The 288,358-nt window shown below is 48.4% G+C and overlaps 3 protein-coding genes and 1 long non-coding RNA gene across 5 annotated transcripts in view; 2 read left to right on the plus strand and 2 right to left on the minus strand.

Annotated features, from left to right (window-relative positions):
• The first annotated feature begins 1,011 nt into the window (after window positions 1-1,011).
• CCDC85C (coiled-coil domain containing 85C) lies at window positions 1,012-126,362 on the plus strand. The gene is made up of 6 exons (XM_075329659.1): window positions 1,012-1,995; window positions 85,148-85,224; window positions 103,657-103,761; window positions 120,515-120,610; window positions 121,814-121,912; window positions 125,607-126,362. Exons 1-6 carry the CDS (start codon window positions 1,281-1,283, stop codon window positions 125,694-125,696), a joined length of 1,182 nt encoding a protein of 393 aa, XP_075185774.1. The 5' UTR covers window positions 1,012-1,280; the 3' UTR covers window positions 125,697-126,362.
• Window positions 126,363-178,622: 52,260 nt separating this feature from the next.
• CCNK (cyclin K) lies at window positions 178,623-203,724 on the minus strand. 2 transcript variants are annotated; one of them, XM_075330866.1, is made up of 11 exons: window positions 203,629-203,724; window positions 200,088-200,309; window positions 197,241-197,322; window positions 197,032-197,163; window positions 188,609-188,714; window positions 185,513-185,570; window positions 185,259-185,428; window positions 183,041-183,282; window positions 180,193-180,226; window positions 180,031-180,099; window positions 178,623-179,790 (listed from the first exon to the last, which is right to left on the minus strand). In XM_075330866.1, the coding sequence occupies exons 2-11, from the start codon at window positions 200,282-200,284 to the stop codon at window positions 179,171-179,173; spliced, it is 1,710 nt and encodes a 569-aa protein (XP_075186981.1). In that variant the 5' UTR covers window positions 200,285-200,309; window positions 203,629-203,724; the 3' UTR covers window positions 178,623-179,170. The 2 variants fall into 2 exon arrangements, with proteins under 2 accessions (XP_075186981.1, XP_075186982.1); XM_075330867.1 differs by lacking the exon at window positions 203,629-203,724 and adding an exon at window positions 203,460-203,570.
• A 249-nt stretch (window positions 203,725-203,973) lies between these two features.
• On the plus strand, window positions 203,974-238,379 carry SETD3 (SET domain containing 3, actin N3(tau)-histidine methyltransferase). The gene is made up of 14 exons (XM_075329640.1): window positions 203,974-204,085; window positions 208,622-208,664; window positions 208,915-209,029; window positions 210,537-210,629; window positions 210,794-210,945; window positions 219,383-219,455; window positions 220,230-220,486; window positions 227,967-228,025; window positions 230,010-230,124; window positions 231,015-231,089; window positions 232,393-232,559; window positions 234,143-234,228; window positions 234,529-234,689; window positions 236,364-238,379. The coding sequence occupies exons 3-14, from the start codon at window positions 208,927-208,929 to the stop codon at window positions 236,769-236,771; spliced, it is 1,749 nt and encodes a 582-aa protein (XP_075185755.1). The 5' UTR covers window positions 203,974-204,085; window positions 208,622-208,664; window positions 208,915-208,926; the 3' UTR covers window positions 236,772-238,379.
• The window catches only part of LOC142257500 (uncharacterized), a 183,093-nt gene continuing 104,107 nt past the window's right edge, over window positions 209,373-288,358 (minus strand). Inside the window, exon 3 of the long non-coding RNA XR_012727636.1 lies at window positions 209,373-209,420. This is a non-coding gene — a long non-coding RNA (uncharacterized LOC142257500). The remainder of the gene's footprint in view (window positions 209,421-288,358) is intronic.

The following is a 288,358-nucleotide window of genomic DNA, read 5'->3' on the forward strand; positions in this document are numbered from 1 at the left end:
AAAACGCATGCGGCGGCCGGATGGCTGCATTGCAAATTGCGCCGCATCGGCCGGATGCGCCGCGATGCGGTTTTTTTTTGCCAGACTAAAAAACGTGCCAGGCAACGTTCCATCCGGCCGCCGCATCGGCTAAATCTGTCTCATGTGGCAAGAACCGGACGGAACGCAAGCCCATGTGGCACAATACGGCACTAATGTAAGGCTACTTTCACACATCCGGTTTGAGCAGTGCGGCTCAATCCGGCTGTGAAACCTATGCATCGGATGCGGCGAAAACACCGCATCCTTTGCATAAATTTTTACATGTTGCCCGTCCGTGTTTTTCCGGTTGCGGCATACTACTGAGCATGTGCAGTGGAAGAAACCGCATGCGGCGGTCGGATGCGTTTTTTTCCGCATCGCGCCGCATCCGGCGTCCATAGGCATGCATTGAAAAATGCGCCGCAGCGGCCGGATGCGACGCGATGCGTTTTTTTTTGCCGGAGCAAAAAACGTTGCAGGCAACGTTCCATCCGGCCGCGGCATCGGCTAAATCTGCCGCATGCGGCAAAAACCGGACCGAACGCAAGCCCCTGCGGCACAATACGGCACTAATGTAAGTCTATGCAAAAAAACCCGCAACCGGCGGCAAAAAAAACGGTTGCGGTTTTTCTGCAGAGCGCCGTATTGTGCCGCAGCGCAAAAACCGGATGTGTGAAACTAGCCTAAATCTATGCAAAAAAAATCAACCGACGGCAAAAAAACAGGTTGCGTTTTTTCTGCAAAGCGCCGGATTGTGCTGCACAGGAAAAACCGGATGTGTGAAAGCAGCCTTAGTGAATAGCCCGCAGCTGTATAGACGTGTATATACGTCAGTACCTATTACTTTATTTCTAAGAAGCTGTAGAACGTTGACCCAGTTTGAATTGTGTTGTCAGGCAATGCTCTTGTCAATAAAGCTGGCTTGATTCGGAGGAAGAAAAAAATTCAGTAAGTAGAGGACAGGCAGTAGGGGAGGGAGGAGGAGGCTTCACAGGAGCTGAGAGCGGAGAGCTGCGAGAGCAGCCCGGACCGTGCACAGATAAGGGGCTGCTGCAGGACCTGGAGGGCTCTGAGGCTGGAAACTCCGGGATTACAGCGTCTTCTTTTGCACAAGTTCTCACCTGCAATGCATGAGACCTCTGCACCATGGGGGATGCAGGAATCTGCGGTATAGCACCCCAGGAATGGTAGTTTTACCAAAGAAAGGGGAGTTTGATTGAATTCTGATTCCCTCTTTTTTGCATCCCTGAAGATTTTTCATGGCAAAGCTTTCCCAAGGAACAGGGTCTGCAGAAGACCTGAACAAGATCTCAGATGAAGAGCTTCTCAGGTGGAGCAAGGAGGACCTCATCAAGAGGATGAGGAAAGTGGAGATTGAGAAGATGAATGTGATGGTGGAACATGGCAATCTAATGAAGGATGTAAACAGGAGGCTGCAAGTCCATCTCCATGAGATCAGGGGGCTGAAGGACGTCAACCAGAAACTTCAAGATGACAACCAGGAGCTCAGGGAGCTGTGTTGCTTTTTGGATGATGATAGGCAAAAGGGGAAGAAGCTGTCCAGGGAATGGCAGAGGTTCGGGAGACACACTGCCAGTGTGATGTGGAAGGAGGTAGGGTCATATCAGCAAAAACTGAAGGAGCTGGAAACCAAGCAGGAGGCTCTCATTAGAGATAACTTGGAGCTGAAGGAGATAGTCCTCATGCTGGATGAGGAGAGGAATGGGGCAGGGTCTAGGAGCTCCATCGATAGCCAAAACAGTCTGAACAATATGAATGGAAGCTCTGGGGCCAGGGATGTAGGGGATGGCAGCAGTACCTCAAGTACTGGCAGTGCGGGCAGCCCTGACCACCACCATCACCATCATCCTCATCACCCCAAACCAGTGGAGAATAAAACTGGGACCATCAGGAGATCTGCAGATGACATCTCCACCATTCCCCACCACAGAAGTATCCCTAATGGGTTGAATGGTAAGTCCATGGCTTCCTCTTCCGAGCTGACTGTGATTTGTTTGGTGTTTGATAATATGCATTTCAATCAGAAGCGGTGGCATTTCCAGAGCTAAAGGGGAGACGCAAAATATCTAGGAAGCAGATACATTGTATCTATATGTATCTGGCCTTGACCTCTAATGTGTTCTGGACGAGGACACTTTCGAGGCGCTTTCCGAAAAAAGTGTGTAGTCCGAGACATGTAAGCTCATGTGTGTACATCATTCAGTCTTGAGGAATATGTAAGATTCTCCTTAGCCTTGTTGGCCCCTGGTCTCTATATCAATGATGTGTCTTATTTTGGGGTCTTTGGGCTTTTCAATTATATATTTTGGATCATTCTTCTCCTCCTAGTTGTCTTCTGCCATGAACTGGGTTTTAATACTTTAGAAAACTTCAAAAACACGCAAGTTCTTAGTCATCAGTACTTCCTAGATGTAGGTGATGATGTAGACCATATGGACCAGGACTGCCCAAAACTTCTCTATGACAGGTATTGCGGATCCACACATTAATTCGGCTCCTCAGGAGCATTGTAGGACCACCAAGAATTTTCCTTTTAAAGTCTCCTAGGGTTGATCCCACCTTATTCCGAAGAGCTTGACATTGGTGGACCTTGAACTAAAACAGGTTGTGCAAACCCTTCACATGCAGGAAATGTTTTATTGGACCCTTAACTTTGGGAATAACTTGTTAATGGGATGAAGCAGTAAAGCAGATAGCGCACGAACGATGAGACCGCTGTGGTCATTATAGTAGTCCGTTGTCTTGTCGTAAAGCCTGGATGACATGGCTAAAGAGTGGTGGCTTTTAATGCGGATTTATGAGAATGAACCATAGATCGGTCATATAAGAAGGATATTACACCCATGAAACAACTCATGTCTAATTAAAATTACACTTATGTGATGACAATGGGATTTCTGTAGAAGATGACTTTACAGCTTAGTCCACCCACAGCAGGAAGTTTTACATCCGTTGATGTCAACAGAGATGATTTCCAAAATTGGGAAGGATTTTTCTTGAATGGGTTGCATCCAGGGTTGTTGCTCAAATAATGTGTTGACCATAAAGGTCGCTCTATGGGGAAGGAAGAAATGTCTTCTCGCGAGAAGGACAATATCAGTGGGCCCCTCTTTGTCTCTCCGGAGTCCCGAGAGAGTCCAGCGAGAACCAAAGGGGCATGAAGGATCTTTTGTTCTTTCAGTTGTTGGGGGTCATAATCGGATTCATAACTAAAGACATTAGCGGTGAAGGCTCGTGAGCCAAGACTGCCCAACCGTTGTTAGAATGAAGGAGCCTCATTTATCTTCTCTTTCTGGTCATTGATTCCTCTAGCTTCAGTAAGGTGGACTACAGATGATGTGGCTCTCTCATTTTAGGGAACCAGTGGTGCTCATCCCTTTATGGGTCACCCTAAACTGTAGAGGAGCCCTAGATGTTGCTGGCAGGTACAAGAACAGCAAAATGGTCACCGTTGACTCAGTAGGTTCCAAATACTTTATGACTTGTTCATAGGAACAAAAAGAACAAGACTAGATTGTTAACTTTATTAAAAGAGACAACTCTTGGGTTGTCCATGGTCAAGTAAATGAAACCTGCATCGGCGACTACCATGGCCTCCCGATATCAGATCCCCCAGGCTGCACCTCCTCATGTCCTGGACTCCAGTGAAATAAATCAACTACAATCACACCTGTTATTTTAGATTTTTAATGGTTTGGATTCCAACCTGGATGTTTGAGGAGAACAGTCGAAAACACCCAAAGCCATATCTTCGGAAGTTGTTACCGGTGACGTGATGAGTGTGTGACTGTAGATCTTGTGGGACGAGCTCCTCTGTGAATTTCCTTTCCAAGAGTCTGTTATTTGCTTGGTGTCAATACAGATAAGTAGTGTGCAATGTACATACTACAGGAGGAAGCGGAGGAGCTTTTGCTAGTGCCATATAGTCGAGGTGGACTTGGACAACTCAGCATTTCGAGAAAAAAATTGAGTTTTTTTTTTTTTTTTTAGGAATCTACAAATTCTAGTAGCTAGAAACCCAGGTTGCACCTCTATGTGCCGCTTATTTGCTCCATTGTATACTTTATCATGGAGGCATTCTCATAGGCAGAATACCTAGCTTCAAAGCGGCCACCATATGGCGGCAAATTAGGTTCCATAGTTTGGAACTGTGCCCTTTTCTCTGTGAGAATTTAAAAAGCAACTAAACTTATTTACTTCTTGTTTAGCTTTTACAATGTTATGAATCTTTGTAATATATTTTATTACCTTTTTATTTTTTATCATTTTCCCCCAAACTCCATGATGAAAGTGCTGTTTTAACCGCCTAGTCCATGCACTTTTTAGTAACTGCTTTGAACTGTAGCAAGAATCTGTACTTTCACTCCTTGTGTGAGGTTCTCTGCTCCTCTCCCCCCATGCTCAGACAGGGAGCTGGAGATGTGGGTGAATATTTGCTACAGCAGCAGTTCAAAGCAGCAACTAAAAGATCACAAACAAGGCAGTTAAAATGGTACTTTCAGCACATAGGTTGGGCGAAAAGGAAACAAAATAAGGCACTTTGGAAAGCCATTGTATCTCGCTTCTCCGCTCTATATAAAACCTTTAACAAAAGAGACTGAATTTACCTGCCCGGTCATGTCCCATCTCCGCAGGCTTTCTTCTTTTCTTAACTTCCAGCTGTGAAATACATCCTGAATGTCAGTGACTATCTGCAGAGGTGCCGTTATCATCAGGATGTTTATGGCTGGTAACAATCCAGTCTGCAAACACTTGTTCCAAAATACAGATCAGTGGCGGAAGATACAAAAGAAAGGAGGGACAATTTTGGAAAAATAATGAGTAAAATCCTCTTCTCTGCCATCGAGCATGCATTCATCTGATGGTGGGACTGACCGGAGGTTTGATTACTTCCATAGATAATTCCGTGATGTATGACAAGGAGGAAAGCTCAGTTTTAGGCTATGTGCGCACGTTGCGTAAATACATGCAGTTACGCTGCGCTTTGTAGCGCAGCGTAACTGCATGCGTCCTGTGTCCCCTGCACAGTCTATGGAGATTGTGCAGGGGCCGTGCGCACGTGGCGTTTAAGAGCGCAGCGCTTCGGCTACTGCCGAAGCGCTGCGCAAAAAGAAGTGACATGTCACTTCTTTCCTGCGCTTTGCCGGCAGCTCCTGCTCTGTCTATGGGAGGAGCTGCAGGCAGAGCGCATGGAATCGGCGCTCACTACGGACATTTCTGCAGCGATCTAAAGCGCACATGTGCTCTTCAGATCGCTGCAGAAATTTCTGCAGGGCTAGTACGCAACGTGCGCACATAGCCTTAGAGTCAGATCTTCTTTTGACCCAAACCAACTTCAATTTTCAGTCCAGAGAGTGATAACCCCAGTTTGGAGCTGACTGTGCAGCCAATACCCAACTCAACCTGTGGACAGGTGTTTTTGGAAGTTTTTCTAATTTTTATGCTACCTTATTAAAAGAGTATTTCAGCTCTGTGCTCTGCTACGTCAGTGTAATCACATCTGCTTATATCTACCGATGGTTCATGCAACCTCTCAGATATTAGCCAGGGGTGCAACTACCATGGGTGCAGAGCTTGCAATCACTCCCAGACCCTGGTGCCTAAGGGGCCCCAAAAGTCTCCAAAAGACCAGAGCAATTAAAGACTTGCCCCATTGGGAGCCATAAGCTTCAAGTTTTTCAAGGAAAAAAAACACTTCGGCACTGACCAGAAAAAGATGATTTAAAAAAAAAAAAAATCACTCCAGAGTTTCCTGAAGTGTCTTTTATGTTTGAAAAATTATTCAAAATTTCAATGGGTTCTCCTGAATTTTATAGAATTAGGCCATGTGCGCAAGCTGCGGATTTTACCGCAGAAAATGTGTGTAACATGTCTGCAGTCATTTCCCAGCAAAACCTATGGGTATAAAAAAATGCTGCGTTTTTTTATACCTGTGGTCTGTGGATTTACCCGCGGAATTTCCTCTGCGGAATTAATGTGCATGTCACTTCTTTTCTGCAGGTACCTGCGGTTTTTGCCATAGATAATGGTAAAAAAACGCAGGGACCAACCCACGGCAAAACCGTGGGTGCGGTTTTACCATGTTTTTTGCCGCTGGTTTGGTATTCTGCCAGAGGGTGCGGATTTTTCTTAAGAAAAGTCAATTTTCTAGTGCGCACATAGCCTTAAGGGTACTTTACATGCTGTGATATCGATATCGCTAGCGAGCGTACCCGCCCCCGTCGGTTGTGCGTCACGGGCAATTCGCTGCCTGGGGCGCACAACATGGCTTACACCCGTCGCACGCACATACTTTCCCTGCGACGTCGCTTTGGTCGGCGATCCGCCTCCTTTCTAAGGGGGCGGGTCGTGCGGCGTCACAGCGACGTCACACGGCAGGCGTCCAATTTTAGAGGAGGGGCGGAGATGAGCGGCTGGAACATCCCGCCCCCCTCCTTCCTTCCTCATTGCCGGTGGACGCAGGTAAGGAGATGTTTGTCGTTCCTGCGGCGTCACACACAGCGATGTGTGCTGCTGCAGGAACGACGAACAACATTGTACCTACAGCAGCAACGATATTATAAAAAGGAGCGACGTGTCACTGAGCAACGATTTTTCACGTTTTTGCGCTCGTTGATCATCGCTCCTAGCTGTCACACGCTGCAATATCGCTAATGACGCCGGATGTGCGTCACTAACAACGTGACCCCGACGATATATCGTTGGCGATGTCGCAGCGTGTAAAGCACCCTTTATAGAGGTATTGGAAGAGTTGTTTTTTGTTTTTTTGTTTTTTTTTTCCTGGTGTTTGTAGGGTTGTTTTTTTTTTTTTTGCAGGCTATTGATTGATACTAGTATATATGTATTTTACGGTATATCTCTGCCATCATTATGGTATTATACCCTTGTACACTGTGGTGATTGGTGGGATTATATGATAAAAACGGTATACTGATCGATATATTAAATAAAGGGATATAAAGAATTCCCATTTATATTTCCAGCCACACCCGCTGGTAATTTTTAATATCAATCAATTACCGTCAATATACATATACATAATACATCAGTGCCACCACCTGGCGACCATCCACAGTATCTCAAATGCTAATACGACCACCTGTACTGACTATGATGCACGATCACTAAATAATATACTAAAATTGCAAGGTGCAAAATGCATACCAATCATGGATAAAGAGTACTTACATTAGTAAATGAGATGCCTGGCCATGCGTCCCGCCACCCCTGACGTACGTTTCGCCACTCGCTTTATGAAAAGTGGCTCTCTTGTTTACACATTTATTGTATGAATTCACTGTGAATAAAATATTTAAGATTTTGATAGCAACTTTGTATTGAATCACTTCTTACTTGGCTGGTTAATTCCGATGCCAAGTTGTGGTAGTTTATTGATTGGATAGTGCCTAGTTTGGGGAAGCGTTCTCCACAATAGTGATGTGCACTTTTTTGTGTCAAAACTCTTCAGAAAAGAAAAAAAGTTTTTAAAAAAATTCCTGCAAAGTGGATTTCTCATAGAAATGAATAGAATTGGACAATTGTTTTGAAGGGGCATTTTGATGAGGATTTTGGAGTTTTGCTTTTGTTTTTATCATTTTTGTTTTTTTAAACTCCACGGGAACCTAACATATAAGGAAACGACAAATCCTAAAGACTTTCCTAAAACTTAGTGTTTCTGCTCCGAAGATATGTATAATCCATAATGCATTAGATGGCATTTTTTTTTGTTTTTTTAAATATCCCTGGAAAAAGTCTGGATGTACGATATACCGGTGCGATGTTTGTGACATTTTTTGTTTACAAAACACAGCATCTTCTGGTAATGTTGCTTATTTATTTATTTATTTTTTAGGATTTTTTTGCTAATAGGTTTCTCTATAGGAACGGTAGAAAAAATACACGCCTGTATATAATGCAAACACCACTCAGATGTACAAAAAACACCTTATATAAAGTTTTCCTGTGCTTCGGGGGAAGTCGGGGATCGTTTATTGGTTGCTGGTCCACATCCAGGTGAAGCTGACGGTTTCGGTGCATTGTCTGACCTCAGGACAGGAGTCAGTGTCGCCGCTCTGTGATTTCAGCTCTGCAGGTGTCATTCCTGGAATCCAGAAAGTCAAGTTTCCTGCGTTGTTTCAGAGCTCACATTGTGTCCCTCACGGAAGTTTTTTTTTTTTGTTTTTTTTTTTTAAATAAACATAACAATAGCACTTTTATATCTGTCAGACTCGTAACCTGCTCACATCCTACTACAGAGCCGCATCTACTGCTGGTAATTACAGGTTTACACTAATGCGGGATGGTGGCTGCCTTTGTTCCAGATCTTGTTGCTATTGCTGGTACTTGTGGTTTATTGTATTAGTGTAACGTATATCGCAAGTTGGGCTCCTTGTTGATACGGTTGATAGGATAATGTCGCTATGTACAAGAATATAACTACTATAATACTGCCCCCTATATACAAGAATATAACTACTATAATACTACTCCATATGTACAAGAATATAACTACTATAATACTGCTCCTATGTACAAGAATATAACTACTATAATACTGCTCCTATATACAAGAATATAACTACTATAATACTGCTCCTATGTACAAGAATATTACTACTATAATACTGCTCCTATATACAAGAATATAACTGCTATAATACTGCCCCTATATACAAGAATATAACTACTATAATACTGCCCCTATATACAAGAATATAACTACTATAATACTGCTCCTATATACAAGAATATAACTACTATAATACTGCTCCTATATACAAGAATATAACTACTATAATACTGCTCCTATATACAAGAATATAACTACCATAATGCTGCCCCCTATGTAAAAGAATATAACTACTATAATAACGTTCCTATGTACAAGACTATAACTACTATAATACTGCCCCCTATATACAGAATATAACTACTATAATACTGCCACTGTGTACAAGAATATAACTACTATAGTATTGCCCCCTATGTACAAGAATATAACTACTATAATACAACTCCCTATGTACAAGAATATAACTACTATCATACTGCCCTCTATGTACAAGAATATAACTACTATAATACTGCTCCTATGTACAAGAATATAACTACTATAGTATTGCCCCCATGTACAAGAATATAACTACTATAATGCTGCCCCCTATGTACAAGAATATAACTACTATAATACCGTTCCTATGTACAAGAATATAACTACTATAATACTGCCCCTATATACAGAATATAACTACTATAATACTGCCCCCTATGTACAAGAATATAACTACTATAATACTGCTCCTATGTACAAGAATATAACTACTATAATACTGCCCTCTATGTACAAGAATATAACCACTATAATACTGCTCCTATGTACAAGACTATAACTACTATAATACTGCCCACTATGTACAAGAATATAACTACTATAATAATGCCCCCTATATACAAGAATATAACTATTAGAATACTGCTCCTACGTACAAGAATATAACTACTATAATACTGCTTATATACAAGAATATAACTATTATAATACTGCCCCCATGTACAAGAATATAACTATTATAATACTGCTCATATACAAGAATATAACTATAATACTACCACTATGTACAAGAATATAACTATTATAATGCTGCCCCTATGTACAAGAATATAACTACTATAATACTGCTTATATACAAGAATATAACTGTAATACTGCCACTATGTACAAGAATATAACTATTATAATGCTGCCCCCTATGTACAAGAATATAACTACTATAATACCGCTCCTATGTCCAAGACTATAACTACTATAACACTGCCCCTATGTACAAGAATATAACTACTATAACACTGCCCCTATGTACAAGAATATAACTACTATAATACTGCCCATATGTACAAGAATATAACTACTATAATACTGCCCCTATGTACAAGAATATAACTACTATAATACTGCCCCTATGTACAAGAATATAACTACTATAATACTGCTCCCTATGTACAAGAATATAACTACTATAATACTGCCCCCTATATACAAGAATATAACTGCTATAATACTGTCCCCTATGTACAAGAATATAACTACTATAATACTGCTCCTATGTACAAGAATATAACTACTATAATACTGCTCCCTATGTACAAGAATATAACTACTATAATACTGCCCCCTATATACAAGAATATAACTACTATAATACTGCCCTCTATGTACAAGAATATAACTACTATAATACTGCCCTCTATGTACAAGAATATAACTACTATAATACTGCTCCTATGTACAAGAATATAACTACCATAATGCTGCCCCCTATGTAAAAGAATATAACTACTATAATAACGTTCCTATGTACAAGATTATAACTACTATAATACTGCCCCCTATATACAGAATATAACTACTATAATACTGCCACTATGTACAAGAATATAACTACTATAGTATTGCCCCCTATGTACAAGAATATAACTACTATAATACCACTCCCTATGTACAAGAATATAACTACTATCATACTGCCCTCTATGTACAAGAATATAACTACTATAATACTGCTCCTATGTACAAGAATATAACTACTATAGTATTGCCCCCATGTACAAGAATATAACTACTATAATGCTGCCCCCTATGTACAAGAATATAACTACTATAATACCGTTCCTATGTACAAGAATATAACTACTATAATACTGCCCCTATATACAGAATATAACTACTATAATACTGCCCCCTATGTACAAGAATATAACTACTATAATACTGCTCCTATGTACAAGAATATAACTACTATTATACTGCCCCCTAATGTACAAGAATATAACCACTATAATACTGCTCCTATGTACAAGACTATAACTACTATAATACTGCCCACTATGTACAAGAATATAACTACTATAATAATGCCCCCTATATACAAGAATATAACTATTAGAATACTGCTCCTACGTACAAGAATATAACTACTATAATACTGCTTATATACAAGAATATAACTATTATAATACTGCCCCCATGTACAAGAATATAACTATTATAATACTGCTCATATACAAGAATATAACTATAATACTACCACTATGTACAAGAATATAACTATTATAATGCTGCCCCTATGTACAAGAATATAACTACTATAATACTGCCCCCTATATACAAGAATATAACTGCTATAATACTGTCCCCTATGTACAAGAATATAACTACTATAATACTGCTCCTATGTACAAGAATATAACTACTATAATACTGCTCCCTATGTACAAGAATATAACTACTATAATACTGCCCCCTATATACAAGAATATAACTACTATAATACTGCCCTCTATGTACAAGAATATAACTACTATAATACTGCCCTCTATGTACAAGAATATAACTACTATAATACTGCTCCTATGTACAAGAATATAACTACCATAATGCTGCCCCCTATGTAAAAGAATATAACTACTATAATAACGTTCCTATGTACAAGATTATAACTACTATAATACTGCCCCCTATATACAGAATATAACTACTATAATACTGCCACTATGTACAAGAATATAACTACTATAGTATTGCCCCCTATGTACAAGAATATAACTACTATAATACCACTCCCTATGTACAAGAATATAACTACTATAATACTGCCCTCTATGTACAAGAATATAACTACTATAATACTGCTCCTATGTACAAGAATATAACTACTATAGTATTGCCCCTATATACAGAATATAACTACTATAATACTGCTCCTATGTACAAGAATATAACTACTATAATACTGCTCCAATGTACAAAAGTATAACTACTATAATACTGCCCCTATGTACAAGAATATAACTACTATAATACTGCCCCTATGTACAAGAATATAACTACTATAATACCACTCCCTATGTACAAGAATATAACTACTATAATACTGCTCCTATGTACAAGAATATAACTACTATAATACTGTCCCCTATGTACAAGAATATAACTACTATAATACTGCCCCTATGTACAAGAATATAACTACTATAATACTGCTCCTATGTACAAGAATATAACTACTATAATACTGCCCCTATGTACAAGAATATAACTACTATAATAGTGACCTAAATGAATTTCAGACAACCCTAGTTGTGTGTGTTGTACTTTGCCTTGTTGGTCGGGCGGTCCGGTTTCTGCACTCCCCTGTGCTGGGGTCATCCTGCACCTACACCCTCCCTGCCGATCCCGCTCATTGGTCACGTTACTATATTGACCTTTGGAACGCAGAGAAGAAAAACAGCTGAATGGTAGATAAGTTACAGGACGCGGGTGACATTATTGAGAAGTAACCTTGAATATATCATGGAACGTGACAGCCACTTCTGCTATGCTCAAATAAGGAAAAAGAAAGTGTATTGTGTGCGCTGCCAATCCTCCCAGAAACACTGAAAATCCGAATACTTCAGAGCTGCAATCATACTGCAGAACGTGCCCATAACAAGCTGAGGCATCTGTCCGCTCCTTTGACACGTCTGTTAAAGGAGATACTTACATCCCTTTAAAATATGGACAAACCCCTTCTTTTTTAAAACTGCATTGCAATGTCCCTCTGTTACTCCTCCTGGAAATGTGTTTCAATTGAGAACTGTTACTATCTCAGATCTATTTCCTTACATAACCAGAAGCCATCTGTAGCAGGTCACCCCCTGTCGTTAAAGGGTTAATGAGTACAGAGCAGTAATTTTTTTCCCCCTTCTTGTGCTATAATTCGCTGTATCCCCGTTGTACGCCCCCTAGAGGTCGCTACGTGTCGGAGGCGGACGGACCGTCCCCTGTGGATTCTATCAATCTCATTTAAGTCGATCTTTATCCTTTAACCCCCGAAGCGCTTTACTCCATTCTCTGCGCGATTAGTGTCGGGTGGGCGGCAGATCCGTCTCTTATAACAAATTGCACAATAGAAATTCCCAAAGATTGTGATCACTGTGCCCGATACAGTAACAGCTCAAAGCCGAGACTCGAATGGAAAATGCTGCTCTCCGTTTCTGGAGATTAACGGGACTTTTTTTTTGCATAAATGGTCTCATACTGTCACAATGTGACTGTAAGAAATAGAGGGACAGGGGCTCCTATACTGTCCCTCACGCCAGGGGACCCTAGGCTATCCCTACGGTCAGGATTACCGCTAATAGTGGAGATGCTGGAGTCACATCGCTGGCCCTGCTCCTGACCAGACTTGATCTTATTTCCCCTTTACACAAGGGAAGGACAGGGCAGGAGAGATGGAAACACAGCAACAGACATGGGGGGGTGGGACCTAAACTCTGACACACTACACACACAGCAACTAACAATGAGAGACTCGAGAGAAAAGTAAGAGCAGGAAGGTAGAGACAAAATGACAACAAGGGTTAACTCCGCAACTGCTCACAGCAACAAGTACTATAACCACCAGTTAGTCTGGATCACAACATCTCACCAGACCAGTATAGAGAAGCTATAGCTGGCACTAATGGACGTGTCCAGCCAACATTTATAGCAGGGGAGCAGATGTGATTGGCTCCCCCACAACATGTGATTAAACATGACTGACAAGCAGATCAGCAGAGATTCATTCTTGCTAGCCTGCCTATGAACTACCAGTCTGTTTGCCCACGCTCAAGTCAGCCCAGACCTCTGAAGTTATCAGGTGCAGTGTCAGAGTCTGCAGTCTGAACAGATCCCGACGACGCCATAAGTCACCATGACGTCTGTGTGACAAATACTGGGATGGATGCCCTACAGTTGTATGCTGGCCAGACAACCATTCGTGAGCTAGATACATCTCCTGACCGGAGAGTTTGGCACGGTGTATTAGTCTGTTAGGTTTATAGGGGTATTCACATCTCTCTGGTTGGGGTCTGACCTCTGGAGAATACAGGAGATGGAATGCTGGTAAATGCGGGCAGCAGCATATCTGCACTCCCAGGGGACCACCACCTCCATTGTGCACGGTAAAATTAAGACTAAAGTAGTACCGAGCCCCCTTTATTCTCAGGATGGGTGGGTATCTCAGATGGCAGACACTTACTGATCAGAAAGCGATGGCATAGCTTAGTGGGGAGCACCCCCTTTAAGTTGCAATGGAATTTGAAATATTATTCGAAACTGCCCCAATTGCCATGAAAGGACATTTATTGTGCTCTGAGGTCTCTCCAGACACCCCCCGGGCTGCCCTCATCACCACTGCTGCAGCGTCCTGGACAAAAAAAGATAAATCATCTTTTACATTTTAAAATTTGCAAATAGGAAAATGAGCTGATGCAAAAGTTTGCACACCCTTGGAGATTTGTGTGCTAAGATAACTTTGACCAAGGTTTCAGACCGTAATTAGCCTGTTGGGGATATGACTTGTTCATTATCATCGTTAGGAAAGGCCGGTTGATGTAGATTTCACAGATTTATAAAAAAAACAGCCTCCTCTAACCTTGTGAAAAAAAACAGCAAACATGGATTCCTCTAAGCAGCTGCCTAGCACTCTGAAAGTGGTTCAGACCCACAAAACAGGAGAAGACTATAAGATAGCAAAGCATTTTCAAGTTGCCCTTTCCTCAGTTTGAAATGTAATTAAGAAATGGATGTTACCAGGAACAGTGGAGGTCAAGGTAAGGTCTGTAGGACTGCTATAGACGTAAATCAGAATCCCCTGCATGACTGCAAAAGACCTTCAGGAATATTTAGCAAAGTCAGCGTTACGCTCTGAGATCACAGTGCTGTTCTTTCTTTCTAGATCTAGGCTGAAGCCTTGAGAATGTTCAGACTTTGGGTCTCAGTCTACGATCAGCTCTAGAGCTCCCTCTAGTGGTGGCTTCAGGCGGCTCTATGACTGTACAGGGGGTTTGGCGCTGTGTGTCTGAATTTTGCCCAATGTTGCAGACTTTCTTTCCTGCACCAGCTTTGTGGATCATGTTCTCTGATGTCTTGGGGAATTTACATTAAGGAGAACATTTGCTCATGCGTCTTCTTTTTCTTCCAGCTTCTTCCATAGCAACAGAAATGGTCTTGTGAGACAGTCTCGGCTCCGTCCCTGTGCACCCAGACACGTCTCATTTCATTACTGTTTTCATGTTATGCCCGCTGTAAAAAGCCCATAATGTACTATGTATAGCGTAATCACATCTCCACCCCCCTCGCTCCGTGCGCTGCAGCGAAAAGACTTTGACCTAAATTTGATGCCCTCTGGTCAAATGGGGCGTTCTGGGTAAATGTGGACTGTTAAGTAAATATAGATATATACTGAGTGACTGCTGTACATTAAGGCCATTACCTCCAGACTATAGCCCTCAGGGGTGTCACCCTACCTTTCCAGGACCCTGAATGGCAAATCTGTCTATAGATACATTGCTGCTCCCATTATACTGCATAGCTAGAAGGACTGCCATTTAGGAGCCTGGGAAAGCTGGGTGGGAGTAGACAAGACCACCTAGCTTTCCCAGGAGCTGAACTTAAAGGGGTATTCCATCCAGAGGTATGATGTGGTGTTTACTTTTTGGGGTGTTCACCTGATGTATATGAATGATCCACACCTATGATTGACGTTCTGAGCCTGGGGACCGGCCGCGGGTCTCCGACAACCTCCTATCCCCTTATAAAGCTGATAATTTTGGGTTGGGGGACCCCCGCACGTCTGCGCTTCACAGTTCATACTTGGATCACATAACACAAATGTGTGAATTCATCCTGAGCCCCTAAAAGAGAGAAAAAAAATGCACCATAAATAATTGAAAAAAAAATGTGGGTACTCTCAATAAGGCCTGCGACACTCCTCCGTGGCGCCGGTACGTGTTTGCCATTCTTTGCACGTACCGGCGGCACGGAGACACATTCAGCAATGCTACCCTATTGTAGCAGGCACACGCACGTAAAACCACACGGAACGTGTGTCCGTGTGCGTTTGTACGTGTGTGCGTTTTTCTACACGCTGACATGTCCACGTTTTCTCCGGCAGCACGGGTGTCACACGGCCCGCACCCGTACCACACGGATGTAGTGTGGATGCGGGCCCATGTGACACGCACCGGAGAAAACACACGTGTCAGTGAAAAAAAACCAAAACATTTACTCACCTTCTCCAGCCCTCCTGTCTCTGCCGCTGCTGCCACTTGCTGCCGACCGCCGCTCATTATGCTCATTTAATATTCACTTCCCTGCGGCCGGCAGCAGCAGCAGCAGCGGGGAGACGGCAGGGCTGGAGACCGAGGATCAGCACCACGGACAGCAGCGTGGACCACGTGAGTATGTAAATTACCGGTTCTACGTGTGCTATCGCGGATAGCACACGTGGCCCGCACGTACCAGAGACACGTACTTACCACACGCAACACGCAGGGGAAATACATGTCTCTCGGCACGTGCGTGATTTTCACGTGAGTGTGGCAGAGGCCTAAAATGTAGCAAAAAAAAAAAAGTCAGCAGATGCTGTGGTGGACTTTTCAGTCCCGCCACGGTGATTTCAGCGGCAGATCTCGCTGTGGTTTTTACAATTTCAGTGAGATGGGGGACACCGCGTGGATTGTACACTCCGGGTACGGTAAAAAATAAAATCTGTTTTGTTTTTTTGTTTTATGTGTTTCAGCTCAGTTCCTGAAACTTAATGCACCTTTTCTTGTGTTTTTTTTATTTGTTTGTTTGTTTCCCCATAGACTCTTGGGCTATGTTCACACTTTGTTTTTTTTTTTTGTTTTTGCTGCTTTTTTTTGTCTACATTCTTGGCAGTAAATAAGCTGCAATCAAAACGCAGATTTTGCTGTGTTTTTGTTGTTTTGGTTTTTTTGCTCCCTGCGTTTTTTGGTGCAGATTATATGCCATTTGTCTGCCGTGCATGTTTAAGGCTAAGTTCACAGTTGTTTTTCATCAGTCAGGTCCGTCATTGCGACTGAGCGACAGATCCGTTGTTTTTTAGATGTCAACTGACGCAACGGATGTGTTATTTCACAGGATTCCGTTCACAAGAATCCTGTGAAAAAAATGATCCGTCGCGTCCGTTACATCCGCTGTGCGTCTGTTTTTTGACAGATCCGTCGTGATCTGTTTGTGTTTGGGACAGCCCAGTGGGTGTGCCAAACATGCTGGGCATACGCAGTAGAGCATGACGGAATCCCGCACCATAGACAAACATTACAAGCTTGACGGATTGCGACGGATTCCTGCGCGGTGCGTTAATTTTGACCACTCAAAAAACGTTACATTCTGCGTTGCTCCCGCCCGGCAGTCAGTCCAAAAACGACTGACCGCCACGCAGCGGATGCAACGCAAGGTCATCAGTCGCAATCCGCCGCTCATACAAGTCTATGGGGAAACAACGGAATCCGCCAAACGAATTCCGTTGTTTACCAAAGCCGCGGATTGTGACTAATACAAATTGACGGAAATGTGAACCTAGCCTAATAAAGATAGTTCTATTCAACAAAAACGCAGTGTGTGAACATAACCTTATAGGAAACCCCCCCCAAATATATAAAGGTAAAAAAATATAAAAAATGCTGCCTGTGAACATAGCCTTCTAGAGAAATCGCACAAAATAAAAAAAATATAAAAAATGCTGCCTGTGAACATAGCCTTCTAGAGAAATCGCACAAAATAAAAAAAATATAAAAAATGCTGCCTGTGAACATAGCCTTCTAGAGAAATCGCACAAAATAAAAAAAATATAAAAAAAAAAAAAATATATAAAAAATGCAGCTTGTGAACATAGCCTTATAGGGAATCACACAAAATAAAAAGGTAAAAAAATATAAAAAATGCTGCCTGTGAACATAGCCTTCTAGACAAATCGCACAAAATAAAAAAAATATAAAAAATGCTGCCTGTGAACATAGCCTTCTAGAGAAATCGCACAAAATAAAAAAAATATAAAAAAATTAAAAAAAAATATAAAAAATGCAGCTTGTGAACATAGACTTATAGGGAATCACACAAAATAAAAAGGTAAAAAAATATAAAAAATGCTGCCTGTGAACATAGCCTTCTAGAGAATCACACAAGATAAAAAAATATAAGAAAAGGTAAAAATAAGTATAAAAAAATGCAGCTTGTGAACATAGCCTTATAGGCTGGCACACACAAAAAATATAAAAAAGGTAAAAAAATATAAACAATACAGCTTGTGAACATAGCCTTATAGGGAATTGCACAAAATAAAAAAATATGAAAAGGTAAAAAAATATAAAAAATGCTGCGTGTAAACATAGCCTTATAGGGAAGCATACACCCCCCCCCCAAAAATAAATATAAAAACAAGTAAAAAAAAATGTAGCATGTGAACATAACCTTATAGGGAACCACACCTCAAAAAATTTAAAAAGGTAAAAAAATATAAAAAATGCAGTGTATGAACATATAGGGCCGTGCACAAAAAGAATCCAAAAAAGGTAAGAAAAAAAATAAAAAAATGCAGCATGTGAACATAGTCTTATAGGGAAGCACACCCCAAAAAGTTTAAAAAGGTAAAAAATAAAATAAAAAATGCAGCGTGTGAACATAGCCTTATAGGAAAGGACACAAAAAATATAAAAAGGTAAAAAAGAAAATATATAAAAATTGCAGCAGCATATGAACATAGCCTTTTAGAGAAGTACACCCCCTAAAAAATATAAAAAAAAGTTAAAAAAAAAAATAAAAAAAATTGCTGCAATTATTTTGTTCTCATATTTGGTGCAGACACCAGCAGAAAAAGAATGCTTGTGTGACCATGGATGTACAGTGCCGCTTTCTGCTTCTCACGGTTGGAGGTTTGTAATGGCTGTAGCCAGACTGGACTAAATCTCCCACTTTTGTAGGACTTTTACTTTGTAATTTTCCATTGTGAATAGTTTTGCTCTTTTTTGTCTCTTACCCCTGCGATGTGAATCCTCTAATTACTCCCGGGATGGATGGACAGGGGGAACTTCTAGGAAATCGGGGGGTATGTCAGCCGTCTGCGGCAGCGATAGATCCCCTTCTGGATGGCTATCATTGCTCGCTTGTTCCACAGATATCATTTCAGAAGGCAGAGAATGGCGGCCATTGTCTTTTTCTTTCTTCACTCAGATATCTTGGACTGGAGATGAAACAGGAATCCGGCGCTTTCTTCCAACCTTGTCGCTCCATAGAGGGGGCAGCCGTGTGCTGCAGGTCCTACACCGTGCAACACCGGCCATTGTTTATTGTATCCGAGCCTTTGTCCCTCGGCGCCCCGAGTCACAGCTTTCCAGTATTTGCAGCAAAATGAGGCCAAATGTTGGGTCATCTTTCAGCACCCTAATTGCCGTGACGATGGCTTCTTGGCCAGACGATGACTTAGGCCTCCACTTTCATCTACCTGTATAAAGTGTTGATTGTGTAGTAGGGCTGTGTAGACTGGTAGGATACAGCGGGAACCATCACCGGCTTGTGGTATCGCCCCCATACAGCATGCACAGGGGGGCGCCTCTCCTCAGGCAGCCTCCATCAGTCCATCTGATTTGAAGGACCACAGCTTAGTTGTTAGGCCCTGGCTTGTTTGTTAGGCCACCAGCTCAGTTGTTAGGCCCTGGCTCGGTTGTTAGGCCCTCAGCTCAGTTCTTAGGTCCGGGCTCGGTTGTTAGGCCCCCCGTTCGGTTGTTAGGTCCCCGCCTCTGTTGTTAGGCCCCCGCCTCTGTTGTTAGGCCCCCGCCTCTGTTGCTAGGCCCCCGGCTCTGTTGCTAGGCCCCCGGCTCTGTTACTAGGCCCCCGGCTCTGTTGCTAGGCCCCCGGCTCTGTTGTTAGGCCCCCGGCTCTGTTGCTAGGCCCCCGGCTCTGTTACTAGGCCCCCGGCTCTGTTGTTAGGCCCCCGGCTCTGTTGTTAGGCCCCCGGCTCTGTTGTTAGGCCCCCGGCTCTGTTGTTAGGCCCCCGGCTCTGTTGTTAGGCCCCCGGCTCTGTTGTTAGGCCCCCGGCTCTGTTGTTAGGCCCCCGGCTCTGTTGTTAGGCCCCCGGCTCTGTTGTTAGGCCCCCGGCTCTGTTGTTAGGCCCCCGGCTCTGTTGTTAGGCCCCCGGCTCTGTTGTTAGGCCCCCGGCTCTGTTGTTAGGCCCCCGGCTCTGTTGTTAGGCCCCCGGCTCTGTTGTTAGGCCCCCGGCTCTGTTGTTAGGCCCCCGGCTCTGTTGTTAGGCCCCCGGCTCTGTTGTTAGGCCCCCGGCTCTGTTGTTAGGCCCCCGGCTCTGTTGTTAGGCCCCCGGCTCTGTTGTTAGGCCCCCGGCTCTGTTGTTAGGCCCCCGGCTCTGTTGTTAGGCCCCCGGCTCTGTTGTTAGGCCCCCGCCTCTGTTGTTAGGCCCCCGCCTCTGTTGTTAGGCCCCCGCCTCTGTTGTTAGGCCCCCGCCTCTGTTGTTAGGCCCCCGCCTCTGTTGTTAGGCCCCCGGCTCTGTTGTTAGGCCCCTGCAACATTCAGACTGGATAGGTGATAACTCACTAATTGATTTGTCCTCAGCACTGCACAGCAGTGCATCCTCCTCATGTGCTTCTCATCCCTTCTGGTGGGTCACTGGAACGGTCTGTGGCATCAAATCTGTTCCCTGTGGTGCTGGCAATGGCCAACTCTGATAATCTGCAAATAATCGTTCAGAAGAAAGCGCCTTCAAAGCTAGAATCCTGGGAGAGCACCAGCAAAACACTGCTACAGAATCTGACCGGACTGTGTACTCTGCACATTCAGGATTATTGACGACTTGTGAGTCTTTTTTTTTCTTTTTTCTTTTTCTCTCATTCTCTTTTTCTCACTGTTTTTCACTTTCTTCTTTCTTTCTCTCTCTCTTTCTCTCACTTCCTTTCTCTCTTTTTCTTTTTTTCTTTTTCTATCTGTAACCTTGTCTATTGCCCTTTCTTTCTCTTCTCTGTTATTCTCTTACGTTCTCTCTTTCCTTCTTTTCTTTTTCTCTTCTCTCTCTTTTTCACTCTGACTCGCTTTCCTTTCTGGCTTTCCTTTCTGGCGTTCTTTTCTGTCTTTCCTTTCTGGCGTTCCTTTCTCTCTCATTCGGTCTCTGTTTTTCTCCCTCTTTTTTTTCTCTTTCTCTTTCTTTCTCATGCTTTCTCTCTCATGGTACTGACACTATGCTCCCTGTATGAGGATAAAACACTAGTTCTGTGTTCATACAGACTTGTGGGCCCAGGTGAGCGGGACCAAGCACTGATCATCTTATATAGGGTGGATTATTGCTTCTTCTTTGGTAGAAATCCTTCGGGCTTTGTGTTTACTGTATAGCATGTTTATGTAGGCAGTGTATGGCGGTGTAATGTGTTCTCTGTATGGCACTTCTGCGCATTGTGGCAATGTTGTATGTTCACTTTAGGGCACTGTGAACAATTACCATTTCCTGGGAGTTTCCCTCCTCCCCTGCTGAGCATATCAAATAATGGATTACAGAGCTGTCAATCAGCACAACCGGAGATTGGCGTCCCGGTGGCGGAGAATGTACACGTCTCACTATGGGACTGGATGTCTATTATTGGGAAATTATTTAAATCAGACTTCTGAAGCGTTAAAGGAAAGACGGATAAACGGGTCAGAAGTTAACACAAGACAGTTGTGTAATGCAGCGAGGTGTGAGGTGGTGACGCCTCGTCCTGTTCCCGCTACTTGCTGCACTGTATACACCTTATGTTGTGTAATGAGTTACAGAATAGCGGAGTGACGTCAGGAGCTGTGTGCAGAGATTTATACATGACCAACCAAGTACTGTACTGAAAAACAATCCTGTGCCTCCCCACACACCTTCCTGCTCCTGTGCCTCCCCACACACCTTCCTGCTCCTGTGCCTCCCCACGCCCCTTCCTGCTCCTGTGCCTCCCCACGCCCCTTCCTGCTCCTGTGCCTCCCCACGCCCCTTCCTGCTCCTGTGCCTCCCCACGCCCCTTCCTGCTCCTGTGCCTCCCCACGCCCCTTCCTGCTCCTGTGCCTCCCCACGCCCCTTCCTGCTCCTGTGCCTCCCCACGCCCCTTCCTGCTCCTGTGCCTCCCCACGCCCCTTCCTGCTCCTGTGCCTCCCCACGCCCCTTCCTGCTCTTGTGCCTCCCCACGCCCCTTCCTGCTCCTGTGCCTCCCCACGCCCCTCCCTGCTCCTGTGCCTCCCCACGCCCCTCCCTGCTCCTGTGCCTCCCCACGCCCCTCCCTGCTCCTGTGCCTCCCCACGCCCCTCCCTGCTCCTGTGCCTCCCCACGCCCCTCCCTGCTCCTGTGCCTCCCCACGCCCCTCCCTGCTCCTGTGCCTCCCCACGCCCCTCCCTGCTCCTGTGCCTCCCCACGCCCCTCCCTGCTCCTGTGCCTCCCCACGCCCCTCCCTGCTCCTGTGCCTCCCCACGCCCCTCCCTGCTCCTGTGCCTCCCCACGCACCTTTCTGCTCCTGTGCCTCCCCACGCACCTTCCTGCTTCTTTGCCTCCCCACTCCCCTCCCTGCTCCTGTGCCTCCCCACGCCCCTCCTTGCTCCTGTGCCTCCCCACGCCCCTCCCTGCTCCTGTGCCTCCCCACGCCCTTCCCTGCTTTTGTGCCTCCCCACGCCCCTCCCTGCTCCTGTGCCTCCCCACGCCCCTCCCTGCTCCTGTGCCTCCCCACGCACCTGAGCTCCGAGCTCCCCGCGCTGTCCAGGTCCCAAGCTCTTTGTGCATTTGCGGTCCTGTGCTTCCTGCATGTTCTTAATTCTGCTCTCTTGTCTCCCTTTTCTTCCCTGGTCTTGGGCATCTCCCCAATGTTCTCATCCATCCCTACAAATCCATTGCTCCTTGTGACTCTATGCCCTTCCCTACCGGCTTATTCCTTGCTCCCCATCTTCCCTATTATCCCTTGTCCTGTGCAGCTGGTTACATTTCTGCTTTCCTTCCTCCCGGTCATTCTCTCGATTTTCCATCCTCTTGTTCACCCCCCTCCCTCGTATCGGCAGTAAGTGTCACCTCTGTGGGTTCTTCTCCACCCGCACTTCCCACTCACATCATTCGCGTCCCCTCCAGGACTGATTCCGATATCCACGTGAAACGCTTCTATTTTCGTTCACTGTTGAACTTCTCACATCGTTTTTTTTTTTTAATTTCAGCTGAAAACTAATGAGTCATTTCTTTTCATGACGACTTCTAAAAGGGAATGGATCAGGAAGACGGTAAAAAATGAATGCCGCGTCCTCATTAGATACTTCTGCCCATTGATCTGCTGGGGGATTTACCTTTTTTCAGCCCCCCCCTTCCCCCCATAATATCTGGTTTGTAAACGGTTCTCTGAATTATTCACTTTGGGGCAGTTTGGATGTTACCCTGCACCTTGTAGGCAACTTTAATCTTATAGAGGTGCATCTTGAGCACCAATAAATTGGGGAAGGGAAAGTGAGGTTTTCTGGTGACTATTTGGATTATTTAGTGTTTATAGACCTCCAGTATGTAAGAAAACGGATAAAACCTTCTAATTTGTGTGTTGGAGCTGGTTCTAATTTTCCGTCTCAGTCTCTTGTGTTCTTTGTGCCGTATTTGGCAGGAAATTGTCATTGTTATTGGGTAAACAGTCTGCTCCGTCCTCCGCTGCTTTCACTGGAAGAAAAGGTATTGATTCAACACAAACCATATATTCAGCTGAAGGGGGCTCCACTGATAACCTGGCACACAAGCCTTCCCTAATCATTGATGGGCATTTATTAGGACGCTGTGTATTGCTGGACGCCATACTTGCTGACCATTCTGCTCTGTCCGAGTGTCTCATGGATGAGCGGCACCGAAGTCTCCCGGAAAGCCCCAGTGAGTGCTTCTTGAGGGCTTTCCTATGCATGGTGGTGCCGGGATGCTTCCACTTTTGGCTTAGCTCGGTGACTCGCCTGGTCTTACGAATGTATCATGGACAGATGTGATCTCGGGGCGATCTGGATCGCAGATTGTCTTTCGTGTCCCCTCATCATTTTCCATGAGTTGGAGCGTATTTAATTCCATCCATTACTGAATAGGTTAAGGTTTATTTTTATCCTGCAGTGATCTAACAGGCAGCCACTCCCTTCTACTATGACTATCCACTCCTTACTACTTCCTATGCCGGCTATAGCTCATACCTATGCTGTCCATGTGGATGGAGCCTGTGGTGTCGTTTCTATTGCAGCTATGAAGTTTCCTATGGAAGAATCCAAGGAGTGCTTATTCTTGATTTTTTTTTTCCCCACACGTTTGTCTTACCATCCTCATGTTGTCTTATTGTAGTGGCAAGACACGCTGGCCTTCACTAGTCACAGTGAGTTTAGGGCATAGGCACGTGACGGTGCAGGGGGGGAAGGACCTGTCTAGCGACTTTAGGGAGTTTAGCCTCAAGTGAGTGTTAGGAAGTGAACCTGCTCCACTTACCCTATGGCAAGGGCCTACTGTTGGATTGTTGCCCTGGTGTACCCCTTTGTGTTGCATAGCTCACTGGGAGAGGACCCCCGGTGTGACGCTACCCTGGTGTTCCCGCTGTGTTGTGCAACTCGCCAAGAGTAATCTTGTACCTGGCGGGCCACGTGAAGTGACATTGTGACATCTAGTTTATGCCACTTTCTACTAACAGTATATGCATGCTCTGCCGAGATTAGCGTGCATGTGTATGTGGGGGACTGGGAGTAATGGCTGTTGGGAGAACAAGCTGTGATGTACGGCCATATTTAGGAGAGAGGTTTCCTCTTCTGACTGACAGGGGCAGCACATTCATGTACAATACGACCTGGACTTTGGCTGTTTTTACATTTGGCCTCGCTTTAATAGCTTCCTATTCGGAAAGTGAGAACAAAAGCAGGAATCAGGAGGTCTCCGCTCCTCACCCCTAGACGCCATGACAGTAATGAGGATGAACACGTTCTTACTGAAGAAGAATCTGTCTGGTAAGAGGTGAAAATAGAAGGCACTGCAGTTAGGGCTGAAGCATAAAATGGGGAGCACAAACATTTTTGGCCAAAACCACTCTGCTTGGTGTCCATTCTATGCAACCCCACAAGTCAGTCCCTAGATCCCTGGAGAAGCATAAAAAGGCCTTTGGGCGAATTAGGGCAATTTTTGAAAGTCCCTTGAACATTTGTGGACTTTTCTCGGAATATTAGATGTCTTCAGTTTTCCAGAAGAGTTGGCAAATATGAACAATAGTCAAAACTGGTGATTTAATTTTGTCCAGTCCCCAAATAACATCACCCCAATTCCCTTTATTGTGATTTAAGAGATGGTGCGGGCATGCAATGATTGACCACCCCGCTTCTATGTCCTTATCATGGCCGTTACTTCTTGGGCCACATATATCCATTTTAGTGCTTATGAAATTTTTTTTTAGTTCCTTCGTATGGATGTTTTGAATCAGAGTTTGTAAAGTTTGGTGCACGCCGCACTCTTCTGATGGGTATCACGTAATTATAGATGGGGCTTTCGGGACATGAAAGTTTTTTTTAAAATGTATATACAGTATATTTTTAGAATACATATACAGTATTAAATAAAAATAGAAATGCACTTTCACACACAACCTGCAGACTGTCTGGCTCTGTTTTTGGAAGAAAGCAATGTTTTTCTTATTCTGGGTAATCCTTTAAAGGATCTGTAACTTTCCAGTAATATGTTTTTTTTTTTTACCTGGTATAAAAGCCGCCTTTCTCCTGAATCCGGCGATGTTTCTCTTTTGTTCCTGCGCCTCTCAGTTCCTGATATATTACCTCTTCTTCTCTGTAGATAAATCTAGCCTTGCTACAAGTGGGCGTGGTCATTGCTTCTTCGTGAAGACTGCGCCCACTTGGCTAACAAGACTAGATTTTTCTACAGGTCATATCTCGGGAACGGAGAGGCGTAGGAGCACGCGGAAAACAACGCCGGATTCAGGAGAACAGCAGCATTTACACCAGGTAGAGAAAATAACACATTAATGGCAATAGACCGTTCCTTTTTAGGATGCACTAGTAGGATTGCAGACATCCCAAATTTCGAAGGGCTGTGCCATGATCCATGGGGTGTACTGTACTCCATATAAACAATGGCTCTTAAGCGGGCTTTACACGCTACTACATCGCTAATGCGGAGTCGTTGGGGTCACGGAATTTGTGACGCACATCCGGCCGCATTAGCGATGCCGTTGCGTGTGACATCGATAAGCGATTTTGCATCGTTGCAAAAACGTGCAAAATCGCTAATCGGCGACACGGGGGTCCATTCTCAAATCTCGTTACTGCAGCAGTAACGAGGTTGTTCCTCGTTCCTGCGGCAGCACACATCGCTGCGTCTGACACCGCAGGAGCGAGGAAGCTCCCCTTACCTGCCTCCCTGCCGCTATGCAGAAGGAAGGAGGTGGGCGGGATGTTACGTCCCGCTCATCTCCGCCCCTCCGCTGCTATTGGGCGGCGGTTCAGTGACGTCGCTGTGACGCCGCACGGACCGCCCCCTTAGAAAGGAGGCGGTTCGCCGGTCACAGCGACGTCGCTGGACAGGTGAGTATGTGTGACGGCTGTGGGCGATGTTGTGCGGCACGGGCAGCGATATGCCCGTGTCGCGCAACAGATGGGGGCGGGTACCCACACTAGCGATATCGGGACCGATATCGGAGTGTGTAAAGTAGCCTTTAGTCACTAAATCTATTATTGTCTCCATCTTTGATCATCATGGCTATTAAAGACCTGTCCATTGTAGCGACTCTCTCAGGCGGAGCAGTGTGTTGTGGTCAGCACTCTGTGGCGGCTGCAGAGCTGGAATCAGAGGTACTGGGGGTGAGAGAGAGGTCACTCGTTAATTAATTGCACCAGAGAGAATAGGTTTCCGATTGACTGAGCAGAGTAGCCGGACACTAAATTATACAGGAGCAAAGAGAGTGCATGTTACCTGTCTGCAACTCCCGGTGCCCGGCTATTGTGCCATGTGCACCTACCGGCTACAGAGGCTCATATAATATATTGCCCAGAGCCCGGGTGCTGAGCGGTTTTTTGGGGTGCACCACTATTTGAGTCGGGGGTAGTTGTGCCATTCAGTGTCACAGTTGAGGCTTTCCCAATAACTGATGTAACACAGAAGGGGCATTTGTTCATATCTAAACCCCGGTAGTCGTGTAAATTTGGAGCAAGATGAATAATGTTTGGCTCGCAGATAGGTGTTGGGACAATCGTCACTTGTTTATGGACGGGACACGGTGACAGTGCCCTCATTGTAGTCAGGAAACGGGATGTTTTTAGTATAAATGGCCGGTATAATTCCACTCTGCGTGGAAATTTTACATTTAGGCTGCGGTTACAGGAGGTCTCCACGGGACGTGGGGAACCTGCCGATAAGCGATTCTGCAGTGTTACCGTGACTTGTGGATGGCCGCTCCCGCGGTGCCCTAGTCTAAGACATTTCTGGATCAATATGTGCCCAAATAATAGGCAACATCACAAAAAACCTAATACTGCCTCCCGTGCATGGGGATATGATTGGTACAGATTTAGGCAATCTTGTGTCATGTCCATTGCTGGATGAAAGACTTCTACTGCATGGGATCATGTGTATGCAGAATTACCTTCCATGTCTCACCTGGGTGGGAGGTGAATCCTTGAAACCTCTGGACTGGATGAGCAGATATTCTTCAGCACGGACAAGTGGGGTTGGTGCAGCAGGACGGTACGCAGCTGTGTCAAAGATGGCATGAGCTGCAGTAGAAAAGCTGAACTGTTGTGGCAGAGCTGAAACAGCAGAGTTGATGTTGTAGAGCACTGATGTTGGAGTTGGAGCCGGAACAGGAGAGTTGTAGTGGAGACCACATATAGCAGAGCTGTAACAGCAGAGTGGTAGCACTTGACCTGCTGAAACGGTCAAGTTATTGTACTACATGCCAGATATAGCAGAGCTGGAACAGCAGAGTGATAGCACTTGACCGGCTGGAACAGCCAAATTATTGTACTAAATGCCAGATGAAGCAGAGCTGTAACAGCGGAGTTGATGCTGTAGAGCACTGATGTTGGAGCCGGAACAGGAGAGTTGTAGTGAAGACTACATATAGCAGAGCCTGAACAGCAGAGTAGTAGCACTTGACCAGTTGGAACAGCCAAATTATTGTACTAAATGCTTGATATTGCAGAGCTGGAACAGCAGAGTGTTAGCACATAACCACCTGTAACAGCCAAGTTATTGTACTAAATGCCAGATATAGTAGAGCTGGAACAGCAAAGTGATAGCACTTGACCTGCTGAAACAGCCAAATTATTGTACTAAATGCCAGATGAACCTGAGCTGGAACAGCACAGTGTTAGCACTTGACTGGCTGTAACAGCTAAATTATTGTAGTAAATGCCAGATACAGCAGTACTCGTGTACCGCCCTGGGGCTCGGCCGGCTGCCGAGCTGCTCGGATCTGTGCTCGTCGGTGGGTGGCTCGAGCTCCTCCTGGACCCGGGGGTCACGTCGCTCTGAAGGGATGCTGGCGCTGCGTGAGGGGTGGTGTTCGGTGGGGAGGTTCATGGCTGGGGCCGCGGTTGTTTGGGGGTTAAGTTCGTGACGCCACCCACGGGTTGTGGTGAGTGAGTGGGCACCACCGCTGCCGTTGACTAGGATCCCACGGGCCGGTGTTGTGCAGCTTGGTGTTGATTCCCTCCGTGGGCAGGGGTGGGTGGCCCCGGGGCCCGATTGGGCGAGAGGTGCGGGCGGGATGGTGCGGTGCGATGCGCTACCTGAGGGCAATGTTGTACTCACTATTATAAATACACCGGAGTCTATGGTAAACCAAAAGGATGGTGGTCGGTGCCGGCTGCGCTTTGCCCCTTACTCAGGTTGGTGGTCCAAGCCTTTCTCCTGCACCTCTGTAGTAGAATGCTGACTTCCTTCGCTTCAGCGACGGGAGTCCGCTCCCCGGCTAGTGGATATCGGGGGAGCCCGTTTGCCCGCAGACGCTGGCCCGTGGGATCTCTATGCCTGGGCGGTGGCTTTCTATCCCCCTCGTTGGGATGTTGCCTTCAGTCGGGACTTGGGTGGGAAAGAACATTAGGTCCAGACCCCAATCAGTGAATTCGACTCGGTCCAGTGGCTTCTGGGGCTCGTACTGGGTCTGAGTACCCCTCCTGGTGCTCCGGTTTCCGTTCAGTTCCCCGGTTTGGTACCGGCGGGCCACTACCCTGTCCCGGTCCCTGACGGTTCCACCGGCTGTCTTCCCGGCTCCTGCAGGCGGCCACCACCGTCTGCCTCCTGGCCACAGGGTATCTGGGCTCCTACCCAGATCCCTGACAGACGTTACTCCTCTCTACTCCACTTCACCTCCTCTCCTTTTCACTTCCCTAACAGATCTGTGTTTTTTTCCCGCCTCAGGCTAGCTGAACTCCTCAGTGGGCGTGACCAACTGCCTGCCTCCGCCCCCGGGTGTGAATGTCAAGACCTGAGAGGGGTAACTCAGGGTTTTTAGGTTGGCTGCTGATACCTTTTTATTGGCTGGTGTTTGTGCAGGGGGCCTACCTGTGACTACCTGGCTAGTCCAGGGCGTCACACTCGCATGCAAAAAGCAAGCAGATGTAATATGTTAATATGTGGACAGTCCTGCCAGCAGAGTACTATTTCCCTACAGCGCCCCCTCAGTGGAGATGGAGCATTACATAGCGCCTATTGAATGGACACGATGGCTCCTCCAGTCGCAGAGATGTTGTTTGTAGCCCCTTCCACTTCAGTTAACTATATAGTGATGGTATGGACCTTTCATAGAGCAATATATTATACTGTATATTCTGATACTGGACACACCTGGATGTTGTTCTGCATGACACACACCCAGATCACTCAGCCATTTACTAGCAATGGTCGCCCACAGGAAGCGTTTTCCCCTCATTGTTACTGTGTACAATGGTTTTATTGCTGTCTTTCCCTCTTCTCATTAAGTTATTTAGCTCTTTGAAGCCATCTACTAAGCGTGACTTGCAGGAGGTGACCCATCATCTACTAAGCGTGAATTGCAGGAGGTGACCCATCATCTACTAAGCGTGAATTGCAGGAGGTGACCCATCATCTACTAAGCGTGACTTGCAGCAGGTGACCTATGGCAATCACATGACCCCGCGTAACATACATGCAGACTTATGATTACTCCATTTGAAAGGAAGCTAAAGGGGGATGTATCTGGATTGTTGGAGGAGACGCAGCGCTCAGCATGTTCAGGTAGCCGCAGCTCATAGCACCAGCATTTACATTATGGGAAAAATGTCAGAACAGACTTTAAGCAAACATTGTAACCAGATCCTCGCATTCCTCCTGTGCTCAATGGAAATATGAAACACAAATTATGTGGGGAGCGATCGACACTAAATGAGAGAAGGTGAGATACAGATTACATTCAGGGAAGAATTTAATGTCTACCCATTTTATTTTAATCTGGTGCTGAATAGTTTCTTAACATTCTCCTGCTCTTTCAGACGACTGTACAGAATAATCAGTCAAGTATGTGACACGATTTCTGGCCATTATATTACTTGTATAATGTATTTTTCATCAGTTCTCCCCTTTGCAGGCTCTATATCTAATTTTCAGTTGTTTCTGAGCTGGAGGGTGGAGACTGTGTGAGCTGGAGGGTGGAGACTGTGTGAGCTGGAGGGTGGAGACTGTGTGAGCTGGAGGGTGGAGACTGTGTGAGCTAGAGGGTGGAGACTGTGTGAGCTGGAGGGTGGAGACTGTGTGAGCTGGAGGGTGGAGACTGTGTGAGCTGGAGGGTGGAGACTGTGTGAGCTGGAGGGTGGAGACTGTGTGAGCTGGAGGGTGGAGACTGTGTGAGCTGGAGGGTGGAGACTGTGTGAGCTGGAGGGTGGAGACTGTGTGAGCTGGAGGGTGGAGACTGTGTGAGCTGGAGGGTGGAGACTGTGTGAGCTGGAGGGTGGAGACTGTGTGAGCTGGAGGGTGGAGACTGTGTGAGCTGGAGGGTGGAGACTGTGTGAGCTGGAGGGTGGAGACTGTGTGAGCTGGAGGGTGGAGACTGTGTGAGCTGGAGGGTGGAGACTGTGTGAGCTAGAGGGTGGAGACTGTGTGAGCTGGAGGGTGGAGACTGTGTGAGCTGGAGGGTGGAGACTGTGTGAGCTAGAGGGTGGAGACTGTGTGAGCTAGAGGGTGGAGACTGTGTGAGCTAGAGGGTGGAGACTGTGTGAGCTAGAGGGTGGAGACTGTGTGAGCTAGAGGGTGGAGACTGTGTGAGCTAGAGGGTGGAGACTGTGTGAGCTAGAGGGTGGAGACTGTGTGAGCTAGAGGGTGGAGACTGTGTGAGCTAGAGGGTGGAGACTGTGTGAGCTAAGGGGTCTAGACTGTGTGAGCTAAGGGGTCTAGACTGTGTGAGCTAAGGGGTCTAGACTGTGTGAGCTACCGGGTGGAGACTGTGTGAGCTACCGGGTGGAGACTGTGTGAGCTACCGGGTGGAGACTGTGTGAGCTACCGGGTGGAGACTGTGTGAGCTACCGGGTGGAGACTGTGTGAGCTACCGGGTGGAGACTGTGTGAGCTACCGGGTGGAGACTGTGTGAGCTACCGGGTGGAGACTGTGTGAGCTACCGGGTGGAGACTGTGTGAGCTACCGGGTGGAGACTGTGTGAGCTACCGGGTGGAGACTGTGTGAGCTACCGGGTGGAGACTGTGTGAGCTACCGGGTGGAGACTGTGTGAGCTACCGGGTGAAGACTGTGTGAGCTACCGGGTGGAGACTGTGTGAGCTACCGGGTGGAGACTGTGTGAGCTAGTGGGTAAAGATTATGAGCTAGTGGGTGGTGAATCTAAGCTAGTGGGCAGTGATTCTGCGCTAGTGGGTGGAGAGTCTGAACTAGTTAGTTAGTGAGTGGCGATGTCTCCCATTCACAGCACACACACAGACAGGAGGCCAGGAATCCCTCATGTCTGTATATTACGTGTTCAGAAGCAGCATCATCAGGAAACACATTATACAGCAGTACTGAGCAGGGCAGATGTGAGTCCAGCTCTTGACATGGACACAAGAAATCTGTAGCATTGGTCTCTGCGGGTCTTACCTCTCTCCTATAGATTTTAATAGTCAGCTGTAATCTGATCCCTGTGAGCTTGCTGTCTATCTTATTCTGTCCAAAACAGGATTTTAGCAATTGTTTAGTGACTGATGACTTCAGGTGCCAGAGGGAGGAGATGCTAATAGGTGTTAAATGAATATTGCTCCTCTAAGATAACATTCATATTTGCTGTTCTTTTGAAACAACACTGATCATTTTGTGCATCTCTGTAAAGAATGGGGCTTGGTTTTATCTCCAGACCCCCTGAAATGGTTGGAACCACATGATAACATTTCTGTCTGCCTGCAGTCTCCACCAGGGGGAGCTGTTAATGAATTTGATGATGATAAGCTCCTCAGCTCCCTCTAGTGGTGGCCGTGAGAAAGATAAACTGGTATCATTTACATTTTTTTCTATTGTTAAAATAGTATATTATAACAATATTCAGCCCAGAACACTGTAATTCTCTATGATTACGACTTTTAGGTTGTTTAGTTGTATCTGTATCAAGGAAGCCATTATTACAGCTCCCGCTGAAGCTGAGCCTCTTTCCACGAGTACTGAATAGCATGATACATGCCGAAATTTCATATTGCAGCATAATTATATACATTATAATTCCTCTTGTTGCTGCGGATTAGGACGAACGCTGAATATCAGCCTCAGCAGCAATCAGGCTCCATTCATAAATTCCTCTCTGTGAGCTCTTTATGCCGAGATGTGGGAGAATGCACAACAATGGCCGCGTAAGACAAAGGACGCATTTGTATGGGATTTGCGGATGGTGCAGGTTGCCAGCTCCTGTGTGCCTGTTCGGGGGCCCCCCAAAGCCTTTTATGACATTAATTGGATTTTGGGTTTTGATTGATCCAAGCGATTTGGACCGCGAGTTTTGAGGTCAGGCCGGATGGGAAGATTTTACAATGTGAAAAGCAACCCAAATTGATGATAAAGCAGAGAGTAATGACCGGCATAATCCCATCATCCAGGATCCCGGGGGAGGAGGTCACCCTCTATACAATGGGGACATCTCGCTTGTGTATTTAGTGTGAACGTGAATTGATCGGTTCAAAATTCCTACTGCAAACCACAGATTTTTAGATAACCACTAAGCAGACTCCTGAATGATGTTTTTATTAAAGGCGTAAAACATGACTGCCAAAAATAACCGAAATAGGAATACCCCTTTAAATGATTATAAAGGGTATCAGTTTTTCGAAAAGCTGTTCTAGTTCCCATCTTGTTTCTAAAATAGGAGAATAAGATACCTGGCTTATTTTCTATAAGTCCCTGCCATTTTAGTATAACTAGTCATATTAACCATTCAGGAACCTGAGAAAGCTGGGTGATAGATTTCCTGTAGAGCTGCATAGCTGGCTAACTACATTAGTTGACACCCAACTTTTCTCAGGAAAAGATAGAGATAAAAATTGAAGAATGGAAATAAAAAAAAAAACAAAAACGTTCCAGGACTAGGATTTTTGGATTTTAGAAGGCATAAAAAATAGAATTCCAAAAAAGTTCCAGGACTAGAATTTTTGGATTTTAGAGGGTATTAAAAATAGAATTCCAAAAAAGATCCAGGACTAGGATTTTTGGATTTTAGAAGGCATAAAAAATAGAATTCCAAAAGCGTTCCAGGACTGGAATTTTTGGATTTTAGAGGGTATTAAAAATAGAATTCCAAAAAAGATCCAGGATGGGATTTTTGGATTTTAGAAGGCATTAAAAATAGAATTCCAAAAGCGTTCCAGGACTGTTATTTTTGGATTTTAGAGAGCATTAAAAATAGAATTCCAAAAAAATTACGGGATTGGAATTTTGGGATTTTAGAAGGCATTAAAAATAGAATTCCAAAAAAGATCCAGGACTGGAATTTTTGGATTTTAGAGGGTATGAAAAATAGAATTCCAAAAAAGATCCAGGACTGGAATTTTTGGATTTTAGAGGGTATGAAAAATAGAATTCCAAAAAAGATCCAGGACTGGAATTTTTGGATTTTAGAGGAAATGAAAAATAGAATTCCAAAAAAGATCCAGGACTGGAATTTTTGGATTTTAGAGGAAATGAAAAATAGAATTCCAAAAAAGTTCCGGGATTGGATTTTTTTCATTTTAGAGGGCATTAAAAATAGAATTCCCAAAAAGTTCCAGGATGGGATTTTTTGGATTGAAATAGTCGACTTTTTCTGTTCATTGTATGATCTAGAAGTCCTTCCTGCCACTCGGAGATAAAAGTTACATAGCAGATCATCAAAAAGTTTTACTGCCCCCGACATAAAACATGAGCCAGGCTCCAGATGGTGTCATCCAACATTTGTACTTGGGCCTTTAACCAGGGGCGTAACGACCGCGGTCGCAGCGGTCGCCACTGCGACCGGGCCCGCAGGGTTTTAGGGGCCCGGCAGCCGCTCTGCACAGCCGGCTCCTCTCTGTAACAGAGGAGATGCGCTGTGTAGTGGCCGACTACGCGACCGCCAGGGGGCCGGCCTGTGAGTCAGGGGGCCCGGTGTCAGCAGGGGGCAGAGGGGCCCCCTGACCTGGAGAGACCCACCAGGCGTTTCTGAGCTGCGGCAGAGCAGAAGCGCTCCTGCACAGCAGACGAAATCCATCCTTCCAGGACCTGCGATGATGTCATGCCCATGTGAGTGTGTGGGAGGAGACACAGGATTGCCGGGCAGAAAGCATCAGAAGATACGGATTCCTGAAGGAGACATGGACACATGATGACTGGTAATGAGAAAAGAGGGGGCACGAGGGGGAGGGGAGTGCAGGGTGAGTGGCATATGAGGGCTGCAGACTGTGACAGAAGGATGTGAAGGGGTGCAGAGTGTTTGAGAGGGGTAAGTTGGGGTACAGGCAGGGTGAGATATGTGGGGCAGGGTGTGTGACATATGGGGGTGTAGTGTGTGTGCTATGGGGGGTGCAGGCTGTATGGGGAGCAGTGTGTGTGACATATGGGGGCAGGGTCATAACTACCGTGGTTGCAGGGGTCAAAAGGAGAAGAGAGGTACTTGTTTTTTTATTTTGCTGGCTCCATGACACATGGAGGCCTGGAGGGGCCTTGCTGCATGACACATGGAGGCCTGGAGGGGCCTTGCTGCATGACACATGGAGGCCTGGAGGGGCCTGGCTGCATGACACATGGAGGCCTGGAGGGGCCTGGCTGCATGACACATGGAGGCCTGGAGGGGCCTGGCTGCATGACACATGGAGGCCTGGAGGGGCCTTGCTGCATGACACATGGAGGCCTGGAGGGGCCTTGCTTCATGACACATGGAGGCCTGGAGGGGCCTGGCTGCATGACATGGAGGCCTGGAGGGGCCTGGCTGCATGACACATGGAAGCCTGGAGGGGCCTTGCTGCATGACACATGGAGGCCTGGAGGGGCCTGGCTGCATGACATGGAGGCCTGGAGGGTCCTGGCTGCATGACATGGAGGCCTGGGGGCCTGGCTGCATGACACATGGAGGGCCTGGGGTGGCTGGCTGCATGACACATGGAGGCCCTGGGGTGGCTGGCTGCATGACACATGGAGGCCTGGAGGGGCCTGGCTGCATGACATGGAGGCCTGGAGGGTCCTGGCTGCATGACATGGAGGCCTGGGGGCCTGGCTGCATGACACATGGAGGGCCTGGGGTGGCTGGCTGCATGACACATGGAGGCCCTGGGGTGGCTGGCTGCATGACACATGGAGGCCTGGAGGGGCCTGGCTGCATGACACATGGAGGCCTGGAGGGGCCTGGCTGCATGACACATGGAGGCCTGGAGGGGCCTGGCTGCATGACACATGGAGGCCTGGAGGGGCCTGGCTGCATGACACATGGAGGCCTGGAGGGGCCTGGCTGCATGACACATGGAGGCCTGGAGGGGCCTGGCTGCATTACACATGGATGCCTGGAGGGTCCTGGCTGCATGACATGGAGGCCTGAGGGCCTGGCTGCATGACACATGGAGGCCCTGGAGGGGCCTGGCTGCATTACACATGGATGCCTGGAGGGTCCTGGCTGCATGACATGGAGGCCTGAGGGCCTGGCTGCATGACACATGGAGGCCCTGGAGGGGCCTGGCTGCATGACACATGGAGGCCCTGGGGTGGCTGGCTGCATGACACATGGAGGTCTATGGGACTGCATAAAAAACATGAAGGACACCTTATACATGGACTAGGGGTACATTATACATGGAGGAGTATGGGGCTGCATAATACAATATGAAAATTGATGGGGCTGGATTATAATACATATAGGACTATGGGGGCTGCATTATAATATATGGAGGACTATGGAGGCTACCTTATACATGGTCTGTGGGGGTGCATTATAAAACATGGAGGACTATGTGGTGCAGTATAATATATGGAGAACTATGGGGTGAATTTTAATACATGGAGAACTATGGGAAATGCATTATAATTGAAGGGCTACTTTATACATGGAGGATTATGGGGGTGCATTATAATATATGGAGGGCTATGTATCTGCATTCTAATATATGAAGGGTTATGTGAGACCCTTTATACAATTATTTGGAAGGCTATGTGGGGGCTGTTATAGTATTTTGAGAACTTTATACAGGGGGGACAAAGATACAAGTATGGGATGGAAATGTTTTGTGCTGAGGGAAAAAGGCTCTTTCCCTCAGCAGCCAACTTTCCCATGCTCTGCTATACATCTCTCAGCACCCAGCTTTCCCATGTTCTGATATACATCTCTCAGCACCCAGCTTTCCCATGTTCTGATATACATCTCTCAGCACCCAGCTTTCCCATGTTCTGATATACATCTCTCAGCACCCAGCTTTCTCATGCTCTGATATGGGAAAGCTGGGTGCTGAGGACAAGATAAATATCAGAACATAGGAAAGCTGGGTGCTGATAGAGGGATTTCAGGGTGCTGTGGGTGAGAGCCAAGTGTCAGCGTCATTATCCTGTACCCCGAGTGTCAGTGTCATTATCCCTTACCCCATACCTCCCAACCGTCCCGGATACAGCGGGACTTTCACGCTTTACGTTGTTTGTCCCGTTGCCACGATCGGGACGGCCGGCTCCCGGGCTCCGCCCACCCACTCTCTCTCCGCCTCCCTGCTTTTCCCTCCTACCATCCCAGTAGACGTGGCATAACAGAGAGGAGCGCTGCCTGTGCTGCTGCTGGTACAGTAAAATCTCCCCAGCGCTGATTTCCCTCCCTCCCCCCCCCTCACCCCCGGCCGGAGCCTCTCTGTGCGGTCGGCCGGCCGCCTGTCTGTGCGGTCGGCCGGCCGCCTTTCTGTGCGGGCGCCCCCCGGCTGCCTGTCTGTGTGGGCGCCCCCCGGCCGCCTGTCTGTGCGGGCGCCCCCCTGCCGCCTGTCTGTGCGGGCGCCCCCCTGCCGCCTGTCTGTGCGGGCGCCCCCCTGCCGCCTGTCTGTGAAGGCGACCGGCCACCTCACTGTGTGGGCGACCGGCCGCCTCACTGTGGCTCCCTGCGTGTCCATTCTGGAGGCCCGCCGGCTGCCTGCGTGTCCATGCTGGAGGCCCGCCGGCTGCCTGCGTGTCCATGCTGGAGGCCCGCCGGCTGCCTGCGTGTCCATGCTGGAGGCCCGCCGGCTGCCTGCGTGTCCATGCTGGAGGCCCGCCGGCTGCCTGCGTGTCCATGCTGGAGGCCCGCCGGCTGCCTGCGTGTCCATGCTGGAGGCCCGCCGGCTGCCTGCGTGTCCATGCTGGAGGCCCGCCGGCTGCCTGCGTGTCCATGCTGAATGGGTGTGGATGGGGAGTGGATATGGGCGTGACTGTGAAATGGGTGTGGTTAGGGGGCGTGGCCTAAAAACTACGCGCGCCGCAAACTTTATCCTTCTTTTCCTTCTTTGAAAGTTGGGAGGTATGCCTTACCCCAAGTGTCTGTGTATGTGGAGGGGGGGCCCAGGTCTAAACTTTGCACCGGGGCCCATCCAACTCTAGTTACGCCACTGCCTTTAACCTTTCATGGATTGTAAAACCCGGCAGGCGTAAAATCGTCTTCAGTCTGATCTTAGGAGGAGACTTGGGACAGTGCACAGGAGAGGTTATATAAACACAAAATGAGAAGACCCAGAGCACCCTGCGGAATCACACATCCATCAAGGTTGGGATGACAGAGAGGTCAGGCAGCCTTCTGTAAAGCCAATGGATTTTAGTGGTGTATGCCGACAAAAGCCATGCCTTAAATATACAATGAAACTTATATCTCTGGGAAGATGTCGCCGTATTTATCTATATTACTAACGCCTCAGATCTGAAGTGTTTGTTTAAAATACCAAAAATGCCAGAAATTGCAATGTTTTGTCTCTAGAGGCAGGTATGCTGTGATGTGCTGCGTTGTCAGTTTTGACTCATTTATTACCATATTCACTACAGTGGCAATAAATCACAGTAATTGTCTATATTACTAAAGCCTCTGATCTGTAGTGTTGTTTGAAAATTGCTAAATTACCAGAAATTATGTAATTGTGCCAGGAGGAGCAATGGTTCCTGATGGGCACTTAAATTTTTTTTTTTTATTATTCATCTTAAAAGGTGTCAATATATATATTATTCACTATATTGCAATTTTTAGGACAATGTCATAGTAATTATCTATATTATTAAAACCTACCATTAATTGTATGGGTCTACCTCTAGAGGATTTGCTGCTGTCATGTATTGGTTCATTATCACAGTATAGCTCTTTAGTAACCTTATTAAGAATATTAGAGTATGTCACCTTAATTATCTATATTACTAAAGCCCCAGATATATTATGTTAGTTAAAAAATTCCAAAAATACCAGAAATTATTTAGCACCTCTGTTGTCATGTGAATGGATATTGTCACAGTTTGAATCTTTTTATTATTATTATTATTATTATTATTATTATTATTATTATTATTATTCTTACGCCACTTATTCCATGGCGCTTTATAAGTGAAAAGGGTATACATAAACTAGTGCAACAACCAATAACAGTACAAAATCGACGGGTACAGGAGGAGAGAGGACCCTGCCCGCGAGGGCTCACAGTCTACAAGGAATGGGTGAGAGTACAATAGGTGAGGGCAGGGCTGGTTGCGCAGTGGTGTACTGGACTGAGGGTTATTGTAGGTTGTAGGCTTGTCAGAAGTGCTGGGTCTTCAGGTTCCTCTTGAAGCTTTTCATGGTAGGTGAGTGTCTTATATTATGGGGTAGAGTGTTCCAGAGTATGGGGGAGGTACGGGAGAAATCTTGTATACGATTGTGGGAAGAGGAGATAAGAGAGGAGTAGAGAAGGAGATCTTGTGAGGATCTGAGGTTGCATGCAGGTAGGTGCCGGGAGAATAGGTCACAGATGTATGGAGGAGACAGGTTGTCTATGGCTTTGTAGGTCATGGTTAATGTTTTGAACTGGAGTCCCTGGGGGCGATGGGAAGCCAGTGAAGGGATTGGCAGAGAGGTGAGGCTGGGGAATGGCGAAGGGAGAGGTGGATTAAGTGGGCCGCAGAGTTTAGGAAAGATTGGAGGGGTGCAAGAGTGTTGGAAGGGAGGCCAGAGAGCAGGAGGTTGCAGTAGTCGAGGCAGGAGATGATGAGGGCATGCACTAGTGTTTTTGCTTATTCTTGGTTAAGGAAGGCATGGATCCGGGAGATATTTTTGAGTTGTAGTCGGCATGAGGTTAAGAGGGCTTGGATGTGCGGCTTGAAGGATAAAGCAGAGTCGAGGGTTACTCTGAGGTAATGAGCTTGTGAGACTGGGGAGAGTGAGCAGCCATCAACTTTGTTGGATAGGCTTGGTGGAGGAGTTGAATGAGGAGGAGGAAAGACAATGAATTCAGTTTTGTCCATGTCAAGCTTTAGGAATCGCGCAGAGAAGAAGGATGAAATAGCAGACAGACATTGTGAGATTTTGGTTAATAAGGAGGTAATGTCAGGTCCAGAGAGGTAGATCTGTGTGTCATCGGTATAGAGATGATACTGAAAGCCGTGGGACTCTGAGCTGTCCCAGGCCGAAGGTGTAGATGGAGAACAGCAAGGGTCTGAACCTTGGGGGACACCAACAGATAGAGGGTGGTGTGAGAGTGGGAGACGCTGAAAGTTCGGTCGGTTAGGTATGAAGAGATCCAAGATAGGGCCAAGTCTGTGATGCCCAGAGAGGAGAGAATCTGTAATAGGAGGGAATGGTCTACTGTGTCGAAGGGAGAGGACAGGTCCAGGAGGAGGACAGAGTAGTGTTGCTTGGTTTTGGCAGTTAGTAGGTCATTGGTGACTTATTACTATATTATTCACTGTATTTCAATTTTGTTTGGGAATATGACAGAGTAATTATCTGTATTACTAAAAACTGCTAGAAATGATATTCTCTATAATCTCTGTCAATATGTCACTCTAGCTATCATATTACTAAAGCCTTAGATTGGTGGTATTTGATGTAAATTCCAAAAATACCAGAAATTACATTTTTATGCCACGAGAGGCAATGGTCACTATGCCGCTCTGTAATTGCTATAAGTATATCTCTGAAAAGCTTGCTCAGTAATTGTCTGTATTACTAAAGGCCCCGTCACACGCTACGATATATCTAACGATATATCGCCGGGGTCACAGAATTCGTGACGCACATCCGGCATCGTTAGAGATATCGTAGCGTGTGACACCACCGAACGACTGTGAACAAGCAAAAATACTCACCTTATCGTTGCTCGTTGACACGTCGTTCATTTTCATAATGTCGTTCCTCCTTCTGTGCGCCGGTTGTTCGTCATTCCTGAGACAGTACACATCGCTATGTGTGACACCCCGGGAACGACTAACACAGCTTACCTGCATCCCACCGGCAATGAGGAAGAAAGTAGGTGGGCGGGTTGTTCCGGCCGCTCATCTCCGCCCCTTCGCTTCATTTGGGTGGCCGTTGTGTGATGTCGCTGTGACGCCGAACGTCCCTCCTCCTTCAGGAAGAGGATGTTCGCCGCCCAAAGCGAGGTCGTTAGGGAGGTAAGTACGTGTGACGGGGGTTAACGACATTGTGCGCCACGGGCAACAAATTGCCTGTGACGCACAAACGACGAGGGCAGGTGCGATCGCACGATATATCATAGCGTGTAACGCCGCCTTAAAGCCTTCCAGAAATTACATAGTTGTCTCACAAGGTACAATGCTGCTGTACGGGGATAGTCACAGTATGGCTCATGATAACTATGTTAATTACTATACTAAATTCTCTGTAAAGATGTCATTATAATTATCTATATTACTACAGCCTTAGATATGTAATATTACCTGAAAATACCAGAAATAACATAGTAGTGCCACTAAGGGCAATACTGTTATATTGTGCTGGTGGTATAGTCAAAATTTGACTCATTACTATATTGTTGTTACATTTTTTGGGAAGATGTCATAGTAATTTCCGGTATCTATATTACTAAAGCCTACCAGAAATGATATGGCTTTACCACTAGAAGCATTGCTACTGCAATGGTCACACTGCGTTTGTCTCAAAACTTGCCGAGTGTCATGGTGGTATCTGGCACTGTTCACACCACAGGCTCTGACAGTCCATATTATGGTTTTTCTGGTGCTTCTGAGTTGCACAGGCAGGCTCAGACATCGACTAGCTGTGTGCTCATTATTGACCGGGCTGGTAGAGGCTATTGTCTCCTAGCCTGCTGATTACCTTTAGGATCACATGTTATAAGAAACCTTTCACATCTTCTCCCTCCCTTTTTAAGATTGGGAATTTTCTTCTCTGCTGTTTATTTCCTCCCAGCTCTTTATTTCCTCCTGATCATGTATTATCCAATACCTCTGTGTGTGATTGCTGTGTGTTAGTGTTTTGGTTTCCCCATTTGTTTTTTTGTGTGGGTTGAACCCTGGGATGGCGGAAGAGGGGGTATTAGAGTAGGGCTGGCAAGGAGCAGGGCTAGGTAGGGGGTCCAGACCTCTTCACCATCAGAAGTACCTCTGGGATGAGAGACAGCCAGGACCCTCCTACTCTGGGGGCCAGTCTAGGCCCCCGGTTACCCCCTTACACTTCATGACAATAGCTCCTTGATATTTGTTACTTACCTTATTGAGTTCCCTGGGAAGATGTTGCCATAATTATCTATATTACTAAAGCCCTAGCTATGTAGTCTTGAGAATTCTTAAAATACCGTCATTGCTGTCATTTGCTGGTCCATAGCCTATAGTCAAAGTTTGGCTCTTTTATTACTACATATTGACTGTCGGCTGCTCCATAGTACATAGCAGCAGTACTATGTCATTTCTGGTGTTTTCAAGTAATGCCATAGATCTAAGGCTTTAGTAATCTAGATAATTGCCGCGAAATTCCAAGAGATTTTAATATAGTTAATAATACAGGTATCAATAAGCTGTTCTATGATGATCCCCCCCCCCCCCCCAATACATGACTTTCCCCAAGTGGCAGAACGATGTTGTTTCTGGTAGGCTTTACTAATATAGATAAGTGGGCCACATAATCCCTAAACAAAATCTGAAATATATATATATATATATATATATATATATATATATATATATATATATATATATATATATATATATATATATATATATATATATATATATATATATATATATATATATATATATATATATATATATATATATATATATATATATATATATATATATATATATATATATATATATATATATATATATAATTTTTTTTTTTTTTTTCTTTTTTCTTTTTTTATACACCTTACATATTTTATAACTAATGTTTTCACCCATTTCTTCAAGGCTATAGATTCATTAGACATAGGGAAATTTTATTTTTTTACAGATATTCGTAGATGCCTTTAGTTAAAACAATTGCAAATATTTTCAGTCTATTTTATCAAGAGCCTTTGCCCTCCCTGAGACTGTACATGCTTTCTCCCCCCTGTCCACATTGTGATAATCAGTGTACAACCTTCCCTGAGACTGTAAATGCTTTCTCCCCCCCTGTCCACATTATGGTAATCAGTGTTATGATTCAGTGACCGAGGAGGATCAGAAAAAGGACAAAAACTTGGAACCCAAAAAATAACCAGAGTGGCTGGAACCTTAACAAACTGCAGACCTAATACTGACACACAACTAGAAGTAGCCGTGGGACGAGCCTACAATGACCTGGTTGCCTCGACAGCCTGAGAACTAAATATTCTTACAGAGAGAAATATTAGAAAAGCTAATCTGCCTCTGAGTAGTTTCCAAAGATATAGATAGCTCCCCACATGTAAAGACTACGGTGATATAAGAAAACACAATACGTAGCTAGAGAATAGATTCAGCAAAGATGAGCCCCAAACTATCTGCATAGGAAAGGATAGGAAAGAGCACTGACTGCAGCCGTAAAAAGCCTAGTAAATACCAGCACGCCTGATATGGAACAATACTGAGCCTACACGGCCTCTCCCCCACTATATCAGTACTCTGGTGTTACTGGGATCCAAGAAAAACACTGATATAGAGGGACTGAATTTTGTACCAAGCATGACAAAACACAATACATAGCACACAGATACTCCCAGCAGGAAATGATCCAACTCCATCAAGAACTCCACACAGGCAAAATAACAAGAACGTGGAAACCATAAGCAGAGGTACAAAGACCAACTTATCTGAGAGGAGTTCTAGTAGACATAGAGAAAAGAGCTGGTTTCAGAATGTCCTTAGCACATAGGAGATACATTGAGCACCGGCAAGGAACAAGAGAACACTACTCAGTTATATAGGCCCAGTCAGAACACCCTGATTGCCAATCCTCCCCAGCTATCTGGTTTCTATTCTGCAAGCCAACTTCACTACCAACACTGACCATAAGAGGGAGCCCCAAACTGGAATCTAATTCAAATGTATTCACAACAAATCATTGTACAACCTTCACTGAGACTGTGCATGCTTTCTCCCCTGTTCACATTGTTGGGATCAGTGTACAACTTCCCTGAGACTGTATATGCTTTACTTCCTGTCCGCATGCGATCAGTGTACAATCTTGCCTGAGACTGTACATGCTTTCTCTCCTGTCCACATGTGATCAGTGTACATGCTTCCCTGAGACTGTACATACTTTCTCCGCTGTCCACAGGTGATCAGTGTACAACCTTCCCTGAGATTGTGCAACCTTTCTCCCCTGTCCACGCTTTCTCTGCATCCAAATTATGGTGATCAGTATACAACCTTCCCTGAGACTGAACTTGCTTTTTCCCCTGTCCATATTATAGTGATCAGTGCAGCATCTTCAATGATACTGTCCACGCTTTCTCCCCTGTCCACGCTTTCTCCCCTGTCCACGCTTTCTCCCCTGTCCACGCTTTCTTCCCTGTCCACGCTTTCTCCCCTGTCCACGCTTTCTCCCCTGTCCACGCTTTCTTCCCTGTCCACGCTTTCTCCCCTGTCCACGCTTTCTCCCCTGTCCACGCTTTCTCCCCTGTCCACGCTTTCTCCCCTGTCCACGCTTTCTCCCCTGTCCACGCTTTCTCCCCTGTCCACGCTTTCTCCCCTGTCCACGCTTTCTGCCTTCTCCACGCTTTCTCCCCTCTCTACATTGTGATGATCAGTGTACAACCTGTCTCCTGCTACTTCTAACACTGAGAAAAGGGAGTGGATAAAAAGCCATCAGAACCAGGAGCAAGTGATATGATGCAAATTACTGACCTAGATAAAGGACTTAGAGACACTCTGCAGCAGCAAATTGGTACATTTATTTATTTTTTAATGAAGACTATTTAGACAACTGCATAGTTTTTCATATAGGATTGTATCCTGTTCTAAGTGGCATCTTTTTATTGTAGGAGTGTCTCTCCCAGTAATATAGGCTGGATATGAGGTCTGTGTGTCTCAGTAATATAGACTGGATGTGAGCTCTGTGTGTCTCTCCCAGTAATATAGGCTGGATGTGAGCTCTGTGTGTCTCTCTCGGTAATATAGGCTGGATGTGAGGTCTATGTCTCTCTCAGTAATACAGGCTGGATGTGAGCACTGTGTATCTCTCCTAGTAATATAGGCTGTATGTGAGGTCTATGTCTCTCTCAGTAATACAGGCTGGATGTGTGTCTCCTAGTAATTATAGGCTGGATGTGAACTCTTTGTGAATCTCCCAGTAATATAGGCTGGATGTGAGCTCTGTGTGTCTCTCTCAGTAATATAGGCTGGATGTGCCGTATGTTTCTCTCTCAGTAATACAGGCTGGATGTGCCGTATGTTTCTCTCTCAGTAATACAGGCTGGATGTGACATATGCTTCTCTCTCAGTAATACAGGCTGGATGGGAAGTCTGAGTGTATCCAGGGTGCATATATTTAGGTGGTTTGCAATAGAACCAACTGTGAGAACTAGGAAATGTAGCACATTGTCATCCATTCATGTTCTGGGTCCCATTTGCATCCGTCTTCGTATTGTTCTTTGTAGACGCATATGGTGCAGTGTTGTAGACGGCTGCGCTTGCTCTCTGCTGATTAGATCTTTTACTCACCGGAGTCGGCTGATGCTTGGCGCTGTCTTCAGCATTTTACTTACCGTTAATAACCTTTAAGGATATATATGATTGGTCCCATCCATCTTGTTCCGCTCCCGTGGGGCTGGGGCGCAGTAATCACTCACTCCAGAGTTTCATTGAAGCTGAATATTTATCCGCCCTCACGAGAGGTTTGTATTGTACAGAGGCTTCGCCGACGCCCGGTATTCCTGGCATATTATGCCCTTTTTTTATTATTGCTTTTCCTATGTCTGAAATAGTCCAGGATAAAATACCAGTGACGGAGGGGGGAGGCTGGGGGACGGGGCGGCTTAAAGGGGTCTTTCCAAAATTTCTATTTAAGGAGCATATTGGGTGAGAAAACAAAAATATTCACATCACTCATAGTTCTGTCAATGGAGACGGGTTGTACATGTGTAAAAACGTACAAAAATGTGTCGTCAGAGCCTCATGGAGGTAACCAAGCACAGCAAGACCATCCTTTTTGTAGACTGGAATACCCCTTTAAGACCGCCCTCTCCTATTACCTGATCTCATTGGGTTCCTCGCCACGGGAAGCCAAGGCCAGCGAGACATTTCTCCTACAGCGCCTCTGCAGGGGGAATGAGGTATTACATATTCGCCTTGGTGAATGGCTGCCCGTGTATGATATTCAAGACTGGAGGGATCCACTAAATATGCAAGAAGTATGTTCACCCCCTGGAAAAAGCAGTACATATTGGTACCTAAGAAATAAGTCAAATATGAAGGAAAAGCTAAAGATAGAGGAGTCCAATATATTAATATTGTGCAGCACAAAGGTGTAAAGGAGAGTGATGGGATAAATGGGGTACTGTGCCTTTAAATCAGGAAAGTGACAACTAATCAGCACAGGAGGAAGTGCAGAGAGCAAAGGTGAATACTGTCCCCCGGGGATATGACAGGCCGCACATTCCTGTACGGAAAGGTTTACATAAATATTTGTGAATGTTACGACACGACTGTTCACCCATCAAAGACTCCGCTGACGAGCACTTACTCACCATGAAGATTGCCTGAAAATATGGAGAAAGTAGCTCCAGAGCCGTGCGGGATAAGGAATGTAATCACTCCACCAGCAGAATAGTGAGCGCAGCTCTGGAGTATAATACAGGATCTAACTCAGGATCAGTAATGTATGTACACAGTGACTGCACCAGCAGAATAGTGAGTGCAGCTCTGGAGTATAATACAGGATGTAACTCAGGATCACTAATGTATGTACACAGTGACTGCACCAGCAGAATAGTGAGTGCAGCTCTGGAGTATAATACAGGATGTAACTCAGGATCACTAATGTATGTACACAGTGACTGCACCAGCAGAATAGTGAGTGCAGCTCTGGAGTATAATACAGGATGTAACTCAGGATCAGTAATGTAATGTATGTACACAGTGACTGCACCAGCAGAATAGTGAGTGCAGCTCTGGAGTATAATACAGGATGTAACTCAGGATCACTAATGTATGTACACAGTGACTGCACCAGCAGAATAGTGAGTGCAGCTCTGGAGTATAATACAGGATGTAACTCAGGATCACTAATGTATGTACACAGTGACTGCACCAGCAGAATAGTGAGTGCAGCTCTGGAGTATAATACAGGATGTAACTCAGGATCAGTAATGTAATGTATGTACACAGTGACTGCACCAGCAGAATAGTGAGTGCAGCTCTGGAGTATAATCCAGGATGTAACTCAGGATCAGTAATGTATATACACAGTGACTGCACCAGCAGAATAGTGAGTGCAGCTCTGGAGGATAATACATGATGTAACTCAGGATCAGTAATGTATGTACACAGTGACTGCATCAGCAGAATAGTGAGTGCAGCTCTGGAGTATAATACAGGATGTAACTCAGGATCAGTAATGTATGTACACAGTGACTGCACCAGCAGAATAGTGAGTGCAGCTCTGGAGTATAATACAGGATGTAACTCAGGATCACTAATGTATGTACACAGTGACTGCACCAGCAGAATAGTGAGTGCAGCTCTGGAGTATAATACAGGATGTAACTCAGGATCACTAATGTATGTACACAGTGACTGCACCAGCAGAATAGTGAGTGCAGCTCTGGAGTATAATACAGGATGTAACTCAGGATCAGTAATGTAATGTATGTACACAGTGACTGCACCAGCAGAATAGTGAGTGCAGCTCTGGAGTATAATCCAGGATGTAACTCAGGATCAGTAATGTATATACACAGTGACTGCACCAGCAGAATAGTGAGTGCAGCTCTGGAGGATAATACATGATGTAACTCAGGATCAGTAATGTATGTACACAGTGACTGCATCAGCAGAATAGTGAGTGCAGCTCTGGAGTATAATACAGGATGTAACTCAGGATCAGTAATGTATGTACACAGTGACTGCACCAGCAGAATAGTGAGTGCAGCTCTGGAGTATAATACAGGATGTAACTCAGGATCAGTAATGTAATGTATGTACACAGTGACTGCACCAGCAGAATAGTGAGTGCAGCTCTGGAGTATAATACAGGAGGTAGCTCAGGATCCGTAATGTATGTACACAGTGACTGCACCAGCAGAATAGTGAGTGCAGCTCTGGAGTATAATCCAGGATGTAACTCAGGATCAGTAATGTATATACACAGTGACTGCACCAGCAGAATAGTGAGTGCAGCTCTAGTGTATAATACAGGAGGTAACTCAGGATCAGTAATGTATATACACAGTGACTGCACCAGCAGAATAGTGAGTGCAGCTCTGGAGTATAATACAGGATGTAATTCAGGATCAGTAATGTAATGTATGTACACAGTGACTACACCAGCAGAATAGTGAGTGCAGCTCTGGAGTATAATACAGGAGGTAGCTCAGGATCCGTAATGTAATGTATGTACACAGTGACTGCACCAGCAGAATAGTGAGTGCAGCTCTGGAGTATAATCCAGGATGTAACTCAGGATCAGTAATGTATATACACAGTGACTGCACCAGCAGAATAGTGAGTGCAGCTCTAGTGTATAATACAGGAAGTAACTCAGGATCAGTAATGTAATGTATGTACACAGTGACTGCACCAGCAGAATAGTGAGTGCAGCTCTGGAGTATAATACAGGAGGTAACTCAGGATCAGTAATGTAATGTATGTACACAGTGACTGCACCAGCAGAATAGTGAGTGCAGCTCTGGAGTATAATACAGGATGTAACTCAGGATCAGTAATGTAATGTATGTACACAGTGACTGCACCAGCAGAATAGTGAATGCAGCTCTGGAGTATAATACAGGATGTAACTCAGGATCAGTAATGTAATGTATGTACACAGTGACTACACCAGCAGAATAGTGAGTGCAGCTCTGGAGTATAATACAGGAGGTAGCTCAGGATCCGTAATGTAATGTATGTACACAGTGACTGCACCAGCAGAATAGTGAATGCAGCTCTGGAGTATAATACAGGATGTAACTCAGGATCAGTAATGTAATGTATGTACACAGTGACTGCACCAGCAGAATAGTGAGTGCAGCTCTAGTGTATAATACAGGAGGTAACTCAGGATCAGTAATGTATATACACAGTGACTGCACCAGCAGAATAGTGAGTGCAGCTCTGGAGTATAATACAGGAAGTAACTCTGGATCAGTAATGTAATGTATGTACACAGTGACTGCACCAGCAGAATAGTGAGTGCAGCTCTGGAGTATAATACAGGAAGTAACTCTGGATCAGTAATGTAATGTATGTACACAGTGACTACACCAGCAGAATAGTGAGTGCAGCTCTGGAGTATAATACAGGAGGTAACTCAGGATCAGTAATGTAATGTATGTACACAGTGACTGCACCAGCAGAATAGAGAGTGCAGCTCTGGAGTATAATACAGGATGTAACTCAGGATCAGTAATGTAATGTATGTACACAGTGACTGCACCAGCAGAATAGAGAGTGCAGCTCTGGAGTATAATACAGGAGGTAACTCAGGATCAGTAATGTAATGTATATACACAGCGACTGCACCAGCAGAATAGTGAGTGCAGCTCTGGAGTATAATATGGGATAAGCAATGTAATGTAAATAATGTACCAGCACAGACCTGCAATTACTTTGTCCTATTAAAGGATCACCGTCTTATAAATGAGGTGTGATCCTATTATAGTATCACGCCCTGCACCTGTGTCTATCATTTGACTGGGACAGATTTTAATCCCCTGCAGATAAACAATAACGATTGCTATTGAATGACAGGAAGTCGAAATCTGGAAAAATATATATATGAGTATTACTGTTAGGGTGACTCTATGGTGAGGCAGCAGAAGGGGTTAAGTCCGCGCTCCTGTCGGTGAGTGTAGCTGGAGTCACACAGCTGGGCGCTGACTCTCTGCAGCTTTTGCTTTTACTCTTTGCAAAGTGGAAAGAATTGGAAATCCAATTTCAAATTGAAATTCCAGGAGCTGCAGATCTGAGAGCGGAGATTTAATGGGAGCCTTATATAAAGCAAAAAATCCACATTCAGCCCGAGCAAGTAAAGAAGCTGTCATGTCAATGTTTCCGAGAACCGTCGCTCCCGCGCGTCCCCTGCCGCTTATCTCCTTTTTGTGCTGCCGCTTTTTGATCTTGTCAGTCGCCCGTTCTGATTAAGAACTCGACCACAAAGGAATAAGTCTGGAGCCCTTAACTGGCCGGGTGCGGGATTATAGGTGCTGGATTATCAAATATTCTGGATTATCAGATGTCAGCAAAATTATGTAAAATGCAGTAAAAAGGCTAAAAAAATAAATGTAATTGTGTGCATCGTGGAACTCATTATCTATAGCCTACATACCAACGTTTCCAGTGCCCAAATCGCTTTTTTTTTTTTTTTGTCCCACCCTGTTTTAATGTCCCCCATCCTGGGCTCCTTCCACATAAATATATCCCTAGCCCTGGTATATATGCCCCCCATCCTGGCATATATGTCCCCCATCCTAGTATATATGTTCCCCATTATAGCCCACATCCTGGTGTATATGTAACCCCATCCTGGTAAAAATGTACCCACCCTGGTATATACAGTATGTCCCCCTCCTGGGCCCCTCCTGGTATATACTGTCCCCCTTCTGGTATATACTGCCTCCCTCCGTGTATCTACTGTCTCCCTCCTGGGGCCCTACTGGTGTATACTGTCCCCCTGCTGTGCCCCTCCTGGTATATACTGTCCCTTTCCTGGTATCTACTGTCCACCTCTTGGTATATATGTCCACATCCTGGTAAATATGTCTTCATTCTGTCTAATGCAAAAAACAACAACATTGTACTCGCCGTCCCTGGCTCCCACATCGTGCATTCTCCGGTGTAGTCAGCGCACAATGGCCGGCAACTTTCATTGGTGTCGCAACGCATGAATTTATTGCCATGCGCCGCCCTCAGTCACTGGGACACAGATGAAGGCTGCCGGCTTCTGTTTATCCGGCAGTGTCTATTGCAGTACAGGGGCCACCTCCCCCCCCGGCCCAGTTGCAGTTGCGATCCCTGCCACCACAATCAATCCACCCCTGCCCCTGACAAAACTTACTACTGGTCCCTGGTGTCCTTCACCACTTTAGATAAGTTCCGTACCTATGCACCGAGCCGGATATCTGACCCTCGGTATCCCTAGTGCTGGACCCTAAATAGGGAACGAATGGGTTGAGCTCTTCATCAACCCCAATAAACACTAAAGACGACACAAGGAGAACACACAGAGGGAAAATGTATGAACTACTTATCTACAGATGACTCAGGTAGAAGTTCAGCAAGGTTTCAGCAACGATACCACAGAGGAGTACAAGCCTCCTGCTTGCACCCAGGGCTTTAATAAACTGTATAATATCACCAGCACCAGTCCAGGGAAGATGGGAGGATTTAAGCCCCAAGGGAATACTGATCAGCAGGTGCTTGGAAGGAGAGCTCCACTGGGTCCTAAAGGGGAAGAGCTGAAAACCCAGCAGGAAAGCTACCTAGTACAATAGAAAGTCAGGGATCATTTTGCGCAGCCAAATGCTGTGACCATCTATTGCCAGAAACCATATGACTGTCTGTCACCCGTGACACATGTTGACACCTCCATATCTGGCATCCAATGGAACCCTATGGGCTGTTGGAGATACAAAACTTTCTCATAGCTTTTGCCGAGGTCGTCCAAAGCCAAAATTCTGCCTAAATACATTCTATGTACACGTGTAGAATTTTCTCTCGGCTTTTCAGAGCGGAGTAATGACCTCCATATGGGAACACAAAGGTCTGAGTGACTCGCACCAGGACTGGAAACCATTAACTCTCACATGTAACATTCCCCCGGACTCCCAAGAATAACTCGGAAGCGGCAGTTTTTTTCCCCTCAATCCTTTATGTGATATTAATGAAAGTCTTCGACAGCGGAGCTTCGGCTGAGTCAGCGTTTCCTTTATCCGAGCTGTCAGAGACTGGCCATGCACAACGGCTCGGCACACGGAGAGCGGAGGAGTGCTCCGGCTTCTGATGACCTCTTCGCGCCATTAGCAGAACCAATTCCGTATACCCGTAACGTCTCGCTTTCCATTTATTCCTCAGCGTTCATTATTCCTTACACGGTTTCCTTACCGCCGAAGTGTTCGGCCTCACGCGTGACTTAGCCGGGGTCTTCCTTTTTTTAATGAGAATTTTGTAGCTTTTTCTGTAAATGAAAAGAAAAGTTGACTTGTTGGGGTCTGGCGGGGGGGGAGTCTCGGCTGCGGAGGGTCACCCTTGATACAAAAATGAATTTGGGCTTTGAATAGCAGGCGCGGGCTGACAGCCGCACTCACACTGTTTCTTCATTCCAGTCACTCGAGAAGCCTAATCCTTCTAAGGCTCCGCGCAGACTGTGAAGTTGGATCCCACTGTTAATTTGGCTTGATACCTTCCCCGCGCTCAAAGACGTGGCAACCTCTAAAAGTTTTCTGCAACTTTTACTCAAATTGCCAAAATTACGTCTTAATGAAGTTTTCATTTACTGGTGGCAACCTCACGGTGGACTCAAGGGCAAGGGGGCCGAGGCAGGGGGCTTTAATGAGACTTATCCAGATTGCTCTCGGATTCGATGGATAAGTCTATAGTTCGCTGGTGATGGGTCGATTTGGGCAATAAACCGGCTGAAAGATTAAGGGTTTTATTATTTTGTTTAACCATCTGTGCCACATGGCAGACAAGACCACAGCAGGAGAAGAATACGCCCCCGAGCTCTGGAACAGCAAGGCTTATTCACCAAAACAGTAACTATTGGGGTCTTTAAGGCACTTAAAGGGAAGGTTGCATTTTTTTTTTTCTTTGTATCACATTCTATTTTTAAACAAAAGACAAATCTTACAATTTTCACACTGGCCACAAGACCTAATACTTTTCTTCACACTTCTTGTTCTATTTAGATGACTTTTCAGCAGTGTCATTATCATCACAGACAGGATTCCAGTTGCACCTCTAAATACAGTAGATAACACAGGGTCCACCGTTCACAATAGGCGATATCATAGCTCACCTCTTCCTCCTGTACAATAACTGATAACACCTATATACAGTAGATAATGCAGTATCCACCATTCACAATAGGTGATATCACAGCACACCTCCTCCTGTACAATGACCGATAACACTTCTCTATACAGTAGATAACCAGGATCTACCATTCAAAATAGGTGACATCACAGCTCACCTTCTCCCGCTCCTGTACAATGACTAATAACACCTCTATATACAGTGGATTACAGAGGATCCACTATTCACAATAGGTGACATCACAGCACGCTTCCTCCTCCTGTACAATGTCTGATAACATCTCTATATACAGCAGATAACCAGCATTCACAAGAGATGTCACAGCTCACCTCCTCCTCCTTCTGTATAATGACTGCTAACACCTCTACCTACAGTTGATAACACAGGATCCACCATTCAGAATAGCTGACCTCACAGCTCACCTCCTCCTCCTTCTGTACAATGACTAATAACACCTCTATACACAATAGATAACACATGATCCACCATTCATAATAGGTGATGTCACAGCTCGCCTCCTCCCCCTCCTGTACAATGACTGGTAACAATTCTATGTATAGTGGATAACACAGGATTCACAATAGATGTTACAGGTCACCTCCTCCTCCTCCCTTCACAATGACCTGTGCTTTGATTAGAGCATGCCCAGTTTATCCTGCTATGAAAACAGATAGGGTCTGGATCAGTCTATATCTGATAACGCCCATATGGCCTTGAGAACATAGGGTGTAAAATTCGGCTTAGAGACAAGTGTAAAAAAAATCCCATTTTTTTTTTAAATAATATAGATAGTGATAAAAAAAAAAGTAATTAAACACATTTATACTGTGGCTTTTCCCGGTATCATCTGTGATTCCCCAGATTTCCCGCATTGGACGCTGTGGCCCCTTTTGGCCTCGGCAGTTTTAATGGACCCAATGTATTCGGTGGAGCTGGAAAGTTCATTAACAAACTGCTGCCCTGGTTAATGGCCCCTCACAAAACATCCATCCAGCCATGGCGGGTGCAGGGCCGGGAGTGTGCACCTCGCCGGCCTCACCCCGGAGGGATGCTTTGTGTTGTGAGTGTCTCTTGTGAACCCGCCGCTGATGGTTTCCCACCAGAGCCTTTGATAAGGTGCTGAATAGGCAGCGGAGGCGATGTGACACGCCGGGCGTAATTTAGTGCCCACTCTGAGCCAAGCTGGGTCACGGGCCTGGACGGGAGCAGATGCCGCCATCTCTGCATCATTTGTGGGCGCGCAGCCTTGTCTGCTGGCTCCAAGATTCCCGCTGTCTCTGGCGGAAATGAACAATTAGTGCAAGGCATGCGAGTCACACATCCGTGCCATCTGTGCCATCTGTGCCGTGCCATTGTGTGCTGGACAAAGGCCTGAGAATGGCTGCCTCTAGGAGACGGTGACACATCCATCCCCAGTGCGGACATCAGCAGCACCACGGCCAACTGCAGCGACATCTCACTGATACATGTGTATGGGGTGGGCAGTGCCATCTCACCGTGCCGGTCTATGGGGTGGGCAATGCCATCTCACCGTGCCTGTCTATGGGGTGGGCAATGCCATCTCACCGTGCCTGATAGAGGTCTATGGGGTGGGCAATGCCATCTCACCGTGCCTGATAGATGTGTATGGGGTGGGCAGTGCCATCTCACCGTGCCTGTCTATGGGGTGGGCAATGCCATCTCACCGTGCCTGATAGATGTGTATGGGGTGGGCAGTGCCATCTCACCGTGCCTGTCTATGGGGTGGGCAATGCCATCTCACCGTGCCTGATAGATGTGTATGGGGTGGGCAGTGCCATCTCACCGTGCCTGTCTATGGGGTGGGCAATGCCATCTCACCGTGCCTGATAGATGTGTATGGGGTGGGCAATGCCATCTCACCGTGCCTGATAGATGTCTATGGGGTGGGCAATGCCATCTCACCGTGCCTGATAGATGTGTATGGGGTGGGCAATGCCATCTCACCGTGCCTGATAGATGTGTATGGGGTGGGCAATGCCATCTCACCGTGCCTGATAGATGTCTATGGGGTGGGCAATGCCATCTCACCGTGCCTGATAGATGTCTATGGGGTGGGCAATGCCATCTCACCGTGCCGGTCTATGGGGTGGGCAATGCCATCTCACCGTGCCTGATAGAGGTCTATGGGGTGGGCAATGCCATCTCACCGTGCCTGATAGATGTCTATGGGGTGGGCAGTGCCATCTCACCGTGCCTGATAGATGTCTATGGGGTGGGCAATGCCATCTCACCGTGCCTGATAGATGTCTATGGGGTGGGCAATGCCATCTCACCGTGCCTGATAGAGGTCTATGGGGTGGGCAATGCCATCTCACCGTGCCTGATAGATGTCTATGGGGTGGGCAATATGGGCGCATCCGACCAAAGACGCTGAGAGGGTTACTCACTGCCGGAGCCAGCACAGCTGAGGGGGCATCTTACACCACACTCTACCAGGGTTACAGAAGATGGCACTAGAATAAGTGGGCACCGCTGATCCTCAGAAAAAAGGACAAAAGAACAAATAATATTAATCTAGAGATAGAAGTAATTGAAGGAAACAAAGGACATGGATGGATGGATAGAACATGGAAAGATGGATAAATCGAGGGATAGAACATGGATTGATAGATAGATAATGGATGGATAGATAGAGGAATAGATGGATGGATGGATGGATAGATAGAGGAATAGATGGATGGATGGATAGATAGAGGAATAGATGGATGGATGGATGGATAGATAGAGGAATGGATGGATGGATAGATAGCTAGAGGAATAGATGGATGGATGGATAGATAGATAGAGGAATGGATGGATGGATAGATAGCTAGAGGAATAGATGGATGGATGGATGGATAGATAGATAGAGGAATGGATGGATGGATAGATAGATAGAGGAATAGATGGATGGATGGATAGATAGAGGAATAGATGGATGGATGGATGGATGGATAGATAGAGGAATAGATGGATGGATAGATAGAGGGATGGATGGATGGATAGATAGCTAGAGGAATAGATGGATGGATACATGGAAAGAACATGGAAGGCTGGATGGATATATAGAATAATATATAAATAGACCATGGATAGATAAATATATAGGACATGGAAAGATTGATAGAGAAATAACACCTGGGTGGATGGAAAGAAAGCAAATAGATGGATAGGTAGGACATGGATTGATGGTATGATAGATAACATATGGAAGGATAGCTAAATATATAGGACATGGAGAGATTGAGGGAGAGATAGATGTGTAACACATGGAAGGATGGGTGGATAGATAGATAACTAACTAGGAGCTAGATTGTTAGATATTGTACTTGGAAATGAAAGAAAAAGAGCTGGACCTTTTGTTAGTGTGATCTAAAATAACTGGATAGTGAGATATATGGATAGATAGATAAATAGGCAGAAAAATCTATAATAGTTAAATGATGGAAACAGATGGAAATAAGCGGGATCTGTGATATGAGAGAACATTAGATTGATAGCGACCTGTGATATAAGAGAACAATAGATTGATAGCGACCTGTGATATAAGAGAACAATAGATTGATAGCGACCTGTGATATGAGAGAACAATAGATTGATAGCGACCTGTGATATGAGAGAACAATAGATTGATAGCGACCTGTGATATGAGAGAACAATAGATTGATAGCGACCTGTGATATGAGAGAACAAAAGATTGATAGAGACCTGTGATATGAGAGAACAATAGATTGATAGAGACCTGTGATATGAGAGAACAATAGATTGATAGCAACCTGTGATATGAGAGAACAATAGATTGATAGCGACCTGTGATATGAGAGAACAATAGATTGATAGCGACCTGTGATATAAGAGAACAATAGATTGATAGCGACCTGTGATATGAGAGAACAATAGATTGATAGAGACCTGTGATATGAGAGAACAATAGATTGATAGCAACCTGTGATATGAGAGAACAATAGATTGATAGCGACCTGTGATATGAGAGAACAATAGATTGATAGCGACCTGTGATATGAGAGAACAATAGATTCATAGCGACCTGTGATATGAGAGAACAATAGATTGATAGCGACCTGTGATATGAGAGAACAATAGATTGATAGCGACCTGTGATATGGGAGAACAATAGATTGATAGCGACCTGTGATATGAGAGAACAATAGATTGATAGAGAAATGGAACTTGATGCAGTAGGTGGATATGAGATAGATATTGCGCAGATGGAAGGATAGTATGAAGCCGGACCCCGTCCGTCTCTATAGATGGGGACATGGGCTCCTGTGGAATAATAGCCGGTGTAATGACAAGATTCAGGGTTGGTGACACATGGGGGGGGGGTGCGCACTCGTCCACTGTGGGGTCTGACATCTTTCTGTGATCAGTGTAATGAGTTCCCCAGATTATCAAGAAGTTTCTACTCCACATCCGTGCTGTTAGTGTGAATAGGTCCCGGTGCTGTGGATGCCCCCCCCCCCACTGGGAGGTTAACCCCTTCCAACATCTCCCAGGAGATTTGACGAATCTGCAGAAATGAGTTCATTCTCTGCTCACTCAGATAGTTTACCCTGGGGGATGGAGAAATGTTTGGGAATGGCGGAATTTGTGAATGAGGGCCTATAAGTATTCACGCCTGTAGATTTGTGACGCTTGGTGGACAATGGACTGTTTGCTGCCCACAATGGATCGCTGCTAATTGTGCTCCCTGATGTTGTCATCCCAGTAACTCCATCAATAGAAGACCTGTGTGTCCGTGTGATCCACACAGAGACGTGTCCATTTTTTATTGACACATGGGCCAATAGAAGTCTATAGGTCCGTGAAAAACACATGGATGACATCCGGGGGTCATCCATGTGCCGACCATGTGACACGGACCAGAATTGAATGCATTCAAGAAATTAGTGATTTTTATGTGCTAAAAATGCGCAAAGGTGTTAGATATTTTGTACAGCTATTTAGCTAAGTAAATAATTTAATAAAAAAAAAAAACAAAAAAACAAACACTTGGTCTCCCCTCTTTCATAATCAACAAAGGTAAAGCAGACAGTTGGGGGGGCTGGTATTATCAGGCTGGGAAGGTCTCATGTTTATTGGGCCCTTCCTAGCCTAAAAATAGCAGCACGCAGCTTTCCCAGAAGTAGCACATCACATTAGAGGTGCCAGTTCTGGCACTTTGTCTCAGCTCTTCCGATATGGGTAGATATATACATACACACACATATATGTGTGTGTATATATATATATATATATATATAATATATATATATATATGCAATATATTATATAATATATATGTATATATATATATATATATATATGTATATATATGTAATATATTATATAATTAATATATATATATATATATATATATATATATATATAATCTCTGTGTATCCCAGGAGTTTAGGCATATCCACGCTCCTCACTGACCTGTGTGGCAAGTAACTTCTGCAGGAGCCTCTCCCCTTGTCCGTAAAAGGGGGCGTGGCTGCAGTTGACCATTGGCTGAACGTGTAATTGATTAGTGCTCTGTACACCGTGTAGTGATCGGCCACGGTACTGCAGCTCAGCTCCTATTAACGTGAACTGCAGTACCGAGAACAACCACGACTCGGTTCATGACACTGTGCTGTCCAGATTCTCTATACTGTGTACATTCAGTGGCCTAATGACCTTGTACCTTGTTCTTCCGAAAATAAGACAAGGTCTTATATTATTTTTTGCTACAAAAGATGGGTTAGGACTTATTTTAATGGGATGTCTTATTTTTTTCAGGAACAACAATCCACATTTATTCTGGAACAAACATATAGTTATATCACATTCTGGAACATCCACATAACTCTCCTAATCCTGTGTGTATCCATCCATCCATCCATCCATCCATCCATCCATCCATCCATCCACACACATACCAGCCTGTCTCATCTTTAGCTTTAGACTCCTTTAATTAAAAAACCTTTTGGTGGCAACGCAGTCACATAACCATGGTGTCACAAAGGTCCTTAACCAGTCTCCTCATCAGGATGAGACCCCTAGGAGAATGGCTCCAGTGTGAAATTGCCCCCTAATGCTAGTCCTGCTTGCCAGCCCTTCTCCTGTTCAGTTGTTTTAGACTCCTGGAATTAAGAGACCTTTGATCACATGACTGGTCACCAAAGGTCCTTAAGCAATCTTATCCTCGGAATGCAAATGCTGGGGTTCCTAAGAGAGCAGGGGCTCTGAGAAATCGAGCCGTTTGACTACACCTAATGCCGACCCCTACTGTAACTAGGGCTTATTTTTGGAGTAGGGCTTATTTCAAGCATACTCCAAAAATCCCTAAAAATAATTCTAGGGCTTCTTTTTCGGGTATGTCTTATTTTCTGGAAAACATAGTAATAGCACATTTTGGGGGGTCTTTTGTGTCTACTGGGTGTTTATGCTACCTATGAGATACCGTAGTTCTGGACAACCCCTTTAATACTTGCCATTGAGTTGCCATCACTGGTCATGTTTCTATTTCAGTTCTTTATTTAGAGCCCATTCCAGCAATGTTATTTTGGAGTATTAAATCTGACATCTCGGAGGCCTTTTTTTTTTTTTGCCTTGTGTTTCTATTGGCAGGTTTCAGTGGCCGTCGGGTTGAGACGGGTTTGATCCAATCCAAAATGTTCTAGAAATGTCTCTTGGAAGCGGCACAAAGACTAAAATGCAGATGTTCTGCTCATTAGCCCATAAAATTCTTTATTTATGGTCGTCTTTTTTTTCTTTTTTCCTGACTGGTCCGCCCGAGCCTCCGCAGATTTATCAGGAGGGGAACAAAGCAAAATTATGCCAGGGAACACATTGAGAGATAAATCTGGGGCCATTACTTTGATGAGGCGGCAGGCGCAGAGGAGCGATACCTTGAATAATTGGGAGCAGTAAAATCGCCATTCATTACAAATCCAGGCTGTCTGCTCAGTATTGGGAGGGTCCGGCCTTATTAAAGGGCTGATCTGCCCTAAGATAACTTTTTAATTCATATATATATATTATATATATGTATGTATATGTGTGTATATACATATATATATATATATATATATATATATATATATATATATATATATATATATATATATATATATATATATATATATATATATATATATATATATATATATATATATATATTATAAATAAAATATATATATATATATATTATAAATATATATTATAAATAAAATATATATATTTGTGTGTGTGTGTGTGTGTATATATATATATAATATATTTAATTTCATTATTTGCTTATTTTTCCTGTTGTTCTCTAAACAGTGGGAGCTGTTTATTTGTGTTGACCCCTTCCCATCCCCCTTTTATAGTAAAAGCATAAAGCACAGCAGGCCTGTGTCATATCCAAGGACAGGAGAAAAATAAACTGAGCCAGATGACATGCTAAACAAGGGGGGAGAAAACCCACCCCCCCAAAAAAAACAGTGTAATAAAAGCTGACGATTGAGAAATCCCTTTTACAGAGGTGATAGGCGCAAACATGGGTTGGGAGGCCAAAAACAATATCCCTGGATTCTTTGTTTATTTTAATGTGGTTTTTTTTGTTTTTTTTTTAAAACAAACCTGAATAATTCTGAATATTATTTCTTATAGACCTATCAGAGTCTCTCTTGCTCTGGAGGACCCCACATGTACATAGAGTGGGCATTGATTTTAATGTGAATGGTGTAATACTTCTTTTGTCCTGCGGGGTTGCTGCAGGGAAAGTGACTTCTTGAAGTTTATCGCTAAAGGTCCGAACATGGAGGATGCTTGTTACCAGCTTGTTTTTACAGTTGCACAATGCAGAGATATATCAGTGCTGCTCCTCATTATACCCACCTGCGGCCGTAACAAGGAGATAACCCGCCATACTTGTCGTCCTTTGTTCTGGGACTTCTTATTTGACGGTGATGAAGGGTCCTGGCGGTGTAATATGTCACATGAGTCTCTGAGGAGTGAGCGCCTGTCTAAGAGGCTGAATGTAATAACATCTGTTCTCGCTATCGCTATACAGCAGCTTCATGGAGCTGAACCCTGAACATTGTCTTAGTGAACGATTTACATTATAGTGTTTAAAGGGCAGTTCCAACATTTGACCATAGTGAGAGATCTTACACCTTCCAGATATCTCATACATGAACTGTGCAGGGGACTGCGGCCAGCCCTATCCATCACTGCATCCACTCCCGTTTGCAAGATCATTGAGGGGCCCAGAGATCAGATGGAAAATGCCAGCAGCTCCTCGGATAGGAATACCACTTCAACACTAGAAGTCCCATAAAGGGGTCATTTGACATTTTTACCATTGGAACCCTATGGTGCTCGAAATTTCTGGGACTTCTAGTGTTAAATGTACCAGCTGCTGTTTGGAGAGTAAAGAGGATTTACCCAAAAATGTCTGACCTCCACTCGGAAATATCTGAACACTGTACTCGGCAGTGCCGTAGACCATGAATGTCAGCGCATGTGCCCCTCCACTCCATTCATTGTCTATAGGACTGCCGGAAATGGTTGAACGCTGCACTCGGCAGTACCATAGACCATGAATGTCCGCGCATGTGCAACTCTTCTCCAGTCAGGATGTGGTTGCAAAATTTCATTGTCAGAGCGCCATTCTAGGGATTAATTGGAGTCCCAGGGATCAGAACGTCAGCAACCGTTGGGACCAGAAGTATTTGGACAGTGACCGAATCTTTGTGATTTCAGCTCTGCAGGCCACTATTTTTTATTTTAAATGAAACAACTGAGATGCAGTTGTAGTGGAGACTATTAAAGGAGTTGAAAAACAGTATTATTATTATTATTATTTTATTAAGAGGCAGCCCGAACAGAGAGGCGGCCGGTCGCCTTCACAGACAGGCGGCCGGCCGCCCGCACAGACAGGCGGCAGGGGGGCGCCCGCACAGACAGGCGGCAGGGGGGCGCCCGCACAGACAGGCGGCAGGGGGGCGCCCGCACAGACAGGCAGCAGGGGGGCGCCCGCACAGACAGGCGGCAGGGGGGCGCTCGCACAGACAGGTGGCGGGCCGCCGCACAGAGAGGCGGCCCGAACAGAGAGGCGGCCGGTCACCTTCACAGACAGGCGGCCGGCCTCCCGCACAGACAGGCGGCGGGGGGCGCCCGCACATACAGGCGGCGGGGGGCGCCCGCACATACAGGCGGCGGGGGGCGCCCGCACATACAGGCGGCGGGGGGGCGCCCGCACATACAGGCGGCGGGGGGCACCCGCACAGACAGGCGGCGGGGGGCGCCCGCACAGACAGGCGGCGGGGGGCGCCCGCACAGACAGGCGCGGGCCGCACGCACAGAGAGGCGGCCGGCCGCACGCACAGAGAGGCGGCCGGCCGCACGCACAGAGAGGCGGCCGGCCGCACGCACAGAGAGGCGGCCGGCCGCACGCACAGAGAGGCGGCCGGCCGCACGCACAGTGAGAAGGCGGGCCGCCTGCACAGAGAGGCGGCCGTCCGCCCGCAGAGACAGGCGGCCGGCCGACCGCACAGTGAGACGGCGGGCCGCCCGCACAGAGAGGCGGCCGTCCGCCCGCACAGAGAGGCGGCCGTCCGCCCGCACAGAGAGGCGGCCGTCCGCCCGCACAGAGAGGCGGCCGTCCGCCCGCACAGAGAGGCGGCCGTCCGCCCGCAGAGACAGGCGGCCGTCCGCCCGCAGAGACAGGCGGCCGTCCGCCCGCAGAGACAGGCGGCCGGCCGACCGCAGAGAGAGGCTCCGGCCGGGAGGGGAGGGGAGGGGAGGGGAATCAGCGCTGGGGAGATTCTACATACCTTAGCAGCAGCACAGAGACAGAGACTAGTTTCGGGCAGCGCGCTCCTCTCTGTTCACGTGTTAGGATGGTAGGAGGGAAAAGCAGGGAGGCGGGGAGAGAGTGGGTGGGCGGAGCCCGGGAGACGGCCGTCCCGCTCGTGGCAACGGGACAAACAATGCAAAGCGTGATAGTCCCGCTGTATCCGGGACGGTTGGGAGGTATGCAGACTTGTCCCTATCTTGGATCTCCTCATACCTGACAGACCGGACATTCAGGGTCTCCCACTCTCACACCACTTCCTTATCTCGCCCCCTATCTGTCGCGGGGTTCCCCAAGGTTCAGTTCTTGGACCCCTGCTGTTCTCCATCTACACCTTTGGCCTGGGACAGCTCATAGAGTCCCACGGCTTTCATTATTACCTCTACACTGATGATACGCAGATCTACCTCTCTGGATCCGACATCTCCTTACCAGCCAAAATCCCATAATGTCTGTCCGCTATTTCATCCTTTTTCTCTGCTCGATTTCTAAAACTTAGCATGGACAAAGCGGAATACATTCTTTCCTCCTCACTCAACCCGATCCCCCCCCCCCCACCCCCCCCCCCCCGACTGACCTATCCATCCATCCATCATCAAAGACAATGGCTGTTCTCTCTCCCCAGTCTCACAAGCTTGTTGCCTCGGGGTGACCCATGACTCTGCTCTCTCCTTCAAACCACACATCTAAGCCCTCTTCGCCTTATGCCGCCTCCAACTCAAAAAACATTTCCCTTATCTGTACGTTCGTTAAACAAGAATCTGCAAAACCACTAGTGCATGCCCTGATCATCTCCCACCTTGACTACTGCAACCTCCTGCTTTGTGGCATCCCTTGTAGCATTCTTGCACCCTTACAACCGATTCTAAACTCTGCGGCCCGATTAAACCACCTGTCCCCTCACTATTCCCCGGTCTCTCCTCTCTGCCAATCCCTTCACTGGCTTCCCATTGCCCAAAGACTCCAGTTCAAAAACCTATCCATGACATATAAAGCCATAGACAACCTGTCTCCTCCATACATCTGTGACCTAGTCTCCCGGTACTTACCTGGATGCAACCTCCAATTCTCACAAGATCTCCTTCTGCCCTCTTATCTTTTTTTTCCCACAATCACATACAAGATTTCTCCCGCAACTCCCCCATACTCTGGAACGGTCTACCCTGACATATCGGACTCTTGCTTACCGTGGAAAACTTCAGAAGGAACCTGAAGACCCACCTCTTCCGACAAGCCTACAACCTGCAGTAACCCTCAATCCGTTCATAGCGCTGCACATCCAGCTATACCCTCACCTGCTGTGCCCTCACCCATATTCCTCAGTCCACTGTACCACCATACGACTGTGCCCTCACCTACTGAATCCTCACCCCTCACTCCAGCCTCTTCTCAAAGGGTAAGTGGTACTGCCAGCGACATCTGGATTACTCCAGATGCGCATACCTACAGAAGAGGCAGTTATTGGGGCCCATGGAGAAAGGGAAGGGGGCCCAAATCCGTTAGCCCCTCTACCTTCTCGGTGGGTGATGTAACTCTCTCCATAGGTGGACAGGGCGTGTAACGACCATTGGAGCCCTGTTTTGTGCTCACTCTGGAGCCCCCTCCTACTGATATACCTGATAGATCAGCAAGTTTGTAAAGCTGCAAAATAAAATGTAGAAAATAAAGGCTCCACCTGCGCTGCCATAACACTGTGATTGCCGCTGGTCACGGCCCTGCAGGCTGGGCTTTGTCTCCGCAGGGATACATTGCAGGTATCACTTACCGGGGCGATGCGGGCTCCGGGTGACTGTCTCCAGCGCAGACAAAACCTTGTATTATTCAGGATGTGACTGAACCACAAGGAGAAATTCTCCGAATAACCCAAATCCTCACAGTCTATCTGCGTTATTATCTTCTGCGCTCGGATCTGTATCCGCATGAACTCTGTGACCTTGGGAATTCTGCTTTCTCTGTTGTTGATGTGTTCTTATTGTATGGGTACAATGGCTGCTACAATGTGAGTGAGCACAATATGGCAGTGCTATATTATGCTCGCTCATACACCGGCAAGTTCTCAGCAAATACTGTTTAGAATGATCAAATAATACTGACATATAGTGCTGAAATAACGCTGATTTCTAATGATCAGATAGCAGTAATATTTCAGCTCTATGTGTTGTTGAACGCTAGGTGGTGGTATTTTTTTTTAACTTACTTTGTCAGTATTCTTTTAGCACAATGTTAGTGTTATTGAGTACTATATATCTGTGTTATTTATGCACTATATGCCAGTGTTCTTTGAGCACCATATGGCAGTGGTCTTTGGTCACAGTATTGCAGTGTTCTTTGAGCACCGTATTGCAGTGTTCTTTGGTTACTGTATGGCAGTGTTCTTTGGGCACCGTATTGCAGTGTTCTTTGGGCACCGTATTGCAGTGTCCTTTGAGCATCGCATGGCAGTGTTCTTTAAGCACCATATGGCAGTGGTCTTTGAGCACAATATGGAAGTGTTCTTTGAGTACTGTATGGAAGTGATCTTTGAGCACTGTATGGCAGTGAGCTTTGAGCACCGTATTGCAGTGTTCTTTGGGCACAGTATGGCAGTGAGCTTTGAGCATCGTATTCCATTGTTCTTTCAGCACCATATGGCAGTGATCTCTGAGCACCGTATGGCAGTGTTCTTTGGGCACAGTATGGCAGTGTTCTTTGGGCACAGTATGGCAGTATTCTTTGGGCACCTTATTCCATTGTTCTTTGAGCACTGTATGGCAGTGAGCTTTGAGCACTGTATTACATTGTTCTTAGAGAAACGTATAGCAGTGTCCTTTGAGCACTGTCTGGCAGTGTTCTTTGAGCTCTATATGGCAGTATCCTTTGGGCGCCGTATTCCATTGTTCTATGAGCTCTATATGGCAGTGTTCTTTGGGCACAGTATGACAGTGTTCTTTGAGCACTGTATGGCAGTGTTCTTTGAGCACTGTATGGCAGTGTTCTTTGAGCACTGTATGGCAGTGTTCTTTGAGCACTGTATGGCAGTGTTCTTTGGGCACAGTATGGCAGTGTTCTTTGGGCACAGTATCTCAGTGTTCTTTGGGCACGGTATGGCAGTGTTCTTTGGGCACGGTATGGCAGTGTTCTTTGAGCACTGTATGGCAGTGTTCTTTGGGCACAGTATGGCAGTGTTCTTTGGGCACAGTATGGCAGTGTTCTTTGGGCACAGTATGGCAGTGTTCTTTGGGCACAGTATGGCAGTGTTCTTTGGGCACAGTATGGCAGTGTTCTTTGGGCACGGTATGGCAGTGTTCTTTGGGCACGGTATGGCAGTGTTTTTTGGGCACGGTATGGCCGTGTTTTTTGGGCACTGTATGGCCGTGTTTTTTGGGCACTGTATGGCCGTGTTTTTTGAGCACTGTATGGCCGTGTTTTTTGAGCACTGTATGGCCGTGTTTTTTGAGCACTGTATGGCCGTGTTTTTTGAGCACTGTATGGCCGTGTTTTTTGAGCACTGTATGGCCGTGCTTTTTGAGCACGGTATGGCCGTGTTTTTTGAGCACGGTATGGCCGTGTTTTTTGAGCACTGTATGGCCGTGTTTTTTGAGCACTGTATGGCCGTGTTTTTTGGGCACTGTATGGCCGTGTTTTTTGGGCACTGTATGGCCGTGTTTTTTGAGCACTGTATGGCCGTGTTTTTTGAGCACTGTATGGCCGTGTTTTTTGAGCACTGTATGGCCGTGTTTTTTGAGCACTGTATGGCCGTGTTTTTTGAGCACTGTATGGCCGTGTTTTTTGAGCACTGTATGGCCGTGTTTTTTGAGCACTGTATGGCCGTGTTTTTTGAGCACTGTATGGCAGTGTTTTTTGAGCACTGTATGGCCGTGTTTTTTGAGCACTGTATGGCCGTGTTTTTTGAGCACTGTATGGCAGTGTTCTTTGGGCTCCGTATAGAAATAATATTTAGGGACACATTTAAAAATAACCCAAAACAAAAAATAGTGATAACTGAGATGACTGTGAGCAGCTGTGACCGATCCCAGAGAATCCGCACAGATCCCAATGATCTGGCTTTACATTGAGGCTTTGTGTTATGGTCTGAGGTTATACTTTTATTAGGTATGTTATATCTCATTATGGTTCATGGCATGTAACAAAAAGCGCAGGATCCTCTATGGACGGCTGGGTGCAGGGTACAGCGGGCACAGCTATAGGGCACCTTGTAGGATGCAGCGCTGCTTTCTGTGAAGCCGTGTCAGCAGTCAGAATGGTGTCTACTCCTGTCTGTGCCGCTTCTGTCAGACAGATCTCCCCAGAGTGACATACAAGCGAAAACTCCTCCTTGCCCACGGCACAGATGGGAAGATGCCAGGCCAGCCACCCTGCCCTTGACTGGAGTCTTAATCCATGCAGCAGAGATAAGTCAGGCGTGATCGTCAGCCCGAGGAAAGTGACTTCTCCACAGGCTGATACCAGTGATGCCACAGGGAGAGGGAGGGCGGCCGGGGGGCACAATGTACTGTGCATAGGCAGGAGGACAGACAGGCAGATACATGCACATGAAGAGTTATCTCGTTATCTATCTATAGATGGATGCTTATGCTTTATCTTTGTGTCTTTCCATATGTACACCTACTTATCTATATGTATACCTACTTATTTATATGTATACTTATTTATATGTATACTTATCTACATGTATACCTACTTATCTACCTATATACCTACTTATCTATATGTATACCTACTTATCAATGTTATGCCTACTTATCTACGTGTCTACCTATTTATCTATATGTACTGTATACCTACTTATCTATGGAATACCTACTTATCTACATGTATACCTGCTTATCTATGTGTATACCTACTTATCTACATGTATACATGCTTTTCTACGTGTATACTTGCTTTTTTACATGTATACCTGCTTTTTTAAGTGTATACCTGCTTATCAACGTGTATACCTGCTTATCTATGTATAGATGGATGGCTGGGTGAATGCTTAGATAGATGGATGGCTGGATCCTTTTCTATCTTCCATGACGACATCACGGAGCTGGTTGATGTTGGAGACCTTGTGCTCCTCCACCTTCCGTTTGAGGAGGCCCCACAGATGCCCCATAGGGTTTAGGTCTGGAGACGCTTGGTCAGTCCAGCACCTTTACGCTCAGATTCTTTGGCAAGGCAGTGGTTGTCTTGGAAGTGTTTGGGGTTGTTATGTTGGAATATGAATAATGCTCGGCTGCAGGATGTCACAGGACATGTCGGCATTTATGGTTCCCTCAATGATCTGTAGCCCCCACAACCGGCAGCACTCATGAAGCCCCAAACCATGACCTTTCACCACCATGCCTGACTGTAGGCAGGACACTCTTGTCCACTATCCATAGATATTATGTAGATAGACACAGATAATTAGCAAGATATATATTGGTACATAGATGGATATAGATGATTCTAGACCGCTCTGTACCAATAGATAGATGGATAGTTATCTGTATAATATTTATCAGCATATATAATTATATATACAGATGGTATCAATCCATCTACATCTATGTCTAGAATGATGTGTGTATTTATGGATAAATCGAGAGAAGGGATTGATAGCTATCGTTAGGCCATGAGCAAAGTGGATCTAAACATGCAGAAAGCCATTAGAAAGAAAGAAGGTTTATCTGCAGCTGATCGGCCATAATTGTGATGTCTCCCACATCCCCTGAACCTCTGTACGTCACGTCTGCTGCCCTGGTGCGTTTTGTTCCTTCCTTCTGGCCATCTTCCTGTTTTCCTCTCTCTCCTGCGGGTGCCATGTTGTCTCTCCGCTCTGCGAGCAGTAGGAGCCCTATATTTGCACAGAGGTCTCGCGCCGTCAACACACACAGTAATTAGCCGCATTGTACAATGATGTCTCATTAATCGACGCTACGTGTAATTAGACCGTCGCCTCTCCGTGTGCGGTTAGTGCCGGAACACAATATTTACCTCATAAATTACATGTTTCCGCCATTTCCTGTTAAACAAAATGAAGAATTGACTCTGATATTAATTGTTCAGACAGCTTGTCTGATACCTCATGACGTATACGACGTTCTCTGTATTTAGTCACAAGCCGTCATGATGGTCGCCATTGGAGACCATTCAGGAGAGTTGGACAGTGGTGGCCATATTGGCTGTTTCTCTACTGCCACACAGAAATGAGGGGATGTGAAAAGCCTAGAAGTATGAAGAATTAAAGATGTCACCTCTAGTATTATCAGAAATATTACAGCCACGCTCAAAATGGCGTAAGGGCCGTGGTTACGTCAATTTCAAGTAATGATCTGTCTGATTTACTCCATACAGGCCAACCCAACCAAAATGTCTGGGAGAATCGCCGAAAAAGTGCAGACCTCTACAGATCGATGGATGGATGGATGGTGAGATGGATGGATGTGCGGATGGATGGATGTGCACAAAGCTCGGTGGATAGATAGATGGATGGATGTGCGGATGGATGTGTGGATAGATGGATGGATGTGCAGATGGATAGATGTGCGGATAGAGGAATGGATGGATGGATGTGCGGATAGATAGATGAATGGATGGATGTGCAGATAGCTGGATGGCTGGATGGATGGATGAATGGATGGATGTGCGGATAGCTGGATGGATGGATGGATGGATGTGCGGATAGATAGATGAATGGATGGATGTGCAGATGGATGGATGGATGGATGGATGGATGGATGGATGTGCGGATAGCTGGATGGATGGATGGATGTGCGGATAGATAGATGAATGGATGGATGTGCAGATGGATGGATGGATGAATGGATGGATGTGCGGATAGCTGGATGGATGGATGTGCGGATAGATAGATGAATGGATGGATGTGCAGATAGATGGATGGATGGATGAATGGATGGATGTGCGGATAGATGGATGGATGGATGAATGGATGGATGTGCGGATAGCTGGATGGATGGATGTGCAGATAGATAGATGAATGGATGGATGTGCAGATGGATGGATGGATGGATGAATGGATGGATGTGCGGATAGCTGGATGGATGGATGGATGGATGTGTGGAAGCTGGATTGATGGATGTGTGGATGGATGGATGTGTGGATGGATGGATGTGTGGATAGCTGGATGGATGGATATGTGGATGGATGGATGTGTGGAAGCTGGATTGATGGATGTGTGGATGGATGGATGTGTGGATGGATGGATGTGTGGATGGATGGATGGATGGATGGATGTGCGGAAGCTGGATTGATGGATGTGTGGATGGATGGATGTGTGGATGGATGGATGGATGTGTGGAAGCTGGATTGATGGATGTGTGGATGGATGGATGTGTGGATGGATGGATGGATGGATGGATGTGCGGAAGCTGGATTGATGGATGTGTGGATAGCTGGATGGATGGATGGATGGATGTGTGGAAGCTGGATTGATGGATGTGTGGATGGATGGATGTGTGGATGGATGGATGGATGGATGGATGTGCGGAAGCTGGATTGATGGATGTGTGGATAGCTGGATGGATAGCTGGATGGATGGCTTGACAGATAGATGGATGACGAAAAGATGAATCGATGGACAGGAAGATGGATGGATAGGTGGCTAAATGGATGGCAGGGCAGAAATTTGGATGCATGGCCAGAAGGATGGATGGATAGATGGACAGGTGGATTAAGAGCGGATGCATGGATGGGCAAATGGTTGAGCAGATCAATAAATAGATGAGTGGAGAGATGGCCGGAAAGATGGAGGGATGAACAGATGGGAGGATAGATGGATGGGTGGTTGGACAAGTGGAATAAGAGTGGATGCATGGATGGGCAAATGGATGAGAAGATGTATACATGGATGAGTGGCGGAATAGCCGGAAAGATAGATGGATGGGTGTGCAGATGGATCTCCGGAGAGATAGAAGGATAGATGGATGGGTGGATAGGTGAGTGGATGAGCAGATGTATAAATAGATGATTTCAGGAATGGTTGGAAAGATGGATGGATCACCGGAAAAATGGATGGATGAACAGATGGGAGGATAGATGGATGGGTGAACGGATGATCATATGCATGGATGGATGGCAGGAAAGATGGATGGACAAATAGATGAGTAGATGCATGTGTGGGTGAGTGAATGGGTTTATGGTGAGCTGATGGATAAATGGATGAGAAAAGTTAGATGAATAGATCAAAACCAGAGTTGATGAATGGAGATTTCTGGCTCCTCTCAAAAAAAGTGGGTACAGATGCGTAAGGGGTGAAAATTGGGTGTGTAGTGTGCGGATCCCAGGCGCTGGTCATGGCCTATAGAGGGATGTCACCGAAGTGTAATAAATAATAATAATAACCTCCACACGGCGTGCACCGCTCTCCTCCACCAGATGACACTATAGAATGTTGCACGTATGGTTTAATAAATAAAAAATAATTCAGGAGCTTTATGCAAATCTGCACACGCCATTCCTGTTTTTCTTTGCAGACTATGTAGACACTCCCCATTGACAATGGAATGGTAACGCCCTGTTGTCAGTTTATAGATTTCATATTTCCAGTTGGAGTTACTGACCGTACCGTCGGTGTGCAGTTTATGAAAAGTTGTGTCGGTAGCGTTGTTCGGTGGAAATGTGGCTGATAGGTAACTGGTATGGGCAGCAGAAGTGGGTATATATGAGCAGGCGGGCACACGGGCTCATATCCTCCCCCTTTCTGAATTGAATGCTTATAATTTTGCAAACATTATATTATTTTCTGCCCCGGGAGCCCCTATAGCAAGATGATAACATGACGCCTTTGCTGAGTTTGTGTTTCACCAAGCGAGTGCTTACCCCCAGCAGGGTATTAGCAGGTACAGGTGGTGAGGGAACGCGGGCAGACTGTGAGGCCGCGCCATGGTATAGACCACAGTACCCTAGACTTGACTACCGGGAGCCAGTAATCGGCTTGGCTGAGCCGCTGGGTCATGTGACTCTGTGCCGCCACATGTTGACTGGATTAAGGCAGCACGAGGGTCATAAAGAGGCTTAATGGGGCGAGTATGAGCTGGCGGGGGTTCTGTTAACCCTTTGTTCTATACCAGAATTGAACTCATCATTGGGGTCACTGATTTGATGTGGTAGAGCTGAGTTTGATATATGGCACTATTGGAAGTGATATTCAAACAATAGGGGCGAGGTGAGGGGCTAGGTCTGATGTAGTAGAGCGGAGTCTGTCAATGTTTATCCATCTAGACAACTGTTTTAGCTCTACTATATAACCAGCTACAAACAGTTAATGCTTATTATAATAGTCTGATTAAGATTACCAATGGTACTACAATAGAGGACATTATTTGGGGAGGGTGGGGGTGAGGGGGATTCAGAATTTTGGATTACCCAGAATCCTCGTCTGTAATCTTTAAGTATGTCACATTCTCATTTTCCCACATTCCTAATAGGAAACTTCTTGCCTGGGCGTCACCTTTGATCGGTCTTGAACATAAGGGAAGAAAAGTGCCAGTGTTATAATATTTTCCAGATGAGTCATATGATTAATATAGTAAGCGCCTTAGAGGAGGTACCTGGTGCCTGACGCCTCAGATCTGCGGAAACCTTCCAGTGTCCCAGTTGAGATAAGACATTCATTCATTCATTCATTCATCCAACTATCCATCTATCCATCCATCCATCCATCCATCCATCCATCCATTCATTCATTAATTCATCCATTGATTGATTCATTAATTCATCCATTAATTCATTCATTCATTTATCCATCCATTCATTCATTCATCTATCCATTAATTAATGCATTCATCCATTTATTCATTCATCCATCCATTGATTCAATTATCCATCTATCCATCCATCCATTCATTCATTCATTCATTCATACATTGATTGATTCATCCAATAATTAATTAATTCATTCATTTATCCATCCATTCATTCGTCTATCCATTAATTAATGCATTCATCCATTTATTCATTCATCCATCCATTGACTTAATTATCCATCCATCCATCCATTCATTAGTTCAGTCATTTATTTATTTAGTCATTCATTCATTCATTCATCCATCCATTTGTTCATTCGCCCCGGAAATGGCCAAATATTCCCCCCCCCGTACCCTGCTGCACAAAGAAGATTACTACAACCCATTAAAATATATCACTTCTATATCAACAAACAAAACAAAAAAAGGGAGGGGGCAACACTCAATAGCAAATTTGAGCAAAGAACTGGTATATTTACCTGTCCATATGAACAGGTGCCCTCATTTGCTCTTGATCCAAATCTTTGCCACCTGTTCACATGGGCAGATGAATTCACCAGTTTGGGTTTTTTTGCATGGAATGGATAACCCACTTTGTTTTCACAGATTGATCTTGTATACAGTACTGTTCCCAATTTTTTTAGACAGTTGTGGAAAAAAATGCTATAATTTAATAATATTTAAAAAAATACAAGTGTTAATTGTTTGTTTTCAACATTTAACAATGTGAGCCAACAAAAGAGAAATCTAAATCCAATCAATATCTGGTGACCGCCCTTCGTCTTCATCAATTCTTCTAGGTACACTTGACATTTCTATACAGTTTTTGAAGGAATTTGATAGGAGGTTGTTCCAAAGATCTTGGAGACTTTGTGTCACCAGCTGATGTGGTCTCGGAGGATCTGGGATCAGAAGATCACAGCGTATTGTTAGTGCTCGCTCGTCATTTACCCTGAGTTGAAGCGTAATTAATTCCTTCCGGTACTGAAGAGGTGAAGGTCCATTTCTATTCTGCTATGATTAAACAGGTGACTGTAACCTCAGTTGCAGATACTTCCTTCTGCTATAAATATCTGCTCTTCAATCCTTCCTATGCCGGCTATAGCTCATACCTATGCTGTCCACGTGGAAGGAGCCAGTCTCTGGCGAAAGGTCAGGTGTAGCTTCAGTTGCAGCTGAGAAGTTCCTGCTGGAGTATTATTTGTTCTGTCTTTTCCCATCTTTTTGTTTGTCCTACCTCGTGTTGTCTTATTGCAGTGGTAGTCAGGAAGTGTTCAAGGCTGAGGAGGGCGTAGGCATGTGACGGTGCACGGGGGAAGGACCCGTCTAGGGACATTAGGGAGTGGAGGTATCAGCCTCAGGTGAGTGTTAGGAGGTGATTCCTCTCTCCCTAGCGCCAAGGTCCTCCATTGCATTGTTACCCTGGTGTTCCATCTGTGTTACCTTCTCGGACCTGGTGCAAGATCTGACCCCGGATCTTCTGTGTATGAGGTTCATGTGGATCCCAGACAGCTGGGTTGATGTGAGATAAGGGCTCCGCGGGGGCTGGATCATCACCTCCAGGACTCCTTGTTCTTCTTTATGCTGAAGGTAATGACATTGGATATTTGGGGTTGTTATTCTGTTGCAGAATACATTTGGGCCCAATGTGTTATGGAGGAATCGCTGCGATGCCACATTAACCAGTCAGATCTTTTTCACTTTATTTACCGGATTTTTTTGTTTTTTTTTTTAACCTTTCTATCATATTTTAGGCTTTGGTTTATATGAGGAAACCAGGTCTCATGTTATTCTGGGAGTTGTGTAGGAGGAGAGGCCTCGGCTCTGTCTCGCTGCTCGTTTGGCAGCCAAGTGTGTTGTTTGCGCAGATGGCGCCATCGTCTGTGTTGTCGTTTTTCTCTTTTACAGTTTGTCTTCTTGTGACGCGCTTCTTGCCTAGACACACAATCTGTTTGTTGCCCAGGCTTTTGGTTCTGTGCTTTTCCTGTTTTACCTGTTTTGCGAAATTCCCAGAATCTTTCATCTTTATCCAAGTGTCTTTTAGATTTCCACACGTCGCGTCATGCCTTCCGGCAAAAGAGGGTTATGTCGCCCGCTGGTTCCTCTTTCTGTCTTACAGACATGTCAATATCTCACTCTATAGACATTTAAAGGGACTGTCCTGTGTTGTAGACAACATTGGTCCTCCATATTGTTTTTATTTTTTCTCAGTGAAAATATACATTTTAAAGCCAGCGGTTGGTGTGACTAGTCCAGGAGGCAGGCAGCCAGTGGCTTCCTCCCTGCTCCACTGAGTGACAGGTCTCTCCCTATACATACACACAAGGAGAGACCTGTCACTCCAGGCGAGGAAGGCAGAGAGAAGTCACCGGGGAACATCCCACTGGACTAGTCATCCACACTGCTTTAAAATGTATGTTTTCTGTGGGATGCCAGCACGTTTCAAAGTAACATGTACCTGTCAGAAATGACGGAGTCGGGATCTGATGCTTGTAGTTCGGGACCCATAAATCAGCTGTCAGGATCACTATAAAGAATCAGTGTGTATTCTATTAATCTGTCAAATATCTACAGGAACTTTATTATAATGAGAAATTTCCGGAATGTTCTGTGGATTCGCTGTTCTACTAATGGAAGACACCAGAAGGGGCAAGATCACTAGTTCTGTAGAATGTCATGTATCTAGAAATGCATCGTCATGACAACCAGCATTAAACTATAATATCGTACTGCAGGGTAACCGTCACCGACTGCAGTGCACTGATGTACAGAAGTAGAAACTATCCATCCTATGCACCTGGGAGAGGAAATGCGGATGCAGCTTTCTTTCGTTTGTTCGTTCGTTCTTTTGCTTGTTCTTTCTTTCCTTCTTTCTGTCTTTTGCTCTCTTTCACACTTTCTTTTGCTCTTTCTTTCTCTATTTTTTGCTCTCTCCCTCTTTTCCTTCTTTCTCTCCCTTTCTCGCTCTCTCTCTCTCCCTTTTTCTTTCTCCCTTTCTCGCTTTCTCGCTTTCTTGCTTTCTCTTTCTCGGTTTCTCTCTGTCTTGCTTTCTCTCCCTTTCTCTCTCTTTCTCTCTTTCTCGCTCTCCTTTTCTCTCTTCCTTTCTCTTTCTCTCTCCCTTTCTCTTTTTTTTCTCCCTTTCTCTTTCCTATTTGTTCTCCCTTTCCCTCCGTCTCCCTTTCCCTCCGTCTCCCTTTCCCTCCGTCTCCCTTTCCCTCCGTCTCCCTTTCCCTCCGTCTCCCTTTCCCTCCGTCTCCCTTTCCCTCCGTCTCCCTTTCCCTCCGTCTCCCTTTCCCTCCGTCTCCCTTTCCCTCCGTCTCCCTTTCCCTCCGTCTCCCTTTCCCCCCCGTCTCCCTTTCCCCCCCGTCTCCCTTTCCCCCATCTCCCTTTCCCTCCGTCTCCCTTTCCCTCCGTCTCCCTTTCCCTCCGTCTCCCTTTCCCTCCGTCTCCCTTTCCCTCCGTCTCCCTTTCCCTCCGTCTCCCTTTCCCTCCGTCTCCCTTTCCCTCCGTCTCCCTTTCCCTCCGTCTCCCTTTCCCTCCGTCTCTCTTTCCCTCCGTCTCCCTTTCCCTCCGTCTCCCTTTCCCTCCGTCTCCCTTTCCCTCCGTCTCCCTTTCCCTCCGTCTCCCTTTCTCTCTCCCTTGCTCTCTCCCTTGCTCTCTCCCTTTTTCTCTCTCCCTTTTTCTCTCTCCCTTTCTCTCTTTTTGTTCATCGCATATCTATGTACTGTATGTACCTAGTGAAGTTGTGGGACGGGGGCCCATGATAGAGGTGACCTACAACCCTTCTCCCATGAGCCCCACCTGACCCACATGGTCTGTTGCTGCCAGATATTTCCATCCGAGATAATAACACGTCACCGCCATCCCTGGGGGTACAGTATTGTTGGGCATATAAGTCTGTCTATATGGGCATGCAGCAATGAGGTAACGATAGTGGGTGCAGGAGTTATCGTACCAGGGCTCTGGAGCCTAGGGGGGCCCAAAAGGAACCATTAGCCTGTATGAAAGGACCTGTGATAGTTGGCGGTCCTGTTGGAGATTTTGATGGATCCTACTGACATTCCCCTTTCCCTTTTACAGTCCTAATCTAGTCACTTGATAATGTCCATCTCAATGGCTCGGGGGGTGTATCATCCATGAGATGGACCAGGAGCCCCTTTTACCCGTGCACCTCCATAGCATATTCTCCAGTGCGGGGACTCGGAGTGCCACCTTTTATAACTTGGTTATTTCACCTTTTCCTTTCTGGATGGTTTTCTTCTCGGGGAATATTGTAGCTTTCTGTGGTCCACGTGTTCCAGCTTTCTATGAATGGGAAGAATGGGAGCGATTACAGATGTCGGGCTGCAATTTATGTAACATTGATGCCTGGAAGTGAGAAGTGTAGAGAGAAAAATGTTATGAGGGCGAACGAAGCCTAATTATAGACACGCAATGGTTTCCTATTGAAAAGCATCCGATACGGCACAATATGCAGAGTCAGCGGATTATACAGCATCCGCAATGTATACTCTGCTTATTAACCCTTTACAGACAGGGCGGTGTACCAATTACAGCTGCTCCCCGCTCTACAGCCCCAGGAACAGGCCTGGTTACACCCCTTGTCCAGTTGTCACATTAGTTAAGCGGAAGTACTCATCGAACAGCGAAAGTGAAGGGAGACCCTGTGTCTAGGGAAGGGGGAGATGATGACCCCTGACAGCTTGCACTCAGGATCTGTAGGGAGTTAGAGCTATCACCAGCACAGACTAGAAGGAATTGAGCTTATTTAAGGACGCAAAGATAAATACTGATGAAAACAGCTGAAAGGGTGATGAACTCTTCAGGGTCCTAAAGTGATAAACCCCAAGCAGAGGAGATACATAAGATATAATATACACCAAGCAGGAATAATAGGTCAGGGAGCAGTTGGTGCAGCTAACCTCTGCGACCTTCTATAGCCGGATACCACAGGACTGTCTGTCATCCGTGACACCAGTGCAATAGTGGCCGCCATGTACGCTGACACCCCGTCTTTTCAAGATAGATCAGTGTATATTAGGAAACTAGTAAGGCCGTCTAAACTACTGCCTAATGCTCCTCGCATCTATTTTAGGTTACAGATTCAACTTTCCAATTTTGTTGCGACTGGTCCACCATCCAATGATATGGGATTTGTGGCGCCTGCTTAGTTACCCACAGGGAATGAGAATAATTGGGCTCGCTGATTACAAGCACTGATCATTTTTTTCACCCCAACAGCTCTCTCCATTGTAAAATAGATGCACACTCAGACAAATTGAGCATGCATGTGTATGATGAGGGAATCTGGACCGATACTTATGTCACATATGCCCCACCCATTTACACAGGCCACATCCCTAAAATAATGCATATGTCCCCCTTCAGCAAACCTAGTGAAACGAGATTAGGCTCCAAAATCAATACAGACCCCTGAAACAAAGAGTCTTCAGATTAGACCACTGTAAAACCAAAACTAACAGAGACCCAAAGACAAGATCTCCAATAAAATAATAGAGACCTCCAGACCAGACCCCCTAAACTAATGGAGACCTTCAGACCAGTCCCTCCTAAATTTAGAGACCTGAAGACCGAAACCCCTGATTTTTTTTTTTAGATCCCCAAGCCAGTCCTTTCTAAGCTAGAAGAAACCTCCAGACCAGACCCCCTGAACTATTGGATTCTCTAGACCAGACCTCTCTAAACTATTAGACTCTAGACCAGACCCACAAAACTAATAGAGAACCTCAGACCAAGTCCATTCTAAATTGAGACCTTCAGACAAAAGTCCACCCTATAATAAGAGACCTTCAGACCAGACCCTTGAATTATTAAATCCTAGACCCCAGACCAGTTCCCCTAAATTAAGAGACCGGAATACCAAAATCACTGATTTATTAGATCCCCAAACCAGTCCTTTCTAAGCTATAAGGAAACCCCAGACCAGACCCTCTAAAATAATGGACTCCAGACCAGATCCCCTGTACTATTGGACTCTCCAGAGCAGACCCCTTTAAACTATTAGACTCCAGACCAAACCCACGAAACTAATAGAAAATGAGACCTTCAGACCAGACCCCCTAAACTATCTACCGCAGATCACACTCTCTAAATTAATACTCCATTCCAGAGCCCCAAAACTAAGAGACCTTCAGACCAGACCCCCTAAACTATTAGACCTTCAGATCAGCCCCCTGCTAAACTAAGAAACCGCAAAGGCTAAATATTTCTAAACTAAGAGACCCTCATACTAGCCTTCTCCTAAATTAATAGAGACCCTCCAGACTAAACCCCTAGAACCACTAAACTATTAAAGAACCCCCAAATCAGCCACCTTAAACTAATAGACCCCCATATTAGACTCTGAAATTCTCTGGAGTAGAGGGGACTTCATTAAGATGAGTATGTGCCGCAACCATATCTTATTTTTTCTACCATGAATTCAGGAGGTCCCCCATTTAGTTTTTTTCCCCCCTCTCCCAGCATGTGTATATATACCGTATATATCTGTAGTAATATAAATGACCACATATGTCACCTTTTTGTGTTTCGCTGGTCAGCAAGACCGAGTGAAAGATAAATCTATGGCCAGAGGCGGATGAAGGCGCTTGTCTCTCTATTAATCTCTCGGCTGAGATGGTCAACATAACTCAAGAGCCAAATAGGCCACATCTAGAGCTGACTTCCCATTATCTCCACTATGGATACAGAACCCCCAAGACCATAAATTAGCATGATGGGTTTTGCTTTCCGATGGGTGGCCTTCATGATCAGAAGAAATGGGAGTGGGAGGGCGGCTAATCCTCTGCAGTCTCCACCTCGTTGGCCGGGAATCCTCCTCTCTACTTTATGGTCTACATTTCCTTGACATCTCCCAACCTTTGTCATGGAAGGCCACCTCTGCATGGCTACTAGCTCCTGATATTAAAGTGTCAGTCCATGATGGATGACGGCATGTCATTAGAGGTTATGGGATGGCTATTGATTTTTATTTTTTTACATTTTAGAAATGTCCTCAAGGCAACCTTTACCTGGCAACTAATGCTAATGCCATAACATGGGCTAATAGATCCTACTAATCACAGAAATGGGGGTGTTGGGTGCATATGGGCCAGGTTGGGTGCATATGGGCCAGGTTGGGTGCGGGAGTTTGGAGCAGGATTAGGAGCTGAGCCCACTTCATACACAATCGGTGCCGACTGTGTTATACAGCCAGCACATGCCTCCAACAGCAGCAACCAGAGCTAGCTTTGTTAATGCTGTTTAACCATCTAGCTGCCGCTATGAATCTGCTTTGAAATGGTGAGAAGATCTGTTTTGCAAAAACAATCTTGGGGTACCATTTGGTTTATCATGTCATCCAGAGGCCTAATAAAGATCCTTGTTGCCACCATATTGGTGCTCCATTGAGTCCTAGGAAATCATTATTTTTATTACATAATGCAATATACAATCATGTCCAAAAGTGTTGACACCCTTAACATTGTTCCAGAAAGTATTCCTCCCAGAAAGTTATTGCAATTACACGTTTTCTTATCCATCTGTTTATTTCCTTTGTGTGTATTGGAACAACACACAAAAAAAGGGAAAAAAGGCATATTCGCCATTAGTTTCACACAAAACCCCAAAAATGGGCTGGACAAAATTGTCGAGACCTTTCCAAAATTGTGGATAAACAACTTTGTTTCAAGCCTGTGATGCTCAATCATACTCAACTGTGGCAAGTAACAGGTGTGGGCAATATGAAAATCACACCTGAAACCAGATAAAAAGGGGAGAAGTTGACTAAATCTTTGCATTGTGTGTCTGTGTGTGCCACACTAAGCATGGAGAACAGAAAGAGGAGAAGAGAACTATGTGAGAACTTGAGAACTGAAATTGTTGAAAAATATCAACAATCTCAAAGTAACAGGTCCATGTCCAGAGATATTGATGCTCCTTACTACCATGCTCGGGTGCTCGGTGCTTGTTAAGAGCAGTTGGATGCTCGGACGGGTGCAACTCAAGTATTGCGTATCATGGAAGATCTTCCAGAAAAATTCTCAAGTTTCCCTTTGACATTCATTATACTCAATACATAAGTCGTGCTCATCTGAGCACCTGACTTCTGATTATGAGTACCAAGCACCCGAGCATGGTAGTGCTCGCTCATCACTAGTTACGAGTACTGAGCACCTGAGCATGGTAGTGCTCGCTCATCACTAGTTACGAGTACTGAGCACCTGAGCATGGTAGTGCCCACTCTTGACTAGTTACGAGTACTGAGCACCTGAGCATGGTAGTGCCCGCTCTTGACTAGTTACGAGTACTGAGCACCTGAGCATGGTAGTGCCCGCTCATCACTAGTTACGAGTACCTGAGCATGGTAGTGCCCGCTCATCACTAGTTACGAGTACTGAGCACTTGAGCATGGTAGTGCCCGCTCATCACTAGTTGCGAGTACTGAGCACCCGAGCATGGTAGTGCCCGCTCATCACTAGTTACGAGTACTGAGCACTCGAGCATGGTAGTGCCCGCTCATCACTAGTTACGAGTACCTGAGCATGGTAGTGCCCGCTCATCACTAGTTACGAGTACTGAGCACCTGAGCATGGTAGTGCCCGCTCATCACTAGTTACGAGTACTGAGCATGGCAGTGCCCACTCATCACTAGTTACGAGTACTGAGCACTTGAGCATGGTAGTGCCCGCTCATCACTAGTTGCGAGTACTGAGCACCCGAGCATGGTAGTGCCCGCTCATCACTAGTTACGAGTACTGAGCACTCGAGCATGGTAGTGCCCGCTCATCACTAGTTACGAGTACCTGAGCATGGTAGTGCCCGCTCATCACTAGTTACGAGTACTGAGCACCTGAGCATGGTAGTGCCCGCTCATCACTAGTTACGAGTACTGAGCACCCGAGCATGGTAGTGCCCGCTCATCACTAGTTACGAGTACTGAGCACTCGAGCATGGTAGTGCCCGCTCATCACTAGTTACGAGTACTGAGCACCCGAGTATGGTAGTGCCCGCTCATCACTAGTTACGAGTACTGAGCACCTGAGCATGGTAGTGCCCACTCATCACTAGTTGCGAGTACTGAGCACCCGAGCATGGTAGTGCCCGCTCATCACTAGTTACGAGTACTGAGCACCCAAGTATGGTAGTGCCCGCTTATCACTAGTTACGAGTACTGAGCACCTGAGCATGGTAGTGCCCACTCATCACTAGTTGCGAGTACTGAGCACCCGAGCATGGTAGTGCCCACTCATCACTAGTTACGAGTACCGAGCACCCGAGCATGGTAGTGCCCGCTCATCACTAGTTACGAGTACTGAGCACCCGAGCATGGTAGTGCCCGCTCATCACTAGTTACGAGTACTGAGCACCCGAGCATGGTAGTGCCCGCTCATCACTAGTTACGAGTACAGAGCACCTGAGCATGATAGTGCCCACTTATCACTAATAGTGATACATTACAACCCCTTCAGACTCCAAGATGGTGGCATAATTATTTCCTCATTCCATGTAAGGGTCGATATAAAACATGAAGCACGGCACACAGCATTTCCCGTGGGATTCCAGCCTCGCTATTGTCCTGTCAGCGCAGACCTGGCTGCTCTCTTGTTGAAGAGATTTACTGTCCTTTCTGGAACCGAACATAGACTGTGATGTACGGCACTGACGACGCATCCATCATCAGTGCAGCTCCCACAGCTCCAGCAGGAATACCCGCCACAAGACATACATCGCCTTTTATTACCAGCACCTTCCAAAGTGCTAGAGTCTTGACAAGCCAAGATCATGACGCATTGATAAAGATATTGGAGAAGGTTTATTAAACAGTACAGCGGGCACAATGCAGTCAGGCGGGTAACGTTCTGACATTCAGCAAACCCAGACTCGTCCATCAGTCACAGAGCACTGTAATCCGTCACTGCACAGAGTACGTTTCCTCCAGAGTCCAGTGGTAGTGGCTTACACTGCTCCATCCGACGCTCGGCATTGTACTTGGTGATGCATGGCTCGGCATTGTACTTGGTGATGTACGGCTCGGCATTGTCCTTGGTGATGTACGGCTCGGCATTGTGCTTGGTGATGTACGGCTCGGCATTGTGCTTGGTGATGTATGGCTCAGCATTGTGCTTGATGATGTACGGCTCGGCATTGTGCTTGATGATGTACGGCTCGGCATTGTGCTTGGTGATGTACGGCTCGGCATTGTGCTTGCTGATGTACGGCTCGGCATTGTGCTTGGTGATGTACGGCTCGGCATTGTGCTTGGTGATGTACGGCTCGGCATTGTGCTTGGTGATGTACGGCTCGGCATTGTGCTTGCTGATGTACGGCTCGGCATTGTGCTTGATGATGTACGGCTCGGCAGTGTGCTTGGTGATGTACGGCTCGGCATTGTGCTTGCTGATGTACGGCTCTGTATTGTGCTTGGTGATGTACGGCTCGGCATTGTGCTTGGTGATGTACGGCTCGGCATTGTGCTTGCTGATATACGGCTCGGCATTGTGCTTGATGTATGGCTCAGCATTGTGCTTGGTGATGTATGGCTCGGCATTGTGCTTGGTGATGTACGGCTCGGCATTGTGCTTGGTGATGTACGGCTCGGCATTGTGCTTGGTGATGTACGGCTCGGCATTGTGCTTGATGATGTACGGCTCGGCATTGTGCTTGATGATGTACGGCTCGGCAGTGTGCTTGGTGATGTACGGCTCGGCATTGTGCTTGCTGATGTACGGCTCTGTATTGTGCTTGGTGATGTACGGCTCGGCATTGTGCTTGGTGATGTACGGCTCGGCATTGTGCTTGCTGATGTACGGCTCGGCATTGTGCTTGCTGATATACGGCTCGGCATTGTGCTTGATGTATGGCTCAGCATTGTGCTTGGTGATGTATGGCTCGGCATTGTGCTTGGTGATGTACGGCTCGGCATTGTGCTTGGTGATGTACGGCTCGGCATTGTGCTTGGTGATGTACGGCTCGGCATTGTGCTTGGTGATGTACGGCTCGGCATTGTGCTTGGTGATGTATGGCTCGGCATTGTGCTTGGTGATGTATGGCTCGGCATTGTGCTTGGTGATGTACGGCTCGGCATTGTGCTTGGTGATGTACGGCTCGGCATTGTGCTTGGTGATGTATGGCTCGGCATTGTGCTTGGTGATGTACGGCTCGGCATTGTGCTTGGTGATGTACGGCTCGGCATTGTGCTTGGTGATGTACGGCTCGGCAGTGTGCTTGGTGATGTACGGCTCGGCATTGTGCTTGGTGATGTACGGCTCGGCATTGTGCTTGGTGATGTACGGCTCGGCATTGTGCTTGGTGATGTATGGCTCGGCTTTGTGTTTGGTGATGTACGGCTGCTGCAGCTGCTCGGCGATGAAGCTCCCGGCAGGGGCAGTGTTTGTGCTGATGATGACCAGAGGAGGTTTGGAGTCAGCAGAGCCCTGGGGACTTTTATGCCCTATGATCCTTTTATTCCCTTGGCTGCATACATCTCCAGCACGCCATGGCAGCCATAGTATGTGGGCGCAGTGTTGTAGCTTGCAGGTCTTGAGTATAGTTTGAACTATTTCATCTCCATAGATTTCAGATTCCATTCCTCCCTGGGATTTCACAATAAAATAAATATTGACTCGTTTTGCCTCTGTACTGATACTGGTACTGATTTGGAGGCCATAAAAGCATTTAAAGGATTAATTTTAATGGAGTAAGAGTTGCTACCATAGTGCCAGCACTGGCGCCATTGTGGGCAGGGGATGAGAGTGGGGCCCAGTTTTTTTTATTATTAATTTACCCAGGCCCCTGACAACATCATTTCTTGTAGTTCTTTAATGAATGACCCTAAAGGTGAAATCCTCCAGATCTGATGGGGTTCTGCCTCCCATTTGTCCGCATTATGGAAGGATATTCATAGGTCCAATAGTAGCCACAGGTGCGACTTCTCTTCTACCTTTTAATTTCATGACTATATTTCCTCATCAGAAGTTTAAAGATACAATTTTTCAGATTGGTGAGGTGGCCCAAAGAAGGAGGACCAGCCCTAGTCTGTTCAGGAGAAGCGCTGCCAGTGGCTGTTCACCTGGCAGTAATCATAAGTCCAGGTGGGAATCAATTTTGAAGGTTCTGAGCAGTCTTCATTAAAAAGGACCTGTAACTTCCAATTTTTTTAATGAGGCCTAGATGCCGCTGTTCTCCTGAATCCGGTGATGTTTTTCTTTTGTTCCTGCGCCTCTTGGTTCCTGAGATCTGGCCCCTTCTTTTCTGTATAGAGATCTGGTCTTGTTGACCAAGTGGGCATGGTCCTCACCTCTACTCTGTGGGCGTGTTAGACAAGAAGGCGTGGTTCTCGTTAAGTCTAGATTTACATACAAGGAGGAAGGGGCCATATCTCCGGAACGGAGAGGCGCAGGAACGAAAGAAAAATATCGCCAGATTCAGGAGAACAGCGGCATTTACACCAGGTACAAAAATTACATGTTTGTGACAAGTGACAGATCCTCTTCATGTGGTCTGTGGGACATCATTGTCAGTAGTCATCAGTGCTTAATCTGTTTGGATGCAGCTAAAACTTACCATCCCTAACTTAGATGCCCCTTACTGATGGAATATTAGTCATGAAGCCTCCCAGGCCATATGTACAAAACCTAATTTCCTTTCTTTTATTCTAGATACATCTTCCAACTACATCCGACAACTAGAGACCAAAGTGAAGCTCCTCGAAGACGACAATAAACTCCTGTCACAGGTAAGAAATAAAACGATACAAAATTCACATTAGGACGTGGACTTCTTACTTGTTATCAATTTGTAACAATGAGACCGAAGCATTAATCCATGCGTCATCGCTTATAGGGATTACTTTAATTAAAGCTGTATAAATTGATTTTCCTCGCTGTGTCTCATCTAATTTCTTTAGATAATTTTGAGATAAGAGCCCTTGTAATTGTTTGAGTAATTGCTTTTAAATGGCGATTCGTGCTGAAGATTTTCTTACAAATGTCGAAAGGTCTTAAGATATAGCACTGCTTCTTCTGTGTCAGTAGCCATTCTCAGGGACTGCTACTCAACTCCAATTGAAGTGAATGTGATCTGAGCTGCAGTACTGCGAACATCCACTACACTGTGTATTGAGCTGTGCTGTTCCAGCACTGTACACAGGTTACTCCCGAATGCTGATGGCTGGAACAGCACTGTACAGAGTTTACCCCCGAATGCTGCAGGACTTGCTATCAGCTGATTGATGGCTGTGCTGTTCCAGCACTGTACAGAGGTTACCCCCGAATGCTGCAGGACCTGCTATCAGCTGATTGATGGCTGTGCTGTTCCAGCACTGTACAGAGGTTACCCCCGAATGCTGTACGATCTGCTATCAGCTGATCAATAGCTGTGCTGTGTCCAGCACTGTACACAGGTTACCCCCGAATGCGGCAAGATCTGCTATCAGCTGATCGATGGCTGTGCTGTTCCAGCACTGTTCACCGGTTACTCCCGAATGCTGTACGATCTGCTATCAGCTGATCGATAGCTGTGCTGTTCCAGCACTGTACACAGGTTACTCCCGAATGCTGTACGATCTGCTATCAGCTGATCGATAGCTGTGCTGTTCCAGCACTGTACACAGGCTACTCGTGAATCAGCTGATCGATGAGGGTATTGTGTGTCAGATACTCATGACCTATAATGTACCATACATACACTATGGGCAGCTGTAATGCTGTTTCTTAATGAAAGCAGACAGGTTTATCAAATCAAACGCAATTTTTTTTAAAGGGGTTGCCCACTTTTGTGGACATTTTTTTTTTTTAATTTGATGCATATATCTGCAATGTAAAATCATCTTTACAGTTGGGTGTAATTAAAAAAAAATTTAAAAAACCTGCAAAATCCAAATTTGATGGGTTTTTTTGTGGTCATTAATCCACATAAGAGCTCAGAAGAAGACAGATAGGAGTCACAAGCTCTCCGTCAGTCACGCGAAACGACCTGCAGTTAGCAATAGACAGTGCAATACAGGGGCCATATATGGCAAAAAGTAATATTTTTTTAAAGAAATCCAATTTTACAATTCTAATTTAATAATTTTTAGCCCCAAAAACATGCATTTAAGTAATAAGGAAAAAAAGTCCTAAAAGGCGGACAACTACACAGGAGATCATAAGCATGTCATGTACACCCTATGAAGGGGTTAATCGTGATTCTTTTGTCTGGCCTGTTTTGCCGCAGCCGGCGGCATTATTGACTTAATAATTAGATAAATGGTGGCGCACCGTAATGATCCGGATGATGTTGTGGTTCATTAGGGCCGCGGCGTGGAGCACAGCGGGAGCGCCTGCCATATTTCATACAGTTATCAGGAGCGGATCTCTGATTATTGATGCCTCTCTTTATAGACTGTAGTAGGGTCACCGAGGTGGACAGATAATTAACCAGTGCTCCCAGCTGCCTCCAGTAAGGATTATATTTGACTGGGAAAGGTTTGTGCTCCTCCTTTTGAGAAACGGGGTAATTAAATCATAAATGGCCCAAACAGTGGATCTTAATGTTTTACATTAACCGGCTTGTGTCATGTCTTGTGGCGCCAGCCTCATAAAGCGATCCATCATGTCCGCGCTCATCCCTGTGTCTAGGGGATGATAGACCCACCAGTGATAATCCGGGATGCAGTAACATTGATGAAGTGGGGGCTGAACATAGCCAAAGGCATCTACAGAGCAACGATGTTGGGTAATGGGGCATAAGGATGCCAGTGATACAACTGCAGGTTCCTGTAGTGCCCGGGGGAGCACCCGCTGCAAATAGCACCCCACAGCCCGCACGAGATACACATATCTATGCACAATCTATCATACAATGGTCGATAGGTCAGCCCTGGAGCATACTGCCTCATATAGGTCCAATGAAACAATGGGTCAATAGGTCAATGTGCTATGCATCCTCACAGTGGACCTATGAGACACACTGTACCATAGGGTTCATCTACGGTTGCTTGGGCCCTATATGATACTATATACAAAAGGTTTTAGCCATATTTTCATTGGACCTACAGGACGCTTGTGAGGCAAATCCCGGGATATGAAGATGAATTATGACTCCAGTCATAATCCCTCATCACTCCCTGGCAGTGCCCCCTCCCTTCTTGTTCTCAGTGTTCCACTTACACCTCCATGGCCATGTCCTGTGATATGGAGATGAGGTGGTGTGGGAACAATGGACACAGGATGACTCCCTGCCGTCACCCTGTAGTAGGAGCTGCTAGCTAGTTAGCAAGGCTATGGAAATAGCCAGACAGAACGACTCCAGTAAAAAATGGTTCATATCTCGCAAGCCATATTTCCGATAAATATGGCAACCATAAAAATGGTGTCTCCGCATGCAGACGATGCCGGCACACCCTTTTTATGGGAGCAGGACATTGGGAAATGCCCCAGGCGTGATATCAGCCAATGGGGAACTGGCAGACAGGTCGTGAGTCCCCTCGTTCTGTAGCTAAATTCATAACTGTCACAATGAGAGCATTGGCGTCCGCCTACGACGCTCCCAGGCAAAGTTATGGCCCATATTCCAGGTTGGGATATTGTCCATAACTCAAGCCAGGGGTGGAGCAGTGCTCCCTGTGAGGTCACTAAGGTAGGAGGGGACCTGGATCTGCCCAGGTTGATAACCCTACTTCGGCCATTTTCCAGGGTTCTTCTCGCTGGGGGCACGTGTAGGAAACATCTGTGGGAAGGATCCTAGAAACCTGGGTACAGCGCCCCCCTGTGGCCAGACGCAACAAGGTAACTGCTGGAACTGTGTATGCCTGTTTGTAACCCATGCTTTGATTGTAACTGTACTCTGACATATGTATATTCTGTAGATTCCCTATTGTATATATTGTAGTTCTAGTGTGCTTTAGGCTGATTAAATTATATAATTAATCTTGGGCTGTTCTGTTATCTCGATCTTGAATCCCACGTCTGTGTGTTCGGCTAATAGTTACCGTAAATCGGTTGGTGGCAGCGAATTGTGCCAAGGATTATTGTGGGGAGGCCAGTGAGATTCGGGGAGATTTTATATATTCCGCCCGCGGAGGTCGGGGGAATATATACCTTACTCTCACCGGGGACCCTTCAATAATCGGCATAAGTAGTATAGCGGCCTCCTTGCTTATGGTCGGGCAATTCCATAATTGGCCTGACTATAAGAGGGGCGCTAGAGAGCGCGTCACGTGCTCTGTCTGTCGGTCGGGAGGTATAAAGGAGGGGTGACCCCCACTTGTTACCCCCCGATTGTGACGTACTGGTAGCCAGCGCGGGGGATTTCTGAGTGACCCCCCCGGTGGTTTGTGACATATTGGTGGCATAGCGGTGGGATCGAGATAATAGTGTGTGTGAGTGTGAGACCCATACTCCCAGACACTAAAGACTGCCTGCAGCAGCTGTGGCTGCTGGGGTCTTCAGACTAGCTCAACACTAGAGTGTCAGAGTGCAGATACTGTAAGGTGTGTGGAGGCATCAGGTGTCAGTTCTGTGTCAGTGACCAAAAGTCTGCAAGAATGGCTGATGGCACCAGGAGCAGAGCTATGCAACTGGCCAATGCTAAGGCAGGAGCCGAAGAGAGGGAGGACGGTGCTGTGGACAGCAATGAGGAGGTTGCCCACGAGTCCTCCAGGAGCTCGACGCCAGAAAACCGTTCTGCCGAGGACATTGCGCAACCTGGCACTGCTGGACAAGATGAGGAGGAGCTCACCCAAGGTTCCTCAACGAGCCAGATGCCAGCCCTCCGCTCTGAAAGGGACAGTGAATCGCCTAGCTCTGCAGCGTGCCGCAGATCACCACGTGCCATTCCACCGAGCCTGGGAGGCTCGGATAGCCTTCTTCAAATGGCTATGGCCCTTCTCCAGGCTGGAGACCAGAAGGGCTACAAGGAACTCCTGGCAGAGCGCAGGGCAGAGCGGCACGCAGAGCGTGAGGCTGCGGAGCGAGAGCGGCAGGCAGCGCGTGAAGAGCGAGAGCGACAGGCAGACCGTGACTACCAGCTGCAGCTAGCTCAGCTCCGGCCCTCATCAGCCACATGTGACCTTCGAGACACCAAACTTCCAAAGGTCCGTGTTGAGGACTTCCCAGTGCTGGAGAAGGATGGAGACTTGGACTCTTTCTTGACTGCTTTTGAACGGACTTGCCTGCAGCACCATCTGGACAAGGACCAGTGGGCCAAATACCTGACCCCCCGTTTAAGGGGTAAGGCCCTGGATATCCTTGGGGACTTGCCTGCGGAGGCAGATCAGGGCTACGACACCATCAAGCGGGGCCTGATCCAACAGTACAACCTCACTCCAGAGTCCTACCGCAAGAAGTTCCGGAGCCTACAGAAGGGACCAAAGGACTCCTGGGCTGACCACAGGCGGGCACTTGCCCGAGCTGCCGACCACTGGACCCAAGGCCTGCAGCTTTCCACCGGACCGGAGATCCTGGACTTGTTCATCACGGAGCAACTCTTGTGGAACTGCCCTGAGGATCTCCGCCAGTTCATCCGAGACCAGAAGCCAAAGGGGTCCACGGCTACAGCTGCCCTTGCCGATGACTACACCAACAACCGGGCCCCTGAGGCCAGGAGAGCAGCCACCAGCAGCACCTGGAGAGGGGGTAAGATGAACTCTGCGACTGCCCCACCTGCCCCTAGACTGCAGGGGGTGTCCCCCTCAACTCCCCTCTCCAGGCCCGTGGCGGAACCAAGACGGTGCCACCAGTGCAACCTACCTGGACACTTCAAGGCCATGTGCCCTCAGCGTCCCAAGGCCCCGGCTCCGTCCCCATCCCAAGGGCCGCCCAAGGTGTATTGTGTGGGTGGGGGTGGTGGTAGGTCCCTGGACAGCTTCCAACCTGTCACCGTCGGCCGGTCTGTGACCATGGGACTGCGAGACAGCGCCTCGGAGGTGACTCTGGTGCGGCCTGAGATGGTGTCCCCCCAAGACTTGATCCCTGGAAAAACCCTCGCTGTCTCCGGGATTGGAGGCACTGACCCGGCGCTGCCTGTTGCTGACATTTATGTGGACTGGGGCGCAGGGCGAGGGGTGAGGGAGGTGGGGGTAACTGATCGGATCCCTGCAAACGTGCTACTTGGGACAGATTTGGGGCAGATAACCTCCCAGTTCGGGCCCCAACCAAGGGCTGAACCTTCAGCCAGTACTGACATGACTCCTGACAATGTTAATGTGTTATCTATGAATGATGTAAGGGAGGAGGGAGTGAACTCTGATATTTCTGCTTGCACAGACACCATAGACACACACGCAGCTGCAGCTGTGACAGGAGGGGAGGGGGTCAGAGAAAGGTGTGACAATGCCTCTACAAGTAACCAGCCTGTGAGCTGGGATCTGTTGCCCTCTGCAGGGATAAGCAGAGAGCAGGGTGCTGCAGGGGGAGGACCAGTGTGTGGGGTGGGGGCTACCACAGCAAATGTGGGGTCCCCAGAGATTTCACAGCGGGGTTCTGTTGCTGCAGGAGGGGAACAGGCAGGTGAGATTGGGGCCGGTCCAGGAGCGGAAGTGCTCCCAGGTAAGATCTCGGTGCATGGTTCCCCCACAACCGGGGTGTCAGGAAGCCAGGTAGGTCTGCCTGAACCGGCGACTTGGTCAGGAACGGAGGAGGAGCAGGCACGACCCACGGTCGCAGCGGCTGTGGCCGCTGTCACCCGCAGTGGGAGTGCTGGAAGCCAAGGGGCCTCCCGGAGGTCCGATAGCTCTTCCCCTTCTGACCAAGTGGCAGCCGAGTCAGGTGGAGGCCAGGACACAGGTCCCGGGGTACTGACTGAAGATGTGACAGTCTCGTCGATTCTGGCCACATCTAGTCAGGGGTTTCAGGCAGCGTTAGAAGCTGACGACAGCCTGAAAGCTCTTAAGGAGCAGGCGGCACAGCCTCCCTCGGACTCGGACCCGGAGCGAGTGGTCTGGGACCAAGGACGGCTGTACCGGGCCACGGTCCAGCAGGGTTCACCGGAGGCGTGGCCCAGGGACCGACAGTTGGTGGTACCCTATCCGTTCCGGACGGAGTTGTTGCGGATCGCACATGAGATTCCGATGGCCGGACACCTAGGGATCGCTAAGACCAAGGCCAGGTTGAACCAGCATTTCTACTGGCCAAAAATGGGGGCCGATGTGGCTGCCTACTGCCGTTCGTGTGAAACCTGTCAGAGAGTGGGGAAGGCGGAGCCACGCCCCAAAGCCCCACTAGTATCTCTGCCAATCATCGATGAGCCTTTCAGGAGGGTGGCTGTGGATCTGGTCGGCCCGCTGGCCATCCCCAGCAGCTCCGGGAAACGCTTCATACTGACGGTAGTGGACTATGCCACCCGGTACCCAGAAGCAGTGGCCTTGTCGTCCATTCGGGCTGACAAGGTGGCCACCGCATTGCTGGAGATTTTCTCCCGAGTGGGTTTTCCCCAGGAAATGCTCACTGACCGGGGGACCCAATTCATGTCCCAGCTGATGGAGGCCCTCTGTAAGCAGGTCCAGGTGCGACATCTGGTGGCCAGCCCGTACCATCCACAGACTAATGGCCTGTGCGAGCGGTTCAATGGCACCTTAAAGCAGATGCTTAAGATGTTGGTCGACTCCCATGGGCGTGACTGGGAGCGGTATCTCCCACACCTGTTATTTGCTTACCGGGAGGTTCCACAGGCCTCAACAGGATTCTCACCGTTTGAGCTCCTGTACGGGCGACGTGTGCGGGGCCCCCTGGCTCTGGTGAAAGAGGCTTGGGAAGGGGATTTGGCCACCCCTGGAGTGTCGGTTATCGAGTATGTCATGCGCTTCCGGGACAAAATGCAGGCCTTGACGCAACTGGTACACGACAATATGGCTCAAGCCCAGGCCGATCAGAAGCGTTGGTACGACCAGAACGCTTGTGAGAGGACCTACCAAGTGGGTCAAGAGGTGTGGGTACTGGTCCCCGTACCACAGGACAAGCTTCAGGCAGCCTGGGAAGGCCCATACCTCGTGTACCAGCAGCTCAACCCTGTGACGTACCTGGTCACCCTGGACCCTGCCCGTGGAAGGCGGAAGCCCTTCCATGTGAACATGATGAAGGCACATCACGAGCGGGAGGCATGTGCGCTCCCCGTGTGCAACCTGCCCGAGGAGGGAGAAGCGGAAACCCTCTTGGATATGCTAGCCCAGGTTAGGGCAGGCGGATCCATTGAGGATGTGGAGGTTGGCCACCAGCTCTTGGAGGACCAACGGTCCCAGCTGTGGGCCACCCTCCTCCCCTTCCGGGGGTTGTTTACCAACCAGCCCGGAAGGACTGACTTGGCTGTCCATCACGTGGACACTGGGGATCATCCCCCGATCCGGCGTTCAGCATATCGGGTCTCCCTGGAGGTGCAGCAACACATGCGCCAGGAGATTGACGAGATGCTGAAGCTGGGGGTGATCCAGGCATCCAACAGCGCTTGGGCCTCGCCTGTAGTCCTCGTCCCTAAGAAGGACCGAACCACTCGGTTCTGCGTGGACTACAGGGGGCTCAATGCGGTCACGGTCGCCGATGCGTACCCAATGCCACGCATCGATGACCTGCTCGATCAGTTGGCCGGGGCTCAGTACCTGACCATCATGGATCTGAGCCGGGGATATTGGCAGATCCCCCTGACTCGCAAGGCCAGGGAACGCTCTGCCTTTATTACCCCATTTGGACTATACGAGTCCACGGTGATGCCATTCGGGATGAGGAATGCCCCTGCCACTTTCCAGCGGATGGTCAACACCCTGCTCAAGGGACTTGAAGGGTACGCGGCCGCGTACCTAGATGACATTGCCGTCTTCAGTCCCACCTGGGAGGACCACCTAGAGCATCTAGCACAGGTGCTCAGGCGGATCCACCGGGCAGGTTTGACCATCAAGCCGGGAAAGTGTCAGCTGGCCATGAGCGAGGTCCAGTACCTCGGTCACCGGGTAGGCGGGAGAACACTGAAGCCCGAGCCTGAGAAAGTGGAGGCCATCGCATCCTGGCCCACCCCCAGGACCAAGAAGCAGGTGATGTCCTTCTTGGGGACCGCTGGGTACTATAGGAGGTTTGTTCCATGCTATAGTAGCCTGGCAAAGCCCTTGACGGACCTCACCAAGAAGAAGCTGCCCTCTGCAGTCGATTGGACAATGGACTGCGAGACAGCCTTCCGGGCCCTAAAGGACGCCCTGTCCAGCCCGCCCGTGCTACAGGCCGCCGACTTCACGCGGCCGTTTGTAGTACAGACCGACGCCAGTGACTTCGGCCTCGGTGCGGTGCTCAGCCAGGTGGACTCTGCGAGCCAAGAGCACCCAGTCCTGTACCTGAGCAGGAAGCTGTTACCAAGGGAAGTTGCCTATTCCACGATGGAGAAGGAGTGCCTGGCCATAGTGTGGGCCCTGCAGCGTCTGCAACCCTATCTATACGGGCGCCACTTCATCGTGGAGACGGACCACAATCCCCTCAGCTGGCTGCACACCGTCTCTGGGACGAATGGGCGATTGTTGCGATGGAGCCTTGCGCTCCAGCAATACAACTTCACCATTCGCCACAAAAGGGGCCGTGACCACGGTAACGCAGACGGGCTGTCCCGACAAGGAGAGGTCGCGGACGGGCGCACGGGGGAACACCGGAGTGTGCTGCCCCCTAGCGCCCTCAAAAGGGGGGAGGTGTGAGGCAAATCCCGGGATATGAAGATGAATTATGACTCCAGTCATAATCCCTCATCACTCCCTGGCAGTGCCCCCTCCCTTCTTGTTCTCAGTGTTCCACTTACACCTCCATGGCCATGTCCTGTGATATGGAGATGAGGTGGTGTGGGAACAATGGACACAGGATGACTCCCTGCCGTCACCCTGTAGTAGGAGCTGCTAGCTAGTTAGCAAGGCTATGGAAATAGCCAGACAGAACGACTCCAGTAAAAAATGGTTCATATCTCGCAAGCCATATTTCCGATAAATATGGCAACCATAAAAATGGTGTCTCCGCATGCAGACGATGCCGGCACACCCTTTTTATGGGAGCAGGACATTGGGAAATGCCCCAGGCGTGATATCAGCCAATGGGGAACTGGCAGACAGGTCATGAGTCCCCTCGTTCTGTAGCTAAATTCATAACTGTCACAATGAGAGCATTGGCGTCCGCCTACGACGCTCCCAGGCAAAGTTATGGCCCATATTCCAGGTTGGGATATTGTCCATAACTCAAGCCAGGGGTGGAGCAGTGCTCCCTGTGAGGTCACTAAGGTAGGAGGGGACCTGGATCTGCCCAGGTTGATAACCCTACTTCGGCCATTTTCCAGGGTTCTTCTCGCTGGGGGCACGTGTAGGAAACATCTGTGGGAAGGATCCTAGAAACCTGGGTACAGCGCCCCCCTGTGGCCAGACGCAACAAGGTAACTGCTGGAACTGTGTATGCCTGTTTGTAACCCATGCTTTGATTGTAACTGTACTCTGACATATGTATATTCTGTAGATTCCCTATTGTATATATTGTAGTTCTAGTGTGCTTTAGGCTGATTAAATTATATAATTAATCTTGGGCTGTTCTGTTATCTCGATCTTGAATCCCACGTCTGTGTGTTCGGCTAATAGTTACCGTAAATCGGTTGGTGGCAGCGAATTGTGCCAAGGATTATTGTGGGGAGGCCAGTGAGATTCGGGGAGATTTTATATATTCCGCCCGCGGAGGTCGGGGGAATATATACCTTACTCTCACCGGGGACCCTTCAATAATCGGCATAAGTAGTATAGCGGCCTCCTTGCTTATGGTCGGGCAATTCCATAATTGGCCTGACTATAAGAGGGGCGCTAGAGAGCGCGTCACGTGCTCTGTCTGTCGGTCGGGAGGTATAAAGGAGGGGTGACCCCCACTTGTTACCCCCCGATTGTGACGTACTGGTAGCCAGCGCGGGGGATTTCTGAGTGACCCCCCCGGTGGTTTGTGACAACGCTCTATTGCATAGGGTTCATTCATGTACTCTGTGGCCATATACACTGTATATAAAATGTTTAGCCATATTTTACGCACTGCTATACCATAGTGCTCACCCAAATACAAGCTATCATAGGGCTTACCATAGGACCTATGGACACTGTACAGTGTACACCCTATGGTTCAGCCATAGTTTGTGCACCTATAATTTATAGCTTACAACTAACCTAGTGAGTGACCAACCAAGTCATAAGACATACCCATAGTTTCTGCAGGTCTATGGGACAGCCATAGTTTCAGTGAGTCTGCAGTAGATGAACCGTATAGTATAACATACTGTTTCTTGGAGGTCCACTGGAGCTTTGGGTCAACCCTATAACATATTTTTTCTTGGCGGTCTACTGAACCTATGGGTCAAAGCTATAAATACTGTTTCTTGGATGTCCCCTGAAGCTATGGGTTAACTCTATGACATACTGTTTCTTGGAGGTCCACCAAAGCTGTGGGTCAACCCTATAACATACTGTTTCTTGGAGGTCCCCTAAAGCTATCGGTCAACCCTATAACATACTGTTTCTTGGAGGTCCACTTAAGGTATGGGTCAACCCTATAAGATACTGTTTCTTGGAGGTCCACTTAAGGTATGGGTCAACCCTATAACATACTGTTTCTTGGAGGTCCACCTAAGCTATGGGTCAACCCTATACCATACTGTTTCTTGTAGATCCACTAAAGCTGTGGGTCAGCCCTGTAGTATATAATATCCTATAGAGATACAGAAACAATGGATCAGTTGTATGGTATACAGTGTCCTATCCACTGAACATAGGGGGTTAATTCTTTGGCCTTAAGTATCTTATAAGTTCAGTAGAACTAAGGGTGATTTCTATAGTAGGTCCACTGAAAATAGAGGTCAATACAATAGAGTTGACCCCCATCTATCGCATTATACCATAGAGTTGACTGTATTATAAAAAGTGTAAGACTGGGGGTCACTTCTATGTTATCGAAGGTCCAATAAAACTATGGGTTAAGTCTACAGGATAAATGGCCCTATAGGTCCTTGGGTGCTAGGGTTCAGTCCTATACAATATGTACTTTAGGTCTTTTGAGGTGTCAGTTGGTCTTATGGTGTACAGTATAGGGTCACTGGACCGGTGGGTCTACAGAATCCTATTGAATGTGCGGCACAGAATCCCATTTCCCGAGCTTCTGCCTGTTTTTAGTTGGGACGAGCAGAGTTAAGAATCTTCCGCTTTGCCTGACAAGGAGAGAGAAAAGTGATGTGATTGCACGTGAAGTTTGGCAGGAGGCAGAGAGGACCATTACCATAGCAGCACATTACTTCTGCTTCAAACACTTATTATTGGGTCAACCTCCGACGACTGAAAATAGAGCACATTCATCCCGCAAAGTCCGGAATTGTCTCTTCCTATCCGCGTTATGGGTTTACAGAGGAGAAAGCATCTAATGGCCGTGGCTTTCCCTTGCACGCACCCTCAACATATAATCCTAATTTCCAAAGGCTGAGTAATTAATTTACATAGGAGGATAATGGAAGTGAGCTCAGATTAGAATGATGGCCTTTTGAGGTCCATGGTGGTGGGTGCTTAGAATTGGACCTGTTCCAGGAACAGGTATCAGAATTCGTCATGTCTGGCTGGAGATCTGTGCCGACACCGGTCACGCAGCCGATGTCTCCTGTAGGTCAGGAGGAGGTGTCGATGGCCTGCAGCGTCCATCTGCCCAGTGTACAGGTGACAGACAATGGCTCGTTGTGTTGTTCCAGTGGCCGGGATTGTGACCTGAGATGCTGAAGATGACAGCTGCTCCTGACATAAGAGGGGGCCTCATGTCTTCTGTGTAACCGCCCGGATAGAGGGGATTAACAAACGCACAAGACCAAACAATCTGTTTTCTCTGTCTCAAAGGCAGGTGGATTCGACATAGACGCAAAGATAAACTCAACAGTCATAGGTGGTTATTTGGCTTTTTTTTTACGCTCATGAGGACTTTTTTTTTTTTTCCTTGTTAGGGTGTTGTCCTCTTATTTAGGGGGGGTGTTTTATAGTATTATATTGCTTAAAACTTCTGGTTTTAGGGAGTAGAAATTGGAACAGGATGGTGGCCACCAGTAGAAGGATGGAAGTGGGCGAATAATGACGTGAACTAATATTCGGAGGGAAGTGGACTCCACTTCTTGGGATGGACTGAGTTTGCAGCCACACTGTAACTTGGCTGTATGGCCAAAGATCGTATGTGCCACTGCGACAATGCAGGGGAATGGGATTGCATTGCGATTCTTAGGGTACCGCAATCATGCTACAAAGAGTTGGTCCTAGATTTTTGGTGACTTGCTTTATATAGTTGCAATGTGGCATGTAGCGATCATGGACCTCTCCAAAGGAGCCATGTTGTCCCTGCCTTAAGGTGACATGATCCATTTTAGGGGCCCCATGTCCTGAAATGGTGTACGGTATCATGAACTAGTATCAGGAAGGAAGGGGAACCATGTGCGGCAAAGTAACCTGCATGTGTGCATGGATTTTTAACTTAAATATCACATTTTGCACCCCCTGAGATGTTCCCGAGTTTTCCCTCTAGGCAAAAATCTTATATATCCCCCTAATTAATAGATGTCCACAAAGAATCAATGTCCTCATCATCTCCAGAACATTTTCTAGCTTCTTCCAATTAGCGCTAATAATTTAATTTCCCAGTAAGTAGGAAGAAAATGTGCGTGTTGGCAGAATATTGGAGTGAATCTACTAAAAATCAGCAGTGTCCAAACTATGAGTTATAAAGGAATCCTGGATTTCTTTTTCATCATTTATCTTGTGAAGCTGATATATGTATATGCAGTATATATATATATATATATATATATATATATATATAATATATATATATATATATATATATATATATATATATATATATATATATATATATATATATATATATATATATATATATATATATAGTGCTGGCCAAAAGTATTGGCACCCCTGCAATTCTGTCAGATAATACTCAGTTTCTTCCTGAAATTGATTGCAATCACAAGTTCTTTGGCATTATTGACTTCATTTATTTTGCCTTCAATGAAAAATTTTTAAAAAAATTGTCATAAAGCCAAGTTGGATATAATTCCACACCAAACATAAAACAGGGGGTGGACAAAAGTATTGGCACTGTTTGTTTGAAAAATCATGTGATGCTTCTGTAATTTGTGTAATTACCAGCCCCTGTAACTTACCTGTGGCACCTAACAGGTGCTGGCAATAACTAAATCACACTTGCAGCCAGTTGACATGGATTAAAGTTGACTCCACCTCTGTCCTGTGTCCTTGTGTGTACCACATTGAGCATGGAGAAAAGAAAGAAGACCAAAGAACTGTCTGAGGACTTGAGAATCCAAATTGTGAGGAAGCATGAGCAATCTCAAGGCTACAAGTCCATCTCCAAAGACCTGAAAGTTCCTGTGTCTACGGTGCGCAGTGTCATCAAGAAGTGTAAAGCCCATGGCACTGTGGCTAACCTCCCTAGATGTGGAAGGAAAAGAAAAATTGACGAGAGATTTCTACGCAAGATTGTGCGGATGGTGGAACCTCGACTAAAGGCCCCGTCACACTAAGCAACATCGCTAGCAACATCGCTGCTAACGAACAACTTTTGTGACGTTGCTAGCGATGTTGCTGTGTGTGACATCCAGCAACAACCTGGCCCCTGATGTGAGGTCGTTGGTTGTTGCTGAATGTCCTGGGCCATTTTTTAGTTGTTGCTGTCCCGCTGTGAAGCACAGATCGCTGTGTGTGACAGCGAGACAGCAACAACTAAATGTGCAGGCAGCAGGAGCCGGATTCTGCGGAGGCTGGTAACCAATGTAAACATCGGGTAACCAAGAAGCCCTGTCCTTGGTTACCCGATATTTACCTTTGTTACCAGCCTCCGCCGCTCTCACTGTCAGTGCCGGCTCCTGCTCTGTGCACATGTAGCTGCAGGACACATCGGGTTAATTAACCCGATGTGTGCTGTAGCTAAGAGAGCAGGGAGCCAGCGGTAAGCGGTGTGCGCTGCTCCCTGCTCTGTGCACATGTAGCTGCAGCACACATCGGGTAATTAACCCGATGTGTGCTGTAACTAGGAGAGCAGGGAGCCAGTGCTCAGTGTGCGCTGCTCTCTGCACGTGTAGCTCCGTGCGCTGGTAACCAAGGTAAATATCGGGTTGGTTACCCGATATTTACCTTAGTTACAAAGCGCAGGATCTTCCACAAGGCGCTGGGGGCTGGTCACTGGTTGCTGGTGAGCTCACCAGCAACTCGTGTAGCGACGCTCCAGCGATCCCTGCCAGGTCAGGTTGCAACCTCCTAGCAACTTACCAGCGATCCCTATCGTTGTTGGGATCGCTGGTAAGTTGCTTAGTGTGACTGGACCTTAACATCCAAACAAGTTGAAGCTGCCCTGCAGTTCGAGGGTACAACAGTGTCAACCCATACTATCCGTCGGCGTCTGAATGAAAAGGGACTGTATGGTAGGATACCCAGGAAGACCCCACTTCTTACCCCAAGACATAAAAAAGACAGGCTGGAGTTTGCCAAAACTTACCTGAGGAGAAAGTCTAAAACGTTTTAGAAGAATGTTCTCTGTTGATGGCTTTTCCCAAAAAGCTCTACTTTTGTCTCATCTGACCATAGAGTTTACAGGAAAAAAAAAGAGGCATTGAAAGAAAAGAACACGGTCCCTACAGTCAAACATGGTGGAGGTTCCCTGATGTTTTGGGGTTGCTTTGCTGCCTCTGGCACTGGACTGCTTGACCATGTGCATGGCATTATGAAGTCTGAAGACTACCAACAAATTTTGCAGCATAATGTAGGGCCCAGTGTGAGAAAACTGGGTCTCCCTCAGAGGTCATGGGTCTTCCAGCAGGACAGTGACCCAAAACACACTTCAAAAAGCACTAGAAAATGGTTTGATAGAAAGCACTGGAGGCTACTAAAGTGGCCAGCAATGAGTCCAGACCTGATTCCCATAGAACATCTGTGGAGAGATCTCAAAATGGCAGTTTGGAGAAAACACCCTTCACATCTCAGGGACCCGGAGCAGTTTGCCAAAGAAGAATGGTCTAAAATTCCTGCAGAGCATTGTAAGAAACTCATTGATGGTTACCGGAAGCGGTTGTTCGCAGTTATTTTGGCTAAAGGTTGTGCAACCAAGTATTAGGCTAAGGGTGCCAATACTTTTGTCTGGCCCATTTTTGGAGTTTTGTGTGAAATGATCAATGATTTGATTTTTGTTTCATTCTCTTTTGTATATTTTCATTGCAAGAAAAATAAATGAAGATAATAATACCAAAGAATTTGTGATTGCAATCATTTTCAAGAAGAAACTGAGTATTATCCGACAGAATTGCAGGGGTGCCAATACTTTTGGCCAGCACCGTATATATATAATTAGTTGTAAACCTTATAGAGTATGGGGCTGATATGGGGCTCACATATTGGGGGCCATAGCTGCAGTTGGTGATTTACGTGCGCAGACCTCCTGATCTTCATAAGCACCACAGCGCCAAGAGAAGGCCAGGTGTTGGGTTTTTGGCATGAGTGTAACTATAATTGGTACAAAGAGTGAAGTTGCCCCCCCAGGTCCTGGAGCTTAAGAGGGTCAAAAGGTCTCTTTGGCCCATATGAGAAGACCAATGCTATTAAAGACCTGTGGTAGTTCGGGGGTCCTGTTGGAAATTGGGGCCCACAAGCATCGTTACCCCACTGGTGTGTTGTCAAATGTAGGCTCCTATATGCAGAGAGATGCGCAGAGGACAGGGGTTTTAGCTTATTTTGCTGCTTAATCCCCAAAACATTTGGGCCAAACATTAGGCTGTGCCTTCTGTCTCTCCTGCAAGGGGATAGATGAGAAAAAAAGTGTCAAGATGATAAACCCAGGATGGAAGTGGGCCCCATGTCCTATCAGCAAATAACATCATCATGAGGGGTATATGGGGGAATGTTGGATCCCATTTTCTTTTTGTATAGTGGCATCCACTGGTATCCTCATGGGAGTGGACCCATGTCTTCTGGTATAAGATGCTTTGATCTAATATTATTAAAGAATAGATCCATGCCCAGGGTGGTAGGAACTGGTTCAGGTGAACTTCATGGCCGAAAGTGAGTGTAAAATGGCATAAATAGATATCAGGAAAGAAGAGGCCTCTTCATATATGGTGGGCATTATCTGTTGTCTTTGGAGTGGTTGTCCCATGTCCTGGGATGAGTATATGGAGGCATGACCTTGTATTTGAAGGGAATCGGTCCAATGTCCTGGGATTCATCTATAAAGGCATGACCTTGTATCTGGCGTGAAATGCTCCCATGTTCTGGGATGTGTTTATGGAGGCAAGACCATGTATCTAGAGGGAAGTGATCCCATGTCCTAAGATGTGTCTTTGGAGGCATAACCTTGTATCTGGATGGGAGTGGTACCATGTCCTGGGATGTGTCTTTGGAGGTATGACCTTGTATTGTGGAGGGAAGTGGTACCATGTCCGAAGATGTGTCTATGGAGGCATAACCTTGTATCTGGATGGAAGTGGTCCCATGTCCTGAGATGTGTCTATGGAGGCATGACCTTGTATCTGGATGGTAGTGGTCCTATGTGCTGGGAGGTGTCTTTGGAGGTATGACCTTGTATCTGGTGTGAAATGATCCCATGTGCTGGAATATGTCTGTAGAGGCACAACCTTGAATCTGCATGGGAGTGGTCCCATGTCCTGGGATGAGTGTTCAGTGACCTAAAGTGAGGATCCAGAAGACAAGTGGGGCTATCCTTCATACTTGTTCCTACGGTACATACAAGAGGGTTTATATATTTCCTCTGTGCGTGATCAGTTTGTGACACCTCCTAACACACAGACCATATCTATTATATGAGGATTAGTCCTTGAAGGTGTTCTGGACAATATGTAGTATGTGATATAATAATACAGAACATCTGAGAAGTTTATGAGAGGTGAGAAGGAACTCTTTTGGGTTAGGTCATGCGTGGTTAGGTGGAGTTTACATAACCCCTTCCTGGACAGGTGCTTCTTCCAGTTTTTGGACTGGTTTTCAAAAGAGTGGAAGGGTTTAATAAAATTGTAGAAAATCCACCCCATCCTGTGATCTTCCTTAATCCTTCCCGATGTGACAGATGTCATAATTAGATTGGGCTTCTTCTAAACACATTGGCGATGACATGGACACAACCTGCCAAATAAGCAGGATTAAAGTCGCCCAAATAACGTGTCTTTTACAATAAGTGAGACTATGTATAGCTGTGTGAGGAAGCAAAACTACACCCATATAACACGGTATGGTTACCTTCTGAAATGCGTCTCTATGTGTATAAATATTTCCTTAATCCATGGGACATGACAGATAAAGGATCATCACAATAACTATAGATTACCGGGTGGATGTAGAGAAGTAGGTAGTAGAGATCATTCAGGAAGATATTGAATCCAAAGAAGATCCAAAACCCAAAAACATTCCAGCGCTAGAGAAGGACCTTCCAGTTGGTCAATCATCTGCTATGGTTGGCGTGTTACATGGTTGTCCTTTCTGGGACCACAAATCTGAAGAGTATCGGCTTTAAGGAGGCCACAAAATTGCTTCATCAACCTTTGTGGTTCCCACTGTCTATGAGTAGGTTGCGGATTTTGCCAAAGTCTGTAGCTATATCGTTATTAGATGCACATATTTCCCGTCATGAAATTTCCAAAAAACTATTAACTAAACATGACTACCAATGGGTTGGAATTTTAGTGTCACTTGTATGGTCACCTACATGGAAGGTGATGGTTGGCATGAAGCTTGGTTGCATTTTGTGTCACTTGTGCGGTCACCTAAATGGATGGTCATGGTTGGCATGAAGCTTGTTTGGATTTTTAGTGTCACTTGTGTGGCCACCTACATGGAAGGTGATGGGTACCTTTATGATGAGCTTCATGCCAACCAAGTCCACCAAAACTAGGCAACTGGAGGAACCCATGTATGTACACTTCATGCTAACACATCACACTAGGCCATCCAGTCCAAAAATGAAATTTATTCTAGTTTTCTTTCTAAACTTTTTATGAGTAATTTGTTTGAAAATTCTTGGGTACCAAAGATATTTTTGATGACATTTTTGCCTTGTGTTCCTGTTATGGCCATCAGAGCTTAGAACGTTTATCACGTCTAGAATGGTCTTTACATATGGTGCGCTTCTTCTCAGACTTTTCTTTTGGTTTTCAGCATTCCAGCCATAGCGAGTTAAGGACATTACGGAAAGGCTTATCTCCGTACCACTCAGAATCCCAGCTGTCATCGCTGTCTCAGTACCAGGAGCCCCTGCAGAACGTGAGTAACCCCCTCCACTCACTCTCATTTAATGGTGACAGGGCCTAAATGTGTGTGTGTCTGTAGCCGGAAAAGACGGATCTCCATTCTCTCCTGTATCAGGATGAATATTTATAAGTAGACACAATAGAGACGGATTTATGCCCCTAAATAGAGGAAGGGCATGAATATTTATAACACTTCATCCCCAAAGGCCTACCTAATTTGCAGCTCGAGAATGTATATGATATCATCTGGTTTATTGTTTGGCTAGTCCGGGTTCATTGAAGGTTCCCATGTTCTGGTCTGGAAGATATGCTACTAATGGTGATCTCATTCTGGGGGAAGTGTGTAGTAGTCATTTTCTTGTACATAGGAGCAGTATTATAGTAGTTATATTCTTGTACATAGGGGCAGTATTGTAGTAGTTATATTCTTGTATATAGAGGCAGTATTAGGCTGGGGCCACACGGGGACTACTGCGATCCACTTGCATGACACTCGGCTCGTGCTGGCAGTACAGCAGAGCCGAGTGTCATGCGTGTGTCCTTGCAACTGAGGTCCGTTCATGCGAGCAGACCTCAGCTGCGCGGGGCGGGCCGGCACTCAGGAGGGGAGGGAAGGATTTCTTTCCCTCTCTCCTGCGTAGCCGGCTATTGCCATTCTCGCACTGCACTAGCAGTACACCGGTGTACCGCGAGTGCAGTGCGATTTTTCTCTCGCCCCATTCACTTGAATGGGTGCGAGAGAAAGAGTCTCAGCTTACAATCGCAGCATGCTGCGATTGTTTTCTCGGTCCGATTAGGGCTGAGAAAATAATCGCTCATGTGTGCTGACACACAGGCTAGAATTGGTCCGAGGGGAATGCGATGTTTTATCGCACTCCACTCACACTGTTTTTCTCGCCGTGTGGCTTAGGCCTTATAGTAGTTATATTCTTGTACATAGGGGGCAGTATTATAGTAATTATATTCCTGTACATAAAGGCAGTATTATAGTAGTTATATTCCTGTACATAGGGGACAGTATTATAGCAGTTATATGCTTGTACATAGGGGCAGTATTATAGTAGTTATATTCTTGTACATAGGGGCAGTATTATAGTAGTTATATTCTTGTACATAGGGGGCAGTATTATAGTAATTATATTCCTGTACATAAAGGCAGTATTATAGTAGTTATATTCCTGTAAATAGGGGACAGTATTATAGCAGTTATATGCTTGTACATAGGGGCAGTATTATAGTAGTTATATTCCTGTACATAAATGCAGCATTATAGTAGTTATATTCCTGCACATAGAGGCAGTATTATAGTAGTTATATTCTTGTACATAGGGGACAGTATTATAGCAGTTATATGCTTGTACATAGGGGCAGTATTATAGTAGTTATATTCTTGTACATAGGGGACAGTATTATAGCAGTTATATGCTTGTACATAGGGGACAGTATTATAGTAGTTATATTCTTGTACATAGGGGCAGTATTATAGTAGTTAGATTCTTGTACGTAGGAGCAGTATTCTAGTAGTTATATTCTTGTACATAGGGGACAGTATTATAGCAGTTATATTCTTGTACATAGGGGGCAGTATTATACTAGTTATTGTTGTACATAGAGGCAGTATTATAATAGTTATATTCTTGTATATAGGGGCAGTATTATAGTAGTTATATTCTTGTATATAGGGGCAGTATTATAGTAGTTATATTCTTATACATAGGAGCAGTATTATAGTAGTTATATTCTTGTACATAGGAGCAGTATTATAGTAGTTATATTCTTGTATATAGGGGCAGTATTATAGTAGTTATATTCTTGTATATAGGGGCAGTATTATATTAGTTATATTCTTATACATAGGAGCAGTATTATAGTAGTTATATTCTTGTACATAGGAGCAGTATTATAGTAGTTATATTCTTGTAAATAGGGGCAGTATTATAGTAGTTATATTCTTGTACATAGGGGGCAGTATTATAGTAGTTATATTGTTGTACATAGGGGCAGTATTATAGTAGTTATATTCTTGTATATAGTGGGCAGTATTTATAGTAGTTATATTCTTGTATATAGGGGCAGTATTATCGTAGTTATATTCTTGTATATAGGGGCAGTATTATAGTAGTTATATTCTTGTACATAGGAGCAGTATTATAGTAGCTATATTCTTGTACATAGGAGCAGCATTATAGTAGCTATATTCTTGTATATAGTGGGCAGTATTATAGTAGTTATATTCTTGTATATAGGGGCAGTATTCTAGTAGTTATATTCTTGTACATAGGGGGCAGTATTATAGTAGTTATATTCTTGTACATAGGAGCAGTATTATAGTAGTTATATTCCTGTACATAGGAGCAGTATTATAGTTGTTATATTCTTGTACATAGGGGCAGTATTATAGTAGTTATATTCTTGTATATAGGGGCAGTATTATAGTAGTTATATTCTTGTACATAGGGGCAGTATTATAGTAGTTATATTCTTGTACATAGGAGCAGTATTACAGTAGTTATATTCTTGTACATAGGGGCAGTATTATAGTCATTATATTCTTGTAAATAGGGGCAGTATTATAGTAGTTATATTCTTGTACATAGGGGGCAGTATTATAGTAGTTATATTCTTGTACATAGTGGGCAGTATTCTAGTATTTATATTCTTGTATATAGGGGCAGTATTATAGTAGTTATATTCTTGTACATAAAGTTGTCATTGTTCCCCATTCCACCCTCACAAATTTCAGCTCTCTACTTGTAATATGGTTGAATCAGTAAAAGATGGGCACTTTATGTTGGAGGTTTTAATATGATTGTCTCATCTATTCTGGAATACATAAAGCACAAATCCAAGATTATAAGGCTCTTTACGCGGCTCTATGAGGCCGTCAGCTGGAAGCTTCACCGTATCCGCTCATGGAAAGTGCTTCTATGGGAGGTAGAAATAGCACTTTAGATGGCGTGTAATGGTTGGGTGTAATAAGAGCGCGGTGAGCAGAGTGCTCCGGAGAGCCGTGTGCTCATCTACATCTCCCAGGAGCCGCCGGATAAATATTGTGTCTTCAAGGGACGAGATAAATAACACAGCGCTGCCCCTAGTGGCCAATTCTTATAAAAGAACATCTCAATACGATTTTAATGTTCTTGTATTTTTATTAAAGAGGATCATTTGTCAGACAGACTTTTACATGTTAGAGAAAAAAGAAATTGGTTAATGGCTTTGGCTTATTCAGCAGCGCCCGTCTTCTGGGTTTGCATATTATATGTTCTAGCTGCTGCGTAGCAAAATAATCAAAGTAAATGGACGAGGATGCATCCGGTTACCTCCGCTCCGTGGAGATGTAGCTCATCCGATCTAATAATAACATGCGCTGCGGGAACCAATATTCAGGAAAATGCTGCAAACCCGCATCTATTTATATCCCATGTCGATGGAAATTCTGGGAGATGCGGCTGAAATTTCATGACGGTTACTTTACTGACTTTGCCGACGTCCGGTGTCACATCTCGGCTCAGTCATCGAGAACAGGGCAGCCAGCTTGATATCGGTGATCAGGGAGCATTGCTTTACGATAAGTCTTCTTTGGACACAAACTGCTCCTTTATATTCCATCCTTTCCTCTGTGGTGTGAATAGAATTTTGTGTGACTTCTCTGTTAAGTTTTACTCTTTCCCCTTTAGGACCCTGTAGAGATCTTTTCCTTTCAGCTGATAATCATCATTCCTCACCCTCTGTGTCTTTATATACCTGTATTTCCCCTTGGTATATTGCTGGTGATAGTTAATTTTCTAAACCGTCTTTTGTACATGCATTTGGCTTGTATTCATCTGGAAAAATGATGTTGTTTGTTGCTGTTCCTCTCCTTAAGTCATCTTGGAGATAAGTTGTTTGTTTACTTTCCCCTGTTTGTTTTCCTGTGTGTTCTTTAGGACTAAGGGTACCATCTCACTAAACGACGTACCAGCGATTCTGACCACGATATGACCTGGTCAGGATCGCTGGTGCGTCGCTACATGGTCACTGGTGAGCTCTCAGTCAGGCAGATCTCACCAGCGCCAGTGACCAGCCACCAGCCAGCAACGACTCGTAGAAGCGATGCTGCGCTTGGTAACCAAGGTAAATATCAGGTAACTAAGCAAAATGCTTTGCTTGCTTACCCGATATTTACCCTGGTAACCAGCACACACCGCTTAGCGCTGGCTCCCTGAACTCATAGCCAGGGTACACATCGGGTTACTAAGCAAAGCGCTTCGCTTAGTTACCCGATGTGTACTCTGGCTATGTGTGCAGGGAGCCGGCACTGGCAGCGTGAGAGCGGTAGACGCTAGTAACCAAGGTAAATATCGGGTAACCAAGCAAAGCACTTCGCTTAGCTACCCGATGTGTACTCTGGCTACGTGTGCAGAGAGCAGGGAGCCAGCACTGGCAGCCTGAGAGCGGCGTACGCTAGTAACCAAGGTAAATATTGGGTAACCAAGCAAAGCGCTTCGCTTAGCTATCCGATGTGTACCTTAGCTACCAGTGTCCGCAGCTTCCAGACGCCGGCTCCCTGCACATTCAGATCGTTGCTCTCTCGCTGTCACACACAGCGATGTGTGCTTCACAGTGGGAGAGCAACGAGCAAAAAATGAACCAGCACTGTGTGTAATGAGCAGCGATTTCACAGCAGGGGCCAGATCGCTGCTCAGTGTCACACACTGCGAGATCGCTAATGAGGTCACTGCTGCATCACAAAACCTGTGACTTAGCAGTGATCTCGCTATGTGAGAAGTACCCCTTAGTGGGGTTGACTAGTGCTCATTCGACCCATTCATTACCTAGGGCCCAGTTCAGGGTCAGCCAGGGCCAGGTATCGTGCTTGGCGCATATATGCGGAACCTATCTAGGGACATTGGGGGAGCCAGGGGCTAGTGGAAGGTTTCATCAGGGGTCACCTCCTCCCGCTCCTCTAGACACAGTGTTTCCCTCTTCTCTCCCATCCCTTTTTGCCATTCGCTCGGTATTTCCCCATACCTAGTGTCACAAACCACCGGGGGGGTCACTCAGAAATCCCCCGCGCTGGCTACCAGTACGTCACAATCGGGGGGTAACAAGTGGGGGTCACCCCTCCTTTATACCTCCCGACCGACAGACAGAGCACGTGACGCGCTCTCTAGCGCCCCTCTTATAGTCAGGCCAATTATGGAATTGCCCGACCATAAGCAAGGAGGCCGCTATACTACTTATGCCGATTATTGAAGGGTCCCCGGTGAGAGTAGGGTATATATTCCCCCGACCTCCGCGGGCGGAATATATAAAACCTCCCTGAATCTCACTGGCCTCCCCACAATAATCCTTGGCACAACTCGCTGCCACCAACCGCTTCACGGTAACTATTAGCCGAACACACAGACGTGGGATTCAAGATCGAGATAACAGAACAGCCCAAGATTAATTATATAATTTAATCAGCCTAAAGCACACTAGAAACTACAATATATCCAATAGGGAATCTACAGAATATACATATGTCAGAGTACAGTTACAGATAAAGCATGGTTTACAACAGGTATGCAATTCAATCAGTTACCTTGTGCGTCTGGCCACAGGGGGGCGCTGTAGACCAGGTTTCTAGGAACTCCCGCAGATGTTTCCTGCACGTGACCCCCAGCGAAAGAACACTGGAAAATGGCCGAAGTAGGGTTATCAACCTGGACAAATCCAGGTCCCCTCCTACCTTCGTGACCTCAGAGGGAGCACTGCTCCACCCCTGGCTGGAGTTATGGACAAAATCCACAACATGGAATATGGCCATAACTTTGCCTGGGAGCGTCGTAGGCGGACGCCAATGCTCTCATTGTGACAGTTATGAATTTAGCTACAGAACGAGGGGACTCATGACCTGTCTGCCAGTTCCCCATTGGCTGATATCACGCCTGGGGCATTTCCCAATGTCCTGCTCCCATAAAAAGGGTGTGCCGGCATCGTCCGCATGCGGAGACACCATTTTTATGGTTGCCATATTTATCAGAAATATGGCTTGCGAGATATGAACCATTTTTTACTGGAGTCGTTCTGTCTGCTAGTTCCATAGCCTTGCTAATGAGATACAACTCTTGTTACAGGGTGACGGCAGGGAGTCATCCTGTGTCCATTGTTCCCACACCACCTCATCTCCATATCACAGGAGATGGCCATGGGATTTGTTGCTAAACCAGTTGTGTGAAGGAAAGGGGGGGTGACACCAGGAGAGGGCTTCCTGACATACTTGAATATCATGATTTATCGTCATATCTCCGGATTTACCTCACACCTCCCCCCTTTTGAGGGCGCTAGGGGGCAGCACACTCCGGTGTTCCCCCGTGCGCCCGTCCGCGACCTCTCCTTGTCGGGACAGCCCGTCTGCGTTACCGTGGTCACGGCCCCTTTTGTGGCGAATGGTGAAGTTGTATTGCTGGAGCGCAAGGCTCCATCGCAACAATCGCCCATTCGTCCCAGAGACGGTGTGCAACCAGCTGAGGGGATTGTGGTCCGTCTCCACGATGAAGTGGCGCCCGTATAGATAGGGTTGCAGACGCTGCAGGGCCCACACTATGGCCAGGCACTCCTTCTCCATCGTGGAATAGGCAACTTCCCTTGGTAACAGCTTCCTGCTCGGGTACAAGACTGGGTGCTCTTGGCTCGCAGAGTCCACCTGGCTGAGCACCGCACCGAGGCCGAAGTCACTGGCGTCGGTCTGTACTACAAACGGCCGCGTGAAGTCGGCTGCCTGTAGCACGGGCGGGCTGGACAGGGCGTCCTTTAGGGCCCGGAAGGCTGTCTCGCAGTCCATTGTCCAATCGACTGCAGAGGGCAGCTTCTTCTTGGTGAGGTCCGTCAAGGGCTTTGCCAGGCTACTATAGCATGGAACAAACCTCCTATTTTACCCAGCGGTCCCCAAGAAGGACATCACCTGCTTCTTGGTCCTGGGGGTGGGCCAGGATGCGATGGCTTCCACTTTCTCAGGCTCGGGCTTCAGTGTTCTCCCACCTACCCGGTGACCGAGGTACTGGACCTCGCTCATGGCCAGCTGACACTTTCCCGGCTTGATGGTCAAACCTGCCCGGTGGATCCGCCTGAGCACCTGTGCTAGATGCTCTAGGTGGTCCTCCCAGGTGGGACTGAAGACGGCAATGTCATCCAGGTACGCGGCCGCGTACCCTTCAAGTCCCTTGAGCAGGGTGTTGACCATCCGCTGGAAAGTGGCAGGGGCATTCCTCATCCCGAATGGCATCACCGTGGACTCGTACAGTCCAAATGGGGTAATAAAGGCAGAGCGTTCCCTGGCCTTGCGAGTCAGGGGGATCTGCCAATATCCCCGGCTCAGATCCATGATGGTCAGGTACTGAGCCCCGGCCAACTGATCGAGCAGGTCATCGATGCGTGGCATTGGGTACGCATCGGCGACCGCGACCGCATTGAGCCCCCTGTAGTCCACGCAGAACCGAGTGGTTCGGTCCTTCTTAGGGACGAGGACTACAGGCGAGGCCCAAGCGCTGTTGGATGCCTGGATCACCCCCAGCTTCAGCATCTCGTCAATCTCCTGGCGCATGTGTTGCTGCACCTCCAGGGAGACCCGATATGCTGAACGCCGGATCGGGGGATGATCCCCAGTGTCCACGTGATGGACAGCCAAGTCAGTCCTTCCGGGCTGGTTGGTAAACAACCCCCGGAAGGGGAGGAGGGTGGCCCACAGCTGGGACCGTTGGTCTTCCAAGAGCTGGTGGCCAACCTCCACATCCTCAATGGATCCGCCTGCCCTAACCTGGGCTAGCATATCCAAGAGGGTTTCCGCTTCTCCCTCCTCGGGCAGGTTGCACACGGGGAGCGCACATGCCTCCCGCTCATGATGTGCCTTCATCATGTTCACATGGAAGGGCTTCCGCCTTCCACGGGCAGGGTCCAGGGTGACCAGGTACGTTACAGGGTTGAGCTGCTGGTACACGAGGTATGGGCCTTCCCAGGCTGCCTGAAGCTTGTCCTGTGGTACGGGGACCAGTACCCACACCTCTTGACCCACTTGGTAGGTCCTCTCACAAGCGTTCTGGTCGTACCAACGCTTCTGATCGGCCTGGGCTTGAGCCATATTGTCGTGTACCAGTTGCGTCAAGGCCTGCATTTTGTCCCGGAAGCGCATGACATACTCGATAACCGACACTCCAGGGGTGGCCAAATCCCCTTCCCAAGCCTCTTTCACCAGAGCCAGGGGGCCCCGCACACGTCGCCCGTACAGGAGCTCAAACGGTGAGAATCCTGTTGAGGCCTGTGGAACCTCCCGGTAAGCAAATAACAGGTGTGGGAGATACCGCTCCCAGTCACGCCCATGGGAGTCGACCAACATCTTAAGCATCTGCTTTAAGGTGCCATTGAACCGCTCGCACAGGCCATTAGTCTGTGGATGGTACGGGCTGGCCACCAGATGTCGCACCTGGACCTGCTTACAGAGGGCCTCCATCAGCTGGGACATGAATTGGGTCCCCCGGTCAGTGAGCATTTCCTGGGGAAAACCCACTCGGGAGAAAATCTCCAGCAATGCGGTGGCCACCTTGTCAGCCCGAATGGACGACAAGGCCACTGCTTCTGGGTACCGGGTGGCATAGTCCACTACCGTCAGTATGAAGCGTTTCCCGGAGCTGCTGGGGATGGCCAGCGGGCCGACCAGATCCACAGCCACCCTCCTGAAAGGCTCATCGATGATTGGCAGAGATACTAGTGGGGCTTTGGGGCGTGGCCCCGCCTTCCCCACTCTCTGACAGGTTTCACACGAACGGCAGTAGGCAGCCACATCGGCCCCCATTTTTGGCCAGTAGAAATGCTGGTTTAACCTGGCCTTGGTCTTAGCGATCCCTAGGTGTCCGGCCATCGGAATCTCATGTGCGATCCGCAACAACTCCGTCCGGAACGGATAGGGTACCACCAACTGTCGGTCCCTGGGCCACGCCTCCGGTGAACCCTGCTGGACCGTGGCCCGGTACAGCCGTCCTTGGTCCCAGACCACTCGCTCCGGGTCCGAGTCCGAGGGAGGCTGTGCCGCCTGCTCCTTAAGAGCTTTCAGGCTGTCGTCAGCTTCTAACGCTGCCTGAAACCCCTGACTAGATGTGGCCAGAATCGACGAGACTGTCACATCTTCAGTCAGTACCCCGGGACCTGTGTCCTGGCCTCCACCTGACTCGGCTGCCACTTGGTCAGAAGGGGAAGAGCTATCGGACCTCCGGGAGGCCCCTTGGCTTCCAGCACTCCCACTGCGGGTGACAGCGGCCACAGCCGCTGCGACCGTGGGTCGTGCCTGCTCCTCCTCCGTTCCTGACCAAGTCGCCGGTTCAGGCAGACCTACCTGGCTTCCTGACACCCCGGTTGTGGGGGAACCATGCACCGAGATCTTACCTGGGAGCACTTCCGCTCCTGGACCGGCCCCAATCTCACCTGCCTGTTCCCCTCCTGCAGCAACAGAACCCCGCTGTGAAATCTCTGGGGACCCCACATTTGCTGTGGTAGCCCCCACCCCACACACTGGTCCTCCCCCTGCAGCACCTAGCTCTCTGCTTATCCCTGCAGAGGGCAACAGATCCCAGCTCACAGGCTGGTTACTTGTAGAGGCATTGTCACACCTTTCTCTGACCCCCTCCCCTCCTGTCACAGCTGCAGCTGCGTGTGTGTCTATGGTGTCTGTGCAAGCAGAAATATCAGAGTTCACTCCCTCCTCCCTTACATCATTCATAGATAACACATTAACATTGTCCGGAGGCATGTCAGTACTGGCTGAAGGTTCAGCCCTTGGTTGGGGCCCAAACTGGGAGGTTATCTGCCCCAAATCTGTCCCAAGTAGCACGTTTGCAGGGATCCGATCAGTTACCCCCACCTCTCTCACCCCTCGCCCTGCGCCCCAGTCCACATAAATGTCAGCAACAGGCAGCGCCGGGTCAGTGCCTCCAATCCCGGAGACAGCGAGGGTTTTTCCAGGGATCAAGTCTTGGGGGGACACCATCTCAGGCCGCACCAGAGTCACCTCCGAGGCGCTGTCTCGCAGTCCTATGGTCACAGACCGGCCGACGGTGACTGGTTGGAAGCTGTCCAGGGACCTACCACCACCCCCACCCACACAATACACCTTGGGCGGCCCTTGGGACGGGGACGGAGCCGGGGCCTTGGGACGCTGAGGGCACATGGCCTTGAAGTGTCCAGGTAGGTTGCACTGGTGGCACCGTCTTGGTTCCGCCACGGGCCTGGAGAGGGGAGTTGAGGGGGACACCCCCTGCAGTCTAGGGGCAGGTGGGGCAGTCGCAGAATTCATCTTACCCCCTCTCCAGGTGCTGCTGGTGGCCGCTCTCCTGGCCTCAGGGGCCCGGTTGTTGGTGTAGTCATCGGCAAGGGCAGCTGTAGCCGTGGACCCCTTTGGCTTCTGGTCTCGGATGAACTGGCGGAGATCCTCAGGGCAGTTCCACAAGAGTTGCTCCGTGATGAACAAGTCCAGGATCTCCGGTCCGGTGGAAAGCTGCAGGCCTTGGGTCCAGTGGTCGGCAGCTCGGGCAAGTGCCCGCCGGTGGTCAGCCCAGGAGTCCTTTGGTCCCTTCTGTAGGCTCCGGAACTTCTTGCGGTAGGACTCTGGAGTGAGGTTGTACTGTTGGATCAGGGCCCGCTTGATGGTGTCGTAGCCCTGATCTGCCTCAGCAGGCAAATCCCCAAGGATATCCAGGGCCTTACCCCTTAAACGGGGGGTCAGGTATTTGGCCCACTGGTCCTTGTCCAGATGGTGCTGCAAGCAAGTCCGTTCAAAAGCAGTCAAGAAAGAGTCCAAGTCTCCATCCTTCTCCAGCACTGGGAAGTCCTCAACACGGACCTTTGGAAGTTTGGTGTCTCGAAGGTCACATGTGGCTGATGAGGGCCGGAGCTGAGCTAGCTGCAGCTGGTAGTCACGGTCTGCCTGTCGCTCTCGCTCTCGCTCTTCACGCGCTGCCTGCCGCTCTCGCTCCGCAGCCTCACGCTCTGCGTGCCGCTCCGCAGCCTCAGCGTCACGCGCTGCCTGCCGCTCTGCCCTGCGCTCTGCCAGGAGTTCCTTGTAGCCCTTCTGGTCTCCAGCCTGGAGAAGGGCCATAGCCATTTGAAGAAGGCTATCCGAGCCTCCCAGGCTCGGTGGAATGGCACGTGGTGATCTGCGGCACGCTGCAGAGCTAGGCGATTCACTGTCCCTTTCAGAGCGGAGGGCTGGCATCTGGCTCGTTGAGGAACCTTGGGTGAGCTGCTCCTCATCTTGTCCAGCAGTGCCAGGTTGCGCAATGTCCTCGGCAGAACGGTTTTCTGGCGTCGAGCTCCTGGAGGACTCGTGGGCAACCTCCTCATTGCTGTCCACAGCACCGTCCTCCCTCTCTTCGGCTCCTGCCTTAGCATTGGCCAGTTGCATAGCTCTGCTCCTGGTGCCATCAGCCATTCTTGCAGACTTTTGGTCACTGACACAGAACTGACACCTGATGCCTCCACACACCTTACAGTATCTGCACTCTGACACTCTAGTGTTGAGCTAGTCTGAAGACCCCAGCAGCCACAGCTGCTGCAGGCAGTCTTTAGTGTCTGGGAGTATGGGTCTCACACTCACACACACTATTATCTCGATCCCACCGCTGCCACCAATATGTCACAAACCACCGGGGGGTCACTCAGAAATCCCCCGCGCTGGCTACCAGTACGTCACAATCGGGGGGTAACAAGTGGGGGGTCACCCCTCCTTTATACCTCCCGACCGACAGACAGAGCACGTGACGCGCTCTCTAGCGCCCCTTTTATAGTCAGGCCAATTATGGAATTGCCCGACAATAAGCAAGGAGGCCGCTATACTACTTATGCCGATTATTGAAGGGTCCCCAGTGAGAGTAGGGTATATATTCCCCCGACCTCCGCGGGCGGAATATATAATATCTTCCCGAATCTCACTGGCCTCCCCACAATAATCCTTGGCACAACTCGCTGCCACCAACCGCTTCACGGTAACTATTAGCCGAACACACAGACGTGGGATTCAAGATCGAGATAACAGAACCACTGACTGAAGATGTGACAGTCTCGTCGATTCTGGCCACATCTAGTCAGGGGTTTCAGGCAGCGTTAGAAGCTGACGACAGCCTGAAAGCTCTTAAGGAGCAGGCGGCACAGCCTCCCTCGGACTCGGACCCGGAGCGAGTGGTCTGGGACCAAGGACGGCTGTACCGGGCCACGGTCCAGCAGGGTTCACCGGAGGCGTGGCCCAGGGACCGACAGTTGGTGGTACCCTATCCGTTCCGGACGGAGTTGTTGCGGATCGCACATGAGATTCCGATGGCCGGACACCTAGGGATCGCTAAGACCAAGGCCAGGTTAAACCAGCATTTCTACTGGCCAAAAATGGGGGCCGATGTGGCTGCCTACTGCCGTTCGTGTGAAACCTGTCAGAGAGTGGGGAAGGCGGGGCCACGCCCCAAAGCCCCACTAGTATCTCTGCCAATCATCGATGAGCCTTTCAGGAGGGTGGCTGTGGATCTGGTCGGCCCGCTGGCCATCCCCAGCAGCTCCGGGAAACGCTTCCTACTGACGGTAGTGGACTATGCCACCCGGTACCCAGAAGCAGTGGCCTTGTCGTCCATTCGGGCTGACAAGGTGGCCACCGCATTGCTGGAGATTTTCTCCCGAGTGGGTTTTCCCCAGGAAATGCTCACTGACCGGGGGACCCAATTCATGTCCCAGCTGATGGAGGCCCTCTGTAAGCAAGTCCAGGTGCGACATCTGGTGGCCAGCCCGTACCATCCACAGACTAATGGCCTGTGCGAGCGGTTCAATGGCACCTTAAAGCAGATGCTTAAGATGTTGGTCGACTCCCATGGGCGTGACTGGGAGCGGTATCTCCCACACCTGTTATTTGCTTACCGGGAGGTTCCACAGGCCTCAACAGGATTCTCACCGTTTGAGCTCCTGTACGGGCGACGTGTGCGGGGCCCCCTGGCTCTGGTGAAAGAGGCTTGGGAAGGGGATTTGGCCACCCCTGGAGTGTCGGTTATCGAGTGTGTCATGCGCTTCCGGGACAAAATGCAGGCCTTGACGCAACTGGTACACGACAATATGGCTCAAGCCCAGGCCGATCAGAAGCGTTGGTACGACCAGAACGCTTGTGAGAGGACCTACCAAGTGGGTCAAAAGGTGTGGGTACTGGTCCCCGTACCACAGGACAAGCTTCAGGCAGCCTGGGAAGGCCCATACCTCGTGTACCAGCAGCTCAACCCTGTAACGTACCTGGTCACCCTGGACCCTGCCCGTGGAAGGCGGAAGCCCTTCCATGTGAACATGATGAAGGCACATCATGAGCGGGAGGCATGTGCGCTCCCCGTGTGCAACCTGCCCGAGGAGGGAGAAGCGGAAACCCTCTTGGATATGCTAGCCCAGGTTAGGGCAGGCGGATCCATTGAGGATGTGGAGGTTGGCCACCAGCTCTTGGAGGACCAACGGTCCCAGCTGTGGGCCACCCTACACCCCTTCCGGGGGTTGTTTACCAACCAGCCCGGAAGGACTGACTTGGCTGTCCATCACGTGGACACTGGGGATCATCCCCCGATCCGGCGTTCAGCATATCGGGTCTCCCTGGAGGTGCAGCAACACATGCGCCAGGAGATTGACGAGATGCTGAAGCTGGGGGTGATCCAGGCATCCAACAGCGCTTGGGCCTCGCCTGTAGTCCTCGTCCCTAAGAAGGACCGAACCACTCGGTTCTGCGTGGACTACAGGGGGCTCAATGCGGTCACGGTCGCCGATGCGTACCCAATGCCACGCATCGATGACCTGCTCGATCAGTTGGCCGGGGCTCAGTACCTGACCATCATGGATCTGAGCCGGGGATATTGGCAGATCCCCCTGACTCGCAAGGCCAGGGAACGCTCTGCCTTTATTACCCCATTTGGACTGTACGAGTCCACGGTGATGCCATTCGGGATGAGGAATGCCCCTGCCACTTTCCAGCGGATGGTCAACACCCTGCTCAAGGGACTTGAAGGGTACGCGGCCGCGTACCTGGATGACATTGCCGTCTTCAGTCCCACCTGGGAGGACCACCTAGAGCATCTAGCACAGGTGCTCAGGCGGATCCACCGGGCAGGTTTGACCATCAAGCCGGGAAAGTGTCAGCTGGCCATGAGCGAGGTCCAGTACCTCGGTCACCGGGTAGGTGGGAGAACACTGAAGCCCGAGCCTGAGAAAGTGGAAGCCATCGCATCCTGGCCCACCCCCAGGACCAAGAAGCAGGTGATGTCCTTCTTGGGGACCGCTGGGTACTATAGGAGGTTTGTTCCATGCTATAGTAGCCTGGCAAAGCCCTTGACGGACCTCACCAAGAAGAAGCTGCCCTCTGCAGTCGATTGGACAATGGACTGCGAGACAGCCTTCCGGGCCCTAAAGGACGCCCTGTCCAGCCCGCCCGTGCTACAGGCAGCCGACTTCACGCGGCCGTTTGTAGTACAGACCGACGCCAGTGACTTCGGCCTCGGTGCGGTGCTCAGCCAGGTGGACTCTGCGAGCCAAGAGCACCCAGTCTTGTACCTGAGCAGGAAGCTGTTACCAAGGGAAGTTGCCTATTCCACGATGGAGAAGGAGTGCCTGGCCATAGTGTGGGCCCTGCAGCGTCTGCAACCCTATCTATACGGGCGCCACTTCATCGTGGAGACGGACCACAATCCCCTCAGCTGGTTGCACACCGTCTCTGGGACGAATGGGCGATTGTTGCGATGGAGCCTTGCGCTCCAGCAATACAACTTCACCATTCGCCACAAAAGGGGCCGTGACCACGGTAACGCAGACGGGCTGTCCCGAGCAAAAAATGAACCAGCACTGTGTGTAATGAGCAGCGATTTCACAGCAGGGGCCAGATCGCTGCTCAGTGTCACACACTGCGAGATCGCTAATGAGGTCACTGCTGCATCACAAAACCTGTGACTCAGCAGTGATCTCGCTATGTGAGAAGTACCCCTTAGTGGGGTTGACTAGTGCTCATTCGACCCATTCATTACCTAGGGCCCAGTTCAGGGTCAGCCAGGGCCAGGTATCGTGCTTGGCGCATATATGCGGAACCTATCTAGGGACATTGGGGGAGCCAGGGGCTAGTGGAAGGTTTCATCAGGGGTCACCTCCTCCCGCTCCTCTAGACACAGTGTTTCCCTTTTCTCTCCCATCCCTTTTTGCCATTCGCTCGGTATTTCCCCATACCTAGTATGACAGAAATATGGTAACTGTCACAATGTGACTGCAGGTGTCCCGCCAGGTAAGAGAGGTCTCCTGGTGCACTCCAGTAGTAATACCTGGGTAGTGTTATGTTGTTATGCTGGGGGAGGAGAAAATCCCCGGCAAGCGACGCAACGGGTACACAATCCAACGGTAGGCCCTTGTGCCTCCAGGGAAAGGGAATCGGGGTCACCTCCTAACACTCACCTGAGGCTGATCCTACACTCTTTAACATCCCTAAACCAGTCCTTCCCCTGTACGCTATCACATGCCTAGGTCTTCCCTAACCCTCAACTTATTCTGACCAGTGAGGTCCACTGAGACGCTAGTCTTGCCATTAAAATAAGAAAACATGAGGAAAGTAAGCCACAGCCAAAAGCACTCCTTGGTGTCCTCCATAGGAAATTTTGCAGCTGCAATAGTAATGACACCACAGCTATGCAGCGATGAACGCCTTTCACATGGACAGCATAGGTGTGAGCTATAGCCGGCATAGGGAGGAGTGAGGAGCGGATACTTATAGCAGAAGGGAGTGGCTGCAGCTGAGATTACACTACCTGTTAGATCACTGCAGGATAGAAATAAACCGTAACCACTTCAGTACTAGATGGAATTACATACGCTCCAACTCAGGTTAAATGACGAGTGAGCACTAAAGCAGATCTGTGATCCACAATACACTGAGACCTTCTGATCCCAGGTCACTTTTTTTCCATATCATGATCTGTAATTATATATATTAAAAAAAACAACTTTGCAATTTTTATACTGGTCACTTTTTGGCTATTTTATATTCCTAGTTACCAGAAATGCACATGTACATTAGGAACAACGAACAGGCTGAAGCATCTAATGTGCGTGTGCAAAGGGAAGGGAGAAGGTCAGCTGGAAAATGGCCTATTGTGATTTGGTGGAACCCTGTTTACCTCATTGTAATCTTGTCTGAGATGATAGTGAGACTTCTGAAACGTTTTCTATAAAGAGCAGAAAGCACGAGCAAAAGATAGCCCCAGTGTGAGAATTGTATTTATTATATCAAAATCTTTATTAAACAAAAATAATAAAGTGTTAGTTAATAATGTGGTTATTTTCTGACACATTTGAGTGAGATGTCCTGTCCCCGTACCTGTCGTATCAGCCGCTCCTTGTGAGTGATCAGTCCATTTATAGAGGAAAGCGCGACCTGCGGCGACTCCAACTGCAATAAATAAATCTGTTTCCCCTGCTATCCTCTTCTTCTTGATTTCTTTTGTCTATATGGATATCTCGCAGGGATGCTTCCTATGTATTTAAATAAATCCCGCTGCTCATATATACAGATCTCACCTCCCTCCGCGCCTGGACACCCCCCGCCGGCACTCAGAGGCGAATTCTACTGAGTAAATAGCCGGTTGTTGCAGATATTTCCTTTTCCAGATCATGGGGGTTGTCTGGGAATAACTAATAATAAAGAGAAAAGTCTTCCACAATGTCTTCACCCAATCGTAATGGTTTTTAGAATATTTTCCTTATTTCTTTCTCAGGGCACCGCGCGGATAACATCAGATCCATCATCCGCTCCACCTGCGGGATATATCCCAGTAGTGCAGAAGCCCGAAGCTGTGGTCCACGCTATGAAGGTAACTTTACAAATCACTGTCACCTTTTTCCCCTTTACGATGGCCTACGAAAAAACAAGCAAAATGGAAACGTCACCAAAAATTATTTTAGTACTGTAAGTATCTAATTCAGATGTTAGAGTGGCTAGGAAGATAATGTGTATATAATATGCTGTTTCCCTGAAGATGAGACCTACTTATTTTGAAAATAAGCCCTAGTGTTATTTTTCAGGATGCTAAAAATGTAATCCCTAGTCCAAAAATAATCCCTAGTGTGATTTGTCAGGATGGTAGGAATATAAGCCGTAGTCCAAAAATTATCCCTAGTGGGGTTTTTTTCAGGATGCTCAAAATATAAGGCCTACTCCAGCAATAAGCCCTAGTGTTATTTTTCAGGATGCTAAAAATGTAATCCCTAGTCCAAAAATAATCCCTAGTGTGATTTTACAGGATGCTAAGAATATAAGCCCTAGTCCAAAAATAATCCCTAGTGTGATTTGTCAGGATGGTAGGAATATAGGCCGTAGTCCAAAAATTATCCCTAGTGGGGTTTTTTTCAGGATGCTCAAAATATAAGGCCTACTCCAGCAATAAGCCCTAGTATGATTTTTCAGGATGCTAAAAATGTAATCCCTAGTCCAAAAATAAGCCCTAGTGTGATTTTACAGGATGCTAAGAATATAAGCCCTAGTCCAAAAATAATCCCTAGTGTGATTTGTCAGGATGGTAGGAATATAAGCCGTAGTCCAAAAATTATCCCTAGTGGGGGTTTTTTCAGGATGCTCAAAATATAAGGCCTACTCCAGCAATAAGCCCTAGTATGATTTTTCAGGATGCTGAAAATATAAGACCTAGTCCAAAAATAAGCCCTAGTATGATTTTTCAGGATGGTAAGAATATAAGCCCTACTCCAAAAATAATCCCTTGTTACAGCTCATAAAGTTAGTTAAAAGTAGTTTGTTTATAAATACCTTTATTTACACAGTTTGTTTTGTTCTTTTCTTTAGTGTTGCTGTAATGTGTAAATATATTTTTAGCAAAAAAATATTAACTCTTGCATAGCAGTGTTTTCTTAAATGACCCTAAGTCTAGTGCGTAATTTTGTACTACATAGATAAGGGCCACAAATCTCTATTTGTGGCATTTTTCCTCGCAGTCATACATTACGTGGCTCCGTAATTTTATCTAGTTTACTTCTAACCTGCAGATTTTCTTTTTTGGTAGGTTCTGGAGGTGCATGAAAACCTGGACAGACAAGCTCCTGACAGCTTTGAAGAAGACCTGAGCGAGAAGGAAAAGGCGATTGTACGAGAAATGTGCAATGTAAGAATGACTTATGAATACATTTTGTACCTTTTTAAGTTTAGTTGTTAAAGGGGTGATCTTACTACTGAAACCAGTAATATGGCTGTATAGGTCGTAGAACAACAATAACAACGATACCCATCTTGTGGAAATCCGATGTGCCAGTGCTGAGAAATGAAGCTTTGAAACCACTTGTGGGGGCGTGTCAGTTTGCTGCATGGATACTCCCTCAGTGCACTTTCAAGCTCATTTGCATTTTAGCTTCAAAGCTCGATCTCTCAGCGCTGGAACATCAGATTTCTACCAGACAAGTGTCATTTGTATTGTTGTAGTAGGACCTATACAGCCACACTGATAGTTGCAGTGGTAAAATGGTCCTGGTATTTCCCCTTGAAGTGAAATTGATATGTGGATGTTTGCAGAACTTTTCTCAGTCTACTTCATATATTAATTGGTGAAAACATTATGGCACACAAAAAGACTATATAAAGGGTTACACTGAGAAGACCATGACGTAGTCACTTTTTGGCGCTGTTTGCGCCTTGGATTTTTTTAATCTCACTGTTTGAGATTCCTGACGCGGTAACATTATACAATTGACATTTCTTAGTCCTGCTGGGAAGACGTCGCTCTGCAGGAAACTTCAGACCAAGCCTTGATATTTCCGCCCTTTGTGGATGAATCATATATGACATCATTATTTTCTTATCTTTGTGCTGCCAGGATTATCGGTGACATTATCATCTTGATATTTGGTGATCAAAGTCGCCTGAAGGAGAACATTTATGTCCAATTGCAACCAAATTTTCTAACCCTACTAGTATTAGCCTACAAGTGTCTCAGCTGGTGGTCCGGAGCAGGGGGGTCTGCGCAGATCAGAGAATATAAATGTGCTCGTATAAATTCCTAGAAACTGATCGCTAGTAGTAGTGTTATCATCCACTCATAACATGGGTCTGAAAAAAAACAACTTTTCCAACTTAAGACAATTTTGTGACACTTACTATAGAGTTCTATTTTCTTCTCCCGATTCACATTGATGCTTATTTTCTACTCCTATTTTCAGCAGCTCCCATAAAAAGTGTGGAAATCAATATTTCTTATCTTAAAGGAATATTTCAGGAACATGAAATATGTCTTTCAGGGGTAGGGTCAAGAGTGCTGAGATCCCCCACTGGATACTTGCTACCTTTCTGAATGGAGCAGTGGTAGAGTATGTACACTGGGACTCCATTGGAAGCCAGCAGTCACACCACCACCACTCTACAAATACTAGCTGTCTAAAAATGATTGCCTACCCTGTGCATACCACCAGTCTAAAAATATCAACTACTCTGTTCATACCACCGGTCTAAACTTTATCCCCTACACTGTGCATACCACCAGTCTAAAAATTATCACCTACCTTCTGCATGCCCTTGGTCTAAAAATTATCACTTACCTTCTTCATACCACCAGTCTAAAAATTGCATACAAGTGGTCTAAAAAATACCACCTAACCTTGTGCATACCACTGGTCTAAAAATGTCACCTACCATGTGCATACAAGTGGTCTAAAAATTATCACCTAACCGGTGCATACCACCGGTCTAAACTTTCTCCCCTACCCTTTGCATACCACTGGTCTAAAAATATCACCTACCTTGTTCATACAAGTGGTCTAAAAATTATCACCTACCTGGTGCATACCACCATTCTAACAATTATCCGCTACCCTGTGCATACCACTGGCCTAACAATTATCTGCTACCCTGTGCATACCACTGGCCTAGCAATTATCACCTACCCTGTGCAGACCACTGGCCTAACAATTATCCGCTACCCTGTGCATACCACTGGCCTAACAATTATCCGCTACCCTGTGCATACCACTGGCCTAACAATTATCCGCTACCCTGTGCATACCACTGGCCTAACAATTATACGCTACCCTGTGCATACCACTGGCCTAACAATTATCCGCTACCCTGTGCATACCACTGGCCTAGCAATTATCACCTACCCTGTGCAGACCACTGGCCTAACAATTATCCGCTACCCTGTGCATACCACTGGCCTAACAATTATCCGCTACCCTGTGCATACCACTGGCCTAACAATTATTCGCTACCCTGTGCATACCACTGGCCTAACAATTATCCGCTATCCTGTGCATACCACTGGCCTAACAATTATCACCTACCCTGTGCAGACCACTGGCCTAACAATTATCCGCTACCCTGTGCATACCACTGGCCTAACAATTATCTGCTACCCTGTGCATACCACTGGCCTAGCAATTATCACCTACCCTGTGCAGACCACTGGCCTAACAATTATCCGCTACCCTGTGCATACCACTGGCCTAACAATTATCTGCTACCCTGTGCATACCACTGGCCTAGCAATTATCACCTACCCTGTGCAGACCACTGGCCTAACAATTATCCGCTACCCTGTGCATACCACTGGCCTAACAATTATTCGCTACCCTGTGCATACCACTGGCCTAGCAATTATCACCTACCCTGTGCAGACCACTGGCCTAACAATTATCCGCTACCCTGTGCAGACCACTGGCCTAACAATTATCTGCTACCCTGTGCATACCACTGGCCTAGCAATTATCACCTACCCTGTGCAGACCACTGGCCTAACAATTATCCGCTACCCTGTGCATACCACTGGCCTAACAATTATCCGCTACCCTGTGCATACCACTGGCCTAACAATTATTCGCTACCCTGTGCATACCACTGGCCTAACAATTATCCGCTATCCTGTGCATACCACTGGCCTAACAATTATCACCTACCCTGTGCATACCACTGGCCTAACAATTATCCGCTACCCTGTGCATACCACTGGCCTAACAATTATCTGCTACCCTGTGCATACCACTGGCCTAGCAATTATCACCTACCCTGTGCAGACCACTGGCCTAACAATTATCCGCTACCCTGTGCATACCACTGGCCTAACAATTATCCGCTACCCTGTGCAGACCACTGGCCTAACAATTATCCGCTACCCTGTGCATACCACTGGCCTAACAATTATCCGCTACCCTGTGCAGACCACTGGCCTAACAATTATCCGCTACCCTGTGCATACCACTGGCCTAACAATTATCCGCTACCCTGTGCAGACCACTGGCCTAACAATTATCCGCTACCCTGTGCATACCACTGGCCTAACAATTATCACCTACCCTGTGCATTTCAACAGTCTAAAAAATTATAACATATCCTGTGCATACCACCAACCTGAAATTTACCACCTACCCTGTGCATAAGTGATAACTTCTTGTTATATAACTTTATCACTGTAGCCACCGCACCAGTTAGTCATGATCTAATGCCATGTACTTGCAGATTACTTTTATATCCGCAGGTTAATGTTTTTAGGTATCACTGGCTCCTTTAAGAATTTCTGTATCTTTGCCATGTGCAGAATTACTAACCAATTCAATAGCAAGAGCGACACCTAGTGGTCAATATAAGCTAATGGCTGTTATAAAAGTAAATTTATAGAAAATGACTTGGCATAGACACAAACATTCATTGGATGAGTGCAAAAAAAATTATATTACTTTTGTTATGAGAAAAAAGCATTTTACCCTGATGGTAAAAATCGACACACACGGCCAAAAACAGGTTAAAATCCGATTTGGAACACTAATGAAAATCATTTTTTTAAGTAAATATATAATGGAAATATTATTGTCTTTCAGGTCGTCTGGAGGAAACTGGGAGACGCAGCGAACTCTAAGCCTTCCATCCGGCAGCATCTTTCTGGGAACCAGTTTAAAGGACCCTTGTAATAAGACGCTCGCGGAGCGAAAACTGTCGGAGGCACTTGAAATAAAGGACTGCTGTATATATGGAGGCTCCTCAAGCTGGAGATGCAATGCGATGTATATAGATGTACGGCGGATTTGTGTACAGTAGATACATAGGTGCGGAGGCGTCTCCTATTCCTCCTGCAGTAGACCTCTCTCCTGGAGCTCTGACCGGGGCTTCTCATCTTATGGCGCTTTGTTTTTCAGACTATGACTCCCAGCAGGGACTATAAACTAGACCCCATTAGTATTATACACTGGATTCCAATTTTTTGTAACAAGGATTTTTATTTAATGGGATGAGAACAAATCGGGATATTTTTGTATAGAAGACGAGGCTCGGCTCCTCTCCCCGCGTTTTATGAACTTTCCATTGTTGTAGCTGCTTCATTGATTTCTATTCTGATCAATCTTTGTATTAGGATAAAAAAACAAAAAGATGAACAAAAAAAAAACAAAACTTTTCATGAACTTGTAGATTTATATCCATTTAAAGACCAAAATACGTTTTGTTTTTTGTTTTTTTTTTTCCTCCTAAATTGCTGTATATAAAGTGGACGGATCTCTATTTTGTTACAATGCTGTTCTAGATTATGTAGAGAATATATTCATTTTATGTCGGCATATAAAAACCTGTGTATATGTGAATTGTCAAGTGTCATTTCTCCATCATTACAGATAAAGCTTCTAAAGATAGGTACACGGTGCCTCATTAATGTAGTATACGGTATGTCCACCTATATCCTGTCCACCACCATTAACTTGAGAACGGCGACCGCTATAGGCATAGAAGTGGTGTCTAGGTATAGTAAAGTAGCCATGCGCTACGCAATGAAACCACCTATAGCGATACCTGGTGGAAAACAACGGAGTAAGCATTTTTTATCTCAAACGGAACAAGATAGAGAAAAAAAGTGAATTACAAAGTTGTAGGGCATCATCAATTCAATACGAATCGACACCTTACATACAGAAATGCTATGATTAGAGCGTGTAAAACTCACAAGGCTGCGGACGTGAAGCGATACCTCATGACCTTCCTACAAGTCATTGGGTATGGTGGCTGTGTGGAGTGGCCTCCACGCTGACCTGACCTGACCCCATTGGACTTCTTTCTGTGAGGTCACATCAAACAGCAGGTGTATGCGACCCCTCCACCAACATTGCAGGGCCTACGACGACGTATCACAGATGCTTGTGCAAACGTGTCTCCTAACATATTGCACAACGTGCAGCAAGATACAGTATGCTGTCCAGAGTCCAGATGAGCATTGCAGCTGACGGGGGCCACTTTGAGCATCAAAGTTAAATGAGTGCCATATGCGTGACATGCATTCAATGTTTTGGGGGGGTCATGGGTTTCATATCATAGCATTCCTGTATGCAAGGTGTCGATTCGTATTGAATTGATGATGCCCTACAACTTTGTAATTCACTTTTTTTCGTCGTTCCGTTTTCGAGATAAAAATGATAACTCCGTTGTTTTCCACCAGGTGGCGCTATAGGTGGTTTCATTGCGTAGCGCATGGCTACTTTACTATACCTAGACACAACTTCTATGCCTATAGCTGCCGCCGTTCTCAAGTTAATGGCAGTGGACAGGATATGGGTGGATACACTATATATTAAAGAGGACCTTTTACCAAATTTTACATGTTGAACTGGGTACATGATGTAAGTGGCTGCAGAGCAGAATTTTTGTTGTTTCTTTTGTTCCTTTTGTTTTTAATTTCGCCTCTCCATCACAGAGCTATTAGAAATCAAAGTATTTGGCACCTAAACAGTTAATTTTTTTGAAACTTTAAGTGGGCGTAACCAGAGAGATTTCACTGGAGGCTTGTACTTCTTCCTCTTTAACACTGACCAATCATAAGCAGGCAACAGCACACGGGGAAAGAAGAACACGCCCCCCCCAGAAAAGCATTGACCATCCATGACCCTCTCCTGCTTATGATTGGTCAGCATCAGAAATAGGAAGTACACGCCCCCAGTGAAATCTCTCTGGTAATGCCCACTTGAATTTTAAATAAATTAACTGTTTACGTGCCAAATACTTTGACACCTAATATCTCCACAATAGAGCTGTAAAAAGAAAAAAATTATTCTGCCCTGCAACAGCAATTACATCGTGTTTAGTTCAACATGAAATTTTTGGTGAAAGGTTTATCTTTAAGAGACACAATGAACATGGCTAAAATATCTGATTCAGAGGGTACTTGCTATCAACTGGCTTAAAAGTAGTAAACAAGTGACACCATGAAGCGCAATGGATGTACAGTGCTTTTAAAAAGTATTCATACCCCATGAACTTTTCCACATTTTTTCATGTTGCATCCACAAACTTAAAGGGGTATTTCCATCTCCAAGATCCTATCCCAATATGTAGTAGGTGTAATACTGTAATAATATTAGCAAATATCTCCAATTAGAAATGTAGTATAGCCATGTCTCTTACCTCATGTGCAGGGAGGGCATTGCAGCTTAGGTATTCATGGCAAGGTCCACTCATCTAAGCTGCAATGCCCTGCTCATGAGGTAAGAGACATGTCTATATCAGGAGAACTATACTACATTTCTAATTGGAGATATTTGCTAATATTAATATTACACCTACTACATATTGGATAAGATCTTGAAGCTAACACGTCACTGTGCATGGAGACCAAGAGAAGATGATGTTGGGCTTATTTGAGACATGGGATTAGGAGAGTTTATTTTCTCCCCTTTTTCTGGGGTATTTTCTTTTGGGAGTACTCAGGGATAGAGATGAGCGAACCCAAATAGTTAAAGTTCGGAGTTTGTACCAAACAATGGGTGTCCAGGGCTCGAACACAAACTTTTTAAAAAAAAAAGTCCATTTCGGAGACTGGATGCTATTTATATACTCTAAGTTTTTTGAAAGGCTGCAACTAAGCCAATCGTCAAGCTTTATTGCATGCGGAAGATGCCTGTACACTGGTGTGAACAATAAAGAAAAAAAATTGTGGGATTCCACCTGTTTTTCATAACCAGCGCAGGTAAAGCCGACAACTTCAGGGTGCAACTCTCTCAGCTATCAGCTTTACATTGGCTGGTTATCAAATATAGAGGGTATCCCGCGCCATTTTGTAAAATTACTTATTTAATTTAAAAAAACAAACAAAAAAAAAACATCTTGGGGTCCCACTTATTTTTCAGAACCACCCAAGGTAAAGGAGAGAGCGGGAATTAGCAAGCTGGGAAGACCTATGGTTATTTGGTCCTTCCCAGATTAAAAATAGCAGCCCACAGCCACCCTATTTGATGCTCTAATTCCGGCACTGTAATCGGCTCTTCCCGATTGCCCTGGTGCGATGGCGATCGGGGTAATATATGGGGTTGATGTTAGCTGTGAATTGACAGCCCAAGTGCAGGGGTTAGTAATGGAGAGGGGTATATCAGACACCCTCATTACTAACCCAGTGAGTGTAGAGTTAAAATCACACACACAAAAAAAGTATATTTGTATAAAGACTCCCCAACATGCCCTCCTTCAACAAATGTGTTCATCCAAAGAGTGATAACCCGCGACAACCATTGATTCCTATGGAGCTTCATTCTGAGAACGAAGCACCATAGGCACACCTGATCAGCGACCAGTACGACGAGCATGAGAAATTTTGGGCTGCCACTGACCATCAGTAACCTGTTGAGCATCGTTCTGAGAATGTTCTCAGAACGACGCTCCATAGGAATCGATGGATGTCGTGGGTCATTACTCCATTGGATTACAACAGAACTTCCAGGATTTTATTTTGAATTAATAAATTGGTGTGTGAGGGAGTCTTTATTCAAATAAATTTTTCTTTCCAGTGTTTCTGGTTTTCTTTTCTTTACCTGTAAGCTTCCTGGGTTTGTAATGGGGGTGTCTGATTACTAACCCCTGAGTTTGATGCCAGTTGTCAATTCACTGTTGACATCACAGCACCACAGCAGGGCAATGGGTAAGAGCCACATACATAGCCAGAATTGGCACTACTACTGGGAGGCTGTAAGCTGCTAATTTTAGGCTGGGAAGAGCCCAATAACCATGGACCATCAAGGCTTGATATTACCAGCCCCCAGCTGCCTCTTTTACCTTAGCTGGTTATGAAAAATAGAGGGACCCCACACCTGTTTATTTACATTAATTTAAATAACTAATTTTAAAAAATGGTGTGGGATCACTTCTTTTTCTGATAACCAGCCAAAGTAAAGCTGAGGGTTCGCAGCCCCCAGTTGTCTGCTTTAGCAGCGCTGGTTATCAAAAATCAGTGGCACCCCACTTTTTTTTTAAATTTATTCCATATACACGTTTGCACGGTAATAGGTATACTTTTCATACTGGTATATTCTCATTCTCTAAATTGTTTTTTTTCCCATTTTTTGATTTGCCAATAAAAATTGGATTTTAATCAGAACGCAGATTTGCCATGAAAAACTACTTTTGTAAAGTCACCAGCAAGACCAGCATTCAGAGATAGGGAGACTTCAAGGGCCATGGTAAGCTAATAGGTTAGCAGAAGCTCGTGGGAGGGGAAAAAAAAAAAGTAGCCATGGCTGTCTGGGCTAGATGGAAACATGACTTCAGTCAGAAAGAAGGGAATTTTGTTACTTACCGTAAATTCCTTTTCTTCTAGCTCCTATTGGGAGACCCAGACGATTGGGTGTATAGCTACTGCCTCCGGAGGCCACACAAAGCATTACACTAAAAAGTGTAAGGCCCCTCCCCTTCTGGCTATACACCCCCAGTGGGATCACTGGCTCACCAGTTTTAGTGCAAAAGCAAGAAGGAGGAAAGCCAATAACTGGTTTAAACAAATTCACTCCGAAGTAACATCGGAGAACTGAAAACCATTCAACATGAACAACATGTGTACCCGAAAACAACCAAAAATCCCGAAGGACAACAGGGCGGGTGCTGGGTCTCCCAATAGGAGCTAGAAGAAAAGGAATTTACGGTAAGTAACAAAATTCCCTTCTTCTTCGGCGCTCCATTGGGAGACCCAGACGATTGGGACGTCCAAAAGCTGTCCCTGGGTGGGTAAAGAAATACCTCATGTTAGAGCTGCAAGACAGCCTTCCCCTACGGGGAGGCAACTGCCGCCTGCAGGACTCTTCTACCTAGGCTGGCGTCCGCCGAAGCATAGGTATGCACCTGATAATGTTTGGTGAAAGTGTGCAGACTCGAGCAGGTAGCTGCCTGGCACACCTGTTGAGCCGTAGCCTGGGGCCGTAATGCCCAGGACGCACCCACGGCTCTGGTAGAATGGGCCTTCAGCCCTGATGAAACCGGAAGCCCAGTAGAACGGTAGGCTTCAAGGATTGGTTCCTTGATCCATTGAGCCAGGGTGGATGTTGCAGCCTGCGATCCCTTGCGCTGACCAGTGACAAGGACAAAGAGTGCATCCGAGCGGCGCAGGAGCGCCGTGCGGGAATGTAGATTCTGGGTGCTCTACACCAGATCCAACAATGCAAAGCCATTACATATCGATGAAATGGAGAAAAGGAAGGTAAGGAGATATCCTGATTGTGATAAAAAGGGGATACCACCTTAGGGAGGAACTCTGGGATCGGACGCAGCACTACCTTATCTTGGTGAAAACCAGGAAGGGAGCTCTGGATGACCGCGCTGCTAGTTCTGACACTCTCCGAAGAGACGTGACCGCTACCAGAAAGGCCACTTTCTGTGAAAGTCGAGAAAGTGAAAACAACCCTCAGAGGCTCGAAGGGCGGCTCCTAGAGAGCAATTAATACCCTATGCAGATCCCATGGGTCTGACGGCCTCTTGTACGGAGGGACAATGTGATAATCCCCCTGCAGGAACGTGCGTACCTGAGGAAGTCGTACTAGGCGCTTCTGAAAGAATACCGACAGCGCTGCGACTTGTCCTTTAAGGGAGCCGAGCGACAAACCTTTTCCCAATCCAGATGCAGGAAGGGGGGAAAAAGGAGACAATGCAAATGGCCAGGGAGACACTCCCTAAGCAGAGCACCAAGAGAAGAATAACTTCCACGTCTTGTGGGAGATTTTGGCAGACATCGGCTTCCTAGCCCGTCTCATGGTGGCAATGACGTCTTGAGATAATCCTGAAGACGCTAGGATCTCGGACTCGATGGCCACACAGTCCGGATCAGGGCCGTAGAATTCAGTGGAAAGAACGGCCCTTGGGACAGTAAGTCTGGCCGGTCTGAGAGTGCCCACGGTTGCCGACCGTGAGATGCCACAGATCCGGGACCACGACCTCCTCGGTCAGTCTGGGACGACGAGGATGGCGCGGCGGCAAGCGGAGCTGAGCTTGCGTAGCACTCTGGGCAACAGTGCCAGAGTAGGAAACACATAGAGTAGCTGGAACTGCGACCAATCCTGACTAGGGCGCCTGCCGCCAGAGCTCTTTGCTCGTGAGACCGCGCCATGAAAATCGGGACCTTGTTGTTGTGCCGAGACGCCATTAGGTCGACGTCCAGCATCCTCCAGCGGCTATAGATTTCCTGACACCATACTGGGTGCAGAGGCCATTCCCCTGCGTCCATGCCCAGGCGACTGAGGAAGTCTGCTTCCCAATTTTCTACGCCCGGGATGTGAACTGCGGATATGGTGGATGCTCTGTTCCCCACCCACATCAGAATCCGCCGGATTGCCTGGTAGGCTTGGCGATGCGTGTTCCGCCTTGGTGGGCGATGTCTGCCACCGCTGTGGAATTGTCCGACTGAATTCGGATCTGTTTTCCTTCCAGCCACCGCTGGAAGGCTTGCAGGGCAAGATGCACTGCCCAGATTTCCAGAACATTGATCTGAAGGATGGACTCCTCTGAGAGAGTCCTTGACCGTCTGAGAAGGGAAACGTTCCTTTCTAGGGACGTCGACTCCCCAACCCATTGGCAAAGCATGTCCCATTGAAGTGGACGCAGTGAAACTGCGCGAAAGTGACTGCCTCTGCATGAGGCGTCTTAAGGGGTGTGACTGGCCTTGAAGGAGAGACTGCACCCCCGTCTGTAGTGAACGCTGCTTGTCCAGCGGAAGCTTCACTATCGCTGAGGGAGTGTGAAACTCCATGCCCAGATATGTCAGCGATTGGGTCGGTGCCCGATGTAACCTTGAAAAGTTGATGATCCACCCGAAACTCTGGAGAGTCTCCAGCGCCACGTTCAGGCTGTGTCGGCATGCCTCCTGAGAGGGTGCCTTGACAAGTGGATCGTCCAGTAAGGATCACAGAGTGACCCTGAGAGTGCAGGACTGCTCCCACTGCTGCCCTGAACTTGGTGAAAACCCGTAGGGCTGTCGCCAGACCGAAGGGCAGGGCTACGCACTGAAGATGCTCGTCTTCAATAACGAAACGTAGCAAACGCTGGTGCTCTGGAGCAATCGGCACGAGGAGATAAGCATCCTGATGTCTATTGATGCTAGGAAAATCTTCTTGAGACATTGAGGCAATGACGGAGCGGAGGGTTACATCCGGAACCGCCTGGCCTTCACGTGCTTGGTGAGCAGTTTTAGGTCCAGAACGGAACGGAAAAAAACCACCCTTTTTTTGGCACCCCAATAAGATTGGAGGAAAAAACCGTGTCTTGTTCCTGAAGAGGAACAGGGATTACCACTCCTTCTGCCTGCAGAAGAGCATCGGCTCGGTGGGGGGGGGTGGGGGGGGGGAGTTCTGAAGAATCGAGCCGGAGGACGAGAACAGAGCTCTATCCTGTACACGTGAGACACAATGTCTCTCACCCACCGGTCTGTGACCTGTGGCAGCTAAATGTACCCAGAAGCGGGAGATTCTGCCACCAACCGCGGATGCGGGGAGAGAGAGCTGAAATACATGAGGAGATCGCCTTGGCAGCGGTTCCTCCTGCTGCCTTCCTTGGGCGTGAACGAGCCCGGCCGGAAACTGAGCCCCTCTGAGCCTTTTGAGCCCTTTTAGACGAGTACAATTGGGACTTGCCCGAGCCTGGGAAGGACCAACCTCGACTGTCCCCCCAGGACAGCATTACTAGGGTAAGTCGCAATGCAGACATTGCGAGGTTAAGGACACCACCTGCGGCACAGATGTACATGTGCTCAAGACCAGCTGCGCAAGACCAGCTGAAATAGGTTAGGGTGCCCATACGGCTGCGAATGCCGGAGCAACCGACACGCTGATAGCTTCACAGACAGATTTCAACCAGAGGTCTATCTGTCTGTCAATGGCATCTTTAAGTGAATTCCCATCTCCCCTGCAACTATGGATCTAGCCGCAAGCCTGGAGATTGGGGGATCCACCTTTGGACCCTGGGTCCAGGGCTGTACCACATCAGGGTAAAGGGATAACGTGCATCCTTAATACGTTTGGAGAAAACGTTTATCTGGTAGCGTGGTGTTTCTGAACTGCGTCTCTGAAGTCAGCGTGGTCAGAAAAAGTACTCAATCTACGCATGAGTACTGAAAAAGGATTTCTCCTGCTGTGAAGCTGACTCCTCCACTGGGGGAGCTGAGGGAGAAATATGCAACATTCCATTGATGGACGCTATAAGATCCTTCACTATGGCGTCCCCATCCGGTGTATCCGGATTGAGAGCGGTCTCAGGACCAAAGCCCTGATCAGCTACGTCTGCCTCATCATACAGAGAGTCGTCCTGCTGGGACCTTGACCAGTGATGAAGCCTAGTGTCGTACCCAGCGAGCTAGCTTAGGCTGTCTGGGACTGCCGTCCGTGTCAGAGCCTTCACCCTGGAATGCCTGGGACCCCCCCGGAGTACTGAGTACGTTCCAAATGAGGGTGGCCAGGGAGCATTAATCAAGATTGCCCATGGCCTGTCTGGAGTGCAAAGTCTCCATCCCATGACAATCTCCGTCCCTGTCCCTGGACAGGGTTCACAGGTGGTTTCTTTGGCCACTTCTAGTAGAGACCCCGGCTGACCAAGTGCTACAGGGGAGCATTGCCCACAATGGGGGTCAGTGAAACCTGCCGGTGGAACAGTATCTGCAGGAAAAGCAGCATAGAAAGCCTGTGTTGCTTTTTTGCTGCTGTATTCTAGTCATCTATGCAATGTACAACATACAAGCATAAACACTTCAGCACATGCAATACAAGCAGCATAGAAAGCCTGTGCCTTGGCACCCTTGCTTTTTTGCTGCTGTTGTCCAGCCATCTAGGAGAATATAGCCCAGAGTAGCGACCGTACAGTGCAATGTATAGCATACAAGCATATATACAAATGAACACTTCAGCACATGCAGTGCAAGCAGCCTATAAAGCCTGTGCCTTGGCACCCATGCTTTTTTGCTGCAGTTGTCCAGCCCTCTAGGAGAATATAGCCAAGAGTAGCGACCGTACAGTGCAATGTATAGCATACAAGCATAAGTACAAATGAACACTTCAGCCATGTAATACAAGCAGCCTAGAAAACCTGTGCCTTAGCACCCTTGCGTTTTTGCTGCTGTTATCTCGCCATCTAGAAGGGCATATAGCCAAAGACAGCGACCTACAGTGCAGTGTATAGCATACAAGCATAAAATACAAATGGACACTTCGGTATTTAGTGGGGTCAGCACTTCAGGTGCTGCTTACCGCCCGCCTATAACGCGGGTGTGTGGTCGCCAGAGCCCTGTGTTGGTTGCCCAGAGCATGTCTCCGTTCCCCAGCTCGAACGGCGTGCAGGAATGGCTGCCGGCGTCCTTCTCCAGCTCGTGTGACGAGGGGCGGGCCGTGGGCGTGCCCCAGACAAGAGCGGGAAACTGGCGTCCCACTGTGTCCAGTGAAGGGGGCTGGAGAATGCAAAGCAGACTCCAGCCCTCGGCGCTGACTGTCTGTACAGCGTCCCGCCTCTCCCCTGACTGGCAGGGCTGGAGGCGGGAACGAAACGAAAACTAGGCCGCAAAGCCGGGGACTCGAGTAATAAGCGCGGCCGTCCATGTGCACGGCCAGCGCAGAAGTCCCCGGCGCACCACAAGTCCCAGCCGCGCCACAGTGTAAAAAACACCCAGCAACGGCCGGCGCGGCAGTTCCCAATACATAAAGTCACTCAGCAAAGCTGTAGTGACTAATAGCACGAGCGCTCTGCGCTGTTGCCCCCGGCGCACTAACACTCCCAGCAATGCTGGTGTGTGTGTGCGCGCTTGCCCGGGGACACAGAGTACCTTAATGTAGCAGGGCCTGTCCCTGACGATACCCAGCTCCATATCCAGCAGGTTCTCTGGGTCTGTGGATGGAGCCCGGTCTCAGTGCCTGGAGACCTGTAAGATCCCACTTCACCCAGAGCCCTGAGGGGGGATGGGGAAGGAAAACAGCATGTGGGCTCCAGCCTCCGTACCCGCAATGGGTACCTCAACCTTACAAACCGCAAGTGGGGTGAGAAGGGAGCATGCTGGGGACCCCATATGGGCCCACTTTTCTTCCATCCGACATAGTCAGCAGCTGCTGCTGACTAAACAGTGGAGCTATGCGTGGATGTCTGACCTCCTTCGCACAAAGCAGAAAACTGGTGAGCCAGTGATCCCACTGGGGGTGTATAGCCAGAAGGGGAGGGGCCTTACACTTTTTAGTGTAATGCTTTGTGTGGCCTCCGGAGGCAGTAGCTATACACCCAATCGTCTGGGTCTCCCAATGGAGCGCCGAAGAAAGATAACATTTATGAGTTTGTACTAAAGTGCTGAACCAGTGCCACCAGTATAGGCCAGGGGTGCCTATAGCGGTCAGAGGATGCGACTGGCCGGATGAGGGGGCCGCCGATGCCAGCTCTAATTTTAGCTAAATGTCCATTATCTGACCACATCCAGTTGAGGAGTGTTGTGGTGCTCAGAGCCGCCGACTCCATGCATTTGTATAGCTATAGATACCGCTGGCATTTCGGAGGCCACCAGCCGATGAGTTGCCGTCGTAGATGAGAGGACAGGTGAGAAGCAGCTTCTTTATGTAAAAAGTAAAACTATGGGGGACTGTAGAAGCACAAAGCACCCATATAAGTGTACGGGGGAGAGAAGAGGGAACATTATTATCATCCATTGTGGGCCCCATTCTTTATGGGGCCAACATAAAGGGGGTACCACTGTAACAAGGCATAAAAGGTGTACGGTTTTACTATTTTGGGACAGGAATAGTCTTCTACTTTATGGGAGTCACTGAGGAAGGAACATTACTATTGTTTGCAGCCCACCAGGGATGACATGTCTACAGTTAGATAGTCTCAAAAGGGGTCATCACAACTGTAATATTTTATTTTTAGGGTTACTTTTACTGTTCAGTCCTACTTTGGTAAACAATTGAAATTTACTTCAGCATCTAGTGCAGTGTAGAGGTGGGGAACAGTGTGGACAGTGATCCAGAAGTGATCAGCCCCAGATATCTGGGTTACATTTTGCAGAGACGAGTTCCAGCTGCAAGCAAGACCGAGGGGAGTGTGGAGGGTTGCAAGAGCGGATAAGACCAAGGGGAAGGGGAGCGAGAGCTGGCGAAACTGAGGTGAGGGGTTGCAAGACCAAGCGAAGGGGGAGTGTGTGTGAGACCAGTGGATGGAGGGCGCAAGAGCGAGGGGAGTGGGAAAGAATGGGTGAGACAGAGTGAAGAGGGTGGGAGCGCAAGACCTAGGGGACGGCGGAGTGGAGCAAGAGCGTTCGAGAGTGGGGAAAGAGCAGGTGAGACCGAGCAAAGGGGAAGGGAGAAGTGGGGGTCAGATCCAGTGGAAGGGAAGCGAGATCAAGGTGAGACCATAGTAGGCGGAGCGAGACTTGAATTAAACTAGAGGGGGGCAAGTCCGAGGGGAGGGTGAGCAAGACAAAGCAAGACCAAGGAGAGAGAGAGAGCGGGTTGGTGCACAAAACTAGATGAGGGAAGGGTGAGACCACAGGAAGGGTGGGGGGCAACACTGAGGTGAGACCGCAGTAGGTGGAGTGAGACCAGAGGAGGGAGGCAATATCAAGGTGAGACAAAAGGAGGGGAGGGCAAGACCCAGAGGAGCGACAGCGGGCTAGACAATACTGTTGTGATCCCAGGAAGGGGGGGGGGGTTAGGGTGAGACCAGAGAAGAGTTGGGAAGGGGTGCAAGACAGAAGAGTGGGGAGCAAGCCTAGAGGTGAGTGGGGGTGAGAGAGTGGGTGACAGAGTGAAGGGGCGAGACCAGAGGAGGGGAGAAAAAACTGGGGTTAGACTAGAGGAGGCGTGTGCAAAACTAAGGTGAGATCAGAGTAGGGGGGGAGTGAAACTTGGATGAGATTAGATCAGAAAAGGGGTTCAAGACTGAAGGGTGGGGTGCAAGACCAGGGAAGGGTTACGGGTGGTTGGGAAGGGGCATGAGATCGGATCGCAGTACTAGAACATCAGTTATTTTCCAAGACCTAATGACAGTACAAGAGTGCTGGCAACTTCAATTTGGACAGTTAATTTTAACATCCGCAATCACTTTAAAAAGGAGAACAAGATGAGATACAGCCGCTCCCCTAACTGAGAAATATACAAGTAACATTTTCTTGTTCTGTATCTTGATGATTTTGTCCAAAAAGTGTTTCTGGTCAGGAGTCGATGAGTGTTGAGTCGATGGTGTGATGAAGCGGATGACGTCCTCATGGAACATCTCCAGCTGCCGCTCAGACTCCGTCCAGATGATGACATATTGTCAATGTAACGACAATTGGTCTAATGGGACAAGAGGACAAAAAGTTACTTTCACGCCTGGCCATGTTCCTTCCATCACTGTACCCGTCCCCTGTAAATATATTCTATCAAATGCAACATTCATCCTCACCAATAATTACTTTAGAAGTTTCACCACAGAATCCATTCCATTATTTTCCATGAAGACTTTGCAGGGATTTACTCCATCCAGGTTTGCAATATTAGAATATGCCGGTCGGGAAGGCTCCTTCTGGTAGACCACCTATTGCCAAGTCTATTCCATAGGTCACTTGTATCTTGAACGTAGCTTGGTGACTTCTTTCCCAGAATTTAGACCACGTTCTAGTCATTCAAAATCTAGAATACTAATAAACTATAACAATATGGATAAATATAAGCGTACCCATGTAACAATGTACCTCACCCGCACTCATCTGACTGCAGCAGAGGCCACGCTGACCTTGTATAAGGTGGGCCAGCAGCCCCTCTCTTTTTATATTGTGAATCCAAATGACAATTACCCGCAGGTGAGGCGTTCTCCCATAGTGGGTGAGTGTATCTTCAGACTGAACTGCTGCAAAATAAGGATCGGTGCGCCCATAATGTGATTGTGGGGCGCTGCTGGGTTATAATGAAAACCAGGAGTCTGCTGATACCCTCCTTGCCTGTCATTATAATTCTCCCGTAAACAACGGTCTGTGGCCAGCTTTCATAGGAGATCACAATTTCTGCTATACATAGCAGTGCTGGTCCACTGCTGTGTATGGCACAGGCAATCAGAAAATCGCAGAATCAAATCCCCTAAGGGGACTATTAAATACAGTAAAAAGTGATCTTTTTTTTTTTTTATTTAATATGAACGAATAACAAAAGTCCCACAACAGTTCAAATTACCTCCTTATTACCCCATTTAAATTTTTTTTTAAATAAATAAATAAAAAATATACATAGTTGCGTTTAGAGATGTCTGATCTATCAAATTATAAAAGTAATCCACTCACTACACGGCGTAACGAGAACAAAAAATTAAAAGATTTTTTTTTTAACATATTTCCCAAATTTGTTCAATTAAGAATAATGTTAATTAACATTAAAATTAACATTATTAATTATTAACATTATATATGTACAGTATATACAGTATATATACAGGTCCTGGGGAGGTGGTGTGGAGGCATCACTATAGTGCAGATTACAGCTGATCTTCCCCAATCATATATGGGCTAGAGAGATGTTTGCTTTGACTTGGTGATGCAGTTTGCTGTTGGACAGCATTGTGGTTCAGCCTGATAGTGTTGTTGCAGCTACTGGTTCTGTGCTCTAGTCCCACCAAGAACAATATCTGTATTTCTACCCCAAAATGTCAGTGCTTCATTATCCTTTTCCCCAAGTGTCTGCGTTTCATTGTTTTGTACCCTGTCAGCACCTTTTTCCCCAAATGTCAGTTTACACCAATGCACTGAAAATCATTGGTGGGGGCTCAACAATGCCTGCAGTGAGACATGATGGGGGCTCAGCGATGTTTCCAGTGAGACATGGTGTGGACTCAGCGATGCCTGCAGTGAGACATGATGGGGGCTTAGCAATGCCTGAAGTGAGACAGTGGGGTATCAGTGATGCCCGCGGTGAGGCATGGAGGGGACTCAGCAATGTCTACAGTGAAACATGGGGGAGTTCAGTAATGCCTGCAGTGAGACATGGTGGGGGCTCAGCGTTGTCTTCAGTGAAGAATGGCAATGGCTTGCTTTTTGACCGCATAGGTGGTCAGTGATTAGCTTGGTGGTTTAGTGGTTAACACTGTTGCAGATGACTGTGATATTACTGACCTCACACTAAAGTGTTTCACATGCAGCCCAGTGGCTCAGGTGTTAGTACTGATGTTTGCAGCGCTGGTGTTTTGGGTTCAAATCCAACCAAGGTTCACATCTCCAAGGTTGTTTTTTTTTTGTGTCCTCCTGGTGTTTGTGAGTTTCCTCTCACGCTTTGAAGACAGATCTATAGGGGATGTGCCCCTACATGGGACCAGTGATGTCTTCCTATTATTAGGCTTCCTAATAACGATCTATTGCACATCCCTCAGTATGTCTTTGGGAGTGGAGCTGCACATTTTCATGCTCTGCTCAACTCATTGTATATGGGACTGTCTGGGAAAGCAGATCACAGCCCTCCACTGTTTCCCGGCAGTCCCATACACACTGAATGCAGCAGAGGATAAGCACGCACATCACTGCTCTAATCTAAACTGTGATAGAGCCAGAACTCTTGTGCACTGTGCTCTCCAGACCGGGTCATGGGGTTTATTACATGATGTTTTATAGTACATGGAAGTGTCAGACATGTACTGAACTATAGATCTGCCCCCAGGCGGACTTTTATTTGGGGCTTAAAGGCTTTTCCCCATGTTCATAGATGTGTATACATCCTGTTGTTGCTGATGGGGGCTCCCTCTCCATAGCTCAAGTCATGGTACCATGGTAGAGCTGGTGCTTTCTATGCCTGAAGTTGTGGGTTCAAATCCAAGTGATCTTCCACCAGACTATGGAAATTGAAATAAATGCATTGGGCACATGATTATCTTTTTCATGATTTGTCCATAGCTGCTGATAGTTGGTAATATTGATGGCTAACTCTTACGTATCTTGGTGGCTCAGCTGTTTGCACCTTCACTCTGCAGCTCTAAGGTCTTCAGTTCAACTCCATCCATGGACAATGTCTTTGCACTTCTGAAATCAGTGACTGCAAAGGAAACCTGTATTTTCCTTGTCATAACCTTCCTATAGGTATGGGAGTTATATTGATGACCTTGCCGGATAGGCATAGTCAGGCAGCCCTGTAACTCAGTGGTTATCTCTGTTGCTTTGCAGTGCTGGGGTCCTTGGTTCAATTCTGACCAAATGGGAAGTCCTTTCACCTTTTAATTAAAATTGGTGAACCTCGTCTAGTTTTTATGTCCTTCACATAGATGCTGGGAGTCGTATCACTGAGTTAGCTAGATATCGTTTCTCGGGCAGCACAGTGGCTCAGTGGTTAGAGCTGGTACTTTGCAGCATTGGAGTCCGGGGTTCTAATCCCACCAAGGATGAGATCTGCAAGGAGTGTGGAGCCTGTGCTGTCCTCTATGCTGTTGTCACTGGTATCAGAGTCTGGGGTGGTGTCCAGGAGGGCACTGCAATATGGCTGCTTGTCTGTCATCTTCATTGGGCAAGTATCCTGAGCAGTGTGCCTGTCCTTGGAGAGTAAACTGATACAGAAGACAATTATTAGTAATCACTTACTATATAAAGTTCAGGTGTCTTGGGGCATCTGAGCTGTGACAACCACCTTTTGGACTTAGTCTATTTCTTCCTATAAAAGAACCTAAGTCCAAAAGGTGGTTGTTTTTTTTTTCTCACCACAGATCAGATGTTACCTTTGAGACACAGCTAAACACATCTACTACTTGTGTCACCATATTCATTAACCATGTGTCTCACATTGGCATTTCCTTGCACACTCTCCAGACAGGAGGATCTCAGCTGCAAAGAAATACATGCATCCAACCTTGTCCAGAGAGTGTACTGCCATTCCAGTTGATACAATGAAAGTTACTCACAATGTGATTCCAGCCTTAACGACAGATATACTGAGCACCAGTCCCAACCTTAAGGATGCTGACCAGGCCTCTGATACTAGTAACACCATCATATATCTCATTATTAGCCAAGGGCAATCCACATAACCACAGAGAGAACACACAAACCCATTACTGGGATTTGAACCCAGGACTCCAACACCATAAACCAACAGCACCAATCACTGAGCCACCATGCTCCTCAAGACTTGACCTCTGCCTCAGTCAGTGATATAACTCCAAGCTCCTATGGGAAGGTCATAAAAACTGGAGCAGGTTTCATTTGCAATCACTGATATAAATTTCTAGCGGTAGAATCTCATCTTCCTCAATGAGGAGTTCAACTCTAGCCCCAGCATTGCAAAGCCTCAGAGATAACCACTGAGCTACCTTTCTGCCCAAGAACTCACCTCTCTATAGGTCGTCAATATGACTCCCGCACCCACAGGCAGGTCATTAAAAGGAAGAACTGGCTCCATCTGCAGTAACTGATTTCATTCAATGTATCTGAGAGGTGGAATCTCATTGTTATTTGTCAGAATTGACCTGAAAACCCCAACAGTTGAAAGCAAAGTGTTTACCGCTGAGCCACCATACTGCCCAACAAGACACCCCTGGCTAGCTAATCAATATCACAGACATCAGCATCACAGCTAACCCCAAAATCACCATGTGATAGTACACCAGCCACCACCATGCTTCACTGCAGGCGGGGTGTTTTCAGCATCTGCATCATTCTCCCTTCTTAACATACTGCTGATCCTAAGGAGGTCCAGTTTTGTTTCATTGTTCCACAGAACAGAACTCCAGAACTTCTGTGGATTATTTATACGGTTTTCAGCATATTGGAGCAGATTTTTCTTGTGGTTTTGGGTCAATAATGCAGTTTGTGGATTTATGTATTCATCTGTGCCCCTTCCACCACAAAAAAAAACCCATGAGATTTTATTTCTTACAAGCATATTGCAAAACATTATTTCCCCCTAATTCCGCAGACATTTTTTATTTTTAGGTTTGCATTTTCTCCTCCCTTTTTCCCCATAGCTATACCAGGGCTTGTTTTTGTACGGGACGAGTTGTAATGACATCATCTATTTTTCCATACAATGTACTGAAAAACGGGAAAAAAAAATCAACGTGGGATGAAATGGTTAAAAAAAAAAAAAAAATGCAATTTTGCCTTTTTTTAATATTTCGATAGTTACAGCATTCAGTGAGCTGATAATTGAATTGACTGTGAGAATCATGTTATGTCAATACCAAATATTCATTTGTGAGAGAGAATTTTGGGTTGTGTCACCTGTTTACGAGACTTGTTAAAATGTTATCAATATTAATTTATACATCAGACTTTTACAGACACAGGCATCACTGAGCCCCTGCTATGCTTCACAGTACAATCCACCGAGACCACGCCATGCTTCACTGTAGGAGCCACCGAGTTCCTGCCCTACTTCACTGTAGACATCACTGAGCCCCCGCCATGCTTCACTGTAGGATCAACCAAGTTCCCGCCGTGCTTCATTGTAGAATCCACCAAGACCCCGCCATGCTTCACTGTAGGCATCACCGAGTCTCTACTCTGCTTCACTGTAGGCATCAAGTTACAGATTGAGGACACCGACAATCTGATATTGGCACTCGGGGTCAGGGCAGAGGTTACTTTCTTTGATCTAACCAGTAGTCTAAAAGCCCCTTACGCCTCTAGCCGTGCCATTTAAATTCGACATTATGAGGTGTCCATTCCCTGCTCCTGGATGGAAGATAGAGGCATCCAGACATCTGTCTGTGGCAGCTTTTTTTTTTTTGAGCTCACAAATTGTGACCCACAAGGTCAATAAAAAGGGGCTATCATGAACATCTTTGCCATATCTTTATGAACCATATTAGATGGAGGAAAGGCATAACAGAGGACCTTGTCATGAGAATCTATTATCAACAGCCTTCGTTGTGGGTCACGAGAAACCATGGGTGAAGTCTGCTGCCACCAAGAGGCTGATATGAACAACACATTTTTCTTTTATTAAAGAGTTTGCCCCTCCTTAGGCTAGGTTCACATTTCCGTTGTTTTGCATCAGTCACATGCGTTGCGTGACGCTTGTGACTGATGCGTTGTACAACAGATGACAAGAATAAGAATTCATTGTCTGACTCCGTTGTAAAACGTGAGAGAATGATCAGCTGATCGCTTTTATTAGCCAGCTGCCGGCTTTTGAGAGCGAACAGATTATCTCCCGGCGGCCGGCTAATGAGAGCGATCAGCTGATCGCTCTACTTAACCGGCCGCTGGGTGATCAGCCGATCGCTCATAGCAGCCGGCCGCCGGGTGAACAGCCGATCGCTCACAGCAGCCGGCCGCCGGGTGAACAGCCGATCGCTCACAGCAGCCGGCCACCGGGTGAACAGCCGATTGCTCACAGAAGGCGGCTGCCGGGTGAACAGCCGATCGCTCACAGAAGGCGGCTACTGAGCGATCAGCTGATCATTTGGCCGCCGAGAGAGAGCATGCACAGCGGAATCAAAAGGATTCCACTGCTCAAAAAACGCTACATGCTGCATTCCTGCCGCCCGACGGTCAGTCGTTCCACGACTCATCAGTCGGACAGAGGATGCAACGCAGCGTCATCAGTCACAATCCGCCGCTCATACAAGTATATGGGAACAAAGGAAACCGCCAAACGGATTCCTTTGTTTACCAGAGCCGCAGATTGTGACTGATACAAATTGACGGAAATGTGAACCTAGCCTTACCAGCAACAAGCTTCTTGGTGAGAAAGCAGAAGCAAATGAACAACGCCAAAAACAAAACCCCACCAACGCACGCAAACCACCTTAAGGAGAGGGTGACAGATGCAAAACCACCTTGTTTATGTGAAGGACAAGGATGGAGAGTGATAGGAGAGCCAGCAATTCAGAAACTCAGCTGAAAGTCAGTGTGGAGAGATGTTCTTGATCAGCTTAAAAAAAGGGGACCTAAAGGACATCACGAAGTGGATCAAAGAGGGGATCAGATATTGAGACAGAGTGTGCCACGCCCTGAAGAAAAGTTTTGACCTGAGACTTTGAAGTCTGGTTCCTTCTCAAAAATGAAAACGAAGGCTGAAACGTGTCCCATGGGGGAACTAAGCCAATCCAGACTCAAGACCAATATGCAAAAAGGAGAGAAGAACTGGAAGAGAGACACAGAAGCAACATTATAGGATTTGGGGGTGGGGGTGGGGGAAGGCTTCCAGGTATCATGGTAGATACAGGACATGGAAGAACTTGATCATGGTTTGAATGACCTGATGGCAAAGGCCTGAAGTCTTCAGCATTGCAGCCTCTACAGCCATGCAGGGAAATTCAGCATTTGTGAGAGTACCTAGGGAAAGCAAATCTAGATGCTCCAAGAGGCACCATGGCCTCCTAATCTGCAAGGTAAACTACTTCCACAACCACTTCCATGACCTTTTTAGCCAATCTGGAGTGACGAGGATGACGGGTACCCCTTCTGTCTTGATCTTCTTGAGCAGCCAGCGTAGCAGGAACAGAAGCAAAAAAAAGGTAATGAAACAAAGACGAAGATTAAGAAATTGCAAGAGTGACACAGGCAATTGCCCTGGGGTCACAAGACCTGGATATGAACATCAGAATGTTATCTAGATGCCATCATATCACCGTCCAGAGTGTCCCACCGCACCTTAAAATGGTCAAAAATGAACTACTACCCAGCTGTTAGAATCATCAGACTCTGAAGACTACAGCTCAGTACTGAACATGTAAAAGTGAGTACAGACACCGTTAAGGGACAGGAAAAAGTGAAATATGGTAACAAGGACCCTTGAGGTTTATTGATCACATAAGCCCTTTCTGGAGAGGTAACCGAAGGATGTCTCTGAAAAGATGTGTTCATGATTTTGGGTATTTGCTGTAGATTTTCTGCATGGATCTGCGCACAGAAAATCTGCATTGCAGTACTGTATTAGCTAAGTGGAGATTTCCATAAATCTACACATTGTAGAAGATTAGACAAGTGCTGTGGATTTTAAAGGGAACCGGTCATCTTGGAAAATGCAATTTGCCATCAGATATAGGGTTGATCTGCAGGTAAAAAGCTTTACAATGCTGCTCGGCCGATTTACTGACATAGGGACGTAAAGGGAATGGCTACAGTCACAGCACAGGATAGTGAGCGGCACCCTGGCACTTTGACATATCCATTGCATTGTGAGCTGTCAATTAAAGTGGCGGGCGTGCCGGCTGCGGCTCACAGTATAGAGAGTGGTGCCTGGTGCACACCCTATTACTGAAAGCCAGTGGCTGCTGAAAGAAAAACAGGTTTATTTTCTCCCAGTAGCCGCACTTTCAGTAAGGCTATGTCCGCACTTTGCGTTTTCACCTGCTTTTCTGCTGCGTTTTGAACTGCAGCGTTTTCATGCCAAAATGCATGCGTTTTGATTTTCCAGCAAAGTCTATGGGAAAAGTGGATTTCTTCTGCGCACTTTGCAGTTCAAAACACTGCGTTTAATTTGCATAATTTTGGGCAAAAACTATGCGTTCAAAGAAGCAGCATGTCAATTGTTTTTGCCATTTGGGCTGCGTTTTGCTAACATTGAAGTCAATGAGAAGTTGCAAAAAGCAAGAAATATCAAAATTCCAGCGTTTTACATGCTTTTTAGCTGCAGAAAGAATGCGTTTCTGACATCAAAATAATGGAATAATACGTCCCTTTACACACACACATAGTCCGACAATTAAATTAATGAAAAATATTTTTTTGGAATTTAGCGATAAATAGTGATATAGAAGGGTTAATAGTTTCTCTTTTCCTTTATTAAAGATTTATTGTTATTAGTAAGTATATCTGATGGTAGTTCATAGTCATTATGGAGCCTACGGAATAAGAGACAGACTCAAGGATTATTATGGTTTCTAAATGTTCTTCTTATCTCATATGCATGACTCTACATTTTTGTTTTGCTAAAACTTAAAGGTCATATGAACAATTAGTAAAGTTCAGCTCGAAGTTTTTTCTTTTTCTTTTGCAATATCACATTGATCTGTAAATGGTATAAATAAACTGTACTTTGATGAAATAAACAGAAGAAATTGATCATGCCCACATGGATGCTGGTCTTTTCTCTCCGAGCGCTCGATCTTAGTTAGGTCTGAAGAGGCCTAACTCAAGAGAACCTCACTGGTGATCCCATAAGCTGACTTGTGACAAAACAGAACAGCTACAACAGTTTGGCGCCCAACGTGGGGCCGTGGCCAACCGGCCTATTCGGAAGAAGTTTTGGGGACTCTTGAGACAGTGAAATTTCAGCTGCAGCAAGGTGAGAAGCTTTATTCTTACACTTCATTTCACTCTCTCTGATTTCCCGAATATTCTGGGTAAGGCTGTACACACGGTTCAAGAACTCTGGCATCACCAGTGAGTATTGTTTTTTTCATGCATGTCTGAATGAGAGTTGAAATATAGAGTAATAAGATAATCTGTTGTCCGTCCATTAACTGATTGCATAGAGTGCATAGCACGGAATTTGGGACAGTCTCTGTATAATTGCATTTGCTGTGTTGCTGTGTTTTGTGTTTTTGTGGCAATACTCTGGTCTAGGGATATGTGTTCATAAGTGGTTTCATATTAATGCCTAGATAAAGTAGGGAGGCAATAGGTTGTTGTATATTGATGAGAAGCCTCTGAATAACAAAGTGACAAGTAATTGTGATAAGAGACTTGGTGAAATAATATGTATGTATAAGTCTAATGGTTATATGTCATACTGTGGACTGTGAAAAGATGTTCCGGTTGTGAAATGTCACAGGGCATAGCCATATAGAGTATTTGAGTGGATACCTGACATATGTATTTTTTCCCATCAGTATCAAGAGCGGTTTAGATAATTTTATTTGCATGTGAGGTTAACTGATCCTTGGAAGGTGTATTGTTACCTATGCTTCTGGAATCAATGAATGAGTAAGACAAGTGGTCCTGGGATCTGTCCTTATAGTGAGATATTGTGTGTTTCTTCCCCTCAAAATGGGGATGAAGGTTTTATAGTAAAGTAGAATATTAGTGCTGTGAAGGTATATAAGTGGTCTCAATTTTCTGCAGGGATTGTGTATTATACCAGTGGGTATTAGGATTGTGTTTTGGAAGCTGAATCTGAACGAGATAAGACTCTTGCTAAACAAACTGTGCGCTGGCTGACATTCTTTTGGGAGGGGTCAAGTGAACAGCTGCGCGATTTTCTGCCCTCTGTGAGAAGTCAGCTCTGTTAATTGTTTTGGTTTAACTCTTACGTTTGTTGCTGAAATACTTTGTAAAGGACCAGCATGGAGTAGCCAAACTGCACACATCAGGTCAAGTGGGTTAGAGAGCCGTGTGGCCTTCCCACTTACATGGAGGTGGTCTAGCAGGTGAGAGGACTATCACACCTGGTCCTTCCTGCTTTAGTCATCTGGTCTATTGGGTGAGAGGTGTTTTTTAACCCTTCCCAATACGCCCTACAAGTGTAGCAGGTGAGAGTGAATGCTGATTGAGCCTTCTTGCTACCACTTGAGAGCCCATTCTGACTTGCCAGGAGACGTGTGGCCTGTTAACAAGGTTCAGGGACACTGAGAGGGCATTTGCAGAAAGGTGGGCTGTGTGGGAATAAGTTGAAGCCATGGGCAACTTGTTCAGTGTGCAGCGTGGGGCTCCAGCAGGATCCAAAACAGCCAAACAGATAGTGCAAGAAAGAGAAGGCAAAGAAGCAGTGAAAAATGTCAGACCGATACTCAAAAAGGCAGACATGCCAGAGTACGGATGTTTGGATGTTGAGAAATGGCACAGATTCAGGGAAGAAAAGAGAGGTTGGATAAAAGACAAGAGGGTAGAGCAACAAGTAAATAAATGGTGTCGTGTGGCTGAAGAGGTGCAGCATTGTGGATATAAAGAGACCACAGCGGGAGATAAGGTGTATTATGAATGTTTTAATGCACCAAAAGCAGGAATTGTGACTGCTACCGCCCCCCCTTCTCATAAGCAGAAACCCAGACCAGATGAATGGACTTGTAAACATTGTAGTCAGAAAAACCCAGACTGGAGAGGTACTTGTGCTACATGTAATGTTACTCGCCCTAAGCGGATTGCACTAAATCCTGTTCGAACCAGATCACATGTGATGACAGAGGACGCTGACACTGAGACAGAGGTAGTGAAGGAATTGAGTTTTGCGGAGGAAGCTGACGGTGAGGAAAGGAAAGAACGCGCTGGGACCAGTACAAAAAAATCAGATACATCCCGACCGAGGAAGGTCACAAGAATCAGACAGACACAGGAATATTACCCCTGGAGCCCCTCTGACCAGCTAGCTATGTTGAAACAGTTACCTGACCCTGAAAACCAACCTTTCCCATTTTACAGGCAAATACAGACAATACAGGTGACTTATAAATGCACTTGGGCAGACCTCGAGAGTTTGGTGACTGCAAAAGCAGGTGACGTGCTGGGACACATAATTAAGACGCATACTGATATGATGAAGGAGCAATCATGGGTCATGGACGTTGAGTCTGAGAGGTCTGGAATGACGTACTGTGAGGCATTGAAAGGATGGGCTACAAAGAAACAAACAGAGCAGTCTGTACTGATGACTGACGTGACACAGCAAAAAGGGGAGAGTATAGAGACGTACTTTGGGAGGTTACAGCTGAAGTGGACAGACATGGGGTACAGTGCAAGAAACGACCTTGATATCAAAATATTGGTGAATGCATTCATTGACGGTATGAATAAGTTTTTACGAGAAGCAGTACAGACAGCCAGACCTGAGTGGAGAAACATGGACCCAACAGACCTTCTGCAAGTAGCTAAGGGGGTTGAACTGACAAAATGCAAGCGACCAGTTATGTATGCTAGAGCACAAGGAAGACAGTGGAAACAGAGGGGGGGGGCACCAGGTGACCGAGCGACCGTACAGTGCTGGAATTGTGGACAGAATGGACATTATGCCAGACAGTGCAAAAACTCCAAAAAGGAGAGTGAGCAGACTGATTTCCCTCCTCCCTTGCCTCTGACCTAGGAAACTGGCAACCCAGTGACAAATGTGTACCCTGTTTTCGTTCCCTCAGGACCTGGTCCCACCTTACTTACGACCATAACCATGCCAGGGGGGAAAGAGGCAGAATTTTTAATTGACACTGGGGCAGCCGGCACTGTGGTACATAAAGACCTGATAAAGCCAGATATGATCACTGACGAGACTGTGGAGTGTGTTGGGGTGGAGGGATTGGTGTCTGAAACTCCCTTGACAAAACAGATGAAGCTGAGATTACAAGATAGCCAGGAAATTCTCACAAAGCTTATTGTTAGTGAAAACACTCCTATGAATTTGCTGGGGGCTGATGTGTTAAGTGCTATCCAGGCTACCATACAATACACCCCAGAAGGTATTACAGTCACAAGTCCCCTCTCTGACAAACACTTGTGCAAGATTGCAGCAATGGTGTACATGTCCAAATCTGCGAGAGTGTCCGATACCAGAACTAGTGAAGACATAGCAATGCAACAAGTTCCAGACATTGTATGGGCAAAGGGAAAAACTGATGTTGGTCGGCTTCCTATTCCCCCAGTCATGATAAAATTAAAAGAAGGCTCCACTCCTCCTTGTTTAAAACAGTATCCCTTAAGTCCAGCCAAATCAATGGCCCTGACCAGAGATATAAGAGAATATGTGGAAGCAGGGGCTCTAGTACAAAGGTCCTCCCCCTGTAACACTCCCTTGTATCCAATCAAGAAAAAAGGGCCCAAAGGTTCCCCTGACACGTACAGAATGGTGCATGATTTGAGAGCTGTCAATGCTGTCACTGAGAGTGTAACACCAATTGTTCCAAACCCACATACCTTACTGTCACAAATCCCAGGGACCTCCAAATGTTTTACAGTAATTGATTTGGCAAATGCCTTTTTCTCAGTGCCTCTACACCCTGACTGTCAGTATCTTTTTGCCTTCACACATGAGGGGAAACAGTACATGTGGACAGTCCTCCCGCAAGGAGGAATGAATTCACCTACCATTTATTCTACAGCTATGGCAGGAATTCTGGAGCGGTGGCAACCGCCTCATCCACAGGTTACGCTATTGCAGTACGTGGATGACCTTTTGCTCTGCTGTCCAGACCAGACGTCCTGCAAGGAAGCCACAATTTCTTTGTTGTGTTTTCTGGCAGAGAATGGTTGCAAAGTTTCACGTGAAAAATTACAGTACTGTAAGCAAAAGGTAACATTTTTGGGTCACTGTATCTCTGAAGGTACGAGACACCTGACTGAGGAGAGAAAACAAGCAGTCCAAAATCTCTCCTTACCCAGGTCCCACCGGCAACTGCGCACCTTTTTGGGCTTAGTGTCATACTGCAGGCCTTGGATAAGGTCTGCCTCGCAAATGATGCAACCCCTCTATGATTGTCTGTCATCTGACCCCTTTGACCTCACTCAGGAAGCTATTGATTCCTTTCATTCCCTTAAACTACTCATTGTATCTGCCCCAGCCCTGGGTATTCCAAATTACGATCAACCATTTTTCTTGTTTTGCACAGAACAGGGAGGGCATGCGACAGCCGTCCTCACACAGCAACATGGTGACAAACAAAGACCAATAGCTTACTACTCAGCGCGATTGGACCCAGTTGTCAGAGGGTCACCCACGTGTGTCCGTGCTGTAGCGGCTGCTGCAGTACTGCTAGGGAAAGCTTGCGAGATCACATTGACATTTCCCTTAACAATTTACTCCCCGCATGACATTCATGCTATACTTGTGCAAGTCCACCCAAAACACCTGTCTATGGCCAGACAGCTCAGACTTGAATGTGCCCTTCTGATTCCTGAGTATGTCACCCTCAAGAGGTGTAATGTTCTGAATCCAGCCACCCTTTTGCCAGTAGATTCAGGAAAGGGGGAATTGGTGACAATGGTAGCAAGTGAGGATGAATACTTTGACATGACGCACGAGCATGACTGCATAGAGCTGATGAGTCAGGAGACAGCAGGTTTTCCACATGTCTATGATACACCTATTACTAATGCAGATTTTGAGTTTTTTGTAGATGGCTCCAGATACCACCTGGATGGGAGATTCTACACTGGATATGCAGTAGTATCCTCGCATGAGGTAATCCGAGCTGAACCACTCCCGCCGCACATGTCCGCGCAGGAGGCGGAGCTAACAGCGCTCATTGAGGCGTGTAGAGCGGGGTCAGGTAGGAAAATTAATGTTTATTCAGACTCAAAGTATGGATTTGGGATCTGTCATGATTTTGGCCCTATCTGGAGAAGTAGAGCTTTTCTTACGTCAGCTGGTAAGCCTATTAAAAATGCAGAATTGGTAAAACAGTTAATGGAGGCACTAATGTTACCAGTCCAGGTTGGCATCATTAAGGTGAAAGCACACACAAAAGGTGACTCACTGGAGGTAGCGGGCAATAGAAGGGCGGATGCGGCTGCGAAAGCAGCGGCAAAGAGGCCTAGGGATCAGAGGATAGTGGCAGGGAGCCAGCAAGTCCCAGCCACAGTGAGTCTGGATGTCCTGAAATCCCTCCAGCATCAGGCTGCCCAAACAGAGAAGGAACACTGGGGGAAAATGGGAGCTGGGCTGAACTCGAATGGAGTATGGGAAAGTAAGGACAGGTTGTGTTTACCAAGGTCCCTGTTCCCTATGATGGCACAAGCAACACATGGCCCCACTCACGCCTCAAAAAGTCACATGTGTAACCAGGTGAATGCCTTCTGGATCGCTCCTGGCTTCAGTTACGTAGCCTCCAAACACGTACAATCCTGCATTATCTGCGCACAACACAACCCAGGTAAAACAGTAAAAGTCCCTAAGAAAGCAACACCCAAACCGCTCTATCCGTTTCAACGACTGCAGATAGACTACATACAACTACCCAAGGTAGGAGTGTATGAATACGTCCTGGTATGTGTAGATCTCTTCTCAGGATGGGTTGAGGCCTATCCAGTAAAATGTGCAAATGCTAAAACAACTGCAGAAAAACTGATGAAGGAACTAGTCTGTCGGTATGGCATCCCAGAAGCCATAGAAAGTGACAGGGGTACACACTTCACTGGAGAAATAATGAGGGACATTATGCAGGCCCTGGGAATAGAGCAGGCATTCCATACCCCTTATCATCCACAGAGCAGTGGAAAAGTAGAGAGATTAAACGGGACACTTAAACTAAAAATTCAAAAGGCCATGGCAGAGACAGGAAAGAATTGGGTAGAGTGCTTATCCCTGGCACTCTTTTCAGTCAGACACACTCCAAATAGGAAGACAGGCTTGTCTCCTTTTGAAGTCCTTTTTGGTAGTGCCCCAAAAACAGGTCTCTACTTTCCACAAGTGTTACAGATGCAACACGGCACTATGACAGCCTACGTCCAGGCCTTACAGGAAAGACTTAATGTGGTGCATAAACATGTCTTTTCATCCATTCCAGATCCCAATGCAAGTGCAGATGTGCATCAGCTGAATCCAGGTGATTGGGTGGTCGTGCGCAGACACGTGAGAAGGAGCCTAGATCCACGCTTTGATGGCCCATTCCAAGTCCAGCTGACCACATCCACCTCAGTGAAACTTGAGGGAAAACCCACCTGGATCCACGCCAGTCACTGTAAAAAGGTCACTCCACCGGCAGAATGACAGTCTTGCTAATTATCCTGCTAGGTGTAGCAGGGTTGCTGCAACAAACAAAGACACTGAGCGAACTTTTTAATACGGACTGGGATAATAAACTCATTCGCCACCATATTTCTCTTACTGAGGACATGGAGGGAGAAAAGCCAAAAGACTGTTGGATCTGCACACACAGTCCTATTTCTTCAAAGACTATGCCTTATTTAGCCTTACCTCTGGAACCACAGGAGGTATTGGTACCAGACTGTATACACAATGAAACCTGGACTCAATCTAGATTTTTGGGAGAAGATGTACCTCGTGATGTATCTGCTACATTGACTATAGTTGGATGGGTCACTAAACCCTGGTTCCAGCTAAATATCACTCGACCCGATGGATACTCGTGGTGGATGGAATACGATTCAGACATGGGCATAATTGCCAAAATAAAGACTAAGATTCCTCATTCGGGCCCCATTCCCCATGATGGATTATGGTTCAGTCTTCAATACAATGGTGTTGGAAATTGTGGAGAAGACAATAACTGTTTCTATATACATACACATGACTCAACCAAGGACAATGAGACAGTATATCAGAAGGGTATTGAGGGCTGTACATCATCATTTATTAGACGGACTTTTAGGAGGGAGCGGGGTAGCTGTATCTCGGGTATGACCGGAAAACAAATGAACAATACGTGGTGTGCTCATAAAGTCATGAAGGGGCTTCTGAATCTGCTTTATTGTGTACAAAGTCAAACTCACTTTTGTATTTTCCCAGAGGGAGTGTTTTTGGTTTGTGGGAATCGTGCTCACAAGTGGGTGAGCCCTGACATGAGAGGGGTCTGCACACTTGCCAGACTTACACCAGCCACTTTCATAGTTCCTCATAGTGAAGTAGATGTAGCAGCTGTCCCAATTCATACCTTGTATAAACGAGCAGCAGATAATAAACCCCGGCCAAATGGTAGGCCTCATGTAGTAGAATTGGGAAAAGCAAATAAGGTATTTAGTGCTATTTTCATACACCCTTTCTTAATGCAAATGTGGGACAAGCTAGTAGAGTCCACTGACTACCTGGATGATCAAATTTTTCGGGTTCTTGAGATTCTAAATGCTACCAATGCTATACAAAAACAATTAATTGTAGTCACTAACCAGCATACTATAGTGCTAGACTTTGTGACAGCAAAAGACGGCGGAATGTGTCAAATAATTGGTCCTGCCTGTTGCCATTACATTGACCCTGCAGGCAACCTCCAGGTTAGAGCAGATATACAGAAAACAAGTGAACTTAGGGATAAATGGTTAAAAGAGCACGATGCCAACAAGGACTCCTGGTGGGGAAATACATTTTCTTTTATGAATCCAGCCAATTGGTTTAAAGGCATAGCAGGTTGGGTTTCTGGCATTATACAAACCTGTATGCAAATATTGTTGTTCTGTCTACTGCTTTATATAGCTGTAAAAACATTGATATATGCATTACCTAAACTATTGAATAATGTATGTTCTAAGAGTCCCAGCATTGAACCCTCTGTAGTTTACTACGGACCCCAAATGGCCTCTGCTGACCGGGAGTAGGTGTCCACACTGAGGGTGGATGGGTGAAGTGGTAGGAAGACCCCTCATGGGTACTAGGCCCATGAGCCAGCAGCTCCTGTTTGGACGCCTACTGACCGTGTAGTGAAGGTTATACCATTTACAAAAGGGGGAAATTGATATAGAAGGGTTAATAGTTTCTCTTTTCCTTTATTAAAGATTTATTGTTATTAGTAAGTATATCTGATGGTAGTTCATAGTCATTATGGAGCCTACGGAATAAGAGACAGACTCAAGGATTATTATGGTTTCTAAATGTTCTTCTTATCTCATATGCATGACTCTACATTTTTGTTTTGCTAAAACTTAAAGGTCATATGAACAATTAGTAAAGTTCAGCTCGAAGTTTTTTCTTTTTCTTTTGCAATATCACATTGATCTGTAAATGGTATAAATAAACTGTACTTTGATGAAATAAACAGAAGAAATTGATCATGCCCACATGGATGCTGGTCTTTTCTCTCCGAGCGCTCGATCTTAGTTAGGTCTGAAGAGGCCTAACTCAAGAGAACCTCACTGGTGATCCCATAAGCTGACTTGTGACAAAAGAAAAAGAAAAAACTTCGCTATAATTTTATTAACTATAACTAATTTCATTATGATTTAATTAATATTTGTTTTAATTTTTTTCCCTTTTTTCATAGTGTTTGACTGTTTAAACTTTATTTCTCTTTCGTTTCATTGGGGGACACAGGACCATGGGTGTATGCTGCTGTCACTAGGAGGCTGACACTAAGGAGACATAAAAAAGAGAATTTTGTTTACTTACCGTAAATTCTTTTTCTTATAGTTCCGTATTGGGAGACCCAGACCTTGGGTGTTTAGCTTCTGCCTCCGGAGGACACACAAAGTACTACACTTAAAAGTGAAGCTCCTCCATCTGAGCTTATACACCCCCTGGTGAGCCAGTCTCAGCCAGTTTAGTGCAAAAGCAGAAGGAGAATAGCCACCCACAAGTAGAACAGAGCAAGAGCCGGAACAACCGGAGACTCTGTCCACGACAACAGCCGGTGATAACACGCGGAACAAGAATTTGCCAACAGGCAACAGGGAGGGTGCTGGGTCTCCCAATACGGAACTATAAGAAAAAGAATTTATGGTAAGTAAACAAAATTCTCTTTTTCTTTATCGTTCCTTTGGGAGACCCAGACCATGGGACGTTCCAAAGCAGTCCCTGGGCGGGAAATAAACAGAAAAACTAAGAAGTAGGCAGAACCTAACTTCACAAATGGGCGACAGCCGCCTGAAGGATGCGTCTGCCCAAGCTCGCATCTGCCGAAGCATGAGCATGCACTTGGTAGTGCTTCGAGAAGGTATGCAGGCTAGTCCAAGTGGCAGCCTGACAGACTTGTTGAGCCGTAGCCTGGTGCCTAAAAGCCGAAGAGGCACCGACAGCTCTGGTCGAGTGTGCCTTGATCCCCGGCGGGGGAGGCACCTGAGTACTCTGGTGGGCGTCCGAAATAGTCGATCTAATCCAACGGGCTAAAGTCGGCTTAGAAGCAGGGAGGCCCTTGCGCCGACCTGTGGTTAGCACAAAAAGAGAGGTGCACCGCCTGAGCGCAGCGGTGCGAGACACATAGATCCGGAGAGCACGCACCAGATCTAGAGTATGCAGCGCTTTTTCAAAGCGATGAACAGGGGCCGGACAGAAGGAAGGTAAGGTAATGTCCTGGTTAAGGTGGAAGGGAGAGCCCACCTTAGGAAGAAAGTCCGGAATCGGACGGAGAACCACCTTGTCTTGATGAAAAACTAAAAAAGGTGACTCCGAGGAGAGCGCAGCCAAATCAGAGACTCCCCTGAGAGAAGTTATGGCAACCAGAAAGGCCACTTTCTGAGAAAGACGATACAAAAAAACCTCCCTAAGAGGCTCAAAAGGGGGTTTCTGCAATACCGTGAGGACCAAGTTAAGGTCCCAGGGATCCAAGGGCCGCCGATAAGGCGGAATGATGTGAGACGCGCCTTGCATGAAGGCGCAGACCTGAGCCAGCCGAGCGAGACGCCGCTGGAACAGAACTGACAGAGCTGAGACTTGTCCCTTGAGAAAGTTGAGGGACAGTCCTAGCTGCAGACCGGACTGTAGAAAAGACAGAAGGGTCGGCGAAGAGAATGGCCAAGGAGGATGGCCGGTAGAGCGACACCAGGACAGGAAAATGTTCCAAGTCCTGTGATAGATCTTAGCGGAGGAAGACTTACGGGCCCGAGTCATAGTGGAGATGACTTCAGGAGGAATACCAGAAGCCGTCAAAATCCAGGACTCAAGAGCCACGCCGTCAATTTGAGGGCCGCAGAATTCGGGCGGAAAAACGGACCTTGCGAGAGTAGGTCTGGACGGTCCGGGAGATGCCAAGGCATCTCTACGGACAGTTGGAGCAGGTCCGGATACAAAGCTCGCCTGGGCCAGTCCGGTGCAATGAGGATGACTCGACGGCCCTCCATTCTGATCTTGTGCAGGACTCTGGGCAAGAGAGCTAGAGGGAGAAACACGTAGGACAGACGAAACTGGGACCAGTCTTGAACCAGAGCGTCCGCGGCGAAGGCCTGAGGATCGTGGGAGCGAGCCACGTAAACAGTAACTTTGTTGTTGTGACGGGATGCCATTAGGTCCACGTCCGGAGTGCCCCATTTGCGGCAGATTGACTGAAACACTGCCGGGTGCAGGGACCACTCGCCACCGTCCACGCTTTGACGGCTGAGATAATCTGCCTCCCAGTTTTCCACGCCTGGGATGTGGACTGCGGATATGGTGGACTTGGAGTCCTCCACCCATTGAAGGATGCGTTGTACCTCCATCATTACCAGGTGGCTGCGTGTCCCGCCTTGGTGATTGATGTAGGCAACCGCTGTCGCGTTGTCTGACTGGACTCGAATGTGCCTGCCCGCCAACAGGTGGTGAAATGCTAGGAGAGCTAGAAGCATGGCTCTGGTTTCCAGCACATTGATTGAAAGGGCTGACTCGGACGGAGTCCAAGTGCCCTGCGCTCTGTGGTGGAGACATACCGCTCCCCAGCCGGATAGACTGGCATCCGTGGTGAGAATCACCCAGGACGGGGTCAGGAAGGAGCGCCCTTGGGACAGGGAGAGGGGCCGAAGCCACCACTGAAGAGAGCTCCTGGTCCGTGGCGACAGAGCCACTAACCTGTGTAAGGAGGAAGGCCACTTGTCCCAACAGCGGAGAATGTCCAGCTGCAGGGGGCGCAGATGGAACTGGGCAAAGGGAACAGCCTCCATGGACGCCACCATTTGACCCAGCACCTGCATCAGACGCCTGAGGGTATAACGGCGGGGCCTCAGCAGAGAGCGCACCGCTAGCTGGAGTGACTGCTGTTTGATTAAGGGCAACTTCACAAGTGCCGGCAAAGTCTCGAACTGCATCCCTAGGTACGTGAGACTCTGGGTCGGAGTCAGAGTGGATTTGGGAAGAATTGGGCTAGAGTGGCGAGAGTGAGCGAGACACTCCACTGACAGTCTGCGCTGGATGGAGCCTTGACTAGAAGGTCGTCCAGGTAACGGAGCACTGCCAACCCCTGGAGGTGCAGAACCGCAATCACTGCTGCCATGACCTTGGTGAATACCCGAGGGGCCGTGGCTAACCCGAAGGGGAGAGCCACGAATTGGAAATGATCCTCTCCTATTGCAAATTGTAACCAACGCTGGTGTGAAACTGCAATTGGCACATGTAGATAGGCATCTCTGATGTCGATGGACGCCAGGAAATCCCCTTGGGTCATTGAGGCAATGACTGATCGCAGAGACTCCATGCGAAAATGCCGCACCCGAACATGCTTGTTGAGAAGCTTGAGATCCAGGATGGGCCGGAAGGTACCGTCCTTTTTGGGAACTAGGAAGAGGTTTGAGTAAAAACCTCTGAACCGTTCCCGAGCGGGAACTGGTACAATTACTCCGTTTGCCTGCAAGGATGCCACGGCCTGTGAGAAGGCGGCGGCCTTGGAGCAGGGGGGAGTTGAGAGAAAAAATCTGTTTGGCGGGCTGGAAGAGAATTCTATCCTGTAGCCGTGAGATATGATATCTCTCACCCACTGATCGGAGACTTGTTTTAACCAAGCGTCGCCAAAGTGGGAGAGCCTGCCACCGACTAAGGACGTTGCTGGAGCGGGCAGAGAGTCACGAGGAGGCTGCCTTAGTGGCAGAACCTCCTGCGGTCTTCTGCGGACGCGCTTTTGGGCGCCAGTTGGATTTCTGGTCCTTAGCTGAGTTAGCGGACAAGGCGGAGGGCTTAGAGGACGACCAGTTGGAGGAACGAAAGGAACGAAACCTTGACTGATTCCTACCCTGGGCGGGTTTCCTGGTCTTGGTTTGTGGCATGGAAGTACTCTTCCTGCCAGTAGCTTCCTTAATAATTTCATCCAGCTGTTCACCGAACAGCCGGGAACCAGCAAAAGGGAGCCCAGCAAGGTACTTCTTTGAAGAAGCGTCTGCCTTCCACTCTCGAAGCCACAAGATCCTGCGGATAACGAGGGAATTAGCCGAAGCCACCGCAGTGCGGTGAGAAGCCTCTAGCATGGCAGACATGGCATAAGATGAAAAGGCTGAAGCTTGAGAAGTTAAGGCAACCATCTCAGGCATAGATTCCTTGGTGAGGGAATGCATCTCCTCTAGAGAAGCAGAGATGGCTTTGAGAGCCCACACTACTGCAAAAGTCAGGGAAAATGCGGCCCCCGCCGCTTCATACACAGATTTGGCCAGAAGGTCAATCTGACGGTCAGTGGAATCCTTAAGTGAGGTGCCGTCAGCCACCGACACAACGTTCCGGGCTGAGAGCCTAGACACCGGGGGGTCTACCTTTGGGGAGTGAGACCACTCCTTGACCACCTCAGGTGGAAAGGGAAAACGGTCATCAGAACCACGCTTTGGGAAGCGTTTGTCAGGACAGGCCCTGGGTTTGGTCACAGCGGTCTGAAAACTGGAGTGGTTAAAGAACACACTCTTTACTCTCTTAGGCGAGGTAAACTGGTGCTTTTCTGCCAGAGAGGGTTGCTCCTCTGATACTGGCGGATTGAGATCCAGCACAGAATTAATACAAGCAATCAAGTCACTAAGATCTGAGTCACCCTCGAGATCGATGGGGTACATGGAGTTAGTCTCCGAGCCCCCCGTAAGGGCATCCTCCTCATCTTGCGAGTCAGCTCTTGAATCAGAGCCGCAGGATGAGGAGGGAGAGGAAACCCTGCGCCTTCTCTTAGGAGGACGGGGTCTGGGACCTGATGATGAATCCTCTGTGAGCTCCGATAGACGGAGGTCAGAGGATAGGGATCCTAAAGGACCCTTAGCAAGAGCATTAGAGGCACCCTGTGAGGAGAGCTGATGCATATTCATCAAAGTCCTGGACAAAAGTCCCATGGACTCAGCAAATGACTGGGATATAGACCTAGAGAAGGACTCTACTCAGGCCGGGGGTTCAGCCACAGGTGCAGAGGCAGCCGGAGACACCACTGGGGGTGAGACTCCAGGCTGTGGCACCGCCAAGTTAGAGCAGACATCACAATGTGGATAGGTGCTCGGCTCAGGCAGCAGGAGCTTACATGCAGCGCATACAGTATAAAGCTTTGGAGCCTTGCTCCTCGTGTGAGACATGCTGCTGGAGTGGGGGCTCTGCAAGAGAATGAACCCCAGGGAGAATATACAGAGGTCCACAACCAGAGACCGGCTGTGGCTTACCAGACTGCTGGAAGCGGTGTTGTGTGCCCTCCAGATCCCGAAGTCCGGACCCCCAATGCACAGCACCTCAGCAGGGATGCAGAGTGCAGAAAGGCCCAGCGCAGAGTGAACTCTGCCTAAGAAAATGGCCACCGGAGCAAAGAGAGGGGGCGGGACTTGGGGCGTTCCTGTAGGAGAGCGGGAACTGGAGGCCCATAGAGACCTGCAGGGGAGGAGACACGCCCCAGCAGTGGGGAGTGTCCCTCCCCTGTGCAGGACGGCCGCCGGGAGGAGCCGTGCCTGTCCCTCTGCATGAGTGACATGCGAGGGTAGTTAACAGAAACTAGGCCTCCGGCAAAGCCGGGGCCTAAATTTAAGCGGCGAGGCCGACGCGCAGGCACCATCGGCGCGGTTCTCGGGCGAAAGCTAGAGAACCCGCCGGAAATGCCAAAATAAATACATTCAGCATACTCTCCCCATACAATAAAGAACAGGGACCCCCAACATATAAACGTCTCAGGTACTTAGCTGCTGAGACGCAGGGCCAGGTCCCTGGGGATGAGTGCTCCGGTCTAGCAGAATCCTCAAAGGGCTGTGGATGGAGACCGGTCTCCAGCCTGGCATGGAGACCGTGCTGGCTTCCACTTCAAGCCAGAGCCCAGGAGGGATGGTGAAGGAGCACGGCATGTAAGGCTCCAGCCTTGGAAATCAACCTTACAACACCGCCGACACAGTGGGGTGAGAAGGAACATACCGGGAGTCCAGACGTGGACCCGCACTTCTTCAATCTCTTCCAAAAAAAGAAAAAAAATCATGAGAATGTATGTGTGGATGTATGCCTCCTGAACACAAAGCGATAAACTGGCTGGGACTGGTTCACCAGGGGGTGTATAAGCTCAGAGGGAGGAGCTACACTTTTAAGTGTAGTACTTTGTGTGTCCTCTGGAGGCAGAAGCTAAACACCCAAGGTCTGGGTCTCCCAAAGGAACGATAAAGAAATGTTAGCTCCTCCCTAGCAGTATACACCCCGAGCCGGAGGCGGGCTCAAATCGGTTTTGCTTAGTGTCGTAGGAGGCTGATGTGGGCCGTCTCGGCCCCCCTCAGCCATTTGATTTTTTTGTGTATTTTTCCTTTTTTCTCGGCGCTGCTCATCGCTCTTATTCCTGTTTTTTTCTCTTTTCTGCAGGTTTTGTCCTTTTTCATCCCTCATCCTCTCCAGCCCTGTGGGTACCACTCCCCAGGGTCGCAGAGGCTTGAGATGACGGGCCCTCTCCCCCGTCCATTCCCGTGGTACCACTCCCGGAATTGCATGTGGGGCAGATCCTTCATGGGCACCCCTGATCCACCCTGCGGTATTACCCCAAAGGGTGCACAGGGCCACGCAGCAGGCACCGGACCTCCGCAGTGCGTCTGAATGTCTGATGGGGCCCGCATCGCTGCCTGCACCTGCAGAGGGGTTCCTACCCCCCACCTGGCGTCCACCTCCCTGCCTCTCCACTCCACTTTCCTGGAGCCCGCAGACCTACCTTCCGGTGTGCGCTGCACACAGGCATGTGCAGAGCGCTCTGCCTGCATCGCTGGAGCTGCGCCGCTGTGAACAGGTAGGACTGCGCTTCCCTTACCTTCTCCCTCTCGGCAGCTGCAAATTTAGGCCCCGGTCTCGGCCTAGTCACCCTGCGTCTCAGCCACGCCCCCTGCTGCGGCACTATTGGCCGCCGGCCATTCCGCCTCCGCCCACCGCTCAGCCTCCAGGCATTACAGTGTGGGCGGTGGATGTGTTTTTTCGCGCTCTCCTCCGCTCCTCCCCCAGCCTCCTTCAGCGTCCCCTCGCCATCTTTATCCTTCCTCCCGGTTTGCTGAGGCTGTAGTGCGCTGTTCTTTTCCTCCGGGCTCCGGTGTCACCTGGATTCCTCTCTCTGGACTGGTGGGCAGCACACAGGACCCGGGTAAGCTCTGCTCCTACGGAGTAGCCCTCACTAGGTAGCCCTCACTTAGTTTAGTGACTGTTTGGTCCCTCTCCTGTCTCCTTCCTAGCAGCCCCAGTGAGAGTACCATTGCATCCATGCCTAATTCTAGGTCCGCCCGATCCAAGCAGGCCCCCCTTTGCCTTGTTTTTCGTGTGCTCCACCTGCAAAACCAAATTCCCTCTAGGCCAGGACGTCCCGCTATGCTCCGGCTGCTCTGCAGACCCGCAGCCTCCGCAGGACTTCTCCGCCGACACCTCAGATACTGCCGCCGCAGCCTCCGACACTGCAGGGCACTGCGTCCCGCCCCCCCCGACTGACTGCCGTCCCTGTCTCAGTCCATAGATTCCCTCTCTGAGGCTTCTCGGACCATTGAGCAAGCGCTGCGCCTTTTGCCGACGCTCGGCCATACCCCCGCAGGCCTAGCGCAATCTCCTCAGGAGGAGGTGAGCCCCATCCCAGGGACATCACCTACTGCTCAGAAGCGGACCCGCCAGGTCTCATCTTCTGCGTCCTCCCAGGCTTCACCCTCATCCCGAGCTCCAGACTACCACTCCTCCCGGGAGTCCTCCGACCTCTCCAGTGATGATTCAGATGCGGCACCTCTGCTGGATTCAGAGCAGGCGGCTGATGTTCGCCGCATGGTTGATAGCCTGGTAGAAGCAGTGAATCAGACGCTAAAAAAGGTACAGACGGACCCCCGTCTCCTCTCAGAGCACCCAGGGTCTCCTTTAAGCGGATGAAGGGGACTCATAACGCATTCAGTGGACATCCAGAGTTCGCTGAGTTACTGCGCAATCACAGGCAACAGCCAGACAGGGCGTTTACCAGCGGTAAGTCCATTAATTTACATTATCCCTTTCCGGAATGGCTCCGAAAAGAATGGGCAGGCTCCCATGTAGTCAACCCCCAGTCTCCTGCCTGTCTTCTCACACAGTCCTACCTCTCCCTAATGGTAAGTCTCTCAAGGACTCCACGGACCGTACCATTGACAGGCTAGCCCGTTCGGCTTTCAAGGCAGCGGGTGCATCCCTCTCCCTGACCTTTGCCTCGGTGTGGGTTGCGAAAGCACTGATGTCCTGGGCGGACACCCTACGCAGCGGACTCCGTGCCATCTCTGCCAATCCAGATCTGGTTAACATCTCTTCGCAGATTTCACTCACGGGTGAGTACCTTCTCAACGCAGCCCTGGCGTCTGCCAATTGCGCGGCCCAGGCCTCTAGCAACAGTGTGGCCGTCCGTCGAGCCCTCTGGCTGAGGACCTGGAACGCGGATGAGGCCTCTAAAAAGTCGCTGACTGGCCTGCCGTTCTTGGGGGAACGTCTTTTCGGAGATAGGCTAAACCAGTTGATCTCCGTGGCGACGGGGGGAAAGAGTACATCTCTCCCCCAATTTCGGCCCAAATGCGTCCAGAATCGACGTCCCATCGCTCGGTTCCAGTCCTTTTGCAGCTTCAACTCCCCACCTCAACCTCGGAAGACTCGCTCCCCTCCGAGGGACAGGAAGGCCCCATCATTCAAGCCAACCTCTCCTGGCGTTCAAGTCCCCGCCAGTCCACGAAGTCCGCCCCTAGGTACCAACGACGCTCCTCCAAGTGACTCGCGGTCTGCGCACAGCTGCACCAGACTCGTGGGGGGCGCCTGTCTTGGTTCCCAGCACGTCTGGCTCCCCTTAACCGTGGATGCCTGGGTCAGAGAGATCATTGTCTCAGGCTACAAGATAGAGTTCGATTCAAGGCCACCGAGACGTTTTTCCAATTGCGCCCTCCCGAGTCTCCGGCGCATTCTTTCTCTCCATAGAGTCTCTCCTTCAATCCGGAGTCGTGGTACCAGTCCCTCCCCTCAGAACGCTTCATGGGGTTTTATTCCAACCTCTTTGTGGTCCCCAAGATGGACGGCTCGGTCCAACCCGTCCTCGACCTGAAGCTTCTTAACAGATCGGTGAGGCCTCGAGCATTCCGCATGGAGTCCCTCCGCTCTGTGATCGTGTCAATGGAGGTCGGCGAATTCCTGGCGTCGCTGGACATTCAAGACACCTATCTTGACGTTCCGATAGCCCAATCCCACCAACAGTTCCTCTGCTTTGCGATAGCAGAGGACCACTTCCAGTTCACGGCTCTGCCCTTCGGCCTCGCATCTGCCCCCCGAGTCTTCACAAAGGTCATGGCAGCTGCCATGTCTGTCCTACATTCCAGAGGTGTTGTTGGTCAAAGGTTCGTCCTTCGAGGACTGTCGTCTTGGGGTTCAGATCACTATCGACACCCTTTCGCGGCTGGGGTGGCTGATCAATCGGAAGAAGTCCTCTCTGCCCCGGCCCGGATAATCACCTTTTTAGGCATGGTATTCGATACCATCCAAGGTTGGGTATTCCTCACACAAGAGAAGATCTCTTCCCTGCACTGAGGCCTCCGTACTCTCTGCCATCCGCACCCAATTTCCATCAGGTTCGGTATGCGAGTCCTCGGTCAGATGGTGGCGGCGATAGAAGAGGTACCCTTTGCCCAGTTTCATCTTTGGCCTCTCCAGCTGGCCTTGCTGAAGAAGTGGGACAAATCCCCCTTTTCTCTGGACCACAGATACCATCTATCGCCGGAGACCCGCCACTCACTCCATTGGTGGACCAGTCTTCGCAACCTCTCGCTAGGCAGATCATTCCTTCCGCTCCCCTGGAGGATAGTGACCACCGACGCCAGTCTCCAAAGCTGGGGTGCAGTATTCCAGCGTCACACAGCGCAAGGCCGATGGACGCCTCGAGAGAGTTGTCTCCCGATCAACATTCTGGAGATCAGAGCCATCCTGCGAGCCTTGCAACAGTTTCAGCACCCAGTACAGGGTTGCCCAGTCAGGATCCAGTCGGACAATGCCACGGCGGTGGCGTATATCAACCACCAGGGAGGAACAAGGAGTGTCAGGGCGATGAGAGAAGTCAAGAAGATCTTGGTCTGGGCCGAGTCTCATCACTCTATGATCTCGGCAGTACACATCCCTGGCGCGGACAATTGGGCGGCCGACTTCCTCAGCAGGGAAGGCCTCGCCTCAGGCGAATGGTCCCTCAACAGTGAAGTCTTCAACCAGATCTGCGGCAGATGGGGGACTCCAGATGTGGACCTAATGGCCTCCCGATTCAACTGTCAGGTTTCATGGTTCATCGCGCAGTACCGCGACCACCTGGCACTAGGGGTCGACGCCCTCACCCTGTCGTGGAGCCAGTTCAGGCTCCCGTACATCTTCCCACCGCTTCCCCTGATCCCGAGGGTTCTCAAGAAAATCAAGACAGGAGGAATCCCAGTCATTCTGGTGGCTCCAGAGTGGCCCAGGCGAGCATGGTTCGCGGAACTCACTCAGCTCCTCGCAGACGCCCCGTGGCGTTTTCCAGACCGTCCGGATCTTCTGTGGCAGGGACCCCTCTTCCACCAGAACTCAGAGGTCCTAAATTTGACAGCCTGGCTCCTGGGTACTAGCTCAGGCAGGCTTTTCATCAAGGATGATTCAGACAATGATTAGGGTTAGGAAGCCATCTTCTTCAAGGATATACTACCGCACGTGGAGAGTTTTCCTCCGGTGGTGTGAGGAACACAGCATCTCTTCTCCTCTCTCCTTCTCCCTTCCTTCATTACTGGCATTCTTGCAGTCAGGTCTGGATGCGGGTCTCTCCCTCGCCACACTTAAAGGCCAAGTGTCGGCTCTGTCAATCCTTTTTCAGAGGTCGCTCGCTTCTCGCCCGGAGATTAAAACCTTCATCCAGGGAGTTGCCCATCTTGCTCCGCCGTATTGTCGTCCACTAGAACCGTGGGACCTTAATCTAGTGCTGGGTTCGCTTCAAGGTTCTGCTTTTGAGCCCTTACGAGACTCTTCCCTCTCTCACCTGTCGTGGAAAGTGGTATTCCTCATTGCCATCACTTCTATACGAAGAACGTCAGAACTGGCAGCGCTCTCTTGTTGCTCTCCTTCTTGGTCTTCCACCAAGATAAGGCGGTGCTCCGGCCGGACCCCTCCTTTATGCCCAAGGTGGTTTCACCGTTCTATCTGAACGAGGAAATTGTCCTTCTGTCCTGGTCCTTCTCACAGCCTGGAAAGGGCTTTGCACACTTTGGACCTGGTGCGAGCCCTCAGAATCTATGTCTCCAGGACCGCACCTTTCCGTAAGGCAGACGGTCTGTTCATCCTTCCATCTGGTCCCAAAAGGGGTATGCCGGCGTCCAAGGCCACACTTGCCAGATGGATACGTTCCGCCATATCTGAGGGCTATCGGATAAAGGACAGGCATCCGCCGCGGGGAGTAAAGGCGCACTCTAACCGTGCAGTGGGAGCCTCTTGGGCGATTAGGCATCAGGCGTTGGCCGACCAGGTCTGCAGGGTCGCCACCTGGTCTAGTCTGCATACCTTTACTAGGTTCTACCATATTCACACCCAAACATCGGCGGCTGCCAGTCTTGGGAGAAAGGTTTTGCAGGCGGCAGTTGCACACCTGCAACAAAGTACGAGCATTCACATATTTTACAAGCCCGCCGAGGGAGGCAGTTTTCTTCCTATCTGCGATGCTTGCCGATTCCCACCCAGGGACTGCTTTTGGACGTCCCATGGTCCTGTGTCCCCCAATGAAACAAAAGAGAAAGAAGGATTTTTTTTGTACTCCCCGTACAATCTCTTTCTCTGTGTCTTCATTGGGGGACACAGCACCCACCCTGCTTGGTTTTGGGGTTTTTTTCATTACATATTGTCTGCATATTTCAGTGGTCCATGTTCCTCGGCTACTTTGTTACAGTTGTTACCTTGAATTATGTATGGTTGTTTTGGTACTCTTCCTACTGCTTGTGCACTAAACTGATTTGAGTCCGCCTCCGGCTCGGGGTGTACACTGCTGGGGAGGAGCTAACATTTTTTGTCTACTTAGTGTCAGCCTCCTAGTGACAGCAGCATAACCCACGGTCCTGTGTCCTCCAATGAAGACTCAGAGAAAGAGATTTTACGGTGAGTACACAAAAAAGAGAATTTTGTTTACTTACCGTAAATTCTTTTTCTTATAGTTCCGTAATGGGAGACCCAGACCATGGGTGTATAGCTTCTGCCTCCGGAGGACACACAAAGTACTACACTAAAAAGTGTAGCTCCTCCCTCCGAGCATATACGCCCCCTGGATAACCAATTATAGCCAGTTTAGTGCAAAACCTCAAGGAGGACAGCCACCCACAAGTAGAAATAGAGCAAGAACCGGAACAACCAGAGACTCTGTCTACAACAACAGCCGGTGAAAACACACGGAACAAGAAAACTGCCAACAGGCAACAGGGAGGGTGCTGGGTCTCCCATTACGGAACTATAAAAAAAAAGAATTTACGGTAAGTAAACAAAATTCTCTTTTTCTTCATCGTTCCTTATGGGAGACCCAGACCATGGGACGTCTCAAAGCAGTCCATGGGTGGGAATAAACAGAAAACTGAGAAGTAGGCGAAACCTAACTTCACAAATGGGCGACAGCCGCCTGAAGGATGCGTCTGCCCAAGCTCACATCTGCCGAAGCATGAGCATGCACTTGGTAGTGCTTTGAAAAGGTATGCAGACTAGTCCAAGTGGCAGCCTGACAGACCTGCTGAGCCGTAGCCTGGTGCCTGAAAGCCCAAGAGGCACCGACAGCTCTGGTCGAGTGTGCCATGATCCCCAGCGGGGGAGGCACCTGAGTACTCTGGTAGGCATCGGAAATGGCCGACCTAATCCAACGAGCTAGGGTCGGCTTAGAAGCCGAGAGGCACTTACGCCGACCTGAGGTCAGCACAAAAAGAGAGGTGCACCGCCTAAGAGCAGCGGTGCGAGACACATAGATCCGGAGCGCCCGCACCAGATCCAGAGTATGCAACGCTTTTTCAAAGTGATGAACAGGAGCTGGACAAAAGGAAGGCAGGGAAATATCCTGGTTAAGGTGGAAAGGAGATACCACCTTAGGAAGAAAGTCCGGAGTCGGACGGAGAACCACCTTGTCTTGATGAAAAAACAAAAAAGGTGACTCCGAAGAGAGCAGCCAAATCAGAGACTCTCCTGAGGGAAGTTATGGCCACTAGAAAGACCACTTTCTGTGAAAGACAGGACAAAGAAACCTCCCTAAGTGGCTCAAAAGGGGGTTTCTGCAAGGCCGTGAGGACCAGATTAAGGTCCCAGGGATCCAAAGGCCGCCGGTAAGGGGAATGATATGAGATGCGCCCTGCATGAAGGTGCGCACCTGAGCCAGCCGGGCGATACGCCGCTGGAACAATACTGACAGAGCCGAGACCTGTCCCTTGAGGGAATTGAGGGATAGTCCTAGCTGCAGACCGGACTGTAGAAAGGACAGGAGGATCGGCAGAGAAAAAGGCCAAGGAGCATGGCCGGAAAAGCGACACCAGGACAGGAAAATCTTCCAAGTCCTGTGATAGATTTTGGCCGAGGAAGACTTACGGGCCCGAGTCATAGTGGAAATGACTTCAGGAGGGATACCAGAAGTCGTCAAGATCCAGGACTCAAGAGCCACGCCGTCAATCTGAGAGCCGCAGAATTCTGGCGGAAAAACGGACCTTGTGAGAGAAGGTCTGGACGGTCCGGAAGATGCCACGGCACCTCTACGGACAGATGGAGCAGGTTTCGGTACCAAGCTCGCCTGGGCCAGTCTGGAGCAATGAGGATGACCCGACGGCCCTCCATTCTGATCTTGCGCAGGACTCTGGGCAAGAGAGCTACAGGGGGAAACACGTAAGACAGACGAAACTGGGACCAATCCTGAACCAGCGCGTCCGCTGCAATGGCCTGGGGATCGTGGGAGCGAGCCACGTAAACCGGAACCTTGTTGTTGTGCCGGGATGCCATTAGATCCACTTCCGGAGTGCCCCATTTGCGGCAGATTGTCCGAAACACTGCCGGATGCAGAGCCCACTTGCCGCTGTCCACGGTTTGGCGGCTGAGATAATCTGCCTCCCAGTTTTCCACGCCTGGAATGTGGACTGCGGATATGGTGGACTTAGAGTCCTCTGTCCACTGAAGGATGCGTTGAACCTCCAACATTGCCAGGCGGCTGCGTGTCCCACCCTGGTGATTGATGTAGGCAACCGCTGTCGCGTTGTCTGACTGGACTCGAATGTGCTTGCCCGCCAACAGATGGTGAAAGGCTAAGAGAGCTAGAAGCACAGCTCTGATTTCCAGCACATTGATCGAGAGGGCTGATTCGGACTGAGTCCAAGTGCCCTGCGCTCTGTGGTGGAGATATACTGCTCCCCAGCCGGTTAGACTGGCGTCCGTGGTGAGGATCACCCAGGACGGGGCCAGGAAGGAGCGTCCCTGAGACAGAGAGAGGGGCCGAAGCCACCACTGAAGGGAGCCCCTGGTCTGTGGCGACAGAGCCACCAACCTGTGCAAGGAGAAAGTCCGCTTGTCCCAACAGCGGAGAATGTCCAGCTGCAGAGGACGCAGATGGAACTGGGCAAAGGAAACCGCTTCCATTGACGCCACCATCTGACCCAGCACCTGCATTAGGTGCCTGATGGAGTGACGGCGAGACCTCAGCAAAGATCGCACCGCCAGATGAAGGGACTGTTTGACTAAGGGCAGCTTTACAAGTGCCGGCAAAGTCTCGAACTGCATCCCCAGGTACGTAAGACTCTGGGTCGGAGTCAGAGTGGACTTGGGTAGATTGACAAGCCACCCGAACTGGACTAGAGTGGCGAGAGTGAGCTAGACACTCCGCTGACAGTCTGCACTGGATGAAGCCTTGACCAGAAGGTCGTCCAGGTAAGGAATCACTGCCAACCCCTGGAGGTGCAGAACCACAACCACTGCTGCCATGACCTAGGTGAATACTCGAGGGGCCGTGGCTAACCCGAAGGGGAGAGCCACGAATTGGAAATGTTCCTCTCCGATTGCAAAACGTAGCCAACGCTGGTGTGAAACTGCAATTGGCACATGCAAATAAGCATCTCTGATGTCGATGGATGCTAGAAAATCTCCTTGGGTCATTGAGGCAATGACTGATCGCAGAGATTCCATGCGAAAGTGGCGCACCTGAACATGCTTGTTGAGACGCTTGAGATCCAGGATGGGCCGGAAGGAACTGTCCTTCTTGGGGACTAGGAAGAGATTTGAGTAGAAACCTCTGAACCGTTCCCGGGCGGGAACCGGTACAATTACTCCGTTGGCCTGCAAGGATGCCACGGCCTGAGAGAAGGCGGCGGCCTTGGAGCAGGGGGGAGTGGACAGAAAAAATCTGTTTGGCGGGCTGTAAGAGAATTCTATCCTGTAGCCGTGGGAGATGATATACCGCACCCACTGATCGGAGACGTGTTGAAATCACACGTCGCCAAAGTGGGAGAGCCTGCCACCGACCAAGGACGTTGCTGGCGCGGCCAGATAGTCAAGAGGAGGCTGCCTTAGTGGCAGCGGCTCCTGCGGCCTTCTGAGGACACGGCCTCGTGCGCCAGCTGGGTTCTCGGTCCTTGGCTGAGTTAGTGGACGAGGCTGAGGGCTTAGAGGATGACCTAGAGGAACGAAAGGAACGAAACCTCGACTGGTTCCTGCCTTGGACAGGTTTCCTGGTTTTAGTTTGTGGCAAGGAAGTACTCTTCCCGCCAGTAGCCTCCTTAATAATTTCATCCAGTTGTTCGCCGAACAGCCGGGGCCCAGCAAATGGGAGCCCAGCAAGGTACTTCTTGGAAGAAGCGTCTTCTTTCCACTCTCGCAGCCACAAGATCCTGCGTATGGCGAGGGAATAAGCCGAAGCCACCGCCGTGCGGTGAGAAGCCTCCAGAATGGCAGACATGGCATAGGATGAAAAGGCTGAAGCCTGGGAAGTTAAGGCAACCATTTCGGGCATAGAGTCCCTGGTGAGTGAATGCATCTCCTCCAGAGAAGCAGAGACGGCTTTAAGAGCCCACACTGCAGCAAAAGATGGGGAGAACGAGGCCCCTGCCGCTTCATATACAGATTTGGCCAGAAGGTCAACCTGGCGGTCAGTGGAATCCTTAAGTGAGGTGCCATCAGCCACAGATACAACTGTCCGGGCTGAGATTCTAGACACCGGAGGGTCTACCTTTGGTGAAAGAGCCCACTCCTTGACCACCTCTGGTGGAAAGGGAAAACGGTCATCAGAACTACGCTTTGGGAAGCGTTTGTCAGGACAGGCCCTGGGCTTGGTCACAGTGGCCTGAAAACTGGAGTGGTTAGAAAACACACTCCTTGCTCTCTTAGGTGAGGTAAACTGGTGTTTTTCTACCAGAGAGGGTTGTTCCTCTGATACTGGTGGATTGAGGTCCAGTACAGAATTAATGGACGCAATCAAATCACTAACATCTGCATCACCCTCGGTGAGATCAATGGGGCACATGGAGGTAGCGTCCGAGCCCACAGTAAAAGCATCCTCCTCGTCCTGCGATTCAGCTCGTGAATCAGAGCAGCGGGACGAGGAAGGAGAGAAGCCCCTGCGTCTCCTTTTAGGAGGACGGGGTCTGGGACCAGATGAAGAATCCTCTGCGAGCTCTGCTGAGCGAGCCGTAGCAGCAGGGGCACCCTGTGAAGGGGGCTGATGCATGCTCAGCAGAGTCCGGGACAGCTGTCCCATGGAGTCAGCAAAGGACTGGGAGATAGACTTAGAGAAGGATTCTACCCAAGCTGGGGGTTCAGCCACAGGAGCCGGAGCAGCCGGAGGGACCACTGGGGATGAGACCTCAGGCTGAGGCACCACCATGTTAGAGCAGGCATCACAATGTGGATATGTGCTCGGTTCAGGCAGTACGCGCTTACATGCAGTGCATATAGAGTACAGCCTTGCAGCCTTGCTCCTTGTGTGAGACATGCTGCTGAAGTGGGGGTTCTGAGCTAGAATGGCCCCCAGAGAGTATATAAGCAGGTCCACAACCGGAGGTTGTGGCTTACCAGACCGTTTTGTGTGCCCTCCAGATCCCACAGGCCGGACCCCCAGAGAGATGCTGCAGCCAGCTCCGATCAGTGTGAGAACGCTGATAAAATGGCGCCGGAGCAAGGAGAGGAGGCGGGGCCAACTCTAAGAGCGGGAACTGGAGGGCAAAGGAGGTATACAGGGGAGGGAATCTTTCCTCCTCAGAGAGGAGTGTCCCTTCCCTGTGCTGAACAGCCGCTGGGCGGAGCCGCACTGTCCCTCTGCATGATTGACATGCAGGGGCAGTGAAAACGAAAGTAGGCCTCAGGCAAAGCCGGGGCCTAAATTTAACAATGCAGCCGGCTAGCAGGCACCATCGGCGCGGTTCTCCGGTGAAAACCAGAGAACCGGCCGGAAATGTCAGCATAGTTACACAGCACACTCTCCCCAACAATAAAGTACAAGGGACCCCTCAATAACCAAGTCTCATATACTTAGCTTGTGAGACGCAGGGCCAGGTCCCTGAGGGATGAGTGCTCCGTCTGGCAGGATCCAAAAGGGGCTGCGGATGGAGACCGGTCTCCTGCAAGGCAGGAAGAACCATGCTGGCTCCCACTTCAAGCCAGAGCCCTAGGGGATGGTGAAGGAGCACGGCATGAAGGGCTCCAGCCCTGAAATCAACCTTAACAACACCGCCGACACAGTGGGGTGAGAAGGGACATGCCAGGAGTCCAGGCTTGGACCCGCTTTTCTTCAAACTCTTTTCCAAAAAATCAAAATCAGATGAGAATGCATGTGTGGATGTGTGCCTCCTGAACACAAAGCATTGAACTGGCTATAATTGGTTATCCAGGGGGTGTATATGCTCGGAGGGAGGAACTACACTTTTTAGTGTAGTACTTTGTGTGTCCTCCGGAGGCAGAAGCTATACACCCATGGTCTGGGTCTCCCATAAGGAACGATGAAGAAAATCCTTCTTTAGCAGTGTATTTATGTTCAAAATGCATCTGTCTTTAAGCAATGGAAAAGCATGTAAAAAGCGCTAAAAACGCGGCTAAAACGCGGTAAAAACTCACACGTATTTACCGCGTTTCTGTGGTCAAAAGCAACTTTAGCAAAAGCAATTTCTGCCAGAGGATGCGTTTAGAACTGCAACTACGACGACGCAAAGTGCGGACACAGCCTAAGAAGGCCAGGCAGGATTGTAACTCTATTTACCTTATATCTTCAGGTTAAAAACGTTGCGTTTCTGCTGAACAGCTCCAAAAGAAGGGAATTTTGTTTACTTACCGTAAATTCCTTTTCTTCTAGCTCCTATTGGGAGACCCAGACAATTAGGTGTATAGCTTCTGCCTCCGGAGGCCACACAAAGTATTACACTTTAAAAAGTGTAACCCCTCCCCTCTGCCTATACACCCTCCCGTGCATCACGGGCTCCTCAGTTTTGGTGCAAAAGCAGGAAGGAGAAGACTTATGAATTGGTATAGGGTAAATTCAATCCGAAGGATGTTCGGAGAACTGAACCATGAACCAAAAGAACAATTCAACATGAACAACATGTGTACACAAAAGAACAACCAGCCCGAAGGGAACAGGGGCGGGTGCTGGGTCTCCCAATAGGAGCTAGAAGAAAAGGAATTTACGGTAAGTAAACAAAATTCCCTTCTTCTTTGTCGCTCCAATGGGAGACCCAGACAATTGGGACGTCCAAAAGCAGTCCCTGGGTGGGTAAAAGAATACCTCAATAAAAAGAGCCGAACGGCCCTCCTCTTACAGGTGGGCAACCGCCGCCTGAAGGACTCGCCTACCTAGACTGGCGTCTGCCGAAGCATAGGTATGCACTTGATAGTGTTTCGTGAAAGTGTGCAGACTAGACCACGTCGCTGCCTGACACACCTGCTGAGCCGTAGCCCTGTGCCGCAATGCCCAGGACGCACCCACGGCTCTGGTAGAATGGGCTTTCAGCCCTGAAGGAAGCGGAAGCCCAGAAGAACGGTAGGCTTCAAGAATCGGTTCCTTGATCCACCGAGCCAAGGTCGACTTGGAAGCCTGCGAACCCTTACGCTGGCCAGCGACAAGGACAAAGAGCGCATCTGAACGACGCAGGGGCGCCGTGCGAGACACGTAGAGCCGGAGTGCTCTCACCAGATCCAAAGAGTGCAAATCCTTTTCACATTGGTGAATTGGATTAGGACAAAATGAAGGTAAGGAGATATCCTGATTGAGATGAAAAGTAGATACCACCTTAGGGAGAAATTCCGGAACCGGACGCAGAACCACCTTATCCTGGTGAAACACCAGGAAGGGGGCTTTGCATGATAGCGCTGCAAGCTCAGACACTCTCCGGAGTGATGTAATTGCCACTAGACAGGCCACCTTTTGCGAAAGACGTGATAAAGAGACATCCCGCAGCGGCTCGAAAGGTGGTTTCTGAAGAGCAGTTAGCACCCCGTTAAGATCCCAGGGTTCCAGCGGACGCTTGTAAGGTGGGACTATGTGGCAAACTCCCTGCAGGAACGTGCGGACCTGCGGAAGCCTGGCTAGACGCTTTTGAAAAAATACGGAGCGCCCCGATACTTGGCCCTTGAGAGAGCCGAGTGACAAACCCTTGTCCATTCCGGATTGGAGGAATGAAAGAAAAGTGGGTAAGGCAAACGGCCATGGAGAGAAACAGTTAGAGCACCAGTATAAGAAGATTTGCCAAGACCTGTAATAGATCTTGGCGGACGTTGGCTTCCTGGCTTGTCTCATGGTGGCAATGACATCCTGAGATAACCCTGAAGATGCTAGGAGCCAGGACTCAATGGCCACACAGTCAGGTTGAGGGCCACAGAATTCAGATGGAAAAATGGCCCTTGTGACAGCAAGTCTGGGCGGTCTGGAAGCGCCCACGGCTGACCCACCGTGAGATGCCACAGATCCGGGTACCACGACCGCCTCGGCCAGTCTGGAGCGACGAGAATGGCGCGACGGCAGTCGGACCTGATCTTGCGTAACACTCTGGGCAGCATCGCCAGAGGAGGAAACACATAAGGCAGTCGGAACTGCGACCAGTCCTGAACTAACGCGTCCGCCGCCAAAGCTCTGTGATCCTGAGACCGTGCCATGAATGCCGGGACCTTGTTGTTGTGCCGTGACGCCATGAGATCGACGTCCGGCGTTCCCCAGCGGCGACAGATCTATCGAAACACTTCTGGGTGCAGAGACCATTCCCCCGCATCCATGCCCTGACGACTGAGAAAATCTGCTTCCCAGTTTTCTACGCCCGGGATGTGAACTGCGGAGATGGTGGAGGCTGTGGCTTCCACCCACTGCAGAATCCGCCGGACTTCCTGGAAGGCTTGACGACTGCGAGTGCCGCCTTGGTGGTTGATGTATGCGATGGCAGTGGCGTTGTCCGACTGGATACGGATCTGCCTGCCCTACAGCCACCGCTGAAAAGCCAATAGGGCTAGATACACTGCCCTTATTTCCAGAACATTGTTCTGAAGGGAAGACTATCGGAGTCCAGGTTCCCTGAGCCCTGTGGTGGAGAAAAATCGCTCCCCACACTGACAGGCTCGCGTCCGTGGTGACCACAGCCCAGGTTGGGGGTAGGAAGGATTTTCCCTGCGATAGAGAGTTGGGAAGGAGCCACCACTGAAGTGACGTCTTGGTTGCAAGGGAAAGAGACGTTCCTGTCGAGGGAAGCCGACCTCCTGTCCCATTTGCGGAGAATGTCCCATTGGAGCTGCCGTAGATGGAATTGCGCGAACGGCACTGCCTCCATCGCTGCCACCATCTTCCCCAGGAAGTGCATGAGGCGCCTTAAGGGGTGTGACTGACTCCGAAGAAGTGATTGCACCCCTGCCTGCAGAGAAAGCTGTTTGTCTCGCGGTAGCTTGACTACCGCTGACTGTGTATGAAACTCCATCCCGAGGTAAGTCAGTGATTGGGTCGGTGTCAACTTGGATTTTGGGAAGTTGATGATCCACCCGAACTGCTGGAGAGTCATCAAAGCGACTGTAAGGCTGTGTTGACACGCCACCCGAGAAGGGGCCCTGACTAGGAGATTGTCTAGGTAGGGAATCACCGAGTGGCCCTGAGAGTGTAGGACCGCCACGACGGATGCCATGACTTTGGTGAAAACCCGTGGGGCTGTCGCCAGGCCGAAAGGCAATGCCACGAACTGAAGGTGTTCGTCCCTGGTGGCGAAACGCAAGAAGCGTTGATGTTCGGGTGCGATCGGTACGTGGAGATAAGCATCTTTGATGTCGATCGATGCTAGGAAGTCTCCTTGTGACATCGAGGCGATGACCGAGCGGAGAGATTCCATCCGAAACCGTCTGGTTCTCACGTGTCTGTTGAGCAGTTTGAGGTCCAGAACGGGACGGAATGATCCGTCCTTTTTTGGCACCGCGAACAAGTTGGAGTAAAAGCCGCGACCATGTTCCTGAAGGGGAACGGGGGTCACAACTCCTTCTGTCTTCAGAGTGTCCACCGCCTGAAAAAGTGCGTCGGCCTGAGCGGGAGGCGGAGAGGTTCTGAAGAAACGAGCCGCAGGACGGGAGCTGAACTCTATCCTGTAACCGTGAGACAGAATGTCTCTCACCCATCGGTCTTGAACATGTGGCCACCAGGCGTCGCCAAAGCGGGAGAGCCTGCCACCGACAGAGGATGCGGTTAGGGGATGCCGAGAGTCATGAGGAGGCCGCCTTGGAGGCAGTGCCTCCTGCGGCCTTTTGGGGGCGTGACTTGGACCGCCACGCATAGGAGTTCCTCTGGCCTTTCTCCTGCCTGCTGGACGAAGAGGATTGGGGCTTGGCGGAGGGACAAAAGGACCGAAACCTCGATTGTATTTTCCGTTGTAGAGGTCTCTTAGGGTATACAGCCCGACCGAACAGAAATATATAAATAAATACGTATCTATTCCGGCACCCTAGGGGGGACCAGCACCAGGTGACCGGTGTGGCTTACCGACCGCTAACAAGCGGAGTGTGTGCCTCCAGATTCCCAGCTTTAGGTCCCCTGGAGCTGCAGAGCTGTTCCTGAGAATCCTCCACCGGCAGAATGCCCAAAAAATGGCTGCCGGAGATCTCCGGGGAGGAGTGGAGCCGTGGGCGGCGCCAGGAAAGTGCGGGAATCTGGGGTCCCCACAGTGATCAGTGAGGGGGGGGAGGAAACATGCAGGATGCTCTAGCCCTCACATCCGACGTCAGGTCGGCAGTCCCGCCGTTACCCCTGACAGGCAGGCCCGGGGGCGGGATTTTTGCGACTAGGCCGCGATGAAGCCGGGGACTAAATTTGAGACCGCGCCCGACAAGCAGGCACGGTCGGCGCGGAAGTCCGCCGGTCTTCTCAATTCAGCAGCTGCCGCAGCGTCCGGGACGAAGGTGCGCTCCTGCATATTCCCCAATGGGGACACAGAGTACCTTAGAGTTGCAGGGCCCGGTCCCTGAGGTTGAATAGACTCCGGTCCGGCAGATTCCCACAGGGGCTGCGGAGGGAGCACGGTCCCAGCAAATGGCTGACCGTTCAGGATCCCACTTCTCCCAGAGCCGCTAAGGGATGGTGAAGGAGACGGCATGAGGCTCCGGCCTTTGTACCCGCAATGGGTACCTCAACCTTAACAACACCGCCGACGTAGTGGGGTGAGAAGGGAACATGCCGGGGGCCCCGTGGGGGCCCTCTTTTCTTCCAACCGACATAACTAATATGAGAATGCATGAGTGGATGTGTGCCTCCTTCCACACAAAGCATAAAACTGAGGAGCCCGTGATCCACGGGAGGGTGTATAGGCAGAGGGGAGGGGTTACACTTTTTAAAGTGTAATACTTTGTGTGGCCTCCGGAGGCAGAAGCTATACACCCAATTGTCTGGGTCTCCCAATGGAGCGACAAAGAAAGCGTTAATTTTCTGCCGCTGGTGGCAAAATGCAGGAGACTCACTTCCCATAGACTTCAATGTAAGTTGTCTGCATTTTTTGGGAGGAAAACACAAAATCAGGCAGAAATAAAACAACATTCTTACACAGAGGCCGCAGATTTCCAGGATGTATTTATTCATCAATATTGAGCTGACAGATACTGACTTCTCTGATGATCGCTTACAATTAAGTTTTTTTTTACATTAAAAAATATTTACAAACATTTGTAAAACTTTCAAAATTTCATCAGAAAAAAGGAAAACAATACACATTAAAACGTAAAGGAAATGTGCTAATTTTTGCTTTGACTTTAAGTGAAAATTGCTTTCAAAATGTTTTTTTTTTTTTAATACTTTTTTTTTTTTTAGCTTGGCCAATATGGCCCTCGCACAAAAAAAAAAAAGCCAAAAATCAGGGATGGATTTCTGCTAGATACCGATTATTTCCCAGTCAGCAGGTTGGTGTACAGTGTTGTATCAGCCAGGCACATTGTAACAATACGAAGACATTCAATGCCACCTCAGACGCCCAGACTTGGCAGTGAGTGATCAGAGATGGGGTCCGATTGTACAGTTTTATTGAAGCAGGGGGCTGCACGTTTTTTTTTCTTTAGTGGTGTGTCATCAGTCCCTTCAAGTCTTTTTAGGCCGCTATGCCATGCTATCTCATCCAGCCGGCGCGTCCAAGTCCTGCAACAGGTGGCATGCCCGGCGGTGGAATCGGAGGAGGGACGGGAGGCTGCCCTCCAGGGGGCACTGTCGGAGGGGGATACGAAGCTGGTGGCATACCAATACCTGGAGGAGGGTGGTTGGGTACAGTATGGGTAGGGGGTAGTCTGGGTGGCGGATAGTTGGGATTGTATGTAGGTGGAGGAGGAGGATAGACTGAATTAGGGGGAGGAATGTTAGGAGGGGGGTAGGATGAAGGTGGCGGGGGTGGTGGCACAGTTGGCGGAGGATTAGGTGGATAGACATGAGGATGATATGCTATATGTGATGGGGGGCCGTAGGCGGGCGGCATGTTCCCGTAAGCTGGTACTTCGGTCTTCATCATAGATTGGAGACTCTGGTAGCCCTCCCCAGACATGTACGAGTTGGTTGTAGACATCCCGGTTATGTAACTGGAAGGAGGTGGCGGCGGCCGGTGCGGCAGAGGCGGCGGCTGATGAACCGTCGGATGAGCTGGTGGAGGAATTTGAAGCTTGGTCATGTCCGCAGCCTCGGGGACGCTGATGGGATCGCCTTCCCCTGGAGCAAGAGATGTCGGCACAGGTTTTCTCTCTATCAGCCAGAAATGAAAAGCCATGACAACATTAAAAATAGTAGGGGGAGGAAGGTCGGAGGGGGGAAAGGAGGAATGGATTCCAAACAGTGCAGGGCTGGGGGGTGGAAAGAGCCATTCTAACACAATGGATCCAGCGGACAGGGATACAATGTATATACATTGTACGGTGGGGCACGGTGTGCTGGTTCTTCCAGTACTCACCCCGAACAACAAATCGTAGTCTGGATCGGCCTTACCTGCAGGCGTGATCATAGGAGGGAGCAGCGGCAGCGAAGTCTCAACTTTAGGCAATTTATTTAATGGTTCTGTAAAAGACAGAGGAGGAGTGAATACCTGTGATGTAACCCGCACCGCAGCTATCCCATTACTACACGGGCAGCAATGACAAAGACACCTACCTTGTACTTTCCCCTCTTCTTTGGGTGACGTCGGCTGAAAAACATTAAGAATCCATTAAAAATGTGAAAAGTAAAGTATTTGGCAGCAAAAATGGAACCTATCACTACGGCTAATATTACTATACTGCCGGCATCCAGCTACAGCTCATGATCCATCGTCATCTCCTCCAGTAATACAGGCTGGATGAGAGGTCTGCGTCTCCTCCAGTAATACAGGCTGGATGAGAAGTCTGCGTCTCCTCCAGTAATACAGGCTGGATGAGAAGTCTGCGTCTCCTCCAGTAATACAGGCTGGATGAGAAGTCTACGTCTCCTCCAGTAATACAGGCTGGATGAGAAGTCTGCGTCTCCTCCAGTAATACAGGCTGGATGAGATGTCTGCGTCTCCTCCAGTAATACAGGCTGGATGAGAAGTCTGCGTCTCCTCCAGTAATACAGGCTGGATGAGAGGTCTGCGTCTCCTCCAGTAATACATGCTGGATGAGAGGTCTGCGTCTCCTCCAGTAATACAGGCTGGATGAGAAGTCTGCATCTCCTCCAGTAATACAGGCTGGATGAGAGGTCTGCGTCTCCTCCAGTAATACAGGCTGGATGAGAAGTCTGCGTCTCCTCCAGTAATACAGGCTGGATGAGAAGTCTGCGTCTCCTCCAGTAATACAGGCTGGATGAGAAGTCTGCGTCTCCTCCAGTAATACAGGCTGGATGAGAAGTCTGCGTCTCCTCCAGTAATACAGGCTGGATGAGAAGTCTGCGTCTCCTCCAGTAATACAGGCTGGATGAGAAGTCTGCGTCTCCTCCAGTAATACAGGCTGGATGAGAAGTCTGCGTCTCCTCCAGTAATACAGGCTGGATGAGAGGTCTGCGTCTCCTCCAGTAATACAGGCTGGATGAGAGGTCTGCATCTCCTCCAGTAATACAGGCTGGATGAGAAGTCTGCGTCTCCTCCAGTAATACAGGCTGGATGAGAGGTCTGCGTCTCCTCCAGTAATACAGGCTGGATGAGAAGTCTGCGTCTCCTCCAGTAATACAGGCTGGATGAGAAGTCTGCGTCTCCCCCAGTAATACAGGCTGGATGAGAAGTCTGCGTCTCCCCCAGTAATACAGGCTGGATGAGAAGTCTGCGTCTCCCCCAGTAATACAGGCTGGATGAGAAGTCTGCGTCTCCTCCAGTAATACAGGCTGGATGAGAAGTCTGCGTCTCCTCCAGTAATACAGGCTGGATGAGAAGTCTGCGTCTCCCCCAGTAATACAGGCTGGATGAGAAGTCTGCGTCTCCCCCAGTAATACAGGCTGGATGAGAAGTCTGCGTCTCCTCCAGTAATACAGGCTGGATGAGAAGTCTGCGTCTCCTCCAGTAATACAGGCTGGATGAGAAGTCTGCGTCTCCTCCAGTAATACAGGCTGGATGAGATGTCTGCGTCTCCTCCAGTAATACAGGCTGGATGAGAGGTCTGCGTCTCCTCCAGTAATACATGCTGGATGAGAGGTCTGCGTCTCCTCCAGTAATACATGCTGGATGAGAGGTCTGCGTCTCCTCCAGTAATACATGCTGGATGAGAAGTCTGCGTCTCCTCCAGTAATACAGGCTGGATGAGAAGTCTGCGTCTCCTCCAGTAATACAGGCTGGATGAGAAGTCTGCGTCTCCTCCAGTAATACAGGCTGGATGAGAAGTCTGCGTCTCCTCCAGTAATACAGGCTGGATGAGAAGTCTGCGTCTCCCCCAGTAATACAGGCTGGATGAGAGGTCTGCGTCTCCTCCAGTAATACAGGCTGGATGAGAAGTCTGCGTCTCCCCCAGTAATACAGGCTGGATGAGAAGTCTGTGTCTCCTCCAGTAATACAGGCTGGATGAGAAGTCTGCGTCTCCCCCAGTAATACAGGCTGGATGAGAAGTCTGCGTCTCCTCCAGTAATACAGGCTGGATGAGAGGTCTGCGTCTCCTCCAGTAATACAGGCTGGATGAGAAGTCTGCGTCTCCTCCAGTAATACAGGCTGGATGAGATGTCTGCGTCTCCTCCAGTAATACAGGCTGGATGAGATGTCTGCGTCTCCTCCAGTAATACAGGCTGGATGAGATGTCTGCGTCTCCTCCAGTAATACAGGCTGGATGAGAAGTCTGCGTCTCCTCCAGTAATACAGGCTGGATGAGAAGTCTGCGTCTCCTCCAGTAATACAGGCTGGATGAGAAGTCTGCGTCTCCTACAGTAATACAGGCTGGATGAGAAGTCTGCGTCTCCTCTAGTAATACAGGCTGGATGAGAAGTCTGCGTCTCCTCCAGTAATACATGCTGGATGAGAGGTCTGCGTCTCCTCCAGTAATACAGGCTGGATGAGAAGTCTGCGTCTCCTCTAGTAATACAGGCTGGATGAGAAGTGTGCTAGCTCTTGATAGCAAAAGAGGAGGTAGCCCTGTCAGTGGGTTACTTGCCTCCTTTTTATGCTATCTATGCTACAATAAAGCTACATTAATCTGTACTCCAGACTTGTGATCATTGGCGCGGCATACAGAAACCCGTTTTCTACACTTCTCTCTGTTATCAGCCACTTGGGTTGCCGCTGCCGTGGTCCACTTCTACATGCGAATATAGTAGTTGTGACTTTCACAACTACAGTTGGTGAGTATTATTGCTCCCCCTTCCCTTGCCCGGTAAGACCCTATTGCGCTTTATCTTCCACAGCCTTTTTCCTACATCTAATCTGTATGGCAGGCCCCCCCCCCCCCAAACTCAACAGCCTCACTTATATCTGAGTCCTGCGGCCAGTCTGAACTCAGACAAATAAAAGAGGCTTTATCCAGAGACAAAAGGAGAGCACTTCAAGATCAAGAACCTCCAGAAGGTAACATACCAGGGGTCTCTTGGTCGCCTTCGGTGGGCTGGACTGGGGGGATGGCTTCTTGGTCTGCTGGCCTCCTGCTTGTTGTGGATCTTTTTGCGGTGCTCCCTGGGAGTCTAAGTTCAGCGATGGTGCCAGAGTCGTCGCAACGGATGCGATCTGTGCCTGGACTTGCGGGGATTGCTGCTGCGCCCCATGGTGAGGCATCTGCTGTTTTCCTTGAGAATACAGGTCCAAGATCTGATGGCAGATATCTAAAAAAGAAGAACGGCAATGTTAGAATGTGTCGTCCTAGAAGGAAACGTCTCTGACATTGGAATGATTCCTGAATCTCGAATGATAAAAGCCGTGGACGGCGGTGCGAGCCATCAGCGGAAGGACGGATCACAGATCAGATTTTATGGACAGTGATTTTTCGTTCCTTCAATTTCATATTTTCCCCTCTTTTTCTTTCCAAGAGCCACAACCATCATCTTTCTTATTTTGTGGTCAATATGGCAGTGTGAGGGTCTGTACAATGTTCTTTTGAATAACACCATATAATGTACAGAAAATGGGGGGGGGTGGGGGTGCGTGCAAAGGCATATGGGACAAAATGGAGAAAAAAAAATGCAATTTTGGGCAGCAGCAAAATAACGATAATTCTGACATTTATCTTAGCTTTTACCATATTGGTTAAATACATTTTCTATATTAATGCCTTTTCTAAACAAAGCGCCCGTCGTGAGCTGGAGACAGCACGGCTACATGGTTTATTGGTTATATTTGGGCAATCTGATTGCAGGCTCGGTGTCCCCCTGCGCTGTCAGCGGTGGGCTTTGCATTTAAACACCTTGACCTTAAAAAGGGGTGTCCACTATTTGGAGAACCCCTTCTCATTGCCCTTGTTCACCCCTGTAAATATAAATAAGTCTATACTCCCGTCCGGTGCGGCTGCGGTTCCAGAGAGGTCTGAAGCTGCGTTCCTGGACGCGATGCCCATGTGTTATTACAATGCCATATGTGTTCCGGCAACTCGGCTTCAGACATTACAAGAACCGTAGCTGCACCGGAGGGGAGCATAGGCTTATACGGTGGCTCAGTGGTTAGCACTGCACGGTGGCTCAGTGGTTAGCACTGCACGGTGGCTCAGTGGTTAGCACTGCAGTCTTGCAGCGCTGGGGTCCTCGGTTCAAGTCCCACCAAGGACACCACCTGCAAGGAGTTTGTAGGTTCTCCCCGTGTTTGTGTGGGTTTCCTCTCGCAACAGTGTTGCCATTGTATGTACAGCGCTGTAGAATTAATAGCGCTATATAAATGAATAAATATTAATTTTACAGGGGCTAAAAAAGGCAATGAGTAGAGTCTGTCAAGTCGTGGACATCCCCTTTAATTTTCTCCATCTTCCTGTCACCAGCATTTTTCTTTTTCCCATTACTCTGAGGGTTTAGTGTTATTCCCAGAACGTTGTTGCCCCCTAGTGTACATGTGCAGGTATTACAGGGCATCTCCGCTTGTGATTGTTTTAGCTGCATATACAATCATAAATGAAATGATTTGATCCTGACCGCTGGTAAAGCTTTAGTCATTTTTCTGCAGTAACCATTCGATGTTTTTGAAAGAAGCCCTCATAGGAAAGCATAATAAAAAAAAAAAAAAAAAAAGTTTATTTCCTGATCTACAAACACTGTAAATGAGCAAATCCAAAGCCTTAATCACAAATTTGGAGCTTTCATTTCCGCTCCATACAAAAAAAAAAAAACCCCAAAACTTTTCTCACCCTCCCGGGGTCCAACGCTGCCTCTAATCGCTGCTGAAGTCAGAGCTGCAGGCAATAAGGTGGACGGCACGAGCCGCTGAGTCCAGTGACTGTCTGCAGCGCTGTAGTCGTGAAGTCACCACTGCAGGTGATAAACGAAGACCATAGGAGCGATGAGAGGCGCTGCTGGACCCCAATATGGTGAGTAAAAGGGCTGGCTGTTTTGATTTTTTTGGCCTTGTTTGAAAGAGGACAATCCCTTTAAGGATTTTTCAACCACCGGGGTGAGTGTATAAGGCAGGTGGTCATTTATGTGCTCATATTATCAAAGTCAGAACTGCATAGAGTTAGGGCAGTGTCTGTGTGTGAGGAGGAGCACAATCCCCACAGCAGCACAGAGTATTTTATGTAATTATTTAGTATTAGCAGCAGATAAGGGCAGAGCGTGGAGGCGTACCTGGAGCAATGTCATCCACTGGACATAGCGCTTACCTTCCAGCACATCGACGGGCACGTCCTGGACGAACTGCTCCCACCATCGCCGGTACATGGGCTTGGACGTCCATTCCTGGATTTCAAACTTGCACAGACGTCCGGCGAGATACATGACGGCGACCGCTATGATCTCCGGCTCCCACTGCAAGGACAGCGTGGTGCAGAGGCTGCAGGCAGAGCACAGGGTGAGGGGTGACACCGCCGCCGCACACAGCGCAGCACTCACACATTAACCCTCACATCGCCAATACCTGTCATTCACAAACGTCCACGCCATCTGCACCAACTTCTGGATTTTATTCTTGTCTCCTGAACAACACAAAAAAACAACAAAACATCAGATGTTAATATATAGCATATAACCAGTGACTGCGGCTACGGGCAGAAACATTGTGCAGGTCACAGACTACAATGTGACCGCTAACATTCTCACAAGACAGCAGCAAGGGGCAAATCATTCCCCATCACCTGCATGACAATAAAACGTCATATGTGGTCTGTGTTACACAGCCGGCATCGGCCTGCAGCAATCACAGCTAGTTTCCATTGCTGCAGCCTAACACCTTATATGCTGTGGTCATTGGTGACTGTAGCATATAAACATTTACAGAAAAAAAAAATAAAAAGGGTGGGGGGAAATGATGGCAGCTGGAGGAGCATAGCAGTTGGGGTGCTTAAAAAGGCCCCTTGTCTGGCATCTTACTACCTCCTATGAAGGGGTAAAATGAAAAGGGGTAAATATAAAATAAATAAATAGGGAAAGATTAAAATCACACCACTAAACAAATAAAAAAATAAATAAAAATACATACACACACGTATACATACATATAAACACACACATATCTATATACTGTATATACATACAGTGGAACCTTGGTTAACGAGAACAATCCGTTCTGGGACTGTGCTTGTTAACCAAGTTACTCCTTCAGCAAAGAAAGATTTCCCATAGGAAATCATTACAATGCAGACAATTCATTCCACAACTTGTTAAATGTCCCATCCTGGTCCCCTATTCTGTCATTCCACACAAGCTAACACACACACACACACACACACACACACACACACTATGCTTACCTTCCGTTCCATCGCCAGCCTCCTGGGACTTGCTGTTCTCCGGTATGGGATGTGTATCAGGTTACCATAACGACGAGGGAGGAACGTCCGCTGCCAGAGTGCTGACGTCAAAGGCAGGAGCCGCTTGCCTCTGATTGGCCAGCGCACTGCCTTTGAGTAGCGGGTGGCAGGAAGTTCCCGCTTCGTCACTATGGTTGCCGATGTACAGCCTGGAGTGGAGTAGTGAACTACAGGACCCAGGAGGCCAGCGATGGAACTGAAGGTACACATATTATGCTCACCTTATCTTCCGTTCCATCGCCGGCCTCCTGGGTCTTGTAGTTCGCCGCGAGGACGTCGCGATGTATCCAAGAACCATGAGGCCGGGCGGCGGAACAGAAGGTAAGGTGAGCATAATACTGTAGGTGTGTGCTTGTGTGTGTTTGTGTGGACTGCAAGTGCGGGTCAGAGCGCGGTGGATGTACGGAACCGGAAGTGTGTGCGGTGAGGATTTTGCTCGTACAGCAAAGCTGCCTTTTTTATACTCCCATGAAGCAAAGATGCAGTACAAAGAACGCTTGCAGGTTCATATTCCTTACATTTCATTACAAACATACACACACAGTGATGGGTGAACCCGGACTGGAAAATTTGGGATGCGCACCGGATACCTAGTATCTGTACACAGACCCCAGACACTGAGTTCTCAGGGAACTCAATGTAACCATTTGGATTCAGCCATCTAGATAATGGGAAAAAAAAAAAAAAGAAAGAAAATAGGGAGAGTCAGTCTCTGCCTGAAGCCACAGCTTGCAGACATACTGTGCCTGCGGGCTGTGACTTCAGTATGTAGCAGAGCTGGGATTGTTGTGGGACCTTGTGTGAATTACGTTGGACCTGGGTGTTTTGGGGATTAATACATTGGTGAAAGAGGATGGTTTTTTTTGTATTTTATAGCAAAGATTAAAGGATTTTTTTGGCGTTTGTTCTTTACTTTTATTTATAGATTAGTAATGGGGGGCAGGTTTCAGACGTCTCCCATTACTAATCTAGAGCTTAGTGACAGCAGTGCGCTGTTATTAACCCCTTATTACCTCGAATGCAACCGCACCAGGGAGATTGGAATGAGCTGGGTTAGGCTATGTGCGTACAGTGCGTTGTTCGGTGTGTTTTTGGCCTCAAAACTGCATGCACTTCCTTCCCCAGCAATGCCTATGAGTTTTCATTTATGTTGTCCGCACAGTGCTGTTTTGATTGGCTGCGTTTTTGAGCTTTAAAAAAAATAAAATAAAAAAAAAATTGAACATGTCAACTCTTTTCTGCGTTTTCCTGCGTTTTTCCACCCATGCAATGCATTAGAAAAACGCAGCAAAACACAGTGATCAAAAACACAGCAAAACACGCACCAAAAACACGGTAAAAACACATGCGGCCAAAAACACTGCATCTTTGTAGTAATAAAAAATGTCAAGGTGCACACATGGCCTAATGGTCAGGGATGGTCGCATCTAATGGATGCAACAATCCTGGGCAGCGGCAGGCTGCTATTTTGAGGCTGGCGGAACCTATAAGTATGGGTCTCCCCAGCCCAAGAATACCAGCCCCCAGCTGTTGGGCTTTATCATGGCTGGCTATCAAAATGAAGGGGGGGGGGTGGGAACCGCATGCTGTTTTTTTTTTATTATTTAAATAATTTAAAAAAAAAAAAAAAAACTAAACAAAAAAAAAAAACAAAAAAACAACAGACATGTAGTTCCCCTTATTGTGATACTTAGTGCATGCTTAATGTGCTGGGTATCAAAATATGGGGGACCCTACGGCAATTTATTTCCTTTTACACCACTATAAAGACGCAGACAGCATGTATGATTGCAAACAGTCAGACAAGCTGTCACACAAGCTGCAGGCGCGGTCTGACTGCAACAAATCACGGACGTCAGGACTGCCGGTGTGCGGGGGAAGCAGTGCATATATATATGAGGGTAATGTGCGGCCCCTGAAGTAGAGTTGACGTGCGGAGACTCGGTAAGTATAACACTCCAGCTCTAATGCTCCTATCCCTTCTACCCCAATTTTAAAGCATAATATTTGGATCCCCATAGACTTATATAACGAATAGCGTCCAGGCAGATATTCAGGGTTAATTCTGGTCCCCAAGCGGGGTTTTATCTATTCTTTTTAAACCAGGTTTGACCCAGATCCTGAATATCTTTTTTTTTAAAAAAAGGAAAACTAGAAAATCCTCGGGTCACCTAGATCTCTATGACCTGGACGAGACACATTACCTTTTAACTGTTTGGCGTATCTTAGTAGAAACTGGTACGGATGTTCCACTTGGAGGTCAAATTTAATGGTTTGAAGAAGAATCCGCTCCAGGACCATAACTTCTTCCTAGGTAAAGAAAAAAAAAAAAAAAAAAAAAAAAAAAATCAGGAAAACAGGAGGACGACGACTTTTTTTTTTTATCTTCTCCTGTAATGTACATGGTCCCCAGAGGAGATTGTCTGTGCAAAGAAAGAGGAGACTGGGGAGGAAGGAGGAGTCGGTCTCTTCTACAAAGTTGAAATTTCCATTCAATCACATTGCTGGCTGCAGAACAAGTTTACTGAGGATCTATCAGCGAGCTCATTCTGCAGATTGTGTAACTTATCTGACTTTTACTGCGGTCCTCTCTGCTGATTTAGGACCACATCAGAATTAAGCTCAACTTTGTTGTGGTCTCTGATCATAAAGCAGCACAGAGGAGCTCAGGAAGGGAGAAAAAAATGTTACACACACTAAAAAGTGAAATTGAGCTCACTGATGGATTCTCAGCCAGTCATAGACCACACAAAGTCTTTAAACGGAGCCAAACTGCAAATATATGTTAATCTAGCCCAAAATAGATTAACCCCTTCACCCCCAAGCCTGTTTTCACCTTCCTGACCCAGCCATTGTTTTGTAGTTCTGAGCAGTGTCACTTTCAGAGGTTATAATTCTGGAACGCTTCAACGGACCCTGGGTGGGTAAAACAATACCTCAATAGAAAGAGCCGATTCTGAGACTGTTTTTTTCGTTACATATCATACGTTGTGTTTTTGGTAAATTTAGGACATTTTTTGCATTTGTGAGAAGAAAAAAAAAAAACCGCAACAAAAATAAATGGAAATTTAGTGAAAAAAGGGAATTTTGTTTACTTACCGTAAATTCCTTTTCTTCTAGCTCCTATTGGGAGACCCAGACAATTGGGTGTATAGCTTCTGCCTCTGGAGGCCACACAAAGTATTACACTTAAAAGTGTAACCCCTCCCCTCTGCCTATACACCCCCCCGTGCATCACGGGCTCCTCAGTTTTGGTGCAAAAGCAGGAAGGAGAAAACTTATAAATTGGTCTAAGGTAAATTCAATCCGAAGGATGTTCGGAGAACTGAAGACCATGAACCAAAAGAACAAATCAACATCAACAACATGTGTACACAAAAGAACAACAGCCCGAATTTACGGTAAGTAAACAAAATTCCCTTTTTCTTTGTCGCTCCATTGGGAGACCCAGACAATTGGGACGTCCAAGAGCAGTCCCTGGGTGGGTAAAACAATACCTCAATAGAAAGATCCGAAAACGGCCCCCTCTTACAGGTGGGCAGCCGCCGCCTGGAGGACTCGCCTACCTACACTGGCGTCTGCCGAAGCATAGGCATGCACTTGAGAGTGCTTCGTGAAAGTGTGCAGACTAGACCAGGTAGCCGCCTGACACACCTGCTGAGCCGTCGCCCGGTGCCGCAATGCCCAGGACGCACCCACGGCTCTGGTAAAATGGGCTTTCAACCCTGAAGGGAGCGGAAGCCCAGAAGAACGGTAGGCCTCGAGAATCGGTTCCTTGATCCACCGAGCCAAGGTTGACTTGGAGGCCTGAGAGCCCTTACGCTGGCCAGCGACAAGGACAAAGAGCGCGTCTGAACGGCGCAGGGGCGCCGTGCGAGACACGTAGAACCGGAGTGCTCTCACTAGATCCAAAGAGTGCAAATCCTTTTCACACTGGTGAATTGGATTAGGGCAAAAGGAAGGCAAGGAGATATCCTGATTGAGATGAAAAGGGGATACCACCTTAGGGAGAAATTCCGGGACAGGACGCAGAACCACCTTATCCTGGTGAAAAACCAGGAAGGGAGCTTTGCATGACAGCGCTGCAAGCTCAGACACTCTCCGAAGTGATGTGACTGCCACCAGGAAGGCCACCTTCTGGGAAAGACGGGAGAGAGAGACATCCCGCAGCGGCTCAAAAGGCGGCCTTTGAAGAGCCGTCAGAACCCTGTTAAGATCCCAAGGTTCCAACGGACGTTTGTAAGGTGGAACCATGTGGCAAACCCCCTGCAGGAATGTGCGGACCTGCGGAAGCCTGGCTAGACGCTTTTGAAAAAACACGGAGAGCGCTGAAAACTTGGCCCTTGAGAGAGCCGAGGGACAAACCCTTGTCCATTCCAGATTGTAGAAATGAAAGGAATGTGGGTAAGGCAAACGGCCATGGAGGAAAACCGTTATCAGAGCACCAGGATAAGAAGATTTGCCAAGACCTGTAATAGATCTTGGCGGACGTTGGCTTCCTGGCTTGTCTCATGGTGGCAATGACATCCTGAGATAACCCTGAAGACGCTAGGAGCCAGGACTCAATGGCCCCACAGTCAGGTTGAGGGCCACAGAATTCAGATGGAAAAACGGGCCTTGTGACAGCAAGTCTGGGCGGTCTGGAAGTGCCCATGGTTGACCCACCGCGAGATGCCACAGATCCGGATACCACGACCGCCTCGGCCAGTCTGGAGCGACGAGAATGGCGCGACGGCAGTCGGACCGGATCTTGCGTAGTACCCTGGGCAGCATCACCAGAGGGGGAAACACGTATGGCAGTCGAAACTGCGACCAATCCTGGATCAAGGCGTCCGCTGCCAGAGCTCTGTGATCCTGAGACCGAGCCATGAAGGCCGGGACCTTGTTGTTGTGTCGTGACGCCATGAGGTCGACGTCCGGCGTTCCCCAGCGGCGACAGATCTCTCGAAAACACGTCTGGGTGAAGAGACCATTCCCCTGCGTCCATGCCCTGACGACTGAGAAAATCTGCTTCCCAGTTTTCTACGCCCGGGATGTGAACTGCGGAGATGGTGGAAGCTGTGGCTTCCACCCACTGCAGAATTCGGCGGACTTCCTGGAAGGCTTGACGACTGCGAGTGCCGCCTTGGTGGTTGATGTACGCGACGGCAGTGGCGTTGTCCGACTGTATTCGGATCTGCCTGCCCTCCAGCCACCGATGGAAAGCCAATAGGGCTAGATATACTGCCCTTATCTCCAGGATATTGATCTGAAGGGACGATTCTATTGGATTCCAGGTTCCTTGAGCCCTGTGGTGGAGAAAAACCGCTCCCCAACCTGACAGGCTCGCGTCCGTGGTGACCACGGCCCAGGTTGGAGGTAGGAAGGATTTTCCCCGAGACAGAGATGTGGATAGGAGCCACCACTGAAGTGATGTTTTGGTTGCAAGGGACAGAGAGACGTTCTTGTCGAGGGAAGCCGAACTCTTGTTCCATTTGCGAAGAATGTCCCATTGGAGTGGCCGTAGATGGAATTGCGCGAACGGCACTACTTCCATAGCTGCAACCATCTTCCCCAGGAAGTGCATGAGGCGCCTTAAGGGGTGTGACTGACTCCGAAGAAGTGATTGCATCCCCGCTTGCAGAGAAAGCTGTTTGTCCCGCGGTAGCTTGACTAACGCTGGCTGGGTATGAAACTCCATCCCGAGGTAAGTCAGTGATTGGGTCGGCGTCAACTTGGATTTCGGGAAATTGATGATCCACCCGAACTGCTGGAGAGTCTCCAGAGTGACGGAAAGACTTCGTTGACACGCCACCCGAGAAGGGGCCCTGACTAGGAGATCGTCCAAGTAGGGGATCACCGAGTGGCCCTGAGAGTGCAGGACCGCCACGACGGATGCCATGACTTTGGTGAAAACCCGTGGGGCTGTCGCCAGGCCGAAGGGCAATGCGACGAACTGGAGGTGTTCGTCCCCGATGGCGAAACGCAGGAAACGTTGATGTTCGGGTGCGATCGGCACATGGAGATAAGCATCCTTGATGTCGATCGATGCTAGGAAGACTCCTTGTGATATCGAGGCGATGACCGAGCAGAGAGATTCCATCCGAAATCGTCTGGATCTCACATGTCTGTTGAGCAGCTTGACGTCCAGAACGGGACGGAATGACCCGTCCTTTTTTGGCACCACGAACAAGTTGGAGTAAAAACCGCGACCACGTTCCTGAAGGGGAACGGGAATCACAACTCCATCTATCTTTAGAGCGTCCACTGCCTTAAAAAGTGCGTCGGCCTGCGCGGGGGGTGGGGAGGTTCTGAAGAAACGAGCCGTAGGTCGAGATCTGAACTCTATCCTGTAACCATGAGACAGAATGTCTCTCACCCATCGGTCTTGAACGTGTGGCCACCAGGCGTCGCCAAAGTGGGAGAGCCTGCCACCGACCGAGGATGTGGCTAGATGAGGCCGAGAGTCATGAGAAGGCCGTCTTGGAGGCAGTGCCTCCTGCGGCCTTTTGGGGGCGTGACTTGGACCGCCACGCATAGGAGTTCCTCTGGCCTTTCTCCGGCCGGTTGGTCGAAGAGGACTGGGACTTGGTTTCGGTCCTTTCGTCCCTCCGCCTCGATTGGATTTTTCTCTGCTGAGGTCTCTTAGGTTTGGACTGAGGTAAGGAGGAGTCCTTTCCTGAGGATTCCTTAATAATCTCATCCAACCGTTCGCCAAACAAACGGTCGCCAGAAAAAGGCAAACCAGTTATGAACCTTTTGGAAGCAGAGTCTGCTTTCCATTCGTGCAGCCACATGGCCCTGCGGACTGCCACGGAGTTAGCGGATGCTACAGCCGTACGGCTAGCGGAGTCCAGGACGGCGTTCATGGCGTAGGACGAAAATGCTGATGCCTGAGAGGTCAAGGAAGAAACATGTGGAGCAGAATTCCACGTGACAGCATTAATCTCAGTCAGACATGCCGAGATTGCTTGGAGAGCCCACACGGCCGCAAAGGCCGGGGCGAAAGACGCGCCCGTGGCCTCATAAATAGACTTCACCAAGAGCTCTATCTGTCTGTCAGTGGCATCCTTCAGGGATGAGCCATCGGCAACAGACACAACGGACCTAGCAGCCAATCTAGAGACTGGAGGATCCACCTTGGGAGAATGTGCCCAACCCTTAACGACTTCAGGTGGAAAGGGATAACGCGTGTCAGTGAGGCGCTTAGTAAAGCGCTTGTCCGGAACCGCTCTGGGCTTCTGGACAGCGTCTCTGAAGTTAGAGTGATCAAAAAACGTATTGCGCGTACGTTTGGGGAAACGGAATTGGTGTTTCTCCTGCTGAGAAGCCAACTCCTCTGCAGGAGGCGGCGGTGGTGTGAGATCCAACACCTGGTTGATGGACGAGATAAGATCATTTACTAAGGCGTCCCCCTCAGGGGTATCAAGGTTAAGGGCGAAGTCAGGGTCAGAGCCCTGAGCTCCCCCGTCCGCCTCGTCGTCCTGAGAGTCCTCAAGCTGGGATCCAGAGCAGCGTGAGGAGGCCGGGGAAGAGTCCCAGCGAGACCGCTTAGCCGGTCTGGGGCTGCGGTCCGGGCAGGAGTCCTCCGCCTGGGGCCTAGGGGCTATCCTGGGAGCGCGCTGCGGCGCGGACCGAGAAGGGCCTGGAGGAGACAGACTAACAGGGGCCGGGGCCTGTGAAGGGCCCGGTCTGGACTGCAAAGCTTCAAGGAGCTTAGATGACCATTTGTCCATAGACTGTGCAATGGACTGAGAAAGTGACAGAGTTTCTCAGCGAAAGAGGCCAACGACGGTGACTCTGTCCCTGCAGCCTGTTCAGTTGGAGCAGGGGGATCTACATGAGCCGAGGGGCCCACAAGTGCCCTAGGCTCCGGCTGAGCAAGCGTGGCAGGAGTCGAGCATTGATCACAGTGAGGGTAGGTGGATCCCGCAGGCAACATAGCCCCACAAGAGGTACAGGCCGCGAAAAAAATCTGTGCCTTAGTAGCTTTGCTCCTTGTGGACGACATGCTGTTGTCTCTTAAAAGAGTGACCACTGAGGGTAAATGGGAAAAGGGTATACAGCCTTTCAGAACCGATATATATATCTATCTATATATATATATATATCCCGGCACCCTAGGGGGACCAGCACCGTGACCGGTGTGGCTTACCAACCGCTAACGAGCGGAGTGTGTCCAGATTCCCTGTCGTGGATCCCCCGGAGCTGCAGAGCTTTGCTGCTGAGTAGCATCCACCGGCAGAATGCTAAAAATGGCTGCCGGAGCTCTCAGGGGGGGTGTGGAGCCGAGGGTGGCGCCAGCAAAGAGCGGGAATCTGGAGTCCCCACAGTGGTCAATGAGGGGGGAGGGAAACATGCAGGATGCTCCAGCCCTCAAAGCCGACGTCATGTCGGCAATCCCGCCCTAACCCCTGACAGGCAGGCTCGGGGCGGGATTTTTCGCAAGTAAGCTGCGGCGAAGCCGGGGACTAAATTTAAGGCCGTGCCCGACAAGCAGGCACGGTCGGCGCGGAAGTCCGCCGAAAAGACAACGGACGGAACTACCGCGGCTTCCGGGGATAAGGTGCGACCCTCTCTGTACAGTCCCCACATGGGGACACAGAGTACCTTCCAGTTGCAGGGCCCGGTCCCTGGGGGTGAAGAAGCTCCGGTCCGGCAGGTTCCACCAGGAGCTGCGGATGGAGCACGGTCCCAGCTCATGGATGACCGCTTAGGATCCCACTTCTCCCAGAGCCGCATAAGGGATGGTGAAGGAGACGGCATGTGGCTCCAGCCTCCGTACCTGCAATGGGTACCTCAACCTTAACAACACCGCCGACATAGTGGGGTGAGAAGGGAACATGCCGGGGACCCCATCGGGGTCCTCTTTTCTTCCATGCGACATAACTATGTATGAGAATTTATGAGTGGATGTGTGCCTCCTTCCACACAAAGCATAAAACTGAGGAGCCCGTGATCCACGGGAGGGTGTATAGGCAGAGGGGAGGGGTTACACTTTTTTAAAAGTGTAATACTTTGTGTGGCCTCCAGAGGCAGAAGCTATACACCCAATTGTCTGGGTCTCCCAATGGAGCGACAAAGATGATGGACCTGAGTGGGGGCTTGTGTTTTTGTAGACTGGATTGAATGCTACTTGGTGGCGATTTAGGTACAGAATATTTTGTATCAGGTCACATTTACCTTGTGCTCTATGCTGAGCGCTTACAGCGGGGTTTCCATCTAGCATGTTTTGAGGATTTTATGACGCACCCATGATCACTGAGGCTTCCTGCAGTCAGGTGACCCAGAGGTCATCAAGACACCCTGGAGAGGGAGTGGGATCCCTCTGTCAATCCTTTAAGTGCCACAATCAATATCGATTGCAGAATTTAAGGGGTTAAACAGCCAGTGCGGAGACTGTCCCTGGCTGTGAGGGCTGGGGCTCGGCTATTGGGAAAGCAGAGTCCCTGGCAGCGATTGCGCTGGGCACAGTGACGATGTCAGGGCAATTGCTAGGACGTACATATACGCCCTAGATCGGTAAGTAGCACTGATCAAGCACGTACCAGTAGGTCCAAGGTCGGGAAGGGGTTAAACTGAAGAAAGGAAAAAAAAACAAAACACAATAATGCCCCAAAAGGCAAGTCTTCAGATGTGGTTATTTTATGGGAGTTAAAAAAAAAGATTGAGGACTAAGCGCCCCTCGTAATCATCGAAAACCCCCACACAAAATAATGGAGACATCGGTGCGCGATGGGACCCCGGTCTCGGGACAGATGATGATCACATGTAGCACATAGTGTCGGGGGGGACATAACGGGACAAGATGGGAATTTTTTATTTTACAGACTGACTAATTAAAAATAATTCAGCTTATTTTTCACACATCCCCCTGCATTGATAAGCCCAGTGGTGTGGCTCAGATGCTGAGGGTTGTAGTCTCACGCCAGCTATATGGAAAAGAGTTCTTTCGGTCTGATGTAGCGCATAAGGAACCACTTGTTGATATTAAATGTTGTACTTTAATAATTATAAGCTCCTATTAATACAACGAGTTTCAGCAGACAATATGCTTTCATCAGGTTACCCGATGAAAGCATATTGCATATTGTCTGCTGAAACGCGTTGTATTAATAGGAGCTTATAATTATTAAAGTACAACATTTAATATCAGCAAGTGGTTCCTTATGCGCTACATCAGACCGAAAGAACTCTTTTTCCATATACCCACTGCCTACCTGGGATTTCGGTAGTAGCTGCAAAGGACCTGCCAACCCATTATAGAATCCAGCTGGGAACTGGAGGAAAACCTGAATCCCAAGGTGCCGGTGGAGTTCAGGTGCCGACAACGATACCTAAAGTCTGGATTCAATAAGGTTGGACACTGCATTCAGAACGGAGGAATACCCCGGACTGACACGCTTTCACTGGAGTTGTGCGGGGGCGCACAACCTGCAAAGGTGAGCAGTTCTAAATATCTATCCTAAATCTATCCACGGATACTTCTCATATTACGCCTGTCTCTCTATCTCTATTTCATTTATCACGCCAGCTATAGACCTCCGTGCTCAGGACACTTAATGCCACAATGATATAACCAGCACCAGGCCGGGTCACACCTCACAGCAGCGGTCAGGTCAATAATCCCATTTGCCCTGTTCCTCACCTTCGGGTCATCTCCGAACTGTCCGAACTGCACATCATTTAACAAGCTGCGGGCCGTCTTTATGATGTCCTTACATTTCTTAGGAGTTTCTTCCACTTTTCCAGCTAGAAAGAGGCAGCAGGCGCCGGTCACCTGGAGGAGAGAGCTCAGGGGTCATCTCAGGAGGACAGGGAAGAGTCCGAGGAGAAAGACAGAAACTAACAACTTACATATCTGGCAAACTGCTTGAAAGAATGAAACATATAGAACCTGTGGAAATATATAATGCCGGTGGCAAGAGTGTCGTAATGTCTGAGGTAGGGGCTAAGGAAAGGAAAACACCAAGGAAATCACTCACATTTACAGAGGATGTGTCCCCCTGTGTGGTGTAGTATACAGAGGATGTGTCCCCCTGTGTGGTGTAGTATATAGAGGATGTGTCCCCCTGTGTGGTGTAGTATATAGAGGATGTGTCCCCCTGTGTGGTGTAGTATATAGAGGATGTGTCCCCCTGTGTGGTGTAGTATATAGAGGATGTGTCCCCCTGTGTGGTGTAGTATATAGGAGGATGTGTCCCCCTGTGTGGTGTAGTATATAGGAGGATGTGTCCCCCTGTGTGGTGTAGTATACAGAGGATGTGTCCCCCTGTGTGGTGTAGTATATAGAGGATGTGTCCCCCTGTGTGGTGTAGTATATAGAGGATGTGTCCCCCTGTGTGGTGTAGTATATAGAGGATGTGTCCCCCTGTGTGGTGTAGTATATAGAGGATGTGTCCCCCTGTGTGGTGTAGTATATAGAGGATGTGTCCCCCTGTGTGGTGTAGTATATAGAGGATGTGTCCCCCTGTGTGGTGTAGTATATAGAGGATGTGTCCCCCTGTGTGGTGTAGTATATAGTGTGGTGTAGTATATAGAGGATGTGTCCCGTGAGGTGTAGTATATAGAGGATGTGTCCCGTGAGGTGTAGTATATAGAGGATGTGTCCCGTGAGATGTAGTATATAGAGGATGTGTCCCGTGAGGTGTAGTATATAGAGGATGTGTCCCGTGAGGTGTAGTATATAGAGGATGTGTCCCGTGAGGTGTAGTATATAGAGGATGTGTCCCGTGAGGTGTAGTATATAGAGGATGTGTCCCGTGAGGTGTAGTATATAGAGGATGTGTCCCGTGAGGTGTAGTATATAGAGGATGTGTCCCGTGAGGTGTAGTATATAGAGGATGTGTCCCGTGAGGTGTAGTATATAGAGGATGTGTCCCGTGAGGTGTAGTATATAGAGGAGGTGTCCCATGCAGTGTAGTATATAGCGGATGAGTCCTGTGTGGTGTAGTATAGAGGAGGTGTCCCGTGAGGTATAGTATATAGAGGAGGTGTCCCGTGAGGTATAGTATATAGAGGATGTGTCCCGTGAGGTATAGTATATAGTGGATGTGTCCCGTGAGGTGTAGTATATAGCGGATGTGTCCCGTGAGGTGTAGTATATAGCGGATGTGTCCCGTGAGGTGTAGTATATAGCGGATGAGTCCTGTGTGGTGTAGTATATAGAGGAGGTGTCCCGTGCGGTGTGGTATATAGAGGATGTGTCCCGTGAGGTATAGTATATAGAGGAGGTGTCCCGTGAGGTATAGTATATAGAGGAGGTGTCCCGTGAGGTATAGTATATAGAGGATGTGTCCCGTGAGGTATAGTATATAGTGGATGTGTCCCGTGTGGTGTAGTATATAGAGGATGTGTCCCGTGAGGTGTAGTATATAGAGGATGTGTCCCGTGAGGTGTAGTATATAGAGGATGTGTCCCGTGAGGTGTAGTATATAGAGGATGTGTCCCGTGAGGTGTAGTATATAGAGGATGTGTCCCGTGAGGTGTAGTATATAGAGGTGGTGTCTCGTGTAGCGTAGTATATAGAGGACGTGTCCCATGCAGTGTAGTATATAGCGGATGAGTCCTGTGTTGTGTAGCATATAGAGGAGGTGTCCCGTGCAGTGTAGTACATAGCGGATGAGTCCTGTGCGGTGTAGTATATAGCGGATGAGTCCTGTGAGGTGTAGTATATAGCGGATGAGTCCTGTGAGGTGTAGTATATAGAGGATGTGTCCCGTGCAGTGTAGTATATAGCGGATGAGTCCTGTGAGGTGTAGTATATAGCGGATGAGTCCTGTGAGGTGTAGTATATAGAGGATGTGTCCCGTGCAGTGTAGTATATAGCGGATGAGTCCTGTGAGGTGTAGTATATAGCGGATGAGTCCTGTGAGGTGTAGTATATAGAGGATGTGTCCCGTGCAGTGTAGTATATAGCGGATGAGTCCTGTGAGGTGTAGTATATAGCGGATGAGTCCTGTGAGGTGTAGTATATAGAGGATGTGTCCCGTGCAGTGTAGTATATAGCGGATGAGTCCTGTGAGGTGTAGTATATAGCGGATGAGTCCTGTGCGGTGTAGTATATAGCGGATGAGTCCTGTGAGGTGTAGTATATAGAGGATGTGTCCCGTGCAGTGTAGTATATAGCGGAGAGTCCTGTGCGGTGTAGTATATAGCGGATGAGTCCTGTGAGGTGTAGTATATAGAGGACGTGTCCCATGCAGTGTAGTATATAGCGGATGAGTCCTGTGCGGTGTAGTATATAGCGGATGAGTCCTGTGAGGTGTAGTATATAGAGGATGTGTCCCGTGCAGTGTAGTATATAGCGGATGAGTCCTGTGAGGTGTAGTATATAGCGGATGAGTCCTGTGCGGTGTAGTATATAGCGGATGAGTCCTGTGAGGTGTAGTATATAGAGGATGTGTCCCGTGCAGTGTAGTATATAGCGGAGAGTCCTGTGCGGTGTAGTATATAGCGGATGAGTCCTGTGAGGTGTAGTATATAGAGGACGTGTCCCATGCAGTGTAGTATATAGCGGATGAGTCCTGTGCGGTGTAGTATATAGCGGATGAGTCCTGTGAGGTGTAGTATATAGAGGATGTGTCCCGTGCAGTGTAGTATATAGCGGATGTGTCCCGTGTGTGGTGTAGAAGGTTTAGTGAATACATATTTTTGGTGGAGTTCTTCTTTAAATTTCAGCCATGACTTGCAGATAAAGGATACAGTCCCAGTCTTGTGCCAACATCAAATATAAACCTGGCCCCCTCGCGCCTGTATCTGGCTTCGGTGGCGGGGTCCAGGCCTTCCTGCTGGGAGGGGGTATGAGCCAGATCCTTCTTGTCCCAATACCAACATGGTTTAGAGTGGTCCAGAGCACCAGACGCCACCGAGGGGCTCGAATTTTCCTTGTTTTCCTTCATCGATTCTTCAACACATCCAAAATACCTGCAAACAACGGAAACAGAAGAAGGTCGGATATCAGACAAGCCGGACTACTATTGGCTGATACAAAGCAGAAAAAAAAAAATGTCCACCCCGATGCAGTGTATTATCAAAATGTACAAACCTCCTACTGTTTACAATAAACCAAGAACAATGTTCTGTATTTTTTGGACTGTAAGATGCACTTTTTTCCCCCCAAATGTTGGGGTAAAGTGGGGGGTGCGTCTAACAGTCTGAATCTAGGGCTGCGGGGAATGAGGGTGCTGCGGTGGAGCAGGTCATCGGTGGCATGAGCAGGCTGTAGCAGCACCTGCCGTGACCACGTGGACCCGCTCATTTTATATGCATCCTCCTGCCCATCATCTCTGTGCTGACAGGTGGGCAGGATGATGGGCGGTGGATGCGCGCATAGTAAAGAGCCGTCCTGCGTGATCACCCCTGCCAACTACAGCCTGGAGTGGATGATGATCATCATCATGAGGATGATGATGATGATGATGATGATGAGTCGTCATCATCATCGCAGGGGCAGTGAATTTTATACTCACCATTCCCAGCAGCATCGTCATGTTCTCCTGTCTGCTGGCCACTGATCTGTGTGGAGAGCGGTGAGCCATGACGTCATCCCTGTGCGTACCGCTAGTCTCCACCCACATCAGCAGCCACAGACAGGAGGACATCGCGATGCTGCAGGGAACGGCTCCACATAGGTCAGCGGAGCTGCTGCTGACACAGACAGGAGGACGAGCGATGCTGCTGGAGACAGGAGAGGTGAGTATAATCGTTTATTTTTTTTTGTACCACAGGACGGGGGTATATAGCAGGATGTGGGCTATACCAGGAAGCGGCCATATAAGAGGACGGGGGTATTTATCAGGATGAGGGACATGTATACAAGGATGGGGATAGTATACAAGGCAGGAGGATCATTACCAGGATGGGGTACCTTAGTAGAGAATTTGGGGAACAGTGTCAGAACAGATCCTCGCCCCATAACAGTGTGTCATGACCATATTTTTTGCTTAAAATTTTATTTTCCCCCTCTAAAACCAGGATGCGTCTTATGGTCCGAAATATACAGTAAATCACAAAACACAAAGAACATAACAAGTGGAAATACAGCACACAATGCCGCCATTACTGATGACTGCAGTCTCACATATGCTTTGGGGGGGGGGAGGGGGGGGCAAGCGCCAGTCCAAAGAGGAAGGGGGGGCCGAGCGCCAGTCCAAAGAGGAGGGGGGGGGGGGGGCGAGCGCCAGTCCAAAGAGGAAGGGGGGGCGAGCGCCAGTCCAAAGAGGAAGGGGGAGGCGAGCGCCAGTCCAAAGAGGAAGGGGGAGGGGGAGGCGAGCGCCAGTCCAAAGAGGAAGGGGGAGGGGGAGGCGAGCGCCAGTCCAAAGAGGAAGGGGGAGGGGGAGGCGAGCGCCAGTCCAAAGAGGAAGGGGGAGGGGGAGGCGAGCGCCAGTCCAAAGAGGAAGGGGGAGGGGGAGGCGAGCGCCAGTCCAAAGAGGAAGGGGGAGGGGGAGGCGAGCGCCAGTCCAAAGAGGAAGGGGGAGGGGGAGGCGAGCGCCAGTCCAAAGAGGAAGGGGGAGGGGGAGGCGAGCGCCAGTCCAAAGAGGAAGGGGGAGGGGGAGGCGAGCGCCAGTCCAAAGAGGAAGGGGGAGGGGGAGGCGAGCGCCAGTCCAAAGAGGAAGGGGGAGGGGGAGGCGAGCGCCAGTCCAAAGAGGAAGGGGGAGGGGGAGGCGAGCGCCAGTCCAAAGAGGAAGGGGGAGGGTGGGCGAGCGCCAGTCCAAAGAGGAAGGCGGAGGGTGGGCGAGCGCCAGTCCAAAGAGGAAGGCGGAGGGTGGGCGAGCGCCAGTCCAAAGAGGAAGGCGGAGGGTGGGCGAGCGCCAGTCCAAAGAGGAAGGGGGGGCGAGCGCCAGTCCAAAGAGGAAGGGGGGGCGAGCGCCAGTCCAAAGAGGAAGGGGGGGGCGAGCGCCAGTCCAAAGAGGAAGGGGGGGGGCGAGCGCCAGTCCAAAGAGGAAGGGGGGGGGTCAAGCAGGGGGGGGGGGCGAGCGCCAGTCCAAAGGGGGGGGGCGAGCGCCAGTCCAAAGAGGAAGGGGGGGGGTGGGCGAGCGCCAGTCCAAAGAGGAAGGCGGAGGGTGGGCGAGCGCCAGTCCAAAGAGGAAGGCGGAGGGTGGGCGAGCGCCAGTCCAAAGAGGAAGGGTGGGCGAGCGCCAGTCCAAAGAGGAAGGGGGGGGGGGCGAGCGCCAGTCCAAAGAGGAAGGGGGGGTGAGCGCCAGTCCAAAGAGGAAGGGGGGGCGAGCGCCAGTCCAAAGAGGAAGGGGGGGCGAGCGCCAGTCCAAAGAGGAAGGGGGGGCGAGCGCCAGTCCAAAGAGGAAGGGGGGGCGAGCGCCAGTCCAAAGAGGAAGGGGGGGCGAGCGCCAGTCCAAAGAGGAAGGGGGGGCGAGCGCCAGTCCAAAGAGGAAGGGGGGGCGAGCGCCAGTCCAAAGAGGAAGGGGGGGCGAGCGCCAGTCCAAAGAGGAAGGGGGGGCGAGCGCCAGTCCAAAGAGGAAGGGGGGGCGAGCGCCAGTCCAAAGAGGAAGGGGGGGCGAGCGCCAGTCCAAAGAGGAAGGGGGGGCGAGCGCCAGTCCAAAAGGGGGGGGTGGGCGAGCGCCAGTCCAAAGAGGAAGGCGGAGGGTGGGCGAGCGCCAGTGCAAAGAGGAAGGCGGAGGGTGGGTGAGCGCCAGTCCAAAGAGGAAGGGGGGGGCGAGCGCCAGTCCAAAGAGGAAGGGGGGGGCGAGCGCCAGTCCAAAGAGGAAGGGGGGGGCGAGCGCCAGTCCAAAGAGGAAGGGGGGGGGCGAGCGCCAGTCCAAAGAGGAAGGGGGGGCGAGCGCCAGTCCAAAGAGGAAGGGGGGGGCGAGCGCCAGTCCAAAGAGGAAGGGGGGGGCGAGCGCCAGTCCAAAGAGGAAGGGGGGGGGCGAGCGCCAGTCCAAAGCGGAAGGGGGAAGTCGAGCGTCAGTCCAAAGAGGAAGGGGGGGCGAGCGCCAGTCCAAAGAGAAAGGGGGCACCAGCACAAGGGGAAGCGCCAACGAGTTGACCAGCGCCAGCACTAGGTTACAGCCATCAGAGAATGCTGGCACCTGTAGTTCCACAGTATATGTTTTTCTCTACCCTGTGGCCGGATAGCAGTAAAATGTAAGCAGTGTGGGGAGGGGACAGGATGAATGGAGCTGGGTCCAGTCAGGAGCGGAGAGCTTGTGACTATCATGGCTAACTGCTGCCAAGAACACCAGGACTACAGCGGACAAGACCACGAGGCCTCATAACGACTCAGACTCACCCGCAGCCCCCGGCTCCTGGTACTAAGCGGCTTCCGTAGGAGAAACTACCAGCGAAGCACTACAGCGGCCGCCATCTTGGTTCTGAATGTGCGACGTGACGTCATCACAAGTGGACACGCCCCTACAGTAATCTCTAAAAAGGACACGGACTGGTATTAGCCAATCAGGGCAAACGACGTCAAAGTTAGGGGCGGGTTTAGCGATATTGCGCTAACAACCAAACCTGACAGATGTAGTATGTTGTGCGCTGTAAGGTGTGCGTGATGGGCGGGTGATGTGACCAATCATAGGCTTCATAGGCCGTGCGCAGGCCAATCGCTGCAGATTGATGCTGGACGCTGTCGGGTAGGTTTGGTTGTGCTGGGTTCCTCTCTCCCCATCTCTTCGGCGCTGTACGGCTGGTTCTTCCCGGCCGGTGACGGGCACAGGCCGCTGGTGTGACCGGGGGACCGGGAGGTGAGTGCGGGCTGCTCCCCCTCTGTTCCCCGCACGTCCTACGCACTGCGGAATGGCCCCAGGAGCTTGCACTCATCTGCAGCTCCGCACATAGGGCACTGGCTCTGTAGCGCCCTCTGCTGGACACAAGGCCTTTTTCCCCCATGGAAGTCAATGGACGGAGTGTCTGCTTCCAGTCCATTCATCTCTAGGGCAGTGAGTGGCCCGGGGTAGCGCCTGAGGCTTGGGGGTCACTGACCTTTTTGGTTGTGGATCCTGGGGTGCCGCTTATCCTCGCCATACAGTGACATGCAAAAGTTTTGGTACCTCTGGTCAGAATTACTGTTATTGTGAATGATCTCTAAAAGGCAGGAAGTTGTATTCCCTTTGCATTTTAGGCCAAAAAATATATATATTTTCATTTTTACATTAGAAAAATTACAGAAAGGACAATAAGTTTTATGCAAACGTTTGGACACCCTTGGAGATTTGTGTGCTCAGATAACTTCACCGAGGTTTCAGATCTTAATTGGCCTGTTAGGGTTATATCGTGTTTACTATCATCAGATGTTGTAAATGTTCCAGTTTTATATAACCCCGGCCTCCTCTAACCTTGTGCCAAAATCAGCAGCCATGGGTTCTCCTAAGCAGCTGCCTAGCACTCTGAAACTGGTGGAGGCCCACAAAGCAGGAGAAGGCTATAAGAAGATAGCAAAGCGTTTTCAAGTTTCCCTGTCCTCAGTTCAAAATGTAATCAAGAAATGTCAATTACCAGGAACAGTGGAGGTCAAGAGAAGTACTGGAAGACCAAGACAAATATCTGTGAGAGCTGCTGGTAGGATTACTAGGGAGGCAAATCAGAACCCCCACCTGAATGCAAAAGACATTTAGGAATATCTATCAGACTCTGGAGCTGTGGTACATTGTTCTACTGTTCAGAGACACCGGCGCAAATATGACCTTCACGAAAGAGTCATCAGAAGAAAACCTCTACTGCATCCTCACCATAACATTCAGCATCAGAAGTCTGCAAAAGAACATCTAAGCAAGCCTGATGCATTGTGGAAACAAGTCATATGGACTGATAAGATTAAAATAGAATTTTATGGCCACAATGATCACAGGTATGTGTGGAGAGAGAGAAAAAGGGCACAGAATTTCAGGGGAAAAAAAACATGTCGACAACCATTAAGCATGTGGATGGATCATTCATGCTTTGGGGGTTGTGTTACAGCCAATAGCACGGGGAACATTTCACAGGTAGAGGGAAGAATGGATTCAATTAAATTTCAACAAATTTGTGATGTAAACAACGCCACGTAAAAAAAAAAAACAGTGGAGAAACTGAGAAGAGAAAAATGTACTGATTCTACAAATAGATAATGACCCTAAACACATCAAAATTCCCAATAGATTACCTCAAAAAGCTCAAACTGAAGGGTTTACAGTGGCCTCACAACCCCCTGATCTGCATATCATAGAAAAGTTGTGGCTAGACCTCAAAGAGCAGTGCATGCAAGATGAGCCAGGAATCTCACACAACTGGAAGACTTCTCCAAGGAAGAGCAGTGCTTGCAAGACGAGCCAGGAATCTCCCACAACTGGAAGACTTCTCCAAGGAAGAGCAGTGCTTGCAAGACAAGCCAGGAATCTCACACAACTGGAAGACTTCTCCAAGGAAAAGCAGTGCTTGCAAGACGAGCCAGGAATCTCCCACAACTGGAAGACTTCTCCAAGGAAGAGCAGTGCTTGCAAGACGAGCCAGGAATCTCCCACAACTGGAAGACTTCTCCAAGAAAGAGCAGCGCATGCAAGACGAGCCAGGAATCTCCCACAACTGGAAGACTTCTCCAAGGAAGAGCAGTGCTTGCAAGACGAGCCAGGAATCTCCCACAACTGGAAGACTTCTCCAAGGAAGAGCAGCGCATGCAAGACGAGCCAGGAATCTCCCACAACTGGAAGACTTCTCCAAGGAAGAGCAGCGCATGCAAGACGAGCCAGGAATCTCCCACAACTGGAAGACTTCTCCAAGGAAGAGCAGTGCTTGCAAGACGAGCCAGGAATCTCCCACAACTGGAAGACTTCTCCAAGGAAGAGCAGCGCATGCAAGACAAGCCAGGAATCTCACACAACTGGAAGAATTCTCCAAGGAAGAGCAGCGCATGCAAGACGAGCCAGGAATCTCCCACAACTGGAAGACTTCTCCAAGGAAGAGCAGTGCTTGCAAGACGAGCCAGGAATCTCCCACAACTGGAAGACTTCTCCAAGGAAGAGCAGTGCTTCCCTCAAACAAGAATTGTAAGATTCTTGGCTGCTACAAAAAGGCATTTACCAGCTCTGATACTTGCCAAAGGGGGGTGGTATTGGGTACTAATAATGCAGGGTGCACAAACTTTTGTATAGGCCCATTTTTCCTTTTTTGTTCATTTTTAAAAATGTAAAAGAATTTTTTTTTTTCTTTCAAAAATCTTAAGGGAATGCTATCTATAATGTTTTGCATTTTAGAGATTTCATCTTCAACTTGCTTTAACTGTTCCCAATAACAGTCATTTGGACCGGGGTGCTGAGATTTTTGCTTGCCACTTTATGCTCCATCACCTCAGGGGATCTGTACTGGAGGACCCTCACGTTCCAGCCATTGCAGGTCATAGATGGCTGGTAGCTATAGACCAGTGGCCTCCAGTCTGTGGCACTTCAGTAGCTGGGAAACTACAATTCCCAGCATGCCCTGAACAACCTCCAGCTTTATACAAATAGTCAATTATCAGCGACGTTCTACCAGAAGGAAAACTACAAATCCCAGCAAGTCCAGGTACCTTTCAGTTAGTTATGGTGTCTCCACCACTAGAAAGCCACAGGTTGGAGGCTGCTGTTGCAGGGCATGCTGGGAGTTGTAGTTTTGGCATCTGTTAGAGAGCTGTTGGTTATGACTATTGATATATAAAGACTTTGTGCTGTGCGATTCCTCTGTTGTTCCTCCTGGACGTGCCCCATTATACTGACAGCTGGGTGTTTCCGGTTGGCCTCTGTTCCTGCACAGGTTTACAATGGACAATCAGTTTCTGTGTCATGTCCTGTTACAAGAGACAGGGCATCACCTAATGATCAGTTTTCATTTTAATTTCCAGGAGGAACAGCAGAGGGACAGTGCAATGTATGAGAAAAGAGGGTCCTGAATTATTTGCATAAGTTTTTACTAAAATTGACATGTCAGGAGGGTTCTCTATAAGGGGCGTCCAGCTGTCAAACTGCTCATCAATCAGTAGCAGAAGGAAAGTACAAGGCTTGTAGCCACCTTTCGGGGGCAGATGTATAATTTTGTGTTAAATGAATGTATTTGGGGCTCACGTTTGCACTCGAGTGTAACTTTACATTTTGTGCTGTTTGACTTTAACAGGCTCTTTGTTTCCCTGCACAATTTAAGCTGCTGAATGAGTTAACTGAGGATCCATCAGTGAGCTTGTTCTGACATTTTGTCATTATTTTTTTTATTTTTTTTCTAAGCTCCCACAGGGGGCTTTATGACTGGGTTAGAGTTCACCTCTCCTTTGATGTGGTCTGTGCTTATAAATCAGCAGAGGTCAGAAAAAGACAGATAAGTGTCATAGGCTCATAGACCCGACTCCCTGACTGGGAGGAGGGAGAGCAGCTGGAGAGTGCGGCAGAGATGCACAGACTCCAAAGATGCTGGGGGGGGGGGGAGACTTAATCTGATGGGCTGCTATGGCTTATTGGCAAAGGTTAATTCGGGGGGGGGGGGGGGGTGTAATACAAAAATATGCAAACTTGCTCTTTGCCACAATGGAAAAGAAAGGGCAACCAAAAACTTGATGGTGCAGGGTCTCACTTGGTACTGCGGTATTGGCAAAGCCAGAAGACTTGTTAAAGGGATATTTCCAGAATTAGAAATGAATAGGTACTGATCAGCGTGGTCTGTCTGGTGGTATTGCCATCAATCTAGAATACTAGAGGGGAGTGGGGGGTTGTGCTGCGTCGCCCTTAGAAGGGGGCGGGTCGGATGCCCTGCGTGGCCCCTATACAGCGTGGGGCGGGTCTCTGTGTCACCCCTAGAAGGGATGTGACGGCTGATCCCCATTTTGTGCTGCGACTGTTTGTGATATTTTAAATCCCTTTCTTTCTTCTGTTACCATGGCGCCAGTGACATAATAATTATGCTTTTCCAGGGTGAAATGATACTGGATTCCTGTACTAGTGGTGGTTTTGTCCCCCCCCCCCCCCCCCATGTTTTTGATGATGATTTTTGCATTCTCAGACGCAGACTCTCCAGCCCCCCACTTATCGAGGCTCCTCACCCCCCAGTGCCGCAGTTATAGGATAGTCTTTTTCTCTCTGCTGCTTTAGATGCTTGTAGTGTTCTAATGAGGTTTTGTATCTGAAAGGGCAGAGCTGCAGTGTAAAGCATAGGGGTGCTTCATATTGCCTGGAGGGCTCTATAGCATATCTAGACCTTAGATAACAGCAGGTCCTGAGCTTTTAGATCTTGATCATTCCTGACTCTTTATGCTTATATGCTAATTATTATTTTATTTTTTGCAGGTGTTGCCTGAATTTGTTTTAAGAGTCTCCGTAGGAAATAAAGGTAACGTGGAAAACGGGAATAGGGAAATAATGAAGGGGGAGCGTCGGCTGCAAGTGTGCATTCCCTTTAAGGAGGATATGTAGTCTCCTAAGGAATCTTTCCCCTGGGTAGGGGAAACCAGCCACGTCTCGGAGCCCACACTTAGGGGAGCCGGTCACCCACAAGAGGCGATTGGTCAGCAAAACGCGTCTCCAGAAGTCTCCGTCCTTCAATGACAAACAAGTTTAGTTTTTTGCTCATTTTTTTGCAGAGAGAATCCAAAATGGGAAAGAAAAGTCGAGTGAAAACTCAGAAGTCGGGGAGCGGAGCCGCAGCGTCTGTGTCCCCAAAAGAGATGATGAATCTGATCAGCGACTTATTACAAAGTAAGAAATTGTCAGAGCTGTGGGGTCAAGAGGCGAGCGGGGGCTGCCGGGACCCCTATCCTGAGAATGAAGATGATGGAGCGAGGCTAGATCAGTAATGTATGTACACATTGACTGCAGAATAGTGAGTGCAGCTCTGGAGTATAACACAGGAGGTAACTCAGGATCAGTAATGTATATACACAGTGACAGCACCAGCAGAATAGTGAGTGCAGCTCTGGAGTATAATACAGGATGTAACTCAGGATCAGTAATGTATGTACACAGTGACTGCACCAGCAGAATAGTGAGTGCAGCTCTGGAGCATAATGCAGGAGGGTTGCCATCTAATGCCCATACTGACCTGACCACTAGCCCGGACCCTCGTTCATTTGTCTTCTCTAGAGTACAGCTGTGGAGTATAATAACATTTTTTAGACACTTGTCAAACACCAAAGAGGAAACCTCTAAAAATGGTCATAATTTATTTTTATCTTAAGTCATTAAAAAACGTTTTTGTGATTTAAAAACCGATTTGTGGCAAGAGAAAAAAATACAAATCTGTCAGATTGTGATATTTGGTGAGCAATGTTCAAAGTGCGTACAAAAACACATCAGATGTAGGAAGGGGGGGGCAGGAGTAAAATAAGTGGTGCAGTGACAATGTCTGGTTTATAGATTAGTACCGCTGTACATATCTTTCCCAATGAAGTAAACAATACAAAGGTCATATGGCAGAGAGTTGCAACAGTCAACCTGTCAGAAGGGGTTATGTATTAGTAACAGGACATACCAGATAGGAGAACCACACAGCAACCCTGGACACCCTGACTTGCGTTTCGCTTGATAGCTTTTTCAAGCTATCAAGCAAAATATACGTCAGAGGTTCAGGGTATCCCGGGTTGCTGTGTGATTCTCCTATCTGGTATGTCCTGTTACTAATACATAACCCCTTCTGACAGGTTGTCTGTTGCAACTCTCTGCCACATGACCAACACCGCAACCCTGGACCCCCTGAATTTCTGACGTATGTTTCGATTGATAGCTTGTCAGGTGGTCCAGGGTTGCTATGTTGGTTCTCCTATCTGATATGTACATTGCTCACCACGTATCCTATTCTGACATATTCATAATTTTTTTTTTTTACCTTGCAATGAATAATAAAAACATATATTTTATTTATTTTTATATATATATATATATATATATATAATATATATTAAAACAAACCCCTTTTTAATGATGTATTTAAATAAAAAATATAAATTTTATAACCTTTTTTATGTTAGTAGCAGCTTTGTTCATTGTTTTTTTTTTTCCTTAGATGTGGTGAGTATTTTGATTAGCTGTATATTTATTTTTAGACATGTGTATTATTCAGTTGTTGATGGTAATAATGGGCATTATATTTTCTTTTTCGCTCTATTGGGAGACCCAGCAAAAAACAAAAAACAATTGTCTGGGTCTCCCAATTAGAGCTAGAAGAAAAGGAATTTACGGTAAGTAAACAAAATTCCCTTCTTTGCAGAGTGCAGTAATCCCAGCTCCGCACCGGGTAGAGAGTGGGAGGAATACGTGCAGATCCGGGGACTGGTCGAGAGGATTCGCAAGAAGCAGAAAGGTCAGTAAAATCTCGAATATCTATCTTTACTTCTCTGCTCGTGTCCTCTTTGAGAGGTTTTTGAGCTCCTCCTTTGTAATATGTGATACACCAGCGTCTAATTTCTATGCGCCCAGTGCAGAATATCAGATCCGGTCCTCATATACCGCCTTATCCAATCACAGCAGGTTTATCTGTAATTTTTGATGGCAAAAGGGAAGACTATTTTCCTGAGCTGATCCAATGGGCAAAGGAGAACGGCGCCTCCACCGAGGGCTTTGAACTGACCGATTTCCCCAATGAGGGTTTTGGATTGAAAGCGACACGAGAAATAAAGGTAAGTCTCATCTTTAATGTTGAAATTGCCTACTCAGAAATCCCCCCCCCCCCCCCAGTATCTTGAGACATATGATGGGAGTAATAGTAGCCTCGTCTGGACTCCCCTCCATTATGATGGCAATATGTATCGTATCAGTGCATCCCACATACAATATAAAGTGTCTGACATCGGGAGAGAAGGATTGTGCATGTTACATTGCAACATGCCTGATCTGTGCAGGTAAGTGGTATCAGAGGCGGCAATCACTGCCCTCTCGACTTGGAGACCACCAGCAGGGTTGTCCATTCTCTATGAATAGACTTATCCACAGGATACACCATTGATATCAGATTGTTGGGGGGGGGGGGGGGGTGTCTCACACCTGAGCCCCCTGGAAATCACCCTTATATGTGCCAGCCAGATGGAAATGGCTTGACTGGAGCCATGAAGTGCAGCGCCAGCTTCCTCGTCCTGCAGATCAGCTGCTCTTTCCTTATCTTTTTGAATAGGAGCCGATCTGCAGCGGTTCATCCCGGAGCTTGTAGCCGTTCAGCACGGCGGGTGGTGGGATGTTGAGACCAGACAACCCCACCCCCCCAAGTGGACAACCATGTAATGGCTTATTTTGATTATTGGTGCTTTTGGCCACATAACCCTTCACCACCAGGGGTCTTAGAGAAGGATCCCTCCAGAATAACATTGTTGGGAGACCTTGCATCTTAAAAAGGCTGTCCAAGCCAAATCTCTAAAGGTTTTTCCGTCTAGTGCCATGACAGAGCGAAGTCATAGATACTGATAGATGGGGGGGGGACGGTGACATCTGGGACGAGACTGAAGCTGATGCAGGACTGGAATATTGCCGCCTCTGTTACTTACTTTTTTTTGTCAGTCCGGCAGGTTCTGTTCTTTGCAGCCGGCCCCAGTTGTCTGGTGGGCCACACCAGTGCTGATCTCAGTCACAGGATGGAAGTGGGCGTCTCTGGTCCCCTTTTTAGTGATTGTCCATAAGGCAGGGGATGGGATTGGGCACTGATACTGGTTCGATGAGTGCGGGACTCTCCATACCGACCTCCTGTGACCGGACCCTCGTCAAGAACACACTTAGGCTGGAATATCCCTTTAAGTAGTACTGTTGGTGTCAACCCATGGTTTTTCATCGGCCTCTAGTTGTCTCTTTGCTTTTGGTTATGTTATTATGATACTTTCTTTGTCGCTCCATTGGGAGACCCAGACAATTGGGGTGTATAGCTTCTGCCTCCGGAGGCACACACAAAGTATTACACTTTAAAAAGTGTAACCCCCTCCCCTCTGCCTATACACCCTCCCGTGGATCACGGGCTCCTCAGTTTTATGCTTTGTGTGGAAGGAGGCACACATCCACTCATGCATTCTCATATTAGTTATGTCGGAAGAAAAGAGGGCCCCCACGGGGCCCCCGGCATGTTCCCTTCTCACCCCACTATGTCGGCGGTGTTGTTAAGGTTGAGGTACCCATTGCGGGTACAAAGGCCGGAGCCTCATGCCGTCTCCTTCACCATCCCTTAGCGGCTCTGGGAGAAGTGGGATCCTGAACGGTCAGCCATTTGCTGGGACCGTGCTCCCTCCGCAGCCCCTGTGGGAATCTGCCGGACCGGAGTCTATTCAACCTCAGGGACCGGGCCCTGCAACTCTAAGGTACTCTGTGTCCCCATTGGGGAATATGCAGGAGCGCACCTTCTTCCCGGACGCTGCGGCAGCTGCTGAATGAGAAGACCGGCAGACTTCCGCGCCGACCGTGCCTGCTTGTCGGGCGCGGTCTCAAATTTAGTCCCCGGCTTCATCGCGGCCTAGACGCAAAAATCCCGCCCCCGGGCCTGCCTGTCAGGGGTAAGGGCGGGACTGCCGACCTGACGTCGGATGTGAGGGCTGGAGCATCCTGCATGTTTCCTCCCCCCTCACTGATCACAGTGGGGACTCCAGATTCCTGCACTTTCCTGGCGCCGCCCACAGCTCCACTCCTCCCCTGAGATCTCCGGCAGCCATTTTTTGGGCATTCTGCCGGTGGAGGATTCTCAGGAACAGCTCTGCAGCTCCAGGGGACCTAAAGCTGGGAATCTGGAGGCACACACTCCGCTTGTTAGCGGTCGGTAAGCCACACCGGTCACCCGCTGCTGGTCCCCCCCCAGGGTGCCGGAATAGATACGTATTTATATATATATATTTCTGTTCGGTCGGGCTGTATACCCTGTTTTTGCCCATATACCCTCAGTGATCATTCTCCTAGGAGACAACAGCATGTCGTCCACAAGGAGCAAAGCTGTTAAGGCACAGGGTTTTTTTGCGGCCTGTACCTCTTGTGGGGCTATGTTACCTGCGGGTTCCACCTACCCTCACTGTGAGCAATGCTCGACCCCTGTTTCACTTGCTCAGCCGGAGCCTCGGTCACTAGTGGACCCCTCGGCTCATGTAGACCCCCCTGCTCCCCCTGTCCAGGCGGCAGGGACAGAGTTCTCCTCTTTTGCTGAGAAACTCTCTGAGTCACTTTCACAATCCATGGCTCAGTCTATGGAAAAATGGTCTGCCAAGCTGCTAGAAGCTTTGCAGTCCAGACCGGTCCTTACACAGGCCCCGGCCCCTGTTGGATCATCACCTCCAGGCCCCTCTCGGTCTGAGCCGCAGCGCGCTCCCAGGTTGGGCCCTAGGTCCCACGCGGAGGACTCCTGCCAGGACCACAGTCCTAGACAGGCTAAGCGGGCTCGCTGGGAATCTTCCCCGACTTCCTCTCGCTGCTCGGGTTCCCAGCTTGAGGACTCTCTGGAGGACGAGGCGGACGTCGCAGCTCAGGGTTCTGACCCTGACGTCGCCCTTAACCTTGATACACCTGAGGGGGACGCATTAGTGAATGATCTTATCTCGTCCATCAACCAGGTGTTGGATCTCTCTCCCTCGCCTCCTACTGTGGAGGAGTCGGCGTCTCAGCAGGAGAAACCAGTTTCGGTTCCCCAAACGTACACGTAGTGTGTTCTTCGATCACTCTAACTTCAGAGACGCTGTCCAGAAGCCCAGAGCGGTTCCGGACAAGCGCTTTACTAAGCGCCTCACTGACACGCGTTACCCCTTCCCCGCTGAAGTCGTTAAGGGGTGGGCTCAATGTCCCAAGGTGCATCCTCCAGTCTCTAGATTGTCGGCTAGATCTGTGGTATCGGTGGCAGATGGCTCATCGCTAAAGGATGCCACTGACAGGCAGATAGAGCTCCTGGTGAAGTCCATCTATGAGGCCACGGGCGCGTCTTTTGCCCCGGCCTTTGCAGCCGTGTGGGCACTCCAAGCTATCTCGGCTTGTCTGACTGAGATTAATGCTGTCACATGTAATTCTGCTCCGCAAGTTGCGTCTTTGACTTCTCAAGCGTCAGCTTTTTCTTCCTACGCCATGAACGCAGTCCTAGACTCGGCTAGCCGTACAGCTGTGGCATCCGCTAACTCTGTGGCAGTCCGCAGGGCCATGTGGCTGCGCGAATGGAAGGCAGACTCGGCCTCCAAGAGGTTCTTAACCGGTTTGCCGTTTTCTGGCGAACGCTTGTTTGGCGAACGGTTGGATGAGATTATTAAGGAATCCAAGGGAAAGGACTCCTCCTTACCCCAGTCCAGACCTAAGAGACCTCAACAACGGAAAATACAATCGAGGTTTCGGTCCTTTCGTCCCTCCGCCAAGCCCCAATCCTCTTCGTCCAGCAGGCAGGAGAAAGGCCAGAGGAACTCCTATGCGTGGCGGTCCAAGTCACGCCCCCAAAAGGCCGCAGGAGGCACTGCCTCCAAGGCGGCCTCCTCATGACTCTCGGCATCCCCTAACCGCATCCTCGGTCGGTGGCAGGCTCTCCCGCTTTGGCGACGCCTGGTGGCCACATGTTCAAGACCGATGGGTGAGAAACATTCTGTCTCACGGTTACAGGATAGAGTTCAGCTCTCGTCCTGCGGCTCGTTTCTTCAGAACCTCTCCGCCCCCCGCTCGGGCCGACGCACTTTTTCAGGCGGTGGACGCTCTGAAGACAGAAGGAGTTGTGACCCCCCCCCGTTCCCCTTCAGGAACGTGGTCGCGGCTTTTACTCCAACTTGTTCGTGGTGCCAAAAAAGGACGGATCATTCCGTCCCGTTCTGGACCTCAAACTGCTCAACAGACACGTGAGAACCAGAAGCTTTCGGATGGAATCTCTCCGCTCGGTCATCGCCTCGATGTCACAAGGAGACTTCCTAGCATCGATCGACATCAAAGATGCTTATCTCCACGTGCCGATCGCACCCGAACATCAACGCTTCTTGCGTTTCGCCATTAGGGACGAACACCTTCAGTTCGTGGCATTGCCTTTCGGCCTGTCGACAGCCCCATGGGTTTTCACCAAAGTCATGGCATCCGTCGTGGCGGTCCTACACTCTCAGGGCCACTTGGTGATTCCCTACCTAGACGATCTCCTAGTCAGGGCCCCTTCTCGGGTGGCGTGTCAACACAGCCTTACAGTCGCTCTGACGACTCTCCAGCAGTTCGGGTGGATCATCAACTTCCCAAAATCCAAGTTGACACCGACCCAATCACTGACTTACCTCGGGATGGAGTTTCATACACAGTCAGCGGTAGTCAAGCTACCGCGAGACAAACAGCTTTCTCTGCAGGCAGGGGTGCAATCACTTCTTCGGAGTCAGTCACACCCCTTAAGGCGCCTCATGCACTTCCTGGGGAAGATGGAGGCAGTGCCGTTCGCGCAATTCAATCTACGGCAGCTCCAATGGGACATTCTCCGCAAATGGGACAGGAGGTCGGCTTCCCTCGACAGGAATGTCTCTTTCCCTTGCAACCAAGACGTCACTTCAGTGGTGGCTCCTTCCCAATTCTCTATCGCAGGGAAAATCCTTCCTACCCCCAACCTGGGCTGTGGTCACCACGGACGCGAGCCTGTCAGGGTGGGGAGCGTTTTTTCTCCACCGCAGGGCTCAGGGAACCTGGACTCCGATAGTCTTCCCTTCAGAACAATGTTCTGGAAATAAGGGCAGTGTATCTAGCCCTATTGGCTTTTCAGCGGTGGCTGGAGGGCAGGCAGATCCGTATCCAGTCGGACAACGCCACTGCCGTCGCATACATCGACCACCAAGGCGGCACTCGCAGTCGTCAAGCCTTCCAGGAAGTCCGGCGGATTCTGCAGTGAAGCCACAGCCTCCACCATCTCCGCAGTTCACATCCCGGGCGTAGAAAACTGGGAAGCAGATTTTCTCAGTCGTCAGGGCATGGACGCGGGGGAATGGTCTCTGCACCCAGACGTGTTTCGAGAGATCTGTCGCCGCTGGGGAACGCCGGACGTCGATCTCATGGCGTCACGGCACAACAACAAAAAACGGTCTCAGGATCACAGAGCTCTGGCGGCGGACGCGTTGGTTCAGGACTGGTCGCAGTTTCGACTGCCTTATGTGTTTCCTCCTCTGGCGATGCTGCCCAGAGTGTTACGCAAGATCAGGTCCGACTGCCGTCGCGCCATTCTCGTCGCTCCAGACTGGCCGAGGCGGTCGTGGTACCCGGATCTGTGGCATCTCACAGTGGGTCAGCCGTGGGCGCTTCCAGACCGCCCAGACTTGCTGTCACAAGGGCCATTTTTCCATCTGAATTCTGTGGCCCTCAACCTGACTGTGTGGCCATTGAGTCCTGGCTCCTAGCGTCTTCAGGGTTATCTCAGGATGTCATTGCCACCATGAGACAAGCCAGGAAGCCAACGTCCGCCAAGATCTATTACAGGTCTTGGCAAATCTTCTTATCCTGGTGCTCTGATAACGGTTTCTCTCCATGGCCGTTTGCCTTACCCACTTTTCTTTCATTCCTCCAATCCGGAATGGACAAGGGTTTGTCACTCGGCTCTCTCAAGGGACAAGTATCGGTGCTCTCCGTATTTTTTCAAAAGCGTCTAGCCAGGATTCCGCAGGTCCGCACGTTCCTGCAGGGAGTTTGCCACATAGTCCCACCTTACAAGCGTCCGCTGGAACCCTGGGATCTTAACAGGGTGCTAACGGCTCTTCAGAAACCACCTTTCGAGCCGCTGCGGGATGTCTCTTTATCATGTCTTTCGCAAAAGGTGGCCTTTCTAGTGGCAATTACATCACTCCGGAGAGTGTCTGAGCTTGCAGCGCTGTCATGCAAAGCCCCCTTCCTGGTTTTCACCAGGATAAGGTGGTTCTGCGTCCGGTTCCGGAATTTCTCCCTAAGGTGGTATCTACTTTTCATCTCAATCAGGATATCTCCTTACCTTCATTTTGCCCTAATCCAATTCACCAATGTGAAAAGAATTTGCACTCTTTGGATCTGGTGAGAGCACTCCGGCTCTACGTGTCTCGTACGGCGCCCCTGCGTCGTTCAGATGCGCTCTTTGTCCTTGTCGCTGGCCAGCGTAAGGGTTCGCAGGCTTCCAAGTCAACCTTGGCTCGGTGGATCAAGGAACCGATTCTTGAAGCCTACCGTTTTTCTGGGCTTCCGCTTCCTTCAGGGCTGAAAGCCTATTCTACCAGAGCCGTGGGTGCGTCCTGGGCATTGCGGCACCGGGCTACGGCTCAGCAGGTGTGTCAGGCAGCGACGTGGTCTAGTCTGCACACTTTCACGAAACACTATCAAGTGCATACCTATGCTAGGTAGGCGAGTCCTTCAGGCGGCGGTTGCCCACCTGTAAGAGGGGGCCGTTTTCGGCTCTTTTTATTGAGGTATTCTTTTACCCACCCAGGGACTGCTTTTGGACGTCCCAATTGTCTGGGTCTCCCAATGGAGCGACAAAGAAGAAGGGAATTTTGTTTACTTACCGTAAATTCCTTTTTCTTCTAGCTCCTATTGGGAGACCCAGCACCCGCCCCTGTTCCCTTCGGGCTGTTGTTCTTTTGTGTACACATGTTGTTCATGTTGAATTGTTCTTTTGGTTCATGGTTTTCAGTTCTCCGAACATCCTTCGGATTGAGTTTACCTTAGACCAATTTATAAGTTTTCTCCTTCCTGCTTTTGCACCAAAACTGAGGAGCCCGTGATCCACGGGAGGGTGTATAGGCAGAGGGGAGGGGTTACACTTTTTAAAGTGTAATACTTTGTGTGGCCTCCGGAGGCAGAAGCTATACACCCCAATTGCCTGGGTCTCCCAATAGGAGCTAGAAGAAAAGGAATTTACGGTAAGTAAACAAAATTCCCTTTTTTTTCCTGTCCTATGTTCCTCCCCCCCTATGTCAGGACACGTTGTGGCGTCTTTCCCGCAGTGCGCGCAGATCACTTTCACATGATTTGTAAACAGCGCTAAAAAAATAAATAAATTCCGGATTGTATTCTGTTCCCAGTAAATGCAGTCAGCAGGTATCTGGTGTATATTAATGGCCGTCCCGGATAATGGAGCGCAGTCGCTGCCTCTGCACCATTATCTGCAGACGCAATCACAGGAGACGTTTGTCCTCCGGCTGGTGAATATGGAATAAGAGCTAAAAGAAAAATTAATCTCTGATTGCTCAGTCCTCGGGTAAACTTCTTATTTTTGTTTGCATTTGCCAGCCCCTAATCTTTTATTTTGTGCGATTTTGAGATCAGGGGAAATAAATATATTGGTTTCCGAATTATTATAATTTTATTTATTTTTTTACTGCTGCAGAACAAAATTTAATTTGAATTTACTTTAAGTATCAAAATCTGAGATTGTCAGACCTGTCGGGGGATCTGCAGCCTCCTACATACCCACATCCTCGAGGCTCTTCTGACCTGTCTGGGATCTGCAGCCTCCTACATACCCACATCCTCAAGGCTCTTCTGACCTGTCTGGGATCTGCAGCCTCCTACATACCCACATCCTCAGGTCTCTTCTGACCTGTCTGGGATCTGCAGCCTCCTACATACCCACATCCTCAGGTCTCTTCTGACCTGTCGGGGATCTGCAGCCTCCTACATACCCACATCCTGAGGTCTCTTCTGACCTGTCTGGGATCTGCAGCCTCCTACATACCCACATCCTCAGGTCTCTTCTGACCTGTCTGGGATCTGCAGCCTCCTACATACCCACATCCTCGAGGCTCTTCGGACCCCTTGGGGATCTGCGGCCTCCTACATACCCACATCCTCAGGTCTCTTCGGACCCGTCGGGGATCTTCGGCCTCATATTTGCCCACATCCTCGGGGCTCTTCGAACCTGTCGGGAATGTGCGGCCTCCTACATGCTCACATCCACAGGGCTCTTGCTTTGATTAGCTTTTTTGGCAGGAAGTCACGTGTCGCTCCCCAGCGATGACCTCGTACCCAACCGGCAATCCTCCAGGTCAGGCAGTATGGGGGACACTAATCTGCGGAGTAGTGGAGACTTCTAATACAGGCCGGAATGGGCCTCACCAGCATCTATTCACCCATCCAGTCTGAGCAGTGCTGCAGTGTAAAGCATGGAGAAGGCTAAGCTTCTTGGAGATGTAAGACTTTGTTTCTTCCCCATAGGCTGAAGAATTATTTCTCTGGGTACCAAGGAAGTTACTGATGACTGTGGAATCTGCGAAGCACTCAGTCCTGGGTAAGAACGCTGGCTGTGTCTCGCTGTGTCGGTCAGATGACGGCCACTCATTCCCCGGGTGGTCTTCATCATGCTGTAGTCTGGCACAGCTTCTGGGGTTATATGACGCAGATTCAGCTCTGCTACATGTGCAGACAGTATTGGTGTGTTGTAATGCAATTAAAGGGATGCGGTCCATGTCATATGACACTTGAGGTTGGCCATCCGCATCAGACCTTTATCTGCAGTTATTGCTGACGTGTCTGATAGATGCGGCTCCAACCTCTGGGTCCCCTCACCTATGCAGATAATGGGGGTCCCTATATTAAGACCTGCATTTTCCAAATCCGGTAGCTGGGTCATAACTTTCATATATGGTTACTACTTTGATTTGGAGATCAGGGGCTTTTATAAGCCTTTGGCACCGCTTATTGTTCCAGGAATCAAAAGTAGGATGTTGGTGACAGTGACCTTGAATCTGGAGACTGGAGACGTGTCCGGTGTCCGCGGAGCTGTGCTGCTCCGCCTCTGCGCCATGCATTGTCTATGCGATGGCTGGACACAGCGGAGCGCTCTGCATTTAACTGAGTGAAGGCCGAACGCTCACAGCTCTGCTGGATTCAGGACAAGACTCTGGAACGTTGCAATCAGCAAGATATACCCCATTGTGTAGATAAGGGGATAGATTGTCATCCTTTAAGGATCGCTCCAGATGTTTCATTGCCATCTTGGTAAATTGCATGCCCTTCAGTCGCTACTTTTTGCATTACGTCTCTTCCTCCTCCGTGTGTTCAGGGTCGCTGTACTCCCAGGACCGCATTCTGCAAGCGATGGGGAATATCACCCTGGCCTTCCACCTGCTGTGCGAGCGAGCAAATCCCAATTCATTCTGGCTCCCTTACATCAAGACGCTGCCGGGCGAGTACGACACCCCCCTGTACTTCCAGGAGGAGGAGGTGCAGCACCTCCAGAACACACAAGCCATCCACGACGTCTTCAGCCAGTACAAGAACACGGCCCGGCAATACGCCTACTTCTACAAAGTCATCCAGGTATCAACACTAATTCTATCAATTCAAATCAATATAGTCTTAATTCTTCCTAAGGGTGTGTATACTTTTGCATCCACCTTCTACTGTGTGTAATAAATGTAGCAACTTTTTATTTAAAGGGTTTGTCCCATCCGGGATCAATGGCACCTCGAAGTTACCAATGATGGGGGATAACTTGTCAGGTTCTGACAAACCCTTCAAGAATGTCTTGTTTTATGTATACAGCGACTATTCCAACCCGAGTGTCTCCACGGTTACCGACCACAAACACTGTGTACTCCCATCTCCGCAGTCTTGTTGCTCCCTTTTCTTCTCACAATGTATGAAGGGAATGATGCACAACTGCAGAATCAGACTACATTCAGGCACCCATACGTCTGCATAGGAGCTGTGTACACAAAACGGTAGAGGAAATTTTAATTACAACTAGTGACAAAGGCAGCTTCGCTGGAGAAGAAATCTGTCCTCCTCAGAGCTGCGCTTCTCTTGTACGTGCACGCTCCTTACCAAGGAGATCGGCCACCCCTGATGTACAGCAGAGGTGGCCGGTAACCTAGTAAACAAGCCATAAATACAATACAATACTATACAATTAAAAAAATCACTCTGTTTTTGGGAACAGATCTTATTTGTAATCGGAAGTAAGTTCGCAATGTTGCAGGTCTTTGCCATGTAATCGGAGGGCAGCATTCTGTAGGGGCTAAGACACTGAATTCAGCCATGTGATTTATTAGGCTTTGTGCTGTAGTTTCGATGCAATGAGTGCTTTATCAGCAGGAGCTCATCACTGCCCAGACTGGATGCCCTTGTGCCTCCTGGTACAGCCACATCTCCAGCACTAATTAGCAGCTCACAGTCAATATACAATGTACTCACAAAGCTGTGGTGTGGTTGGGGGCAGCTTTACATCTAAAAACTCTCACCACTACTGCACTCAGTAATCTAAGTTACACATCACTGGATTCAGGGTCTCTTTGCCTACATTATGCTGCTTTCAGATGAGGTAGCAAAATCCTGCTGACAAATTCCCTTTTAAGAAGCGGAGACAACTCCTTTAATGAAGGGGGAGATGTATATTTATTTTTTCTTTTACTGCCACACTGTCCAATATCCTATGGCATTTAGAAGGGACCCTTTATTATAAACCCCCCCCCCCCCCCCCACTCTGGCCCCTATTGTCGGTGTTTGTATAGAAATCTCTTCCCCCTCATTGACCCTCCTCGGGACGTCTTGCAGCTGTTGTTGCACAGGCCTCCAAGGTGAAGGTGACACTGGGTCACGCAGGGAGGAGCGGCTCCGAGGATTTCTCCGCATCTCTCCACCGGATAACCTGGCACTAAAGTGTTAATGAATCCCATGAACGAGAGCCGTGGACGGCAGGGTTAGGCCGCTCTGCTTTCCATAAACATTTCAGCCGGCCTCTGCTTTCTCTCACCGGCTTGCCCATAAATGGCTGGATTCTGTGCGGGGAGAGCGGATAAACCTGAGCTTGGCCGGCAGGCTCCACGGACGTGGAGAAAACACACATTTTATGTCTTGCAGCTGCCGTTCCAAAGCGGCCTGTGGCCCTCAGTGATGAGAAGAAGCAGGTGTGAAACGCGTCAGACAGGGGTAAATCCGGCTCCACCAGCGTCTTGGAAGGAGCGCACAGTCATTTCAACAGTTTCTAGAAAGCTGGGTGACTAACCAATATGGCCACCAGCACGGCTCCTCCAGACTCCTGGGGCAGTTCTGTGTCGCCTGGTATGCTCACGTTGTGCGGCGTCTGGTGTCCTCCGGCACGTGTGCTCACGTTGTGCGGCGTCTGGTGTCCTCCGGCACGTGTGCTCGCGTTGTGTGGCGTCTGGTGTCCTCCGGCACGTGTGCTCGCGTTGTGCGGCGTCTGGTGTCCTCCGGCACGTGTGCTCGCGTTGTGCGGCGTCTGGTGTCCTCCGGCACGTGTGCTCGCGTTGTGCAGGCGTCTGGTGTCCTCCGGCACGTGTGCTCGCGTTGTGCGGCGTCTTGTGGCCTCCGGCACGTGTGCTCGCGTTGTGCGGCGTCTTGTGGCCTCCTGCACGTGTGCTCACGTTGTGCGGCGTCTGGTGCCCGCCGGCACGTGTATGCATGTTCTGTGGAGTCTGGTGCCCACCTGGACAGTGCAGAGGCTCATGTTCTCAGGAGTAGGGGGTCTCTCAGTTTGGACCCCAGCAATTCCAGGGGTGCATTTTCCCTTTAGACGTAGTGAGGCCTCCTTTTTTGTAAACTTTCCAGCTTCATCCTGTCCTCGCTGAAACTTCTTACATGGCTCCCAAGACAGGGAACAAGATTCTGCATAATGATAGGAATCTTTGGAGGCAGCGCTCGGTGTTCCTGCGCCCCGGTGCTCCATCATCCCATCGCCCCTTACACCTTCCAAATATTAGTCTTGTCTCCGTGCGTCGGCCGCATGCACGTGTGCGCGACCGGGGAATAACATAATCGGCGTTTCCCCGGCCGCCTCCATTCATCATCCCTGATACAGCGGAGGCGGCGGCGCTTCCCGATAAGACTCCTCGTCCCTCTCCTCTTATCGAGGTGTAATTCGGGCGGACACTTTAATGTCTCGCTTGATATTCTCGCAGCGTTCCTCTTCTCCCATCCTCGTTGTGTTTCCGCTTGTAAGACGAGATTGCAACTGCATCTTCTACATGTGTAAAAAGTTTTGGAGACGCGATGACAGACCTGGGCGCTAATGCCTTCTGTCTGGGGGCCGCGTCTCCATTACCGTACTGTACTCCGTGAGGAATTGAGGGCCGAAACAGCGCCGTACGATCGATGGTGGCAGTGCCAGGTATTGCGCCTCAGTCCCAGTCAAGCTGCTGACCTGCTGGGAGTAGTAGTCTTGCAGCAGCTGGAGAATCCCATAGGCAACATTGAAAGGCGGCCATTTATTGTTGTGATTACGAGGATGAGGAGGGGGGAGCCGGACCCCACATGTGGCGGACTGTCGCTGTTTACTAAATGACTTTTCCAGTGTCGTGCAGGGGCTCTCATTTAATAAAAAATGGATTTATCATCTGTGAATCCTTTCCTGCCGTTCCCAAACCCTCCCCGCTCCTAAACGCGGCTGGTGACGGCAAGAAGAAATCAGAGTCCTATTAACCCTAAGGATGCAGGGAGGCAGCAACTAAAGAGTTAACAGCAGTGTGGAGAGGATGACGAGGAGCTGTATGGAGCAGGGTGTAAACCCCAAATGTAATGCCTGGCACTATCCTTTAGTGGCGTCTCATGTACAGCTGCGGGCGATCAGTGCAGGGAGATACCGCATTGTGCCACTAGGTGGCAGCAGAACGACACCGATGGATTCAGATTACAACCCCTATTTAATTATTCCGCCATCACTTTTTTCTTCCGCGCAATACTTTCCTGGTATAAATAAGGTCCAGCTCTCGTATTTTATCATTTCTACACTATATAGTGAAGGGTCATTTATTTACCGTCCGGTGGATTAATATTTAGGATGGATACATGAAGGCGACTACATCCGGTCGGTTTCCGCACAGTTTCAGCAGTCTTCGGGTGCTGTATTGTGGATTTTCTGCAGCCAAATCCATGTGGAAGATTCGCACGAAATGCGTATCCACAGTGTCAGGAAACGTCGCTCCTTCAGCAGGTTCTGCCGGGACACCCGTCGTAACCACTGATTTTTGGCCGTCCCCGACAGGCACCCTCCAGATGAGCAGCGAGGGGGGAGTTATTGCCAATATGAACCCTTTTTTTTAAAGGGATTATCCTTCGGATTTCACCCCCAAACTGTGCGTGTTGATTTTTGCAGAGACAAGTAATGCAGGATCTAGTTTGCTCTATGAAGCCCGGCATCGTGCTCTGCTTCACTGGAGGAACAATATGGCAGCATCGGGGTCTTCAGTAAACCTCTGGCTAAGGGGGAGGGGAGCTGGTGACAGCAACGTTCCCATTACCAGCAGGAGCCTGATTTTCACATCTGTGTATTGGAAGAGTTAGACACAAGTTCAGCTCTGGTACACGGGTGCAATGTGCCTCTGGCCGCCCCATCCCCCTCCACACATATGGCCGGCGTGTGTTGGCCGCAGCCCTTGAATTCACCCAGTAACTCGTTACCTGTAAGAGCAGATAGATCTGCTGTATGAATTATTCAGGCGCTCGATGCATCCTGGAGCTTCTCCTACACGAGCGCCCTGGTTATGGGGCGGTGGGTGCCGATGCCCGGCAGACACTCACCGGACCACACAGGTCATCGCTGTTCTGTTCTATGAATCGCTGGAGATCGAACAACACCCCTAATAACCTGTGCCCGTCCCTCTGGACCAGCAGCTACAGATCCGTGGTCTCCCTCTCTGCTCATCTGGGGGGTGCCTGTCCCTCTGGACCAGCAGCTGCAGATTGGTGGTCTCCCTCGCCGCACATCTGGAGGGTGCCCGTCCCTCTGGACCAGCAGCTGCAGATCGGAGGTCTCCCTCACTGCTCATCTGGGGGGTGCCTGTCCCTCTGGACCAGCAGCTACAGATTGGTGGTGTCCCTTGCCGCATATCTGGAGGGTGCCCGTCCCTCTGGACCAGAGCTTTTCTTTGTGCTGGTCCATATAAAGGTGAGGGAAGGGAACTGACAACTGTTGTTGACGCTCAGCATTGCCCCTTTTTGTTACTTGGCTGGCAATCCTGTGTTATATGGTTTTCATACATGGGTGGTCTTCATTGGGGGCCTTCATTGTTGTACGGCTTCCAGCTCTGTAGACCCCTGCACCACAGCTTGATTTTTCTCTGTAACGCTGAAGTAGTCATTATCAGATCATTACACCAATGTCCTCCGTTTACTGCTGCCGTATTCCTTTGGTTTTTGCTGCTGCTCATCTGATTTGGTTCTCGCCACAACATAAATGTCCAGGCTTATAGCAGCCGCCTGACATTACATTGGCTGTGGGATTGTAGGACTTTCAACATAAACATCTCCATACAGATTTGACTACAGTCTGCCGAAGCCACCTGTATAGGCAGGATCATCCGACAGTCTGTGTATGGTTCCCCCTTCCCCACCCAAAGGATCCGATTTATCTTTGTAAAGTCGATCTTGAGCTTTCTCGTAGCTCAGCTCTGTATATGCAAGAGTGAAAGTGATTGTTTAGTTGTCCTAAGACCTATGGAGGCCTTTTAAAGGCCTCCACCTTCTCCTCAGGCCTCTAATCTGAGCTTTAGGAGACTTTTCATCATTTTGATTTCATATACTGATGGATCTCTCCACAACATAAATGTACAGGCTTACGGCAGCCACCTGACCTTTAGATGTGCGGTTGGATTGTATGACTTTCACCATCCCCTCCAGTCTTTCCTCTGTCCATCTGGTATCAGGGAGGTATGACATGTTGGCCTCTGGCTATTTTATGCCCTGATAGGACAAGGACTTCATGTGACACTAATGGGTTAAATCTTCTGAGAGGATAATCTGAGAGCTGCCGCTATAAGAGGTGGGAATGAAAGGGTTCTAGCATGGTGGCAAGAACGGGGTGGGAGAAGACTCCACGATCTCCCACCCAATTGGCGGTCTTGCAGTGTATAATTTTCCTCAGATTGCTCAGTGAGCTCAGGCTTTTGTTTTATAATTGATTTATAGTTGGAGCCACTTTTGCCTCATCCCCTACTGTCCTGCACCCGGTGCCAGCGAGCGCATTACAGTGAGGGATGATGAATTACCTCGCACTCCAGATGCTAATGCATCAGAAGCAAAACCGGGGACGACACGGGGGCTTCATTAACAGTGGTGGGAGGCCTCCCCGCACACTCGCGTCTCCTCTCCGCCAGGCACAAGTGTTTGATTACATTCTGCAGCGTAACAAGAGCGCCGCGGCCACCATCAAAGGCTGGAACACGGACTATCGGGCTGATGCACCGAACGCTGCCGATGTGGAGAGGTCTGAGATATCTCACAATGCAACCTACCCCGGATTTATTTCTGAGGGAACCCACCACAGATGCATTATACCACGTGGTCCCCCTCATCAGTGATTTGGGGGAACTGATCTACTAACCTCTGACTGTAGCCTACCACCGACATATAGGAATAATTGTGTAAGGGGGAAAATCGGGCTCTATATGCAGGGCGGCATTGTGTGCATGTGCGCCCTCTGGGGCTATACAGGCCAACAATAATAATAATAATAATAATAATAATAATAATAATAATAATAATAATAATAATAATAATAATAAAAAAAAATTTTTTTTTATTATCAATAAAATATTAAATCTTATAGTAAAGTAAATTTTTTTTTTTTTTTTTTTTTTTTTTTTTTTATAAATTAAAAAAATATATTTAATTTACCATCAATAAAATCTTATTTATTTTATTGGTAAATTAATGATTAAATACTAAAAATAAACCAAATATATTTCATTTTTTCTAATTTTATAAAAAACCTAAATTTATTAGTAGTAGTAAATTAAATACTAAAAAACATTTCATAAAATTAAAAATTGTAATTTTTTATTAAAACTAAAATTAATTAATTTTGAAATTTCAATTTTTTTTTTTTTTTTTTTTTTCCTATTCAATGTGATGTAAAATAAATTTGACATGATAAAGTAGATTGATTTCCCAAGTATATGAACTTTTGGGGGCAATAGGTCCCCAGACAATGCTATTGACACCATACAATCATTTCCCCCCCCAAACTTCCTTAACACTGGCAGCAGCGGTTAGACTTGGGTGCCATCTGTATTTCACAGCTGGCACCTGTGCTGTATGGATCGGGCTCAGGTGCTGAGCCTGCCCTGTACATGCACTGTGCAGATCTGCCTAAATGTATAATGGATGTCCTAAACTGAAGGGTGGGCCGGGCGTACAAGGCGCTGTTGGCTCCAACCACTATTTGGGGATCACATAATATCCAGGATTATGGTCACCAAAAAATGACTCCGAAGTCATAACCATTGATATGCGTGATGTCTTCTCAACCAATCTGGCAACGGGTTTCATTTACCAATGGGTCTCTGAAGAATGGGATCTGGCCCCCATTGGTAACTCCTCCTGGTTTTGACTTTCAGAACGGTTCCTTGGTGTCTGATATAGTGTGAAATGGAAAATTTTAACATTTTTATGAGGAAGGAAGGGGGAAAAAAAATTGTCTGCATTTGTTTAGAGAGCGTAAGCTGAAATGCCTAATTAATTCTTGCTTCCTCGCTGACATGTATAAATGATGGCCGCTTCGCTGTCCATAGCGTCCACCTTATATTGTTAAATTTGCGCTGCCTGCGAGTTCTGTCTCAGGATCCGGAGACGCAGATTAATGGGACCTGCTGGGCACAACAAATTAAGTTGACATTGATATATGAGAACATAATAGCACGATGATCCCTGCGTAACATTTCTGGGCACCTCCTGTTTCATTTGGCTCTTGTTAGGAAGCTAAATTATGAAATTTTGCTTAGCAATTTGTGACGTTTTTCTCTTCACTTCTTCTTTTTTTTCTTTCTTTTTTTTGGAACCTCAGACCCATCCCAATGCTAGTAAGCTGCCCCTAAAGGATGCCTTCACGTTCGATGACTACAGGTTGGTTTATTTTGGAATTATTACTTTTCTAGTTCCTTTTTATTTTTTTTTTTTTCCTACATTTACAGCAAGACTTGTGATATAATGATCTGGTCATGTCATGGTATTTCGATATCTGGGCACTATACCCCCCTGCAGCATATAGTGAGCTGAGCACAGTATTTAGAGTAGTAGTTGTGGCGATCACAACTCCAGCAATACATTTTTACAGCGTACATGTCGGCAATCCAGGTGACTTTTCATAGTAATCTCTGTGTGTACACGAGGAACCTCACTGTATGGGTCATTACATTACTTGTTTCCTGCAGTTCTTCCCTGTGGGCGTGCTGTCTTCAATTTTCAGTCGACTCTGTGTGTGAACTGCTGCTCTAATGTCGCCTATATACACAGATATGCAAGAGTCCTGCTCTCCCAACCTTATAGCACATGTGCCGGAGCCCTGGGCATGAAGGACGTTATAAAGCAATTCTGAGCAGTGTAGCTGTGAATCTAGCTTTGGGGTGTGATAAAACATATACCAGAAAATGGCAGCATAAAGAACATATTGCAGTATTGCTATGTATTCAGCACTCTTGTGAGATAAAATCCTTTGTGAAGATAGCAGCATGTAAAAAAGATTAGTGCATTAATGAGCAGTGCAGCCCTGGGTGGGATAAAACACTTACTAGAAAGCAGCAATAAAGACAATATACAGAATTATTGAGCAGTGTAGCTGTGAATTCAGCACTGGGACAAAATAAAACCCTTATTATATGCGACCACCTTCTACTTAGGGTTTTATTTTGCACCAGTGCTGAATTCACAGCTATACTTCTCAGTAATTATGTGTATGGTCATATATGCTACCATCTACTGACAATACACATAATTACTGAGCAGTATAGCGGTCAATGCAATACTGGGGTGAAATAAATAAAACCCTCACTAGAAAACAGCAATTAGGACACTATGCTGAGCAGTATAGCTGTGAAATAAAACCCTCTCTCCCTAGAAAACAGCAATTGGGACACTATACATTACTGAGCAGTATAACTGTGAATTCAACATTGGGGTGAAATAAACCCACACTAGAAAACAGCAATTAGATAGAGATAGATAGATAGATATCTATCTATCTATCTAATTGCTGTTTTCTAGTGTGGGTTTATTTCACCCTAATGTTGAATTCACAGTTATACTGCTCAGTTATGTATGTATGTATATATATATATATATATATATATATATATATATATATATATATATATATATATATATATATATATATATATATATATATATATATATATATATATATATATATATATATATATATATATATATATATATATATATATATATATATATATATATATATATATATATATATATATATATATATATATATATATATATATATATATATATATATATATTATAATATCTATATCTCTAAGCAGTATAGCTGTGAATCCACATGGGGTAGGTGAGGAGGATAAGAAGGGGCCCATAAGTTTTATATATTTGCTTATTGAACCACTGCAGCAAGAGAGATTATATTTCCCTTTCTTTTACATCACACCCCTTTTTTTTTTTTTTTTTTTTTTTGTTTTTAAAAAAAAAAAAAAAACAAATTAAAAAGAACAAAAATAATTACCAGTTACTTTTCTTATTGATTAGAAGCCAATTATGTGTTTGGGAAGTGACAGAATGGTTGACCGTGCAGTATTTCTCATGTCGTATGTTTTATTGAAACGCTCTATTAAAATCGATGATCCTCCGGCCCCCGGACGACGCTTCCATCAATCAGCGATGTATTTTATTTATGGACTGTACTCGCAGGGATAACTACAAAGTAGCACATCGCCCCCGGTGTCTTATCAGCTGCCTATAGCGATTTGTAAATTCTGCATTTTATTGCCGGAGCTCTCTGCCGTCCGTCCCCATCATAAAATACGTATGACTTCATATGCGCTCCTGCGGGGGGTCTTTTTCTTGGCTGCAGGTGGGCTGTATCATCCGTCATGACGCGACAGAATCAGATTCCAACCGAGGATGGATCTCGGGTTACCTTGGCGCTGATTCCTCTATGGGACATGTGTAATCACACCAACGGCCTAGTAAGTGACTGATTACGGAGTTGGTCAGACGCCATGCACACCCAGCTTTCCAAAGCTCCTGCATAACAAGACCAGGCAGCCAGATGTCAACGGACAAGACCCCATTACAGCAGCTTTAGTCACCCGGATGTGTTGGGCGCTGCAGAACATTCCCCATAAAGTGAATAGGGCCACACTTGGGGAGTTCTTTGATGTGGAGTCCCAAATCCATACTATAGCCCCTTCCTCAGTCAGTGGGGTACAACTTTCCAGTCTATTTTTGCAGGGAAAGTCATGCTTAATAGTGCCCTGCACTACATTTTTTTTTTTTTTTTTTTAAGTGATCAATGAATAAAAAAAAAAATGGGACCCTTTTAATAGACGGGGAGGGGGGTTCCTCTGTTCTGGCACTTTGTCCCTTTGCCAAAGCAAAAAAAAGGTTATAAAGAGTTACTCTTGTTCTGGAGGACCCAAACATTCCTGTATTACCCAATCTGGGTTGGTAGTGTGTAATACCTTATTTGACCTGCTGAGGCGCTGCAGGGAAACTGGATACTCAATGATCAGTTTGTCCAATGGTCTCAACGTATTGTCAAAATTGGAGAACTCCATTAAAACTCTGCCTTTTTTTTTTTTTTTATAATTCTTCCCTCCAACCGGTCTCTATAAGGCAGGTGTCGACCGAGAGTCCCAAGCTTTTTCTTTTTTCTAAATCCGCCACGTTTGTGATTTTCCCCCCCAGTAGGTTTCATAAAATATTCAGCTCCAAACCTGTCACGTCAGGTGGAACAGAGTCGCACGTTGAATGATTTTCATTAATGTTTTATGCCGTCTAAAGAGACAATCTTGCTTCAGGTAAAATGCGATCTAATGAGACGAAATCTTTATTCATTACTTCTCCTCTTGCTTAGATAACTACCGGTTATAATTTGGAGGATGACCGGTGCGAGTGCGTGGCGTTGCAGGAATTTAAGGAAGGCGAGCAGGTAAGCGCTGACTCTCAGCAGCCGCATGGCGGGTTTGTAGCTGAAGGCTACATCCGCTCAGAGCGTCTATCATTAGAGCGACCACCATTACTTATTGGTAACCCACTCTGCATTATACCCCCCTCTGTATAAGGTTCTTAAAGGGGCAGTCTCAAGTTCGTCTGGTCCTGTGCACTCCCATAGGAGTACTGAGGAGGAGCTGCACCATTCTCGCACGGCTTCTCAAAACTCCTGTTCTCAATGGCAGCAGCTCCCCCGGTGATTGGGAAAAACATGAGAATGCCCTTTTTTAAAAAGGGGTCGTCCATTACTTTCATAACGAGTTTGGTGGGGGTCCAACATCCGGGACCCCAATTGATGACCTCCAAATTAAAAAAAAAAAAAACATACAGAAAGGACACCACAGCTCCATCCATGTAGTGGCTACAGCTCATATCCTTCTAAAGGGGTTGTCCACTGCTTTTACATGGTCTATCTTTAGGATGGGTCATTGTCTGATCTGCTAAGGTCTGACACCCAGTACCCCCACCAATCAGCTTTGCTTGGTCACACTGGCGGCAGCCGGAAATGCTCAGTTCCAGCGCTGCTCCGTCTTCTAACGGCTGTGGCCAGGTACTGCACATCCATATGAGATGGGATGGCGGCTATGCCTTACCTGGCCGCGGCCGCTAACAGAAGATGGAGCAGCGCCAAAATTAAGCATTTCCTGCTGCCGCCGCTGGGCCTAAGAACAGCTGATCGGCGAGGGTGCTGGGTGTTGGACTACGGCTGATCAGACATTGATGACCTATCCTAAGGATAGGCCATCAATGGAAAAGTAGTGGACAACCCCTTTAAATTAAAATGCGGCGGAGCTGCATTACCTAAGAATGGCCACTGTGCGGAGAAGGGTGGGGGAAGGGAAGTGACAGCCACTCAGGGCACTCATTCATTTCAGATCCATACAACCTTCCTCTTGTCTTCAGTCACGACCTAATATCTCCTTTTGGTGGATTTCCCCTTTAAGTCTGTATTTTCTCGGTAATCTGAGCCTTGATGGGAGGCTGTGAGCGTGCGGGCTGAGTGCTGGGCAGTGGGGGCACCCGTCTGTGTGTCCCCGAGACGCCATCTATGGAGCGAATGGTCACATACCGCGCACGATATCTTTTATGGGGTGGGAGGCAGATAACTTGTTGTTTGCTATCGCAGTCAGATAAACAGAGCTGAGCCTCCATTAAACCCGCAGAGGTCTCGCTTTACCCTTTTTTGTACTGTATCTTTTTTTAATCCTGACTCGTCTCCCATTCTGTCTGTCCAAATCCAGATTTACATTTTTTACGGCACTCGGTCCAACGCAGAGTTTGTCATCCACAACGGATTCTTCTTTGAGAATAATGCTCACGACCGGGTGAAGATCAAGCTGGGGGTCAGCAAGAGCGACCGGCTGTATGCCATGAAGGCCGAAGTCCTGGCACGGGCTGGCATACCTACGTAAGTACATCAGCACCTGCAGGGCAGAGTGGTGTGGGTTTGCCATCTGCCGCATCACATTCATCCTACACATACAGATGTAACAGAGCTGTGTGTCACTTGGTACCAATCATCGCTTGCTACTCCTTTTGCGTGGTGGTCTTCTAACAATACCCTGATTGTAGGACCACCCACAATCTGCTTTACCACGACCCCCCCCCCCCCCTCCCTCCCCATCCATGATAGCGCTTGATCTACCTCTCTCTCGCTGGACGGGAAGCAAAGAGCGCAAAATAAAAAGGCAACTCCCAGTTCCTTCAATGTAGTTACCGGTCGTCAGAATGTAGGAGCCGCGAGTGAAACATGGGTCACCATAGTGTCCTGTGCAGACCTCTAGTAAGAATGGCAGAGAGTACAGGAGTGCAGGGGGGCACTGAAATGCTAAATGTGGTCTGGGAGGGTCTACATTTAATTCTTCTTCAGTACCTGCCTACCTGTGTTGAAATCCGGTGTGTGTGTGTGTGTCTCTGTGTCTCTCCTTTCCGCCGTGTGTGTCTTTGGGTCCGCTGTGTGTGCGCATGTCTTTGGGCCCCCCTCCACCTCATGTGTGCCTGTGTCTTTGTGCCCGCCCCCCTCTGCCTTGTGTGTGTGTGTGTGTGTGTGTGTGTCTTTGGGCCCCCTCTGCCTCGTGTGTGTGTGTGTGTCTTTGGGCCCCCCTCTGCCTCGTGTGTGTGTGTGTTGTGTCTTTGGGCCCCCCTCTGCCTCGTGTGTGTTGTGTCTTTGGGCCCCCCTCTGCCTCGTGTGTGTGTGTGTGTGTGTGTGTGTGTGTGTGTGTGTGTGTGTGTCTTTGGGGCCCCCCTCTGCCTCGTGTGTGTGTGTGTGTGTCTTTGGGGCCCCCCTCTGCCTCGTGTGTGTGTGCGTGTGTGTGTGCGTGTGTGTGTGTGTGTGTTGTGTCTTTGGGCCCCCCTCTGCCTCGTGTGTGTGTGTGTCTTTGGGGCCCCCCTCTGCCTCGTGTGTGTGTGTGTGTGTGTGTGTCTTTTGGCCCCCCGCTGCCTCGTGTGTGTGTGTCTTTGGGACTCCCTCTGCCTCAAGTGGTGTTGACCATCCTGAAAGTTTTCCTGCCGATTTGTAGTTGTGGAAGAGCCTGTCACCTAAGATCTAGGGTTTCTTCGGCTGTCTCTTCTGATAGATGAAGGGTGGTTTAATGTCAACATGTATGAGCCAGACTCCTTCCTCAGGAACGCCACGTGGTTGTCCTGAAGGAGTCTGACTACGAAACGTGTTGACATTAAACCACCCTTCGTTGATTTGGCTTCTACTTTACATTTAATTTTGGAGCCTGAAAACACTTGCTATAGTAGTTGTCATACACAAACGCACCAGGTGAGCTCATTCCTGACATAACCCCCCTCCCCCCCCCTCCACCATACTTTTATATCCTGATGAGACCTTATTGCACTTAACATTTTTTTCTTAATGCCGAGGTGTTGGGGTATGTACGGAGTGCAGGCAGTGTCTGTGCGCACAGGGGGTCTTGGATTCTTATTAAAGGCAAATCACTCTGGACGGTGTTGGTGCTAATGCTCCGTTCTCTCCATGCACAGGTCTAGCGTGTTCGCTTTGCACATCACCGAGCCTCCGATATCTGCTCAGCTTCTGGCTTTCCTGCGAGTCTTCTGTATGAGTGAAGGTAAGATATAGATATACACGGACCTACAGTACTAGAAGTGGTGGTCTTACTGATGCTGCAGATATTGGGGGTCTACCTCTTGGGACACAAACACCAGCTGGTCTGTATTGCCAATGGCGATCTATTTAGTGATGCTGCAGGACACATGAACAGATGACAAGTTTTCCAGTGTGATCAATCTTACATTTTGGCTATGCTGGGATTAGTGGTACTACGGCGTCGCACACGTCATCCCTCGTGAGCTGGGCCGCCGTGCACTGGGCAGGAGATCTCATCACTGACCTTTTTACGTCTTTACAGAGGAGTTAAAAGAACATTTAATCGGAGACCACGCGATCGATAAGATCTTCACCTTGGGGAATAACGAGTTTCCAGTCAGCTGGGACAATGAGATTAAGCTGTGGACCTTCCTGGAGGCGCGGGCGTCCCTCCTGCTGAAGACCTACAGATCTACAGTGGAGGTAGAGTCCGATCACAGGGGGTCATGTCTGCCACTGACCACATAGAAGGGGCTTCCCGCTCTGGAAGACTTCTCATTAGTTCCACCGGATCTTTTCATACGTCGTCCTTGTATTTTTACGTTCACCCTCCTCATGTGCCCGGCACTGTAAACTATTACATGAGTTAGATCCACAACAGTGTCTGAATTCGCCCTTATAAGTAAATCTGCGGAATAAACAGATGTTCCCAGACTAATCTTTCCATAACTCCATTCATGGTCTATGGGACGGCTCGACTTTTTTTCCGGCAGTCCCATAGACAATGAATGGAGCAGATGTGGAGCATGCACACTTTCGCGCCATTCAAGGTAGAGTTTTGCAGAGCGCGCTCTCTTGATCTCTTATAAAGGGTTTAGTGGATCATGGACAGGTGCCGGGGAGATCAGCTAATGGTTAATCGATCCTGCTCAGGGCAGACTTTGATCTTACCAGTACAGTGACCATTCTCCTTGACATGGGCATGTCTATACACTGTATGTTACTGTCTGGTCACCACCTACAGTATCAATGGTTAAAGGGAACCTGTTACCAGATCTTGGCCGTCTAAACTAAAACTAGCAGCCCTTGTGCTGCATTCCCTGCCGGTGCACGTTACCCTCTCTTCCCCCCCCCCCTTCCTGTAGACTTAAAAAAATACCTTTATAAAATCTCCCGCCCTGTTTGTAAATTGTCCAGTCCGATGGGCGTCCTAATCTGTGCCTCCTGTCCCTTCTATCGGCCTCGTCCTGTGCCAATTGACATGGATGACGCCTCGTATGCCATCCACTTAGGCGGGCAAAATCTCCACATTTCCAGCTTGTGCAGCCGCAACTCGCTCTGTCCCGTTGAGGGCAGAGCCAAAAACACAGGTGTGCGCCTGTGAGAACCGACAAGTTCTCTGCGCAAGATTTTGCCCAGCGATGTGGATGAAGCGGGCGACATCATCTGGATCACCATGCAAAATCTCAGTTTGCACAGGCGCATCTATGTTTTTGGCTCTGCCCGCAACAGGACAGAGCGAAGGGCACGAACCAGGAATATGTAGATTTTGCCCACCTATATGGATGGCATCCGAGGCGTCATCCATGTCAATCGGCACAGGAGGAGGGTGAACAGAGGGACAGGAGGCACAGATTAGGACGCCCGTTGGACCGGACAATTTACACAACGGGCGGGAGACTATATATAAAGGTATTTGTGGGGTATATGGGGAAGGGGGGGGTAACATGCTCCTTTTTATAGAATGCAGCACAGGCACTGCTTAAGATGCTAGTTTTAGTTTTAGAAGGCCAAAATCTGGTGACTGGTTCCCTTTTAAGAAGAACTGGAATTAATAGTGAATTATTCATGCATTACCATGAGGAATAACTGAGGAACAGTACATTCCAAAGCTGCCCTTTCACAGTTGGGGGGGGTCTCACAGTTGCCCTTTCACTGTTGGGGGTCTCACAGTTGCCCTTTCACTGTTGGGGGTCTCACAGTTGCCCTTTCACTGTTGGGGGTCTCACAGTTGCCCTTTCACTGTTGGGGGTCTCACAGTTGCCCTTTCACTGTTGGGGGTCTCACAGTTGCCCTTTCACTGTTGGGGGTCTCACAGTTGGGTTATCGCTTGTACTCCTTCTGAGACCTTTCATTGATGTCTGTATTTTTCCCCAGGATGATAAGCATCTTCTGGACGGCGGCGGCCTGTCGTTACATGCCGCCATGGCTGTCAAGCTTCGTCTGGTTGAGAAAGAAATCTTGGAGAAAGCCGTAAAAAGCGCCTCGGATAACTGCAAGCTGTACGCCAAGCGCCTGGAGGATGGAGAGCCCCTGCCCAAATACGAGGAAAGCAACATCGCCTTCCTGGAGAACACCGCCACCAACACCAAATATCCCCTGGTCCTGAGAAATTTCGAGGACGAACCGGCAGAAGCCAGCGAGCTGAAACGACCGGAGACCCTGACCATCACAGAGATCACTGAAAATGACTACCTGGACACACAGGACTCTCTATACAACGGCGCCAAATCGGAGAGTAACCGCGGCCGGGCAGAGGACGACACCTCCAGCGATGCCAAATAACAGTCCTGCACACGGCTGCCACGAGGCAAAAGTGCAATTTGTGAACTGGTTTTGGACTTTTAAGGACGAAGAGCAGAGTTTATTTTATTTTTTTTGTTTATTTTGTTTTTTGTTTTTTTTAGACTGTTCCTCGTTTCGGCAAGAGGAGATGTTGCTGCTTAAGAATTGTATTTTTTTTTTTTTTTTATGTTGACTTTAAATGCATAGAGCGGGAATAGGCAAAGTTTACCACGGTGGCCGTGCAGTAAGGGGGCAGCAGACGTGACTACTGGTGCCGAGAGCAGGCTGAGGCCTAATCCCCGCTCCTAGAAGAATCATAGCACTATAAATAATATATAGTTTAGATTTTTTTTTCTTTTTTGAAAATCCTAAATTTGACAGTGTTGGCACTTATCACCCTCTTGAAGAAATATACCTTTTAAAATTCCACACCCCCCCAACCCCCATAATTATGGGTCCTTACATCGCCCCTTTCAGGTTGTTGTACCAATATGGCTGCCCTATGGGGTTGTTATCCAGCTCTCCAAAGCCATATAGCCTAGCCAGGCATCATACGGACACATAACTAGGCGGATTTGCCATTAATGGGTAAGATATTGACCTGTCCTTAGGGTGGTCATCTGTATGGGATCGGTGGGCATCTGACACCTGGCACCCCCTGCCGATCAGGGGATGTAGAGTTGCAATGCTACAGCGCCGTTCACTGCTTAGTGGCCGAGCACGAGTACTGCAGCTCAGCTCTTATTGAAGTAAATGAGAGCAGAGCTGATGTACCTAGAAATGGTCGGGAGTCTCGGTAACAGCTGACCGGTGGGGGCGCCGGGTGACAACACCAGATTTCTTAGAAACTGATGATCATTTTAGCCAAAGACTGATCTATGTTTATTGGTAATTTTTCTAATTTTTAGGTAAAAACTGTCTTTTCAGTAAAATCTGTGAATTTAGGTATTTAGGGGTTAAAAATAGAAAATCCAAAACATGGCTTCTTCCTTTTGGAAACAAAGCCATACTAATTCCTGGTATTGCATCTCAGCCTTATTCATTTAAATAAGACTGCAATACCGGAAACTTCCTATGTACAAGTGGGGGCGCTGTTTTAGAATAAAGCAGCAATGTTGTCCCTTTATCTCCTGTAAGCGTTTTAAGCCAAGTCCGTAATCCGCACCCAGACTTTAGTTTGTACAATTTTATACTCCCGCTTTGATAAACCCCGGGTTTACCTCCTCAGTTTAAGACTAAATAGAGGGCGTTCGTCGCAGTTAATATATACGTGTAAATAGAAATCTATATTTTAAGACCGTCAATCACATGACTAGCACAGCACGCGCGGTCACTGCTAGTTCGGAGGTTTACGGGTCCACACAAAAGCTTTAACCAGTTCAGTGTTGGAGGAGCTGATGGTAAACGCCTCTGAAATCCCCGGCAGTAAGCTGCTTCCACCTGGGGGCTTTTTGGCTCCTCTGGTTTTCACCATAGCTAGACCTTTTTGACAGCTGTCTAACTTTCTTCTTCTTTTTTTTTTTTTTTTTTTTGTTTCTTTGAAATCATCAATAAAACAAACGTGAATGATTTTTGCTATTGTGGATTGTGTATGTCACCATTAAAGGGACTGTCATGTAATTACAGCGTGTGCTTTATGGCAAATGTAGTGAATGGGAGTCAGTGGTCAGAAAGTGTCCAAACCGCTTCATGGGGGGATAGAGTACAGTTCAACCCCCCAGAGACGACAGAGCGGCAGATCAGCTGCATACAAAGCCTGAGATGTCTGGGGGGGGTGCAACTATACAAACTCCGGCAGCACAATAGAGCAGCCATTGCATTCTCTACACTCCTGATTATCAGTGGGTCAGGAGCAGCATAGCCCTCTCTGATGAGAGGGCTATGCTGTTCCCCCCTCCCAATGGAAAGGGCTATGCTGCAGGTGCTGGGGAGCCTGCACCTCCTGATGATGGCTATGCTGCTCCCCCCCTCCCAATGGAAAGGGCTATGCTGCATGTGCTGGGGAGCCTGCACCTCCTGATGATGGCTATGCTGCTCTTGCCTCCCAATGGAGAAGGCTATGCTGTGTGTGCTGGGGAGCCTGCCCCTCCTGATGATGGCTATGCTGCTTTTGCCCATCACAGGGCTATGCAGCTCCTGCCCCCCTGATGATTAGAGGGTAACACTGGTCTTGTCCCACCCCCACCTGAATGATTAGAATGCTATGCTGCTGGTATCCCCCCACTTACCCCCTGATGATCAGAGGGGCTATGATGCTCCTGCCACCCCTCCTATGATCAGAAGGCTATGCTGTGCCTCCCCCTCCCCCCGATGATGAGGGATATGTAGCTCCTACCCCCCCCTCCCCAATGATGAAAGGACTATGCTGCTCTAAACCCCCCCTCCCCCCGATGATGAGTACGGTGCAGCTCCTACCCCCCTAATGATGAAAGGGCTATGCTCCTTTTCCCCCAATCATGAGGGGGTTATGCTGCTCCTGCCCCTACCCCCCAAATGATTAGAGGGCTAGGCTGTTGCTGTGTCCCCCCTGCTGTTCAAAGGGCTATGCCACTGCTGCCCTCCCAATGATCATAGGGCTATGCTGGCCTTGCACCCACTGATGATCAGAGGGCTTTGCTGGTCCTGCACCCCCTCTAATGAAAGGGCTATACTGTTGCTGCCGCCAACCCTCTAATGATCACAGACACTCTGCTGGTCTTGTTCTCCCCTGGTGATCAGTGGGCTATGCTATTTCCTTCAGCCCCGATTGTCCGGTAGCTATCCTTACACTGTACCCTGCTGGTTAGATGCCTTCTAACGATGAGATGACCTTGCTGTTACTGGGGATCCTACTAATAACCTAATCACGGTAATTCACCCTAATGTGATGCCTCTGCCCTCTAATAATGAGATGACTATCCTTCTCCTGACTTATCCTCCAAATCATGACCTGACTCTGCCATCTAATACGTATAAAATGAGACCACTATCCCCAGTCTAATCATGAGATGACTCCGCTGACCCTGCTCCAGTCTATACAGCAAAGTTGTAAAGAAAAGTCAACTGAAGCTTGATATTTATGCTCCACTCTTTTGTGCTAGAATAGTGCCTTTTTTATTTTATGTGGATAATCGCATACGTTTTGAGGCTCTGTTTGGCCCCTATCTATGGCACAGGTTTGCCCCCTCAGTGTCTGCAATATTGTCACCCAATTTAACCTAAAGCCAGCACCATGGTTTCTAGGTCGATAAACTCTGCATGATTTCTAGTAATGTCCCTTTTTAATCTCCGCTGCTGAATTTTATAAGGCCGATCTTTTCCTTTCTTTCCTGGCACAGGATGACGTGCTTTGTACGTTGCTGTCATACTTTGTAGAGGTCTGCTTACTTGGTCATTAGTTTTATACCTGCGGTGATGATGACAGTTCAGATGGTTAATAAAGGTCACATTGTCCCCATTCCATCCCTTGCACAGAGAATAATGCGGCATAAGCCTCTGCTGCTACATGACTTCAGCCTGGCTACATTGTCACAAGAGGAGTCATGTATACTGCTAGAGGCTGACAATATAGGTGCAGATAGTACTGTATTCCTGTCTCTTTTTTTTTTTTTTAACTGACTCCTATCTCACAGAAATGATCTAGTTACAGATAGTACTGCCCCTATGTGCTCCACTGTGATACTATATGCTCACATAACACTGTGTTAGGATTCAGTTACTGAGGAGGATCAGAAAAAGGACAAAAACCTCGGAAACCCCAAAAAATAACCAGAATGGCTGGAACCTTAATGGACTGCAGACCTAATACTGACACACAGCTAGAAGTAGCCGTGGGACGAGCCTACGATTACCTAGTCGCTTCGACACAGCCGGAGAACTAAATATTCTTACAGCGAGAAATATTAGAAAAGCTAACCTGCCTCGGAGCAGTCCCCAAAGACATAGCCCCCCATATATAAAGACTACAGTGATATAGGAAAACATAATACGTAGCTAGAGAACAGTTTCCGTAAAGATGAGGCTCAAACTATCTGCATAGGAAAGGATAGGAAAGAGCACTGACTGCAGCCGTAAAAACCCTAGTAAATACCAGCAGGCCTGATATGGAAAAATACTGAGCCTACACAGGCTCCCCCCCCCCCCTACTATATCAGTACTCTGGTGTTACTGGGATACAAGAAAAACACATATATAGAGAAGGGACTGAATTTTGTACCAAGCATGACAAAACACAATACATAGAACATGGAGCAAGGTACACAGATACTCCCAGCAGGGAATGATCCAACTCCACCAAGAACTCCACACAGGCAAAAATAACAAGAACGTGGAAACAATAAGCAGAGGTACAAAGACCAACTTATCTGAGAGAAGTTCTAGTAGACCCAGAGAAAAGAGCTGATTTTCAGAATGTCCTTTAGCACACAGGAGATACATTGAGCACCGGCAAGGACAGGAGAAAACTACTCCGTTATATAGACCCAATCCGAATGGCCTGATTGCCAATCCTCCTCAGCTGGCTGGTTCCCATTCAGCAAGTCAACTACACTACGAGCACTGACCACAAGAGGGAGCCCCAAACTGGAATCTAATTCAAATATATTCACAACAACACTGCTTATAAATCTTGAAGGCCCACATAGTAGTACCTTCCTAGTTCTACCTGTAAATATAGGCACAGATAGTACTAGTGCTTCCATATGTCTCCCTGTAAATAATATTGCCCCTCTCTCATCCCCAGTAGTAAGAGATGGGTACAGAACAGGCTGCCTCTGTCTGCAACAGAAAATCTTGAAAACACATATAGTACTACCTTTCTGTGTTTCCCTGTAATTTTATCCAGGCACAGATAGTACTGCCTTCTTGTATCTCACAGTAAGTAATGCAAGTACAAAGAATGTTCATGCCGCTATTATAGCAAATGATCGACACACACAGTACTACCCACCGATCTTTCACTGTACTGTAAGTGATGTAGGCACAGATAGTGTTGATGCCCTATCTCTCAGAGTAAATAATATAGGCACAGATAGTACTACCTTCCTGTATCTCACAGTAAGTGATGTAAGCACAAACAATGTTAGTGCCTCTATTATAGAAAATGATTGACACACATTACTGCCCATTGATGTAGATACAGTGCTGCTGCCCCATTTCAATATAGGCACAGATAGTACTGCCTTACTGTATCTCACAGTAAGTAATGCTAGTACAAACAATGTTAGTGCCTCTATTATTATAGAAAATGTTCAACAGACCGCTCACAGCTGATCTTTCACTGTAAGTGATTTAGGCACAGATAGCGCTACTGCCCCATCTCTTAGTAAATAATATTGGTACAGATAGTATTGCCTCCTTATCTCTCCCTATAAATACTACAAATAGTATTATTACCTCTCAGACCCCAGGCAAATTAATAATGTCTCCGTGTTTTTTGTTTTTTTTTCCTCTGTGAATTAAGGCACAGAATACATGGCCTGCTTGTTTCTCGCTGAAAATAATACAGGTACAACTAGTATAGTGCTGACACCTCAATAAATCATTTAAGCAAAAATAGTACTATTTTGCAGTCTCACCCTATAAAAGATGTAAGCAGAAATAGTGCTGTCTCTATTTAAATTATGCAGGCATAGATAGTACTGCATCCTAGTCTCTCATTGGAAAGGATATAGGTACAAATAGAGATGGAAAAAAAGTATGGACTTGTGGTATCTTATAAATGATGCAGGCACAGCTAGTGCTACTCCATCTCTTTCTTAAAATGTAGGTTCAAATAGTTATTGCACCCTATTTGGTAATATAGGCACAGACAGTACTGCACCCTAGTCTCATTGGAAAGGATATAGGTACAAATAGAGTTGAAAAAAAAAAGTATGGTCTTGCGGTATCATATTAGAAATGATGTAGGCACAGCTAGTGCTACTCAATCTCTTTCTTAAAATGTAGGTTCAAATAGGTATTGCACCCTATTTAGTAATATAGGCACAGATATTACTGCATCCTAGTCTCTCATTGGAAAGAAGTAGGCACAACTAGTGCTACTCAATCTCTTTCTTAAATAAATATGGGCCAATAACGATTTGAACCTAAAACATTTTAAGAAAGCGATTGAGTAGCACTAGTTGTGCCTACATTCTTTCCAATAAGAGACTAGGATGCAGTAATATCTGTGCCTATATTACTAAATAGGGTGCAATAACTATTTGAACCTAAAACATTTTAAGTAATGTAGGCACAGATAGCACTGCATCCTAGTCTCTCAATGGAGAGGATATAGAAACAAATAAGTTGGGGAAAAAAGTGCCATCTTGCTGTATCATATTATAAATGATGTAGGCACAGCTAGCGCTACTCAATCTTTCTTAAAGTTTAGGTTCACATAGTTATTGCACCCTACTTATTTAAGTAATGTCGGCACAGATAGTACTACCTCCCAGTCTCTACGTAACGTTCTTTGTGTGAGAAGTCAGGCTGCAGTCGCTTTCATTCTCTCCACACAGCAATGATCTGAAGATGGTGAATTTTCTTTAAGGCAGCTGCCATCACAGATGAAATAATAACCTAAAAAAACCCCTCTAACTTGTGCATCGGATATGGCACCCTGTTTTATGAGAATCGTTCGCTGCCCTATAAATAATTCACCTCTAACCCATCTCCATAACAAAGTCACATTGAGCCCTTGCTTTTTCCCAGGTTAACACCGGCCCTGGATGGCAGACCCTCTTATTAACAACTCGTCTCATGGCCCCTTTTTTTTGAAGCCTCGCCCGGAATATTTCAATATTAAGATGATCTTTGTCTACACGGGCGATTACAATGAAAGCGATGGAAATATCAAACACGGGTATAGAGCTGTATGAAGGCCGCGCGCTTTCTCTTGCTACCTTTGTTTTTAATCTGGCTCTTTGAATTCTGGGCTCCCGGCTGTGATAAAGTAAGGGCTTTGATAATAGTAGATTGTTCATTACAAAACATATCTCTCTGTCTAAAGTCACAAATTGACTCCGGCGTTGAAGCTTTATTGAAAATTCGCAGTAATTTCAAGTAATGACCAGTTCTTACAGAAGAACAAACACTCGAGAAAAGGTCATTTTTATAAGCAGCAAAATCGTTCTTCCATTTTTTTTTTTTTATTTTTTTTTCTATGTCGCTGTCATCCTTCACTTTAATTAATATCAAAAGTATAGCCGGCTGGCGGTGCCTTCAATTGCCGCCGCGCCGGGAGACTGGACTTCCTGTGACATTTGTAATGAAAAAATGCAAATCGTATTTTGGTAATAGTATAATATAGGTGTTCATTAACTAATGCTAAATTGTAAAGTACACACCTGGGTGAGACGATCTGCCATCCCGGTGAATGTCAAATGAATAGGCGGTAATGAGTACTTAGGCGGTAAATACCTCCGATCTCGCCATTAGGTGTTGGTGTGAAATTAACTTTGTCAAACTCTGTTTAATGCTCCCGCAGCGGGCGACGCAGAGTTCTGTAAATTCCCATACAGTGCCAGTCATTTCAGCAAAAAGAATTCTCTATTATCAGATAGGCTTTAAAAAAAAAAAAAACTCCTAAAGTACTCACGTGGCTTCCCAAGGCAAAATGTATAGCAGCCCCCCCCCACCACCTTCCATGTGCCATTTATTGATAGCGTCGGGGACCTCCTCAGGCACCAGAACATAGTGACGATGGCTGGGGCTACATCCATGGTTATGTCACAATGTGTTATAGATAGATAATATACAGCTTAGTGAGAGTCCCCGTAACATTACAGAGCGGGGGGGGCCGAGTGCTGAGGAGCAGAGAGCAGAAAAGTCACCACCGCTCTGTTGACCCCATAACTGCAGAGTCCAGACCTCCTCTGGTAACATCAGCACAAATACTGCGCCCACCGGGATCTTCATGGCTGAGCAGCTGCAGCAGCCGTACATCACCAAGCACAATGCGGAGACGTACATCACCAAGCACACTGCCGAGCCGTACATCACCAAGCACACTGCCGAGCCGTACATCACCAAGCACAATGCCGAACCCGTACATAACCAAGCACAATGCCGAGCCGTACATCACCAAGCACACTGCCGAGCCGTACATCACCACGCACAATGCCGAGCCCGTACATCACCAAGCACAATGCCGAGATGTACATCGCCAAACACAATGCCGAGCCGTACATCACCAAGCACACTGCCGAGCCGTACATCACCAAGCACAATACCGAGCCGTGCATCACCAAACACAATGCCGAGCCGTACATCACCAAGCACAATACCGAGCCGTACATCGCCAAGCACACTGCTGAGCCGTACATCACCAAGCACAATGCCGAGCCGTACATCGCCAAGCACAATGCCGAGACGTACATAACCAAGCACAATGCCGAGACGTACATAACCAAGCACAATACCAAGCCGTACATCACCAAGCACAATGCCGAGCCGTACATCACCAAGCACAATGCCGAGCCGTACATCACCAAGCACACTGCCGAGCCATACATCACCAAGCACAATGCCAAGCCGTACATCATCAAGCACAATGCCGAGCCATACATCACCAAGCACACTGCCAAGCCCCTACATCACCAAGCACAATGCCGAGCTGTACATCACCAAGCACACTGCCAAGACGTACATCACCAATCACACTGCCGAGCCGTACATCACCAAGCATACTACCGAGCCGTACATCACCAAGCACAATGCCGAGCCCGTACATCACCAAGCACTCTGCCGACCCGCACATCACCAAGCACACTGCCGAGCCGTACATCACCAAGCACAATGCCGAGCCCGTACATCACCAAGCACAATGCCGAGACCGTACATCACCAAGCACACTGCCGAGCCCGTTCATCACCAAGCACAATACCGAGCCGTACATCACCAAGCACAAAGCAAAGTGCAGACATCACTAAGCACAATGTCAAGCCATACATCACCAAGCACAATGCCGAGCCGTACATCACCAAGCACAAAGCAAAGTGCGGACATCACTAAGCACAATGTCAAGCCATACATCACCTAGCACAATGCCGAGCCATATATCACCGAGCACAATGGTGAGACGAATATCACAAAGCACAATACAGAGCCATACATCACCAAGAACAAAGCCGCCCCGTACATCACCATACACAATGCCATGCACGGACATCACTAAGCACAATGTCAAGCTGTACAACACCAAGCACAATGCTGAGCCGCACATCACCAAGCACAATACCGAGCCGTACATCACCAAGCACAATGTCAAGCTGTACAACACCAAGCACAATGCCGAGCCGTACATCACCAAGCACAATGCCGAGCTGTACATCACCAAGCACAAAACCGGCCTACACATCACCAGGCACATTGCCAAATTGTACGTCACCAAGCACAATGCTGAGTTGTACATCACCCAGCACATTGTTTGAACCGTGCATCACTAAGCACAATGCTGAGACGTACATCACCAAGCACAATGTCGAGCCGTACATCACCAAGCACAATGTCGAGCCATACATCACCAAGCACAATGCCGACCATCGGATGGAGCGGTGTAAAGCCACCACCACTGAACTCCGGAGCAGACGTGTTCTGTCCAGTGACGGATCACATTCCTCTATCTGTGTCTGATGGATGAGTCTGGGTTTGGTGAATGGAGAACATTACCCACTGACTACATTGTGCCCACTGTACAGTTTGGTGGAGAGGATAATGTTCTGGGATATTATCAGGGGACAGCTTTGGCTCTTTAGTGTCAGTAAAAAGAAATCTTATTGCTTTCGCCCAAGACATTGTGGATAATTGTAGCTTCCAGCTTTATGGGAACAGTTTGGGAAAGTCCATTGTATGTTTCCTATGATTGCGGCCAGTGCACAAGTTCCATACAGATATGGAGGGGGGAAACATGACGCCCACAAAGAACCCGGTACTCAGCTCTGCCAAATAATAGAGATTGTGAGCCCGGCCTCTCCTCATCATTAGTGTCTGCCCTTACAAATGCTCTTCTGGATTAAGGGGGAAAAAATCCCACGGACTCCTCCAAAATCTTGTAGAAAATCCTTCCCAGAAGAGTGGGAGCCGTTATATCTGCCCAGGCCCCGACTCCATATTAATGTCTATGGATGCCGAATTTGGAAATGTGATGATGTGGCAGGGGCACAATAATGCTCTCCATATACTGTATATATAGGCTATCTTACTTGAAAAAGTAAAGCTTCCGGTCTCCAATGCAAAGTACAAAATCCTAGTAGATAAGTCCCAAAATTTGGCCGGATTTCACTGTCCTGTTTTTCCCTGCTCCTTTTTCAGTGGTTCCTTTCCCATTCTTTACATTACTGCTTAGTCCCTGTTCCATGCTTTATACTGCATCACTGCTTTGTTGACTAATATGCAAAATTGAGGTTTTGACTGGAGATGAGAGGTGTAGTCGTCAGCACTATTGACATTCACACTCGTATCATCCCAATGACACTTTTCCAGTCTCGGACTCGGCATTGGAGGAGCTGCGGAGCCCCAGAAGCATCCGGCACGTCATATTGCTTTGTGCATATACCCGGTGAGGTGGGGGAGGGGATGGGATCATGTTTTCCTGCATGTAAACTTCAATTAGCTGGGAGATTAATTTAGTTTCCACATGACTGGATTATCCACATCAGTGACAGCCATTCACCTATGGATTTCATCTGGCGGTGGTGTCAGGAAGACGCGGGAACGTCTGCATACATTAGTCTCCTTATTGTCCTCCCGTAGATTGAGGATTTTGTTTGTGGATGATTTGCATTAAAGGGAAAGTCTAGTTTAATTACCAACACCATGGTCCCGTCTTTTAGGATCGATCGCTAGGCAGACTCTTGGTTATTGAGGAAGACGCTCGGTCAAATCTGTGGTTGCACTTCTGAGCTAAGGGTCTTTATTTTTACCGAAACCTCCCGGTCAACCAAATGGACCAAGATGTCTTCTATGGGGAAAACGTCTTCCTCTGAGATTTCTTGACATCTCATTGGGAGAGTTTTAGCTGGATATTTTGTAAAGAGAGCGAGGAACTAAGTGATTTTGTTGAATCCATAGGCAGGATTCACATCATGTTGGTTTAATCCACATTCGAGACTCCATCAGAGCTTCCATCTGAAGCCCCGAAAAACAGGACTCGGATACAACTCCCCATGGAGCTACTCCGTAAAATGAGGCAGAGTCTATGTTCCGGCAGAGTTCATCTTCTTTTTGAATGGGCACAAAAGCATGGACAATAGACTTCTCTGACATAGACTTGGACCTGTAAAGCGCAACTAGGGTCTTATCCGAGTGACAGGTACCACTATCAAGGTAGAAGTGCTCACCTTGCGGGGTTATGTAAGCCACAACCACTGTAATCGCAGGAAAAATGGCTGCAGAAGCCCCACATGGAAGAAGACGGTGGAAGTGGAGGAGAAGGGGATTATCCGCGCTGCCGTGAAATGAAGAAACGATTAGACCAAGATCTTGGAGAAATTGTGATTGGTCCTGATGAAGGAGTGCTACTAACTTCGAAACGCGTTGACAATAAATCACTCATCCGGAATCCTGGTATGATCGTTTCTTCATTTGCATTTATTTGCCCTGGGAGTGGTACCTGGCGTCCGCATCGCAGTGGGTGCTTAGTTAAGCTCCTCTCATAAAAGAGTAAGCCCAAGTCTCCCCTGTGGTCCAGTGGGTCCACTAACCATGGTTGGTGCCTCTACACCGGCTACACCAACACCATACCTCCCAACCGTCCCGGATTCTGCGGGACTTGCACGATTTATCAGGTCTGTCCCGCACTCCCGCGGCTCACAGCTGATGTCCCGGCTCCTCCCCTCAGTGCAGTGAATAAATTAAATTAAATTATCATCGGCTCTGGATTTTCGGGGCGGCCGGGACTCAAACTCATGGAACTGTGAGTTCATTGTTTCAAAGGCAGCTTTACCACTGAGCTACTGCCTGTATTGAAAGCAATAGGAAGATTTTGTTATCTTGACCTCTATACTGCAGGTGAGACACCAGAAGCAGATTATTCAGCTGCAAAGATGGATGGAGGGATGGATGAATGAATGGAGGGATGAATGGAGGGATAGAGGGAGGGATGGATGGATGATAGAAGGATGAATGGAGGGATGAATGGAGGGATAGAAGGAGGGATGAATGGAGGGATAGAGGGATGAATGGAGGGATGAATGGAGGGATAGAGGGATGGATGGATGGATGATAGAGGGATGAATGGAGGGATAAAATGGAGGGATAGAGGGATGAATGGAGGGATGAATGGAGGGATAGAGGGAGGGATAGAGGGATGGATGATAGAGGGATAAATGGAGGGATGAATGGAGGGATAGAGGGATGAATGGAGGGATAGAAGCAGGGATGGATGGATAATAGAGGGATGAATGAAGGGATGAATGGAGGGATAGAGGGAGGGATGGATGGATGATAGAGGGATGAAAGGAGGGATAGAAGGAGGGATGAATGGAGGGATAGAGGGAGGGATGGAGGGATAGAGGGAGGGATGGATGGATGATAGAGGGATGAATGGAGGGATGAATGGAGGGATAGAGGGAGGGATAGAGGGATGGATGGATGGATGATAGAGGGATGAATGGAGGGATAGAGGGATGAATGGAGGGATGAATGGAGGGATGAATGGAGAGATAGAGGGATGGATGGATGATAGAGGGACGAAAGGAGGAATAGAGGGAGGGATGGATGATAGAGGGATGAATGGAGGTATGAATGGAGGGATAGAGGGAGGGATGGATGGATGATAGAGGGATGAATGGAGGGATAGAGGGAGGGATGAATGGAGGGATAGAGGGATGAATGGAGGGATAGAGGCAGGGATGGATGGATGATAGAGGGATGAATTGAGGGATGAATGGAGGGATAGAGGCAGGGATGGATGGATGATAGAGGGATGAATGGAGGGATAGAGGGAGGGATGGATGGATGATAGAGGGATGAATGGAGGGATAAAGGGAGGGATGAATGGAGGGATAGAGGGATGAATGGAGGGATAGAGGCAGGGATGGATGGATGATAGAGGGATGAATTGAGGGATGAATGGAGGGATAGAGGGAGGGATGGATGGATGATAGAGGGATGAATTGAGGGATGAATGGAGGGATAGAGGCAGGGATGGATGGATGATAGAGGGATGAATGGAGGGATAGAGGGAGGGATGGATGGATGATAGAGGGATGAATGGAGGGATAAAGGGAGGGATGAATGGAGGGATAGAGGGATGAATGGAGGGATAGAGGCAGGGATGGATGGATGATAGAGGGATGAATTGAGGGATGAATGGAGGGATAGAGGGAGGGATGGATGGATGATAGAGGGATGAATGGAGGGATGAATGGAGGGATAGAAGGAGGGATGAATGGAGGGATAGAGGGATGAAAGGAGGGATAGAGGGAGGGATGGATGGATGATAGAGGGATGAATGGAGGGATGAATGGAGGGATAGAGGGAGGGATGGATGGATGATAGAGGGATGAATGGAGGGATGAATGGAGGGATAGAGGGATGAAAGGAGGGATAGAGGGAGGGATGGATGGATGATAGAGGGATGGATGATAGAGGGATATATAGATACACGACAGATAATAGATAGATAGAGATAGAATCATAGATAGATAGAGGGATAGAATCATAGATAGCTAGAATCATAGATAGATAGATAGAGAGATAGAATCATAGATAGATAGATAGATAGATAGATAGATAGATAGATAGAGGGATAGAGATAGATAAATACTGTATCTCAATGTTGGTGAAAGAGTCAGATTCATTTGTTCCCATAAAACTACTATAAAGAAATGAGGAAAAAAATACAAATACAATTTTTTTTTTTTATCTTCACCACCTTGGATTCAAACCAGCAACGTTCAAAACTTGTGTCCAGCAGCCTCCTAGCTTTCCTAGCTGCTCTAGCTGTTGAGCCACTAGGATTGATGATGTCAGAGGGAGGATTCACATAAATGAACCTACAATGCAGCCTCTTACACAGCAGATTACACAGGACACAGCTACATTGTACAGAGCAGCATCTCTATGTCCTGTATTCTAGAGGGAGAGGAAAAGAGGATTTTTTTTTCTTCTAATAAAGTTACTAAAAATAATAAAAAAAATAGAATAATGTAATTTTATTGCACTTTTTTATAAAATAATAAACATCACAAATCAGTAAATAACATGGACATATTTGGTGTCTTTGTAATCGTAATGACCTGAACAACACAGCGATCAGATTATTTATGGGGATCGGTAAATGGCGGGAAAAAAAAGGCGCAATTTATTATTTTTCTTTATTAAAACCCATACAAAATGTAATAAAAATTGATCACTGAGGCCGTGTTCACACATAGCGTAAATGCGGCATATTTTCTGCAGGTGTCCGCGCCACGAGTGCAATAACAATGTTCTCTGATTATTGCGTGTTTGCGGTATTTTTTATACATTGTCCCCCTTATTTGATACATGTTTGTTGCTGATGTGAATCCTGAAGCTTATAAAGAAAGAAACACCAAATGCGCACAGTTCAGCGGCGTCTTTCCACGCACCAGGAGCAGAGATTTCATGACGTCTCATCCACTTTGCTTGGACAATTAGTCCATATTCACATGTAGTGTAAATGCTGCATTTTTTTCTGCTGTTTTTTTGCACATTTATTCTGCTGTGTTTAATTGTCCAAGTAAAGTGGATGTGATTCCATGAAAAGACGCCGCTGAATTCTGCGGTTTTCGGGGGGGGGGGGGGGGGGTTCTCTGGAGGTTTCTATGTGGAGCTTAAAAAAATGCAGGAAAAAGCTTCTCTGTACAATAAAAACACTTAAAAACGCAGATTCACATCTGAACCAAAAACGCATTAAATAATGGAGAAAAGGCAGAAAAAATGCAGCAAAAATGGAAAAAACAGAGAAGATTGTTATTGTGTAGTTTGGTGCAGACAGAAACAAAAAGAAACAGAATTTATGCAACGTGTGAACACAGATTGATAGGCACAAATAAGCAACATGTCATATAGTGACACAGAAATATAAAAGAATTCTGACTGCTATAAATATGAATGAACAGTCCGGGGCATGTGCTGAATGACCCTTACTGCCAAATGGGTGTGGCTAGGGGTGTGGCCAGGGGCGTGGTGAAAATTTGCCACGGCGCGCTGCGCGCGCCACATACTTTGTCCCTCTTTCCTTTCTTGAAAAGTTGGGAGGTATGCCAACACTATTATAGAGATTGTCCACTACTTAGACAACCACTACTCTTTCCTCATGTTTGCCCCCTGTAAAAATAAATAAGCCTATACTCACCTCCGACAGTTGTGTGCCTTGTTGGATTTTGTGCATTGGTGCCCATGAGTTTCACGTTACGGCACTGACCTCTGCGGTGGCACGATTGGCATCAGGGCCTAGGAGCTCTGAAGCTGCAAGGTCTCCTCTCGGTGTAAATATCGGTGATGGCGCTATCCCAGTTATTGAGGCCTGCGAGATAGGTCCAGGGCTGGGGGTCCCATTCTCCAGGTTTATTCGTGCGGCTATTTGTAGTGCATTAATGTGTGTCTTTAAGGGGCTTGTCAGGGTATCTACCTCAAGTCTGAATGCCATTTCAATTATTTATCACACCCCGGGGCGATGTGTAAAGTATGCTGCTCGCAAGGAAGACGTTATTTACCATGATTTGTGAATAAATGTTCAGCGGATGATTGTGAGCTGTCAGCCGGACGCATGTTGAGATGTTGGAACTCTCCATTATTGGACATTTATAGTACTGTTTTATCTATTAACTTTTTATCCTGTACCAAATCATTAGTAGTGAACAGGACAGAGCTGTAATACCACATGTGGACAGGAGTGGCGCTGTTTTTATTAGAAGAAAGCAGCAATGTCTTTCAAATCCTTGGTAATCGCTTTCATAGATGGGGTCTCCTTTTCAACATCCTCATCAGTGAGTCAAAGAAAAGAGTGACTACATAGAGGGTGTCTTCCTCTGTACATTACATCTAGTGTGATTTCACTGTAATACTTCATTTCCCCTGAGGTGGCGCTACAGCAAAACAAAAACCTATTGCCATGTTCTTTGGCAGTTTACAGCTGATTGCTAAGGAACCCAGCACTGCTGTAAATACCCTTTAATTGCTCAGTCATGTCTGATTGATGTATTTGTGACTAATGGGACCCCTAAAGAAAGCGACTGATGACTCTGTGGCCTTCATTACCCCTGGTCAGATGTGTTACATCCCTCTATTCTAGTGATAGACAGAGGCTAAAGGAGGTGGAGGACACCTGGTCCTAATGCCTAAAGGGGCCCAAAGGCTTTTGAAACAAGGAAGACACCAGCGTTATAAATGGCACATGATAGATGGGGTGCACCATTTCACATTTTGTATTAGGACCCAGGAACTTCAATTTATACCTCTAGGGATAGGAGGTGGTCCCAGCAGCATCTCTGGAAGGGGACTGGGGCTCCTAGACTGGCCCTCAGGCTAGGTGGCTCTAGCTGTCCCTAATCCCAACGATACCTCTAATAGTGAAGATGTCTGAGCCGCCTTCCTTGTCCTCCTCCTGGCAAGCCCTGATCTTACACCTCCAATTCCCCACCCCAGGGGAGGATCTGAGTGGTTGAACCAACAGATATAGACAAACAGGGAAACCAAAAACTCTATCACACAGCTAGTACACACGGAAATCTAAGACAATACGATCAGGAGGAAATTAAGAGCAGGGAGGAAATAAACAGTCAATGAGAGGATTTCCACAGCACACCAAGCAGCATGCAATAAATCATCAGCAATTGGAACACAACAGCACATGGACTGATTTAGCAAACGCTATAGTCAGCATGGGAAGACAGGTTCCACAATCCTAAAAAGGCGGGGAATAACTGTGATAAGTCTCTCACAACATGTGATCCAAGAGGTAACCAACAGGCCAGTAAAGACTAACTCCTGCAAGCCTGATCAATAATGAGCACACAGCTGGTCGATACCCGAAATGTCTGTGCAACTCAGAAGCACCAGAGGTCTCCGAAACGCGTAGGATGAAATAAAAAGAATCATTTGCCTGACATCATAGTCTATGGTCTTCAAGCGCGGCAAAATACCTGTCTTTTTTCTTCTGTTGAAGCACCAGAGGAAGCATAGTGGGGTGAGTCAGATTCTGCAGTGTGAACAGCGTCAGATGCGCTATGACACTTGGCATGTGACACCGGACTTCTCTCCACCGACCACATCTGGTTGGTGATTACACAGGAGCTGCCAGCTGTGGATCTTGATGGTTTGCCCAAGAGCATTCAGCGGCAGAACCTTCTTACCATTATTAACCTCAGTGATAGCAGCCGAGGCTGGATGTGCAAGGGATTATGCACATGGCGATCATACTCCATACTGAATAAATTGAGATGTGAAAAATTGTGTCTCCATCTTTTCATGATTTGAAGATCCGAAACATCTCCATCCTGTGATTTCCATAATTCCACCATTTTTCCTTCTTGGTGTTGCAATGTGGATGGGTATAGTTATCAGTACCACCTATACCACTTATCGTGCTTCCACACCTGTTTCACTTTCGTGGGGGAAGGAAAGTGACTCCTTCTAGACACAGAAATCAGATAGTTTGACAATCCACATTGTATGTCTGTTGCAGATTTTCACTTTCAGCAGCAGAATCTTCAGCGCTCAGACATTGTGGGATATTGAAGAGTTTCACTCGGGACATACAGCTATCATTATCTTCATCATCGACAACTTGTGCATTACAAGGGAGACACAAAGAAACTGGAGAGGTCACAGAATACAGCAATAACAAGCGCTGGCAATTAAAACAGCGCTTCCTTTTCACACAGAGTTCTGCTCAAACTTTGCCAACTGTCATGGCGGCACTGGACTCTGTTCACATTGCAGATTCTGACACTTTGCCCGATGGTTTCTCTGGTGTCTGGGATCAATATAGGCAGACTCGGGCTGTGTGCTGATTTATAGGCAGGTAGCAAGAGTTAATCTTTGCTAGTTTGCTTGCTCCTTTAATCACAAGTTGTAATGAGGTGTGTCACATCTGTTCCCCTCCTATTTATGCTGGTTGGATCCTTCAACCCATGCCAGCTATAGTTTATTCGGTGTTGGTCTGTGAGGTGTGGTGTCCCAGACTCACTTGGAGGAAAGTTGAGTTTAGTGGTGCTCTTTGCTTGGTGCGGTTGTGGAGTTTACCCCCCCTTGTTTTGTACTTCCATCCTGCTTTTGTTTTCCTCTTGAATCTCTTATTGTCTTTACCTTTGTGTGTGTGTGCTGTGTGGCAAAGTTTTATTTTTTTCCCTTGTCTGTCTTTTTCTGTGGTTTCATCACACTTCTATGCCGTCCCTCCCTGGTGGGAGGGGGAATAAGATCAGGACTGGTCAAGAGCAGGGTCAGGAAGGAGACAGGAGACTCAGGCCTCTCCACCATCAGGAGTATCCCTGAGGAAAGGGATAGCATAGGGCCCCCTAGCTTCAGGGACAGCTTAGGAGCCCCGGTTCCTCGCAGTCCCAGCTAATTGTGAAACTACTGCTGTCCACTCAACATAGTTTGTCCATAGCATATGTCTGCAGGTGTTGTATGCTCCAACGAAGTCATGGTTTTTCAACACATCTAATTTTTTGGAGCACCAAAGAGGCATCGTTAGAGTGGTTCTCCAGGGTTACAAAAATAGCGCCCCACCTGTCCCACAGGTTGTGTCTGGTACTGCAGCTCATCCTACTTAACCTCCATGGGTCTGAACTGCGATACCAGACATAACCATGGGCAGGTGTGGTTCTCTTTTTGGAAAAAAGCAGACATACTAATGCTTAAACATCCCAAACGATGAGGCGCCGCGGACAATAGAAAGCCCAGTTATGACAATCCGGTTCTGCTACATTTGTCCATGGTATATAACAGCAACCACAAAAGGTGAATCCCATATTGGTTCCCTGACTCTTCCAATCTTGATTATTACTAAAACTGATGTGGCTGCAGTCCATTTACTTGTAGGAAAGACGCCGGCGGCCGTTCTATATTGGGAATAATGCCTTATAAATGATGCATCTGGCAGCAGGATCACAGGGAGCCCTTTGCCCTTATTCAGGTCATTCCCAGCATTCGGCCCGTGCCACATCTTTAGAACATTAGGTAGATATCGGCAAGACAGGCTTCTCTGCATGACTGCCTCCCCCTCCAAACTCATGCACACGGAGACCCTATAATGGACGCCTGCATGTATTATTAACAAGCTGAAAGCACTTGTACAAAGCTCAGGGTATACGGTGCATGACTTATTTACTCTGACCTAAAATAGCTGCACTTTAACTCATATAAACACAGATGACGTTCAAGTGCTCCATTGGGGCCTGTGACTACTGGATAACCTCTGGACTGAGCCCCATGACTTTCTGGCCCGTACTTGTCCCCTTCAACAAAATGGTAAAAAATCCTTCCTTTACCAAAACTATTGTCTTCCTTTACTTCTCTCCTTGTGTTCAGAAAGAAGCTGTCAAGTAAAGAATCATTGCTGGCAGGGGTGCAGGGATATAAGTTCAGGTCATTAGCACCACGATGGTCAATGGCGGCAGGCTCCTACCAACGTTGGACTTTGCTGGCTGGCATCTTGCAGGTGGACAGTTTCTGTGTCTCTGGGAATTATTTGACTATAATGTCAATTTTAGAGGTCATGCTCCTCCGTGCTCATTTTCCAAGTTAGGAGGTCTCCCTTTTTACTAGGAACCTCCTGGATTTTTCCTGGGTGCTTCAAGAGAGTTGGTAGATATGAGTTATCATAGTGGTGCACAAGTAGGAGGTGGTTGTGTTACCCCTACTCCTACAGTGTATTATGATGGTTTATGTTTGTTATCCCAATGTAAAAAGGCTTAATGTATAATATATTAAGGTTGTACAGATTTATTTGGTTGTACAGTGTTAAATAATTCCTAGTTACAGCGGGATCTTAGAGTAAAGGTTGGAGGAGTGACAGAAGGCCAGAAGGTTGGTTCGAGAGAGAAGCCTTGTAGTTGCCAGTTCTGCAGTGGGGTTCTTGGAGTGAAGATGGTCTTGTAACTTGGGCCTAACAGGGAACACGGAGATCCTTCAAGGGTCTGGAACCTACAGCTCACCTCGGGACAGGCATGGATGACTCCAGGGACTAGACAGCCATCGGGGTAGAGTACCTTGGACGGGCCAAAGGAAGTTGAGTGACTAGAAGCCATCCAGGTCAACGGAGAGGACCATAGTTAGCCAAAGAGTATATAAGTGGAAGGAGGCATATGCCGGGCAGCTGGATGACTAGGTCCAGATATCAGACTAGGCCAAGATTGAGTTCCCCGGAAGAAAGCGACAGCAGAACTGTATTCGTGTGGCCATTTCTGTTGTGAGGGTGGAAGATCTAATAAACCATTTACTGTTGTTTTGCCAAGAGTTCTCCAGTATCCTGTGCCTCTCTGCTATGTTTACATCGGTGACCGGCTGTGAGGTGGTGGATGCTGCCCTGAAGAAGTGTTTCACACCCTGTAGTGGTTTACAAGTGTGGCGCCCCTGAGGCTTCCGTCGCCACAGGTCATTGCACCCCATCCAGCGGTGTGATGCCCCATTTTGGGAGAGGAAGAGAGTGAACTCCGGTCCCCTGCTAAATCCACACTACACCCATTGCTAGGAACACACTGGGACCAGGGAAAGTGGCAGACAACCCTCCCATGCTGCATGCTGGGAGGGGTCATAAGACCCATCCCTGCTCCTATAGGGTAGAACAGGGCAACTGGGGAGGTGGGAGGAGCCATCCGAGAGCAGACACAGAGAGGAAGGTCAAGTTTAGTCAGTCTACCTCAGGGAGCGAGAGAGTGAGGAGCCAGCATGTAGTTGGAGAAGAAGAACGAGAGAAAGGAGGGAGGAGGAGGCCTGCTGGAGGCAGGCAAGGAGGAGAAAAGGAAAAGAAAGAAAGAAAGCTCCAAGTCAGACAGGAGCAGAGAAACAGAAGGAGACGCTTCCTGGTGAAGATCCTGGGACCCAGAGGTCCAGGTGACACCACGTAGAAGGCAGAAGGAGTCGCAGGGCCACGGGTAGTCTGTATAGCTGTCGGGGCAGTTTAGAGCTACGGTGGCCTGTTCCACAAGAACATCGGTGGAGGGATCAAGCTGCGACAGGGGACGGTCCCTAGAGACTGGAGGAGTGCAAAGATCATCTTCAAACAGTAAAAACCGAGGCCCAGGGAACGTTGTAGACTCCCCGGGCCAGAACCCATAGCAGAACTTCCAGAAAAGGGGTAATCAGCCGACAGGTGACCCCCCAGACTGGAGGCTGTAGTGGAGGCCAAGCCAGGTTTATCCTATCAAAGGCAAGGCTAAGGAAGACAGCAGAAGAAAGAGACACTAAGAGAAGGGTACCGGCTTTCACTCTCAGAATCACCCAGAAACGGCGGAGGTCCCTGACAGTGGTCCCAGCAGTCCAAGGGTCCCTACAGCGCTGTGACAAGAAGTGTGAGTAAAGAACTTGAACTGCACCCTTGAAGTGGTCTCTGTTATTTCAGCTGCATAAACATTCACAAGCACCAACTGTGCCCCGGGCATTGCTCCACCTGTGGGGAGCAGTACCACCATTGCTGCCATAACACCATCCCGGAGGCCTCACACAGCAGCGGCGGCTTAATAGCCGCATACCACAGGTGGCGTCACGAACACAACCATTATTAAGCAAGCCACATATTTAACTGACACCCACCAGGGCCACGGAGCCGGGCCCCGCCACCACTGACAACCACCGGACTAGTCTGGCCCGGCACTGGGTGTCCCATAGCCCTGGGGTGGGCGAGTCACAAGCAGCGGCTCTCTCTGGTGAAGGAATGCAGAGCCATCACTGCCTGGCACCTTCCTTCACACACATAGGGTCCCATGCTCTTCAATGCCCATTTTCCTTCTTGGTCCCTCCCTGACAATCCAAGACATATGGACACAAAAACTGTGAGGTAAATCCTGGGATATGAAGAGGAATTATGACTAGAAGTCATAATTGCTCTCATCACTCCCTGGCAGTGCCCCCCTCCCTTCTTGTGCTCAAATGTCCAGCATCTGTGAAGGTGTCACATCCCACTTACACCTCCAACAGCCATCTCCTCTGATATGGAGATGAGATGATGTGAGGACAATGGACCCAGGATGACTCCCTGCCGTCACCCTGTAACAAGAGTTGTATCTCATTAGCAAGGCTTGGAAGTAGCCAGACAGAACGACTCCAGTAAAAAATGGTTCATATCTCGCAAGCCATATCTCCGATAAATATGGCAACCATAAAAATGGTGTTTGCGCAGGCGGACGATGCTGGCACACCTTTTTTATGGAAGGGGGAGCTTGGGAAATACCCCAGGCGTGATATCAGCCATATGGGAACTCGTAGACAGGTCATGAGTCCCCTCGTTCTGTAGCTAAATTCATAACTGTCACAATGAGAGCATTGGCGTCCGCCTACGACGCTCCCAGGCAAAGTTATGGCCCATATTCCATGTTGTGAATTTGTCCATAACTCCAGCCAGGGGTGGAGCAGTGCTCCCTGTGAGGTCACTAAGGTAGGAGGGGACCTGGATTTGCCCAGGTTGATAACCCTACTTCGGCCATTTTCCAAGGTTCTTCTCGCTGGGGGCACGTGTAGGAAACATCTGTGGGAGTTCCTGGAAACCTGGTCTACAGCGCCCCCCTGTGGCCAGACACACAAGGTAACTGATGTAATTGTATACCTGTTTGTAACCCATGCTTTATCTGTAACTGTACTCTGACATAACTGTATATTCTGTAGATTCCCTATTGTATATATTGCAGTTTCTAGTGTGCTTTAGGCGATTAAATTATATAATTAATCTTGGGCTGTTCTGTTATCTCGATCTTGAATCCCACGTCTGTGTGTTCGGCTAATAGTTACCGTGAAGCGGTTGGTGGCAGCGAGTTGTGCCAAGGATTATTGTGGGGAGGCCAGTGAGATTCGGGAAGATATTATATATTCCGCCCGCGGAGGTCGGGGGAATATATACCCTCCTCTCACCGGGGACCCTTCAATAATCGGCATAAGTAGTATAGCGGCCTCCTTGCTTATTGTCGGGCAATTCCATAATTGGCCTGACTATAAGAGGGGCGCTAGAGAGCGCGTCACGTGCTCTGTCTGTCGGTCGGGAGGTATAAAGGAGGGGGACGCCCCCTTGCTACCCCCCGATTGTGACGTACTGGTAGCCAGCGCGGGGGATTTCTGAGTGACCCCCCGGTGGTTTGTGACATATTGGTGGCAAGCGGTGGGATCGAGATAATAGTGTGTGTGAGTGTGAGACCCATACTCCCAGACACTAAAGACTGCCTGGAGCAGCTGTGGCTGCTGGGGTCTTCAGACTAGCTCAACACTAGAGTGTCAGAGTGCAGATACTGTAAGGTGTGTGGAGGCATCAGGTGTCAGTTCTGTGTCAGTGACCAAAAGTCTGCAAGAATGGCTGAGAGCACCAGGAGCAAAGCCAAAGGAATGGCCGATGCTCAGGCCAGAGACGATGAGGAGGTTGTCCACGAGTCCTCCAGGAGCTCGACGCCAGAAAACAGCTCTGCAGAGGACATTGCACAACCGGGCACTGCTGGACAAGATGAGGAGCAGCTCGCCCAAGGGTCCTCAACGAGCCAGACGCCAGCCCTCCGCTCTGCAATGGACAGTGAATCACCAGGCTCCGCAGCGGGCCGCAGATCACCACGTGCCATTCCACCGAGCCTGGGAGGCTCGGATAGCCTTCTTCAAATGGCTATGGCCCTACGCCAGGCTGGAGACCGGGAGGGCTACAAGGAACTCATGGCCGAGCGTGAGCGGCAAGCAGCGCGTGAAGAGCGCCAGGCAGAGCGTAACTACCAGCTGCAGCTAGCTCAGCTCCGGCCCTCATCAGCCACCCGTGACCTTCCAGACACCAAACTTCCAAAGGTCCGTGTTGAGGACTTCCCAGTGCTGGAGAAGGATGGAGACTTGGACTCTTTCCTGACTGCTTTTGAACGGACTTGCTTGCAGCACCATCTGAACAAGGACCAGTGGGCCAAATACCTGACCCCCCGTTTAAGGGGTAAGGCCCTGGATGTCCTTGGGGACTTGCCTGCTGAGGCAGATCAGGGCTACGACACCATCAAGCGGGCCCTGATCCAACAGTACAACCTCACCCCGGAGTCCTACCGCAAGAAGTTCCGGAGCCTACAGAAGGGACCAAAGGACTCCTGGGCTGACCACCGGCGGGCACTTGCCCGAGCTGCCGACCACTGGACCCAAGGCCTGCAGCTTTCCACCGGACCGGAGATCCTGGACTTGTTCATCACGGAGCAACTCTTGTGGAACTGCCCTGAGGATCTCCGCCAGTTCATCCGAGACCAGAAGCCAAAGGGATCCACGGCTACAGCTGCCCTGGCAGATGACTACACCAACAATCGGGCTCCTGAAGCCAGGAGAGCAGCCACCAGCAGCACCTGGAGAGGGGGTAAGATGAACTCTGCGACTGCCCCACCTGCCCCTAGACTGCAGGGGGTGTCCCCCTCAACTCCCCTCTCCAGGCCCGTGGCAGAGCCAAGACGGTGCCACCAGTGCAACCTACCTGGACACTTCAAGGCCATGTGCCCTCAGCGTCCCAAGGCCCCGGCTCCGTCCCCGTCCCAAGGGCCGCCCAAGGTGTATTGTGTGGGTGGGGGTGGTGGTAGGTCCCTGGACAGCTTCCAACCTGTCACCGTCGGCCAGTCTGTGACCATAGGACTGCGAGACAGCGCCTCGGAGGTGACTCTGGTGCGGCCTGAGATGGTGTCCCCCCAAGACTTGATCCCTGGAAAAACCCTCGCTGTCTCCGGGATTGGAGGCATTGACCCGGCGCTGCCTGTTGCTGACATTTATGTGGACTGGGGCGCAGGGCGAGGGGTGAGGGAGGTGGGGGTAACTGATCGGATCCCTGCAAACGTGCTACTTGGGACAGATTTGGGGCAAATAACCTCCCAGTTTGGCCCCGCCCCAAAGGCTGAACCTTCAGCCAGTGCTGACATGACTCCTGACAATGTTAATGTGTTATCTATGAATGATGTAAGGGAGGAGGGAGTGAACTCTGATATTTCTGCTTGCACAGACACCATAGACACACACACAGCTGCAGCTGTGACAGGGGAGGGGGTCAGAGAAAGGTGTGACAATGCCTCTACAAGTAACCAGCCTGTGAGCTGGGATCTGTTGCCCTCTGCAGGGATAAGCAGAGAGCAGGGTGCTGCAGGGGGAGGACCAGTGTGTGGGGTGGGGGCTACCACAGCAAATGTGGGGTCCCCAGAGATTTCACAGCGGGGTTCTGTTGCTGCAGGGGGGGAACAGGCAGGTGAGATTGGGGCCGGTCCAGGAGCGGAAGTGCTCCCAGGTAAGATCTCGGTGCAGGGTTCCCCCACAACCGGGGTGTCAGGAAGCCAGGTAGGTCTGCCTGAACCGGCGACTTGGTCAGGAACGGAGGAGGAGCAGGCACGACCCACGGTCGCAGCGGCTGTGGCCGCTGTCACCCGCAGTGGGAGTGCTGGAAGCCAAGGGGCCTCCCGGAGGTCCGATAGCTCTTCCCCTTCTGACCAAGTGGCAGCCGAGTCAGGTGGAGGCCAGGACACAGGTCCCGGGGTACTGACCGAAGATGTGACAGTCTCGTCGATTCTGGCCACATCTGGTCAGGGGTTTCAGGCAGCGTTAGAAGCTGACGACAGCCTGAAAGCTCTAAAGGAGCAGGCGGCACAGCCTCCCTCGGACTCGGACCCGGAGCGAGTGGTCTGGGACCAAGGACGGCTGTACCGGGCCACGGTCCAGCAGGGTTCACCGGAGGCGTGGCCCAGGGACCGACAGTTGGTGGTACCCTATCCGTTCCGGACGGAGTTGTTGCGGATCGCACATGAGATTCCGATGGCCGGACACCTAGGGATCGCTAAGACCAAGGCCAGGTTAAACCAGCATTTCTACTGGCCAAAAATGGGGGCCGATGTGGCTGCCTACTGCCGTTCGTGTGAAACCTGTCAGAGAGTGGGGAAGGCGGGGCCACACCCCAAAGCCCCACTAGTATCTCTGCCAATCATCGATGAGCCTTTCAGGAGGGTGGCTGTGGATCTGGTCGGCCCGCTGGCCATCCCCAGCAGCTCCGGGAAACGCTTCATACTGACGGTAGTTGACTATGCCACCCGGTACCCAGAAGCAGTGGCCTTGTCGTCCATTCGGGCTGACAAGGTGGCCACCGCATTGCTGGAGATTTTCTCCCGAGTGGGTTTTCCCCAGGAAATGCTCACTGACCGGGGGACCCAATTCATGTCCCAGCTGATGGAGGCCCTCTGTAAGCAAGTCCAGGTGCGACATCTGGTGGCCAGCCCGTACCATCCACAGACTAATGGCCTGTGCGAGCGGTTCAATGGCACCTTAAAGCAGATGCTTAAGATGTTGGTCGACTCCCATGGGCGTGACTGGGAGCGGTATCTCCCACACCTGTTATTTGCTTACCGGGAGGTTCCACAGGCCTCAACAGGATTCTCACCGTTTGAGCTCCTGTACGGGCGACGTGTGCGGGGCCCCCTGGCTCTGGTGAAAGAGGCTTGGGAAGGGGATTTGGCCACCCCTGGAGTGTCGGTTATCGAGTATGTCATGCGCTTCCGGGACAAAATGCAGGCCTTGACGCAACTGGTACACGACAATATGGCTCAAGCCCAGGCCGATCAGAAGCGTTGGTACGACCAGAACGCTTGTGAGAGGACCTACCAAGTGGGTCAAGAGGTGTGGGTACTGGTCCCCGTACCACAGGACAAGCTTCAGGCAGCCTGGGAAGGCCCATACCTCGTGTACCAGCAGCTCAACCCTGTGACGTACCTGGTCACCCTGGACCCTGCCCGTGGAAGGCGGAAGCCCTTCCATGTGAACATGATGAAGGCACATCATGAGCGGGAGGCATGTGCGCTCCCCGTGTGCAACCTGCCCGAGGAGGGAGAAGCGGAAACCCTCTTGGATATGCTAGCCCAGGTTAGGGCAGGCGGATCCATTGAGGATGTGGAGGTTGGCCACCAGCTCTTGGAGGACCAACGGTCCCAGCTGTGGGCCACCCTCCTCCCCTTCCGGGGGTTGTTTACCAACCAGCCCGGAAGGACTGACTTGGCTGTCCATCACGTGGACACTGGGGATCATCCCCCGATCCGGCGTTCAGCATATCGGGTCTCCCTGGAGGTGCAGCAACACATGCGCCAGGAGATTGACGAGATGCTGGAGCTGGGGGTGATCCAGGCATCCAACAGCGCTTGGGCCTCGCCTGTAGTCCTCGTCCCTAAGAAGGACCGAACCACTCGGTTCTGCGTGGACTACAGGGGGCTCAATGCTGTCACGGTCGCCGATGCGTACCCAATGCCACGCATCGATGACCTGCTCGATCAGTTGGCCGGGGCTCAGTACCTGACCATCATGGACCTGAGCCGGGGATATTGGCAGATCCCCCTGACTCGCAAGGCCAGGGAACGCTCTGCCTTTATTACCCCATTTGGACTGTACGAGTCCACGGTGATGCCATTCGGGATGAGGAATGCCCCTGCCACTTTCCAGCGGATGGTCAACACCCTGCTCAAGGGACTTGAAGGGTACGCGGCCGCGTACCTGGATGACATTGCCGTCTTCAGTCCCACCTGGGAGGACCACCTAGAGCATCTAGCACAGGTGCTCAGGCGGATCCACCGGGCAGGTTTGACCATCAAGCCGGGAAAGTGTCAGCTGGCCATGAGCGAGGTCCAGTACCTCGGTCACCGGGTAGGTGGGGGAACGCTGAAGCCCGAGCCTGAGAAAGTGGAGGCCATCGCATCCTGGCCCACCCCCAGGACCAAGAAGCAGGTGATGTCCTTCTTGGGGACCGCTGGGTACTATAGGAGGTTTGTTCCATGCTATAGTAGCCTGGCAAAGCCCTTGACGGACCTCACCAAGAAGAAGCTGCCCTCTGCAGTCGATTGGACAGTGGACTGCGAGACAGCCTTCCGGGCCCTAAAGGACGCCCTGTCCAGCCCGCCCGTGCTACAGGCAGCCGACTTCACGCAGCCGTTTGTAGTACAGACCGACGCCAGTGACTTCGGCCTCGGTGCGGTGCTCAGCCAGGTGGACTCTGCGAGCCAAGAGCACCCAGTCTTGTACCTGAGCAGGAAGCTGTTACCAAGGGAAGTGGCCTATTCTACAATGGAGAAGGAGTGCCTGGCCATAGTGTGGGCCCTGCAGCGTCTGCAACCCTATCTATACGGGCGCCACTTCATCGTGGAGACGGACCACAATCCCCTCAGCTGGTTGCACACCGTCTCTGGGACGAATGGGCGATTGTTGCGATGGAGCCTTGCGCTCCAGCAATACGACTTCACCATTCGCCACAAAAGGGGCCGTGACCACGGTAACGCAGACGGGCTGTCCCGACAAGGAGAGGTCGCGGACGGGCGCACGGGGGAACACCGGAGTGTGCTGCCCCCTAGCGCCCTCAAAAGGGGGGAGGTGTGAGGTAAATCCTGGGATATGAAGAGGAATTATGACTAGAAGTCATAATTGCTCTCATCACTCCCTGGCAGTGCCCCCCTCCCTTCTTGTGCTCAAATGTCCAGCATCTGTGAAGGTGTCACATCCCACTTACACCTCCAACAGCCATCTCCTCTGATATGGAGATGAGATGATGTGAGGACAATGGACCCAGGATGACTCCCTGCCGTCACCCTGTAACAAGAGTTGTATCTCATTAGCAAGGCTTGGAAGTAGCCAGACAGAACGACTCCAGTAAAAAATGGTTCATATCTCGCAAGCCATATCTCCGATAAATATGGCAACCATAAAAATGGTGTTTGCGCAGGCGGACGATGCTGGCACACCTTTTTTATGGAAGGGGGAGCTTGGGAAATACCCCAGGCGTGATATCAGCCATATGGGAACTCGTAGACAGGTCATGAGTCCCCTCGTTCTGTAGCTAAATTCATAACTGTCACAATGAGAGCATTGGCGTCCGCCTACGACGCTCCCAGGCAAAGTTATGGCCCATATTCCATGTTGTGAATTTGTCCATAACTCCAGCCAGGGGTGGAGCAGTGCTCCCTGTGAGGTCACTAAGGTAGGAGGGGACCTGGATTTGCCCAGGTTGATAACCCTACTTCGGCCATTTTCCAAGGTTCTTCTCGCTGGGGGCACGTGTAGGAAACATCTGTGGGAGTTCCTGGAAACCTGGTCTACAGCGCCCCCCTGTGGCCAGACACACAAGGTAACTGATGTAATTGTATACCTGTTTGTAACCCATGCTTTATCTGTAACTGTACTCTGACATAACTGTATATTCTGTAGATTCCCTATTGTATATATTGCAGTTTCTAGTGTGCTTTAGGCGATTAAATTATATAATTAATCTTGGGCTGTTCTGTTATCTCGATCTTGAATCCCACGTCTGTGTGTTCGGCTAATAGTTACCGTGAAGCGGTTGGTGGCAGCGAGTTGTGCCAAGGATTATTGTGGGGAGGCCAGTGAGATTCGGGAAGATATTATATATTCCGCCCGCGGAGGTCGGGGGAATATATACCCTCCTCTCACCGGGGACCCTTCAATAATCGGCATAAGTAGTATAGCGGCCTCCTTGCTTATTGTCGGGCAATTCCATAATTGGCCTGACTATAAGAGGGGCGCTAGAGAGCGCGTCACGTGCTCTGTCTGTCGGTCGGGAGGTATAAAGGAGGGGGACGCCCCCTTGCTACCCCCCGATTGTGACGTACTGGTAGCCAGCGCGGGGGATTTCTGAGTGACCCCCCGGTGGTTTGTGACATATTAAACCTTTCTCTTCATTTCTGAGATGTTTTATAAAGGACCACGATGGATGTGTGCCGCCCCAGCAGTGGATCGAACCGCTTGGATCCGTGGGCAATGTCCGTTCGTGGCTCGAGGGTCTCCGGACCCGGGGGCTTGGGGCCACACTCTAAAGTTAAAGGGGGTATTTATAGGGGGTGATAGTTCGGGACGCCACCCGTGGTGTGTGGTAATCAGGAGTACCGCCGCTGTCGTTGTTGGGAGTACCCGGGGGGGTGGAATGGGGGCAGGTGTTATTACCCTCCACGGGTGAGGGTAGGCCCCGGGGCTCTGGAAGGTTATACTGGGTGCCGTGACGGGGAGCTCACTCATGTACTCACTCAGCCAATAAGCAGACGCTGAATAGGATAACTGAAGTGAGCACTAATATATATATTCTGAGTGAAAGCCAAAAAAAAATACATACTATACAAGGATAAGGCTGCACATCAAACTTAGATAATGGTATAATGCCTCAAGCATATGGAAAAATATTGGAAAATACAATGAAAAATGCTACTTGCTAACTTGAACATGTGAATAATGAATTGCATACCTGCCATGAATATTAGGAAAAAGGAGATATTTAGCAATCGCATTGATCAATGTAACTGAGCCCCAAAACCTCGTCAAGGTATATCTCTATATTGGGGTCCCTAGCTCTGTGACCCTAACTGTGTGTCATCTCATTGCAATTAAAAACTGCTGTGGGTGGAGAGGGGTAACCAAGGACTGTCTTATATAGAAGATGGAAAAAACATGGCCGAAAGGGGCGGAGCTGTGTTCACATTCAGAAAAAAACTACATATAACTGAATAGGATAACTGAAGTGAGCACTAATATATATATTCTGAGTGCAAGCCAAAAAAAAATACATACTATACAAGGATAAGGCTGCACTTCAAACTTAGATAAGGGTATAATGCCTCAAGCATATGGAAAAATATTGGAAAATACAATGAAAAATGCTACTTGCTAACTTGAATTCATCATTGCAGGTGTTATTACCCTCCACGGGTGAGGGTAGGCCTCGGGGCTCTGGAAGGTTATACTGGGTGCCGTGACGGGGAGCTCACTCATGTACTCACTCAGCCAATAAGCAGACGCTGACAACTGGATAAACCAAGTCTCTGGAGCCGCTGCCTATCTCGGGGAGCTCGTCTGGGTCCTGTCCCCTGCAGTGCTGCCTTGTGATCTGTGACATGCCTCCTGGCACAATGTTTAAATTTACTGAAGTGGCCCGGTAGTTTGGAACTTGCCGGGGCCCGCTCCACACTGTGGCTAAGTGTGGGAGCCTGCCCTCAGGGCTCACGCTTGGGATCTTGTGGGCTGCATATCTGGAAGGCCCTATCCCTCTCGTTGCGCTAGTGCCCCGATTCTGGAGCTAGTGGGAACAGTCCATAAAGGCGCCGCTCTCCACAGGTTAATTGCCGGATTGACTGAAGCTTCTCCCTGACCTAGGGTCCATGTACCCCGCCGTGCCTTCGGTCCTGGACCGGTGATAGGACCAGATTGCTGACCGACCTCTTGACAGGTCCCAGGCACCTAGCCTTAATCCCCTGCAACCGGGGGTCTGACTCCTCTAGGCCCAGACACCGCCTGCAACCTAGACAGGTACTCTCGGGAGCCACCGCTCCCTGCTTCCTCCACTTCACTCCTCTCCTTATTTCACTTCGCTTTACTGACACTCTCCTGACCCTCCCTGCCTGACCCCTAGGTGGGCGACCCTATTCTGCTCAAGCCGCCCACTGGTGTGTCTGATGGGTGTGGTGCAGGGTGTTCATAAGATTTGATTTGCTGTTGGAGGCAGCACTGTAAGATGGGGACTCAGAACCATGAGGGATTTGAATACTGCACTAAGGGAAAAGAGCGTGCAGTACCCTGTGATGACCTGATAGCCCAGGGTCGTCACATTCCCCCTTGGTTAAACGTAGCTCGTCCTCGAGCTACAGGACACCAGAGGTTTATTTGGCAACTAGGAAAAACAAAAAAAAAACATTTATTATCAGGTTCACATCCCTCAAAGGGGAGGTACTTTACTTAAATGTTGCATTAGAGTTCATCTTAATTAAGTAATGATGGAACGCTACCGGTTATTTTAGTAGCGAAGGCTCAACCTGCTCCATTGCAGCCTCTTCCTGCGACAGTCCAGTCCCAACGTCCTGGGTCCCATTACCCTGCCACCCAAACAACCTGAACCTCACTGGTTCCTAATTGGTTCCGTGACAGGGCTAAAGTCCCGGATTTAAAAAGGACGACTCTGGTAGGCACAGGAGGTGCAACTTATTTACAATAGCACAAGTTCGTGCTGGCCGCAACCAGTCCCGCAGCCATGGTACATGTTTACTACTAAAATGTATAGGGAAAGAAAAATGGAGTGCATGCACTAGGTGCAAACATCATATACATTTTTCTTAATCAGGTGAAATTCTCTGTTGATTAAAACCGGTTATCATTTGCATTTAAACATTTATCACTCGCTCAAGAAAAGCAACAAACTGTGAAAAATAATAAAAGAAAAACACAGATAGCTAACATTTTTAACTTTTAGATAGCCAAGTCCCGTGACTGCGATTCCTTGTGACCACGTACCACTGACACCGGCAAGATCTTTTCATCGACCATCACATGTTTGATCACATCAAGGGCTCCAGATTCCGCCAAGGATTTCCCCTGGGGAGGTGCTGTTCCACATCCCGTCGGGACACAAACACCCCAGCCATGAGGCCCGCCTTGTGGATGAACCCCCATGCCTGCTTGGGGTCAAAGTACTCCACAAGACCACGGTACCACTGCTCTCTGACTCGGAAGGTGCTATTTCTTAAGTGGTCTTTTTCTTTTTGGGTGCAGGCAGCAATTTCCCAACGTCGCTGATCTCTGGTGGCTACTTCCAATTGCAATTTTTGCAGCTGCTTCTCTCATTCCCAGTAAGGGGCATCAGCGTCCGGCCTCGCCTGCCTCACTGGTAACTCTCGGAGATGGACTCCTGCTGCCCCAGCAGCCGCTGGGATGCCGCGCGGCGGCGGAGTCGGCAGCTCCTTAGGTTCCGCCTCCGCTATCATAGAAGAGAGGACCGACTGCTCCGCAGCCGGGGGTGCAGAGTCCGGGTGCTCCGTATCAAGGTACGGGCCCGGTGATGCGGCCAGGTCTGGTCAGGCCGATGCTGGGGTAACCGCTGTCGTGGCCTGGTCGGGTGGTTGGATCAGAAGCTCTGCAGCTTGTTCTTGGCAAACAGGGACTGAAGGTTCCGCTGCCGGTGTAGGGGTAGGCAGCTCGGCGTCTGCCAAGGACGAGGGTGGAGGAGTGCTTGCAGTGGGCGGGGGCAGACCGGATCCCACAGCCGCATAGGCCGGATCCATCGGATCAGCTGGGTATCTGCTTACCCGCTCCTCTCGTGGGACTTCTATCTCACGGGCTCGCACCGCCATTGCCAGTCTCCTCATCTCTTCCCTCTAGTGGTCCAGGATAAAGAAGAAATGCGTCCGCATCCTCCTGCAGAGTTGTTCCGTCTCCTGCTCAATCCAGGTCGCAGTCCCAGGAGCAGCACGCTCCGGTGACCAGCCGCCATCTTGCCTCTGAGGTACCCAGGAACGTTATGGTAGAGTCCTGGCATCCCTGCTCCACTTCCGCTGCTACATGCCGTCACGCCCCCTCGGTTTTCGCCAACCACTTACTGTTGCGCTGGGGCCCTCTGGGAACTTCCGGTTCCGGGCAGACTCTCAGGATGAGGGGCCAGACTTCGGCGCTTTTGGTCGAGAAGACGGCGTTTTGGTGCCAAAGGTGGCGGAAAGTGGCGGGAAATGGCGGAAAGTGGCGTGAACGGGACTTTTGACAAGCAGTTTTCGGATTTTAAGGCGCACGTCACCCAGGTTAGTGGGTCCTGTCCAAATCCTGTTCGTGACGAGACTTATGGAGTGGCATATAATATGATACGAGATGTGCACTGGTCAATTATTTATATGTCTCATGCTCCTACACTTAGTGCGAAAACCCTCTTTGCACAGGTACTTGGACTTCGTGTCGTGTCTAAAGGCCACTTTACACGTTGCGACATCGCTAGCGTGCGTACCCACCCCCGTCGGTTGTGCGTCACGGGCAAATCGCTGCCCATGGCGCACAACATCGCTCGGACGAACATCCCGCCCACCTCCTTCCTTCCTCATTGCGGGCGGCCACAGGTAAGATGAGGTTCCTCGTTCCTGCGGTGTCACACATAGCGATGTGTGCTGCCGCAGGAATGACGAACAACCTGCGTCCTGCAACAGCAACGATATTTGGGAATGGAGCACCGTGTGAACGAGCAACAATATGGTGAGTATTTTTTCTAGTTAGCGGTCGCTCGTACGTTTCACACGCAACGACATCGCTAACGAGGCCGGATGTGCGTCACGAACTCCGTGACCCCCAACGACATCGCGTTAGCGATGTCGCTGCGTGTAAAGCGGTCTTATGTCCTGTGTTGTGCCTACTAGGCATGCTCAGGCAGATAGTCTGATTTCTGAGACTGTTGTTCGGGCTACTGAGCATACTCAGGCACTTAGTACATCAGAGGCTAGGTCCGGTAAAGTCCTCACTGGGCATGTCCGTGAGGCGGCAGGCCCTGATAGGGCAGAGGGCATCAGGTGTCCTGATGACGTGTCCACTCCGAACTGGCTCGCGGAGGCCCGTCCCTATGACCTGGCACCTCACCATTGGTCGTTAGACGATGACCGGTGAGGTGTGTGGGGCGTGGCTGCCATGAGGTCATCAGTGACGTGGTGGTTCTGGATAGGCTGCTGGTGACGTGTCTGATGATGTGGCACTCCGCAATTGGCCCTAGGAGGTGCCATTGTGGTCCACCGTGGGTTTGGGGCGGACACAGGTTATAAAAGGGGCTAGAGACAACATGGAGGTGTGCAGTCTTCTTATGTCATTGCTTTGTGCACACCTCCATGCACTGAGTCTCTGTGCGGCCATAACCACTAGTTCTGGAAGCGGTAGGTAGGGTTAGGCGAACGGTGCCTGTCACGCCAAGATTCGTGGCTCAGCACATCAGGGTCAGGTGCTGTGCTTCCCGCCTGCCTTTCCAGTCTTGCCGCAGCAGTCCAGTGCCGTTAACTGGGCTGCGGCTGCTGCGCTACCTGTCCGGTTGTGCCCTCTATGCACACGGACAGCATACCCCAGGACCCCTGTGGCGTTAACAGGGATTTCCTGGGCTGGGTGTGGGAAACCTTTTATCCTTTTCGGCTTCCCAGTCAACGCTACTGGTGTGACCACTAGGTCTGACGTGTCCTTCACACACGTGGCCAGTCGAGAGGTGACCAGAAATGCTAATCGGAGGACAGCTCGGCCTGACGTGTCCTACACACGTGGCCAACAGGGTGCTTTCACGGCAGTTTTCCGGTCAACACTACCTGCTCACCACCCGGCCTGACGTGTTCCCTGCATACGTGGTCGGTGTAGCACCAGGTACACCAAAACGCTAACTGGGTTGTCGTCCGGTCTGACGTGTCCGTACACACGTGACTGGTTCCCAGGTCTCCACTGAGCCAGCAGCTCCTTTTCCATCTGGGAGCACGGTGGACCCCGACTGGCGATTGGGAATGCACCACCTTATTCTTATCTGCCAGCCCCCCCGTAACAGGTGGCTTGTACTCCTCTGTGGTATCATTGCTGAAAACTCTGCTCTATTTGTACCTGAGTCATCTATAGATAAGTAGTTCATGCTTTTTCCCCCATGTGTCCCCCTTGTGTCCTTCTTGTGTCTTCTATAGTTGTTTAGTGGGGTTGACGAAGAGCTCAACCCATCCGTTCCCTATTTAGGGCCTAGCACTAGGGATACCTAGGGTCATGTATCTGGCTCAGCACATAGTAGAGGAACCTATCTAGGGTGGTGAGGGACCCCAGGGTCCAGAGGTAGGTTTGGTCAGGGCTCACCATTTTCCTTTTCCCTAGATTCAGGGTTTCCCTTCACTTACACCTGGTACTTCCCGGTACCTAGCGTGACACAACCTCTTGTGTTCCAACTGTGTCACCCTGCTGCACCAATGCCATCAGTCCGTGTTGCAAATCCTTTGCGATTCTACCTCACCAGGTGAGACATTACACCTGTATACTGATTACTGCCCCTAGTGGTGACAGCAAGCAGTGCAGATTGTTATGTTATAGGAAACAGAAGAACACTGCCCTATAATAAAGTCAGTGCATTAGGAACATATTATAAATCCTTTACCTTCTGGTTTCTTAGGAAAATGGTAATAGTCAGTATACTATCTATATGGTGTATCCATATTTTGGTACTTCAAACCACAGCACGTGGCATCATTTCATGAACAGGTGCAATACAATGCAAGTGTCTAGACCTACCTCAGCCAGCACTGAATGCCATGTGAAAGGATGGCACTATATGATGCCAATTAAAATGAATTTTCAGTAATTACTTGATGTTATTTTAAGTGAATAGACCGAGCGCAGAGACTTAAATAGACATCCCAAGCTCGGTGCATGAGGCTACGAACTGATCCAGATCCACCTTATTTCAGCCTGCATAGGAAATTTTTATTTATAGCCACGGCAGCTGGTGCCCTAGTGCCCCCTGGCTCTCATGTGCCCCTGGGGATGGCACCGTCCGAGGGACATTTAGTGGGGAGTGTAAGGCTGTCTGCTGAGATTAAAGTGACTGATCGGAGAAGCAGCACAGGATGTGTGTACGGATAGAAGGAGGGGATGATGAAGTTAGGTGATGAAGGCTGCAAACACCGGCCTCAGGTGGGAACGGACAGATTTGGATTGTGTATAAAATGGGGAGGGTTACGTCAGCATAGCCACCACGGACGTGGATGCCAGAGGCAAATATTGTGTGGCCTGTGAGCTTCTCTTGTGGTCATACAATATTCACCGTTCACTTCTATTGTTATTATCCACATGATACATATTGTCCCAAAAGTCCGATCTTTATGGGCAAAAGTTTCATCATACAGCCCATGCTTAGGGGCACTTTGCACGCTGCGACATCGCAGGCCGATGCTGCGATGCCGAGCGCGATAGTGCCCGCACCCGTCGCAACTGCGATATCCTTGTGATAGCTGCCGTAGCGAACATTATCGCTACGGCAGCTTCACATGGACTCAACTGTCCTGCGACCGTCGCTCTGGCCGGCGACCCGCCTCCTTATTAAGGGGGCGGGTCGTGCGGCGTCACTGCGACGTCACACGGCAGGCGGCCAATAGGAGCGGAGGGGCGGAGATGAGCGGGACGTAAACATCCCGCCCACCTCCTTCCTTCCGCATATCCTACGGAAGCCGCAGTGACGCCGGTAGGAGATGTTCCTCGCTCCTGCGGCTTCACACACAGCGATGTGTGCTGCCGCAGGAGCGAGGAACAACATCGGACTGTCGCGTCAGCGTAATCATGGATTACGCCAACGCTGCACCGATGATACGATTACGACGCTTTTGCGCTCGTTAATGGTATCATCGAGCCTTTACACACTACGATGTCGCATGCGATGCCGGAAGTGCGTCATTTTCAATTTGACCCCACCGACATCGCACCTGCGATGTCGTAGTGTGGTGAAAAGCCCGCCTTAGAGTATGCCAACTACCATAGAATGGTTTCTCTTTCTAGAAATGTTTGTGGCAAGCACGTGGCCGTATTATGGCCGGTCCATAAAAGTCCATGGCGCCCTTTGTTCAGTGAATGATATCCTTAACTTACATGCTGGTAAACCATTTTTTGCTCAATAAATGTCCATTTTAATACAAATTTGCTAGAGATGAGCAAATCGATTTGCAGGGCCCTGGTCCGGCAGCCGTGACAGTAGTCCGTGGCCGCCTCCAACCTGCCAGCATCACTTCTGATTAGCAGGCTTGTAGCTACAGTCATGGCCGCAAGTGTTGGCATCCTTGAAATTGTTCCAGAAAATGAATTTTTTCTCCCAGAAAATTATTGCAATTGCTTTATTCCTTTGTGTGTATTGGAACAACACAAAAAACCCCCTAGAGGAATAAAGCACAAATTAAAAATCATTTCACACAAAACCCCAAAAATGGGCCGTACAAAATTGTTGACACCCTTCCAAAATTGTGGGTAAATAACTTTATTTCAAGCATGTGATGCTTTGATGCTTATTCAAATTATTCAACTTTTCCCCTTTTTATCTGGTTTCAGGTGTTAGTTTCATATTGCCCACACCTGTTACTTGACACAGGTGCAGGCAATATGAAAATCACACCTGAAGCCACATAAAAAGAGGAGAAGTTGATCTTTGGATTGGGTGTCTGTGTGTGCCAAACTAAGCATGGAGAACAGAAAGAGAAGAGAACTGTCTGCGGACTTGATAACCAAAATTGTTGAAAAATATCAACAATCTCAAGGTTGCAAGTCCATCTCTAGAGATCTTGATGTTCCTTTGTCCATAGTGCGCAATATAATAAAGAAATTTACAACTCATGGTGCTGTAGCTAATCTCCCAGGATGTGGATATCAGAGAAAAATTGATGAAATGTTGAATGCAGGATAATCTGGATAGTGGATAAGCCATCCCAATCAAGTTCCAAAGAACTTCAAGTTGTCCTGCAGGCTCAAGGGGCATCAGTGTCAGTGCAAACTATCCATCCACATCTAAATGACATGAAACATTATGGAGGAGACCCAGGAAAATCCCACTGCTGGCACAAAGACATAAAAAAGCTAGACTGCAGCTTGTCAAAATGTATGTGAGTAACCAAAATCCTTCCAGGAAAGTGTCTAGTGGACAGATGAGACCAACATAGAGTTTTTTCGTAAAACACATCATTCTATTGTTTAGAAAAACTGGAATGAGGCTTACAAAGAAAAGAACACAGGACTTACAGTCACACATGGTGGAGGCTCAGAGATGTTTTGTGGTTGTTTTGCTGCCTCTGGCACTGGGGGCCTTGATTGTGTACCAGGTATCATGAAATCTGAAGATTATGAAAGAATTTTGGGTGGCAATGTAGTGCCCAGTGTCAGACAACTGGGTTTGTATTTTATGGCTCTTCCAGCAGGACAAAGACCACAAACATATTTCAAGAAGCCCCCAGAAATGGATGGAAACCAAGTACTGGAGAGTTCTGAAGTGGCCGCAATGAGTCCAGATCTAAATCCCATTGACACCTGTGGAGAGATCTTAAAATTGCTTTTGGGAGACGAGAAGACGCCTTCAAATATGAGAGACCTGGAGCAATTTATAAAGAGTTCAAAATTGTAGGTGAGAGGAGTAAGAAGCTTGTGGACAATTATACGAAGTGATTGATTGGAGTTATTTATTCCAAAAGGTGTGCAACTGAATATTAGGCAGAAGGTGGCAACAATTTTGTCCGGCTCATTTTTGAAGTTTTGTGTGAAATTTTATCCAATTTGCTTTTTTTTCCTCAGTTTTTTTTGTCTTGTTCTAATACATGCAAAGAAAATAAACATGTGTAATTGTAATAATTTTCTTTGAGAAATACTTTATTTTCTGAAACAATTTCAAGGGTGCCAACACTTTCGATCATGACTGTAGGAGTGATGTCCTGTGTGCGTCATGCTGCAACGATGTTAAGCCAGACCTTCAAATGTAAAGAGGCGCTGGGGAATCTGGTACATAGGAGATGGTTCAGGGGGCTTCAGTCTATCAGCCACGGACTACTGACGAGACCACTGGACCAGAGTCCTGGGGATCTATTTACTTATTGCATAACCCCACCCATTCTATTACTACTTGGCTTAAACCGCACTTCCTTTGCAGTCCAGTTTTCGGCATAGTCCAGGACTATAGAGAGGTATGCCCCCCGTGGCCATTCATGTATATGACTGTCTTTTGAACTATAAGAAAAAGACTGATGGCACATCCTACCTTTCTAATGTGAACAGGTGCAAACTGAACATGAAACATAGTAACAAAAAGGAGACAATTGCACCCTGCAGTGCTAAGATATGAGGAACAAGGAATATGGGAATATAGACATGCATTACTGCTATGAAAAAACAAGTAAAAATTGAGATACTTAGCACACAAAAATGGCCAGTTGTATGTGGGCCCAACAGCCAACAGCAAGGCGACCTCTTTTTGTTGGGTCCCTATCAAACTAATGCCTCTGCTTGGGTTAAAAAAAACCTACAATTTATGAGCAGACAGGAACATGCAAATGGAGAATTAAAATTGCCTGAGGCTGAAGAGCAGGAGTGCTCAATCAGAAGACACGACCCTGTAATCTAAGAAAAAGACTGATGGCACTTCCTACCTTTTGAAATCTAAGGGGGATGATGGGTTCAGTTTCTTCAAACCTCTCATTGACGTTAGTAAAGAGGGACACACATGGGGGACAAGTGGAGTCTAAAAATGCTTATACATGTAAGATCGCTGATTGATGAATATGTGTCTCCCAGTGCCCCATATATGAGAACACTTGGCTTGTCTTTGCGTTCATCTCTGTGTTCTGTATGGAAAGGGGAGAGCGAGTTGCTGCAGATTCATCTAGAGGAGGATTATCTTTCTCAAGACCTGAAGGATCTGGAACTTAAACTCAAAAGCATTCTCTCCTTCATCATCATCAGTTGGGGAAAAGTCGGGCGGTTCCTGTACACATGACATAGACTGGGGCAGGGCCGGATTATAGGCGGGGCAGACGGGGCTCCCGCCCAGGGGCCCCCACCACAAGAGCTTCTGAGGGGGCCCCCACCACCATCAGTGTGGGCGCCATTTTATTAACGCCGCAGTGTGGTTCAGGACCGCACTGTACCTTTAAAGAATTTCAATCCCGGCCGTCACTTTTCTGCAGACACGCCCACTGCACGCTCTGTGGGCTGCGTCTGCTAGGATGACGTCACCGCGCACCTGTTGCTGCTTCTAAGTTCCTGCCGTAGAGGAGCTTGTGGGAGGACCGGAGGTCTCAGTGGATCCCGGTAAGTATGATTAATCATGGTGCCGGCCGGGCAGGAGGCTGCAGTGAGGAGGGAGCAGGACGCCGCTGATAACTCCAGACCGGTTCCATAGTGTCAGCGGCAGCTCTGCCCGGGATCATTGTGAGTTATTGCCGGAGTCTGAACTGCAGCAGATCAGGTCGGGCTGTCAGTGCCGGGTCATCGGCTGCAGCCTCATCTCTCCCTTGCAATAACTCACACTGATCTCCAGCACAGACAGCACTACACAGAATCCTGCACTGATCACATCTGAGCCTGCAGCACACATTATACTATATGGCCCATATTACATATAGAATATGTGAGGTCCTGTCCTGTAGGCCCAGGTGTGATCAGTGCAGAGGATTGTATATCTGTGTACATGGTATACCGCATCCAGTGTACAGAGTAGTGTGATATACTGTGTACACACATCAGATGGTATATAATAATGTGTATATTGTATAACATCTGGTGTCTGTATCACAGTAAACCCGGTCAAATTTCAGGGGGCCCACTCGCGGTGGCAGGAGTGGCGTAGCGCTAGTAAGGGGGGCCCGGTGCCCGCGCTGCCTCCCCCCGCCGAGGATCGCGCTTTCAATTGTATCGGCATCGCAGCTGCCGATACAATTGAGAGCAATGATGAGATGGAGCGGCGCGCTCTCTCTCATGATTCTCGCTGTGTCTGTCGGCATTCTGACAGCTCTGCAGCAGAGCGTGGTGACGTGATCACTGCGCGCCTGCTGAGAGGTCAGAGAAAGCGACAGCAGTGGACATGCTGAGGAGACCGGAGGAGCGGGGGAACGAGGAGAAGTGAGTATGTACAATCACTGTGGCCAGACAACCATGGGGGTGCATTAAATGATATGGGGGCTGTATACTACATGAGGGTGTGAGGGTGCCTAATGCTATCTGGTTCTGCACTGTGCTATATATGGACTGTATACTACATGAAGGTGCCTAATGCTATCTGGTTCTGCACTGTGCTATATAGGGGCTGTACACTATATGAGGATGCCTAATGCTATCTGGGTCTGCTTTTTGCTATATACGGGCTGTATACTACGTGAGGATGCCTAATGCTATCTGGCTCTGCACTGTGCTATATAGGGGATGTATACTACGTGAGGATGCCTAATGCTATCTGGCTCTGCACTGTGCTATATTGGGGCTGTGAACTACGTGAGTGTCTAATGCTATCTGGCTCTGCACTGTGCTATATAGGGGCTGTGTACTATGTGAAGGTGCTTAATATTATTTGGTCTGCTCTGTGCTATATAGGGGCTGTGTACTATGTGAGGATGCCTAATGCTATCTGGGTCTGCACTGTGCTATATAGGGGCTGTGTACTACATGAGGGTGCCTAATGCTATATGGGTGTGTATTGTACTATATGGGGGGCTGCATAGTGCCATATGGGGGCTGCATAGTGCCATATGGGGGCTGCATAGTGCCATATGGGGGCTGCATAGTGCCATATGGGGGCTGCATAGTGCCATATGGGGGCTGCATAGTGCCATATGGGGGCTGCATAATGCCATATGGGGGCTGCATAATGCCATATGGGGGCTGCATAATGCCATATGGGGGCTGCATAGTGCCATATGGGGGCTGCATAGTGCTACATGGGGGCTGCATAATACTATATGGAGGACTATGGGAGCTTCATAACACTATATGGAGGAATATGGGGGCTGCATAATACTATACCCCCAGAGTTGTATGTCCTCTACACCACAGAGCTGTATATCCCCAGAGCTGCATGTCATCCCCCACCTCAGAGCTCTTTGTCCCCCCCACCTCAGAGCCACTGCCCCCCTCTAGAGCTGTATGCCCCCCATTGCTATGTACCCCTTTCCTCAGTAATATGGATGTCCCCAGTAATGTGTATGTCCCCAGCCTCTCTTGTGATGTATATACAGCAGTGTTAGTGTTCTCTGTGCGGCCATGTCTGTTAGTGTCAGCCACCAATCAGCGTGGCACAGACACGTGCCCAGGAGGAGCTGGATGGAGACAAGCGGGGAGGTGAATGAGGCTGTTGCCGGCTTCCCAATATTAAAAATTAGATAAAAATATAAAAATTTGTCTGTGTGTGCATGTGTGATGCGTATCTATGTGTCATCTATGTATGTCGGTGTGTATGACTGTGTCTAGATTTATGTCTGTTTATATGTGTTTTTGTGAATTTGTCTTTAAATATATACTGTATGTGTACGTATGCCTGTATGTGTATGTACAGTATCTGTGCATGTCTATGTGTGGATGGGGCCCACTGAGACTTTTTCGCCCAGGACCTACAAAAACATGGAGCCGGCCCTGCGTGTACCAGTCATGTATTTTCCTGTACACTGTACAGGGGCGTACCTTTGGGGGGCATGCGGCATATTTGTCCCTGCACAGCAATCAGGGGGGCACCATTGGAAAATGTGAGGCAGCAGTATGGTGGGAGAAAATTGTAAGTGGACAGTATTGGGAAAGAAAAGTGTGCGGGGCATAGAATGGAGACTGGGTAGTGGGGGAGGGGGGATAAGCAGTATAGAGAAGGGGCAGTATGGTGGCCAGTGTGAGGGCACAGTATGGAGGGCACAGTATGCTGAGGAGAGGGAATGTGAGACTGAGGTGCAGTATAGAGAAGGAGCAGTATGGTGGCCAGTGTGAGGGCACAGTATGGAGGGCACAGTATGCTGAGGAGGGGGAATGTGAGACTGAGGTGCAGTATAGTGACTGGATAGTGAAGGAGATAGGCAGTATAGAGAAGGGGCAGCATGGTGGGCAGTGTGAGGGCACAGTATGGAGGACACAGTATGCTGCGGAGGGGAATGTAAGACTGAGGTGCAGTATGGTGACTGGATAGTGAAGGAGGTAGGCAGTATAGAGAAGGGGCGGCATGGTGGCCAGTGTGAGGGCACAGTATGGAGGGCACAGTATGCTGAGAAGGGGGAAAGTGAGACGGAGATACAGTATAGTGACTGGATAATGAAGCAGGTAGGCAGCATAGAGAAGGGGCAGCATGGTGGCCAGTTTGAGGACACAGTATACTGAGGAGGGGGAATGTGAGACTGAGGTGCAGTATGGTGACTGGATAGTGAAGGAGGTAGGCAGTATAGAGAAGGGGCGGCATGGTGGCCAGTGTGAGGGCACAGTATGGAGGGCATAGGATGCTGAGAAGGGGGAAAGTGAGACGGAGATACAGTATAGTGACTGGATAATGAAGCAGGTAGGCAGCATAGAGAAGGGGCAGCATGGTGGCCAGTTTGAGGACACAGTATACTGAGGAGGGGGAATGTGAGACTGAGGTGCAGTATGGTGACTGGATAGTGAAGGAGGTAGGCAGTATAGAGAAGGAGCAGCATGGTGGCCAGTGTGAGGACACAGTATGGAGGTCACAGTATGCTGCGGAGGGGAATGCAAGACTAAGGTGCAGTATAGTGACTGGATAGTGAAGGAGGTAGGCAGTATAGAGAAGGGGCAGCATGGTGGCCAGTGTGAGGGCACAGTATGGAGGACACAGTATGCTGCGGAGGGGAATGCAAGACTAAGGTGCAGTATAGTGACTGGATAGTGAAGGAGGTAGGCAGTATAGAGAAGGGGCAGCATGGTGGCCAGTGTGAGGGCACAGTATGGAGGACACAGTATGCTGCGGAGGGGAATGCAAGACTAAGGTGCAGTATAGTGACTGGATAGTGAAGGAGGTAGGCAGTATAGAGAAGGGGCAGCATGGTGGCCAGTGTGAGGACACAGTATGGAGGACACAGTATGCTGCGGAGGGGAATGCAAGACTAAGGTGCAGTATAGTGACTGGATAGTGAAGGAGGTAGGCAGTATAGAGAAGGGGCAGCATGGGGGCCAGTGTGAGGGCACAGTATGGAGGGCACAGTATGCTGAGGAGGGGGAATGTGAGACTGAGGGGCAGTATTTATATCTAAATGCTACAGTTCGTGCTCTACTGTTATGGTTAAAATGTTAACGTTATTGGGCCCCCACCAGATTTTCTGCCCAGGGGCCCCCACCAACCTTAATCCGGCCCTGGACTGGGGCCAAATCCAGGACATGGGATATGGGCCCCGAGAATTGTTATATTCAGGGGCCTCCGCCAATCTATTATAAGATCACTCAGAGGGGTCTATTTGGCAGTTGCGGTGCACATCGCCCACCAATAAGCACATTTGGCTCAGCAAAGGGCAAACCTGCGCTGTAAACATTTGGTTAGAGAAAACAGATAGTTAAATTGTTAACCATATATCATAAATGTCCAAGCGGGACTGTGTCAGTGCGAGCGTCCTGCAGCGTACTCTCAATATTTAGGTCTTATCCTGCGGTTTGTATAAATCAGCGATAAACCCCAGACCCTTCCTCGGACTCTGTTCATTTTCACAGAATGAATACAGAAGATCCTGCATGTGTTTAGCTACCGTGTAGTATTTATGGCTTGTTTAGCTTACGCTCCCAGCTGCTACATAATGCCAGAGAAGCCAGGGATACTATGCTCAGCTAACATAAGGGGTTAAAAGAGTGTGCTCACTAATATACATATAGAATGGATCTACATAATATTCTGAATCACTGTGTACATACATTACATTACTGATCCTGAGTTACATCCTGTATTATACTCCAGAGCTGCACTCACTATTCTGCTGGTGTAGTCACTGTGTACATACATTACATTACTGATCCTGAGTTACATCCTGTATTATACTCCAGAGCTGCACTCACTATTCTGCTGGTGCAGTCACTGTGTACATACATTACTGATCCTGAGTTACCTCCTGTATTATACTGCAGAGCTGCACTCACTATTCTGCTGGTGCAGTCTCTGTGTACATACATTACTGATCCTGAGTTACCTCCTGTATTATACTGCAGAGCTGCACTCACTATTCTGCTGGTGCAGTCTCTGTGTACATACATTACTGATCCTGAGTCACATCCTGTATTATACTCCAGAGCTGCACTCACTATTCTGCTGGTGCAGTCACTGTGTACATACAGTACATTACTGATCCTGAGTTACCTCCTGTATTATACTGCAGAGCTGCACTCACTATTCTGCTGGTGCAGTCTCTGTGTACATACATTACTGATCCTGAGTCACATCCTGTATTATACTCCAGAGCTGCACTCACTATTCTGCTGGTGCAGTCACTGTGTACATACAGTACATTACTGATCCTGAGTTACCTCCTGTATTATACTGCAGAGCTGCACTCACTATTCTGCTGGTGCAGTCTCTGTGTACATACATTACTGATCCTGAGTCACATCCTGTATTATACTCCAGAGCTGCACTCACTATGCTGCTGGTGCAGTCACTGTGTACATACATTACTGATCCTGTACTGATCCTGAGTTACATCCTGTATTATACTCCAGAGCTGCACTCACTATTCTGCTGGTGCAGTCACTGCGTACAGACATTATGTTACTTATCCTGTACTGATCCTGAGTTATATCCTGATTTCTCCAAAGTCGATCTCTACGTCACAGCTTTCTGAGTGAGTGGGTCTTGCAGGTAATAGATTGAGGGGTCTGGTATCTGTATTTGTTTATGGCACCTAGTCAGAGTCTGTATTAAGGCTACATGCGCACGCTGCATCTTTTTGTGTTCACAAACTGCAGCCAAACTGCACCTTGTCAGAGAGAAGAGCCTGGAAATGTCACAAAAAACGCATGTAATTTTAGGTGCGTTTTTGGTGCGTTTTTCACACCCTGCGTTTTTGCTCCGTTTTTGTGACAAATGTTGACAAAAACGCAGGAAGAATGAACATGCTGCATTTTATTTGTCACAAACCTTTGACAAATAAAACGCTGACAAATAAACTGCAACGTGCGCATGACAAATCTGACTTCTCATAGACTTTGCTGGGAAGTCAAATGTCAGAAAGTTCTGCTGACAAAACTGCAGCCAAAAAAGCAGCAAAAAAGCAGGAAAAAAAGCAGCGTGCGCATGTAGCCTGAGGCTACATGCCCCAGCGTGCACGCACAGGGGAGATGATGTGGAGGATGGGACTTTCAGCGGCGGCGGCAGCGAGAGGGAAAAAAATCAATGTTTTCAGCTGCCAATGTCCATCACCCTCTCGCTGCCGCCGCTGATAGTCCCGTCCTCCACGTGTTCCCCGAAGTACCACTGTCCCCAGGGTGCACGCACAGGGGAGATGATGGACCCCTCTCGCTGCCACCGCCGCCGCTGATAGTCCCGTCCTCCACGCTCCTGTCAGCTCCACACAGTAGCGCGATCAGCTGAGCTGTCACTGAGGATTCAGCGGTGGCCGCGGGTAACCTCAGTGACAGCTCAGCTGATCGCGAGGCTGTCTTCATTAGCTGCGTGGAGCTGACAGGAGCGGCGGTGTCTGCTGCTTCTCCGGTCACCTCCATGCAGCAGAGCTGGAAGCGACGCTGGACCATCCTGGATTACGCCGGACATGGAGGGCTTTGTCGGGGTTATTAAATGGGAGAACGAGGGAATTTGTTAGTGTTTTTTATTTCTAATAAAGGATTTTTTCAGGTGGGTGTTTATTTACTGTAACTTACAGATTAATCATGGAAGGTATCTCGGGGAGACGCCTGACATGATTAATCTATGACTTATTGGCAGCTATGGACTGCCAATAACTCCTTATTACCCCGATTTTCCAACGCACCAGGGCAAATCGGGAAGAGCCGGGTACTGTCCCAGAACAGCCGCATCTAATGGATGCGGCAATTCTGGGCGGCTGCTGACTGATATTGTTAGGCTGGGGGGCTCCCCATAACGTGGAGCTCCCCATCCTGAGAATACCAGCCTTCAGCCGTATGGCTTTATCTGGCTGGCATTAAAATTGGGGGGGACCGCACGCCAGTTTTTTTTAATTATTTATTTATTTCTAATTATTTTTTTTTCAGTTCAACAAGCTTTATGGGCTTGTTTGAACTGAAAAATACATGAAACAATTGTTGACAAAACTGCAGCCAAAACCGCACCAAAAAAGCAGCAAAAACGCACCAAAAAAGCACCTACATTTTTGTGACATTTCCAGGCTCTCTCTGACAAGGTGCAGTTTTGGCTGCAGTTTGTGAACACGAAAAAGAAGCAGCGTGCGCATGTACTTAGAAGGTCCTGGGTCTCTGTCTACAGGTCTGATCCTGGGAGTGTCGTCATTTTGGGGTGTGATACTGGGGATCACATTCACCACTTGTGATTGCTGCAGCTTTGGCAGACATGGGCCTGGTCTTCACGCTGCAGCTTTTCCCTCTATTTGGTTGTATATAAATCAGACCTTGTGGGACGTTTTTCTTCCCGGATTTGAGGTCTGCTGGTTGTAATGATGACTACCAGACCAGTGCAATGTGTCAGAGCGAAAAGAGGAAGTCTTCTGACATGTCATATTGAACTGACTATTTTTACCCCAGCAGATGCTAGTTCAGGGCACAGCCACAAAGTAGCCATCTATGTGACACCCTGGCCTATCAGGTCGTCACAGGGTATTGTGCAATCTGCCCTTCAGCACAGTATCCAAGTCCTCCTTGGTTACGGATCCCTGTCCTTTGGTGTTGCTAAGAGCAGAGCCAGTCAAAACCCTAGGACAGCTTGGAACCACACCCACCAGAAACACCATTGGGGGCCTGAAGGGAATAGGGCCGTCCACTTGGAGGGTTTGTAGGGGAAGTGAGAAGTGTCAGAGAAGAGAAGTGAAGAGTGAGGAGGAGAGAGAGGAGGTCAGGAGCAGTGCTCCTTGTAGAATACTAGGTGGCAGACGTTGGTCTGGGCCTGGTAGTGTCGCGGGCGGGGAGGACGCCGTCGCTGCTGCGCTCTCGCTAACGCTTGGGTCCGGCGCTGCTGCGGCTGCTGCTGCTGCTGCTCGATGGCTCAAGCGGTGGTCCAGATCCGGGGACTCGAGCGGTGCTCCTCGCCCGTGAGTGAAAGGGGTGGTTGGTTTGGGGGATTTCGTCCGTGACGCCACCCACTGGTCGTGCTGAAGATAGGCACCACCGCTGCTGATGACGGGGATCCCGGGAGCGATGGTAAGGAGCAGCTGAGATGTTGTTTTCCCCCTCCGTGGGTAGGGGTCGGTGGTCCCGGGGCCCGATGATGTGACGGGAGGCATGGTCGGTGAGGTGCAGGGTTGCAGGGACAGCGCCGCACGGTGCCGGATGGCACGGGTGTACTTGTCGCGGGCGGGGAGGAGGGTGTCAGCACACCGCGCTCACCCCTTCTGCTCGGGTCCGGCAGCTGCTCAGTGGTGGCTCGAGCTGTGGGCCGGATCCCGGGGTTTCTCGAGCGACACTCCTCGCCCGTGAGTGAAAGGGGGTGTTTGTTGGGTGTGGGGATTGTTATAGTTCGTGACGCCACACACGGTTGTGGTGATTGCACCACCGCTGCTCAGTGTGGGGGTCCCGGGGATGGTGATGCGGAGCAGCCAGGTGTTGTGTTGCCCCTCCGTGGGTAGGGGTTGGTGATCCCGGGGCCCGGTGATGAGATGTAAAGTGTAGGGCCTGGAGGGCGCAGGGACGCGGGGGCAGCGCTGTGCCTTGCGGCACTATGGTACTCACTCAGCCTGACACACGGACACAGTTTGTACGGTAAACCAACGGCTGGTAGGACGGTCCCACAGACGGCTGCACCTGCACTCCCGGTAGGTGACGGTGATGTCTCTCTTCCTTGCACCTGTGTTGACTGATGGTAGCGGTGGATTCCCTCCGGTTACCCGCTCCCCGGCTGCTATCTGGGCCGGAGGAGCTCTACACTTTGCCCGCAGGCGCTGGCCCTGAGAAACTTGTGCCGTGGCGGTGGCGGTGTCTCTCCAATACCGGTTGGGCTGTTGCCTTCAATCGGGACTTGGTTGTTGGGGGATCTGCGTCCCCGTCACTGACGGATTTGGCAAATCTGGCGACTCCTAGCCTTGCCGGGGTCCGAGAGGCCCCTGCCCTGGTGCTGACTGTCCTTCGGAACACTGCTCCAGACCACCGGGCACACAGCCAACGGGGTCCTTCCAGGAACTTCCAAACGGTCCCCCTCCAGACAGTCACCGCCGTTGCTGACCTTGCTGTTCTGGCCCTCACAAAGCTGGACCCTTCAGGCTGTCTTTCTCTTCTGTCACTTTACTTTCTTTTACTTTCTCTCTTAGCTCCTCACACTTGCCCTGCCTGGGCTTCACTTCACTCCTTCCACTTCCTCCTCCCTGACAGTACTGCCTGGTTACTTCCTGCCTCCAGTGTTGTGAGCTCCTCGGTGGGCGGAGCCAACCGCCTGGCCCACCCCCTGGTGTGCATCATCAACCTCTGGAGGAAGGCAACAAGGATTTGTGGTTAGCTGTGATGTGCCTACCTGGAGTGTGGGGTGTGGTGGTGTTGTGACCTGTGTCCCCTGGCTTGCCCAGGGCGACACATTCCCCCTTAGCAAAATGCAGACCGTCCGCGGGCTGCCGTCCTACACCGGTTTTATTTTTCTGTAAAAAGGGGATAACAGGGTTAAGCAAACATAAATACATTTTTAATCAAAAACTCTTCCCAAGACGGGAGGCACATGTACTTAAACGTTACAACGGTATACGGTCACGGTTTCCGCTCTCTCCCACCCAAGCAACCTGGCCCTGATGCTGCCCCTAAAACCCAGGCAGCACCCCTTGACCCACAGTCCAGCACAAGCTACCCGAGCGGGATCTGTCCCTCCCCTCCAGAGGGTGGCCACCGGTTCCCTTGGTGGCTGGGCCCTGGCCTGCTCCGCTCAGGGCCCTCCCTCCAACCTGCCTCTCCGGAGACGGTATTGCGGAAACGGTAACGGTACCCAACATATTTACAAGCCACTTAACGTTTGTGGTGCCCTGCAAGTTCACGGGCTTGTCCATGGATAGTTCCCATGCAAAACTTAAACGGTCCCCACGGGGACAACGGTGCCGGCTCCTGCCGGTTCAATCACAAAGGCAAATCTGGTGAAGTACTCGGTATAATCATTTTCTTCTTATCATTCTTTCAAAACTTTCTAACTTTTTCAAACAAACAACTTCAGTGATGGTCCCAACGGGGACGGTGCAGCGGGCATCCGCTGCCCTGGAGGCGGCTACCACCGCATGGTGTCGGCCCACTTCGCGACCGAGCGGTACATGGGATTTTCCTCCCACTGGCAGTTCAACCCCGCACCGCTGACAGCCGTTAGGAATGGCTGCGGAGGCGGCATACTTGGGACCTCTTCCTCCATCAACGACATCCCCTTCGGACCTCCAGCCGCGGTGCTGATGTCTGTCTCCCACTCAATCAGGGCCGGCTCTGGGGTTTGGGTGGACTGATCGCGACGCGGCACGGCCGCAGCGGCCCCTTGCTCACGGGCCCCTACTACGGCAACCATCCTTCGCATCTCTGCTTTCCAATCCATCAACTGCTGCAGGCTCTGCGCCCTCACCTTCACGCAGAATCGGCCCAGCTCCCGCTCCAGCCACGCAGCGGTCCCGGCGGGGAGCTCACCCGGGCCGCAGTCTTCAAAAGCTACTCCGCCTCGTTTCCCCCAGAGCTTGGGTACTCCGGTGGCGGGCATTCCCGCACTCCAATTCGAGGACGCTGCCATTTCTCCATTCGTGTCCCCGTCTTTTTAGCTGCGTTGTTACATGCAGCCAGCCGCCATCGCGTCCCCCTTAGCTCTTTTCGGCCCCTCCTCTCTCGGGGCGGGGTTTTGGCCTTCGCGCCTCTACTGCTCGAGAAGACGCTCGAGCGGGAACTTTTCGCGCCAAAGATGGCGGCTTCTGAAATTTTTCTGCCGGATGCCTCCGGCGGTAACAAGGCGCACCTCTACCTGACGGCAGAGCGGTAAGATCCTGTTTGTGACGCCAAGTTGTCGCGGGCGGGGAGGAGGGTGTCAGCACACCGCGCTCACCCCTTCTGCTCGGGTCCGGCAGCTGCTCAGTGGTGGCTCGAGCTGTGGGCCGGATCCCGGGGTTTCTCGAGCGACA

The sequence above is a fragment of the Anomaloglossus baeobatrachus genome, chromosome 12 (genome assembly GCF_048569485.1).
Source record: "Anomaloglossus baeobatrachus isolate aAnoBae1 chromosome 12, aAnoBae1.hap1, whole genome shotgun sequence".
NCBI classification, from domain to species: domain Eukaryota; kingdom Metazoa; phylum Chordata; class Amphibia; order Anura; family Aromobatidae; genus Anomaloglossus; species Anomaloglossus baeobatrachus.

Excerpts from the sequence above, each read along its gene's own strand:
- CCNK (XM_075330866.1), bottom strand. The coding sequence starts at position 200,284 with ATGAAGGAAAACAAGGAAAATTCGAGCCCCTCGGTGGCGTCTGGTGCT. Across the intron at positions 197,323-200,087 it reads GTTGGCACAAGACTGGGACT|ACATTACGACACTCTTGCCA; the intron begins GTATCCTTTATC and ends CCCCTACCTCAG. Across the intron at positions 185,571-188,608 it reads ATACGCCAAACAGTTAAAAG|GAGACAAGAATAAAATCCAG; the intron begins GTAATGTGTCTC and ends TGTGTTGTTCAG.
- SETD3 (XM_075329640.1), top strand. The coding sequence starts at position 208,927 with ATGGGAAAGAAAAGTCGAGTGAAAACTCAGAAGTCGGGGAGCGGAGCC. Across the intron at positions 210,630-210,793 it reads GATTCGCAAGAAGCAGAAAG|CAGGTTTATCTGTAATTTTT; the intron begins GTCAGTAAAATC and ends ATCCAATCACAG. Across the intron at positions 234,229-234,528 it reads AGTCTTCTGTATGAGTGAAG|AGGAGTTAAAAGAACATTTA; the intron begins GTAAGATATAGA and ends ACGTCTTTACAG.
- CCDC85C (XM_075329659.1), top strand. The coding sequence starts at position 1,281 with ATGGCAAAGCTTTCCCAAGGAACAGGGTCTGCAGAAGACCTGAACAAG. Across the intron at positions 1,996-85,147 it reads TATCCCTAATGGGTTGAATG|ATACATCTTCCAACTACATC; the intron begins GTAAGTCCATGG and ends CTTTTATTCTAG. Across the intron at positions 121,913-125,606 it reads TTGTACGAGAAATGTGCAAT|GTCGTCTGGAGGAAACTGGG; the intron begins GTAAGAATGACT and ends ATTGTCTTTCAG.